The sequence below is a fragment of the Moschus berezovskii genome, chromosome 6 (assembly GCF_049115385.1).
Source record: "Moschus berezovskii isolate FMDL1 chromosome 6, NW_MosBer_1.0, whole genome shotgun sequence".
In the NCBI taxonomy this organism is placed as follows: domain Eukaryota; kingdom Metazoa; phylum Chordata; class Mammalia; order Artiodactyla; family Moschidae; genus Moschus; species Moschus berezovskii.
Window position 1 is genome coordinate 111,338,506 of NC_142465.1, and position 219,778 is coordinate 111,558,283.

A 219,778-nucleotide genomic window follows, 5' to 3' on the forward strand; every position below is an offset into this window, starting at 1 on the left:
GATCTGTCCTGGGCTTGGAGCCCAGGATGCGGCCTTAAGTGCTATGGAAGGGAGCTTCCCCCCTCCCCCAGCCAATCAGTGTTATGCACAAAGTCTGTGGCCGGTGCAGAGGGGTCCGGCTCCTCCCGGGTCTCCGCCCACGCTCGGGTCGCGACACCGTATTTAAATAGGAACAGCAGCTCGTTTTCCATCCATGGCAATCCCAAGAGCTCGCTCTCGCCTCAGCACAGCATGGTGGGAGCCTCTCCCCTCTTCCCGAGTCCTTCTGTTTTCTCTTTCCTTCTTCTACAATTAATGCCTAAGTCATGCTTTTCCTAGCTAGCGCCCACTAAAGGATGAGGCTTTAGCGACCCGCGGTGACGCTCTCATCCGCCTTCCAGAAGAGGCGGTTTCAAAGGGAACTACAGCTCCCGTGGGGCCTCAGGCTAAGCCACCGCAGGGCATCACGGGAGTCGTAGGCGCCTTCCTGCTTTGTCCCTTTCATTCCTCAAGGTGTCAACTACAAGTCCCAGAGGGTCTCGGGGCGAGACAGCCTGCGCGAGAGCCCCGCGAGCGGAGTGGGGGTGGGGCGCCCCGGGCGGCGGGGGGCGGGGCCCGAGCGGGCTGTGTGGAGGCTTCAGATTCCCGGCGCCATTTAGCGCGGAGTTTCGCCGGCGGACGCGGCTTTTTCCGCGGTCTCTCAGCACTCGTCTCCGTGACAGAAGGCGCCCGACCGGGTGACTGCCCTTACTTCTCCCGGCCCTCCTCGGCCCGGAGGAGCACCGGACTCGGGTCCTCCCCCACCGGGTCTCCCTCCGTCAGCCCCCGGCCCCGGCCCGGAGAGGAAGGGGTCCGCCCGGCTCGGGGCGGGCGGTGAGGCCCGGGGCCGGGGGCCGCTCCTCCGTGTCGCGCCTCGGCCCCTAGCGTCGGGCAATGGGCGGCCTCTGAGGCCGTCCAGCAGGGCGGGGAGGAGGAGCGGCTGCCCGCCTGGCCGCGAGCCCCAGCGCGGCCTCGTCCGCCTCCGCGCCGAGCGGCCGCCGCTCTGGGGTCCAGCTCGCCCCGGGCCGCGGCGGTGGAGAGCCGGCCGTCGCCTCCTTCACTCGGTGCGGGCCGCCGCGCCGCCCCCATGACCGCGCGCCCCCGGCGCTCCAGCCCGCCCGTCCGCCGCTCGCCGCACGATGGGTGCGGGCCGTGAGGCGCCAGCCCCCGTGCCTCCGCCCCGCCGCCGCCCCCGACAAGCGCGCCTCGAGAGCCGCAGCGGCCGCCGCAGCCGGGCCCGCGGGCCCGCCTCCCTCTCGGGCCGCCGAGTCAGTGCCGAGTGAGGGGCCGTCGCCCCGCCGCCCCGGGCCGGCCCCTTTCTTCCGCGAACTCGAGCCGCCCGCCTCGCTCCCGCTCCCACCATGTCTGGCGGCGCCGCCGACCAGCAGAGCAGCGCGCCGGGCTCGCTGTTCCTCTCGCCGCCGGCGCCTGCCCCCAAGAATGGCTCCAGCTCGGACTCCTCGGTGGGGGAAAAACTGGGCGCCGCGGCGGCCGACGCCGCAGCCGGCCGGACGGAGGAGTACCGGCGTCGCCGCCATACCATGGACAAGGACAGCCGGGGGGCTGCCGCGACCACCACGACGGAGCACCGCTTCTTCCGTCGCAGCGTCATCTGCGACTCCAACGCTACGGCGCTGGAGCTGCCCGGCCTCCCTTTGCCGCTGCCTCAGCCCGGCGCGGCTGCCGTGGTCCCGCAGCGGAGCCCCCCGGAACCCCCGCGCGAGGAGACCCTGACCCCCGCCGCCGCCGCTCAGGTGGCCCAGCAGCCGCCCGCCGCCGCCGTCGCCGCCGCCCCCGAGGAGCCGGTCGCCGGGGGCCCGGCCACCTCTTCGGCCCCGGGCAGCGCGGGCAGAGACCGCCAGGCTGTCCAGCCCGGCCCCGCCGGGAGCCGAGAGGAGCCTCCATCATCGAGAAGTGGCAGCGGAGGCGGCAGCGCCAAGGAGCCCCAGGAGGAACGGAGCCAGCAGCAGGATGACATCGAGGAGCTGGAGACCAAGGCCGTGGGCATGTCCAACGACGGCCGCTTTCTCAAGTTTGACATCGAGATCGGCAGGGGCTCCTTTAAAACAGTCTACAAGGGTCTGGACACCGAGACCACCGTGGAGGTCGCCTGGTGTGAGCTGCAGGTATACCCTACCTTCTCTCTCTCACAGTGCTGTGGGTCCTACGTTTGGCTCGGCCACTTCGCCGAATTTTCCCTTTACGTGTCTTCCTCTTAACTGTTCGCTGCGAGTGGGGGGAAGCCAACTTTCGAAAGAGTCACCGGGATTTGGGGTGTTGGGACAGGTGAGGCGTTAGTATTGTAGCCAGAGATTCGCTCCTAGGGAAGGAGTGGTGAAAGTCATCCGGATACCAGCGCGTTGCCTCCTCGTCATTGTTTTAGCGTCTGGCAGGAAACGAAATGAGAGGGGAAGTTTTTGAGTTCGGAAAGTACAGTCCTCTTGCCTTGTGTTCATCAAAGGTCTGCAGTGATGAGCTGCTGGTGTGTTAGATGCATGTTTCCATTCCTGAGAACAGGTTGTCTTTTAAAATTAAGAACGACCTTGTTCACGAATGACCTTCTTATCTTAGTTGGTGGTCGCACCGGCATCTAATAAACTAAAAGAAGCTTCCTTCCCTGGATAGTTTGAGACTAGAAAGTTACAGTTGGGTCTTTGATATCGTTCCACCTAATGATGTTTAAGCAAGTTTTTGATAGCCGAGAGCTGGCGTTGTTATTAAAACTAGTGTGTCTTTAGCCCACTCGCTGTTCTGTGGGTAATACAGGAGCTCTGCTTTGAGAGTTGTGATGTCATTATCATTGTTTTAATCTTGTAAAAGATTTTTAAGCTAAACTTTCTCAAGGGTACAAATGAGTGAGTGATAAAGGCTTCATTTTTAACCTCTAGGAGATTTTCATGGTGTAAATAATGGTGTGTCATCCTGGTTGACAAGGATATAACGGGGTTTGGGCTACTTGTTGCTTGATCTGTAGCAGCTTGACTGAAGTTGTCCTCACCTATGTGTGTTCACATAGGTTATTGGAAGAAGCGGAGTTGAACTGAATGAAAAAACCACTGACATTATACGTGAAAAATGCCAGTATCCATAGTCTTCTGACAAAGGAAATGAACCAAGCTGAAATAGGATATGAAAATACCTGAGTGTTCTAGGAATTTATCTATTATCCGTATATGAACATTTAACCTTTTGAATGTCACCTTCCAAATGACCAAGGTCGTATCAAGTGTGAAGGAAAATTAACATGTGGAAGGAAGTAAACTTAAAAAACTGACAAGTTTTTTAGGAATATAATTTCTTAAATTTTATAGTTAGTGATACAGAACTTCTAAAGGCATTGTGAAATAAAAACTACTCAATTTGTAGTGTTTTAGAGTTGGGAAGGTGGTAGGCTTTTTTTTTAATTGTCAAATTATAACTTTATTCCTTGGTCATTCTTACTCAGAAACTTAGGTCTTATTTGTTTTGCTTTACAGACAGAGTTTTAGTTACAAGCACACACACACCTGTTACTTTTTTAATACTTCAGGTGCTTATTGCTACTGATCCTGGACTGTATTCTTTTATAGTTTCATATTTGAATAGGTGCTTTTTTAACAATTTAATCACCTCATTTAGTTACCTTACTCTCAAGACTAGACCCAAGTAAGTGTTGATAGATTAATTTTGTTAGTTTCAATTTTTAACTTTTAAGACTTCTCAGAATGTACTTTGCTTTGTCACCTGGAATCTTCAGATAGTTTATTACCTTGAAACTAATGATACAGTGGGGGAAAAAACCTTAATTTGTCTAATGTCACAATAATTTTGTCTAAGCTTCTCTTTTTTTAGAACTCATGAATTTTTGATTTTTGTTCTCTAGGCATGGTCATGGTTAAACAAAAAAATATCTTCTATGCATAACATTGCCATATTATTTTTATGCTAGTTTGGAATTTGGCTGGAGAACCAAATGAAAATGCATTGAGTGGTACCCTGCTTTGGAACCTTCCTTATATGATCCTACTTCTACAGTTTTCCATTTTTGTTTTTAAATTGTGATTATCTTAGTCCCAAGATCCTTTATAGCAGTAGTTGGACAGTATTTATAATGTTTTGGCCAAAACACTTGCCTAACAACCTACTCAGTGGGTTAGTGTTTGAGTTATTGTCTTTGGATCTAAATTAAAGGACAAGCCAAAGGATTACTAAATCATTGGGGAAAATATAAACTTTCTTTACGAAATGTATACTTATTACAATTTTTTCTGTAGGAAGACTGAAGAAACATTGTGTTAAGTTGTTGAGTTTAAAATGTCATGTATTAAAACTGGAAGAAATCTTAGGCTATTCTGCCCAGCTTCTTATTTGATAATTGAAGAACCTGAAGTTACAGAGTAACTTAGTTGTAAATGACTTGCTTGGGTTGATAAGGAATAAAATTAACTGGTTGCTGCTGCTACTGCTTCTAAGTCGCTTCAGTCGTGTCCGACTCTGTGTGACCCCATAGACGGCAGCCCACCAGGCTACCCCGTCCCTGGGATTCTCCAGGCAAGAACACTGGAATGGGTTGCCATTTAATCTAATAATTTGAGAAATGTTAAAGCATTTGTAGTCTAGTAGGTGGTTAATTAGTAAATCTCAGATGAAGCAGTTCTGTCTTGATGTGGAAGTTACTGTCAGATTTTTGGAGAAATCTGATCCTGTAACCCTGGCAGATTCCAGACTTATGATATGGGTAGTGATTTTATCACTTCAGATGGAGAAATAAATAGGCTTTTGGGGATGAAGGATGGGTGGGTGTGGTATGCAAGTCAAATTTGTTTCCATCGAGCCTATTTTTAGAGTCACAATATGCATAGTTATCTATTAAAACAAATACTGACTCTTAACATGGGGGTAGTACTTTGATACTATAGGATCTTAAGTGATAACTGAGATCTATTAAGATGCATATTTCCTTACCTGGTTTCACTAGGCAGGTGTTGTGCCTTAATTTTACTTCTCTTTTGGCTTGATCAGAAAATGTTGTTACTGCTGGACTTTACAGAATTTACATTGCCTTTTATAGGGAGGGTTTGTTTTTTGTTTTAAAGAAACATAGCATAGTTGCTTTAATAAAACATACACTGCGATTCAAATGATTCATTTACTTTAAGCACTTTTCTGCCCGTGCTGCTTCTAAATACAGAGTTCACTGGATATATTGATAAGATTGTTTCCAGATCTGCCTGAAAGGAGAAGTCAAATCATAAATTTTGATTAAACTCCAAAATACTTAGTGTGTACTTTTTTCTGGCTTTTAGCAAGTTAAGGATCATGTCTCATCATGAGTATATGATATCAATGTTTTATGAAAAGTTTTTCGATGGTGTAGAAATTTGTTGTGGTTCTGTGATTAAGAAACTATAACTTTGCTATTAATTCATTGAACTGTTATTCCCATTTTGAATAGTGAGGATTTTTCTTACCTTTAAAAATTTGTGCCACATTCCTTGGCTTTTAGGAATCTACTAACTTTTAGTCTCAGAAACGAAATTTCAGAGAATAGTCTTCGGAGTCTTTTTGTTTTTAAATTCTCAGAGCCACTGATTTGTTGGAGTATGGGCAAAATTCAGGTAGCTCAAGGGTAGCTGCTGTGCAAATTAAAGAATGGTGACTTGTTTGAAGTAATCCTTTGTCCCTTCTCAACAGGACAGAATAATAATTAAAGACAGGATAATTTTGGCTAGGTAAGAGTTTATTTAAAATATATGTAGATTTATTGTTTTAAGAAGTAACCTTTGTACAAGAGAAAGAATTATATTTAGGTTGATTTTAAAAAATATATAGTTCTTTGTCTTAGGGGCTTAAATGGTTTCCATTTTTCTTACCTTTTTTCAGACCTTTAGTATCACAATTGTTTGTAGTGTAAGAACTTGGAAAGAGAGATTGTTTTTGTGTAAAACAAATTGGGACTCGATTCATTGGAAGGACTGATGCTAAAGCTGAAACTCCAATACTTTGGCCACCTCATGCGACGAGTTGACTCACTGGAAAAGAGTCTGATGCTAGGAGGGATTGGGGGTGGGAGGAGACGGGGACGACAGAGAATGAGATGGCTGGATGGCATCACCGACTCGATGGACATGAGTTTGAGTGAACTCCGGGAGTTGGTGATGGACAGGGAGGCCTGGCATGCTGTGATTCATGGGGTCACAAAGAGTCAGACACGACTGAGCGACTGAACTGAACTGACTGAACCGAATTGTTGCCTGGTGACTGAGTTCATTTCTTGACATTCAGATTCTAGTGCAAGATCCTGGTCATTTAAAGTCATCTTGGTTAATCCCTGTGGAAACATTCAACTGAAACTGGGCTCTCATTTTCAGAAATCAACCTAAGTGTGTTATTTGTGTTTCCTGGTAAGTTAGTATTTTAGATAAAGCTGTAAAAGCTGCAAGAATGGTTATGTTCAAATTATAATTTCTGAAAATGTTCATATACTGTGAAAATTTCACAATAATTGGTTACTGGTTTTGCTATGCCAGTTCTTCATATTTACTTGTTGTTCGCATTTTGTATTTTGTTTGGTCCTGTATTAAAAATCAGGTGTGTGCAGGATTAGGTGGGACTTAGCATGACCTATAACTTGGATTTGGAAAAGGCACTCTTTTTCTGCAGTATAACACAGTGATTAAGAACTAAAATGCCTGACTTTCCATTCAAATCCTGGCTCAGCTAATGATTGTATAACCTTGGGTAAACTTCTGTTTTAGTTCCTTGCCTGTAAAGTGAAATGTAATGAGTGTCTATTTTACAGAGTTGTTGTGATGATTAAATTAGTATATATAGAAAACTTTTAGGACTGAGCGTGGCACATAAATATTAACTGTGATACTGCAGCATCTTTTTTTAGGCAACCTTTTTGAGGGTACTGATGAAAATTTTGATTTGTTTACATTTATACTTGAAAAATATAGCAAAACTCCATACTGTTGCTACCATTCTTACAGGAGAAATGTTGGAATTGAACATGGTGTCATCAGTGTTTTCACATCCTTTAGCTTTACCTGTCCTCTGCCTAACTTCCTCTTGTTAATTTCCTAACTTGTTGCTCCCAAATGGCAGTCTTTCTGAATGACTAGTTTCCAGAATTTGCTGAGATCTTTGCTCTTGGGAGCATTCTTACAGTTTTCTTCACATTGATTAAAAATCATTTACATTCTTTGTCTATTCCATTAGTCTTTGAACTCTTTGAAGACATAAGTAGATGCTCCATATACTTTGGTAAGTATTAAATTTTTTCTGTTATTAAGTTAGAAATAGTTGTAGATCTCAGGGTTTTTTCATCCATATGCCTTACCTTTCATTGGTCCACAGCAGATTCTCTAATCTTGTATTTTGAGATTTCACTCTGGTATAGTACAACACATATAGCAGAAACCAGCTCTGAGGCAGAAAACTTGGATTCTGTGTTACCAATTATCTGACCCTGAGTAAGGAACTTAACTCTGTAAGACTGATTTATTAGTAACGTGTCTTACTGACTTCACAGGATTGCTGAGGAGCAACTGAAATACTATGTGAACGTACTTTGAAAAATGTAAAGTATGATACTTCAAAGAAAAATCCATTTTGAAGGCTATTCATTATCACTTGTTACAGATTAATTATTTTAAACTTCATAGTTAGTTGGGTTTTAGGAGCATTTTGTTCAGTTTAAGGGTTTTATTAAATCTTAAGACAGCTTTTAGACTGAAGGGCAGCTTTTGGACTGAAAAGAAATTGCCAGCAGCTTTTCTTAAGAGTGTTTTTGTTTGGAAGAGGATTATGCCTTTGACAACTGGCAGGCTTAATTTTGTGTGTGGCTCTAAAAAGATTGGTTATTGATATGTTCTGCAGGAGAGAAGAAACTTTAGTATTTGCTTGGTTTTGTGGTTGACTTGATTGTAGAATATCTCTACCTTAATTTGTATTAATTTAGCTTTTCAGTGGGCTTTCACACAGAATTTAGTTTTTGATGTTCTGACTTCTTGGCGTTGTAAGATTGACATATTAAATGTGCTGTGCTAAGTTAATGTGCTTAATGATTTTTAGAAAAGAATCATTAGATAAGCTTTGTCATCACAAGCAAATACAGTTTTCCCTGAAATTTAAGAAATATTAAGAAATTAAGATTTTAAGAATAAGAAAATGTTGGGAAATCTGCTTGGTATAATCATATTCAGGTTAGTTAAGAAAATCCACTGTTTTTGTAGATGCCTTTTGAGCTGCCAGGTTGCAGTTTCTCAGACACAGATGATCTGTGTTTTGGTCATTGTGTACCTGGTGAATGGTGTGGAGTTAATCAAGTACTGATACTTAAACCAAACAGTGAGAAGTGAAATGAAGTAGTGAAGCACATCATTAACTGTTGTGCACATTGTCTCTGTTAGTTGATAGTAGACATGTTGTTTGAGGTAATGATAGGATTCTTTTCATGGCTAATGGTCTTGAGCCAGACGACATGATGTGCAGTCACCCTCCATATCTGCAGGTTCTGCATTCACAGATTCAACTAATTGTAAATGGAAAATATACTGGAAGAGAGAAATACCAGAAAGTTCCAAAAAAGCAAAAGTTGAATTTTCTGCACTTGTAGCAACTGTGTGTATTACATCGTGTTTACAACTATTTATGCAGCCTTTACATTGTGTTCGGTGTTATAAGTGATACAGAGATGATTTAAAGTATATGGAATATGTGTATAGATTAAATGCAAAGCATTACTACGAACAAAGCTAGTGGTGGTGATGGAATTCCAGTTGAGCTATTTCAAGTCTTGAAAGATGATGCTGTGAAAGTGCTGCACTCAATATGCCAGCAGATTTGGAAAACTCAGCAGTGGCCACAGGACTGGAAGAGGTCAGTCTTCATTCCAATCCCAAAGAAAGGCAATGCCAAAGAATGCTCAAACTACCGCACAATTGCACTCATCTCACACGCTAGTAAAGTCATGCTCAAAATTCTCCAAGCCAGGCTTCAGCAGTATGTAAACCGTGAACTCCCAGATGTTCAAGCAGGTTTTAGAAAAGGCAGAGGCACCAGAGATCAAATTGCCAACATCCGCTGGATCATGGAGAAAGCAAGAGAGTTCCAGAAAAACATCTATTTCTGCTTCATTGACTATGCCAAAGCCTTTGACTGTGTGGATCACAATAAACTGTGGAACATTCTGAAAGAGATGGGAATCCCAGACCACCTGACCTGCCTCTTGAGAAACCTGTATGCAGGTCAGGAAGCAACAGTTAGAACCGGTCATGGAACAACAGACTGGTTCCAAATAGGAAAAGGAGTGCGTCAAGGTTGTATATTGTCACCTTGCTTATTTAACTTATATGCAGAGTGCATCATGAGGAACGCTGGGCTGGAAGAAGCACAAGCTGGAATCAAGATTGCTGGGAGAAATATCAATAACCTCAGATATGCAGATGACACTACCCTTATGGCAGAAAGTGAAGAGGAACTCAAAAGCCTCTTGACGAAAGTGAAAGAGGAGAGTGAAAAGGTTGGCTTGAAGCTCAACATTCAGAAAACAAAGATCATGGCATCTGGTCCCATCACTTCATGGGAAATAGATGGAAAAACAGTGGAAACAGTGTCAGACTTTGTTTTTTTGGGCTCCAAAATCACTGCAGATGCTGATTGCAGCCATGAAATTAAAAGACGCTTGCTCCTTGGAAGGAAAGTTATGACCAACCTTGATAGTATATTAAAAAGCAGAGACATTACTTTGCCGACCAAGGTCCGTCTAGTCAAGGCAATGGTTTTTCCCGTGGTCATGTATGGATGTGAGAGTTGGACTGTGAAGAAAGCTGATCGCCGAAGAATCGATGCTTTTGAACTGTGGTGTTGGAGAAGACTCTTGAGAGTCCCTTATACTGCAAGGAGATCCAACCAGTCCATTCTAAAGGAGATCAATCCTGGATGTTCATTGGAGGGACTGATGCTAAAGCTGAAACTCCAATACTTTGGCCACCTCATGAGACGAGTTGACTCACTGGAAAAGACTCTGATGCTGGGAAAGGTTGGGGGCGGGAGGAGAAGGGGACGACAGAGAATGAGATGGCTGGATGGCATCACCGACTCTGTGGACATGAGTTTGAGTGTACTCCGGGAGTTGGTGATGGACAGGGAGGCCTGGCGTGCTGTGATTCATGGGGTCGCGGAGAGTCGGACACGACTGAGCGACTGAACTGAACTGAACTGAAATGCACCATTTTATAGATGGGACTTGTGCATCCGTGGATTTTGTTATCCATGGGGTGGAGGCTGGGGAGCGTCCCTGGAACCAGCCCCCTGCGGACCTTAAGGGGTGACTGTATTCATCTCTGTGGATTTTCTCTCTGCTTGGACTGGTGACTCATCCTGGGTTTTGGTAGACTTGGGAAATGCAACATCTCCTTAACATGCTGAAGAGTTTGTAGACATTATTGTATTTACATGCTCTTTGAACTGCCCATACACCCTTCCCACACAAATATTCAGCTGTAGGCAGTGGAGAGAATTTGAAGCAGAGAAGTAGATTTGCATAAAATTAATTGTGGAGAATTATTTAAGGAGTACGAATATGTAGAGTTTAGTTTTATGTATAAGTGTGAGATTTCTAGGGTCTGAACTAAGACAATAGAAGAGGAGTGGAATTTTTAAATATTTAGTAGAGAAAATGGGCAGGGTTTATTGATGAAGTGGAATTTGGAGGAAAAATGAAGCACAGGTGGGACGGTGGAAATAGAAAATGGTACTGTCGACTGAGGGAGGGAATAGCAAAGAATGGAAGGTTGGCCTTTGAGGGGAAGGGGTGTGGAGATGTATTTAGTTGACAGGAGTGTGAGGTGCTTGTGATACCTCCAGGATGAAGTTCAACCAGGCCATTTAATACATTCCTGAGGCTCAAAAGAATGGGTCTGAGGTAGATAATAGAGGCTGTCTGTATTAGTCATAGCTGAAATAATGGAAGTAAATGCAGTTATCTAAGGAAAGGATGTATATGAAGAGAAACAGAGGAAAAGACAGGGAAGAATAATGGGCCTAGGGAAAAATAGGAATAATTAAAGGGTGGGCAAAGGAAAAAGGAGCTCAGGGAGACTAAACAAAACAGCAGGAGAACAGAACAGAAAGAATAAAATTTCCAGGAAGGACTATAGCAGAGAAGTCCAATTAGCATAGTAGTAGTTGTGGAGAGTGGATGTTGGGAAACGTAGGAAAAAAGTGTGGAGATAAGTTTAGGCTGTTGAAATTGTTTATTGTTTTTGGCTATTAGGTCATTCACAATATTCTGCTGCTGCTGCTAAGTCACTTCAGTCGTGTCCGACTCTGTGCGACCCCATAGACTGCAGCCCACCAGGCTCCGCCATCCCTGGGATTCCCCAGGCAGGAACACTGGGGTGGGTTGCCATTTCCTTCTCCAATGCGTGAAAGTGAAAAGTGAAAGTGAAGTCGCTCAGTCGTGTCTGACTAGTAGCGACCCCATGGACTGCAGCCTACCAGGCTCCACTGTCCATGGGATTTTCTAGGCAAGAGTACTGGAGTGGCTTGCCATTGCCTTTTCTGTCACAATATTCTGGATGGTACCTAAAGGAGAGGGGAGATTGCATAAGGGGGGTGCACATAAATATCTCTAAGTCTCTGATAATATCCAATAAAGTTCTTTATCCTCAAAGCCTTACATGACTATTTAAATTTCAGTTCAGTTCAGTCGCTCAGTTGTGTCTGACTCTTTGTGACCCCATGAACCACAGCACGCCAGGCCTCCCTGTCCATCACCAACTCCTGGAGTCCACCCAAACCCATTTCCATTGAGTCGGTGGTGCCATCCAACTATCTCATCCTCTGTTGTCCCTTTCTCCCCCTGCCCTCAATCTTTCCCAGCATCAGGGTCTTTTCAGATGAGTCAGCTCTTTGCATCAGGTGGCCAAAGTATTGGAGTTTCAGCTTCAACATTAAATTTAAACTAATTAAAAATGAAACAAAAACTTTAAACTTAATACTTCAGTTTTACTGGCCATATTTCAAGTGATCAAAGCCACGTGTGGCTGCCATATTGGGTGGTACATATAGAACATTTCTATCATGGCAGAAAAAATTGTGGGTTAAGTTGTGCTTTAAAAAGCAAAATAGCTTTATTGAGATAAAATTCACAGCACAAAGAATATACAGTGTGATGCTTTTATAACTGAAGTTATACATTTAAAAAACTGTATTCTATTAATAATATAGTATTTCCTTTTTTGGAAAAGATATACAAAGGATATTACCACAAATTCACATACACATGCAGAGTTAACAGGGAGAGTCGGACACGACTGAGCGACTGAACTGAACTGAATGTTATGTCACATTCACTCCAGATATTTGGTGATATTACAGTTTCAGAAGAGTGGAAGATTTGCAGTGAGTTTAAAGAGTGGCTGAGGAAGAAAGGCATGGCAACCCACTCCAGTATTCTTGCCTGGGAAAATCCCATGAACAGAAGAACCTGGTGGGGCATGGTCCATGGGGTCAGTTTGGACGTGAAAAAAGTGACTGAGCACACATGCGCAAGGGCGGTTAAGAAGTAGAGTCAATAAGAGTAGGCCATTTCTTTAGACAAGTTTGAACAAATATGGGGCAAGAAAGATTGGGTAAGTAGAAGGCATGCTCTTGGCGAACATGGATAGATGGGCAGGGAAAGGTCTTTGAAAGTTGATGCTTTGAAATATAATAATTTGTCTGCTTTCTCTACCTCAGGTAAGAGTCTGTTCTAAGTCAGTTTCTGTTTTAGTTTTGGTTATTCTTTATGGATAGTTAAATTCAATCCAAAATAGTTTTTCATACTTCATATGCTGTTTGTCAACTAGTTTCTGTAATACTCAATTGTTGGGCGTGATGTGCTGATTCTTAAAACAGCTTGTTTCTCTCCATAGTTAGTCTCTGGCATTAATGCTGCATTTGCGTGTTAATCTGGTGATACAGACTTCATTAGTGGGGCATCTCTGAAATGACTGTCTGTGTGTGTCACTTGAGGAAGCAGATTTCACATGAAACTATTACAAGAAAGATTCTTAATTGTTACACTATTTCTAGAATGTGGGTGAAATGGACGTATGTACAGCAAAAAGCCTAAACAACTGCGTGAACTTCTTTAAACCCGTGTCTTTTTGAAGAGTGTTCCTTGCTAATTAATCTGGAAAAGTATTAATAATTACTAATACTTATCTAATAGGACTTTTTGGTGATTAGCATAGTCTTATGCCCATAGCATATTATTTGTAATTCTCAGAGGAACAGTACAAGGCAGATTTTTAAACATTTTATATTTGAGGAAACAAACACAGGTTTAATAACATGTTTAAGATCACATGGCATCTGAGTCCTTGTGTTTTTCCACTGCAAAATACTTCAGTTAAACTAGGAAGAAGTTTGAGTTATAGTGGAATTGAATTTTTTTGTTCTGTTTAGCAATTACAATTTGTTGTTGAGCAACTTACACCTTTTGTACTTTCAGTTCATGAAGTAAATCTCTATTTCAATAGCCTTTTATCCAGTTTACATTTGTAGATGCTATAAAGCGGGAGATGGTGTGTTTATTAACTTCTTGGTGTATCCTAAGTTTTTTATATATTACTTATATTGGTTATGATAGAGTTCTGTTTTATTTTTTATTTCTTTTGTTTATTTTTAATTTTTTGGTGGCTCCCTGCAATATTCTGGATCCTAGTTTTCTAACCTTGTATCAAACCCACAGCCTTTGCAGTGGAAGTGTGGAGTCTTAAGCCCTGCATCACCAGAGAAGTCCCTTGAACGTCTGTTTTAGACTTAAATCTTTGAGAAGGGATATTATTTTTAGTGGCCTCTGTGTATCACATTTCCACCTGATATAGACAGATTGAATGGTTATAGTGTTGGTGTGTCCTCAGTCGTGCAGTCATGTCCACCTCTTAGGCAAGAATACTGGAGTGGATTGCCATTTCCTTCTCTAGGGGATCTTCTCGACCCAGGGATTGAACCCAAATCTCTTGCTTGGTAGCTGGATTCTTTACCACTGAGCCACCTGGGAAACCCCTATAGTGTTGGTAAGATCTGTCTGTCTGTTGAAAGCCATGAGTTCACATTCATATCTCCAGTTCTAGAGTTGTTTCTAGCTTTCCCCTTTTCCATTTATATACACACCCTACTTTGGAGAGTGACATACTTGCTTATTATCCTAAATGTATGTATGAATTGGCATAATCTAGAAATACATATGTGGTCTTTGTTCCTGATTCCTGACAGGGCACCTAAAAGCCTTGAAAGTTCCAGAGGGATGGGAGTATTTTTTGTTCTCATGAGTTGATTCTTGACTGACTGGCTCAGAGATAGCTTCAGGGTAGGTGCCAGTCACCAGGAAGACCATGCCATGATTAGAGGGTTGGAGCTTTCAGCCCGTCTCCCACCCCACCCCCAACTTCTGGGAGTGGAGGAGGAGAGGAGCTGGAGATTGAACTACTCACCAGTGGCCGGTGTGATTCACTCAACCATGCCTAAGTAGTAAAATCTCCACAAAACCCCCTGATTAACAGAGTTTTAGAGAGCTTCTGGGTTCATGACCACTTCCAGGTGCCAGGAGGGTGGTACACGGTAGAGGGAGGGCATGGAAGCTGTGTGACCCTCCTCAGAGGCTATACCTTGCCCTGTGTATCTCTTCTGTTTGGCGGTTCCTGAGTTCTCTGAGCCACTCTGGCAAGTTCTCAAACCTGAGGAGGGGTGTCATGGAAACCCTGGATTTATTGGTTGGTCAGAAGTATAGGGACCTGGGACTTGCAGCTAGTGTCTGAAGTGAAGGCAGTGTTGTGGGACTTAGCATCTGCGGGGGTCCCTGCTGACTCCAGGTGGTTAGTGTCAGAAATGAATTGAATCAGTAGGACACCCAGTTGGTGACCAAAGAGCTGAAATCATTTGTTGGTGGTGTGAAAAACAGCATACAGTTGGTGTCAGAGAGTTGAGGATAAAAGAGTTCAGAATAGCCAGTCTCTTAGCTCCTCTGGGTTGAGGTCCCTCAGGCACCCTTCTCACTCCAGCAAGGCTCTTTGAAAATTAATTCACTTTCTGTCCTTTTATATTCTCTCGGCTGCTGCTTTTGGGGATATGGTACTGCTTTTTTTTTTTTTTTAAGGCTGCAGTAAAACAGGTGACATAAATTGCTATGAATTTGCTTTGTAATTGTAGAAGAATATTGCAGTAATCCAGGAGAGTTTTTCCTTCACCCACATTCATAATCATTTCCTGTAAATACAGATAACATCTGTATTTAATTTCTACTAGGAGTTAATTATATTAATTCCTATTAGGTTAGTGCAAAAGTCATTGCAGTTTCACATGAATTTTAAATCATTATAACTGGGCTCAAACACATCTTTATTAATCTAAATAGGAACCATTACAATCAGGTTTTTGCCAGTGAAAAGTAAGTTTTTTCCTGTAGCGTAAAAACAAAACAAGACCAGGAGCTGCCTGTGGCTCCTATCATGAGCTCCTTATTGCCAAATTCAGACTTAAATTGAAGAAAGTGGGGAAAACCACCAGACCATTCAGGTATGACCTAAATCAAATCCCTTATGATTATACAGTGGAAGTGAGAAATAGATCTAAGGGACTAGATCTGATAGAGTGCCTGATGAACTGTGGACGGAGGTTTGTGACCTTGTACAGGAGACAGGGACCAAGACCATCCCCATGGAAAAGAAATGCAAAAAAGCAAAATGGCTGTTTGAGGAGGCCTTACAATAGCTGTGAAAAGAAGTGAAAAGCAAAGTAGAAAAGGAAAGATACACCCATTTGAGTGCAGAGTTCCAGAGAATAGCAAGGAGAGATAAGAAAAGCCTTCCTCAGTGATCAGTGCAAAGAAACAGAGGAAAACAATAGAACGGGAAAGATTAGAGATCTCTTCAAGAAAATTAGAAATACCAAGGGAACATTTCATGCAAAGATGGGCTCAATAAAGGACAGAAATGGGATGGACCTAACAGAAGCAGAAGATATTAAGAAGAGGTGGCAAGAATACACAGAAGAACTATACAAAAAATATCTTCATGACCCAGATAATCATGATGGTGTGATCACTCACCTAGAGCCAGACATCCTAGAATGTGAAGTCAAGTGGGCCTTAGGAAGCATCACTACGAACAAAGCTCGTGGAGGTGATGGAGTTCCAGTTGAGCTATTTCACATCCTGAAAGATGATGCTGTGAAAGTGGTACAGTCAGTAGGCTAGCAACTTTGGAAAACTCCTCAGTGGCCACAGGACTGGAAAAGGTCAGTTTTCATTCAGTCCCAAAGAAAGGCAATGCCAAAGAATGCTCAAACTACCGCACAAATGCACTCATCTCACACTCTAGTAAAGTAATGTTCAAAATTCTCCAAGCCAGACTTCAGCAATACATGAACTGTGAACTTCAGATGTTCAAGTTGGTTTTTGAAAAGGCAGAGGAACCAGAGATCAGATTGCCAACATCTGCTGGATCATCGAAAAAGTAAGTGAGTTCCAGAAAAGTATCTTTCTGCTTTATTGACAGTGCCAAAGCCTTTGACTGTGTGGATCACAATAAACTGTGGAAAATTCTGAAAGAGATGGGAATACCAGGCCACCTGACCTGCCTCTTGAGAAACCTGTATGCAGGTCAGGAAGCAATAGTTAGAACTGGACATGGAACAATAGACTAGTTCCAAATAGGAAAAGGAGTATGTCAAGGCTGTATATTGTCACCCTGTTTATTTAACTTATATGCAGAGTACATCATGAGAAATGCTGGGCTGGAAGAAACACAAGCTGGAATCAAGATTGCTGGGAGAAATATCAATAACCTCAGATATGCAGATGACACCACCTTTATGGCAGAAAGTGAAGAAGAACTAAAGAGCCTCTTGATGAAAGTGAAAGAGGAGAGTGAAAAGGTTGGCTTAAAGCTCAACATTTAGAAAACTAAGATCATGGCATCCAGTCCCATCACTTCATGGGAAATAGATGGGGAAACAGTGTCAGACTTTATTTTGGGGGGCTCCAAAAATCACTGCAGATGGTGACTGCAGCCGTGAAATTAAAAGACGCTTATTCCTTGGAAGGAAAGTTATGACCAACCTATTTAGCATATTAAAAAGCAGATACATTACTTTGCCAACAAAGGTCCGTCTAGTCAAGGCTCTGGTTTTTCCAGTAGTCATGTATGGATGTGAGAGTTGGACTATAAAGAAAGCTCAGTGCTGAAGAATTGATACTTTTGAACTGTGGTGTTGGAGAAGACACTTGAGAGTTCCTTGGTCTGCAGGGATCAGTCCTGGGTGTTCATTGGTGAAGGACTGATGTTGAAACTGAAGCTCCAATTCTTTGACCCCCTGATGCGAAGAGCTGACTCATTGGAAAAGACCCTGATGCTGGGAAAGATTGAGGACAGGAGGAGAAGGAGACGACAGAGGATGAGATGGTTGGATGGCATCACCGACTCAATGGATGTTAATTTGGGTAAACTCCAGGAGTTGGTGAGGGACAGGGAGGCCTGGCGTGCTGCAGTTCATGGGGTCACAGAGAGTCAGACACGACTGAGCGACTGAACTGTAGCGTAAAAATCCATGCTTCAGGATTCAGCTAATTCTTGGAAAGCATTTTTTGCCTCCTGCTGGTTGTGGAAGCTTTTTCCCTGAAGAAAGTTGTTGAGAAGCTTAAAGAAGTGGTAGTCTGTTAGCAAGAGGTCAGGTTAATATGGTGGATGTAGCCCAGGTCATTCAACTTTTGAAATGTTGGTTGTGCCATGTGTGGTTGGTGGTGGTGTGGAGAAGGTTTGGGCTTTTTCTGTTGATCCGTGTTGGCTGTAGGTGTTGCAGTTTTCGGTGCATCTCATTAATTTCCTGAGCATACATCTCAGATGTTATGGTTTCACCAGGATTCAGAAAGCTATAGTAGATCAGTTGGGCAGCAGACCACCAAACTGACCATGACCTTTTCTTGGTGCACGTTTGGCTTTGGGAAGTGCTTTGGAACTTCTTGGTCCAGCCACTGAGCTGGTCATCATCGATTGTCGTATACAATCCACTTTTTGTCGCATGTCACAATCCAATCGAGAAATGGTTCATTGTTGTGTAGAATTAAGAGAAGATGACACTTCAGAATGCTGACTTTTTCAATTTCTAGTCAGCTCAGGAGGTACCCACTTATCAAGCTTTTTCATCTTTCCAATTTGCTTCAAATGCTGAATGACCATAGAATGGTTGAGTTCTTGGGCAACTTCTCTTGTAGTTATAAGAGGATCAGCTTCAGTGACAGCTCTTAATTGGTCGTTGTCAACTTCCCATCACCCACTGTGCTTCTCATCTTCAAGGCTCTCGTCTCCTTTGCAAAACTTCTTGAACCACCACTGTACTGCACCTTTGTTATCTGTTCCTGGGCCTAATGTGTTCTTGATGTTGTGAGTTGTCTCTGCTGCTTTATGACCTATTTTGAACCTAGTAAGAAAATTGCTCTAAGTTGCTTTTTGTTTAACATCATTTCCATAGTCTAAAATAAACGGCAAGTAAAAAGTCTGTAGCAAAAAAAAAAGAACGAGAAATGTGCATTAAAATAATGTATAACATAACCACATTTGTTTAAGAATGTATTCCAGTATCAAATGGCAAATTTCAACAATGCAAAAAATGGCCATTACATTTGTACCGACTTAATAATCAGTGTTTTTTTTCAGTCTTTTTCTGATGAAAATTTAGCATCCAAATTAATATATTTTGAGTATAAAAATAGCTTCCCTGGTGGCTGTGTATAAAAAAAGACTCTGGAGTTTGAAGACTTTGTATTTTTTTTAAGTTAAAATATTCCAATTTAAAAAATTGATTACATGTTAAAATGATAATGTTTGGATATATTGAGGAAATAAATATTAATTTCTTTTTTCTTTTAAAAATACGGCTACCTGAAAATTTAAAATTGAAAAATTGCAGCATAGTTCACATTATATTTCTCTTGGCTACCACTAACCTAGACTGTTCTGTTAAAATGTTGTAAGAGAGCTGATGCTGCAGTAAATTAAGTTTACTACTTCCTTTTTAAAAAATATCTTAGCACCTTCCTTTTTGTGGTTTCTTTCACTAGCACCCTTTGCAAAGCATAATTCTTTTGCTGTTGCTGAACACAGAAATTTGGGTTTTTAATGTCTTTTCTTTTTGGCTTGTGGTGCTTTTAATACCTGATTATTATGAAAATTGGCATCCAGTTCATTAAAATTTTACCTTATCTTTTGTTATTTATCAACATGTCTATATCAGAAATATTTCTTGTGATCTCACTCTTTGAGTACTTTATTTAGTGGTTGCAAGGAGAATGTTAGAAGTCAGTTTTTCAGCAAATATCTTGAAATATTTTCTGTAAATATTTTATTTCAAATAAAATGCATGTTTGTATGTATATTAAATGTGTAAACTTGCTGCTTTATTTATATTCTTTGATCATTAATAGCCACAGTGATTTCCTAAAGTTGTTGGCTAGTGTCCATATTCCTAGTTTAATGATATTGATAAATAGGTTACATTGATTTATTGGTATCTTTTGCTTATAAAAAGAGACATTATAGTTCAACAACTTATTTGCATTAAGTTTCTCCAAAACACTTAATGTTTTGACTAACTGTTCCTGTACAGTAAAGAAGGTTGAAAAGATTAGTGAAGATGTAGCTACCTGCTTTAATAAAGTTGTAAAATATTTGAGATACCAAGACAAAGCTTTTCAAACTCTGTATGGTAGTTTAATGACCATGGAAGCCAGTTTTCCTTTTTAGAGCTACCTGTTAATTTGATTTTGACTCAGTTATTAGAATTATAAGCTTCATTTATTTTCACCATAGATTTTACATCCTTCCTTAAGTCACAGACAAAAAAAGGCTTACAAGAAAATTTTATAGAAGTAATACATTCTCATAAAAATTAGTAAATTAGAGAGCAAAGAGGAAATATAAATTACCTGGAATGTGTCACTTCATCTACAGATAAGCATTGTTAGGATTTCTAACAGTCTAATTTCTGTGTGTTTGATTTTTGTTTTTATAGCGGTGATCATGTTGTATGGTCCTACAGTTGGCTAGTTTCATTGCATAGCAGAAATGTTTTCCTTAAACATTTGAGGTTTTTAGATCAACCAGCAAATTCTGTTCATAGTCATAGTTGGTGTGTGTGTTAATGTCGCTGTTAATATACTGTTAAGGTCACATAATTTTCCTGATTTACATAGAAAAGAACATTTCTTATGTTAAAAATTTGAAGTTTTAGATTAAAAAGTACTAAATATTTAGATAAAAATATTATTTGTGCACTGTTCCAATTGTTTCTGATACTTTTTAATCACTGTACTTGCAGTATGACATCAGTTTTGGAACTCATATTTTAATCATAAGTTAGCAATGGCACCCCACTCCAGTGTTCTTGCCTGGAGAATCCCAGGGACGGGGGAGCCTGGTGGGCTGCCGTTTATGGGGTCACACAGAGTCGGACACGACTGAAGTGACTTAGCAGCAGCAGCATGTAAAACACTTGAATTCTTACTTGAGTATATATTAATTCTTCTTAATTTTCAATAAGAAAAAATCAGAATGTTTGGCTCACAAATACCTACATTTAATGACGGCTAAATCTTGGAAACCAATCATTGATGGATTTGATCACTCTGAACAGAAGTTTAAAAGTCACGGTTGCAAAGCTGATCAGTTTTTCACCTTCAGCCTTTGTCAAGAGATTTGCAGAGAGTTCATTCATGGCCTCTTATGATTTTGGGCATGGTCAGAGTATTGTTTTAAATCAGTCATTTGTTTCTAGAACAGTTACTATAGTTGAGAAGTTTGTAAAAGTTGAGTATTAGGGGCTTTAATAACAGTACATTGAAAGTTCTTTGAGGAAGTTTAGTTTTGTGCATTGACTAAATTACAGGGGAAAAAGCCTTAGTGTGCTTTTTTTTTTTTTTACTTCCTACCCACTTCAGATAACTTAAATCTGCTTCCTTTATTTAAATTTTTAGCAAAGTCTACTCCCAAGCTACTGTTGAGCTCTACAGAGAAGTTTTAAAAGTACAGGAAGTTCTTAATGCATTTAAAGTGCACTGCTTCCTAATTGTTTTTTCCATTATACAAGTTGTGTATGCTCAAAGACATCTTAGAGGACAGGGAAAAATTGAAAATAACCCTGCTGAAATTCCATCACTAAAAAAGTAATGCTGATGTATCATTTTGGAATACTTTGCTTTTGTTTGTCCCTGCCCAAGGTGGGTTTTATATTTATTCAACAAATATTTACTGATAAACTCTTATGTGCCAGGTACCTAGTTGGCAAATAGAGGAAAAATCCTGCCCTCATGAAACTTATGTTCTGCTGGGATCATAGGGTTGTGTGTGTGTGTGAGCATCCTGTTCACTGGTATAATTGCTTTTGCTTCTTAGTACTGCGACAAGTTGACTCACTGGAAAAGACTCTGATGCTGGGAAAGGTTGGGGGCGGGAGGAGAAGGGGATGACCGAGAATGAGATGGCTGGATGGCATCACCGACTCTGTGGACGTGGGTTTGAGTGTACTCCGGGAGTTGGTGATGGACAGGGAGGCCTGGCGTGCTGTGATTCATGGGGTCACGGAGAGTCGGACACGACTGAGCGACTGAACTGAACTGCTGTATATGCTTTTGTGATGTCAGTTTCAGAACTGACATTTTGATCTTAAGTTAGTATGTATAACACTTGAATGACATGCTCCTTTATGTTAAACCTGGAAGGTTCTTTTGAAGGCCAGGTTACAGGGACTGTTGGGTAATAGGATCTTCTCTAGGATTTTCTGAAGCAAAGTTAGCATCATTTTCTCTCCCCTTACCAGCTCACCTCCCAGTCAGTGTAAGGGTACTGATAATGGTCTGGTGAATAATCCTCCTATCCCCTTCTTTCCCTCGCGTCTCTGCCTCCTCAAACTCCTTCTCAGTGCTTTCACCACCCCTGCTTCTGATGTCTCTCTTTGGGCCATGCTTTCTCAAACAGAACCCAGTTGAAGGGATTGTCTTCTAATTGCTGGTTCTAAAATAACACAAAAGACCTGGAGGCTAGGGACTTCAAAGGCTGGGAATTGAGGCAAAGAATTTGCCTATTGCTTTGTGAACAAAACACGAATTAATACCTCAGATTTCACTGTTCAGAGCTATTTTCTTAGTATTAAATTCAGAGATGGAATTACTGGTTCTGAGAGTATGAGCACTTATGTACTTTCTACACATGGTGAGATTATTTTCCAAAAGAGATTTGGTGACCTCAATGAGACTTCACTGCCCTTATTATCGTGAAATTCTCATTGCTTTATATTTTATGTCTTCAGAACTTGACTTTATTGTTTTCTTTATTACTTTTTAATTGTAGCAAGTCTTCCCTCCGAAGTTAGGTAACTATTTCTAATTTCTTATTTTTCTATTTTTAGTATTAAAATTTGTTGTGTTGTTATGGACATATTTATGCTGTAGTATTAAGATTCAAATTTTATACAGATTTTTGACGAATGTATAGCTTCTCATCAGTGCTTAAAATTTTACTTTTGCATTCACATTAATGGTTATTTCCTCGTTTCTGTTTTCTTTCATATAGTATTTAGAGAGTAAATTAAGGCATTACTTAATGTGATGAGTTAAATGGCACATCAGGTAATACTTTTGTGACACAATGATTTTTAATTGAGTTTGCTTTAGATTTCTGTGTTTTTATGACAGTTGTGTTTCTGTTAGCAGTTCCTTCTAGGGTCTACTTTTTATCGACCAGGCACTGTGTTTCATACACACTCTCATTCAGTTCTTGTGACGCATAGAGATCAATCACCATTTGCAGGTAAAGAGACTGGAAATTAAATAATTGGCCCAGATCACAACTGGCAAGTGATAGAAGTGGGAGTTGAGTCCAAGTCATTCTTGTTTCCGTTTTTTTCTTTCTGTTCTTGTTTTAAAAGCCAGTGTGCTTCTCTTCAAACTTTATAGCATTAAAATGGATATTGTAGGTTATCTATGTGTGACCCAAAAGCCAAATTAGTAATTTTTCAGTTTTTAATCTGGCATTTGATGTTGTATCTTCAGTACATGAGGTCAAAGTTGAATCTCAATGTATTGTTCTTGCTTTGTATGGAATTTGTAACAGGGTAGGTGCTTTGAGAGAGAAATTACTTGTTTTCCAAGGACTTCCAAAAGGCAGTAAAAGAAAATGGGATTTAGAAAAGAATATGGACTATAGATAATTAATTGGTAATCCTGTATTTGAGAGTCGTAATTGTTGACTAGAATGCAAAGACCTAGTCATACAAAGTAGGTGCTCATTCAGAAGAAATGTGGAAGGTAAAGACTTGAATTACATGACCATAGATGGCTCAGCGGTAAAGAATTGGCTTGCCAATGCAGGACACAAGGGTTTGATCCCTGGGTCAGGAAGATCCCCTGGAGGAGGAAGTGGCAACCCACTCCAGTATTCTTGCCTGGGAAATCTCATGCACAGAGGAACCTGGCGGGCTACAGTCCATAGGGTCACAAGAGTCAGACGTGGCTGAACAACTGAGCATGCATGCACACAAATATAACATAAACCTAGAAAAGTTGACATATGGTGACTAGATTATCATACCAGGTGAGTAATTTGTTAAAACGTGATTTATTGAAATTGGAAGGAAACACTCTACGTGATTAAGGTTTAGGATTATCAATGATTTAATAATGTGGGACAGGACATACCCACTTTGTAAAGAGATTAACATAACCAAACTATGGAAAAATAAAAAATTTTAGGAAAAAAACCACTAGGAATATATATTCTCAACTGCAGAACAAAATTTTTAAATTCTTAGTAAAACTGGTAGCAGTCTAGTAATAGGAGAAGGCAATGGCACCCCACTCCAGTACTGTTGCCTGGAAAATCCCATGGATGGAGGGGCCTGGTAGGCTGCAGTCCTTAGGGTCTCTGAGAGTGGGACACAACTGAGTGGCTTCACTTTCCCTTCTCAATTTCATGCATTGGAGAAGGAAATGGCAACCCACTCCCCAGAGACGGGGGAGCTTGGTGGGCTGCCGTCTGTGGGGTGGCACAGAGTTGGACATGACTGAAGCGACTTAGCAGCAGCAGCAGCAGTCTAGTAACAGGTATAACTTCTCCCTGGTAACATGGTGAACCCCACCACAGGGCCAGGGTGGGGTTAAAAAAATATTACTATCAAAGTCACATATTGCCAGGAAATTAAAATTTAGAAAAATATTGGAACTGAGGGAGGAATTAAACATGAGAGAGGAGTAAGCAACAGTGGGGAATGCTGTTGGAGGACTGGAAATGGGCAGTTCTGCCGATGTTACTACTATTAAATGGAAAAGGGATTGATTCCTCCTCCTCCTGCTCCACCCACACTCAGGAAGATAGCATTCTTTTCTGTTAAAACTGCCACTGATTATATATTTCTCCTGACAGTGATGATCATATTGTCAACTCTCTCAAAAGAGTTGAACACTATATTTATTTTTGTTATATTTTAGAAAAATTAGTATGTGAACTTTAGCAACTCTTATTTGCATATGAGGAATTCCCTGCTGGGAAAATAAGATATGTGGCTGTGAATATAACTTTAAAATATACACATACATATATTTATTTATAAATTCTCTTTCACTTGATATTCTAAGAGAAAAATCCATATACAGTCTTGTGAATTGAATGGACTAGAAGAAAAATGCTGTTTTTAAAAATATCTCTGCCACTACCCTGGAAGTTTGAGAAGTAAAGAATAACTAAGACATTTTCTTTTGTTTGAGTGTGAAGGACACTACCTCAGCCAACTCCCATTTCCTCTACCCTGCATTTGTTTGACATATTCTATGTACTACACTGATTTGACTACTCAGTGTAAGGCTCAGAAATCAGAAGACATAACTCCCAATCTCAACCATTCCCAGTGTTTAGCAGTTTTTTAAATCTGGAATTTTGATGGTAATCATTAATAGAATTGTTTAAGGGTGAGCAGTTAATATTCTTTATAAAATAATTTTGAGGTATCTTTTGGGGATTCCTTGCAGATGATATTATGACTTTATGGTTATTAGGAGGAAGGATGTGGAAACCAGTCATTGGTTGTATGACCGCTCCGATATGGAGTGGTGATGATCTTCCCACGACGGCAGGGTTTAGTGTTTCTTGCTCTTTGTAGAGAGATCACCCTTGTTTAGACTGCAGTCCTTGAATGTTTCTTTTCTTACTGACTCAGTTAGTTGATGAAGATTTGTTAGTAGATGGGAATGAAGTCTTTTGTATTTACATCCAGGTTTATTGTTCTGAATGAGACCACTTAAAATATTTATGTTTCATACTGAGTGAGATACACAGATTACCAAAAACCCCCATTTGAATTTTGTAGTAATTTGCTTCTAAAATTGGTACAGAATGTAAAAGTGTAGGAAAATTTCATTTGTATTGTGGCCCTGGCCGTGCATTTGTCAAAGCAGTGAGTTGCATTCCTAACCTTAGTGTGTTGCATGCACTGCTGAGCATAATGGGAAAAGGAAAGTGCCATAAAAAGCTAAATACCAGGTAACTAGCTGGGAAAACTCTTAATGGGAGAGCTGCTGTGGTCATTAATCCACCAGAAGAGTGCTTGAGGAAATGGCTGCGTGTGTTAAACTGCAGTTTCTTTTGGTTATTAGAAACCAAAATAGGAAATTCAGAATTAGCACTTACATACTGATAACATTTTTTCTGCTGCCTAATACAGTGCAAAGAGAATTAAAACGGGAAACTTAGTTCTAATGCTAACTATAGAAGAATGACCTTGGGTGAGTATGTTATCTTACTGATAAAATGAGTAGTGAAATTGTTTAAGGGTCCTTTAAGCTTTTGTTTGTTGCCTTAAATATGCTTCGTTTCGCATAAACAATCAAGAAGGAAGATTTTTACTCTGATTGAGCCTGATTTCCCCGACAGCTCCTCTAGTCACTTGATGCCTAGTAGATTGGCTCCACACAGACTGCATTGCAGTGCTTTCAGACCTTCTGTGTGTTAGTCGCTCAGTCGTGTCTTACTCTTTGCGACCCCCCCATGGACTGTATAGCCCACCAGGCTCCTCTGTCCATGAGATTTTCCAGAGAGATTACAGGATTGGGTTGCCATTTCCTTCTCCAGAGGATCTTCCCAACCCAGGGATTGAACCCGGGTTTCCCTCATTGGAGACAAACTCTTTACTGTCTGAGCCACTAGGGAAGATTCCTTTTTAACTTTTAAAAATTTCAAACCTTTTTAACTGAGCTCTATTCTAAGAAATACATTTTACATTTACACCAGGTACATACACATTTTAAATGATAGAAGTTTGACAAATTACCTTCCCAGTGAAGAGTTACGTATCTCTTCGGTTTCATCTGTGTGTGTGTGTTTGTGTGATTTTCAGAGTACTCTTTGAAAACACTTTATTTAAAGTATAAACTTGAAACTGGGTTCTTTTTTTTCCTTAATAAACTGAATTAGTTAAATCAAGCAGTAAGTTGTTGATAAATATTTTCCCCAAAATGAAAAATACAGTGGCTGTATGAATTTTAGCTCCTGCCAGTAACACAAGCTCTGAATATAGTGTTCATTCTTAGGGAGAAACAGATAATGATTTTTCTTAACAGTTGAAGTTAGGCATGTGTAAAATCTTTAGTTGCTTAGTCTTCAGTGCAGATAATTTAATGATCTCTTAGTTTTATTTCTGCTTTTTCTTTAGTCCCTTATTAACAGATTGGCATTAGCTATAACACAAACTGGTGGCATGAAAACCCTTAAGCACCTTTTTGTGTTTGAGTTTTTAAAGGTATTTTATAGAAGACACACATACAATTTTAATGCATACATGTGCTGCTATTTTAAATAAGTTCTTTCCTTTAAGGTTATAACCCTCAAGAGAGGTAGAGAGAGAGATTTAACTCAAACTTGCCAATCTTTTAGTCCTGTCAGATTCCTTCTCACCCCATCCTTCTGCTCCCAGGTTTGAGTTTTTATTGAATTTGTGGCTTACTTTTTTAATGTAAGGATTAAAATGAAGTTCTCTCGGAATATACTTAATATTGGTGACTCTGGACCTCTCATGTCCTTAAATTCTAAGTCTTTTTCCTCATCTCAAAATGATAATTTGTATACTTGACTGGGTTATTTTAAATATCAAAGAAATAATTTTAAAAATGGAAGTATACTCATAGTACAGTGTGGTATTTTATGTAATTAAAAGTCATTACCATATGCTTCTCTGGTAGCTCAGACAGTAAAGAATCTGCCTGCAATGTGGGAGCCCCCAGGTGGGAAGATCCCCTGGAGAAGGGAATGGCAACCCACTCCAGTATTCTTGCCTGGAGAATTCCATGGACAGAGGAGCCTGGCAAGTATAGTCTGTGGGGTCACAAAGAGTTGGACACGACTGAGAGACTAACACACACACCATATGGAAATTAACTTCTGAGGTTTTTGATTGGAAGTGACCCTGAAAATTCATGACCTAATTTTCATTTCACTGAGTCTTGGATTTGAATCCTGAGAGAAAATTGTATAGTAGCAGTTAACATAGCTAACTATTTAATCTAGTGGCTCTGTAACAATACCTTTTTACTTGTTCTGTAGTACATCATTTCATTCAGTTCTCTAAGTAACCCTGTAGGTAGTATCTTGTCATTTCTATTTTATAGATGAGAAAACCAAGGAAAATATTTGGTGGAATAATGTTTCAAAAATTGAGGATCCTCCTATGGGGCTTTGGTGTGTATCACTTGAGTATATCACTGTGGGGTTCCTAAGTCAGTGAAACTGATTAGACTTCAGATGTCGAAGTGAGTTTCAAGGAAAATGTCACGGAAGTGAAATTCAAGGAAAACAGGATGGAAGTAAAATTGTAGTGAGAGACTTCATCTTAATTATGTATGACAACTTGCACTCATGTCACACGCTAGTAAAGTAATGCTCAAAATTCTCCAAGCCAGGCTTCAACTGTACGTGAACCATGAACTTCCAGATGTTCAGTTTGGTTTTAGAAAAGGCAGAGGAACCAGAGATCAAATTTCCAACATCCATTGGATCATCTAAAAAGCAATAGAGTTCCAGAAAAACATCTATTTCTGCTTTATTGACTATGCCAAAGCCTTTGACTGTGTGGATCACAACAAACTGTGGAAAATTCTGGAAGAGATGGGAATACCAGACCACCTGACCTGCCTCTTGAGAAATCTGTATGCAGAGGTCAGGAAGCAACAGTTAGAACTGGACATGGAACAACAGACTGGTTCCAAATAGGAAAAGGAGTACATCAAGGCTGTATATTGTCTCCCTGCTTATTTAACTTATATGCAGAGTACATCATGAGGAATGCTGGGCTGGAAGAAACACAAGCTGAAATCGAGATTCCTGGGAGAAATAACAATAACCTCAGATATGCAGATGACACCACCCTTATGGCAGAAAGTGAAGAGGAACTAAAGAGCCTCTTGATGAGAGTGAAAGAGGAGAGTGAAAAGGCTGGCTTAAAGCTCAACTTTCAGAAAACTAAGATCATGGCATCTGGTCCCATCACTTCATGGCAGATTGATGGGGAAACAGTGGCTGACTTTATGTTTTGGGGCTCCAAAATCACTGCAGAAGGTGGCTGCAGCCATGAAATTAAAAGACGCTTGCTCCTTGGAAGAGAAGTTATGACCAACCTACTTAGCATATTAAAAAGCAGAGACATAACTTTGCCGACAAAGGTCCGTTTAGTCAAAGCTATGGTTTTTCCGGTAGTCATGTATGGATGTGAGAGTTGGACTATAAAGAAAGCTGAGTGCCGAAGAATTGATGCTTTTGAACTGTGGTGTTGGAGAAGGCTTTTATTTTTTAAGAAGTGGAATAATCCTTTTTATTTTTTATTTTAATTGGAGGCTAATTACTTTACAATATTGTGGTGGTTTTTGCCATACATTCACATGAATCAGCGATGGGTGTACATGTATTTCCTGTCCTGACCCTCCCTCTCACCTCCCTCCCCATCCCATCCCTCAAGGTCATCCCAGTGCACCAGCCCTGAGCACCCTGTCTCATGCATCAAACGTGGACTGGCCATCTATTTCACATATGATGATATACACGTTTCAATGCTATTCTCTCAAATCATCCCACCCTTGCCTTCTCCCACAGGGTCCAGAAGTCTGTTCTTTACATCTGTGTCTCTTTTGCTGTCTTGCATGTAGGGTCATTGTTACCATCTTTCTAAATTCCATATATATGCGTTAATATACTGTATTGGTGTTTTTCTTTTTGATTTACTTCACTCTGTATAATAGGCTCCAGTTTCCTCCACCTCATTAGAACAGATTCAAATGTGTTCTTTTTAATACCTGAGTAATTCTATTGTGTATATATGTACCATAGCTTTCTTATCCATTCATCTGCTGATGGACATCTAGGTTGCTTCCATGTTCTGGCTCTTGGAAACAGTGCTGTGATGAACATTGGGGTACATGTGCCTCTTTCAGTTCTGGTTTCCTTGGTGTATATGCCCAGCAGTGGGATTGCTGGGTCGTATGGCAGTTCTGTTTCCAGTTTTTTAAGGAATCTCCATACTGTTTGGAGAAGACTCTGGAGAGTCCCTTGGACTGCAAGGAGATTCAACCAGTACATCTTAAAGGAAATCAGTCCTAAATATTCATTGGAAGGACTGAAGCTGAAGCTTCCAGTACTTTAGCCACCTGCTGCAAAGAACTGACTCATTGGAAAAGACTCTGATGCTGGGAGGGATTGGGGGCAGGAGGAGAAGGGTACAACAGAGAATGAGATGGATGGATGGCATCACCGACTGGATGGACATGAGTTTGAGTGAACTCCGGGTGTTGGTAATGGACAGGGAGGCCTGGCGTGCTGCAGTCCATGGGGTCGCAAAGAGTTGGACACGACTGAGTGCCTGAACTGAACTGATGAAAAATTTAGATTTAAAAAATTAATGTCCTAAATCAGCACTGTCCAAGAGAAATACAGTGACTACAACATAATGTAGTTTAAATATTCTGGCGCATGTATGCTCAGTCGCTCAGTTGTGTCCAACTCTTTGTGAACTTGCGGACTGTAGCCCTCCAGGCTCCTCTGTTCATGGGGTTTCCCAGGCGAAAATACCGAAGTGGGTTGCCATTTCCTACTCCAGGGGATCTTCCTGACCCAGGGATCAAACCTGCCCTCCTGTATTGGCAGGTGGATTCTTTACCACTGAGCCACCTGGGAAGTCCCACATTTTCTGGTAGCCACATTAAAATAAAATGAGAGGTAGAATTAATTTTAATAATATATTCTGTATAATCCACTATATCAAAATTTAATTATAGCATTAGTCTATAAATCATAGATGTTTTATATTCCTTTTTTCTATTAAATCTTCAGAATTCAGTGTATATTTTACATTTCACATATCTCAATTCACATGAGCAATATTCCTTTTTAAAAAAGTTTTTGTTGAAATAGTTGATTTACAGTGTTGTGTTAATATCTTGTGTATAGCAGAAGTGATTCAGTTATGCATACACACACTAATGGACTTCCCTGGTAGCTCAGCTGGTAAAGAATCCGCCTGCAGTGCAGGAGACCTGGGTTCGATTCCTGGGTTGGGAAGATCTCCTGGAGAAGGGATTGGCTACTCAGTCCAATATTCTTGGGCTTCCCTGGTGTCTCAGACAGTAAAGAATCCATCTGCAATGCAGCAGACCTGGGTTTGATCCCTGGGTTGAGAAGTCCATGGAGGCGGGCATGGCAACCCACTCCAGTATTCTTGCTTGGAGAATTCCCATGGGCAGAGGAGCCTGGAGGGCTACAGTCCTGGGATGGCAAAGAGTTGGACACCACTGAGCGACTAAATACAGTGCACACACAGATACATATTCTTTTTTTACATTCTCTTCCATTATAGGTCCTTATAAGATACTGAGTATAATTCCCTGACAGCAACATTTCAAAGAAGTATTTTGCTAGCCATGTTTGGCTAGTGGCTGCCATCACTGGACAACTCAGCTCTGATAGTTCAAATGTGTTTTTTTTTTTTAATATTCTGAATGTTAAGGACCTCTTGTTAAACTGTTTTTGAGCAAACTTTCCCCACCATGTCAAGAAGTTAGTGATAAAAGTTTTAGATTATCCCATATGATAGTGAGGTGGTTATTGCAAGGATAGATGAAATTCGATTCTACTGAGTTCTCATCAATTTCAAGTTGAAGAAATAGTAATACTCTGTATACACATTTTGGAAGATCTAGAGATGAAAAGAAAAACACTGTGTTACTTATACAGAATGAAATATTATTCATAAAAAAGAATGAAATCTTGCCATTTGTGGCACCATGGATGGACCTTGCAGGCATTATACTAAATGAAATAGAGAAAGTGAAATACCATATGACCTCATTTACATGTAGAGTCTTAAAAAGAATAACAGAAATTGAACTTGTATTTAGAACAGATTGGTAGTGACAAGAGTCAAAGTCGGGGGAGTGGGTGAAACAGATAAAGGGGATCAAAAGGTACTGACTTCCAGTTATTAAAATGTCATGGGACTTAATGTACAGCATGGTGACAATAATGAATAATATTGCATTGCATATTTGAGTATTACTAAAAGATACTTACTCCTTGGAAGGAAAGTTATGACCAACCTAGACAGCATATTAAAAAGCCAGAGACATTACTTTGCCAGCAAAAGTCCGCCTAGTCAAGGCTATTGGTATGGATGTGAGAGTTGGAATGTGAAGAAAGCTGAGCGCCGAAGAATTGATGCTTTTGAACTGTGGTGCTGGAGAAGACTCTTGAGAGTCCCTTGGACTGCAAGGAGATCCAACCAGTCCATCCTGAAGGAGATCAGTCCTGGGTGTTCATTGGAAGGACTGAAGCTAAAGCTGAAACTCCAATACTTCACCTCATGTGAAGAGTTGACTCACTGGAAAAGACTCTGATGCTGGGAGGAATTGGGGGCAGGAGGAGAAGGGGACAACAGAGGATGAGATGGCTGGATGGCATCATCGACTCGATGCATATGAGTTTGGGTGAACTCCAGGAGTTGGTGATGGACAGGGAGGCCTGCTGCTGCTGCTGCTGAGTCACTTCAGTCGTGTCCGACTCTGTGTGACCCCATAGACGGAAGCCCACCAGGCTCCCCCGTCCCTGGGATTCTCCAGGCAAGAACACTGGAGTGGGTTGCCATTTCCTTCTCCAATGTGTCAAAGTGGAAAGTGAAAGTGAAGTCGCTCAGTCGTGTCCGACCCTTAGCGACCCCACGGACTGCAGCCTACCAGGCTCCTCCATCCATGGGATTTCTAGGCAACAGTACTGGAGTGGCTTGCCATTGGCGTGCTGCAATTCATGGGGTCGCAAAGAGTTGGACACGACTGAAGGACTGAACTGAAGAAAGTAGATCTTAAAAATTCTTGTCACTAGAAAAAAAATTTTCTTGTGTTTGATGATAGGTATTAAAGTAGATTTACCATGGTGATCATTTGTCAGTTTATACAAATAGCAAATCCTTATGTTGTTTACCTTTGTGAGCCACTTGCAGGTGGCTCAGTGGTAAAGAATCCACCTGCTAATACAGGAGACATGGCTTCGATCCCTGAATCAGGAAGGTTCTTTGGAGGAGGAAATGGCAACCCACTACCGTGTTCTTGCCTGGGAAAGCCCAAAGGAGCCTGGCGGACTAGAATCCATGGGGTCAAAAAAGAGTCGGACTTGACTTAACAACGAAACAACATATTGTCTTTGTGTCAGTTTTTTGTACAATTTTGTTTGTTTGCTTTTCAGGTGATTATGAGTGTCATATAATTCATCACTTAACAAGAATATTTCTGTTATGTTTTCATTTTAAAAGTTTTATATGACATACAGTAAGCTGCACATGCTTAAAGTGTATAATTTAATAAGTTTTGATGTATGTGTAGATCCATGAAATCATCTCAGCATTCAGGATAATGAACATATCTATCATCTGCAAAAGTTTCCTTGTGCCTCTTTTTTTTTTTCTTCACTCACTGTAACAGTTTAGAGTACCATCAATGTTGTGTGGAACTGTAGTTCATTCTTTATGATTGAGTAGTATTTTGAATGGCTGTATCACAGTTTGCTTATCCATTTACTTGTTGATGAATATTTGGGTTTCTACAGTCTTTGCTGTTTCACAAAAAGCTGATAAGTATCTTTGTATTCAAGTTTTTGTACGGTTATGTGCCTTCATTTTCCTTGAGTAAATACTGTGGATGGAAAGGTGGGATTATATATTAGGTATACATTTAATTTTTTGAAATATCGTCAAGCCGTTTTTAAGTTTGTTATTTTGCATTTCTGCCTGCAGGATATGGGAATTCAGTTGATATAGCATTCTCACTAATACATGGTATGGTCAGTCTTTAATTGTAGGTATTTTGATAGGAGTGTAGTGGTATGTCATGGTTTTTATTTGTGTTTCCCTAATGAGTAATGTAGTCGAGCATCTTTTTCTTGTGCTGCTTTGCCATCTGTGTATCTTTGGTGACATGTCTGTTAAAATATTTTGCCCACCTTTTAAAAAAATTGTTTTTTGAGTTCTTTATATATTCTAAATGCAAGTCTTTTAACAGGTGTAAGAATTTATAAGTGTTTTCTTAAAAAAGTCTGTGGCTTTTTTTTTTTCATTTTCTTAACATGTCTTTAAAGAATCAATAGTTATTAATTTTGGTGAAGTCTTGTCAGTTTGGTTTTTTTAGATTATCCTTTTGGTGTCATATCTACGAAAGCTTCACCTAACCCAGTTTTAGAGATTTTGTAATTTTAGGTTTTGCGTTTAGGTCTATTTGAATATGGTAAGAAGTATAGATTGAAGTTCATTATTTTGCATGTGGCTATCTAATTGTGATAGCACCATTTGGTGAAAAGACTGTCCTTCACTAAATTGTTTTTGTACCTGTGTTCCTCATTCATTTTTTCGGTAGCTTTACTGATATACTCACATACCATAACACCCATCCACAGTGTACAACTTTGCTTTCAGTATATTCAGAGTCATTCGGCTTACACCACAAGCAATTTTACAACATTTTTATCACTCCAGAAAGAAACCCTATACACACTATAGCAGTCACCAATGAATTTTTCTAGAAATTAACAACTTTTTGCAAAAGTTGAAATATTGTTACCACCCCATCCCTTCCCGCTTAAATTTAAAACCTGATAACTTTTTGTATCACACTGACAATTTTGCAGCTTTCATAGTATAATAGTATAACCATATCATAAATTACTTCATCATTTTGAGGGAACATTTAGTCCATGTATTCAGATTATACCGTAGCAAACAAATATAACTGGGGACGCACATTTAATTTTATGATAGGTTGCTTGCTTACATAATTGGTAGAGAGAAATAGTTGTGTCAGGCTTATTGCCGAAAAAGCAGCCACTGTTCTCTTTCCATCTTCCTCTTCCTATTTCCTAGTCCTCAGAGGTACCTACTTGCAAGGTTCTTCTTCTTTTTTTTTTTTAGTTATTTCTTTTGATATTTGCCTCCATATATCTACTTAACGTACTGCAGTTGTGTTTCTTTTTTTTCCAGTTTTTGATACCGTCTTTTGGATTCTCACTGTGGGTTACTCCCACATCCATCATGCATCCTTTTCTGTCATCTCCTGAAAAGATGTTGAAATATTTAGTGTTTACATCCTTGTTCAGTTGCCCATTTGTGTCCGACTCTTTGTTTACATACTTCAGTTCAGTTCAGTCGCTCACCTTTCCCAGCATCAGAGTCTTTTCCAGTGAGTCAATTCGTCGCATGAGGTGGCCAAAGTATTGCAGTTTCAGCTTCAGCATCAGTCCTTCCAATGAACACCCAGGATTGATCTCCTTTACAATGGACTGTCTCAAGAGTCTTCTCCAGCACCACAGTTCAAAAGCATCAATTCTTCGGCGATCAGCTTTCTTCACAGTCCAACTCTCACATCCATACATGACCACGGGAAAAACCATAGCCTTGACTAGACGGACCTTTGTTGGCAAAGTAATGTCTCTGCTTTTTAATATACTATCAAGGTTGGTCATAACTTTCCTTACAAGGAGTATGCGTCTTTTAATTTCATGGCTGCAGTCAGCATCTGCAGTGATTTTGGAGCGCCAAAAAATAAAGTCTGACACGGTTTCCACTGTTTCCCCATCTATTTCCCATGAAGTGATGGGACCAGATGCCATGATCTTTGTTTTCTGAATGTTGAGCTTCAAGCCAACCTTTTCATTCTCCTCTTTCACTTTCATCAAGAGGCTTTTGAGTTCCTCTTCACTTTCTGCCATAAGGGTGGTGTCATCTGCATATCTGAGGTTATTGATATTTCTCCCAGCCATCTTGATTCCAGCTTGTGCTTCTTCCAGCCCACCGTTCCTCATGATGTACTCTGCATATAAGTTAAATAAGCAAGGTGACAATATACAGCCTTGACGTACTCCTTTTCCTATTTGGAACCAGTCTGTTGTTCCATGTACAGTTCTGACTGTTGCTTCCTGACCTGCATACAGGTTTCTTAAGGGGCAGGTCAGGTGGTCTGGGATTCCCATCTCTTTCAGAGTGTTCCACAGTTTATTGTGATCCACACAGTCAAAGGCTTTGGCATAGTCAATGAAGCAGAAATAGATGTTTTTCTGGAACTCTCTTGCTTTCTCCATGATCCAGCAGATGTTGGCAATTTGATCTCTAGTGCCTCTGCCTTTTCTAAAACCTTCTTGAACATCTGGAAGTTCACGGTTCACATATTGCTGAAGCCTGGCTTGGAGAATTTTGAGCATGACTTTACTAGTTTACATCCTTATGACTATGTAAATGCTCTGCAAAGTTGAGCCTAGTAATATATGATTAGTTTTCACTTATTGTAGAACCTTTTGCTTTTTCTGGAGTTAAAAGCTGAATTTTTGTTAAGTTTCTATGTATTACATTTTTTCCCCTAAGTTCTTCTCCTGGTTATTTAAGTCTTCTTTCAGTGTGTTGAATCTTCTAGATATTCTTCCATTTTGGAGATTCCTCTTTTAGAGACTTAACAATGCTCACCAATTCATATTGCTTGCTTTCCAGGTTGATGCCTGGATTAGAGGTCTCCTTTTGCTCATTTGCTCAATTCTTTTATCTCTAACTAATGGTGGGTCCTGTTTCCAGAATTCGATTTCTTTCTCTTGGGTTTCTTCCCTCATTTTTAAAGTGTACCTTAATATTTGTCTGAGAAAAAGGGTATTTGGGAGATACATATATTTTTGAAACTTTGCATTTCTGAGAGTATCTTCACTTTTCTTTTCCTCCCTTCCTTAATTGGCAATTTAGATACCAAATTCTAGATTGGAAATAGTTTTCCTAAAGAATCTCTAATTCTAATTTCCAATGTTGCTGTGAAGTCTGCTGCTGGTAGGATTCTCTGTCCCTTGTAACATACTTTTTCTCTAGCAAAGGTTTTAGGTTTCTCTGCTTGTCCTCAGTGATGTGCCTTGGTGTGGGCCTAATTTTTCCATGTGGCTCTTTGTGTCTGAAAATTCCTTGGCTATCAGCAGATAATTTTCACTTTGTTGCTTTATTTCTTACCCTTTATTTTCCATGTAGTTGGTAAAGGACAGGGAAGCCTGGCATGCTGCAGTTCATGGGGTTGCAAAGAGTGGAACATGACTGAGCAACTGAACTGATTTTCCCTGTTGCTTCTTCTGAACTCCTGTTATTACATATGTATGTTGGTTCTTCTAAAACAATGGTCTAATAATTTCCTTGTCTATTTTTCTCTTGTATTTTAATGTCTTTTAGTCTCTAGTTTGCATCTTAGAAAATCTTGGCTTGACCATGCTATTGCATTTCATTTTTGCTGTCATATTTTTTAACTTCCAAGGGGTTTTATTTTTTAAAAAAAGTCATCTTGTATTGTGTATACAAGATTTTCTCATTTGAGGTTTTTCTCTCCTTTTTCCTTGAAGTTTTCAACTCTTTTCCTAGCTTCTACTTTTTCCCAGTTATTTTTTTAATTGAGTTTAGTTGCTCCTTAATTTTAAATGTTTTCTTCAAGTTGATGAGCCTTAAGGTGCTTGCTGGCATTGGAGTTAGGCATTGAAAAACGGATAAGCAGTTTAATGGCTGGGGCTTGTTTACTGTGGGCCTCACTGTGATCTGACCGGGCTATTGGGGAATCTTTTGGAACTCAGATGTTGGTATTTAGATATTTTCATTTAGGCAAGTCACAATCCTAGGTTAATTGCATATGGCCAGAGAATAACTTATGGTTGGTTTATGTCATCTCTGCTTTAGAGGAAGTTGAAGTTTTATGATCATGTGCTCTATTATTTACTAGAGGAAAATATTCTGCATTTGTTCATCGTATTGCTTAAATCCATATATTCTTGCCTTGTTAGACTGCTTGATTAGCTAATGTTTGAGGATCATGTATCAGTCCATTGCCTTCATGTGGGCCACCATCTCATCCTGATGTTTGGATAATCTGACTGACTCCTGCATTTGGCTGCATTAACCCTTGCATACACCCACAATATTTCCCCACCCAATCATACATAAAAATCTTCTGTTTCTGTGCTTCCATGAGTTGTTTTTATAAAACAGCTTGATGTTCACGTTACTTTCCATTGCCTGAAATTGCTTTTTCCTAACATTTGGGAGTTGAGTGGATATTGTGTATTGCAGATTCAAAAGAAGTCCTGCATTAAAGAAACCTGTTTAACTTAGTTTTTACCATTTCCCAAATGTATTTGGTACTCTTTCTTGGTATGTTTTGTAATATGTCAGACGTACACCTTACCCACGTACACCAGCGCAGTTATTCACGGAACATGTGTTGAGGTTATATTCTCAGCTCAGACACTGAGAAAATCAAGAAGCCATTCTAAGTTGCAAATAGTCTGTGATAAGTCCTGTGATGGTGTTTTTAGATATGTCTACTTTGATAAAAGTGTCTTCTGAAAGTGCTGAGAGTTTTCAGGATGTTTCTGGCAGCAAGTAGCCAAAAGGCCAACTTTAGTGAATAAAGATTTATAATCTTTCATAAAAGATAGGGCATTTCCAGATAGGTTGATGCAGTCATGTCATCAGCAGTATCTTTGCCGTTCTCGGGCCAGTGCCCCTTATGGCGCCAGTCTCAGGCATCACATGTGTCCTGGACAGTATTCAGCAGCAGAAGAAACCATTTCTTTCGGGTTGTCTCTTGTCTCACTAGCCAGAGTTGTGGTCATGTGCCCATGCCTAATTCAAGTCTCGGGAATGAGACTGTGACTGGTTTAGGCCAGTCGTGATTCCTTTCCTTGGACCGGAGGTAGGACCTGCCTCCCTTCTGTCACAAGGTGGATGCTTGAACCAAGTAAGTGAACACTGTTAACAAGGAGAAGGAGTTTGGGAATGGCGAGTTGGCAGTGGTCAATGCCTGCTACTTAGTCTTGAGGGATGGGAAGGAACTTCAAGTAGGAGAAGACAGACTGCTTGTGGATAAAGTGGTTTCTAAACTGAAGTTTTGTGAACAGGGAAGGTTGGTAGGGAGACTTTCCCTTAGCCTTCTAAGCCATCCTCTTTGTTGTTTGTCTTTTCTTTGTGAAAAATAGTAAACATGTTTAATATATTTCCCTGTGAATCTGTCTTCACTTTCTATGTTTGTCTAAAAGCTGTGTGGTGGGCTTTAAAAGGAACATGTAGCAACTGGTTTAGTTGAATGAAATGTTTTCTGTGAGATAGAGGCCTTATAGGAATCTGCTAATCACTGTTTTAAAGTGACAAAAAGCTTTCGATGTCCCATACTTTAGGATTAACTTTTTAAAAAAAAAACAAAACATTGGGAGATTGCAGTTTACGGCCTAAATGTTACTTTGTCTGTTTTTTTCTTCCTTCCCTCCCTCACTCCCTTCCTTCCCTCTTTGTCTTCCCTTCTTTTCATTTTCTTTCTTTCTCTCTCTTTTTTTGGAATGGAACTTAAGTACATCTTTGGCTCTGCCTGATCTTGTCCTTCAAATTTTAGAGGTGAAGATGTGGAAATCCCAAAAGATTAAATGATTTGCTTGATATTATTTGGTGAGTAGAGCTAGGTTTCTACAGTCCATGGGGTCGCGAAGAGTTGGACACGACTGACATGACTTAGCAGCAGCAGCAGCAGAGCTAGGTTTAGAAACTGGTGTTTAAGGAGATGAGTTGCAGCTGCAGTGGAAAACTAAGGAAAATGTACTGTTAAGATGTGAAAGATGATTGTCTTTCGATCTTTTTAAATTATAGAGAGCTAATATTTTAAAAAGGGACATAAAATTGTTTCTGTTAGGGTTGGTGGGGTATTATAAATTTTGTGGATGGCATAATACCATAGTATATTGTTATGAAGTGGCAAACTTGGAAAAGAAACCTAGAAATGTTGGTAATAGAATTTTACTGTTTTTAATTATAAAACATATAAGAAATGTCTTTCTTGTAACTAAGAAAAAGAGGCAATTACTACACAAACAGGCTTAAATGGAAATTTTCATGTGTATACTCAAAGTTTTAGCCATATCAGAATGCTGTTATAAATGTTGGTTGTTTGTAAAACTTAGTGGTAAGAGCTTCTTATACAACACAGTCCTTAATTAACCCAAAATCTAGATCTGTGCTTTTCTGTAATTCTGGTTCAAGTTTATATTTGGCCAAGAGGTACTTTGCTTGAAAGAGGTTTGTTGTTGTTTTTAAGAAAAAAGCAGGAGGAGGAGGGGGAGTACATTTCATGCATGCAGTGTTAGTCGCTCAATCGTGTCTGACTCTTTGCAACCCCATGGACTGTAGCCTGCCAGGTTCCTCTGTCCATGCAATTTCTCAGGCAAGAATATTGGAGTGGGTAGCCATTCCCTTCTCCAAGGGAATTCCTCTAACCCAGGGATTAAATCTGGGTCTCCTGCATTGCAGGTTGATTTTTCATTGTCTGAGCCACCATGTTGTTGTTCAGTCACTAAGTCATGTACGACTTTTTGCCTCCCTGTGAACTATAGCATGCCAGGCTTTTCTGTTCTTCACTGTTTCCCTGAATTTGCTCAAACTCATATGTCATGATGCTGTCCAGCCATCTCATCCTCTGTCACCCCCTTCTCCTCCTGCCTTCAGTCTTTGCCAGCATCAGGGTCTTTTCTAAGAGTCAGCTCTTTGCATCAGATGGTCAAAGTATTGGAGCTTCAGCATCAGTCCTTCCAATGAATATTCAGGGTTGATTTCCTTTAAGATTGACTGGTTTGATCTTGTTGTCCAAGGGACTCTCAAGAGTCTTCTCAACACCACAGTTTGAAAGCGTCAGTTCTTTGGCACTCAGTCGTCTTTATGGTCCAACTCTCACATCCATACATGACTACTGGAAAAACCATAGCCTTGACTGTACAGACTTATGTTGGTAAAGTGATATCTCTGCATTTTAATACACTGTCTAGGTTTGTCATAGCTGTTCGTCCAAGGAGCAAGCGTCTTTTAATTTCACGGTTACAGTCACCCTCCGTATTGATTTTGGAGCCCAAGAAAATGAAATCTGACACTGTTTCCACATTTTCCCCATCTGCTTGCCATGAAGTGATAGGACTGGATACTGTGATCTTAGTTTTTTGAATGTTGAGTTTTAAGCCAACTTTTTCACTCTCCTCTTTGACTTTCATCAAGAGGCTCTTTAGTTCTTCTTCGCTTTCTGCCATAAGGGTGGTATCATCTGCATATCTGAGGTTATTGATATTTCTCCCGGCAATCTTGATTCCAGCTTGTGACTCATCCAGTCTGGCATTTCACATGATGTACTCTGCATAGAAGTTAAATAAGCAGGATGACAGTATACAGCCTTGATATATTCTTTCCCAGTTTGGAACCACTATTGTTCCATGTCCAGTTTTAACCTTTGCTTTTTGTCCTGCATACAGGTATTTCAGGAGGAAAGTAATGTGGTCTGGTATTCTCATCTCTTGATGAATATTCCACAGTTTGTTGCGATCCACACACTCAAAGGTTTTTAGCATAGTCAATGAAGCAGATGTTTTTTCAGAATTCCCTTGCTTTTTCTGTGATGCAGCGTATGTTGGCAATTTCATCTCTGATTCCTCTGCCTTTTCTAAACCCAACTGATACATCTGAAAGTTCTCAGTTCATGTTCTGTTGAAGCCTGGCTTGTAGGATTTTGAGCATAGTCTTGCTGACGTGTGAAATTAGTGCAGTTGTACATTCTTTGGCATTGTCTTTCTTTGGGATTGGAATGAAAACTGATCTTTTCCAGTCCTGTGGCCACTGCTGAGTTTTCCAAATTTGCTGGCATATTGAATGAAACACTTGAAAAACATCATCTTTTAATATTTGAAATAGCTCAGCGGGAATTCCATCACCTCCACTAGTTTTGTTCGTAGTGATGCTTCTTAAAGCCCACGTGACTTTACAGTCAAGGATGTCTGGCTCTAGGTGAGTGATCACACCATTGTGGTCAACTGGATCATTAAGAGCTTTTTTGTATAGTTCTTTTGTGTATTCTTGCCACCTTTTTTAAAATCTCTTCTGCTTCAGTTAGGTCCTTCTGTTTTTGTACTTTGTTGCACCTATCTTTGTATGAAATGTTTGTTCCCTTGGTATCTCTGATTTTCTTAAAGAGATCTCTAGTCTTTCTCATTCCATTGTTTAATTTCTTTGTGTTGGTCACTTAAGAAGGCTTTTTTGTCTCTCCTTGCTATTCGCTGGAACTCTGGCTTCAGTTGAGTATATCTTTCCTTTTCCCCTTTGCCTTAGCTATTTTAAGACCTCCTCAGACAACCACTTTGTCTTCTTGCATTTCTTGATCTTTCTGTCATCATAACTTGTCATAAAATGGTGAGCCATTTTAGTTCTCAGGTATTTATTATTTACTTTGTGAAAAATATTGAGTGGAGCAGATAAACTTGTCTGTTTTGTAGCTTATTGAGCACAGAACATTGTACTAAAGTATATAACATTAACTGTTAATATGATTGGGCTTCCCTGATGGCTCAGATGATAAAGAATCTGCCTGCAGTGCAGGAGACCCTGGTTTGATCCCTGGGTTGGGAAGACCCCCTGGAGAAGGAAATGGCAATCCACTCCAGTATTCTTGCTTGGGAAATCCCATGGACAGAGGAGCCTGGCAGGCTACAGTCTTCGGCATTGCAAAGAGTCGTACACGACTGAGCAACTAACACAGATTAAAATGACTGATGTGTCCTTTCCTGATTACTTTCTCTCCATTTCTAATCTTAAATTGAAAGAGTGTTGGCTGTTTTTAGTCTTTGTATTTTTATACATGTGGTGATACAGGAATCATTTGTTAGTCCAGGTTTAAATACGCATCATAATATCACACTTCTGGGCTTCAGTTGGAAATAGCAGTTTGATTTTACTCAGACTTGTAGCCAGAGTGCCCACAATAGAAGAGAACTGTGGGATTTCCCTTATACTGAACTGTCTGTCTTCCTAAGGACAGGAACTTTCTTAACCATCTGGGTAAACCTGAAACACGGCTACTGCCTACCTCCCCCTCAAAGTGCAGGAGTTTGTCAAGGATGTTTTCTGGTGGAAGAAAGTAGCCACGTGAAAGCGGGGAGGGAAATACATGTGTTACAGGCTGAGGAAGAGCAGAGATACAGAGTTGAAAGAGCTTGGCACAGAGCCGTAACAACTTTACTTCTGGTTAGAAGACTTTCTTTTTTCTTACTATTTTTGTAATCTGTGGCTCTTGTAAGAGAAAACCATACAAATTGGAATATATTTGAATTGCTTAGTAATAAAGGTATATGCAGATGTTTACAACAAAACTTGAAAGTTTCTCCTTTTCTGTGCTGTCCTGCCTTCACTGCTTTTCCTGGAGGCAACCTTGTATTTTGTACATTTTCATGTACTTCCAGTTCTCTAGGCCTTTGCACAAATGTATATTCATTTTTTAAAAAATTGTAACCATTTTTTGTGACTTTTCTGTCCTTAACTTGTGGAGTTTTTATGGAAGTCTGAGGAAGAGAGACATGATTTGGATTCAGATTCCAGCTAGCTCATTAAAAGCCTCCATTGTCTTCATCTGTAAGGTGCAGATAATGACAGCATCTGCCTTTTAGGGTTGATACACAGATCAAATGGGGCTACATATGGGCTCTTTAGTATGGTGACTAGTTCTTGGTGAGTAACACATGGTAGCTACTGTAATTAAGAAATAAGGCCAGGACACTTTTGTGTCATCCTCCTATAGCTAAGGAATAAACTTGTAGCAGTGGAGCACAGCCAGCCCTCTAAATCTAAAGAATAAAATCTCTGGGGTCTAGCAATGATGGCAGTTGCCAAGTGATTAAAGGGCTGTGACATGAAGAATAAATCAGACCTTTTCTTTGTGGTTTTTAGAATCATTGAGATACCAGATTGTCAGCTGTCTATGGAAGAACTATTTAAGGCAGAGCTTAGCAAAGTTGGATGACCTGAAAAATCTATAAAATTATGAAGTAGAATGTGTTATTATATTGGTCTCCCTGTTGTCTGTTAAAATGAGACATGTAAAAGAGAACTAAATAGTAAATTTAGAACAAAAATAAGGTTACTGTCATATAACATACTAAGAAAAAATGGTTGATTTCCTTTCGAAAAGATTATGGAAAGAATCCTAAAACCATAATATCACTCATGTAAATCCTTTGAAAATCTGTTATTAGCCTTTATTAATTTGGAATAATTGGTTCTCATGAGTGTCCTTTTTGTTTTTACCTTTTCTCTGCCATCCGTTGTGTTGGGCTATTTGTTAATGGACCCTTGTAAATGTTTTCCTACTTTGAGGAATGTTCTAATTTTTACTACTCTTTTTTTCCCTATTCTCTCTCTTTTTTTTTTTTCTGGGGCATATTTATTTGTATGGTGGAAGGACTGATACTCAAGCTGAAACTCCAGTACTTTGGCCACCTGATGTGAAGAACTGACTCATTTGAAAAGTTACCCTGATGCTGGGAAAGATTGAAGGCGGGATTAGAAGGGGACGACAGAGGATGAGATAGTTGGATGGCATCACCGACTCAATGGACGTGAGTTTGAATAAACTCCGGGAGTTGGTGATGGACAGGGAGGCCTGGCTTGCTGCAGTCCATGGGGTCGGACACGACGACTGAGTAACTGAACTGAAATGACAGTTCTAAATCCTTTTCTTTCTCCTGCCTCTCCCCTCCCACCCCACGTTTTTGGCTTCATCTTTTTTGATCACCTTGTAATTTGGCAGTGAGTTTTTAATATTTTAAAGAGAAAAACATAAGATCATTGAGCTTTTCTCTAGCATTCAGGTTTCTTGCTGCATGGCTATCAATTTTTTTTCCCCACCCAATCACCTGCCTTCCATATGTGTGGCTCACAGTGGGGCTATAAACACAAGTTTGGAAGATCTATCTTCGTTCAAGAAAGAGCCAAAGGAAAAAAGCATGAGTATAAGAAGAGAATTTGGAAGAATCATGCGGGATCCAAAAGTATAAATTAAAATGCTAACGTATTCAGTAAGAATCCTGGCAACTTGGATTTCTGGCATGAGAAAGAAGATCAGACTACTTTAAGGAGGACTTGAGAAGACAATTCAAGACAACGATAGCAGAATTTAAATCTACATTGAATATCATTTAAAAAAAAGCTGATGACACAGAAAGTCAATAATAATGAGAAGTGAATTGAAAGAAGAGAAACAATTTATGCATAGTTGAGTTTCTAAAGGGACCAATAATTGATAGCCTAGAGGATGATTTTTCTGAGTTAAAAAAGTTCTTTGCATACAGACAGAAAGAACTCATTACTTCATTCTCATCAAAAATCAACAGATAAACATCTTAGACAAAGAATCTAGCAAAATAATTGAACTTTAAAGATTAGGAAGAAGGGAAGCTTATACATGTCCATGTGTAGAAAAAGTTATTTATTAATACTAAAGAGCCAAAGTCAGACGACATGGTTTAAACTCACTGTAAGGCACTCCCGAGAGCCTGACTCTAGATGTAAGGTAAAGAATGTTGTTGGACGAGTGAAAGGGAACTCTGATAGAATTAAATAAGGTACCTTCCAGACTGCTGGGAGAAGACATGGAAAGGAAAACAATTCAGTCATACACTAGATTGACTCATACATGTATTCAGTCATTATGACTGACAAATATGACAGTTTTATTTAGTTCAATAGTATTCCATGTTACATATTTACCAGATTTTGTTTTCCATTAATCTGTTGATGGGCAGTTGGTTGTTTCCACACTGTCTACTGTGAATACTGTTGCAGTGAACAATGGTAAAAAAGTTATCTGTGTGAGTCTCAGCTTCAGTTTCCTTGGGTATAAACCTAAAGGTGGAATTGCTGGATTATATGGTAATTCTGTGTAGATTTTTGAGTAAATTTGCCAGGCTTTTCCACAATGACTGTACCATTTTATATTTCTATCAATAATGCCCAAAGGTTCCAGTTTCTCTGTATTTTTGCTAACGTAAATTTCTAAGTTGTTTTTGTTTTTTGTTTTTATGGTAGCCTCCTAATGGGTTTGAAGTTAACTTAAATTGTTAACATATTATTTGCCTAAGTAGAAAACAATATATATTCCTTCTGTTTTATAGATCTTATACAACTATAAAATCAAAATATACTTTTAGTTTTGCAAATTAAACTGAAATCAAATTAATGTTTATTGTTGCAGTCTTCTTTATAAATACTTTATTCCTATGAGAATGTCTTTTTAATTACAAATGATAACTGCAGAAATACTCCCTTTGACTGCTAAAGAAATTCAGAGTAACTAATAGGGAAATTTGCTGACATTTTAGGGCATGCCAACCTGCTTACAGCCAAACTTAATTTATTAACAAAATTAACAATGACTTGAATTTATAAATTGCCATTTAGGTTATCATCTGGTTGCTAATGTAGTTAAAAAAGCAAACTGCCTTAAATCTTTCGTTCAACTAGTTGAGCCAGAATATACATATATAATGTGGGAAACCCATGGCTCAGACAGTAAAGAATCTGCCTGCAACGCAGGAGATCGGGGTTTGATCCCTGGATCATCAGGAAGATCCCCTGGAGAAGGAAATGGCAGCTCACTCCAGTATTTTTGTCTGGAGAATTCCATGGATAGAGAAGTCTGGTGGGCTACAGTCCATGGGGTCACCAAGAGTCCAACACAACTGAATGACTAACATTTTCACTTTCATGTGTACATAAATTTATAATTCATTGTCTAAGTCGGAGCACAGAATTCTTTTCAGTTCACTTCAGTCACTCAGTCATGTCCAACTCTCCATGACCTCATGACTGCAGTATGCCAGGTTTCCCTGTCCTTCACCAACTCCTGGAGCTTGCTCAAACTCATATCCATCAAGTCAGTGATGCCATCCAGCCATCTCATTCTCTGTCGTCTCCTTCTCTTCTTGCCTTCAATCTTTCCCAGCACCAGGGTCTTTTCAAATGAGTCAGTTCTTCACATCAGGTGGCCAAAGTATTGAATGGAGTTTCAGCTTCAGCATCAGTCCTTCTAGTGAATATTCAGGACTGATTGCCTTCAGGATGGACTGGTTTGGTCTCCTTGCAGTCCAAGGGACTGTCAAGAGTCTCTCCAACTCTCCAGTTCAAAAGCATCAGTTCTCCAATGCTCAGCTTTCTTTATAGTCCAATCCTCACATCATACATGACTACTGGAAAAACCATAGCTTTGACTAGACAGACCTTTTAATACGCTGTCTAGGTTGGTCATAGCTTTTCTTCCAAGGAGCAAGCATCTTTTAATTTCATGGCTGCAGTCACCATCTGCAGTGATTTTGGAGCCCCCCAAAATAAAGTCTGTCACTGTTTCCACTGTATCCCCATCTATTTGCTGTGAAGTGATGGGACCAAATGCCGTGATCTTTTTTCTGAATGTTGACTTTTAAGCCTACTTTTTCCACTCTCCTCTTTCACTTTTAAGAGGCTCTTTAGTTCTTTGCTTTCTGCCATAAGGGTGGTGTCATCTGCGTGAGGTTATTGATATTTCTTCTGGCAGTCTTGATTCCAGCTTGTGCTTCATCCAGCCTGGTATTTCACATGATGTACTCTGCATGTATGTTAAATAAGCATGGTGACAGTATATAGCTTTGACATACTCCTTTCCCAATTTTGAACCAGTCTGTTGTTCCACGTCCAGTTCTAACTGTTGCTTCTTGACCTGCATGCAGATTTCTCAGGAGGCAGGTCAGGTGGTCTCATATTCCCGATTCTTGAAGAATAATCCACCAGTTTGTTGTGATCCACACAGTTAAAGGCTTTGGTGTCATCAATAAAGCAGAAGTAGATAGTTTTCTGGAACTCTCTTGCTTTTTGATGATCCAATGGATGTTGGCAATTTAATCTCTGGTTCCTCTGCCTTTTCTAAAACCAGCTTGAACCTCTGGAAGTTCACAGTTCATGTACTATTGAAGCCTGGCTTGGAGAATTTTGATCATTACTTTGCTAGCGTGTGAGATGAGTACAACTGTGTGGTAGTTGGAACATTCTTTGACATTGCCTTTCTTTGGGATTGGAATGAAAACTGACCTTTTCCAGTCCTGTGGCCACTGCTGAGTTTTCCAGATTTGCTGGCAAATTAACTGCAGCACTTGAACAGCATCATCTTTTAGAATTTGAAACAGCTCAACTGGAATTCAATTCATCACCTCCACTAGCTTTGTTTGTAGTGATGCTTCTTAAGGTCCACTTGACTTCAGATTGCAGAATTCTTTTACCCCTTCCTGATGTGTCTTGTAGTCCCAAATTAAGAAAATGCTAATTTCTCCAGATACTTCTTCAGTAGTCTATTCCACTGCAGTGTAAAATTGGCCAAATGTGAATTATATTCAGGAATATGAATAAATCCCTGTGAATGGAGTATCTGACATAAAAATTCTGTTCTTTTGTGTAATGATTTTCACAGTTTTAAAAGTTTGCATGCAGTATGTTGATTCCTCAGAATAAATTAGTCAAGGATGATGTTTGCATTTTACAGCAAGGAAACTCATGGCAATTTCTTTAGTTACAGGAGTGCAGAAGAAGAGATGAGTATGCTGTGTGAGATTACAGGATTCATTCCTACCTGTGTGGGTTGTTTTGGAAAGTGTGGAAGAAAAGTTGGATCTGAGTGGCTTTGGAATATGTATTTGATGTACCTGAGGGTTTCCCAAACTTAGTGGTCGTAAGAAATTCTTTCCCCTGTTGATTGATTCACTAGGGTGAGGTCAGTGCCTGAGAATCCTTGGCTACAAATACCCCAGAAAATTCTTGTAATGAGGCAGAATTGACTGGCTAATTTTACACTCACTATTTCAGAGCAGAGGACTTGGTGTGATTAAAAAGTGTTTTGGAGAACATATGAATCTGAAGGATAGAATGAGGTGGAAAAAAGTGTAATTAAGCAATAGTTTTTTTGATAGGACATAGTTGTACCTTTTACTGGGTTGCAGTAATGTAAATGAAATGTGGGAAATGATGAAATTTCAGAGATTAAAGAAGATTCCACCTTTACTACTTAGACAAAGAGAAACAAGGAAATTGAAGTGGATAAGCTGATTTGTGGAAGAAACTTTGTAGAGTAGGAGATACATTGAGTTTTTGACCATAAAATGTGCAGTAGACATTTGTAAATAATACTTTGTACTTCAGAATTAGTAAAACAGTACATTAAAATAGTCTGACCTTGATAAGCACGAGGATATCAAGTATTCATTCTCAATATAAAACTCTAAAGATGGATGTCCTTGTGCATATCAGGCTTCTGGTTTTGTTTTGTCCTTACTCTTCAAATCTTACTGCTGTCTGTACTTTTGAGTTTCCTTGTAAAGTTGAAGTATTTATTCACTTCCCCTAAAGTGGGTATGGTAAAGAGAGAGGTTCAGTTCAGTCGCTCAGTCGTGTCTAACTCTTAGCGACCCCGTGAATCAGAGCATACCAGGCCTCCCTATCTATCACCGACTCCCAGAGTTCACTCAAACTCATGTCCATCGAGTCGGTGATGCCATCCAGCCATCTCATTCTCTGTCGTCCCCTTCTCCTCCTGCCCCCAATCCCTCCCAGCATCAGACTCTTTTCCAGTGAGTCAACTCATCGCATAAGGTGGCCAAAGTATTGGAGTTTCATAAGGCTGAGCTAATGAGAGGATTTTAGAAGAAAAGAGGGTATATAAGTATTTAAAGTTCATATGAATGGCTCTGTTAAGGAGTCTTCTCTCCTTTTTTTTAATTAAAAGTTTTTTTGCTTTGTTCTTATTTTCTTGGATTAATATCTTGTCAGGCACACAGAAAAGCTCATGCATTGTATTCTTACATGCTTAGTCGTGTCTGGCTCTTTGTGACCCCATGGACTGTACTAGGCTCCTCTGTCCATGGGATCTACCAGGCAAGAATACTGGAGTGGGTTGCTATTTCCTTCTCCAGGGGATCTTCCCAACTCAGGGATGGAACCCGAGTTTCCTGCATTGGCAGGTGGATTCTTTATCACTGAGCCATCAGGGAAGCCCATGTTCTTATATACTGGACTTTATTTTATTGACTTCTTTCCTGAACAAAACAAAACAGTTTGGATATCAGACTCTGGATTTTGTGATGAGATTCTTGCTGTTTTGTGATGTGTACCCACCACATTTAAGTTCCCATGCTGGCCAATTCTTACCAGGATGACCCACTGAGTTTTGTTTCATTGATCCCTCCCTTGGTGACCATTCATCAACTCCATTTCATTTGGACTTTGTTTTCAGTATCCATTGCAGAGTAACTTTTGTCTCTGAAGTGTAAAATTTTCTTCCTGTAAATAATCAAGAGTTTTTGATCTTTGCATTCAACTCTCCTTGTCCCCTCTTGGCCTCCTTCTTTTCTTTGCTTAGAAAGTTTTAGAATAAGTTCCTACCCTACAACCGTTGGAATTTAGCCCTCTCAGTTAACTGCATTCACATTCCGATAAATCTATCTCAATGAAACCTATTTATGAGACTAGGCAGTGTTCTGAATTTTGCTGTATTATAAACAATAGATATTGTAAGTCATTTAGTGAAAATAGCTATTTTCTGATAGGACTAAATATGTTTACTGTCTTGTGGTTCAGCTATTACAAGTATCTGCTATACTTTTTAGTCTTAACATAAAGCTTTTTATATGCACCAGGCTTTAGATATTTTTGATTTCCTTTCGGTTTTGTGCCTCTGAAAAGAGAAGGGTGGTGAGAATCTTAAGCCCCACATTTACTTATTTGTGGCCCAGATTTGGGGTGAAGTGGAGGATGCTTAGTGGTAGAACTACTAAATAAATTAGCACAAGTCTGGTTTGAGGGAGCACTCTAGACTTTCTTGTGTAAGTAGGTTATTTTTTCTTCCTGCTTTGAAGCAGAGAACGTTTTGTAAGAAAATAAAATGTGAATAAAGATGAGCCAGAGGGAGAATGGAGCAGTGGAGGAGGAGTTAGAACAGCTAGGTTCTTTATTGCTCTTCTTTGTATGACCTTATTTTTTTTTTTTAATCTGTCTGTTGACCTATTAAGGAAAATTCAAATAGACTCTCTTCTCTACAGGATAGACCCTGTTCCTAAGGGTATCATATTGTAAGGTCATAATGAAATTTGTAGAAATTTGTTGTTTAGTCGCTCAGTCGTGTCCGACTCTTGCGAGTCCATGGACTATAGTCAGCCTGGCTCTTTTGGCCATGAGATTTCGTAGACAAGAATACTGGAGTAGGTTGTCATTTCCTCCTCCAGGGGATCTTCCTGACCCCGGGATCAAACCCGTGTGTCCTGCATTGCAGGCAGCTTCGTTACCACTGAGCCACCATGGCTTTACTCTGTAGATTTGGCCATGTAAAACTCAGGTTGAATTTTCACATGGTATTTCACAACAGCTTAAAAGCCCTATTAATCTTTGTAGTTGTTGTTAACAGTTAAGAGTTTTTGCATGAGCATCATTAGTTTTCTTCTGTTAGTTATTTTCCCCACCTTTCCTCCAGCCTCAAGTCTGATTATTTGGGGATTTTCAAGAAGAATATGTTCAGTTCAGTCGCTCAGTCGTGTCCAACTCTTTGTGACCCCATGAATCGCGGCACACCAGGCCTCCCTGTCCATCACCAACTCCCGGAGTTCACCCAAACTCATATGCATCGAGTCGGTGATGCCATCCACTGTCGTCCCCTTCTCCTCCTGCCCCCAGTCCCTCCCAGCATCAGAGTCTTTTCCATTGAGTCAACTCTTCCTTCGCATGAGGTGGCCAAAGTATTGAGTTTCAGCTTTAGCATCAGTCCTTGCAATGAACACCCAGGACTGATCTCCTTTAGAATGGACTGGTTGGATCTCCTTGCAGTCCAAGGGACTCTCAAGAGTCTTCCCCAGTACCACAGTTAAAAAGCATTATTTCTTCGGTGCTCAGTTTTCTTCACAGTCCAACTCTCACATCCATACATGACCACTGGAAAAACCATAGCTTTGACTAGACGGACCTTTGCTGGCAAAGTAATGTCTCTGGCTTTTTAATATGCTGTCTAGGTTGGTCATAACTTTCCAAGGAGTAAGCACTCTTTTAATTTCATGGCTGCAGTCACCATCTGCAGTGATTTTGGAGCCCAAAAAAATAAAGTCTGACACTGTTTCCACTGTTTCCCCATCTATTTCCCATGAAGTGATGGGACCAGATGCCACAGTCTTAGTTTTCTGAATGTTGAGCTTTATGTTACCTGTAGTTAAAAAGCAAAGTATTTAGTAGATAGAAGTCTTTAAGAGTACAAAATAGTTTTCTTTGTAAAGTATTTCAATTCAAATACTATCTTTGAATTGTTATTTTAGACCATGAAGGCCTATGAGAGAGAGGAATCTGGATGTAGTCATTTACATGATAACTTTATGTGATAACTTTCTTTCAAAATGCAGAATAATTCTTTAAATTTTTGGTAAATATTTACTGGAACCCATGCTGCATGGGCCCAAACAGTGGTTTAAACTGGTGTTCTCTATGCCTGAAGACAAGTTTTTATTTCCATATTCCAACACCCAGCAGTTAGTATCACTGTAAAAGATGGGATAGGTGCTCAGGGCTTTGCGAAGTCAGTGTGGTGCAGATAGTGATAAACGGGGAGGACTCCAATATTGACCTCAAATGTTCTAATCAAGGAGCTCCAGACACTACTCTCCACCCATATTTTGATGTGTAGACTTATCTTATGTGTTCTTATTTTAGTAGTAAAATTTTGAATATTGCTAAAAATAAAATGCATAGACGTTTAAATGTTAATAAGTCTCAAGTGTCAAATTTTCTGGGGGTTCAGATGTTAATTAATAAAGGAAATATTTCTGATTTGATTTTATGGAAATCAAGCTCACTGTTTCAGTTAAGCAATTTGGAAGGTTTGTTTCTGGGGCTGATAAAATAATCAATAGGAAGGCATAAGATTGCTATTTTAGAGAATACTGAAATATAGGGATGAGAAAATCCCTCCAGAGGATATTTAAAATATACAGAGCAAGGAACTGAAGATGTCAAATTGCTTTAGGCCATTATACATTGCATTTCTCACCCAAGAAGAAATTGCATCAGCAAATAATCTCCTGAGCACTGTTATTTGGATGGCACTGAGAAGAACAATTGTTTTAGTTGTTGTTAGGCACCCCACCTCCACCCCTTAGCTGCCTGGAACTGTGCATGTTATGGGAGGTCATGTGACAGTGATCCTTGGTTTTGTTCATTTAGCCTGTCAAAACAATTTTATGTAGGTGGAAAGAAATGAATGAAATGAATAGAGTGGGTTAGCTGCATCAGCTCTCATTTACACCGAAGGTAGTGAGTGTTGCAGTAGGGATGGTGTATCAAGCCCCCAGAAATACCCAGTTTGATAATGTTGGAGAAAAAGATGCCAAAAAGCAACAGCTGTGGTAATCTGCTCGAAATTTTCTTTGATACTTACAGTTAAAAATAGGGACTTCCCCAGTGGTTAAGCCTCTGCTCCTAATGCAGGGGCCTGGAGTTCAATCCCTGGTCAGGGAACTAAGATCTCACATGCTGCATGTTGTGGCCAAAAAATAAAATAAAAAATAAATTTTCCCATTGACTTCATGGTAATTTGATGGTTACTTAGCAGTGTTTTTTTTAAGTGTCCAAGTCTGTTCTTTTTATACAGTTTTTTCTTTTTTTACAGGTTACAGTTCATTTACAGTTATTACAAAATATTGGCTGTATTTCCTGTGTTGTACAACACGTCTGTATAGCCTGTCATATACCCAGTAGTTGGTACTTCTCACCCCCCCCCCATGCCATATTGGCCCCCTCCCCTGCTGGTAACCACGGGTGTGTTCTCTGTATCTGTGAGTCTACTTCTTTTTTGTTATATTTGATAAATGATAGTATTTAAACAATATATACTCCTTTTATTTTACCTTCAACTATAATTTATCATTTAGTAAAGTGCCTAGTTCTTTTCAATGATCCCTAGTTAGTAACAAATATCAACATGGCTCTTCTGAGAAGGAAAATCTTCTAGGAGCTATATAAAAATTAAGATATGTTTGTCTAGTTCAGTGAATGGAACATGAGATATGAATCAAATCTTCATTTAATTTGTGCTTCTGCTTCTCAATGTGAATTTGAGGAAAACTCTAAATTTCTGTATCTCATGGGTTTTCTGAGAATGGGAACAGAAGTAAAACAACTAGTTAGTGCAAATAGCAAACACTTGACAAATATTAATTAAAAAGCCCCAGGTGTTCTTATGGTCTTCGTGCTAATGTTAGTTTTGATCTCTTTTACATTGTTTTACAAATTCTTGTGGGTGCTAAAATAGTGTAGTTCTCTGAGGTATGAAATTGTCCTATATTCAGTTCAGTTCACTTCAGTTGCTCAGTCGTGTCCGACTCTTTGAGACCCCATGAATCACAGCACGCCAGGCCTCCCTGTCCATCACCAACTCCCGGAGTTCACTCAAACTCATGTCCATCGAGTCGGTGATGCCTTCCAGCCATCTCATTCTCTGTCGTCCCCTTCTCCTCCTGCCACCAATCCCTCCCAGTATCAGACTCTTTTCCAGTGAGTCAGCTTGTCGCATGAGGTGTCCTATATTAAGAAGTCTTATAGATAGAACAAGTTAACAGATTATTGAAAGAAACACCAAATTACTTGGTTGGACTTTTTCCCTACTTAGTTGGTAATCTGTATTCATAGTTGTTTTTTTTTTTTTAAATCTATATTAATTTTTGGGTGTGGTGAGTGTTACATGAGCTTTTCTCTAGTTGCAGCAAATAGGGGCTCCTTTATGGTGTGTGGGCTCCTCATTGTGGTGGCTTCTCTTGTTGCAGAGCACAGGCTCTAGGGCCTGAGGGCTTTAGTAGTTACTCGGTGCTGGCTCAGTAGTTGCTGCAGGTGCTCTCAGTAATTGTGGCTTACGGGCTTAGTTGCTCCTTGGGACGTAGAAATCTTCCTGGACCAGGAATCAAACCGATGTCCCCTGCATTGCAAGGTGGATTCTTAACCTCTAGACCACCAGGGAAGTCCTGTACTCATATTTCTAATGTTAAAGACTTAAAGCAAGATTCCCTTAAAATAAGTCATCAGTAGCTTTCAGGGAGGATAAAAATCTATAATAGACACATATAATAGTCTCCATTTACAGTATAGATGACTTTGAGGCAAAATTAGATAAAAGTTGCCTTCAGTGTATTTATTCTGTAGAAGAAAATTGATTGTAGATTTTTGTCGAAGAAGAAGTTCCTTTATGGTTACTAGTGCACCCCCCCCTTTTATATTTTCCTATAAATGAGTAGTTGGCAGACTTTTTACAATGGCTTTTAACCAATCCTTTTAAAAATAAAAATGGTGGCAGCCTTGACCTTTGCAGCAGATTGGTTGTTGTGTTTGAGTTGTGTTAAGTTACTGAGTCTCAGAGGCCCAAATTTAATCCTTACCTTTCTTTTAAGTCGTAAGAATTTCTTTTATTCCTGAGGAAATGCTAACTACTTGTGAAGAATGTACACACACTTTTTTTTTTGGAAAGCACATTCATGAATTCATTTAACACATGGCAGTTGAACAATGCTAGGTTGTCAGATGCTAAAGATAGTACACCGAAAAGGCATTTTGTCTCTGCTTTTAGAATAAGCCTCACTATAATATTACTTGTGACTAAGAGCTCTGAAAGAGGCCTATACATAGTTAATGTCACTGTACAGATAGGAGGGAGGGGATGATTTAACCTAGAATAGGGGGCAGTCAACAGTGCTATCCCTGTGTGAATGACTGGACATTAACTGGGCATAAAAGGTCCATGGAAGGACATCCTGTATAGAAGGAAGCATGTGTGAGGGACCTGAATGGGAAGAAGCATGCCATGCTTGAGAAAGGAAACATGAGAGTGACAAGAAATAAGGTTCTAAGAATGGGCAAGGATTGTATTGTGTAGGACCTCGTAGGTCATAGGGGTTTTCCACCTTTATCCTAAAGGCTGCAGAAAGCTATTAGAGTTTTAAACAGGATTATGACTTACGGTACTTAACCGAGTCTAAGATTCCAACTGTATGATGCACTCTTAATTTCAGAGATGTTAAAAATGTGGAAAATGACATTTCTAACGATCAGTGATGTGGCATACCATAGAATTGATTAAATTGATGTTAAAATATTCTGACTGTATTTGGACAGAGTGGAAAGCACATTGTACAGGGGTAATAAGATTAGATGTGTGGAAACAGCTAGAGCTTCATGCCCATGCTCTCAGTCCTCAGGGTAGCCTGCTGATGGTGGGGGACAACACTAGCTTGTGCACACAGAATTGGGTCTTATATTGAGTACTTGCTCTTGAAGTATTCTTTATATAAATACAAATAAAAATATTTTCTCTTTTTAATATCTAATAAAGTTAATGCCTCTGCCTCTTCTCTTGGAAGGTCTAGACTAGCAGGAAACTTGACTCTTAACGTTTGTCGTATCCTATTGCCTGACACAGGGTACTCAAGTATTTAAAATTTAATTAACCATTTATGAAGAGATATAATAATTGCGGAAACTGAAATGAATGTTGCATGCTCAGAAAATAAGAGTACTTATCAAGACAAGTAGTAGACTATATATGAAAATCTAGAAATTAAATATCACTTAATGGTAGGTAGAATATTGTGATTCATTTGGCTCATGTGTGATTAGTCTTCTGATTGGTAGTCTTCAGAGAGTAGATTAACGTTACGGTTTCTTTAATTTTTCATAATTCAGCAGTAATGTATGAGAGTCAACAGGTAATCTAGGTTTTCATTTTTGAATGGTTTCCTGAAATGAGGACATGTAAGAATATATGGTAAACAATATTCTTCTTAATAAAACATACATTAAGAAACCCTATTGTCAGTAAATGGAAAACAAAACAAGCTGAAAATTCTTCCCATTATATAATACCAGACACTTTGAAAATTTTACTGAGAAGAACTACAAAATCCTATCCTTCTAAATGCATAGTTGAGCTTGTGGGAATGTCAGGACGATTTCCAAGGTTTAAAAACTAAGAAGAAACTAGAAACCAGAGTAGGAAAAGTGTGAATTGACACTGGTTTTTTTCTGGGACAGTTGCCAGTCTTGTTGATTAAGAGGCATGGTTTAAAAGGAAAGATATACTCATTTGAATGCACAGTTCCAAAGAATAGCAAGGAGAGATGAGAAAGCCTTCCTCAGCAATCAGTTCAAAGAAACAGAGGAAAACAATAGAACGGGAAAGACGAGAGATCTCTTCAAGAAAATCAGAGATACCAAGGGAACATTTCATGCAAAGATGGGCTCAATAAAGGACAGAAATGGGATGGACCTAACAGAAGCAGAAGATATTAAGAAGAGGTGGCAAGAATACACAGAAGAACTATACAAAAAATATCTTCACGACCCAGATAATCATGATGGTGTGATCACTCACCTAGAGCCAGACATCCTAGAATGTGAAGTCAAGTGGGCCTTAGGAAGCATCACTATAAACAAAGCTCGTGGAGGTGATGGAATTCCAGTTGAGCTATTTCACATCCTGAAAGATGATGCTGTAAATTGGTACAGTCAATAGGCTAACAACTTCGGAAAACTCCGCAGTGGCCACAGGCCTGGAAAAGGTCAGTTTTCATTCCAGTCCCAAAGAAAGGCAGTGCCAAAGAATGCTCAAACTACTGCACAATTGCACTCATCTCATATGCTAGTAATGTTCAAAATTCTCCAAGCCAGGCTTCAGCAATACGTGAACTGTGAACTTCCAGATGTTCAATCTGGTTTTTGAAAAGGCAGAGGAACCAGAGATCAGATTGCCAACATCCGCTGGATCATCAAAAAAGCAAGAGAGTTCCAGAAAAATATCTTTCTGCTTTATTGACAGTGCCAAAGCCTTTGACTGTGTGGATCACAGTAAACTGTGGAAAATTCTGAAAGAGATGGGAATACCAGACCACCTGACCTGCCTCTTGAGATATCAATAACCTCAGATATGCAGATGACACCACCCTTATGGCAGAAAGTGAAGAGGAACTCAAAAGCCTCTTGATGAAAGTGAAAGAGGAGAATGAAAAGGTTGGCTTGAAGCTCAACATTTAGAAAACTAAGATCATGGCATCCGGTCCCATCACTTCATGAGAAATAGATGGGGAAACAGTGGAAACCGTGTCAGACTTTATTTTGGGGGGCTCCAAAATCACTGCAGATGGTGACTTCAGCCATGAAATTAAGACACTCCTTGGAAGAAAAGCTATGACCAACCTACTTAGCATATTAAAAAGCAGAGACATTACTTTGCCAACAAAGGTCCATCTAGTCAAAGCTATGGTTTTGCCAGTAATCATGTATGGATGTGAGAGTTGGACTATAAAGAAAGCTGAGCACTGAAGAATTGATGATTTTGAACTGTGGTGTTGGAGAAGACTCTTGAGAGTCCCTTGGGCTGCAAGAAGATCCAACCAGTCCATCCTGAAGGAAATCAGTCCTGAATATTCATTGGAAGGACTGGTGAAGCTGAAACTCCAATACTTTGGTGACCTGATGTGAAGAACTGACTCATTTGAAAAGACCCTGATGCTGGGAAAGATTGAAGGTAGGAGGAGAAGGGGATGACAGAGGATGAGGTTTGATGGCATCACCAACTCAATGGACATCAGTTTGAGTAAACTCCTGGAGTTGGTGATGGACAGGGAGGCCTGGTGGCAGTCCATGGGATCGCATGAACTGAAGACGACTGAACTGAACTGATGGTTTTATCATCTCCCCAAGAATAGATGAAATCTCAAGCCCAAGCAGGTATTGGAACTGAGATCCAGTAAACTTGTTCCTTAAAGAGGAACGTGTGTGCTAAGTCGCTTCAGTCATGCCTGACTTTGTGACCCCATGGACTGTACCCCACCAGGCTCTTCTGTCCTTGGTTTTCTCCAAGCATGAATACTGGAGTGGGTTGCCATGCCTTCTTCCAGGGTATCTTCCTAACCCAAGGATCAAACCCACATCTCTTTCATCTCCTGCATTGACAAGTGGGTTCTTTACTGCTGGCGCCACCTGGGAAGCCCTAAAGAGGAACAACACTTTTGATATAAAGACAGACTAGAGAAAATTTCAGTTTCTGAGTCAGGGAAACAACAGTTTTTCCCAAGTCACGTGAAAAAAAGTTTACCCTGAGAATTCATATTGGTCTGGGAGCTGTGTTCATGCAAGTATGAGATAAGGATTTGAACTTGGATTACTTGGAAGTCACAAAGAGTCCAGCCAGACCAAGCGACTAACAGTGTCACTTTTCACTTTTACATGGAGTCATGGCCAAGACTAGTGATAGCACTGCAGTGCAAGGCATGGCCCCCTTGAAAAGCAGTTTGTTAATACCTATTCCCTGTGATCCAGCAATTCTGCTGCTAGCTTAGCCTAACATTGGTACTTACTGTGTTTTTTATGCCCCAGAGGGCTAAATAATGAAAGCTGGAATAATGTTGTAGGTTCATATAATAAAATACATAGTGAGTATATTGAAAACAAATTGTAAGAAACCTTTTGAATTTGTGATATATATGCATTATTAGTGTATATGTTTATAAGCTCTCCTAGAAGATCTAATGACTAGCGTAATTTCAAAGAATGCCTAGTGTGGTATTTTAAGATAGGAATGGTCTATCTAATCAGGCAGTAGTAATAGTAGTAGTAGTAGTGGAAGTCCGTACTAGTACTGGTTGATCGAACCCAGGTCTCCTACAGTGCAGTCAGATTCTTTACCAGCTGAGCCACAAGAGAAGCCCACGAATACTGGAGTGGGTAGCCTATTCCTTTTCTAACAGATCTTTCCGACCCACGATTCAAACTGGGTTCTCCTGCATTGTAGGTGGATTCTTTACCAAGAGTTATTCAAGGGCAGCAATGGGAAAGGCCATCTAGTTACACAGGAGAGTTTACATTACGTCTGTAGTGTTTAGGCACATTATGTTGTTGTATGCCTGAAATAGTTTGTATTACGAGCTTTGGTAGTTGACAGTTTCAACTTTAACTTACAGGGCAATGCAGAATTTGTGTGTATGGTGCTTTGTCAAGGGAAGAACATCAGATTAAGTGCTTTTCTCCATTTACCTCAGATAAGAAGTGAATTAACCCTAAAGTGCCAGGCACTTTATGTGATAGAAACATGCCTCGTAGATTACTTCTTAACAACAGTCCTATGAGGTGAAGGCATACACAGTCATCCCTCAATTTCCTTGCAGGGGAGAGGAGAGAAATTTAGATCTCACTACTTCCAAAATGCAATCTTGTTTCATTATTAAATTGCATGTCTCTGTCAATAGGTGACTTACATTGGGATTGGTAAATTAACTGTACCTAAAAACTGTGTATCTGAAGCACACATTAACCATAACCATAGTAAAATAATCTCAAGCATGACCTTAAAATCGAGAGTTTTCTTAAATAAATTTTAGCCTGTTCTCACACTCCCCGTAACAGGCTGATGAAGTTATTATTAGTAACTTCAGTGTTAGGATGTTTTATTTTAACATTGTTGGTCATTATAGTACATGTTTAGCATCTTAAGTGTGACTGTGTGGCTTGGTGTATTTTTTAATTTAAAACCATATTCTGTTTTTTTTTTTTTTTTAAGTTTCATATATACAGCAAAGTGATTCAGTTATAAATATACATGTATCTATTCAAGTTCTTTTCCCTTTTGGGTTATTACAGAGTATTGAGCAGAGTTCTCTGTGTTATACAGTAGGTCCTTGTTGATTGTCTGTTTTAAATATGGTAGTGTATACCTATTGGTCCCGAACTCCTAATTTTAAACCATATTCTCTTTTGCTTTTTGATTATAGGATCGAAAGTTAACAAAGTCTGAGAGGCAGCGATTTAAAGAGGAGGCTGAAATGTTAAAGGGTCTTCAGCATCCCAATATTGTTCGATTCTATGATTCCTGGGAATCCACAGTAAAGGGAAAGAAGTGCATTGTGTTGGTGACTGAACTGATGACATCTGGAACTCTTAAAACGTAAGTTTATCACTGTTAGAAAAGCTGACCAGGAAACAGAAAAGAACTTGAATCTCTTATTTCAGGCCTTATCAGTTCTTGTTGTTGCCCAGCATCCTAAGGAGGAAATGTTAGTATGGGAGCACATTCCCTGCTCACAAGGTCCTCTGGTGTATAAAGTGGTCTAGTAATTATATGTTGGTAAGTATTAACTGAGACCTTGTCGCAGAGTAAGCCTAGTTACTTTTAAGTCATGGTGATTGGCGTTTCTAAAGTTGAGTAGCTGAGAGATCAGAAATCAAGTGACAAGGTAGCCCTCTAGTGGTTGAAATGAAGCTGAAGCTTATTGACAAGTTTTACCGATTTATCACTTCATCTTGGGCAGTTTTTGCTATGTCCTTGCAAATTTTGTATTGAATGCCAATTGTATTGTGACATTTATACAGATAATTCAGTTTCCCACAGGAGCATCAGAAATTGAAGCCAAAACAGCTAGATCAGTCACCTCTTCTAGGAATATGGATAGGTCAAGTGTGGATAGTCCTGTATCCTGGCATCCTGTGCTTGTGGATGCATAAAAGTGACATGTGAAAAGCCAACAGATTATCTCTCCCTTACAACTTTTCTAATATTCATGGCAACATCTTTATTCTAAGTTGTCCAGGATTCTTATTTATATATATATATATATATATATATATATATATTACTTTTTATTGGAGGCTAATTCTTTTACAATATTATATTGGTTGGTTTTGCCATACATTGACATGAATCTGCCCTGGGTGTACATGAGTTCCCCTTCCTGAACCTCCCTCCCACCTCCCTCCTCCCCTTATCCTCCTCCTAGGTCATCCCCGTGCACCAGCCCCGAGCATCCTGTATCATGCGTCGAACCTGGACTGGTGATTTGTTTCACATATGGTAATATACATGCTTCAATGCCATTCTCCCAAACCATCCCACCCTCTGTTCTACGTTGTCCAGGATTCTTCTTATTCACATGTCTATTTCTTTTCTTAGACTGTGCTCCCTGGTTCTGTATTTGAGACTTGATAAATATTTGAATGAATCAAGGAGAACTGTGTGGTAATAGTTGTGTATATCTTCATCTTGAGATTCTTTTTCTGGTTTGAATACTTAGTGGGTTGTCATTCTGTCAGTACACAGTAGTTTTTTTAATTTTGATGAAATTCATACAACATAAAATTATCCTGTTTAAGGTGTACAATTCATTGGTATTTATTACATTTACAGTGTTGTATAACCACATCTGTCAAGTTCCTAAACATTTTTGTCACCTTAAAAGAACACCCCATCCCCCTTCACACGCAGTGTTTCTTCTCTTTAATTGCATACAATTAAGTTTTTAGGCATTTTTCTTTTAACGTTCTCTTTTCCCATCATCTGTTTCAGTTTCTGAGCCTCATAGCAAAGGCGGCAAGAGGTAAAGTAGAAAGAGCTCTGGACCATAATTGGAGTCTGCTCCCTGCTCTGACTTCGGCCAACTGTGATTTAGGGCAGTGAGAGCCCCTTCTCTGGGCCTTAGTTCTCCATGTGTAAAATGCATGGTTGGACTAGCTGATCTCTAGGATTTATGGATGGGAATTTCTTTTTTACTGTGGTAAAAGCACATAAAATTTACTGTCTTCATCATTTTTAAGTGTATATAGTTTAGTACTGTTAGATACATTCATGTTGCTATGTAAACAAATCTCAAGAATTCTTCATCTTCTGAAACTAAAACCCATCCAACAACTCTCCATTCTCCCTACCAACTATTTTGTCTCTGAGTGTTTATCTGATCAAGATATTTCATATAAATGGAGTATAAAATATGTGTCTGTTCTTGACTACTTTCACTTACCATCTTTTCAAGGTTCATGTTGTGGCATATATCTATGCTTTATTCCTTTTTATGACTAAATAATACTTTGTTTTGTGGATAAACCACAATCAGTTTATCCATTCACTTGCTGATATTTGGGCTGTTTGTACCTTTTGGCTATTGGGAATAATGCTGCTCTAACATTTGTGTACAAGTGTTTGAGTACTTGGTTTTATTTCTTTTAGATCTGTGTTCCTATGAGTAGAATTGCTGAGTCATATGATAATTCTTTACCTTTCTGAGGAACCATCAAACTATTTTCCACAGTGGCTGACTCATTTTACATTCCTGCTGACTGACTCAGTTCATAAATGGGCAGGTAATTTCAATAGATATTTCTCCAAAGAAGATAACAAAAATAGCCAATATACACATGAATGTCCTGTCATTAAGGAAACACAAATCAAAACCACAATGAGATAACCTGTTAGGGTGGCTATTATCAGGGCTTCCCTGAGGATCCAGTGGTTAAGACTCTCCCTTGGAATGCGGGGAATACTGGTTCAATGCCTGGTTCAGGAAAATCCCACATGCCGTTGGCGACTGACCCTGTGTGCTACAACTAATGAGCCAGTACTCTGGAGCCCATGGGCTGCAACTACTGAGCCCACGAGCTGCAGTTAGTAAAGCCAGCATGCCTTAGAGTCTGTGCTTTGCAACAAGAGAAGCTATAGCAATGAGAAGCTTGTACACTGCAACTAGAGTAACCCCTGCTCGCCACAGCTAGAGAAAGCCCACGTGCAGTAGCAAAGACCAAGCAACCAAAAATAAATAATTTTTTTTTTTTAAAGAATGGCTGTTAACAGACAGATAACCAGTGCTATGGAGAAAAGGAAAAACTGTTGTGCGTTGTTGGTGTAACCACTATGGAAAACAGTACAGAGGCTCCTCAAAATATTAAAAATAGGACTACTGTATTACCCCACAATTCAGTTTCTGAGCATTTATCCAAAGAAACTGAAACACTGACTTAAGATAATATGCACCCCCACGTTCATTACAGCACTATTTACAGTAAGTCATGGAAGCAACCTACATGTCTATTGATGGATAAAGAAAAAATGGTATGTATATCTACAATGAAATACTATTCAGCCATGAAGAAGAAAATCTTGCCAAAAACATCAATGGACTCTTGAGGGGTTTGTGCTAAGTGAAATGAGAAAGACAAATACCATATGAACAACACCAAAAAGCCTAACTCATAGATAACAGAGAACAGATTGGTGATTGCCTGAGGCAGGGGCAAGAGCATGGGAGTATGAAATGGGTAGGTGGACAAAAGGTGCGAACTTCCAGTTGTAAATAAATAAAAGTCTTAAGAATGTAATGTACAGCATGGTGACTACAGTTAATAATACTGGAGTGTATATTTGAAAGTTGCTAAGATAGTAGATCTTAAAAGTTCTCATCACAGTAAAAAAAAAAGTTGGAGTTTTGTGATGGATTTTAACTAGACTTACTGTGGTGATCATTTCGCAATATATACATATTTGAATCATATGTATATATTAGCATATAGTTCAACAATTCCTTTTCTTGGTATATACCCAGAAGAATTAAAAGTGGGGTCTTAAAGAGATACTTGCACACCCGTGTTCATAGCAGCAGTATTCACAATGGACCCAAAGTCGAAGCAACCCATGTGTTCATTGGTGGAAGAATGGATAAGCAAAGTGTGGTGTATATGTACAATGGAATATTTTTCAGCCTTTTTAAAAGAAGGAAATTTATGGTATATGCTACAACAGGAGTGAACTTTAAGGGCATTGTGCTACCTGATATAAGCCAGTCACAAAAAGACGATAAATACTGTATGATTCCATTTACATGAGATACTTAGAGAAGGCTAATTCATAGAGACAGAAAGTTGGGTGGTAGTTGCATTGCCTCCGGGGGACGGGAAGTTGAGTGTCATTGTTTGAAGGGTATAGCATTTCAATTTCACAGGATGAGTTCTGGAGATGGATGGTGGTGATGACTGTGCATAATAATACAAACATGGCTCAGACAGTAAAGAATGCCTGCAGTGTGGGAGACCCAGGTTCAATCACTGGATCGAGAAGATCCCCTGGAGGAGGGAACGGCAACCCACTCCAGTATTCTTGCCTGGAGTATCCCATGGACAGAGGAGCCTTGTGGGCTACAGTCCATGGGGTCGCAGAGTTGGACACAACTGAGTGACTTAATACTTCAACACTTCAGGTGGTACATTTTATGTTCTACGTATTTATCATACTTTATTTTAGTGGAGGGGGACCAAGTTGACTTTCCTCAAAAAACAGTGGAAGAATAGTGTCCAGTTCCTTTTTTGAAGCCAGCATAACCCCAATACCAAAATCCTAAGATACAGCAAAAGGATTTTATAGAGCAGTGTCCCCTGTGAATATAGGTACCACATTCCTTTACAAAATAGTAGCAAATTGGATTCTAGCCATCACACTGTTGTTCAGTCGCTCAGTCATAGTCGACTCTGCAACCCCATGGACTGCAGCACGCCAGGCTTCCCTGTCCTTCACTATCTCCCAGAGTTTGCTCAAATGCATGTCCATTGAGTCAGTGATGCCATCCAACCATCTCATCCTCTGTTGCCCCCTTCTCTTCTTGCCCTCAGTCTTTCCCAGCATCAGGGTCTTTTCCAGTGAGTTGTCTCTTCGAATCAGGTGGCCACAGTATTGGAGCTTCAGCTTCAGCATCAGTCCTTCCAGTGAATATTCAGGATTGATTCCCTTTAGGATTGACTGGTTTGATCTCCTTGCTATCCATGGGACTTTGAGTATGTCAGTGACAAATAGGGTTTATCCCAGGATTGCCAAGTCGGTTTAACATAGAATGAATTAATGTTTTTCAGCACATTAACAGAATAAATAGCATATTAAAAAGCAGAGACATTACTTTGCCAACAAAGGTCCGTCTAGTCAAGGCTATGGTTTTTCCCGTGGTCATGTATGGATGTGAGAGTTGGACTGTGAAGAAAGCTGATCGCCGAAGAATTGATGCTTTTGAATTGTGGTGCTGGAGAAGACTCTTGAGAGTCCCTTGGACTGCAAGGAGATCCAACCAGTCCATTCTAAGGGAGATCGATCCTGGGTGTTCATTGAAAGGACTGATGCTAAAACTGAAACTGCAATACTTTGGCCACCTCATGCGACGAGTTGACTCACTGGAAAAGATTCTGATGCTGGGAAAGGTTGGGGGCGGGAGGAGAAGGGGATGACCGAGAATGAGATGGCTGGATGGCATCACCGACTCTGTGGACACGAGTTTGAGTGAACTCCGGGAGTTGGTGATGGACAGGGAAGCCTGGCGTGCTGTGATTCATGGGGTCACAGAGAGTCGGACACGACTGAGCGACTGAACTGAACTGAACAGAATAAAAACTGTATGATCATTTCAGTATATGTAGGAAAAGTATTTGACAAATCAGCATCTATTCCTTCTTACTAAAAACTCTTAGCAGACTAGGGGTGGTAGGAAACTTCCTCAGACTGCTAAGAGCATCCATGAAAAAGCTTTTTACATCACTGCTTCCCGGGAGATGAGGAACAAAGCACCCTGCTTGCACTGCTTATATTCCATATTGTTCTAGAGGGCTTGCCCAGAACAGGAATGGGGAAACCAGGAAAAAGCAAAAAGATGGGAAAGGAAGAAATAAAACTGTTCCTGTTTGCAAATTATGTAATTGTTTACATAGAAAATTCCAGTGATTCTAAACAGATTTAATAAGGTTATAAGATATAAGTTTAATAGACAATCTATTATATTTTATCATTTTATAAATGTGAAAGAGATACAAGCCAGCCTCATCTTTTTCCCAGTATTTTTTCTCTTAAAAAGTCATAATTTTAATTCTTATTTTTCATTGTTTCTTCATGCATATATAAGCTGAAATGTATATATTTAAATATGTGTGTATTCTTTGTTTTTTCTTCCAGTTAATGAGATATAATTGACATTTCCCAACATTTTATTCTAAAATTTTTCAGTTATACATAAAAGTTGGAAGAATTATATAGTGAACACATACATGGTCTCTCCCTAGATTGTTTCATTTAGTTAACTTCTGTTGTGTCTGCTTTACCAAATGTGTTCATCTAGTCATCCCCCTCTTTTTTCATTCCAGATTAAGTTGCAGACATCAGTAAACACTTGAGTACACATTTCATCAAAGTTCCAATATTTGTATGCTTGATTTTTCCTTATAATGAAATTTATAAGCAGTGAAAATATTAATCATAGTTTTATCATTTGATGAGTTTTGATCAAAACTGTTTTAAAAAAAAAAACAACTGTTAACATACAGAACATTTCCTTCATTTCAATAAATGCCTTACTCTTCTTTGACAACCTTTTCCTCATCCTCCAGGATTAACTCTCTATATATTTTTATCATAAGTTTTCTTTAATTGTCTCTTATCCCCCCCCAAGTGAAGCAGAATTTCATTTTTAAATTTGTTTTTAAAATTTCATATTAGTTTATATATTAGCTTTTTAGTAAACTTGCTTGTGTGTATGTGTACATTTTAGGTATTTTTTTTAGCAGTTTAAATCTTTAAATCTTTATTTAAATTTAAATCTTTAACTTTTCACAACATGCTTATGGTTGATACTGTACAATTTCATGTAAAAGAAAACTTGCACAAATATAGGCCCATTTATCTCTAGTACTTATAACTTATGCTATAAGCTTTATGTTATGTATGTCTGTTGTATAGATCCTGTAACACAGTGTTATAAATTTTCCTTTAGGTAGTCATATGTACCATATAGTGCTAGGAAGGTGTATTCTTTTATATTTACCGTAGAACTTTCTGTGGTGATGGAAATGTTCTATAATCTGCACCGTCCAAAATGGTAGCCACTTGCCATATGCAGTTGTTGAGCACTTGAAATGTGACTGGTGCAGCTGGGAGATGACCTTTTTAAGTTTAATGTATCTAATTCATTTAAATATAAATATTCTCATTTGTCTAGTGGATATTGTATTGGACGGACTTTTATTGTAGAAAGTTGTATTGAACACACTGTTTTAGATGCTGCGGTCATCATGAACTCTGTCCTCGTATTTATTCCTCAGCCAATAAAGCTACAGGGTTGTGACTGGTGCTTACCCTTTTTTCTCATGTGTCCTCCCTTCCAATTTGTGCCTGATTCTGATTGGTCTATAGAATCTTAGGGGATGTGTGTGTGTGTTTACTCTTTTTTCTCATGTGTCCTCCCTTCCAATTTGTGCCTGATTCTGATTGGTCTATAGATTCTTCAGGGGTGTGTGTGTGTGTGTGTGTGTGTGTGTGTGTGTGCACGTGCGTGTGTGCGCTCACGCACTTTTATTCACTGGAGTTTATATCTGCATCCAGTAAGGGTTGCTCCACGATTTACCAGAAGTCAAACTCTACCTCTTGTCAATCATCTTGGCAGTGATCTAATTTTAAGGAATTTGTTTTTTGTACTTTGTTATCAGAATTTGCTTGCCAACTACTTGTTATCCTATCCCCTTTAACCTTGCTAAAAGTAGTACTAACCTTAGGTTACTGAATCTTAATATTCTGAATTTGATATTCCCATCTCAGATATGCTAGAATTTAATGGAACTCTTCAAAGCAGTAAACACATATCATCGATAACCTGTTTGGTGTACCTTGCCTTCTCTAGGTACCTGAAAAGGTTTAAGGTGATGAAGATCAAAGTTTTGAGAAGCTGGTGCCGTCAGATTCTTAAAGGACTTCAGTTTCTTCATACTCGAACTCCACCTATTATTCACCGGGATCTTAAGTGTGACAATATCTTTATCACTGGCCCCACCGGCTCAGTCAAGATTGGAGACCTAGGTCTGGCCACCCTGAAGCGGGCTTCTTTTGCCAAGAGTGTGATAGGTATGTTTCACAGGTACCTTGTGAAAGTCTAACTGACTTTCTGACATTCACTTTATTTAGAAACCTGCCTCTGTCAGAGCTTTTATAATGTGAAATAAACCTTCAGAAATTCATAGCTTGAACCCAGGAAGTGATATGGAGTTCTCTGTATTTATGCCTCTAGAAGCATCCTGAAGGCAGTTGTCGTTTTGTGAAGTTATATGAAGAGAAGTAAGGTGAACTTTGTTGACAAAACCTTATGTAAGAGAACTATCACCTTCCTGGGTCATTTTGTTGATGCTTAGTATCATACACTCACTTATATAACAGATAAACTGTGTTAACTTTCCCCATGAGAGAAATTGAATCTATATATAGTTTAGTTTCTGGAAAGGTCTGTTGTATATTATTTGTATTTAAAAAAATCTGCCTATTAAAACTATTTTAAAATGTGAAAATATAATGGTTCATTATCAACTTATTCTTTTACTCTTCAAAAGATCTGCTTAAAACAGTTTTCAGTCTCAGTGCTATTTACACTTTGGTTTGGACAGTTCTTTGTTGTGAGGACTGTCTTGTGCGTTGTAAGATGACTTAACAGCATCCCTGGTCTCTGCTCTCTAGATGCTGGTAGCATGCCCACTTGTCCACCTCCCTCCAGTTGTGACAGCCAGATATGCCCCCTGTGAGGCAAATTGCCCTCCTCGACAATCATTGATTTACAGGACAAGGCTGTGTGTTAGGGCATTGCAGCTGGAAATATAGTTTAATGCCTATTGTTTTATAAGCTTTCCCTTCTCAAAAGAGGGTGCAGCAGTTTGAAAGCTTAAATCTTCACGAACTCTATTCTCTCAAAAGGTGACAGTGACAACAGCAAGAAAACTACTCATTTTTAAATAGGCTAGAATCCTATGTTTTAGTAAGAAAGAACATAGAATACCAGTAATTTGCACATCCTGATAAAATAGTGTTCTGGGGAGTTATTTAAAGCTGAATTTCCCTCTGCCTTCCCTTTTGTCTATAAAGGAAACAGTTCTTTGATTGTCTTTGGTATGTTAATCTCTGGCCCAAGAGTTTTTTTTTCCTCTTGTTTAAACTGTATTAATGCAAGCCTGTTCTTAGAAATGTTCTGTAATTTGAGGTATCTGGGCTTAATTTCTTTGGAAACATTGGAAACTTGGTGTGTGGAATCACACACTACACTCTTACTTCAGTATGAGAACACAAATGCAGACTGAATGGTGTGTGTGTGTCTATAGGGTGTCCCTCACTACATTTCTTACATCTGCAGTAGATTTGCTAACTACGGGGAGGGTGAGTGGCCTCATAGACGTTTACACTTTATTATTTTAAAAATGCACTGAATGTCAGGGTTTTTTTTTTTTTTTTTTACTGCAGAGCTGCCTTAAAAGTGAAATTGATCAATGGACTGTTACTGGCAAGAGACTAGCTCTAAATGTTAACCTTACAGCTCTCATACAGTAGGGGGCAGACAAGTATTTTTATCTTTTTAACCTATCATCCTGTCTTACAGATAGATGCCATTTTCTCTACTTTACTCTTTGCTGTTTTCTTACCTTTTTTTTCCATTTGTTTTCATGAGTTATATCAGTTTATCTTTTATGTGAGGCTTTATTTTGACATTGTATAACAGTAATCTACTTGAAACAGTAAATAAGCAGATACATGGTCCTCTTCTTTTTATAAAGGAATTGCTGTGAGAGATCTGTAACAGATTTGATGGAGCAGACTAAGGTGATTTCTCTCCTCTTCCCCCGCTTCCTGCCTGTCTTCCTTTCATCTTTACCCTTTCCACTTTCTTCTCTGTCACAGGTCAGCCCCTCTGCTGCCCGCCCTCCCCATGAGTACATCTGCAGTTTCTCCTCACATTGAGTCTGAATCATTCTTTTAATTTAAGGTACCCCAGAGTTCATGGCCCCTGAGATGTATGAAGAGAAGTATGATGAATCCGTTGATGTTTATGCTTTTGGGATGTGCATGCTCGAGATGGCCACGTCTGAATACCCGTACTCAGAGTGCCAGAATGCTGCACAGATCTACCGTCGAGTGACCAGCGTAAGTCCTGTCAGAACTGACTGGTGATCTTAGGCCATATCTAAGAAGCTGGGTAACGTCAAACCATGCAGAAGGGAACAACAGTAGAAAGCATCACATGGTGTCCACCCCTCATCTCTCTGTGTCTCCTCTTTTTATAAGGACACTGGTCAGATTGCATTTTGTCCAGCCCACTCCAGATTGGGCTCTTCTAACTAATTGCACCTGCCGTGATCCTGTTTCCAAATAAGATCACATTCTGAGATACTGAGGGTTAGAATTTTAACATATCTTTTGTGGGGGTGACACTGTTCAACCCATAATAGCTCATGGGTTCATCCAACAAATATTTAAGTCTCTGTTATGTTCCAGACTTCTTTCTAGATCCTAGGTATTGAATATTATTGCTAAGTAAAAGACAAACCTGTCTATCAAGAGCTTACTACTCAGTGAAGGAGAACAAACAAGTAAACCAGACAGTTACCATAGGGTATAAAAACAGTTTTCCTAGGGTCAGTACGTAACAAAGCATGTAGTAGTTGTGCCTGATTGAGTTTGAACAGGTTAGGAAAATTATGTGAAATAGGGAGAGACTAAGATAATACTGCATGTGAAAAAAATCTATAATTTGTGTGTCTGCAGTTTGGAAATAGGAAAAAGAAGAGACGAGGGATAAGGGAGGAAAGGAAAGTTGAGACTGTGCTTGGTGCTGGGAGAACCATTGCAGCCACTATAATACGTGGTAGGTGTCATGGGACTTCCCTGGCGGTCCAGTGGTTAGGACTCTGCGTCTTCACTACTGAGAGCATACGTTGATTGCTTGAACTGGGTACTAAGATTCCACAAGCCACTCGGTACAGCCAAAAAAAGAAAATCCCACACTTGGTAGGTGTTGTACTGCTGCTGCTGCTAAGTCACTTCAGTCGTGTCCGACTCTGTGTGACCCCATAGATGGAAGCCCACCAGGCTCCCCCATCCCTGGGATTCTCCAGGCAAGAACACTGGAGTGGGTTGCCATTTCCTTCTCCAATGTGTGAAAGTGAAAGTGAAGTCGCTCAGTCGTGTCCGACCCTTAGCGACCCCACGGACTGCAGCCTACCAGGCTCCTCCATCCATGGGATTTTCTAGGCAAGAGTACTGGAGTGGCTTGCCATTGCCTTCTCCGAGGTGTTGTACTATCAGACCTAAATTTTTAAAAGATTATTTTGACTGCAGGATAGAGGATGGATATATGAGGAAACTCTAATAAAAGCTGAAAACCCAGTTAAGCGGTATTGCAGTAATCTGAAGGACTAATAGACTGAAACAAAGGATTAGAAGTGGCCACAGCAGATGGATGAGAGATCAGTTTTCTTTATAGATCAGAATTCAGTTAAGCTAAGGTGTTCTTTTCCACTTAATCTTTATGAAAACAAATAATAATACGAAAATACCCTTTGTAAATACATATCCTCTGAACGGAGATCAAACTGAATATTGAACTTGATTATGAGGTTGAATACCTTAATTTTAGGAGTGTAAAATTTACAGTTTGTATGTAGAATGGTTAGTATAATTTATTTACTCACTTAAACCATCTGTAACTTCTTCATTCCATTATACTGTAAATCAGGAATTAGCAAAGGTTCATGGGCCAAATCCATCCTGCTACCCACTTTTGTACAGCCCATGAACTAAGAATGCATTTTGCATTCCTAAATGGTTGAGGGGGGAATCAGAAGAGGAATAATATGTGATGACATGTGAAAATTATATGAAATTCCAGTTTCAGTATCCATGAAGAAAGTAAAGGCAGCCACTCATTTGTTTCTGTATTTTCTATGTCTGTTTTCACATATTACAATAGTAGAGTCGAGTAGTTGCAACAGACTGTTTAGTTCCAAAAGCCTAAATTATGTACTGTTTGGCTCTTAACAGAAAGTTGCCAACTCCTAAACATATGCCACCAAAACTTAAAAAGTTCTCTGAAGAGTTCTGTAAATAATTACCAATCTGCCGAAGTAGTGGTAATATTCTGTTAGAATGACATTAGCCTCTATACTTGAAGTAGACAGGAGAATCTCAGTGTGCACAAGTAGTTACTTCAGTAATCAGCTCTGATAATTTGTAAGCAGTCTTTTCTCTCTCCTAAGAGTAGAATTATCACTTCAGTGGTGAGAACATAGATTTTAATGTAATAACCATTTTTCACTGGCCATATTTATTCTTTCTATTGCCAAAGAATAAGTAGCATCTTAAACTGTGATTTCTCTCCTCTTCCCCCGCTTGTATTACTGCTTGAGGTGATCATTCTAGATTTTAAACACAAAGACCTATTCACAGAAATTCTTTGTGTACCTTCCAGCAATGCTGAATGTTTTGATAGTGAACAGACCAGAAAAGTGAATTACACATAAGCTAGCCACATAATTAAACATTCTCTACTGTCTGTTTCAGCTACTGCCCTTCTTTGTGGATCTTGCAGTATTTCAAACTTGAAACTTGGTAGATTTTGTTAAGAATTATCAGATAGTACTTTGCTGTCAAAGAGACTGCCCACATATTACTGGTGGTCTAGGGGTAGGTGTCTCTGATTAATTTTGTGAATTCAACTCCTGATTATTTCTCTAAACAAATAAAGGTTGGTACTTAAAATATCTCAAGGGATCATGGAATTTTAGTTTCTTTTTGTTAAGTGAAGTCCAAAAAATAACTCTGCTATGTAAAGAAATTAAGTTATAAATTACATGGTAGTACCAGTTTTTTAAAATGTAGAATGAAAGGGTAACCTGTATTAAATTCTACCCTATTTCGTACTTACCCACCAAATATGCTTACCTAGTTAAAATAATGACTGTGTAAGATGAGTATGTGAAGGATGGAATCAGTCCTATTGGGTAAAATTACCTATTCACCAGAGGTTCAGGGCTAAAACCAATGGTTTGAGTTCTTTGATGTCAGACTGTCAGGCACAGACAGCACTGCCATAAAATTAGGTAAAACTTTATATAAGCAGTTATTTGGTAAAAGTAAAGAAAACAAATTAATTTGATTTTAAGATAATGCATATGAAACCCTGTAATCAATTAACAGATGAATCTTTATTTGCAAATGCGAGCTCTAGCTCAGTTGAGAAGAGAATCCCCTTCTCAAATGAAGAAGTCTGGTGTTAGTTTAATAGACCCTAGGAAGACCAACATCACAGTTTCTATAGTCTTAGTATGGTATTTAACCTTTTTTCAGTCTCTCAAGGGCTTGTGTGGGTTTTTTTTTTAAGATACAAATTTACATACCATAACATTAACTGTTTAAATCATTTTAACGTGTAAAATCCAGTGGGTTTTAGTGTTTTCGGTGTTCTACAGTCATCACCACTAATGCCAGAACCTTTCTGTCACCTCAAGAAAGAAGCCCTATACCCATTAGCAGTCGTTCCTCTGACAACCACTAATGTGCTTTCTGTCTCTGTGGATTTGACTTACCTGTTATGCACATTTCATACAAATAGAATCATTAAATATATGGCCTTTTGTGTTACACTTTGATATAGCATAGTGTTTTCAGGGTTTATCCATGTTTTAGCATGAATTGGTTCTTCAGTCCTTTTTATGGCTGAATAATATTGCGTTGTATGAATGCCCTTTATATTTCTGTAGTTTCTTCCTTCTTTCCTTATTGTTTATAAACTGTTTGAACCTATAGCCACCCTCACCTGGAGAGGAGTTGGGAACAGAAGGGATGAAATGTACAGTGTTTTAAAAGATACTGTCCTACAGCCTGATTTATTAAATCTTTGCTTACAGTGTTGTGTTTGTAGCATAGCATTCAGCATGTTGTAGGTACTCAGTGATATTTTGAAGAATAAATGATTCAGTTAAAGGAATCCCAGATAATAGTCAAGTCGGACACTAGTAAGTTTCGAGGAGTTGAATTGACCCTGCAAAATAAGGTCACCTTAGAAATATTAACTTTATCCTGTTCGTGTGAAATCAGGTAGTGGCTTAGAAACTGATACACTTTATATTTGTACATATACAATATATTCTGTAAAATGGGAAAAACTACTTGGTATAAATCAAGTAGAAAACAGTAACTTTGATAGAGTCAGAATTCCAGGATTAGAAAGGCATTTGATAAAGTTACCTATTCATGTGTTCTTCCATCAGTTCTCACATCATTATTTAAATCTTTGCTCTGCAATGTGCAGTCCCCAAAAATGTAAAATTTTGGCCCTATCCCAGACAGATTGGGTCAAAACCAGCGTTTCACAAGATCCAAAGATACTTTGTGTGTATGTTAAAGTTTGAGAAGTGTGAGCTGGAACAGTGATTACCACAGGTCCCTTCCAGGTCTGTATACCTTACTTTTGGTTTTTAAAAAAAGACTATTGTAATAGCAAACATTATTTGAGTAAATTTTTTTTCCATTGTTCATGGAACATTTTTACTAACATCATAAGTAACCAAATTGACTTTGAAATCTAACCCTATTTAATTGCGTTTTCTTCTGTCTTATTCAGGAGTTGCTTTTTAAAAACGCAAAATAGTAAATAAGTCAAGCTGCAGAAAAGTTGGGATAAAAAGCTTGAGGTATTAAGTGAGTTGGAACTGATGGAATCCTTAATTTCTAAGGATACTGAAAGCATTTACTTGTTCTTTATTTTTCCTCTTAGCTATGAAAATTGAGTTCCATATTATCTACAGTTCATTATTCTGTACTGTCAATTATTATATTTCTTATCTGGGAAGTGCTGTCTTGGTTTCACCAACCTCCGTTCCCATCTTCTGACTTCCATTGAAGAAATAAAAGAAGCAATTTTTATTGGTCCTTTTTTAACTTTTTAGCATTTTTTTTTCTTCATGTTTTGGGTGCTGAGATAAATGTGTGGGGAGTTTTAAGTACCTAGGTTATACAGTGATTTATATGATGATATAAGTAATAGTGATGACTCTACTGAAATACACCTTGAAATAATATACTACATGTCTGACCGTGCAGTGGTACAACTGCCATGTAAATAGCAGATGTTCAGTTCAGTTCAGTCGCTCAGTTGTGTCTGACTCTTTGCAACCGCATGAACCACAGCACGCCAGGCCTCCCTGTCCATCATCAATTCCCTAAGTTCACTCAAACTCATATGCATCGAGTCGGTGATGCCATCCAGCCATCTCATCCTCTGTCGTCCCCTTCTCCTCCTGCCCCCAATCCCTCCAGCATCAGAGTCTTTTCCAGTGAGTCAACTCGTCGCATGAGGTGGACAAAGTATTGGAGTTTCAGCTTTAGCATCAGTCTTTCCAATGAACACCTAGGACTGATCTCCTTCAGGATGGACTGGTTGGATCTCCTTGCAGTCCAAGGGACTCTCAAGAGTCTTCTCCAGCACCACAGTTCAAAAGCATCCATTCTTCAGCGATCAGCTTTCTTCACAGTCTAACTCTCACATCCATACATGACCACTGGAAAAACCATAGCCTTGACCAATGTCTCTGGCTTTTTAATATGCTATCTAGGTTGGTTATAACTTTCCTTCCAAGGAGTAAGCGTCTTTTAATTTCATGGCTGCAGTCACCATCTGCAGTGATTTTGGAGCCCCAAAAAATAGTCTGACACTGTTGCCACTGTTTCCCCATCTATTTCCCGTGAAGTGATGGGACCATATGCCATGATCTTAGTTATCTGAATGTTGAGCTTTAAGCCAACTTTTTCACTCTCCTCTTGCGCTTTCATCAAGAGGCTTTTGAGTTCCTCTTCACTTTCTGCCAAAGGGTGGTGTCATCTGCATATCTGAGGTTATTGATATTTCTCTCGGCAATCTTGATTCCAGCTTGCGCTTCCTCCAGCCCAGTGTTCCTCATGATGTACTCTGCATATAAGTTAAATAAACAGGGTGACAATATACAGCCTTGATGTACTCCTTTTCCTATTTAGCAGTATAAATATTAATACATGTACATGCTAGTCTCAGACATTGCATTAAGCACTTTGCATGTATTACGTAATTTAATTCTTACAAAAACCCTGGCCAGGAGCGATTTCCTAGTATTATTATCTACATTTTGTAAATAAATAGTCTGAAGTTCAGAATGGATAGCCCATGATTACTTATCTAGAATATAACAGGGTTATTTGTTATTCGGTTATTCCAGGTCCCCTGCTCATATCAAAATTCTGTACAGAACCCATAAATGTCTAGTGCAGTGTCAGTCTGTGACCTGAGGGCCTCTAAACCTGTCTGTAAGTGCCAATGTGAAGGGTGGAGATGTGTAGTTTACCAGTTGAATAACTATATTCTGTGGTGCACTGATGATAAACTGTTGTGTGTCATTGTTTGTGCACATGCATTTCATTCAGGTTCTACTCTCTGCGCTTGCTCAGAGAGGCCTTCCCTGTCCATCCATCTAAAATGACCTTACAAGTGCACACACTTTACTTCTGTCTCCTTGTGATTTTCTTTTTCTTCATGACTTTGTCACAACCTTACCGAGTTTACCTAAAGCCCCAATTAGAACACATTCTTGGGCTGGCGGTATTATTTGACTTATTCTTGACTATATTCCTAGTGTTTAGAGCCAGCGGATACAAGGCACTCAGTATTTGTGACATGAATGCATGAATACAGAACTATAGGGAGTGAAGCACAGTGTTGCCGTGGAGGAAGTGGGCTCTGGAGGAGGGTCTACTTGTGTTCATATCTCACCACTGTCATATCCTGGCTGTGATACCTGGGGCAAGTTAATTAACTTCTCTGAGCTTAAACTAGTAGTGAGGATAAATGAGAAAAGTGCCTAAATACAGTTGGCAGTCAGTACCTATCTCACACGCTAGTAAAGTAATGCTCAAAATTCTTAAAGCCAGGCTTTAACAGTACATGAATCATGAACTTCCAGATATTCAAGCTGGATTTAGAAAAGGTAGAGGAACCAGAGATCAAATTGCCAACATCTGTTGGATCATCAAAAAAAGCAAGAGAGTTCCAGAAAAACATGTACTTCTGCTTTATTGACTCTGCCAAAGCCTTTGACTATGTGGATCACCACAAACTGTGGAAAATTCTTCAAGAGATGGGAATACCAGACCACCTCACCTGCCTTTTGAGAAATCTGTATGCAGGTCAGGAAGCAACAGTTAGTACTGGACATGGAACAACAGACTGGTTCCAAATAGGAAAAGGAGTATGTCAAGGCTGCATATTGTCACCCGGGTTATTCAGCTTATATGCAAAGTACATCATGAGAAACGCTGGGCTGGATGAAGCACATGCTGGAGTCAAGATTGCCGGGAGAAATATCAGTAACCTCAGATATGCAGATGACACCACCCTTACAGCAGAAAGCAAAGAACTGAAGAGCTTCTTGATGAAAGTGCAAGAGGAGAGTGAAAAAGTTGGCTTAAAGCTCAAGATTCAGATAACTAAGATCATGGCGTCTGGTCCCATCACTTCATGGGAAATAGATGGGGAAACAGTGACAGACTTTATTTTGGGGGGCTCCAAAATTACTGCAGATGGTGACTGCAGCCATGAAATTAAAAGACGCTTACTCCTTGGAAGAAAAGCTATGACTACCCTAGACAGCATATTAAAGAGCAGAGACATTACTTTGCCAACAAAGGTCCGTCTAATCAAGGCTATGGTTTTTCCAGTAGTCATGTATGGATGTGACAGTCGGACTATAAAGAAAGCTGAGTGCTGAAGAATTGATGCTTTTGAACTGTGGTGTTGGAGAAGACGCTTGAGAGTCCCTTTGACTGCAAGGAGATCCAACCAGTCCATCCTAAAGGAAATCAGTCTTGAATATTCATTGGAAGAACTGATGCTGAAGTTTATGCTACAATACTTTGGCCACCTGATGTGAAGAGCTGACTCATTTAAAAAGACCCTGATGCTGGGAACGATTGAAGGCAGGAGGAGAAGGGGATGACAGAGGGTGAGATGATTGGATGGCATCACCGACTCAATGGACATGAGTTTGGGTAAATTCCAGGAGTTGGTGATGGACAGGGAGGCTTGGCATGCTGCAGTCCGTGGGATCGCAAAGAGTCGGACACAAATGAGTGAGTGAACTGAACTGAACTAAGTATTACCATTAGTATTAGCATCATTATGGCAGGTAGTAAAATAAGCTGTTTCTTGTTCACTTCTTTTTAGTGACATTCAACAAACAGCAGTGTTTAAAATGTGTTTAATAAACTTAACACTAAGTTTTAAATGAATGCAAATGAGCTAGCATTTATTATCTTGCCTCTTGCCAATCACCTTGCAAAGTGCTTTACATATACTATCTTATTTTAATCTTTTACATTCTGATAAGTAGTGTTCTTGCCTGGAGAATCCCAGGGATGGGGGAGCCTGGTGGGCTTCCGTCTATGGGGTCACACAGAGTCGGACACGACTGAAGTGACTTAGCAGCAGCAGCAAGTAGATAATACTTTCATTTCACAGGTAAGAAAATAGATTCAGGGGTTAAGCATTTTGCCCAAGGACATGAAGGAGAAATACTAACTTTAGGATCAGAAATCCTTAATGTTATGCATGTTAAATGCATGCATAAAATCCATGTTACATGGAATTTAATCCATTTAAGATTTAATGTTAAAATCCATTTTAAGCATCTCTTAACTAATACAAACCTCAGAATTTATTCCTTTGCTTGCCTTTGTTTTTAAACTTTTCCCCCCTAGATTTCAAGGGACAAAACCTGAGAGTACATGGGTTCGGTTCAGTTCAGTCACTTAGATGTGTCCAACTCTTTGTGATGCCATGGACTGCAGCACGCCAGGCTTCCTTGTCCATCACCAACTCCCAGAGCTCGCTTAAACTTATGTCCATTGAGTCAGTGATGCCATCCAACCATCTCATCCTGTCATGCCCTTCTCCTCCCACCTTTATTCTTTCCCAGCATCAGGGTCTTTTCCAATGAGTCAGTTCTTTGTATCAGGTGGCCAGAGTACTGGAATTTCAGCTTCAACATCAGTCCTTCCAATGACTGTTCATGACTGATGTCCTTCAGGATTGACTGGTTTGATCTTGTAGTCCGAGGGACTCTCAACTACAACACCTCAGTTCAGAAGCATCAAACCTTCGGCGCTCAGCTTTCTTTATAGTCCAACTCTCATATCCATAACTGACTACTGGAAAAACCATAGCTTTGACTAGACGGACCTTAGTCAGCAAAGTATTGTCTCTGCTTTTTATTACGCTGTCTAGGTTTGTCATAGCTTTTCTTCCAAGGAGCAAATATGTTTTAATTTCATGGTTGCAGTCACCATCTACAGTGATTTTGGAGCCCAAGAAAATAAAGTCTATCACTGTTTCCATTGTTTACCCATCTATTTGCCATGAAGTAATTGGACAAGATGCCATGATCTTCATTTTTTGAATGTTGAGTTTTAAGCCAGGTTTTTCACTCTCCTCTTTCACTTTCATCACGATGCTCTTTAGTTCTTTGCTTTCTGCCGTAAGGGTAGTGTCATCTGCATGTCTGAGGTTATTGATATTTCTCCCAGCAATCTTGATTCCAGTTTGTGCTTCATCCAGCCCAGCATTTTGCATGATGTACTCTGCATAGACATTAAATAAGCAGGGTGACAATATACAGCCTCGAGTCTAAGATTGGTAAGTCTGACATTGGTGTTATAGGTTTGAGCCCCTGTTCAAAAGAGAAGAACTTAAGTTATCTTGAAATTTCCCACCACTGGCAATGAAAAGATCCAAATAAGAGTGCTGATGCACTTAGCACAATTTTTGCCTGCGAGTGAAGGAGTCGCAGTGGCATCAGTTTTTGATGTGGAGGATAGTGCGTTTGTGTTTGGAGCAGTGCACAGGCTCCCATGGATCCAGAGAATAATCAGCCTCAGGGAATCAGGAGGTCCGCTAATTGCCTTGGATAGAGCCAGTCAGATTTGGTAGGGCGTTTGAAAAGGCTTGTTTTCCAGTGGGATCATAAGGTTTGTTCAAATTCCTGTAAACTAATGGTTCATACCAGTAAGAATCTGGCTGAATCCAGCCTTCTGACAACCAAGGTAGAAATAATGGGGATTTTTAATTACTTTGTTTGTGTAATTTGACTTTGTCACTGATTCCATTAGCCTTTAGATTGCAAGGTTTGAACATTCTGTCTGGGAAAAACAGAATTAAAGCAGTTGGAGTGAAATTCCTTTTGGTCTTTATATAACAGATTGCATTTCAGCCTACTTTTTTTTACAGAAACACGTGAAGCTAATTCTTGGTTAGATAGAGATTGAAAAGTTGAGAAAAACTTTGTATTTTTTTCTTTGCAGTTGGAATTTTTTTCGTGATATCCCAGAGATCTAAATCCACTTGGAATTAGCTGAAATGATTGCTTTATAAATTTTATTCCTATTTCCATCCAGTAAATTTAGATTACACACATAGGCAAAAACTTTATGTATCATCTAGTGTATCCTGGGAACATTTTACATGATTTTCAAAGTCATTCTAATACTCTCCTGTGATTTGATTATTAAAGGGTCTTAATATTCAGATGTAATAAATCAGACCATTAATCTTAAACCACAGAGTTGGAAATCATTCCCAGTGTTTTAGATGCTAAACAACAGTTCTGAAATCCTTGTTAGAGAATTTCTCAGTAAAACTAATTTTACTTATCCCAACTAAATGTTGATCTGTAATTCTCACAGCATTAGACTACAAGTAAAAACTGATAGGATGTAGAAAGATGGTTGCTGCTGTGTTTTAAGTGCAGTATACAGTGTTGAGCTTCCTGGGATCTTGTAGATAATCTATGTGCCAGCAGGTTGATACAGATACATTGTAGTTGTTCCTTGTGTCTGGGTCATTTGAGGTGTACTTTGAATACTGAGGTAGGACTCAGTTGACTAAAAAAGGGGGCAGTAGAAAGAATATGCTTGTGAAAATGTGCAGTATTCAGTGAAAAAGTAACCAGTTTCACTGAACTTACTTGGGCAGATAGGAATAGGTAGAAGTTGGCTTGTGAGGGCTTTCTGCCCTAGATTAAGTTAATTAAAAGTACTGTAATATGGACTGAAACATTGAACTAGACATTACTGAATCTGGATTCTCGTTTTTACTTTACCATTGACTAGGCCCTTACCCCCTAGAATATATTCTGTTGTATTCTAGGTGCTGATGATGGTGCAGTTATATCTAGTAGGTGTCTGATACATACCAGACTGGACTGGACATGACTCCTCATAGATTCCATGAGGTACTGAATTCTGACCTTGACATGGCATTAATCTTAATCTCTCTGGCCTACAGTTGTCTTGTGTGAGCAGGTAGGGACTCTAGCTCAGATTCTTTCTAGCTCTCTGATCCTATGGCCATCTTGTAAGTGTGGGGAATTATTAACCATATTTGAGTCATGTGATACGAATTAAATGATATCAGACAATTGGAAATGGTTAAGTGTCAGATGATTGGATGAAGCTAGGTGATTGAACAGGCCATAGTGTAAAATAAATACTGGAGAGAAAAGCAGCAATGAGGCCCATCTTAACTTGGTCTTAGTTTAAGGAGGTGAGGTGTTGACTATAGATGAAGACCTACAAGATCTTCTAGAACCAACACCAAAAAAGATGTCCATTTCATCCTAGGGGACTAGAATGCAGAAGTAGAAAGTCCAGAGATACCTCTAACAGGCAAGTTTTGCCTTGAGTACAAAATGAAGCAGGGCAAAGGCTAACAGAGTTTTGCCAAGAGAAAGCACTGGTTATAGCAAACACCCTCTTCCAACAACACAAGAGATGACTACACATGGATATCACTGGAGAGTCAATAGTGAAATCACATTGATTATATTCTTTGCAGCCGAAGATGGAGAAACTCTATACGGTCAGCAAAAACAAGACCAGGAGCTGACTGGCTCAGATCATGAATTCCGTATAGCAAAAATCAGAATTAAATTGAAGAAAGTAGGGAAAACTACTAGACTATTCATGTATGACCTAAATCAAATCCCTTAGGATTATTCTGAAAGAGATGGGAATCCCAGACCACCTGACCTGCCTCTTGAGAAACCTGTATGCAGGTCAGGAAGCAACAGTTAGAACTGGACATGGAACAACAGACTGGTTCCAAATAGGAAAAGGAGTGCGTCAAGGTTGTATATTGTCACCTTGCTTATTTAACTTATATGCAGAGTACATCATGAGGAACGCTGGGCTGGAAGAAGCACAAGCTGGAATCAAGATTGCTGGGAGAAATATCAATAACCTCAGATATGCAGATGACACTACCCTTATGGCAGAAAGTGAAGAGGAACTCAAAAGCCTCTTGATGAAAGTGAAAGAGGAGAGTGAAAAGGTTGGCTTGAAGCTCAACATTCAGAAAACAAAGATCATGGCATCTGGTCCCATCACTTCATGGGAAATAGATGGAAAAACAGTGGAAACAGTGTCAGACTTTGTATTTTTGGGCTCCAAAATCACTGCAGATGCTGATTGCAGCCATGAAATTAAAAGACGCTTGCTCCTTGGAAGGAAAGTTATGACCAACCTTGATAGTATATTAAAAAGCAGAGACATTACTTTGCCGACCAAGGTCCGTCTAGTCAAGGCAATGGTTTTTCCCGTGGTCATGTATGGATGTGAGAGTTGGACTGTGAAGAAAGCTGATCGCCGAAGAATCGATGCTTTTGAACTGTGGTGTTGGAGAAGACTCTTGAGAGTCCCTTATACTGCAAGGAGATCCAACCAGTCCATTCTAAAGGAGATCAATCCTGGATGTTCATTGGAGGGACTGATGCTAAAGCTGAAACTCCAATACTTTGGCCACCTCATGAGACGAGTTGACTCACTGGAAAAGACTCTGATGCTGGGAAAGGTTGGGGGCGGGAGGAGAAGGGGACGACGGAGAATGAGATGGCTGGATGGCATCACCGACTCTGTGGACATGAGTTTGAGTGTACTCCGGGAGTTGGTGATGGACAGGGAGGCCTGGCGTGCTGTGATTCATGGGGTCGCGGAGAGTCGGACACGACTGAGCGACTGAACTGAACTGAACTGAACTAGGATTATTCAGTGAAAGTGACAAATTCAAGGGATTCGATATGATAGAGTGCCTGAAGAACTATGGAGGTTTGTAACATTGTACAGAGGGCAGTGATCAAAACCATCCCCAAGAAAAAGAAATGCAAAAAGGCAAAATGGCTGTCTGAGTAGGCCTTACAAATAGCTGAGAAAAGAAGAGAAGCTAAAGGCAAAAGAGAAAAGGAAAGATATATCCATGTGAATGCAGAGTTCCAAAGAATAGCAGGGAGAGATAAGAAAGACTTCCTAAATGATCAACGCAAAGAAATAGAGAAAAACAATAGAATGGGAAAGACTAAAGATCTCTTGAAGAAAATTAGAGATACCAAGGGAACATTTCATGCAAAGATGGGCTCAATAAAGAAATGAGATGGAATACCAACAGAAGCAGAAGATATTAAGAAGAGGTGGCAAGAATACACAGAAGAGCTATACAAGAAAGATCTTCATGACGCAGATAACCATGGTGGCGTGATCACTCATCTGGAGCCAGACATCCTGGAATGTGAAGTCAAGTGGGCCTTAGGATGCATCACTGTGAACAAAGCTAGTGGAGGTGATAGAATTCCAGCTGAGCTATTTCAGATCCTAAAAGATGCTGCTGTGAAAGTGCTGCACTCAATATGCCAGCAAATTTGGAAAACTCAGCAGTGGCCAGAGGACTGGAAAAGGTCAGTTTTCATTCCAATCCCAAAGAAAAGCAATGCCAAAGAATGCTCAGACTGCCACACAATTGCACTCATTCTAACACGCTAGCAAAGTAATGCTCAAAATTTTCCAAGCTAGACTTCAACAGTATGTAAACTGAGAACTTTCTGGTGTTCATTCTGGATTTAGAAAATGCAGAGGAACCAGAGATCAAATTGCCAACATCTGTTGGATCATAGAAAAAGCAAGAGAGTTCCAGAAAAACATCTGCTTCTGCTTCACTTGACTATTCCAAAGCCTTTACTGTGTGTATCACCATAAACTGTGGAAAATTCTTCAAGAGATGGGAATAGCAGACCACCTGACCTGCTTTCTGAGAAACCTGTATGCAGGTCAGGAAGCAACCATTAGAACTGGACGTGGAACAATGGACTGGTTCAAAATTGAGAAAGGAGCACTTCGAGGCTGTATACTGTCAACGTGCCTGCTTAACTTACATGCAGAGTACATCATGCGAAATGCTGTGCTGGATGAAGCACAAGCTAGAATCAAGATTGGTAGGAGAAATATCTGGAGAAGGCAATGGCAAGCCACTCCAGTACTCTTGCCTGGAGAATCCCATGGATGGAGGAGCCTGGTAGGCTGCAGTCCGTAGGGTCGGTAAGGGTCGGACACGACTGAGTGACTTCACTTTGACTTTTCACTTTCACACATTGGAGAAGGAAATGGCAACCCACTCCAGTGTTCTTGCCTGGAGAATCCCAGGGATGGGGGAGCCTGGTGGGCTTCCGTCTATGGGGTCACACAGAGTCGGACACGACTGAAGTGACTTAGCAGCAGCAGCAGCAGGAGAAATATCAATAACCTCAGATAAGCAGATGACACTACTCTTATGGCAGAAAGCAAAGAAGAACTAAAGAGCCTCTTGAAAGAGGAGAGTGAAAAAGTTGGCTTAAAACTCAACATTCAAAAAACAAAGATCATGGCATCCAGTCCCATCACTTCATGGCAAATAGATGGGGAAACAATGGAAACAAGTGACAGACTTTATTTTGGGGGGCTCCAAAATCACTGCAGATGGTGACTGCAGCCATGAAAGTAAAAGACACTTACTCCTTGGAAGAAAAGCTATGACCACCCTAAACAGTGTAATAAAAAGCAGAGACATTACTTTGCTGACTAAGGTCTGTCTAGTCAAAGCTATGGTTTTTCCAGTAGTCATGTATGGATGTAAGAGTTGGACCATTAAGAGAGCTGAGCTCTGAAGAATTGATGCTTTTGAACTGTGATGTTGGAGAAGAGTCCCTTTGACTGCAAGTTCAAGCCAGTCTATCCTGAAGGAAATCAGTCCTGAATATTCATTGGAAGGACTGAAACTCCAATGCTTGACCACCTTTTGTCAAGAACTGACAACTGACTCTCTGGAAAAGACCCTGGTGCTGGGAAAGATTGAAGGCAGGAGAAGGCGCGACAGAGGATGGGATGGTTGGTTGGCATCACCGACTCTATACACATGTGTTTGAGCAAGCTCTGGGAGTTGGCGATGGACGAGGAAGCCTGGCGTGCTGCAGTCCGTGGGGTTGCAAAGAGTCAGACATGACTGAGCAACTGAACTGAACTGATGTTGTCAGTCTGGATTGGTGGTCACAGTTGTTATGCAGAAAAAGCAATGATGTTGAGAAGTAACAAAAAAGCCTGTAAAAATCTCACTTTTGTCCAGCCAGAGACCTTTAGCCATTGGAAGGGACGTGGGAGTACTAGCAGCTCGCTGTTACCTGCTGTTTTAAATGTTTCTCTTTGTTTAAGGAGCTCCCAGAGAATAGTAGTACTTAAATGTTGTGAAGAAGCATCTGAGAATGAGTAAGGTTTCTATTCTGGATCATGGAAATAATGATGCCTTTGAAAGAGATTGGTAAAGTCCAGAGAAAGGCAGAGTTGAAGAGAAGGACGATTTAGACCTATAAACTTACACGTATGTGAATGGTATTTTATTGTACACAGTGAAAACTCTTAATTTTGGTATATTAAAAATGCTGGTCTTCACAGAGTTAGGTATTTGTGCCTACATTCTACCTTTGTCTTAAAAAAACTGCCTCAGTTTGGTTTTGTTTGTTGCACAGTAAAGTTTAAAAACATTCTCACATACTTACATCTGATAAACCTATGAAGCAGAGAACATGATACCTGTTTTCCTCGGTTTCGTTTTCATTATCTAATCATAGTCTGGAGCAGATTTGCTCAAACCCAAGTTAAAGGTAGTGGTGGACTACATGCTATAGTTAGGACCAGTATTGGCCTTCTGCACTGCCTACTTAGTGTGCTTGGTATTGATGAGTTATGTTGAGCAGGATAATTATTAGAATTAAGTCATTTCTAGCCTTTAGAATAGAGATATTCCTATCAAATAACTTCTAAGCCGTTATGCCACTGTTCCTGAGTGATTGAAGCCTTAGTATCCACTGTCTTGATGGGGATTCAGGCTTACCACTTTACAAGGGACGGTACTTTGTTATGTTACCCATCATAACACTGCCATGAGCAGTGCTTTTTCTGTCATCTTTGTTAAATGCCATGAGGAAAAACCTTTCCTTAATCACCAGGATCAAAGCAGTAGTCATTTGGGTCCATGAGCTCTTCCTGGGAAATGGAGATGTCTTTGGGTAGATCTATATATTAAGGCTTTTAGGGAAGGAAAAGGAGAAGAATAAATTCTTACCACTTCGGTGTACTAATTCGCAGCTGTTTAAATTTTTTTAATGTACCATGAGACTGTGGTAAGACAGTTCAATGTCACCACTTTCTAAATTAGGTAAACAAGAACTGTTACGCTTACTTTTCAAGTGAGTTTAAAGAATATAGCCCTGGTCACACAGACTTGGTATCTATAAGCTGGACTCTATACTGGGAGCTCAACCCCAGTATTGGGGTTTTCTGTCCAGTGTTCTTTAGGCTCTATATTCTGAGTTTACATTTTGGTCACTGAATTCATCCCCCATTTTCTTTTGAAGCTTAGTTTCAACAGGAGTAAGGGGAAGGGGGTATTAGATAAACAGATTCTAGTGTAGGGATTAGTGTCAAGGAGGCAGAACCTGTGGACATGGCGGGGGTGGAGCTTTGAGCAAGTGAAGAATCTTGTTTGTCTAGGGACCTGCTGCTGTTGGAGGAGAGGCCGGAGGAGGAGTAGCAGAATAAGTTTGCCTGCTGTTCAGCATGTAGTTGTGTTTAAAGGGCTGATCAGTAAGTAATAAGGAGATTGTTGGCTGAGGAGAGCAAACTCATGTTTGAGAGTCGCAGAAGCATGGCTAGTGTTAAACAGAAAATTCAACTTCAGCCCGATTTTGATGTCTGCCTTGCTTATGCTGTGGGCTAAGTTATCCTGTTAACTTACATCTTATGCAATCCCCTCCCCCCATTTTCCTCTAACAAGTCTGTTTGACCTTTTCTGATGGATTTTACAAAGAGAGATTTTTGCTCAGTGTTTGTCTTCGTAAATTCTCATTGCTGCTGCTGCTCTCAAAAGGATTGTGTAAATGAGGTGGGTAAGAATTTCAAATATATACCAAAGGTTTGTTGTGATATTTATGTATGGAAGGTTTCAGTTAAAGTATTTAGATTGTTAGTTCAGAATGCTTTTCAAAATAGATTGTTCTGCAGTTTAGTTAACTTACACAGCATTTTCTATGAGGAGGAAGGAGACTTTTCTCGATTCTGAGTGGTTAGAAAAATTTTTACTCTTAGGAAGAGAAAAATGTTACCCTGATACACACTGCAGCTTAAGTTTTTTAAGAAGCAAGTGCTGACAGTTTTTAAGAGCTAGAAGGTTGATCCAGAGAATACTGTGTTATGACTCACTTTTATTTTTATTATGACTCACTTTTATTTTTCCAGCAGATTAGCTGCAAACTGTAAGTATATAGAATTGACAGAAAAACTCAGTCTGTGAGATGCATATATGTTTGGAGTTTTTCTTATAAATCAATATATTTTATAAAGATTTATGTCAATTTTTTTTTTTTAAGTATCAACTCTGATGTACCCTTGGAGAATCACAACTGTTGTTTTGTTCTTTTTGTTCTCCATTTAAGATTGCATAAAAATCACCTTTTTTGTTCCATTTATGAGAATATATAATTTTAATCCCAAAGGTGTCTTAAATGGATATACATTAGCTGTTGAAGAAGTACTTTTGTGTAATGCAGAATAACAAGCCCCTGTTTCATGTCAAAGAAACATTTTATGGCACTTCTGCCTGAAGCGAGGTCTTGTGAATCACAGCAGTGAGGAAGAGTGTTTCTGGAGCTGGCAGATTGCTAACTCTGGAAGGGCAAAGGGACAGGGCTCCAGTCTTTAACTTAGGTTTTCTTATGTGTAAAACATTAGCTCAATTTATCTTCTTAGTACTCTCTTCTGTTTTGTGTTCTTGAACCTCATTCAGAATAGATGAGCAAAACTTTGCATCTGCTGGTCAAAACAGGACTGAAGTAAGACTGTGTGGGGCTAAATCAGAGAGTATGAAGAAGAGGTGTCATTTGAAGGATTTTTAGACTCTTAAGTTAATCATCTTTTTTGAAATAAACAAATTCAAGGAAAAAAGGTGAAATAGTATCATGAAAACATTTATTGTTCTGTCTGGTGCTTAAATCGTGTTTTAGAATAATCTTAAATCAACTTTTTAATTTAAAAAACTATCAATTATTTAAAAAGCAGTTCTCTTAGAACAAGAAGCTTCTGAGTATGATGCATCTTGTGTATTGAAACATGTGCTTGTTGATTTTAAGTGGCTTTCTATCAGGTGTCCCAGATGACTTCAGTAGGTGACATTCAAGGTCATTGACGTTTTATGCTTATTTTTACTTTTTTTGTTTTGGTCACTTTTATAATTCCTATATATCCTTGTTTCTTTCCACATGATTCAGAATACCTCTGTTAGATACTTTGATAAGATATTTGGATAATCCTGACTTCTTGGTGCTTGAAGTTTCTTCTTGTCTTTTTCCTTGTCCCAGCGGGTAATGTTTGAATACCGGGTGCTGGACTGGCTCTTGTATTGGCTTTCTCAGTGCCTGCAGTGTTCTCTAAGGCAGCAGTAGCAGCTGGATATGGCAGTGACGGTGGCAGTCGTATAGCAGTGGTGCAGAGTTTTCTGTACCTGAATCTTGGCTATACGTTGAGAAAGCAGCTTATCCTAGTAGAGTCGGTGTGTTATATGATGCATAGTTGCTGGCTTTGCAGCTGTGTTCTGGTATCTCGGTTGTTCAACTAGCTTTTCTACCTGTAAATAGAAATTTCTGTTTGTGAATGTGTTTGTCTGCATAGGTTGGATTAACAAGAGGATTGTTTTTAAGGATAACCCAAACTGAAAGCATGTTCACTGTGGATCTTGGTGATTATTTTTCAAAGAGAATTCTGTGCTTTCTTTTTAACTCTAAGCCTTATTACCTTTGTTGATTACTTTTGAAGTCAAAGGTGCCTTAGGTCAGCAAACTTAATAACTCAGAGCTTTCAACTTGGGTAGTCACACATGATTCTAGTTCCCATGAATATAGTTAAACAGGTATTATCCCCCTTTGCTAGACGGGGAAATGAAGCTCAGAGCTGCTTCTGCTTGTCCAGTTCACACTGAATTCAAGTCTTATGCTCCATCCTTTCATCTTTCTAAATGCCTATGCTAAATTGAAATGGAGGAGTCTTAATATAGTCAGTATATGTGTGATTTATTAACTCAATATGTAGAGTTGCCAGAAGGTCAGACTCATTCCTCTAAAATGCATGTGTTTATGGAAGTGGGAACATGTTTTCTAATCCTATTCGATACCCTCTTTAACTTCTTTCCTGTAATGTTTGAAGTGTCCTTACATGAAAGGCCAGCTGTGTATTAGTGTCTAATTTTACCAAAGAACAATCTTCAGATAGTTTTCTGCCAATAGTGAATGTTCTTGGAACTTATACAGTATCTTATTTTATTTTTTTAAGTATTTTAGACTGTTCTTCACATTATATTTATAAATGGCATCTTAAAAGTTTGCTTTTATACTTTTACATAAGTTTATTGTAAAGATTAAAAGCAAATATAAAAATCTCCAGTGTTTCTGCTACCAGAGAACTTTTAGTGAGCATCATCCTTTAAAAAAAAACAGTTCCTGTTTTCTTTAGCTTTAATTTAAAATACCATGCCACACCATACTGACTTGCTCAATTAAAGCAGGCTTTTCCCTCAGTGACATTGTTTTTTGTTTTTATTAGAATGATTATGTGAAGACAAGGACTGGTTGGGAAGACTTAGCTAGACTTGAAAAATAAGATTGAGGAAAAATTCAAATAATATGTAGTGTCACCTAGCCATTAGGTGATTATTTCTAGTCCCTGTCTCCTCCTCGCTGTGTGTTGGGTGGTCATAGACTTACCGTGCTCTTGGAAAGTATGTCGTGTCAGTACTTCAGCTCAGTCTGTGTGACTGAGAAGAGGCGGGAATAGATAATGAGGTGCTCTTCTCCACATCACCTCTCAGACAGGAGTAGGTTATTACTCTTCTATCTTATACACGTTTTCCACACACTGCTGAAATGTTTGTTTGCAAAGAATTTACCTTTTGTGAAAATTCTAAAATATTACAATGGTGCTGTTTAATTTAATAGTGATGTTAAATTTTTTTCTGAAATTAATTGCAAAGTTTGTCTTTCAGATGTGTCTGATGTGTTGTCATTTTGTGTTTTTGTATGTACAAGACAATTTGCTCTTCAGTTACTTTTGCCAAACCAGTCTAAATTCTTCACTTCTTACTGAGTTTGTTAAGGAGTACTATAATGATAGAATACCTGCCAGACTAAGCATGTGAATTCATGCCCACACATGGGTTCTCTGTTCAAGGGTTGCATGTTATGTTGATTAATGTGTTAGGGAACAAGGTTGAACAGAACATCTTCTAACCAATTAGAACATTTGGGCTTTGTTTTAGCAAAAATTTCCATTACCTGAAACACGGCGACAGATGCTAACGATAGCCTGGTTTTGTCACTAGCAGTGTCATGGCCATGGAAGTAAGTGACTCCGCTGTCTTAACTATTCCCTGTTGTTACCTTGTAGGGGCTAAATTGCTACTACCCAGCTCTGACCCTGTATGAACTAGATCCTGCAGGCAAACCAGGAAAAAGCCAGGATGGTGAGAAGGCAGTCTAGTAGAAGCTTAGGAGGCAAGTTCAAATTCAAGTTCAAAGTTCCTGCCTTCCTTAATGTGTTCCTGTTGGTATTTTTATGATTTTTCAGGGGGTGAAGCCAGCCAGTTTTGACAAAGTAGCAATTCCTGAAGTGAAGGAAATTATTGAAGGATGCATACGGCAAAACAAAGATGAAAGGTAAGTTGCCTCTTTTGACCTGGATATTGCTTAAACAAAAACTTCAAGTGTAATATGCTCTGAATAGAACCCTCAACCTAAGGTGTATGTAATACTTTACTTGTGCTTAGTTTCTCTGTTTATGTCTTATAATATCTTTGAAAGTAAAGTTCTGTCCACTGGAGGTAGTATTCAGATTTAGTATACCAAAATATCTTAAAAATGTGGTTTGGTAGACTTTGAATAAACCAGAACCACCTTAAATGTAGCTGCTGCGTTCAATAAGAGCTACTTACTTATAGCATCTACATGATTTGTAAAACTCAATAGGTTCTATCCTGACACAGCAGATCTCTTCCTTAGCTGTTTACCAGTTGAATTCTAAAGATGAAGTAAAATCTTGGCTCTTTAAAATCAACTCAGCTATTCAGGTCTTGATTTACTGTTGCTATGCCAGAATTGAAGAAGAGCAAAATGTCAAAATTCCTTTGAGTAAGAAGAGACAACTTCACCCAGACCTTGGGAGGAGATCTGGCTTAGTCATTATGCTAACAGAGGGCTTTTCTCAGAGGAGTGGCAAGTATCTGATCTGCCATATAGCTGATTCATCACCCGTTAGGCATGGCAAAAGTCCAGTGTCTGTGTTTGAAAAATAATCTACCTTCACCATCCCCCGTCACCCTCCACAGAAGGAAAGGGAGACCCACTAGCACAAAGTGTAAATTGAACATAATCTGCCTCTTGAAGAATGTGAGTGATCAGGTATTTCAGCCAAAGTGAAGAATTCCATATCTTCACTTCTCCAGTCTCATATTCTTTTCATAACTTTGTTATTTGGAAGAGCTTAAGATCTTGATCTTTAAAGCTTTTTAGTAGAAATTTAGTTTGGGTTTCTGTTTTTATATATACTGATTGAAAAGGAGACACCTTAATCTCTTTTAAGTACATTTTTAAAAAAAACTATAAATAAAGGAATATTTGTCTCCAGTCATAGAATGTGGTACTCTTGTTTCTTGTCTGGATGGAACAACTTACTAGATGACTGGTATTCTGAGACCATTTATCTAGAGAAAACTGTTCCATAATCAGACTTCTGCTTGCCTAGTACACTAGGTGCTGAACCAAGAATTGAGAGGATTTATTGTGTAAAGAAAACTGCTATATTAGAAGGTAATGTACTATAGAAATAAAAAGGTTTTCGAGTTTTGATTCCATGATTTATGACTTTTATAACTGAGCAAGATGGTCAGTCTCTGTGAGGATCCATCCATTTCCTGCTGATCAGGAAATGGTATCTCATTGGATATCAGAATTCAGATGAGATCATACATACAAGAATTTGGTTAACTATTAATATAAGCACTATATAAATACATTTAAAAGTATCACTTCCAGGGAGAGTAGCACTGACATATATACACTAGCATGTGTGAAATAGATGCCTACTAGGAAGCTGCTGTATAGCACAGGGAATACAGCTGGGTACTCTGTGATGACCTAGAGGGATAGGAGGCTCAAGAGGGAAGGGGCTATATGTGTACATATAGCTGATTCACTTTGTTGTACAGCAGAAACTAACACAACATTTTAAGGCAGTTATACTCCAGTAATAAAAAGTATCACTTTCAGCCCTTATTCATAAATGAGATTGTTTTGATGTTCCATAACTTGAATAAAATTATAATCACTGCTTAAATGAAGCAGTGTAGAAATGAATTAGAAAATGCCTGTTCTTCTTTTTTGCAGTCCTTTTTCATTATTCTAAACATACTTGAGAAGTATCTTTTAAATCTAATGGCATTTTGTTTTTTGTTTCTTTCCCTTCTCTTTTGAAGATACTCTATCAAAGACCTTTTGAACCATGCCTTCTTCCAGGAGGAAACAGGGGTACGGGTAGAATTAGCAGAAGAAGATGATGGAGAAAAGATAGCCATTAAATTATGGCTTCGTATTGAAGATATTAAGAAACTAAAGGGGAAATACAAAGACAATGAAGCTATTGAGTTTTCCTTTGACTTGGAGAAAGATGTGCCAGAAGATGTTGCTCAAGAAATGGTAAATTAACACTGATCAAGCCATTTAAACTTTATGTTGATTTATATACGTTGATACTGTTGATATACGTTGATACTATTGAGCAGAAAAGCAGTTTATGAAGCAGTGTGTATGACATATTCTATTGATATAAAATTACGTTTAATGGTCCCAAGATTTATTTTTATTTTAGAAGACATGTATATGCATAGATATGTATAGTGAAAGATGGATGGACAGACAGGCAGGCAGGCAGATACACAGAGAAGGAATGAACAGGAGGACATTTTGAAGTCATTTTCAAAGTCTGTAAAGTTGACTGACTTCTAATTAGTGTAACCTATTTAGTTAGAATGAAAAATTGTTTCTGCATACTGATACATTAGCCTTTGGTCAGTCATCTGGGTAATAAACCCAATAAGCAGATCACACATTGTTTTTACTTCAAAGGAAATTTTCAGGATTGATCGATAGTAGGCAACTTTTGGCCAGTCGTTTTCAAGGAAATGCTTCGCCAAGCTTAGGCTTTCCATGGTGCCTTAATAGCCATTTACTGTGCAGAGATACAGACGGTCTCTGCCCGAATGTGTCAGAACCATTCAGTACTTACATCTGAGAAGGGGTCAGCATGAGCGAGGTACTTATTTTTAACTGTCACATTTGTATATTATTTGAGTTTTAACCTTCATATATTTACCACAGTTGTTTTGTTTGGTTAAGTGGTTGTCTAGTGAAAAGATGGTAAAGCATCTGCCTGCAGTGCGGGGGACCCGGGTTCGATCCCTGTGTTGGGAAGGTCCCCTGGAGAAGGAAATGGCAACCCATTCCAGTACTCTTGCCTAGAAAATTCCATGCATGGAGGAGCCTGGTGGGCTACAGTCCATGGGGTCGCAAAGAGTCGGACACAACTGGGCGACTTCACTTTCTTTTCTTTTTTTCTTTCTAGTGAAAAGAAGTAAAAGCAACACAGGTTCATATTGATGGTTACATGTGAGTGGGAAATTGAGTATAATAAAATGAACCTTTTGGTTTTATCGCTTGGATGCTTAGGTTCCCTGTTGATTTGTTATAATTAGTGAAGGTACATGTACTTCATGAGTTTGTATAAAGATAATAGCATCCACCCCATGAGTATCTGCAAAAATGGTGGGCAAGTGCATAGTGCAGATCAGTAGTTTCACTGTTTGGTTAAGGTCAGTCCTCAGACAGTTCTTTCTCCCTCTCCTCTGTTTTTCTTTCCCCAAAGACTATTGTTTGTGTTTGGTTTGTTTTCTTTTGCTATCCTGCTGCTTCCTGATGTACCCTTTCATCCTGTAGGTAGATTCTGGGTATGTCTGTGAAGGTGATCACAAGACCATGGCAAAAGCCATCAAAGATAGAGTGTCGTTAATTAAGAGAAAACGAGAACAGCGTCAATTAGTGCGGGAGGAGCAAGAAAAAAGAAAGCAGGAGGAGAGCAGCCTCAAGCAGCAGGTGGAGCAGCAGCCCAGCACCTCCCAGGCCGGAGTCCAGCAGCCCCCTGCCACCAGCACTGGCGGACCTGCTGCCTCTGCTGCCTCTGCATCCATCTCCACGCAAGTAGAACCAGAAGAGCCTGAGGCCGACCAGCACCAGCAGCTGCAGTACCAGCAGCCTGGTGTGTCTGTGATATGTGAGTATCAGGCGCCCAGTGAGGTTGCTAGGCTTGCTCTTAGCTGATGCTCTGTCTTCCTGGTCATCGTTTTGCACTGACCTCTTGGTTTTGAATTGTGAATCAAACATATAAATAAGAGGTTTGAAATGGTTGCTATCTCCTTTTCCTTTTGGTTCTTACGTTCACAGCTAATAGCATAGAAGAATGGGGCAGTGAGGAAATGGAATTAGAATGTGAGAAATTCTGCAGGTTCCAGCATCTTGGATGTTCTATTTGTAGATGCCTACTTTTTATAATTTCTTAAATTAATAGTGAAATGTGAAAAGTTTATCTTGGCTACTTAATATTGAACCTGTTAATCTGATTCAGCTCTTTTAGCAAAGCTGAATAATGTATAAACTAGAAATTAATGAGGCCACTAGTTACTAATTGAGCCATCTTAATACTTAGAGCCCGCTGGTCTCTATGGTTAAGACTTTGGAAGCTGTGTCAAACTTTGGGCCTATTAACAACATTCTGTTTTATTCTCCCTTGTTCATTGGGTGGTAAATTCTGTGATGGCCAGGGGATTTTTTTTTTTTTAAGATAAAACTTTTCTAGATATGGATTCCTCCGTTAAACATAGAAATCTACTTAGTAAAACTAGTCATTATTTAGTTCAGGTCTGTGCAAAGATAAGACCAACTAATTCTAAAATCAGGGGTTTGTGATGGGAAAATGTGAATCTCCTTTTCGTGATTTGTCTCTCTGTCTTGTATTTTGGCAACTTCTCCTTCAGCTGATGGGACGGTTGACAGTGGTCAGGGGTCTTCTGTCTTCACGGAATCTCGAGTTAGCAGCCAACAGACAGTTTCATACGGGTCCCAGCATGAGCAGGCACCTTCCACTGGCGCCCTCCCAGGGCACACAGCGTCTGTGGTCCAAGCTCAGGCTCAGCCCCATGCGGTATATCCACCCTCAAGTTTGGTGAGTAACTGCGCAAGAGCGCGCACGCCTGTAACATGCTCAGGGCACACTCTGCCACTGAATGAGTGACAGCATGAGTCCAGAGTGAAAAGTACAGTGGTGCCTTTGCAGAGGAGGCAGATTATTTATTATAGAGTGCCATCGGAGTGTTTCAGGCACGGTGTGATACATGCACTACTCTGTGAAGACACTGTTCACAGGATTTAAACTAATCACCGTTTGATTAAAGATAATGCTCTCTAGCACTATAAAGTTGAAACTGTTCAAAGCAGTGTAAGTTAGACATACAAATGGTTTGGGGGTGGGGGGCAAGGAGAATTTTTCAAAAGTTACTTGAAAGATTTACTAAGTACTTTCTATAAGACGTCTTATTGTGTAAAACACAGGTAAGACCTTCAAACCATTATAGAATGCTGCATGTGAGTACACCAGAGAAAAGGAATGACCATTTAATTTAGCGCTTGTGTTTAATCATCAGTTGCTATGCGTGTTCTTGCCTTAAAGTCTGTGTTGGACACAAATTCTTTCCCCAGTATATGTTCATTTGCTTCTTCCCTTTATTTTGGTATCTGTTTTATGACTGATTTATTTTCAGATTCAATTTGTAGCAATTATATCCTGATGTATATATTGTACATTTGTACCTATGCATATATACACATATACACACACACATTATTACCCATGTTTTACGTTAGGCACTCTTGCTTCTCGTACAGAGAATGTTCAGATAGAGCAGTAGATAATACCCCATTTCTTTGGTCAACCTTCCATGAAGTCTTCGGAAGTGAACAAGATGCATCTTCTGCTTCAGGACGGAATTGAGAATAACTGGTCACTGCAGTGCTCTTGTTTAGTGAGAACTTGAGGCAGATAGATTGCCCCTCTGTCTCAGAAACTTTTAATCCGAGTTTGTGGAACTCTTGTTCTTCATTGAATGAAACTCTTTCTCTGGTAAGAAAATACTTCTGCTTGTTCTGGTCTCTTATCCTACAGCTGGAATAAAAGATGTTTGCTTGTGTTAGAGTCCATTAGTTAGTTCTGCATTGGCTACATCTTAAGATGAATGGCCACAGTTCCAGAAAGAAAACTTCCGGTGTAATAGCAGTCTACTTCTCTGACCTTCAACATAAGTAGGTAGGGTAGAAGAGCTTTATACAGACTCTACAAGTGTATTTCTGTGGTGTAACATATTATTTGTCAGCATTTCTTATCAGTTTCTACTCTTGTTGATTTCTTCTGATTTCTGGATCATCATAACTATAGATTTTTTTTTAAGTTTTTAATCTCTTGGCTTCCTGCATCACAGGATATGAAATTTGGGTCTCTATTTTAGAAATGGAAAAGGACTGACCATTTATGAAGATGCTAAATATTTGAGCCACAAATATAACTATATTAATGTTCTAAAAGCACACCATTAATTAAATGAAATGAAAAAAGGCAGACATTCTTGCCTTGTAATGATAATATTCTATGAAAGTATCATGAAGAATTACTAAATATTGAGGATTTTTCAAAGCTTTTATAATCAGTCCTTTCTAATTCCAGAAAGTATTTACCATGGCTTGCAATAGCATATTAATTACAAGTAAAATTTAAAAATACAAGAGAAGCAAGAGTGGGGAAAAAAATGTAATTAATTACACAGTTCACAGTGTCTAAAAGGAAATAACAGACGTGCCCAGGACAGCCTTAGAGGTTTAGATTTGCTGCTTTGTAGCTATACTGAAACCTTTATATTAAGGTGCTTTAAACTTTTAAACCAAAGTTGAACCTCTGATGTGGCTGAAAAAAATTTAATGTTATTCTTTAGAGATTCACAGTTTAGATACTTTGCCATTGACTACTTTAGTAAAAATACAGAATATTTTCTGTTTCTATTATGAATTATGTCTAGAAAACTAAGCTTTTCCTGGAATATGACTTTTAGCTTTATAGACAAAGATAGGCAAATGTGATAAACTATTCTATTAGCCAACAACTTTTTGTCTACTGCCTTCTAAAATAGGACTGAGAAATCCTGTATGTCTGAGGTTCCCAGAGCTCCAGCAGAACAATCCAGTCTTAAGATCTTCTGCATCTTATAGTGTGCATTAAACTGATAGAATTCACTAACAAGTTTGCAGAGACTGCAAGCCAGTTCTCATCGTTGTCCCAGTCTGTTCTGCTGCCTCAGTCGGGCATTCTTATTCATACACTCATAACAATTAATGTTACTTCAGAATGTTTAGGAAGGTACCTGATCATTATTTTAGTGGTTAATTTTAAAAAACCTGTACTTGACCAACAGTGGAGAGAGAATAGTATGGTCTGCAAGTGTGCTTTCTGGAATTCTGTCTCCTCAGAAAATGACTTTGTGGAATGGGGGGAGGATGGAACATTTCTTTATGTCAGCTGTGCCCTGTTACCATTGTACATTTTGTGGTTTTGTTTTCAGAGTGCTGTTTTTCACGTGTGTGTTTGTTTTCTGTTTAGCCTCGTCGTGGCCGTAGCATGTCGGTTTGTGTCCCCCATCTTCCTGCTGTCCCTTCTCTGTCCTGCATCTCTCCCAGTGCTCCTTCCACCCCACCACCAGTGCTGTCCGCACCTCTTTCTCCTTCCCTCCTCCGGACTGCCCCCGAGGAAACTTTTGCCGAAAAGCTTTCTAAAGCATTGGAGAGGGTCCTGCCTATGTACTCTGCCTCTCAGCGCAAGTGCCGACGCTCCAGCCTGCCTTCCCTCTTTGTCAGTGCTGTATGTAACATCGACTTCCTGACAGATGAGCATTTATCACCAATGAATACATCCAGGCATCAGGAGTTGTAATAACGATTATAAAATAGGACTGAACTTAGTAATATAGTATGCTTTTAGGAAATAGGTTTTTCCTGTAATTTGTTTGTTATAAGGCTGTAATGGGGAGAAAAGCAAGGAGGTAATCAGAGAGAATGCTTATAACACCCTTGGCACATATCAGTCTGTGAGCAGCAAAATTTAGCCTTTATTATAATCTCTTATCCCTTACCAATGTATTCAACTCCTTGCATTTTCATATTTTAGCGAAGAGTATGTGTATTATTTAATTTTAAGCTCATTGGCTTTTTAGAAAGCAAACTTTCTCTTTATCAAAAATTACCCAAATATGTTTTCACTTTGTTCCAGAGAGATACTGATAATGCTGCTTGAGTACATTTTTTCCCATAGTCAGTGAGGAATAATTGAAGAGAGAAAGTTGCTTTTAATTTGTTACCTATTTAAAATGAGGGATCAACAAACTAAAAGGCCACATAATGTTCCCTCTTGGCAAGTTTTTTTTTTTTTTTTGATTGAATAACAGACCTTGACTCTAATGCAATACATTAGATGCACATAAAATACGTGCAGTTTGCTTTGGCCCCACTAATGTCTGTAGATGTGTTTATCTCTTAAGGTTATTTCAAACACTGTGGGACTTTGCTGCTGCTTTTCCAAATAGAGGATTTGGTTAGCATGCTGATCTAGGAATCCCAAAACCTTCAGATTTGTACCTAGGAGAGTGATTAACTGTATAGTGTCTTGTGGCCTCGGGATACTCTTGAAAAAACAACAATAAACCAGAGCATTCTGATTCAAAATAGAAATCTCCTTTCAACTGCTGTGAAGAAATAACAGTGGAGCCGTTTTGTGATTTTGATAGGATCTTTCCTATTGAAAGAGTGAAACTGATCTACCCTTTAATAAAAGGGCCCATGAAAGTGAATTATTACAGTGTGTACCATTTGCATTTGACAGGGTAGAATTCTAATTTTAGAGTGTTTAACCTAGAACTGCTTCTGTGACCAAACAATGCTGTCAAATCAAGTTGGCTATTTACATTACCCTTTTCACCTGATTTGAACAGCAAATTAGTCGACCCTTAAACTGGTATCAGAAAAGTGGACATTCAGTGGTTTGGCATCTGTAACATGTTTCATGTAGTAAAACTAACTACATATGGTTTGGGGCAGACGGGAAAGACATGATGATCACTAGCCAAGCTGTGTGTCTTTTAGTACCCACCAGAAATCTCTTCTGATTTCTAGTTAGAAGACATGACATTAGTTAATCAGAAATGAACCCTGGAGCCTCTTAACACAGCAGAGGACAATAAGGCTTCAGGGTAGGAAGATTCAGTATAGTCATAGGTGAGCATGTTACTTGTGGGTAAAAGCAGCATAGTCACTCGGAAGGTTAAATTCTTCATTTCCTTTGAGGAGGGAAGTGTTGTGGAAAAGCAGCTCTTATCTAATGCAAAGATCCCCCACAGAATAGTTTTATTGACCCTGGATGTATTTAATGGGTTTTTACTATGCACATAATTTCCAAAAGCATTGTATTTCTTTATTAATTATAAATTTGGTGTAACCATTTTGTAGGGTTACACAGAGCTGCCCAGTTGTGCATGTCTGATGTAATTTCACATATGAATGTATGAATTACTTGTCTTATTCATGTTGATACAGCCTCAGTCCATGGCGCACCCGCGTGGGGGGACCCCAACATACCCAGAATCACAGATATTTTTCCCAACTATTCATGAACGTCCAGTTTCTTTTTCACCACCTCCCACCTGTCCACCGAAGGTGGCCATTGCCCAGCGGCGTAAGAGCACCTCCTTCTTGGAAGCCCAAACTCACCAGTTCCAACCCCTGCTGAGGACTGTCGGCCAGAGTCTTCTTCCACCTGGTGGCAGTCCACCTAACTGGACTCCAGAGACTGTAGTCATGTGGGGCACTGCAGCCAGTAGAGTCGCTGGAGAGCTGTGTGAGGTGCAGGCCCATCCTGTGTTTGAGCCAGCTCCAGTTTACAGTGACTACAGAGCTGGACTGGCGCTTCCAGAAGAAGCTCACTACTTCCTCCCTCCGGAAGCAGTGTATCTAGCCGGGGTACATTACCAGGCCCAGGTGGCAGAACAGTTTGAGGGTTTTCCATACAGCTCACCAGTCTTGTCAAGTCCTATGAAGCAGACACCGGAGCAGAAGCCAGTGCACGGGGGCCCCACGTCCAGTTCTGTCTTTGAATTTCCATCGGGACAGGCTTTCCTGGTAGGACAGCTCCAGAATGTCAGATTAGGTTCGGGACTGAGCCCAGGCTCCCCGCTGTCCAGCATCTCTGCGCCTGTCAGTGCAGACGGCACACGTCTAAAGCTTCACCCGGCCTTTGTGCCTCATTCCGCACCTGCTGCGTTAGCTCACAGCAGCGAGAGCAGAAGCAGTTGTGTGTTTGAGTTTCACGTTCATACTCCAGGCTCCTCTTCAGGAGAAGGAGGGGGAGGAGTTTTACCTCAGCGCATTTACCACAATCGGCAGGTTGCTGTGGACTTGAACCAGGAAGAACCACCTCCTCAACCTGCAGGATTACACAGCCGCCTGCAGCCTGTGACTGAAGAACAGCAGACGCCCCAGGCCCCAGAGTTGACCATCTCTGTGGTGGAGCCCACTGGACAGACCTGGCCCATAGGAAGCCCAGAGTACTCCAGTGATTCCTCCCAGGTCACTTCTTCAGACCCCAGTGAATTTCAGTCACCTCCCCCTACAGGGGGAGCAGCTGCTCCTTTTGGCTCTGACGTCTCATTACCCTTTATCCGCCTGCCTCAGACAGTGTTACAAGAATCCCCACTCTTCTTCTGTTTCCCCCAAGGAGCCACCTCTCCGCAGGTTTTATCCGCCTCATTTTCTTCAGGAGGATCTGCACTCCATCCACAGGTTATAGGAAAACTTCACGGTTCTTTTACACTACCCTGCTGTGACAGTTGCATTTAAGTTTTCTGTCCCTCTTTTCCATTCATCAGGGATATTGTTTAATTTATTATGGAGTTTCTCCATTGAGTGGAGAGGGCGATTTTAAACTACCTGTATTTAAGACCAAAATATGAGACCGAAGCTGTTTGATTTACCTATAATGTGTACAAACCCTTAGAAAAAAGAACACAAAAACTTAGAATTTTAATTACTTGTCAAAATCAGTTATTTCTGTTCATACATATTGGGTTGACCAAAAAGTTCATTCGAGATTTTCTGTATGATGGTATGTGAAAACCCAAACAAACTTTTTGGTCAGCTCAATAGAATGGATGGAGTTTTCAACTAGTTGTGAACATGTTAGTGTCTATAAAGTTGACAGAGCATTGATTATTTACAAACAGTAATGTAAAATGTTTCTTTCTCCCTAGAAACAAACATGGCTAGTTTTTAAAACTTGGATGAGATAATTTTTTTCCCCTAAAATGAAAAGAATGGAAAATAGGGAATCTTTTTTTTTTTTTCAGTAGTATTAGGAATATATAGAGTTTCCACTAGTATGAAAGGATCTTAAAAGACAGGAAACACCTTAGGAATTTGTCTTAACAAATGAAGATGCCTTTTAAAAATGGCATCCAACAAGTCACCATGTATTATATGTTCAAATAAAATGTTAATCCATAAAATTGACTAATTCTAATTTTTAGTAACTAAATTAGAATCTAGTGTGGGTGATGGGGCTTCTTTTATCTTAAGAATTTGTGATGTATATTGCAGGGTAAGAAACATGAGATACCTCAGTTCTTAGATTTTTCCTCAACAGATTAAATGTTGTTTATGTATGTGAACATACGCAGCCTCTTGCAACTAAAGACAAAGTGATGGACATAATAGGATTCAAGAAGTGGAATCAGTATTGACTGTTTCATGTATTCCCTTGATACATTTTGTCAAATGTATAAGTCTTACAAAGTCTGTGTAGGAGACTATGCAGTTAATTAGGAAACTTTGCAGTTATATATTCAGGATGTTATTTGGATGTTTTAAACGATCTCACTTATATAAATTACTATATGTTCTTCATACTTTCTTCCTATGTTCTTCCGTCATCTGAGGCAAAAGTATCCCCCAAAATATACAGCAAATATTAGTTATTTAGAGCAATATTAAGAAGCAGAAAGATCCAGAGCTTGAGAATTTGTCCTGCGTGCACATGCAGTGTCATATGCTCACGTTAACACACTGGTTTCCAGCTCTACTGTAAATGTGTGCACTGCCTCTTTCACTCTGTAAACTTCCAAAATGAAATTTTAAACATCAAGTACTCTACAGGAAAGGTGCAGCAGGAATGTATGCTCAGGTGGTTAAGATGCAGTTGGATTGGATGTCCTATCCAAGTAGGCTTCAAAGAAGTGCCTCTGAACTGAGATGAGATAACAGAGGTGGGGCTTCTCATCTTCATAACTCACCTCTGTCACGTTCTTCTTTCACGCTCACCTTCTTGTTTAACTTAAGATCTCTTCTAGGTGAGAGTTTCTCAGATTCACCCTTATTGACATTTTAGGTTAGGTGATTCTTAGTTGTGGGGGCTATTCTGTGCATTTGTTGGATGTTAGCATCTGTGGCCTCTGCTCACTAAATACCAGGAGCAGCTACCTCTCCCAGTTGTGCCAACCAAAAACATGTCCAGATATTGCCACATGTCCCTGGGACGGGTGTGGGGTACCCAAAGTGGCCCTGGTTGAGAATCATTGCTCTAGGTACTTGGCAGTTAATAGTAACAGGTTTTTGTTTTTTGTTTTTTACATTTTTGACAAAAGTCACTATATCACTATAAGAAATAGCAAAAGGAACCAAAGTCACATTATCTAAATACCCCCTTTTCTTTGTTCAGATAGGTTTTTCACATTGATAGTCTTTTCAGTAACAATTTTATTATGAATCTTACTATTTTGGTAAAAATTATAGCCTTAGCAGTAGGATAGGTTAGGTTTTAACCATTGGTGGTTTTTGCATGGTATGTTCTATAATATGATCCTTCTCTTTAAAAACCTGCCCCAGCCATCTCTCCCTCCATACTTGATCAAGCTAATGTTTCATCTTGCTCAGGCAGACTCTCAGAAACTCATATGTTTATTGCAGAACCCTGACCTCTGTGTATGGGTACCTTTGGGCTGCTCTAATTTTTTGTATTCACTTCTTTCCTTCAGGCACAGGGGCAGAGCCAGGGTCAACCATCTTCAAGTAGTTTAACAGGGGTTCCATCCTCCCAACCCATGCAGCATTCTCAGCAGGTGAGAGCAACTCATTGCTGCGCTTTATCCAGAACCCTGTTTACATCTTTCATGAATTGGGTTCCTGATGTAAGTGGCTTGCTAAGTTTTTGAAAGGAAAATCAAGAAGCATAACATTTCTTATCTTCGGTAACATTTTAAAGAATCTTTTGTTTAATGTATTTTTGAACAGTCTATTAGGTTAGACATATATTGAAATTCAAAAGAATTTTTCCTGAAATAATTTATGTGCCTTCTTAAACAGATGATTCTATGCTATTTTAACAATGTGGTTGACCCTTGAGCAACACAGGGGGTTAGGGGCACAGGCCTTCTGTTCAGTTGAAAATCTGTGTGTAACTTTATAGTTGGTCTTCCCTGTTCATGGTTACATATCCAGATTTATTAATCTTGGATTGTATAGTGCTGAAAGAAATGCCACGTATAAGTGAATCCGTGCCATTCTAATCCATGTTATTCAAGGATCAACTCTACAAAGAATATCAATTTTATTTCTGTATATTTCATGATTTGTCCTTTTATGAGCATTTTACCATTGCTTTCCTTGTGCTTGACTCTAATGATTCTACACATCTTTTAAATTATTTCTAATCTGTGGGATGGGGTATCAGATTTTATGCTAAAACGAATGAAAGCTGAGGAACCATTTTCAGAAACTTGTATAACGTGTTCTAAACTTCTGATTGGGGGAGTTTGTTCCCAAAGGTTCAGAGAGCTCATGACATCGGTACAGTGCTGAAGTATTCAACAGCAAAACTGCTCATTCTAAAATTAAGAGTCTGTAGATCATCATTGCTGTTAGGTAACAGTAGTTATTTATAAGGAAATAATGCTTTAGGGGCACAATTGAATATTTATTATCCATTACAAATAAAATTTATAGTCACTACATATGTCATAAAAACTTCCCGATGAATTATATTGTTGATAGTTCCCTACAAAGTGAGTTTTCAAACCACCAAATTCTGAATTGGCTTGTTTTTATTAATTTTTGAAACTTAAGTTTTTAATTCTCATTACACATGGCCTGCTTATCATCCAGCATGTGATCATGTAGTCGTGATGCTGGCTTAAGATGAGGTGTTCTTTGTACAAGATTAACTTGGCTGTATAGCCAAACCTTGTTTTATTGTGCTTCGTAGGTACCACTTTAAAAAAAAAAAACAAAAAGTTGAAGGTTTGTGTTAACCCTGCTTCAGGCATATCTGTCAGCACCACTTTTACAACAGCATCTGCTCACTTTGTGTCTCTGTGTCACATTTTGGTAATACCCACAGTATTCCAAGCTTTTTCATTATTACTCTATTTGTTACGGTGATCTGTGATCAGCGATCTTTGTTACTATTGCAAAAAGATTTATTACGACTTGCTGAAGGCTCAGATGATGGTGATCATCTGTTAGCAATAAAGTATTTTTAAATTAAGGTATGTACATTGTCTTTTTAGCCATACTGCTATTTCACACTTAATAGACTACAGTAAGGTATAAATATAACTTACATGCACGGGGAATTCAGTCCAAAGAATTCATGTGACTCGATTTATTATAATATTCACTATATTGCAGTGATCTGGAACCAGTGATCTGTATTATTTCTGAGGTACCTGTATAATCCATTTTCTCTGTGACCAACATCTCTGTCTTACAGAATGGAAGGGCTGGAAATAACTTGTTTTGTCTTGCTCCTTCCCTTTCTTCTAGACAAGTATCTTAATCTGTATGTAATTACAGTTAAATTCAAGTACTCACATTTTTGCCACCCTTAACAGATTTAATTATATTAACAATCTCTGATAAGAACACAGATTTAAAGTTCCATAAAGCTGGGTGAGAACAGACACTGTCGTTGGTACCAATTTCCTACCAATACAAGTAAAATGTACAGGTTTCAGTGTATGCTCTTTTTCCTTTTCAAAGGAATTTGTTAGATGTCTTATATTCAGGCATGCAATGAAGCAGACAGTGCAGGAAGCCCTTGAGCGTAGCAGTGATTAGAGTGTGCGCAGTCAGGCCGGCAGCTCCGCAAACCCTGTCAGTTGAAAGGAATTAGGTGGTTGACTCTCTGGGAAAAGGTGTGACTAAATGGCTGTCTCTGCAGTACAGACGAAAGTGCCTGTTTCAGTGATGCTTTCTTTAGACACTTTTATTTTAAATATAGAATGAATTAAGTAGAATCACAGTCTGCATGAATGTATGCAGTATGGACTGACTTTTCCAGGGTTGCATAGCCAATAGGTAGATAGAATGAAGTGTTACAGACCAGAACCTAAGATTTCCTCCAGTAGTTTTTTTTTCCCCCCTATATTAAAGTTCTACAGGGACTCAGGATTATGCAGAGATGCCCAAGGAGCTGCATTTAGTTTTATCTTCTGGGATTCCATACATTGAAAAGAAGATGGTAAATCTTCTGTGCTATTCAATTAGAGTCTCTTTTTAGATGTGATTCTGTCAGGGCCCAGTGCCTCCTTAGGAAACCATATCTCTAATTTTATTAGTGTAAGGAAAGAGATGAACTTTAGCTGAAATTTTCTTTATTTCTGTGTTTCTGAAATAAAATGAATAAGGTATTGCTTCTTTTCAGGTTTTCCTCAGGAATCTCTTCTAATGGTATGTTGTGTCTTAATGTGGTACCAAAAATAGCTTTCTCCTGGAAAACAGTATTTTGCTTCCAAGAAAGGTCATGAGCTACCCTACTGACTTAATAATTTCATCCAGCAGAGCACATGTGGAGACTTAGGTATTTCTTACTTTCTGTTCAACTCAGACTTGGGAGTATTTTTTTCTCAAGCACCCTTGTCCAACAGATAGTACACAGTCTGTATAAGTTATGTGAACTGGTTTCATGAGGCAGTTTTATGCAAAGCCTGATATCAAGCTGTTATGCTAAAATAATATTTGTTTGGCTAAAGTGTTGATTATTAGCCGGGGTGATTGTGCAGTAAAATCACACCATATACTCCTGGCTTATTCAGAGGTGCCACTTTTCTGTAAATGCTTTGAGGGTTAAGTGGCACACACACCCCGCAACAGTTTTGCTGTGTTTTTAATTAAACAGTTTTTTTCCAAACTGAGTTCATGCTCTGAAGGACCGTGTGCTGAGTGGGCAGTGATGGACAGCAGGATGGCCTGTGGAAGGCTAGTTTCAGGGAGCCTGAGTCATCTGGTAGACATGTATGTCAGCTGCTACAAAAGGAGTGAGGATAATAGGAACATTATACACAATGTGCGAAGCACTCTACATGGGTTTTAATTTGGTCCTTATATGAACCTTCCAAATACCATCATTTCTGTTGTACAGATGGGAAAGCTGAGACGAGAGCTGGAGAGGCTGAGTGCTTTACCCAGATGTACACAGCTTCTCAGAGAGGGTATTTAAACCCAAGCAGTCTGACTCCATGAAAGGAGGAAATTATATCTCTTCTGAGCAGAGAGGGGGATATCAGTAGGTTATGAAAGCCTTTGAACTGGACTGTGATTATGAGTTAGATTCAGGTGAAGGATAAGGAGTCTAGGCCCAAAGAAAAAAGTGGGCTGGAGGCAGTATAAGCAAGGTAGAAGGCAGAAAGGTGGACAGCTGTGAGACAAACAAACCAACCTTGGCTTCAGTGTAACCAGAATACAGATAAGTCGGAACTTCCCTGGCAGTCCAGTGATTAGGACCCAGCACTCCCAATGCAGACCAGGGCAGGGGTATGATCCCTGGTCAGGGAACTAAGATCCCACATACGGCCTAAAACATAGCGGGGAAAAGTGAAGGTGTAAGTTTTGAAAAGAGCTAATTAAGTCCAAACCTGATGTAAGCAAGTTTCCGCACTGATGGAGGTCAGGGGAGAGGTAAATCATACGTACAAATATAAGGCGGAGGTTTTCCTCAGATTTACCCGTGATAACAAAGGGGACCACCAGATAATCAGACCTTGATCCAGTGTTCATATCAGAGAGCTCTCACTGCTCTTTGTGTTGAACAATAACATAAAAAATACAAATGGACTAAAGTAAGACTGTTGAGAACAGATGTGCCTGGAAGGACCTTAAATGGTATGTGTATGGTTGGGAATGTTTGTAGGCAATGTCTAACAGAGTTACTTTTATATAAGCCAAGACATCATACATCTTATTCTTAGGGGAACAACCTTACTATTGCAGGTTCACTGTAAATAACTTAAAGATCACTTAAAGGTTACATGAGTATACTCCTGTGAAGCAGTTGCAGAACACTACAGCTATCCTAATGTTAACCAAACAGATGTCAGACAAATCTGCTATCACTGCAGATTTCACCTCAAGACACAACTTAAAGGAAAGGTACTGTGTTGTGTGCCAGAAAAGTGAGACCATTCCTAGCGTAGGTCTCCTTAAGATAAAGATGCTGATGTATTCCATGTGAAGAACCGAAGTGAGGCAAGGGGCACAGTATTTCTGAATTAGTCTGTTTATATAATATGCAGTCTTATTTAGCTATGTGAATTAATGGCTCAGGTAACTTAGATAGTTCCATGTGAATTCCTTAAAGTTTCAATATATTCAAGTTAACCAAAAGCATTTTCTACTTTTTTAGTTTTTAGTGGGAAAATGGGCATAATTGTCTTATACTCAGAGTTGCATTATAGTTGGGTATTTATGATATATCTTAGTTGCTGAAAATAAATTTTTTAGAATTCAACAGCCATTAATTCCTAATTTTTTAACGTTAATAAGAATACATTATCAGAATTTTAAAAATAAAACATTACTGTCACTATTACATTTCAGAATTCTTTTGAAGGTTTTAATTGGTGTAATAAGAAATAAATATCATGGAGAACAGAAATATTATTTACAGATTATTACCTAAACAAAATCTAGGATGCTTATTGAGGTGTCCAGATGCATAATAAATATAAAAACAAAAATCTTGGGAATGCAGAGTATAGCATCATGACTAAAGTTGATAATACTGTATTATATGTTTGAAGGCTGCTAAGAGAAGATTGTAAAAGTTCTCATCACAAGAAAAAAATATGAATTATATGTGGTGATGAGTGTTAACTAGACTTATTGTGGTGAGTATTTTTCAGTATGTACATATATCAAATCTTTGTTACCTGTCAGTTGTATCTCAATTAGGTACATATACACGAACACACACACAGATAGCTTATCTTTATACCAGCAATAACTAATTAATTGTATGGACCAGGACATATGTGAAAATCTGTTATTGTTTGTAGTATTATTTTAAGTAACAAAATATTGAGTCAAGCAGATATTCATCATTAGGATATTGGTACCTTAGATAAATGAAAACGGTAGGTCAGAGAATAGTATTTATAAAAATGGGCTTTTTTTTTTTTTAATGCGTGTAAGTGACCACTTATGCATAGCAGAAAATCCATAAAGCAAGTGCACCAGACCACTATTTGTGATTATATCTGGAGAAATGAGGTTGGGTGTTTTCATTTAACTCTATTAATGTAATATAGTGGCTAAAATTACAAACAGGTGTTTGTTTTGCATTTAAAATTAATTTTTAAATTACTGATAGGTATTCGAGAATCTTGAAAGTTAGCTGTGAAGTTCAGAGTTTCAGCTAGAGGGGGCCATTAATTTTACTGCAAAATTTAGTATTTGGGTACAGTTACATGTCAGCATTGAGTGTAGACGTATTATACCAGAGGGTCCAGCACATGCTGGATTCCCAGATGTCATTCACTTTGCTGCACTTTGAAGTGAGTGATTGTGCCCTTGTTTTCAAAGAAAGAAACCTCATTTTGGCAGTAAAATGAGCAGTCACAAAGGTATCAGAGCTAGTCTCTGGTAGAGTTCAAAATTCAGTGCTTTTCTTCTATTTTGTAGCTATTGTCAGAGCTGTTCTTTAAGCAAATTAATTATACAGTTGAGAAACTAGACTAAGAGATTACAGGAAGAGATTCAGCATCAGCATTAGTCGCTCGGTCGTGCCTGACTCTTTGTGACTCCATGGTCTATCCATGGAATTCTCCAGTCAAGAATACTGGAGTGGGTTGCCATTCCCTTCTCGAGGGGATTTTCCTGGCCCAGGGATCAAACCTGCATCTCCTGCATTGCAGGCAGATTCTTTACCATCTGTGCTGCCAGGGAAGCCCATTGGATTGGTTTAATACGAACCACATTGAGAGCTGCTATCAAGAAATGGGAGCAAAGAGGGGAGGGCATTTGGAGGAGAGAGCATCTGTTTGAACCTGGATCTGAAGGTGTCTGTGAATAGCTGCTCCTGGGGCAAGGAGCATGTCAGGTGAAGAGCTAGTGGTGACTCAGACTCGGAAACATGGGTTAGTTCTTGGTTGTCCCATCACACAGAGCAGCAGAGGAAAAATGAAGATGTATAAAGGGGAATTGGTGAGTTTGACTTTGTGAATGTCTTGATTACTAAAATTCTCTTACAGACACTGATAAGCAGATGTACTGCCTTAGAAACACACTATTAACGACTTGAAATAAAACCGAGTGATGGTTTTCTTCTCAGCAGCAAGGAGTGCAGCCGACAGCCCCCTCTCAGCAGGCAGCGCAGTATCCGCTCCCTCAGACATCAGCCCCCAGCGAGGCCGCGATTGCACAGCCCGTGAGTCAACCTCCACCTCCACAGGCCTTGCCACACGTGTCCGCAGGAAAACAGGTGAGTGCCACACTTCTGGAAGGAGCACCACATCTGCTTCCCTGGTGGTAAAACTGCTAAGTGGAATGAACATTACTTCTGTGCATTGTTCCAGTTCAGTCGCTCAGACCACAGCCCGCCAGGCTCCTCTGTCCATGGCGTGTCTTTTGTACATATGAAGTGATTAATATAAATGGGTTTATACAGCAATGGTAATCCAGAAATGTTCAACTTTAGGTTTATCAGCCTAAATAAGTTTGACAGATGTAAAACTGCTAAAGGTGCTTCTGTGATGACATTTTCTAGAATTGTCAGTTGTATCTGTTCTAGGTTTGCAATTATGCCATGCTTTTACACAGACTTAACGTGTTGTTCCCTGCCCTCACTGTCTTCTGACAGTCATAAAAAAATCCTATATGGAGTGATTTTTTTTTTCTCTAAATAATCATTCTAGTCACTTGAAAAGTAACCCTGTTGAAGATACACCTTTCTGATTGACATTTTATCAACTTTAACGTTGGGACTTGTGCTTGTGTTTTGATAGAGTGTATTGTTTCTGTCAGATTTTGTCACATCTGAGACTCTGTCAGTTGTAAAACACACCATTATTTTAGCTAACACTGAGAACTGACATACCATTAATTGTAAGGTATATCTTAATTTCATAAATGTTAAAATGACCATATGGAAAGGCATGATTACATCCTGCAATAAGTGGAATATGGTCATAGACCTACTCTTACAGGCCTGGGTAGGACATGAGAACTGTAGAAGCAATATGGACGAGCTATAAGTCCACTGGGGAGAAAGTCCTTTGAATTTCAGCCATTACTATAATAGCAGTTGTAAGTTTAGTGACAGCACACGTGCTAGTGGATTGTGGCTTGTGAAACATGCCTCAGTCAGGATGTGAAGAAGACATTCCCTATGCAAGAGCTCTCTGTTGTTGACAGTGAAGTGTGAGCGGAATTTTCTAGCTCAGATTTAGAACAGCAGCAGTCCATCAGCCGCCCGTCTGCAACTGCCTCTCCCTGCTCCTGTTGGCACATTAACTTACACTAATGTATGCAGGGATTGGTGTTTGTTTTAATTTTCTTTCTTTTTGGCTAATAAACAAGTCTTGCTTTTGGCAGCCTTGCTTTTTTTTTTTTTTTTTTAAGTCTGTCTGTTTTGTTTTTCTTTACCTTCCCAGCTTCCAGTTTCCCAGCCAGTACCAACTCTCCAAGGCGAACCTCAGATCCCAGTTGCAACACAGCCCTCAGTCGTTCCCGTCCATGCTGGTGCTCACTTCCTTCCTGTGGGACAGCCGCTCCCGCCCTCTTTACTGCCCCAGTACCCCATCTCTCAGCTGCCCCCGGTCTCTCAGCTCCCCTCTGCTCCTCCTCACGTGTCTGTGGCTCAGCCAGGCTTCCCACCCCTGCCCGTCACGATGGCAGCTGGCGTTAGTCAGCCTCTGCTCACCTTGGCTTCATCTGCTGCAGCGGCGGCCGTCCCAGGGGCACCCACTGTGGTCCCTAGTCAGCTTCCTGCCCTCCTGCAGCCTGTGACCCAACTGCCGAGTCAGGCTCACCCACAGCTCCTGCAGCCAGCAGTTCAGTCCATGGGGATCCCCGCCAGCCTTGGACAGACTGCAGAGGTGCCACTTCCCCCTGGAGATATTCTCTACCAGGTATCGTGCTGGCTGGCAGAAGAAGGGCCCCAGAGGGTTTGGTCGTAATGACAGAACATCAGGGACTTAAAAACCAAGTAACAATATCATAATAATCAGCAATAACACAGGTTGCTGTTCTCAACCAGACATGTGAAAATAGTCCACATCTGAGAAAGGACCAGGTAGAGATGTCTGACTCATTTGCATCTTTTCCAAGACCCTTCCTTGAGAGAAAAATGGCTCTCTCCACATTCACTGTGAGCTGAGAGCTTGGTATGACTCAACAGTAGATTGTATCAGGCTGCGTTTTTTTATGGGAGGTGTAACGGTGGGTAGCCAACTTGGTGTTGATGGATACCTTCAGGGTTTAGATTTAGAAAACTAGCAAGTCGTTATGTGACTGGCATGACTGATACCTTCAAGAGTTTTTGCATTTTCAGGTTGGACTGCCTGGAAAGTAGGTGGTTTTTTTGGAGGAATTATGTTTATTCTTCCTATTTAAAATCATCTCCAGAAGGCAAAAAAAGTAGTAGTTTGAAAGTTCAGTTATGTACAGTCCTGTCCTCTAAATCGAAATCAGTCAAGCATTTCGTTTGAAAATCTTCTTTAAATTATTAGAGATTGGGCTACTTTTCTTTGCTGTGTGCTTTCCTTTGTCTTTTTCCCTTGCATGTCTTGCTGTTTTGCTCATTTGATGACCCAACCTGCACTAATTTCCCTTCCTCGTTTCTGTCACAGGGCTTCCCACCTCGACTGCCATCACAATACCCAGGAGACTCAAACATTGCTCCCTCCTCCAGCGCAGCTTCTGTGTGCCTGCCTTCTGCAGTCCTGTCCCCCCCCATGCCGACAGAGGCGCTGGCTGCCCCGGGTTACTTTCCTGCAATGGTGCAGCCCTATGTGGAATCCAGTCTCTTGGTTCCTGTGGGCAGTGTAGGAGGACAGGTCCAGGTGTCCCAGCCGGCAGTGAGCTTAGCACAAGCCCCCACCACATCCTCCCAGCAAGCAGCTCTGGAGGTAAATGGAGTTCCTGCATGTTTACGTCTGAAGCATACGTACAATGGGCTAGAAATGACGAAGGAGAAACATAGGTTCCCTGGCTTAGGATTCATTTGGAGACTGTTTCAAACTAACTTGTGAATGACTTTTTCTTACAGCAGAATGAAATGCCAGTGTGGGGGCCTTGTTGCCACTGGCTGTTCTGTTGGGAAGTGAGTGTGCCTTGAGAAGATTAACCTCATTAGCACTTCACTTCTCTAGCTGGCCCTCTAGCCGTCGTTCTTAACCCTTTCTTTCACAAGTTCCTGCCATGGGCAGTCACCAGAATAGCTTCCCCCGCTATGCTCCTAGTGATCGTTTCTGCCCCACTCCGAGAGAGCCCTGAGCCATCTCCTGCAGTTTGCTCTGCCTGCCCTGTTGCACATTGTGGTGAGATGCTGGCTGCATGGCAGGTTGTAGTTTCTCACTACCTAGCGCTCCTCTGGCTGATGATACACCGTGCAGTCTGTACCAGGGACTAGCTCTAGAAATTTCCTTCACAATTTTAAGACAACTGTCTGTAGATGCTGAAATTGAGAGTTATAGTGCTTCTAGGACTTAGGGGAGGGATAAGGAAGAAAAGACTAGCTAGTTGGGGATGGTCAGTAATAAACTGCTTTATGGCCAAGGTGTGACTTTCCCTTTCTGTTCACAGAGCACTCAGGTCGTCTCTCAGGTGGCTCCTCCAGAGCCAGCTCCCGGGGCTCAGCCACAGCCTGCCCAGCCAGCTGCAGTGGTCTCTTCTGTTGACAGGTATGTGACAGTGCAGTTCTCCGCTCTTGACGGGAGGGTAGAATAGAAGGAAGGTTGAAATCTCACTGTAAACTGCACTTTGTTTTTGCAGTGCACATTCAGATGTGGCTTCAGGCATGAGTGATGGCAATGAGAACATCCCCTCATCCAGCGGGAGGCACGAGGGCAGGACGACGAAGCGGCTGCATCGAAAGTCTATAAGGAGCCGCTCTCGTCACGAGAAGCCTTCCCGCCCAAAACTGAGAATTCTCAATGTAAGTGTTGCTGACTTCTGGCTTCATGTAGTTGATTAATAACATTTAAATATTTCTAAAGCTTGGGTATATTGATGAAAGTTTAGGATCTTTTTTTTTTTAATCACCCAGGTGATATTGCTACATTTGATATTTCTATGAGAAGGCACTGTCTTATTTTTTAGGGAAAAAATAGGGTTTTATTTGAAGAACAAAGACGTTACATTTCTTCCAGACCCTTTAGTGAAAGATGTATGCAAGTGCATGCTAAGTGGCTACAGTTGTATCCGACTCTTTGTGCCCCTATAGACTGTAGCCCAGTAGGCTCATCTGTCCATGGGATTCTCCAGGCAAGAATACTGGAGTGGGGTGCCATTTCCTTCTCCGTAAGTATGTAAGTAGCTGGAAGGCTGATATTTTCTTCAGGATTCCTTGTAGTAGTATAAGAGGCAGTGCTTGGCCTGTGTTACCTGTCACATTTGGTCCCAGAGCTGAGTGTGGTATTTTAAGATACGAAGTACCTTTCCTTTTTTCTTTTTAGGTTTCAAATAAAGGAGATCGGGTGGTAGAATGTCAGTTAGAGACTCACAATCGGAAGATGGTTACATTCAAATTCGATTTAGATGGTGACAACCCTGAGGAGATAGCCACAATTATGGTACGTCTGTCTGGAGTTCCAGACTTTTCCTGTGTCCTTGATCTTCATATCCACTGCCATTGGTGCATGTGCAGTATTCTGTGAACTATTTTGACAGTAACGTATTTATTTCGGTGTGAATTTAACTAGCACACCAAACCTGTGATTTAGAAGTGTTTTTTTCTAGGTCGTGTGTAACTAGGTATTGAAGAACTGAGTTACGTAGTAATCAAATCACAGTATGGGTGTTACACAGATGGGCAGAAGTGCTGATGGGATGACTAAAGCTCCAGCACTGTACGAAAGGCAGGCATCGCGTTCTTCTTACAGGTGAACAATGACTTTATTCTGGCACTGGAGAGAGATGCGTTTGTGGATCAAGTGCGGGAGATCATTGAGAAAGCTGACGAGATGCTCAGTGAGGATGTCAGCGTGGAGCCAGAGGGTGACCAGAGCTTGGAGAGTCTCCATGGCAAGGATGACTATGGTTTCTCAGGCACGCAAGTAGGTTCATCTTTCCCATGGTGAAGCTCTGTTTATGGGAAAAGTATGCTGTATTTGCCTTGTGGAGTCTCAGCCGTCTAGTCTGACACTTTGCGAGTGTCCAGTGATACCACATCACACCTGTAACTGAGATGATAAGCTTTTATATTCTCTTTGCATGTGGCCATTTGCTTTGCTTGATCATTAAGATTGAGTTAGAGAACACATTTAATCACTTTTGTTTGTTGTAGAAATTGGAAGGAGAGTTCAAACAACCAATTCCTGCATCTTCCTTGCCACAACAGATAGGTGAATTTCTTTTCTTTTTATTGTTTGTTCTTACCTTTTACCTAAGAAGTTGTGTGCTAATGATGAAATTTTGAAGCTTTGTGTTGGTGACAGTGTATGTAGTAATAGCACAGTTAAGTGGTTTGTTTCTTTTTAAGCAGGTGTTCCTGCCAGTTCTTTAACTCAAGTCGTTCATTCTGCTGGAAGACGGTTTATAGTAAGTCCTGTGCCAGAAAGCCGATTACGAGAATCAAAACTTTTCACTGAAATTTCAGATACGGGTAAGAAATTGTTTCTCCCATATACATGTATAAATCCCATGTCTCTCCCTCCTAGATTGGAAACTTGGTCAAATGACGACATAGACAGTGAAGAAGAGTAAAAAATTGAGACTAACCAACAGATAAACATATGGAGAAGGGAAATAGACGATGAAAGAGTAGATTTAAGCAAATGGGCATGGAAGGGTGGCCACACTAGACCCAGCCTGTATGACCGGTGCTGCATGCATTCAGCACCGTGTGTGTCTCCATTTAGCGCTGCCATGGATGGCTTGCGGTCCCTCCGTGTCTCTCTCAGAAGTGCATATTCGTACAAGATGACCTACTCTGCTCGATCTCCCCTGTCATGTGCTGGCACCTGCTCGGGAGAGCTCGTGTACCTTGTGGGTGTGTGGCACTGTTAAGAATCCCAAGGGTACATGAGGGCACCCTTCTGAACCGGCTTTTTACAACAGACCGAGTCTGAGTTTTCCTTTTCCTTTGCAGTTGCTGCTTCCACATCTGCTGGCCCTGGAATGAACTTGTCTCACTCTGCCTCATCGCTTAGTCTGCAGCAGGCCTTTTCTGAACTTAGACATGCTCGGATGGCAGAAGGGCCGAGCACGGCTCCTCCCCACTTTGGTCAGACGGGCCCCGTGTTTCCAGCAGTGCCTCCCCCCCTGAGCAGCGCCCCTGGAGCCCCAGCCGCAGCAGCCGAAGCCTCAGTGTCAGCCCCTGCCCCAAGCCACCCTCTTAGTGACGTGGCCACATCGGTCATTCAGACTGAGGTGACAGTGGCCCCTGGAACAGGTGTCATGCCTCCCAGTGGTCTCCCTGTACCCCCTGTGTCCGAGTCCCCGGCACCTTCCAGCGTTGCACCCAGCGTCACCATCCCTGCAGTTCTCTCGGCACTACCTGTGCCCCAGGCAGCGCAGACTCCCACCCCTGGCGGTGGGGCCCCCAGTGCGGGCACTTTCCCCTCTGTACCCGCATCCCTGGCACCAGCCTCTGCTGTGGGCAGCGCTATTGCCTCTGCTGCTCAGCTTCCGCCTGTGCCATCTCAGCCCGCGGCAGGCAGCTCGGCCAGGGTGGCCACTCTGACAGCCGTGCCCGCTGCCGCTCTGGGCCCCAGCCTCACGGCACCGCCATCCCTTGCTCTCAGCAGCAGCACCTCTGCCCCGGCTCTGGCGGAGACAGTGCTGGTCAGTGCCCACGCACTGGATAAGATGGCTCACAGCAGCACCACTGGACTGGCTCTGTCCCTTCCTGCCACCTCATCCTCTCCCGCCCCTGGAGCAGGAGTGTCCAGTGCTGTTTCTCAGCCTGCTGCTGCGGCTCACCCTTTGGTCCTCCCATCAGTTGTAGCCTCTACTCCTGTACTCTCCCAGGTGGGACCCATGTCAACACCTCTACTGCCCCAGGCACCGGGTATCCCACCCTTGGTACAGCCTGTTGTCAGCGTGCCTGCTGTGCAACAGACCCTGGTTCATAGTCAGCCTCAGCCTGCTCCACTCCCCAACCAGCCCCACACTCACTGCCCCGAGATAGACGCTGAGACTCAACCCAAAGCTCCCGGGATCGACGACATCAAGACTTTGGAGGAAAAGCTGCGATCTCTCTTTAGTGAGCACAGCTCTTCTGGAGCCCAACATGCCCCCATCTCGCTGGAGACCTCGCTCACTGTGGAGACCGCTGTCACAGCAGGCCTCCCAACCACTGCTGTTGCACCAAGCAAGCCTCTGACTTCCACTGCCAGTACTTGCTTGCCACCAACCAGTCTGCCCTTAGGAGCAGCTGGCTTGTCAGTTATACCAACGGTCACTCCTGGGCAAGTTTCCACCCCAGTCAGCTCTGCGCCAGGAGTGAAACTTGAAACTGCTCCAGCAAAGCCACCTTTAACTAAGCCTCCAGTAAGATTCTTATTTTGAAATAGTTTGGAAAATATTGCTCTTCCCTACCCACCACCCCAAAGTACACTTTTTCAGTTCAGCCTTGCAGTATAGTTATAATGATGCTTGGCTTCCTTATAGTAGATATTTATTAAATTAATTGAAGGTGATTTTAGAATATATGTTCATTGAACTTGAGATTTTTCTCTTTTGAAATGTGGCAGGATTTGGGGTTAACTATAACATTTTCTCAGAATGTATAGTAGGTAAAATACAGGCGTTGTTTGTGAATTGGTGCAGACTGAGACTGAAGAAACCATGTCCCACAGGGTGTGGGGTGCTCCTGCTGGCAGCTGTACCTGGTGACAGCAGTTCACAGTCTGTGTTTCCATGAGAGTGAAGCAGGCTTTCTGCTTTGCTCAGATTCCATAGACACACAATTTGGAGTTAATAAAAAGTTGGAAGTTGGTGGTAAATTTGATAGAAGAAGGGAATCTAATGTGAAGGATGCGATTACTGGAATATGTTTGCTGGTTCTGCTGTGGTGCCTTCCTCTCATTCTGCCATCTTCAGTTTCTGCTCTTCTCGAGATAACAAAGCTGTGTTTCTCCTGTTGTATGCTTCCCCCTCTTTCTGCCTTGCCTTCTGTGTGAGATCCCTTCTAGAGTGGGGTAGTACAGCGGCTTCACTCAGACAGCATACAGATGACTTGACAGCATTAGATTTCTGATGCCTTTTGCTATCAGACCTGACCCATGGTTATTTCTGAACTGTGCTGTGCCCTCAGACGGCCTGATGACACTGTGCCAGACAGGCTTGCAGGGGCCTGGCCTGTACCTCGTGTCTTAACAGCCTTCATCCACTCTGCTTTCACCTAGGAACAGCCTTTTACTAAGTTCTGTTCATTGTATTGGTATATCATGGTAACCCCTCTACGAGTGCCACGGTTATAACGTCCTTTATTTACGGTAGATACCACAGTGTAACCCAGGCAACAAACTTCCCTTAACCAGATGCATCCTGTTCCTATGCTTCTGAATTTGAATTAGTTGGTTTGCTCTCTGTATGCTGTCTCTGCTCAGCATCTCACGGACTTGAATTTCCCTTCATTGTCTGTAGGTACTGCCCATGGGCACTGAACTTCCAGCTGGTACTCCGCCCAGCGAGCAGCTGCCACCTTTTCCGGGACCTTCACTAACTCAGGTGCCCTGCAACTTGGCAGATTTCTGTTTGTGCTTCTCCTTTCTTTCTCAGAGCTTATTGCAGTTCTCCACTGCATGATCTTGCCTTTGGCACCTGTTTGGTTTTGACTTGGTAACAACTTGCTTTTAAAATGCCATAGCTGATGATGATATAGGCCCTACTTAAAGTCAGAAGCAAATCATCTAGAAATCATTTGCTGTTAATTTTTTTTCATATCTTATGGGAAAAAAAAATAGGAAACGTGACATTTTGCCAAAAAAGATATAATTGCTTTGTCATGCATACTTTTGTAGAATACTGGAAGATTACATCATTGTGCAAGTGAAAAATTTTTATATAATCCAAAATTAATAGTGAAAGTTCCTAAGAAAAGGGTGCCACCCTGATAACTGATAATGGTCTGTTTTTTCCTGAATGATTGACATTTCTCTCAGTGACCTCCTAATGAAGTAATTGGGTATGAGAGGGTCATGGTTATGAAAAACAGGTATTAATCTTAAAATCCAAAACCCAACAGAGCACAGCTAATATGAGATTGCTCAGAGACAAGTGAGACCAGTGACATAACAATGTGATCCCATCTCACACCCATTCTGCTCACTCGGGGTCAGAATCGCCTGCAGTCTGTGAATTAATATGGCCTTTCCCAGTCTACCCCCAACCCCACACATGAGTCAAATTCCTATAAATAAAGTACTTGGCATGATCCCATTGTAACTATGTAAGAGCTTGTGACATGGGACAAGTTAAACAACTTGCTAAATACAGTAATAACTCTGAAATAGAACCCACTCCATCAGCTGCTAAACTTTGAAAAAGAATATGAAAGTCTTGAACCGATTTTCTCATTAAAAACATGTATTCCAGTTCCTCAGAAGGCCCAAAATATGAAATGAGAAACTGCAAATTAGACCTATGGGAGTGAGGCTAAGCGGATGAAGGCTAGAGAGGTGCACGGTTGATAGAAGCCAAGGCAGTGACAGTGTGCTAATGCCTACTGTTAATCACAAGGACAGGTCCTCAGGAAGATGCACCAAACTGAAGAAGAAAATAGGGAATGATACGCCTAATTGGCCAGTCAATCTTGATAAGTGTTTCAGAATTATTTTTATGGAGAGGACAGATATAAGAAAGAAGACCTCAAAACTGTAAAAACATAAATGTAACTGGGTTTTTGTGTGGCTTGAGAACTTGATGGTACTGTTTTGAGAACTTGGTGAATCATTCAAGCAGGAAAGCTAAGGTGAGTGTAGATTATTGGGTTTAGTACTGAGTGAGCAGAGAAGGTCATGCCATGTGGTCTGAGCAGGAAGCAGTGTGTCCCGTGTGCGTAGGCACTGGCCGGGCCTGAGGCTGTGCTCACCATGCTGTGTCCTTCAGCCCCTGCAGCCCCTGGGAGACCTGGACGCTCAGCTGAGAAGAACCCTCAGTCCCGAGACTGGCGTGCTGACATCTGCCGTTGGTGTGAGTTCTGACGTCCTTGATAAAATCTCCCCATAACCCTCATATGTTATGTTCCTGGGATGTAAGCTGTGACCTTGACCACTTTGAATACCTTTAGCACCGAAGCAGAGTCTTTGCTTTTGTTCCAGTCAATAGAAATGAGATGGTTAATGAAGGAGTAACACTGACCTAGCAGCGTAACCGAGCAAGACATTGGTTTTGATTTTATCTTCCCTGTAGTTAGAGCTCTCCCACAGATCAGCCCTGTGGATTCTGTGTTTATGCCTGGGAGGAGGCCACATGTTAAGTTTGAAGTCTTAACGTCTTCCTTTTAGGCTTGTGACAAAATAAAGTTCTGATTCAAATTACCTTTCTGTGAATATCCACATTTAAGCATTCCATGAGAAAAATTAAGAAAGCGATTTGGAAAGGTTAAGATTCAAAATTTCTTTAAAAAAATATATAAAACATCCGTCTTCCTTTATATCAGACTTGTTTTTAGGTTATTAAAGAAAAATTGCCTTCAGTTCAGTCACTCAGTCGTGTCCGACTCTCTGCGACCCCATGAATCATAGCACTCCAGGCCTCCCTGTCCATCACCAACTCCCGGAGTTCACTCAAACTCATGTCCGTAGAGTCGGTGATGCCATCCAGCCATCTCATTCTCTGTCGTCCCCTTCTCCTCCCACCCCCAACCTTTCTCAGCATCAGAGTCTTTTCCATTGAGTCAACTCGTCGCATGAGGTGGCCAAAGTATTGCAGTTTCAGCTTTAGCCTTAGACAAAAGTGTTTCTTCACATATCCTGTCTTTCTGCCCTTTCTAACCAGCGGAAAGGCAGCAGGGAAAAGACCATCTTACTAAGTCTCTGACGCTAAAGCCGTCGTGTCTGTGTGTGTCTTGCAGCCCGTGTCCGTGGTGGCTACAACAGCAGTTGTGGAGACAGGAGCCCAACTTCCAAAGGCTGGTGAGAGCACCCTTCTTCCTTTCTGTTCCCACGCCAGACCTTCCTGTAGTTGATGGTGGGAGGTACACGTTCTTGAGAGTTTGCAGGTGTACTTGAGGCTGTCAGAGGACATTCTTATGTATTTTCTGATTGACAGGAACTGATACTTAACATCTAGAGCAGTAGTTCAGTAGGGTCGTGAGGTTTTTAACTTCTTTTTGAGCAGTGGTTTGCCAGGGGGTAATGATAGTTTCTTAGCATAAGACTCTCTGTTTTTAGCTAGGCCAGATCCTTGCTAAAACATAACAAGGAAATTCAAGCATATTTATAAAAGTTAATTTATTCGCAGCCTCTTGGCTTTTGAGATGTATAGAAATATAGAAGCTTGAACAACATGGATGGTGAAAATGCACATGTAAGAGTTCAGATTCTCAGTTTTAAACATTATTTTTATCTATTTCTGAATTGTTGAGAATTGGTGTCTCCGTAAAATAATCTTTTTAAAAAGGCACATTTCCAAAACAATTTAATTCTGTAAAAATTATCCATACCAACAGCTTAAATGTTTTATTAGAACTTTTATCATGATGTTAGTTATAAGTTCTTATCAGCTATTGTTGCTGTAAAGTTTTGTTGTAAATCTTTCTTTATCATCAGTCCCACCAAACATGGGAAATTTAACACTTTTTTTGGTTGCCTTTTCCCAGATAACCATCCTCCTCATCACCTGCCATAAGTGTAATTCCCCGTATAACTATTAGTAAGATTGCCTGAATGCTCTTACTACTTCCTGTCTTCCTTAAAAGTGCTAAGTTTCACTTAAGACCTTTCTAAATTATTTTCAATACAGTCACACTATGAATTGGCTCTTATTTTAAAAAGAAGCGTCTTGAAAATCGGTGGAATAGATTAGAAAGTCTAGAAATGGACAAACTAAAATGGAATGTAGAATATGGAAAAGGTGGCCTTTCAAATGAATGGGATGAGATGGGGTATTTTAGTAAGTGGTTTGGACAACTGGACCGCCATCTGGAAAAAAGTAAAGATGTATCTCTAGCCTGCTGCTGCTGCTGCTAAGTCACTTCAGTCGTGTCCAACTCTGTGTGACCCCATAGACGGAAGCCCACCAGGCTTCCCCGTCCCTGGGATTCTCCAGGCAAGAACACTGGAGTGGGTTGCCATTTCCTTCTCCAATGTGTGAAAGTAAAAAGTGAAAGTGAAGTCGCTCAGTCGTGTCCGACCCTTAGCGACCCCATGGACTACAGCCTACCAGGCTCCTCCATCCATGGGATTTTCTAGGCAATAGTACTGGAGTGGCTTGCCGTTGCCTTCTCCGATCACTAGCCTAGGCCAAAATAAATTCAAAGTGGAACAGAGATGGAGAATGCTGCCATAAAGCAGGACTGTAAGAAAACAAAAGGGATCTTTTTTTTTTCCCCAACTATCTAGAGCAGAGTTGACAAACTTGTTCTGTAAGAGGCCAGAGAGGAAATATTTCAGGTGTTGCTGGCCATACAGTCTCTGTCACAACTACTCAAATATCTAATCTATTGTACCCCCAAAGAAGTAATAGATAATAAATGAATGAGCTGTGTTCCAATAAAATTTATTTATGAAAACAATCTGTAGGCTAAGATTTGGTTCACAGATCATAGTTTGTTACTCCCTGATACAGAGAAAGATGTTGTTATTATGTTTAATACTCAACCCAGAAGCATTAATAGATTTTCAATTTCTGCATGGGGGAGAAGTACTGTTATGTCCAAAGATAAAGGTAAATGAAAACCTGGGAAATGTGTGTGTTGTATATGCCTGTCACAAAAAGGACTTAGTTTTGCCAGTATAAAGAATTTCTGTAAATTTGGCATAAACCAAAATTTTAAAAAAGATAACGGGGGAAAAAAAACAAACATAGACGTGAAAATATTTAACTTCCTTCATGAAACAGAACAGTAGAATAAAACTACAAGTCGTCATATTTTTCCACTGTCTTTGGTAAACTCAGAAGTTAATAGCCACTGGTAACTTGGTATTCTATCATTTTGCCCTTTGATATTGTTCATGGGGTTCTCAAGGCAAGTATACTGAAGTGGTTTGCCATTCCCTTCTCCAGTGGACCACGTTCGGCTGTGGTCCATGTGATCAGATCAACTAGTTTCCTGTGATTATGATTTCAAGGTGTCTGCCCTCTGATGCTCCCTCACAGTGCCTACCGTCTTATTTGGATTTCTCTTACCTTGGTGGTGGAAAATCTCTTCACAGCCGCTCCAGCAAAGTGCAGCCACTGTACCTTACCTTGGGTGAGGGATATCTCCTCAAGGCCTTATTGCCAAATTCAGGCTTAATTTGAAGAAAGTAGGGAAAACCACTAGACCATTCAGGTATGACCTAAATCAAATCCCTTATGATTATACAATGGAAGTGAGGAATAGATTTAAGGGACTAGATCTGATAGATAGAGTGCCTGATGAACTCTGGACGGAGGTTCGTGACATTGTACAGGAGACAGGGACCAAGACCATCCCCATGGAAAAGAAATGCAAAAAAGCAAAATGGCTGTCTGAGGAGGCCTTACAAATAGCTGTGAAAAGAAGAGAAGCAAAAAGCAAAGGAGAAAAGGAAAGATACAAGCATCTGAATGCAGAGTTCCAAAGAATAGCAAGGAGAGATAAGAAAGCCTTCCTCAGTGATCAATGCAAAGAAATAGAGGAAAACAACAGAAAAGGAAAAACAAGAGATCTCTTCAAGAAAATTAGAGATTCCAAGGGAACATTTCAGGCAAAGATGGGCTCAATAAAGGACAGAAATGGTAGGGACCTAACAGAAGCAGAAGATACTAAGAAGAGGTGGCAAGAATACACAGAAAAACTGTACAAAAAAGATCTTCACGAGCAAGATAGTCACGATAATGTGATCACTGACCTAGAGCCAGACATCTTGGAATGTGAAGTCAAGTGGGCCTTAGAAAGCATCACTACGAACAAAGCTAGTGGTGGTGATGGAATTCCAGTTGAGCTATTTCAAATCTTGAAAGATGATGCTGTGAAAGTGCTGCACTCAATATGCCAGCAAATTTGGAAAAGTCAGCAGTGGCCACAGGACTGGAAAAGGTCAGTCTTCATTCCAATCCCAAAGAAAGGCAATGCCAAAGAATGCTCAAACTACCGCACAGTTGCACTCATCTCACACGCTAGTAAAGTCATGCTCAAAATTCTCCAAGCCAGGCTTCAGCAATACGTGAACCGTGAACTTCCAGATGTTCAAGCAGGTTTTAGAAAAGGCAGAGGCACCAGAGATCAAATTGCCAACATCCGCTGGATCATGGAGAAAGCAAGAGAGTTCCAGAAAAACATCTATTTCTGCTTCATTGACTATGCCAAAGCCTTTGACTGTGTGGATCACAATAAACTGTGGAAAATTCTTAAAGAGATGGGAATCCCAGACTACCTGACCTGCCTCTTGAGAAACCTGTATGCAGGTCAGGAAGCAACAGTCAGAACTGTACATGGAACAACAGACTGGTTCCAAATAGGAAAAGGAGTACGTCAAGGCTGTATATTGTCACCTTGCTTATTTAACTTATATGCAGAGTACATCATGAGGAACGCTGGGCTGGAAGAAGCACAGGCTGGAATCAGGATTGCTGGGAGAAATATCAATAATCTCAGATATGTAGATGACACAACCCTTATGGCAGAAAGTGAAGAGGAACTAAAAACCCTCTTGATGAAAGTGAAAGAGGAGAGTGAAAAGGTTGGCTTGAAGCTCAACATTCGGAAAATAAAGATCATGGCATCTGGTCCCATCACTTCATGGGAAATAGATGGAAAAGCATTGGAAACAGTGTCAGACTTTATTTTTTTGGGCTCCAAAATCACTGCAGATGCTGATTGCAGCCATGAAATTTAAAAGACGCTTACTCCTTGGAAGGAAAGTTATGACCAACCTTGATAATATATTAAAAAGCAGAGACATTACTTTGCCAACAAAGGTCCGTCTAGTCAAGGCTATGGTTTTTCCCGTGGTCATGTATGGATGTGAGAGTTGGACTGTGAAGAAAGCTGATCGCCGAAGAATTGATGCTTTTGAACTGTGGTGCTGGAGAAGACTCTTGAGAGTCCCTTGGACTGCAAGGAGATCCAACCAGTGCATTCTAAGGGAGATCGATCCTGGGTGTTCATTGTTCATTGGAAGGACTGATGCTAAAGCTGAAACTGCAATACTTTGGCCACCTCATGCGACGCGTTGACTCACTGGAAAAGACTCTGATGCTGGGAAAGGTTGGGGGTGGGAGGAGAAGGGGACGACCAAGAATGAGATGGCTGGATGGCTTCACCGACACTGTGGACATGAGTTTGAGTGAACTCCGGGAGTTGGTGATGGATAGGGAGGCCTGGCGTGCTGTGATTCATGGGGTTGCAGAGTGTCGAACACGACTGAGCGACTGAACTGAACTGAACTTGGTATAGATATAGCCTTTTTGGAGATCAGTTTGTCTGTCGAAGTTTTAAATGGCAGTGACTCAGTACTCCCATTCTTAATTTATTCCACGGATTTTTAATACAAGAATATATGTATTAGATCAGTTCCTGCAATAAAAGTCTGCTGTAGCTAGTTCCCATTTAAAATGGGTCTTTAGTGTCCTCAACAGAATCTCATGGTTTGCTTCATTTATTTACATCTTTGAGTTATAGGACAGAGCTATAGAGTCCCTGCCCGTCAGCCTTAGTATCTCTTCTTGTGTGAGTTAAGCCGGGAAGCCACGTTGCTGCTGTATGGCTCTTATTCCTCCACGTGGAGCACTGTCCTGTGTGTGGTGTACAGGGGAGGCAGAGGGTTTCACAGCAGTGCAGTCTTTACACAGAAGGCAAGCAGTCACTGTTTCCCTTTGTTGGGCGCAGTGAGAGGGGACAGACATAAGGAAGTGTTCCTCTCCTTTAACGAGTTTCTTCTTGGAATGCGCAGTTTCTATTTACTATGTTTCTGGCTAGGGAAAGGAAGCTGCTAAAAAGATGCTGACATTCATGCTTTTCCTCCTGCGTGTAGTTGTTTCAGTCTCTCAAGTCACAGAAGCTCCTGTCCTTGCACCCACCTCCACAGCTGGTGTTCTGAAGATGGGGCGATTTCAGGTGAGACTCTCGCTTTTAAGGGGTAGTGTGTGTGTAACGAAGGAAGGGTCCCTGATCCGGGGGTGGTGGTGTACATATGATGAAAAAGGGATTTCCGATTCCGGGGCAGGAGTGTGTGTGTAAGAGACTTAAGCATGTCTCTCTGGGGACCTAATTGCCATCAATGATACGTCTTTTTTATTGGGAGCACTTTAGAGCTGTTTATCATTTTCCTCTCTTAAAATAATACATGCTCATTAAGGAAAATGAAGAATGCTTAGAGTGGTAGAGAAACAGCAGACAGTTGTACTCCCTGCCCATCCCCCTATTTTCCTTTTGCTCTGTGCATGTGTGAACCTGACGTTGATCCTGCTTCCTTTCTGATGGCTCTCTGTAGCTTTTCCCATTTAGGCGTAGGGTTATCTAGCCATTCTCCTATTGTCAGTCATTAGGCTGTTTCTAATTTTTTAATAAGTAACAGTAAACATCTTTGTATAAAAAGTTTTCAGGTTTAGGATAACTTTCTTAAGTTTGATTTCCATAGTGGAAATACTGAGTCAGCATCAAATGACACCTTGTAATTATATTTTCCCAGTTGGGAAAGAAGTGAATATTTTCTGGGTTAGTGATAGGGAACAGTGCAGGCTTTAAAAATCTTTTTCTGTTTTCTTAGCTACTTTCTAAATATTCTCAGGATAGCACTTGAAGCTGGGGGTATTGGGTTGTGTTCTTCTCATTTGTAAAGTATTCTCAGAGTTTGTTGTGGCTTCCCTGAGTTTGTATTTCTAATACATTATGGAACTAGCACAGGAATCTGGATCCTGTCTTTAGCACTAGCTAGTTGTGCTATTTCTTGAAGCTTAGCTGTCATTTAACGTTTATTGGATTTAATCTTTGTAGTTTCTCTTGTTCACAAGCAATCGTCGATATTCTGTGACCAGTTGTTATTTATATTTTAACAAGATGTGATCTGAGTCCTGTGCACAACAGGAGATAATGGAAGTAGCAAATGTGCTTGGCTTAGCCAGCTGCTCAGAATCTGCATCTGATTGTACATCTCAGTGCAGACATGTCATGCTCTACAGTGCAGTTCCTTCTGTTTTCACAGTCTGAGGTGGAGAGCCTGTGTAAACAAATAATCAGCTTACTCAGACTGGGACGTAAAGTGATTCACTTTTTTTTTATCATCTATTGTAAAAATGGAGTGTTCGGGAGTTTTTTAATCTCACTTTGGTCTATTTATGTCAGGTTTCAGTTGCAATGGATGATCCCCAGAAAGAGGGTAAAAGTAAGTCAGAGGACATCAAGTCTGTCCACTTCAAATCCAGCACGTCAGAGTCCTCAGTGCTGTCAAGCAGTAGCCCCGAAAGCACTGTGGTGAAAGCAGAGCCCAACGGGCTGGCCATCCGGGGCGCCTCTACAGACATGCCGGACAGCGCCCGCCAGCCACCTGCCTCAGAAGCTGGGCAGCCTAGCAAGGTTGGCCGTTTTCAGGTGACCACCACAGCAAGCAGAGTGGGTCGCTTCTCTGTGTCCAGAACCGAAGACAAGATGGCTGAGGTGAAGGGAGAGGAGCCAGTGGTCTCTCCTCCTTTCATGGACTCGGAACATGACGTTCCTCCCACCGTGACACCAAAGAAAGAGAAACCCGAACTGTCTGAGCCTTCGCATCTGAACGGGCCATCTTCCGACCTGGAGGCTGCCTTCCTCAGCCGGGACGTGGATGCCGGCTCAGGGAGCCCACACTCCCCTCCACAGCTGAGCTCCAAGAGCCTTCCTGCCCAGAGCCTCAGTCAGAGCCTCAGCAATTCCTTCAACTCCTCTTACATGAGCAGTGACAATGAGTCAGACATTGAAGATGAGGACTTAAAGTTAGAGCTTCGCCGACTACGGGAAAAGTGAGTGTGTTTCTCCCATGAGGGTGGCGGCAGAGCTGTGTGAGGACCCAGTTCCTGGTGTTGGAGAGGTGACGCAGGAGCGGGGCCTCTGGATGTAATTCTCGGAAGGACTCAGAGCATCCCTAGTTACAGAACTTTCTCAGCACCTGTGCATCACTGCTGCTGCGTGGTTTTTAACAATGGCTCTTTAGCGTTACTAACCTAATTTTAACCATTTCCTAGCGTACTGAATGAATCTGGTAATGACACTGGGGTGGAGAACACTTTAGCAGGTTTTCTTGGTCACAGCTAACAAACTGGATTTGAGTTGCCAATTCAGTATCCTGTATAGAGCCTCAAAGTCAGGAAATCCTTCTGGAACATATCAGCCATTTGTGGTTGGCTAGGACAGAGGAGCCTGGTGGGCTACAGTCCATGGGGTCGCTACTAGTCGGACAAGACTGAGCGACTTCACTTTTACTTTTCACTTTCACACATTGGAGAAGGAAATGGCAACCCACTCCGGTGTTCTTGCCTGGAGAATCCCAGGGATGGCAGAGCCTGGTGGGCTGCCGTCTGTGGGGTCGCGCAGAGTCGGACACGACTGAAGCGACTTAGCGGCAGCAGGAGCTTTTTGGAATTTGGCTTGGGTGGTGGAGGCCAGCAAGAAGGACTGACAAACTAGAATCTCAGACTAGTAGAAATTAGATTAAGTGCATTTGAGGGATAGATTCATTAGTAAGTAAACATGTGGGTGAAGGTGAAATCATGTTAATTTTTATTGAACAGAGGCGGTTATACTATTTTTGAATTGTTTGGTTATCTTTTGTAGACATCTTAAAGAGATTCAGGACCTGCAGAGTCGCCAGAAGCACGAAATTGAGTCTTTATACACCAAATTGGGCAAGGTTCCTCCTGCTGTCATCATTCCCCCAGCAGCCCCTCTTGCAGGGAGAAGGAGGCGACCCACCAAAAGCAAAGGGAGCAAGTCCAGTCGCAGCAGCTCTTTGGGGAATAAAAGCCCTGGACCAGGTCAGCCGTGGCCATCGTGTCTTTTGTTTCTGTCTCCATCTGTGTATAGAATCGGTTGAAAATTGGCTACTTCAGTTGAATTAATTGTGAAGGAGTTTGACTTTCCCATAGTCTCACTTCCTTGCCTTCTACTCCCCATGTTTAGAGAACCTCTTTTTGAGTCTGGAAGACAGGGTAGTACTGTGGGCTTTTCCTGTGTTGTCCATATTTGCTGTCTGGTGGTTTCCTTCATGTGTAGTTGTTCTTGACTCATAGAACTCACATGTCACCAAACTCCTAGGCAGCTGGAAGAAAACACACTGTTCTGTATTTAGTAAAGTCCGGGTCAGTTCTCTCTTTTTAATGAGTAGAGTGGTCATAATCACAATTGGGATGAATGTAAATTTCATATAGGTGTTTGGGTATGTCATGTGATAATGTCCTTGATTAAAGTTTTGTTTTATTTAGCTATATTGGAATAAAGAACATGCTAGTATTTATAGTCAAAAAATAGTTAAATCATAATCTCTTGAATTGTGGTTTGCCTATTTTTATTATTATGTAGAGTTTTTACCCTTCGGTGAAGCTGTGGTAATGTTAGGTAACTAGTTGTAAGTAAGAGCAACTGGAGCACACTTTCACTTCGCACTTGCTCTTCAGTTCTCATGTTTAACTGTGTTGGACAGCACTTGCAGGCTTAACAGCTTCCCATCCTCTGCAAGTTTTCAGGGCCCCAAACCGTTTCTCTGGGATGTTAGAGCCAATTCATTATGAGATGTGAGATCATAAGTCACAGCAGCTAATTTAGATTCTGATCCCAATTTCAGCCTTCTTTTGGAGTGCACTTCTGTTCCACTAGTTAAAAGGAATAGCCAGGTGTCCACTTCAGGACACCTGGCTAATGAGTGAAAGCCACCTATCAAAAATGACTCTAAATATGCATTACTCTATAATCCCTGTATCATTTTTTGACACCTCTTTGTACTTGATTTGACACATGTACCGGAGAGACTGTCTCTGGACCAGTCTCAGCTGTAAGAGGGTAAAGGGCAGGGCTGAGGTTGCACAGTGGAGTTCTCATGTCTCTTGCCTGCGCTGTCATCTTACCCAACTTGGACTCCTGAGTCCCCTGGGTTATCTGCAGCTCAGCAGCTTCAGGGATGGGGCCCTGCAGCCCTGTTGCCTCTCCTCCATCTCTTACTCCCCATCCCATCCAGAGGCCTTTGCCCTTTGGTCTATAGCTTTTGACCCATTATCACTCCCTCAGTGGGACAAACAGTGGACAGGACTTGTCCAGTGCAGGGGGGAAGCGGTGTACCTCCCTCACACCACTGTATCTTCTGACAGGTACACTGTCTGGTCAGAGTGCAGCTTCAGTCTTGCACCCTCAGCAGACCCTCCCCACTCCTGGCAGCGTCCCGGAGACAGGGCCCAACCAGCTGTTACAGCCTGTGAAGCCATCTCCTTCCAGTGACAACCTGTACTCGGCCTTCACCAGTGACGGTGCCATTTCAGTACCAAGCCTTTCTGCTCCAGGTCAAGGTGAGAGCCACCAGCAGCCATCATCCTCTGAGAGCCTTGAAATGGAGACACAGCCACATGCAGGACAGAAGCCTGGGGCAGGCGGGTGGCTTGGGGGAACAGCTGACCTGGATCCTGCTGCCCACATGGTTCTTTGGGCTGTCGGGGGGTGAGTGGCAACTCGCTTGGGTGGGATCACTGCTCCCTTCTGGAAGTAGGTCTTCTTCAAGGGATTACAGCAGGAAGTGCCCCTGTGACGCCTCAGTGCAGTGCAGGACTCCTTTGGGATTTGGAACTTATGATTTAATACTGGACTGGGGTTTCCTGCAACCAGATTCTTAGGTATTTTTTCTGAAAGTTAATGCATTTGTTCAGCCAATGTAGACTTTAATAATTTCTAAGTGTGAGAGAGACATACTAAAGTGAATAGTCCTAAAATTCAAGTTGCTACCTTTAATCTACTTCCCAAGTATAGGTCATTTAATAAACAGAGGTTTAATAAAATGATCACTCAGAACATTCCTGTAGAGGAAAGACCTTTTAGAAACATTAGACAAAACTTAAAAGGTGTTGGGCATCTGGATGGAAAAGAATGAAGGGGATCTAGATGGCAAATGGAGGCGCTTTTGCCGCAGCTCTGCGGAGGTTAGAGATTAGCCTGTCTCTGAGCATGCCGGCGGGTGGCGCAGTCTGGGCGGGTGGCGTGCAGGCCTGTCCTGCAAGCTCGTCCCTGTGTGTGCCGTCCTAGCACATCTGGCTCTCAGCTCGGGTTCTAACGTCTCGTAGCTGTGTTCTGTCTCTTCTCTCCCTGTTCTCCCCGTTCTTCCCTTCTCACAGGCTGTGCCAAGTTTAACTGTGCGTCCGAGCAGGTGACGTTCAAAGCTGGCGGCAGGAGGACGCGATTTCTGAGTACGCCCTGCTTGGCTCTTTGTGTGTAACACCTTTACTCCTTCCTTGTCCTTGTGTCTGCCGCTGGGTCTGTTGTTTCACGCAGTCCATTTTCATTTGTGTCTGTGCATCATCTCCGCAGTGGCTTGGCTGAACTAGTGTCGCCCTCAGAAGTTTGGGCCTCTGTTGATTACGATAAAAGATGGAGATCTGATCAGAGGTTTCTGTAAACTTCAGAATGAATTTTCTCGTAGAACTGCCTCTTCCTCAGCCTGTGCCAGAGGGCAGCATGGTGTCCAGGGCAAGAGACTGCTGGGTCACTCAGCATAGTGATGTCTGCGTGCCCAGCCGTGCATAGTGCCACTCCTTGCTCTGGCATTAGAAGTCACAGCAAGCTTCCTGACCACCAGTGCAGGGAAAACTGAAACCCTGTTTTTGTATTATTTTTCAGAATAGATTGAAAGTTGTTTTGTTTTTTTTGTAATCTCAGTTATGCGTAACCATCTATCAATTGTAAAGATGCTGGAATCTCTTCACTGAATGCTTTCACCACCACTGCCCTCTGATTTCAAACAGGGTTTCAGTGTAGTTCATCTTAACAATTATGCTCATTAAGACCAAGGGCCAGCACCTGCAAGCCAAGATAGGCTTTTTAACAAAACCGCTGGGACTTCTCAGCTTGCTTCCCCAAAACAAGGCACCTGCCTCTCCAGCCCACCTCCCCACGTGTGGAGCGTGGGTGGTCCTGCACAGACCCGGTGAGATGGGCACAAGACAGGAGCCCAGGGAAGCACATGTCATTTCTCTCTGATTAGCCTGGTAGTTGATAAACGTATGTTGAAATGAGAATTTTTAAAATAAAACTGAGGTTTAAGTAGAAAACCTTTGTTGGAGCTGAAAAGATCTTCTCTGTTAAGGCCTCAGACTTCTGACATGGCTGTTGACATACTTTTTTAGTGCATGTGCTCGGCCTGTCGTCATCTCTTTGAGTGTGGTTCAGAGGTCCTTGGGCCTCACGCAACATAGTCCAGGGCTGTGTAGCCCAGAGGGAGGTGGAAGGCCTGCCCTGCTTAGTAGGACAATGGCTTTCCTGGCAAGGTTGAGTGGGTGAGTGAAAGTCACTCAGTCGTGTCCAACCGTTTGTGACGCCATGGACTATACAGTCCATGGAACTCTCCAGCCAGAATACTGGAGTGGGTAGCCTTTCCCTTCAGAGGATCTTCCCGAACCAGGGATGGAACCCAGGTCTCCCACATTGCAGACGGATTCTTTACCAGCTAAGCCACAAGGGAAGCCCAAGAATACTGGAGTGGGCAGCCTGTCCCTTCTCCAGGGGATCTTCTGGACCCAGGAATCAAACCGGGGTCTCCTGCATTGCAAGCAGATTCGTTACCAACTGAGCTATCACGGCCTGGCAAGGCTAGGCTGAACCAAGAATATTAGCTCCTCGGCACTTAAGTCAGCACTTTAAGTCCTGTGTCCAGTTAGATGACTGAAGAGACAGTAAGAGCAGGGACAAGTGTTTGGAGCTGTCAGTCCGGTGTTATGTGTCCTGTAATGTCTCAGAGGGAAGGAGGAAGACCAGAGCATTTTTGTGAGGGAAGTATCGTGTGACAGGCACCTCTTCTGTTAGCTCAGAACATTCTCATCGTACTCGGAAAGGTAGGTGGTGTTACAGTGTTGTTCAGATGAATGAGAGGCCCTGCCTCCGTTGAAGGCACGTCAGTGTCCATCTTGTAAGCCTTTCTGTGAGCAGATTGCAAGATGCAGATTTAAAGCAAATAAACCCAGTGGTTTCGAACTGCTGAGCCCTGGTTCAGTCCCTGTTGGGGAACTAAAGGCCCACAAGCAGCACGGTGTGGCCAAAAAGAAAAAAAAATGGTGAAAGAGCTAATTATGGACAGAGAGGTCGGGCTCTCGGGTGTTGGGGTCTTTAGTCTGGGGTGCTTCACTCTGTGCTCAAAATAGATAATGGTTTGGAAGCACGGCTTGGCTTCATGCTTTATTTTTGTTTGAAAGTTGCTTGTTTTTCACATACTTTTTTAAAGATTTTTCTAGGGGGGCGGGGTTAGTATGTGTGTCTAGGGTTTGGAAATAGTGTGTTAGCCAGTTTAAATGAAAACTGTAACAATGGTACCATCTGTCAGCCTCCTGTGGTAGAATTGCTAATGCATTTAATGCAGTGCGTCTTAACAGCCCAGCAGGAGAAGCAGGAAGGGGCCAGGGTGTGGAGAGACTGCCTGGGTACTTGAGGTTCCAGCAGTGAGGCCAGAGCCCCAGGAGCCTGGAGAAGGGCTCGCTCCTCCAGACAGAGAGTGGGGTGGGGCCTTGGGCCGGGAGGGGGTCCCCCGCACAGCCTGGCGCCTGTGCCAGTCCCTGTCCTCTGCCCGCCTGCTCCCTCCTGCTGGGCCCTGGTGTGCTGTTTGGAGAGTCTAATTATTTTATACTTCTGTTTCCTTATCTTTAACACACTGCTCTCTCTTTGTGCTTCAGGGAAGATGGTGAAAAAAGTCTGCCCTTGCAACCAGCTCTGTAGTAATTATCCTTTCTTTCTGTTACTTCTGGTCCCTGACTGTGAGGCCTGTCACCCTGAGCTCTTTGCACCCTGCAGCCTCTCGGCTCCCGGACCCCTGCACCCTTTTCTGGTGTCTTCAGCATGCTCCGTGGTTGCCACTGGCTCTCCTTCCAGATTCCAAGTCCCCTCATGGTCCATGCTCTCGGTGACAGCCTGCACCCGGCTCTGTGACAGCTGTGGGTGGGGCGCCCGCGGGTGTGGGTGGGGCGAGTGGGGCTGCCTCGCGCCCCCTGAGGAGTTAGCCAGCTATGTAGACAATAGCAGCCGCCGCCGCGGGGCTCTTCCAGAAAACGGTGCTTGGGAGGCGGGCAGTAAGTGTGGCTCATAGTGGGCTCTTGTTACTAGGAGGGGGCAGGGGTGGGGGGCAGACTACGGCAGGAGAACATTTTTGGTGGGAAAGCACGCACTGCTTTTAGAATTTTTGAGCAGAACTGAGAAGGGTTTAAAAGACAGTGAATGTCCTCTGAAGGCTGGCTGTGTCTCGGAAACGCCTGCTCTGCCGGTTTCATCACCGTTTTCCTGCTGCCACGGACCACATGCACCCCCATTCTCCTGGGTTTAGTAGCCAAGCCAGTTTTTCCCAGAGTTAATTTCTGCTTGGAAAGGGGGGTGGGGGGGATGTGTGTCATCGTCACATGGGAAGTTGGTTTTCAGAAGTCAGAATGAAAAGGTTGCCTGTGTGGCTGACGCTCCCCCAGTGTCCACCTTACGCCCAGTGTCGAGGCGCCTTGGCACCCAGCTGAGCCCAGCCTGTGACCAGCCGCGCTCCCCTCCATGAGCTGCTGACAGCTCTGCTCACTTGTGATGCTTCCTGTCGTCCTCATCGTCTCACTTGCCACCAAGCTCAAGCCGCTGTGGTCACACACACGGGGGGCGGGGGGTGAGATGGTCCTCATGCATGCGCTGTGACACCCATCCCCACCCCCGTCCCCGCCTGCGCTGTCTCCCTCCTGCTGTCCCGGAAGCCTGTGTCCTGTGCGTCCCACTTTTCCTCCTGGGTTCTGCTCTGTAGGGAACTCAGCCCCTGCCCCCTGTCCCCCGTGTTGCCTGGGTGCTGAGAAGCACGGGACCTCTGCGCTGGGCAGCCTCACCTCACAGCAGCTGTTCCTCCCGCACTCGGGCTTGGGTGCCCAGCCCAGGCGGGTCAGCCACTCCCGTCGTGGGGTCTGGGGGGTGGGGGTGCCGAGTCGCTTCTGGCACTGCTGGACTGTGACAGCGGGCAGTGTCTGCGTTTAGACATTCAGCCCTGGCCTTGACTAGGGATCTGAAGTCCTTTGGCTCATGCCTTACAATGGCCGCTTACGGTTATTGCGCAGCACATGCGAGATCTGGTAAGAAAGTGGGTGTGCGGGGAATACACACGACCCTGACTCTTCTTTCCCTCTTCCCTCAAACCTGCCTCTCGAATAATCGCCAGTGTGCCCTCCAGCAGAGCCAAAATCAGGCAGGACACAAGACTCCTTTCTTCTTCATCAAACCATAGAGACCCTTCATCACAGCCCCAGAGCCTCCTGCTCCCCCGCACCCGCTGCCTCCCTGGGTGCACAGAGAGTGCCTGCTCTTTGGGGAGGGGCAGGGTGGGGAGAAGCCAGACGCGCGGTGTAGCCGGGGTCATCCTCGGGGAAGCCGCATCTTCCTGGAGCCGACAGGCTCCGGGGGCAGCACAGAGAACCTTCACGTCCTCGCGCTGCTTCCCTCACAGGGAACTGGGAGAGGTTGAGTCTTCACTCTCCCAGGTTGATGTTTGCGCTCATGTTTATGGGCCCAGGTGAAGAAGCTTTCTGAACAGAGCATGCGTTCTCTCGTCTCCCTCTCTGTGGAAGAACGGCTGAGCGCGTCCCAGACCCCATCCCCCCGCGGCTTGGGAGCCCAGCTCTCCTCGGGCCTGTGCTCGCAGTGCTTCGGCTCCCACGGGGACCCTGCCAGTGCTCGGGCGGCCCTCATCTCTTGCCCTGTCCTGCAGCGTTCAGAGCATCCAGACTTGGTGGCTACAGCACACAGCTCTCCTCAGCAGGCGCTGGGCACAGAGGCCCACAGCAAGTGTCTGCACTCCAAACACCGCGGGGACGGGCAGAGCGAGGCCCCAGCCCTCATCCCTCCCCGGCAGCTCCTGAGGAGAGCCTCCCCTTGGCCCTGCTACGCTGCGGTGTTTGGCTCCTGAGACCCTGAAACCTCCCTTCTGCATGGCTCCCTGGTTCATCCCCCATCCTGGGCTTGCCGTTCATCATCGTGGGAGGTTTCTCCTCTCCCTGAAGTCACCACCGAAGTTCCTTCTAACGGGCATGCCTTGTTGCTTCTTCTGACCTCAGGGACCAGCAGCACCAATGCCGTCGGGGGAGCCGTGAGCAGCCAGGCCACCCCGGCTCCGCCTCCTGCCGTGACGTCCAGCAGGAAGGGCACGTTCACGGATGACCTGCACAAGCTGGTGGACAACTGGGCCCGGGACGCCATGAGTCTCTCAGGCAGGCGGGGAAGCAAAGGACACGTGAGCTATGAGGTCAGCGCAACCCTCGTGCTTCCTCCTGCCTGTCTGAGTGTCGCTAGGCACGCGGGACCCTGCCATGACCACCTCCAGGGACTCCTCTGAGTTCTAGCACTTCCAGGAAAAAAGAAATCAGCCAGGTCCCTTCTTAGTTTCTTTCCTTGGATTCCTTACTCTGAACCGAGTCAGCCCAGTTTTTGTTCCCTTTTCCTTAACACTCTGAATGGCATGTGCTCGCGCCACTCACGCGAGGCATGCGACACCACCGCCTTCCAGTCACAACAGGTATGTGATGAGTGTCAGGAGCCAGTGGTGGTGACGGAAGGCTATCTGGGAGTTGTTCCCCCAACCCTGTCAGGTCAGAGCAGCCCAGTCCTAGAACTCTCCCTCGCCCTGTGCCTGTCCCACCTGCACGGCTTCACCGCCTGTTCTTTCCCCAGGGCCCTGGCATGGCAAGGAAGTTCTCCGCACCCGGTCAGCTGTGCGTCTCCATGACCTCAAACCTGGGCGGCTCTGCCCCCGGCTCTGCAGCGTCAGCTACCTCTCTAGGGCACTTCCCCAAGTCCATGTGCCCCCCTCAGCAGTACGGTTTCCCTGCCCCCCCGTTTGGCACGCAGTGGAGCGGGACAGGTGGCCCAGCACCCCAGCCGCTTAGCCAGTTCCAGCCTGTGGGAACAGCCTCCTTACAGAATTTCAACATCAGCAACTTGCAGAAATCCATCAGCAACCCCCCAGGTTCCAACCTGCGGACCACATAGACCCGAGGCGTCCCTGGGGCAGGTTTGGGGGCAGGAGATGGAATGTGGGGGGTCGGGGGGTGTAGCCTGTATGCTAACTACTAGTGCTGCATTTAACTGGTCATTTCTTGCCAGAAAGGAATGTTTTAATCCCGCTTAGAGCCCTTGGAGTGGATTCTCTCCCCTGCCCTCACCATCGCCTGGAGTGGGAGGAGGAGAGAGGGCAGCTGTCTTGTGTGTGCTTTGTCATCGCCCAGACCCAGCAGCGAGTGCTTGGGAAGTTGGGTTGGTCAGAAGGCTCCTAGAGAGCTCTGGAAAAGCAGAGCCGTCTGCATTTTCAGGTGGTAGGGCTCTTCATTTTGGTAGCCGCCCCAACCCCTTACTTACTCCCTCAAGAATATAAACCACAAGACAAAAAATTTAAACTATTGGGCTCTCTCCTACCCTGTCGCCCCCACTGTTTTTCTCTCTCCTGTCTCCCCCTACCCCTCACCCCAATCGAACCAATCTTTAGAACCCAGTGAAGACACCAGGGGAGGGATGGAGGTTTCAGCCCTTTCTTACAATAGGTCATTAGTGCTTTAAGCAAATAAATGATACTCGCAGCTTTGACTGCAGCATTAGCAATTAGGAAAAAAATTAAGTTCCCTGCGGACATGTAACTTTGCCATCAGTTTTGATGTGGAAACACTGTGATGTATAAATGTTGTTGGACAACAGTAGTTTAAGAGTAAAATATGAAAGGCTTAAAAAGGCTAGCTCTGTCCTTTACTTACTGAGATTTCACTTTTCTCCTTTGTATTTCCATTGTATTAGATAAATAAATGTGAATGTAAAATTGTGTAAATCACTCTACTTGAATACTTCCGTCCTCCCAGTATCGCTTGCTGGATGCTTAGTGCCTTGGACTTCTATCGCTTCTGCCGTTGCATCAACTTCTCGTCAGACCCTGGTCAGCGAGGGCATGTGGAAGGAGAACGTGGGTCTGTGTGACCCAGCAGTGGACTATGTTGTAAGGAAACTGGAAGGGTATTTTTTTCAAGTCATTTAACAATTCTGTAAGATGAGCAGGGCGAGAAGCTAAGTTGACATCAGTAGTTAAAGCAGAAAACTGTTTCAGGACAAGTGAGGAGGGATGCTGTCACCAAACTGGGCAGTTACCAGACTGAGCGTGGTGTGTGATAGGTGCTGAGACTAGAGGCTGGAGAACAGACATGTTTTGAAGACGTGGTGCTTGGCCAGCGGCTGCCCTGAGCCTTACTTACCTGAGCTGGGCTTGAACACAGAAGATTGAGAAGAAATGGCTGAAGAGAAAGGAAGAGGGGTGGGGGCTAGTTTTTAAGTTGGTAAATGTGATAGTGAAACGTCTCAGATGGAGAAAGTTGCTCTAAGAAAAATTGTTTGGCTTGCTTTCTTCTTGGTGCAGATGTACCATGTATTTCTCAATGTGGGGTCCTGCAGTTTGTGGCAAGTGGCCCCACATCTGAAATAAGCACTGTAGGAGCAGCTGCTTGTTCCTCCTCACTTCTGTATAATGTCCAGAGGGTTGCAGGGTCATAATCTCCTGGCTACCTTTGTTTCTAGAAGACAATGGATAGTCTCATATAAAGAGAGACTCCCCTCAAGTAATAACTGCAACCAGCCAGTATTATTTAGTGCTATGCCTAGTTGTGATGGGCAGTTCTCTTTATTTTCAGAAACTTCAGGAAATACTCTCCCATTGCCTATTTTGAGGATCTCTGTTCTCCCAGATGGGGCAAGAAGCCAGGACTCTTAATCTTGGGGTGCTTCTCTTGACTCTGAGCCATCTCCATGGCCCATCCCAGGAATCTCCCATGACAGGAAGAGCCTGGCTGTCCTGTCCTTCGTTGGCCATTTTCTTTATTAAGTTAGCCAAGGCCCCAAAGATGCAAACAAAAGCTGAGGTTTTAGGAAGGTAAGAGATGAGAAGGGCAGGTGCTCCAAGCTTTGCTTTGAAACTTTACTTTTTCTCTGCCTGTAATCCTCGGGAAATGGTAAGAGTAAGGACAGAACAAGAAGTGCCGAGGAAATGGGAAACGGACACATGGACAGCGGAGACAGGACTTTGTACCAAAGGAGGGAGCCAGATGCAGCACGACTGTCTTGTCACTTTGGTTTAATGATTTTGAGGTCTCTTCACTCACATGGAAAGTAAGAACTGGTTTTATTTACTGTTGATTTTTTTCCCCTCCTGTGGATGAAAAAACTGAAGCCTAGAGGAATGAACCAGTGCTACTGAACTGTTTAAATTATTTTCGTGTTAATAGTACACTTTGAGTATCTTTTTCCACATTAAAAACATCTTTCTGAATTATAAATGTTTTTTCCTTACATTATTTAACAATGTACACTGTTTTAAAAAAAATAAACTGAATTCAAACGTTGGGGATTCTTGGCAGCCGTCACTTCTGTGTTTGGCACTGTGGGTTGCACTTCCTGCTTGTGGACATGTGATGAAGCCATTTGAATAAACCAAAGTTGGTTTTGTTGAGCTGTGGGGATTCATTTTCAGCAGGTGCCTTTTCATGATCGCATTAGCTCTGATATGATTTGTGTGGAATTTATAACTGGATTCCTATCTCCAGAAACTTTTTCAGACAGCGATTCTGACCTTAACTAAGATGCTGCAGACAAAGAAGATAGTGGTAACGATACCAAAACCAGAAAAAAAAATCTCTGCAGCTCAGGTGAGGGGTCAGGGGTGGTGGGGTGGCCGAGGCCTCCTGCCATGGGGCTCCTTGTCTTGGGCACCACGTCACAGAAGGGCCTGGGCTCCAGCTGCCTCTGGACTGGATATGAGGCCCCTTTGCATCTGAAATGGGTAAATGTAAACATCTGCTTACATCCAATTTTTGGTTTTCGGATACATATGAACACTGTTCACAAGACACTGTAGTTGAAGTGTGCACTAGCATTGAATCTTAAAAAAAAAAAAAAAAATCTTTAAAATGCTCGACACGGGGTGGCCAAAAACCTTCCGTTTGTTTTTAAAAAAACAACGTGAAGTGCAATAAGAACAGACATGCCTTTTATATTGTTACAGAGTAGGATTTAATTTTGCTTTCTTAAAAATGCCTTTTCTTGATCTTAGGAGAAAAGGGAAGTAGTTTCGTGAGCCAATGAACCACAGTGATGAAGACTCAATCTTGCGTGGCAGTGCTAGAAAACAGGGGCCCCGCAGCAAGAGGTCAGCGGTCACTCAGGGACGCACCACAGGCCGAGGTGATTTCTGTCTTCATTAACATAATAGCTTAGGAATAAAGAAAGAGTGAGGAGCCCAAGAAAAGGCACTGAGTCTCTGCAGAGCTTCCCAAATGCCCGACTTGATGTAAGCAGGTGCTAAGTCCTCCAGCAGAGTTCAGGATGAAGCAGGTAGAGCCCTGGAAGCAGAGCACACTCCTCAGGCAGGACCAGTCATTTCATGACCAAAATGAAGTCCCATCAGCCACAGAGTTCAGGAGGTGACCTGAGCCTTGGTTAAGGTGGATCCAGTTTCCTTTTCTTCATGTCCTGATTCTTCCTAGAGGAATCACAGTCCCCTGTGGAAGAGGAAACTGTTCAAACATAGCTGCGGTGACTTTTAAAATCAGGAGTAAACTAAGAACTGATACAATCCAGAAGTCATTAGCGAACAGTCCTACTTTACTTTAAACCACAAAAGCCCAAGAATGAAAATTGTTATATGAGGACAGATCCCTCCATTAACACGAGACCAAGTTGCAGGAGAAATCCTGACGGGTCTGTGTTTAACCACAGCTGTTAAATACAGCTGAATAGTTACCCTCAGGTCAGGGCCCCAGGGGGACTTCTGGCTCTTAAACTAGTTGTCCACGTTCTTACACTGCTGCCCCTCTGCCAGGAGTCCACCAGACTTCTTAAAATGTAATGTCATTCTGCTTTGAAGACTCGGAATCGCACACACCCAGGTTCCCTGTGATGTTTGCTCCTAGAACACTCGGCTACCTGTGGTGTGCTGGTTAAGGCTGGAAGTTTGGAGGTGCCAGGGTCCATATTGTGCCTGTGGATTCTGGTGGCAAAGGCTTTGTGGGATCCTGTTCTGGGCCTCCACGTGGTTCTTCAGGACCGAGATGGCAGGGGTCTGCGGTGGTTCTGGTTTCGACAAGGGCTTGAGCATGCTGTCTTCTGCATCCATAGCCATGTCCCACATGTCAAGACTGTCTGCAAGGATATCAGTCATGGGAAAATGTAACACAAACAAGAGAAAAGAGCAGGTGATGAGAAGGTTCTGTATCGTGAGGGCCCCGTGACTGCATCTGAATTTCTCTCCCCTCATCCTGGGAATACACCAGGCCTCTCCAAGGTGCAGCAGAGGAGCTGCACATGCCCTAGCAGTCAACCCAGCATTGGGCCACTCGCATCCCCTTGGTACAGAACCAACAGAAGTGAAGATCCCTGTGCCTCTTTTGAGATGTGTGACAACCAGTGACTCACAGGCACCTGACGTGTCTACTGACTAGGCCTTAGGTCGCGCCTCTAGCTCCACTTACCTGGGAGCAGGTCTCTCTGGGTGAGTGGCTCTGAAGGTGAGCAGGTCCTGGGGAGGCTGGGCTTGGCAGGAGGCACCGGTGGTGGCTGCGCTGCAGAGAGAGGGGGTAGGCTGACCGCCTGTCATCATCGGGGGGCTGGGCAGCCTCAGCAGTGCGTGCAGAGCTGCCCAGTTATACCCTGCACAGCCAGCATCAAGCTCGGGGCCCTGCATCCCAGTCTCACCTACTCATCTGTATAAACTAGGGCTGAAAACACCATATTCTCATCAAACTAGAGAAAAAACTGAAAAGTCTGGGTTGGAGGCTAGAGACCCAGAATAATTCTTACTAAGAACAGCCCCAGCACAATCCATTGTGGGCTTTTCCCTTCATTAATTTCAGCTGGCCGATGCTGAGGGGAGTTTTAAAGAACTAAACAGAAACCAAGTCCTCAGAATCTTAGTAATTTTTAAGGAGAAGCTGGGAAAAATCCGTTTTGTTTCTAGTCTCTGGAAGACTTCAAAACAATATGTATCTACTGCTCCCAGTGACTCTGGACTCTGAAATAAACGCGAGTTCATGGAGAAAGAACTGCCAGAAGCCCCATCATCTGCACACTCAACTTTCTGCCTTACAGTCAAAGAGCTCATGTCCGTGTGGCCAGAGTAACAGGCCCGAAGAAGCTCCCGCATCAGAGAGTTCCAGCTCTGGTGACGTCAGGGGCTGTCTGTTTTCTTCACCCACGGGGAAACGCGGGGCAGGACCCAGCGCTAGGAAGCCCTGACCCCAGGTATGCCAAGCCCTGATCTGGACCGAACCTGCCGCTCCAGGCAGAGGTGCCCCCAGCCTCTCACCCTGGTCCTTCCTTCCAGCGGACAGGGCAGAGGTTGCGGCCTGCTGCTGTCTCTCCATCTGTTCCCGGAATTGCTGCTGAAGCTGCTTCTGCCGGAGCTTCCGCTGGAGCGTGGCTTCGCTCTCCGCGGTGCTGGGGGCCAGGCTTCTGCAGCAGCAGACCAGTGGGGTGTTGGGGGGGTTCTGAGTTACCTGATCAACAGTACACAGTTCCCAAGGGGGCTCATGGCCCCCACGTGCTGCTCAGAAGGCACAAATGAAGGGAGGAGCAGAGTGAGGGCAGGCGGCCATACCGGGAGCTGCTCTCCTTGTCCCCCTGCGTCACAACGTGGGGGCCAGCTGAGTGGCTCAGTCTGCAAGGTGAGGTCACCGCCTGGGCTTTAGGGGGTTCCAGGGTTGCATTCTGCTGGCAGCTGCTGTATCTGGCTTGTTCAACAGATGGTTCAAAATCTTGTCTCTTTGCGTTAGTTAAATCCACTTCAAGAGGCGGCTAATAAGGAAAGAGAATAATTTCCTTCAGTTGCTCTTGCCCCTTCCTTGAGCGCATTCCACAGTTCTCTGCCCTCATTCCTTCAAGGTCCTGAGAAGCGGAGACAAAGGATTCACAAATGCAAGTAACTTCAACTCTATGTGGAGTAAAACAGCTCCATTTTCTACCTGTGCCATTCTGTGTTAATGGAGTTTTCATACGAAGGAATCACACTTCAGTTTTTATTTAGGGCAAAATGCTCTGTAAAATCTAACTTCAATCTATCCTTGGCAACTGGGCCTGACACACTTTGCTATGGAAATGACTGTGCATCATCAGTCACACTACAGAAACCCAGAGCCTGCGCTCCACAAGCGAAGCCTCACTCAGTAATGTGAGGCTCACAGAACAACAGGGTATCAGGTTGATACTACATTTGGGTAAAGATAACCTGAAAATGAAAATGACACTGTGAAATTTCTTATCTACATTGGGAAGTCAGTCAGTCATAAAGAAGTGAGCTTCTGCAGGGAGTTAGTTCCCTGGTGACCTAGTGGCTACGACTCCAGGCTTTCACGCCAAAGGCCCAGGTTCAATCCCTGGTGAGGGAACTGAGCCCCCACACGCCACACAGTGCTGCCAAAAAAAAACAAACCTTAGGGGAAATGAGCTTATGCTAGCAAACTTGAGGATGGTATGCTCAGTGAAACAGGCCAGGAACAAAGAGATGACTCCACTGACAAGAGGCACCGAGGGTAGTGAGCAGCAGACAAGGCAGATGGTAGAGCCAGGGCTCTGTGGAGAGGAAACTGGGGTCACTGTACAGTGGGTAGAATTTGTTTTGTAACAGTAGTTATAGACACACATGGTAGTGGTGAGTACCCCATGTTAGGAATGTATTTTGTACAACTGAATTGCACCCTTAAAATGTCTGAGAAGGTAAATTTTATGTATATTTTACCACCACAAAAAAACAAAATGAGCACTGAAAAAAATTTTAAGACTGACAAAGCTAAATGCTGCTGAATATACAGAATAATTGGAACTCACATACTGCTATGTGCCATACTGGAAAACTGGAAGTAGAACCTACTCAAACCAAGCATGTGCCCAACCCTCTGAGCTTCGCTAATAATTTCCACAGTAAATGGGTATGTGTGCACCGAGGCATGCTCAAGAATGCTAACAGCAGCCCTATTCAACCAAAAGCTACAAAAATCTCCAGCGTCTATTAAGTCAGAATGGGAAAACCAACTGTAGACTCGTGTCACAGAAAATGCCACTACATTCAACACGAATCACACACATGGAATGAAAGCCAGACACAGAACAGTTCATAATGTGAGTCCTAAAAGTAAAGAACAATCAGAACTAGCCTGTGTTGAACGTGGTTTCCTCAGCAGTGATGAGGAGGGGGGTGGCACACCCGGAGACTCCAGGAAGTGGTGACGCGCGCCCTGATTCAGGTGCTGGCTGCGTGGGTGTGTTTGCCGTCAAGTTCATCCTGCTGAACGTTTATCACATGTCCACTGTCTACATGTCTGTGTTGGACTTTAACACCACACTTTTTATAAAGCACAAACCATACAATTCCATTTATATAATATTTAAAAGCAGGAATAAACTTGACTAAAAGACTAAAAACAAATGTTACTTTAAAAAAATATATAGTCATCGTTCCCTGGCGGTTCAGTAGATAAACTATGAACTCTTGTAATGCAGGGGACACAGGTTCAATCCCTGGTCCAGGAAGACCCCACATGCTGAGCCTGTGCTCCACGAGAGAAGCCACCGCAGTGAGAAGTCTGTGTACAAAAACCACGGGGTCCCCCATTTGCCGCAACTAGAGAAATACTGAGCACAGCAACGAAGCCACAGCACAGCCAAAAGTTTAAAAAACAAACCAGTGAATGGAGTGTGGGGAGCAGAAAAGCTCGAGAGAGCCGGTTATGTCCTGTTTCCCTAATCTGAGGTGTAAACAGCTGTGTTCACTTCCAAAAACTCACCAGGCTGTGCCATTATGACTTTCGCAGCTTTCTGTGTATATGTTGTATTTCATTTAAAATAAAGTGAAAAAATACAGTCATGTCAACAAAATGGCCGACTGGGAAGCTCCAGGCCCTCCCTCACAGAGACACGAAGGTAACAGTAAACAGACTAGAATACCCCTGTGAGAGCTCCAGTGACCAGCTAAGAGGCGCCAGCACTCAGGCCAATGTGAAGCCAGAACAAAGTTACAGCAAAGGAGGTGCGATGGTCACGGCACTCGCCGCCGGCAGTGGCCTGGCACAGAGCAGAAGTGGAGTGGGCTGCCATTCATTTCTCCAGGGGATCTTCCTGACCCGGGGATCGACCTGCCCTCCTGCACTGGCAGGTGGATTCTTTACGACTATACCACCAGGGAAGCTCCTATTTGTTTCTTACTATGATTACAAAACAAAACTACAACATCCCTCATGAATACAGATGCAGGAATCCTAAACAGTATTATTAATAGCAAACTGAGTCCAATAATAGAATAAAAAGATTTTAAAAAAGGAAAGAAACCAAGTTCTGCCAGTTGACACACACTTCTATGAGGAGCAGCACAAGAAAAAGACCCCTCAAGTACAGCAGAGGGAGGCTGCCCGGGCAGGTGGAGGCTCTGCAGCCACACTCAGCAGACAACAGGGGCATTCCCGCGCCCAACCAGCCAGTTGACACACACTTCTATGAGGAGCAGCACAAGAAAAAGACCCCTCAAGTACAGCAGAGGGAGGCTGCCCGGGCAGGTGGAGGCTCTACAGCCACACTCAGCAGACAACAGGGGCATTCCCGTGCCCAACCAGCCCAGGTCATGCTGGACTCCAGACCCCACTCTCCAAAGGCAAGTGCGCAGGTCATGTGACACGCACCTACACAAACAGGAATCCAGCCCTTCCAGACACAGAACTACGGAAGAGCAGAAGGCCGGGCCAGTGAGGCTCTGAGTGTCTGTAAGAAATGGCAGTGGGCTAAGAGAGCCCTATGCTCCCATCTCTCAGACCTCTGCCGAGCACACTCCACTCTACCTTGGACTCTGCTTCATCGTCCTGGGTGGTAAATGAGCCCACTGGTCCCTGCTAGCTCTTATGTTCGATGATGGCGGAAGTGCACATTCCCGACCCTCTACAGAGCCGGCCAAGTCTTCACGTCACTTTCCATCACCACATACTCAGACACGAGGGGATCAGAGTCACCATCCCCACTTCCAACGTACCTGGCGTGGAAGCTTGTTCAGTGACCTCAGATAGTCTTTGTCCAGAATACAGTTTCCAAGTGCGTTCCCAAAACTTCTAAGGATAGAACAGAGTGGAAGCGGGTTGAGAACAGTTAACGTGTACACACCAGAGAGCAGGGTTACAGCCTCTGTTCAGGCTGCTTCTCGATGGTGTTCTGAGAAGACGGCAGTGAGCGGGACAGTAATATGTCCCTGCCCCGGAGCTCAGGGCATGAGTCAGTCATTCACAAAGCCCGCTGGTCCTTCCCGCTGCGGAACACAAGCTCCAGGGCCAAGATCCCTTCCCAGGGACTGCTGCAACCCCCCAGTGCTTGAGCACACGCACTCAGGGGCACAACCTTCACGACTAGACTTCTGTACTGAGAGGCTCAGATCCCCTACAGGCTGTGGCACTGTGAATTTTTAAAGCAAGTCTTACCTGTATTTTTTTCTGGTAATTCAATTCTCAAAGGCATCTTTAACCCCCAAAAGTAACTAATTATGTTACATGCACATAACAAAGAACCATGTAGGTGCATTACAATGAAGAAGCATCCTGTGGGCTCCTGTGGAGGGTAGGAGTGGGGAAGGCAAAGTCCAGCACAGAACAGGATCCTACCACGTATTCTCCAGAGAGGGCCTTGGAGTAAAGACGCGGCGGGAAAAGACAGCAGGAAACGGGGCTAAGGGTGGGGTGCGGCTGGGGACAGCTCTGAAAGCAGCGCTGAAATGAACGGCGCCTGCTTACCTCAGCGCCCGCTTCAGCCCATCTGTTACTGCCTCCTTCCTGGCCTTTTCCAAGGACAAGGCTTTTGACTTGAGGCCCTCGCTGACACCGTAGCCCACGTCTTCATGATACGCACCATCCTGGGGGCAGAAAAGGTGTTCAGGCCCCACCATGAGGGGTTAGAACCATCGCTACAGCTCTCGTCACCATCAAGCAGCCACGCTCAGACTGGGCGAAAGTCCTGCCGGGGCCGCCTCCTGGACTAGATCTGTGCCCACATGTGCCGGGGCTCAATGTCAGACAGTTCTCCTCTCTTCCTCTTTACATAAAAAGGCACACATCTAACACAGCCCAAGTCTTACTAAGATGCACTACCACGCAGTAGAAAAACCTTGTGGGGGATGGATAGAGAGTTTGGGATGGACATATACACACTGCTGTATTTAAAATAACCAACAAGGACATACTGTACAGCACAGGGAACTCAGCACAATATTCTGTAATAACCTAAATGGGAGAACAATTGGAAAAAGAATGGATGCATGTATAACTGAATCCCCTCTGTTGTACACCTGAAATTGACAACATTATTGGTCAACTATACTCCAATGTGAAAAAGTTAAAAAAAAAAAACCTTTGGGATACCAAGAAAAAGGAAAATTTGAAATATTATATTTAACTGATTCTAATGACTGGATAGCAAATCCTCTCACAAGTCTGGTGGAATATGTTTCTCGGCTTCCACCAAAAACAAAGGTAGGCCTGATCACGCTGTCAGCTGACAGAGAGCTGAATATAACTTCTGATGATAACACTGTGATTCTGAAATATAACTCAGAAGCAGTCAAAGAAATGAGTAACACTATAATGAAACTCTTTCCAGTCCCAGTGTATGTGAATAAGGATTTCAATTTCTGTGTGTGTGTACTCAGTCATGTCCAACTCTTTGTGACCCCATGGACTGTAGCCCACCAGGCTCCTCTGTCCGTGGGACTTCCCAGGCAAGGATACTGGAGTGGGTTGCCATTTCCTTCTCCAGGAGATCCTCCCGACCCAGGGATCGAACCTGTGTCTCTTGCGTCTCCTGCATTGGCGGGCGGGTTTCTTTTACCACTGTGCCACCTGGGAAGCCCAAGGTTTTCAGTACTATTTACAAAAATAAGTCAGAACAGAATTAATGCTAGATGTTTAGGAATTAGTAATATTAACTATAGATATATTAACAGTATAAAAAAGCTTCATCCATCAAGAAATGCATTTTCCATAAAATTTTGTAGTTTGATGTAGTTTTGCTGTCTCTTCAAAATAAACACAATTGACGCTATTATGTGTTAATAACACTTGTAATATTAACAGTAACTCAATCCAGAAGGAATATTTTAATAGCCTTAAGATCACTGGAAATTTACTCCCCCCTCCAAATTTTTACACATACACAAACATACACAGGCAGAGAACTATAATAGTTATTAATAAAAGATTTTCAATCATATAATATAAGCCAGTAGGGGACTTCCCTGGTGGCGCGGCGGATAAGAATCCGCCTGCCAATGCAGGGGACACAGGTTTGATCCCTGGTCCAGGAAGATCCCACGTGCCATAGAGCAACTAACCCTGTTCGCCCGAGCCCGAGCTCCAGAGCCCACAGCCACTACTGCTGAGCCTGTGCTCCACAACAAGAGAGGAAACTGTAGGGAGAAGCCCAAGTATGGTGACCAAGAGTAGCCCCTGCTCACGCAACCAGAGAAAAGCCCTTGCAAAGCAGTGAGGACCCAATGTAGCCAAAAAGAAACAGCATCACTGTGCATTAGTAAAAAAAAAAAGCCGATGGAGAAATGGGAGGGAAATATGTAGTCAAGAAGAAACAATGTAAAATTTCTGATGACTAAAGAGTAACCTGCTCAAAAAAAAAGTAGCTTGTATACATATTTTTTAAAATAGATGACAGCATGTCATCCTCTATGGTATTAATATTTAGAATCCATTGGTACATTTTAAAAAGATGTAGCAGATGTATTTTAGAATGTAGAATTTTACAATATGCCAAAAAATGCACCCTTGCAACTGTTTGTCTATATGGTGAAAATTCTTAGTCACTTAAAAATGTGCAGGAGAACGAGCTCCTCAAAATTCTCTTGGGCGTCTGAGTAAGGCCAAGTGAATGCATAGCCCACTCTGGCCCAGAGCCTCCGCACCCGCTCTCTCTCCCCCCGCACTTCTCCATCACCCTCACCTTCAGCTGGACTCGCACAAATGCACAGACGCCCACGTAGAACTTGCCATTGTTAAGGTCAACAAAATCTAGGGTGGGAAAGACAGCCAGGTGAGGGCGTGTTGATCCTGCCTCACCCATGTTCCTCCTGCCAGAGACAGAGCACACCCACCCGGTCCTCACCCGCAGCATGTCCGGCCAGAAGCTGGCCAATGCCAGAAAGGGACACACACTCACCCACGTTCTGCTGTGTGATGGAGTGTGCCCAGCCATTGTAGCCGAACATCTCATTGGCCAGATTAATGACCCTGTGACCCTCGATGTAACACACCTGGAAAAAATAAAGAAGAAAAAACACCTTGTTAAAATTCTTCACCATACTTAAATGTGGATCAGAATTTACTTATTCCTTACCAGCTCTTTTGTCAAAATTGCCTTAAACACTCCAGGGAAATTCCCAGTGAACTTACCTCAAGAGAACTAGGTCTGAGACTAGAGTCTCAAGGCTGTGGCTTGGGCCACTTCAGAGGACAATGAAGGATGGATGCCATCCCCTTCCAGAGATGAGAAGTGATAGTGAATGAAAGGCCTACTGAATCCATGAGGACCAGAGAGGGAGCCAGCAGGTTCATCCAACAGTCAGCATCACGGGCCCCCACCTTTCAGGCAGTAAACTCGCCTACCTTCTGGCCTCCTCCAGCCATGCGGCTACTGATGTACTCCGGGCCCAGCCTCTGCCTCAGGGCATTCTGGATGGCCTGGTGTTCTTCCACCGTGTACTGGTACTGGAACCAGAAAAGGGAAACAACCGACATTTCTGCCATCCCTACACTCAGACGAACTGAGGATCCTATGAGTTCATGTGGGTTGTCTATCGATACAAGGAATTACGACTTCACAGGCACATGTTCTAGTAACTACCAGAGCAATGACATCGGCACATGCTATACAGTCTCTGGAAAACTCCACCCTCACTCATGAAAGAATGAGAGTGAAAAAGGCAGAGTATTTAGTAGTAGTATGAAAATAACTTTGATTTCACAGGCTCTGGAAGGTCCTGTGGACCCCAGGGGTCACTGGACCACATTGTGAGAACCACTGCCTTAGATGTGACTATCGTGTTACCACAACTGTCTCCAACGCAAACTAGGAAACTAAGACTTCCTGTCTCAGAATCTCTCACGACATTTACGTAGACGTGAAAGAGGAGAAAACAGGATAGGAAGCCTTGCTTCCCCGTGCCCTCCAATTCAACCATTTCCCATCCTGCACATGGAGAACTGCACCACTATTTGGTTAGATTTCCGTCCCCCTGGTGGTTTTCCTCTGGCCCTATTAAAGTGGAACGAACACACACAGATCTCTGGTAAGACAGATGGAATGTGGGTGGACAAAGCAAGAATCTCCACAAAGCAGAGTGTCTCCATAAACCCCAGAAAATTTGGATGCCTCCAAAAAGAGAGATCCAAGTGTCACGGGGACAGAAGTGACAGGAAACACTGAGACTTTTCACAGAGTCTGCTCCACTTGGAATGTTACAGTGTATGGAAATGTAACCTATTCAAAAACAATTTACATCTAAATGTAGCCCCCAGTACTGCTAAAGCTCCAATACACCCTCAGAGCTCAACAGAGATGCCCAAATAAAGTCTCTAGATGAAAACAACAGCTTACATGGACACGATGGCACTGTACACACTGCTTCCCCAGACCGTCTTGGTTTTCACTTAACCTCATCCCTTCCAGCGGAGAAGGCAATGGCAAGCCACTCCAGTACTCTTGCCTAGAAAATCCCATGGATGGAGGAGCCTGGTGGGCTGTAGTCCGTGGGGTCGCTGACGGTCGGACATGACTGAGCGACTTCACTTTCACTTTTCACTTTCACGCATTGGAGAAGGAAATGGCAACTCACTCCAGTGTTCCTGCCTGGAGAATCCCAGGGACGGGGGACCCTGGTGGGCTTCTGTCTATGGGGTCACACAAGAGTCGGACACGACTGAAGTGAAGCAGCAGCAGCAGCATCCCTTCCAGGGAGGAGGAGGACACACTCACCTGACCAAAGCATAACACGGGGCTGCCACCAGCAGGCCGGCTGTCACGGCCTTCAAGGACTGCTTCCTCAGTCCCAGACATGCTGATTCAGGTGGACTCTAAATAAACAGAAGAGCAAAACAGAGATCTGAAAGAATGCTAATGGTGAAAGGCAAGTCTCCGCTACAATCAGATGAAGTCACTTTCTCCACGGACCTTAAACACAGGTCAGGGGCGCAGTTCCTCAGTGCCTGGCTGTTACCGAATAGGTCTCTGAATCCCTCAGGGCCTGCTTCTACCTTTCTGCTGAGTTCTGCCAGCGTGGTGCTGCTACTAAAGGTGATTTTTGCAGTAAGAATGTGTTATATGTTATAAAAACAATGTTTGCAATACATTACAAAAGCACGCTAGGGAAGAGCCAATAACCAGCTTATGACCACCAACTATATGAGCATCATGACCTTGACCTCTGTGGGGTCAAAGAGGAAACATAAGCCGCAGCAGCTGAACTGTTATGGAGACATGATGCCACGGAAGAGTCGCATGGCACAGAAAACCCTGTGTTCAGAAAGGACACAGCACTAAGCCACCCGTGGTCCCCGCAGCTTCGCTGTCTCCTGGGACCTTGCTGAGGCCCCACCCCAGACCGACTGAATCAGAAACCAGCCCACCCAGTGATTCTGACATCAGCTCCAGTCTGAGAGCCAGTGTGTTAGACTGAGCCCACACTAGTGTGCAGGCTGGTAGTGCACAGCCTTACCTCGGGAGGGTCAGCTGCTACCTGAGGCCCTGCCCCTGCCGCACACCCAGAGGATTCCAAGTGGGGCCTCAGCGGACCTGCACATGAATCTCTGCATATAAATCCTCAGATTACCTATAGAGCCACAAATCTGTGACCGTCAAGTAGTATATGATTCCACACATGGCATCACAGCACAGTGTTTAAGAGCTCACATTCCTAATGCTGACTTCTGGCTCCATCACCCACGAGGTCTTGACCAAGAGAACTATCACATAACCTCTCCAATGACATTTCATCATCTGGAAGATGGAGATAACAATAGTACCTACACTTCCTAGGGGTTCTGTGAAGATTAAGTGTGAAACTGCATAAAGCTGCATCAGTGCAACTAGAGATGATCATACTTAAGTGAAGTCAGAAAGAGAAAGATAAACACCATATGATATCACTCATATGTGGAACTTAAAATAAGACACCATTGAATCTATCTATGAAACAGAATCAGGAACACAGAGAACTGACAGGTAGTTGCCAAGGGGGAGGGGAGTGGGGGGCGAAGAGTGGGAGGCTGAGGTTAGCAGATGTAAGGTTCTCCATACAGGCTGGATAACAGCAAGGTCCTACTGTACAGCACAGAAAACTATGTTCAGTACCCTATGATAAACCAGAATGGAAAAGAATATTTTTAAAATATATATATATGTATCAGTGAATCACTTTGCAGTACAGCAGTAATTAACACAACACTAAATCCACTACACTTCAATTTTTAAAACCTGCCTTAGAAGAGTGCCTGGCACATATGAAGTATTAAATAAACGTTAACCATTGCTGAGTGCTTGTTAATTTCTTTATGTACATTATTATGAAAATGCAGAAACTATTTAAATGATCATAAAATGTTACCTTTCAGCTAAGAAATGGTAAATTTATTTACAATCTTGCACTAAAAAGAGTTGCCTAGTCAATAATTAGTGTCTAAAATTGTTAAATCAAAAAACAGTGCAGTACATTATTAGAATGTAACTGTAAATGCCAGAAAAGACAGTTAAAAAAATGAAACGTCCCTGAGGAGTGGTGCCAGTGTGACCAACAGTGCAGCAAGGCTCGTCTTTTTAAAGATAAAAAATTTAATGCTATTTCCTTTTCAAATACATACATGTGTTATTTAAACAAAAATTTAAAAAGCAGGGGTCAGCAAACTTTTGTCATAAAGGGTCAGGGAGTAAACAGGTTTGAAAGGTTATACAGTCTCTGTCACTACTTCACTTCGACACTGAAGCATGAAAGCAGTCGTTGTTGGGTCATGGTGGAGAGTTCTGACAAAACGTGGTCCGCAGGAGAAGGGAATGGCAAACCACTCCAGTATTCTTGCCTTGAGAACCCCATGAACACTACGAAATGGCAAAAAGATACGGAACTGAAAGATGAGCCTCCCAAGTCAGCAGTGTCCAATATGCTACTGGGGAAGAGTGACAACAAGGCTCCAGAAAGAATGAAGAGGCTGAGCCAAAATGGAAAGGACACCCAGTTGTGGATGTGTCTGGTGATGGAAGTAAAGTCTGACGCTGTAAAGAACAATATTGCATGGGAACCTGGAATGTTAGGTCTTTAAATCAAGGTAAACTGGACATGGTCAAACAAGATGGCAAGAGTGAACATCGACATTTTAGGAATTAGTGAACCAAAATGGACGAGAATGGGAGAATTTAATTCAGATGACCATTGGCAAGAATCCCTTAGAAGAAATGGAGTAGCCCTCACTGTCAACCAGAGTCTGAAATGCAGTACTTGGGTGCAATCTCAAAAACGACAGAATGATTTTGGTTTGTTTCCAAGGCAAAACCACTCAACATCATAGTAATCCAAGTCTATGCCCCAACCACTAATGCCAAAGAAGCTGAAGTTGAACAGTTCTATGAAGACCTACAAAACCTTCTAGAACTAACACCAAAAAGAAGATGCCCTTTTCATCATAGGGGACTGGAATGCAAAGTAGGAAGTCAAGAGATACCTGGAGTAACAGACAAGTTTGGCTTGGGAGTACAAAATGAAGCAGGGCAAAGGTTAACAGAGTTGTGTCAAGAGAACACACTGGTCAGAGCAAATGCCCTCTTCCAACAACACAAGAGAAGACTCTACACATGGACATCACAGATGATTAATACCGAAATCAGATTATATTCTTTGCAGCCAAAGATGGAGAAGCTCCATACAGTCAGCAAAAACAAGATGTGGACCTGACTGTGGTTCAAATCATCAGCTCCTTATTGCAGAATTCAGACTTAAATTGAAGAAAGTAGGGAAACCACTAGGCCATTCAGATATGACCTAAATCAAATCCCTTATGATTTACAGTGGAGGTGACAAATAGCTTCAAGGGATTCAATTTGGTAGACAGAATGCCTGAAGAACTATGGATGGAGGTTATAACACTGTACAGGAGGCAGTGACCAAAACCATCCCAAAGAAAAAGAAATGCAAGAAGACAAAGTGGTTGTCTGAGGAGGCCTTACAAATAGCTGAGAAAAGAAGAGAGGCAAAAGACAAAGGAGAAAAAGAAAGATATATCCAACTGAATGCAGAGTTCCAGAGAACAGCAAGAGAGATAAGAAAGCCTTAAGTGAACAAAGCAAAGAAATAGAGGAAAACAGTACAATGGGAAAGACTAGAATCTCTCCAAGAAAATTAGAGATTCCAAGGGAACATTTCATGCAAAGACAGGCACAATAAAGGATAGAAACTGCAAGGATCTAATAGAAGCAAAAGAGATTAAGAAGAGGTGGTAAGAATACACACAAGAACTGTATAAAAAATGGTCTTAATGACCCAGATAACCATGATGGTGTGATCACTCACCTAGAGCCAGACATCCTGGAGTGCGAAGTCAAGTGAGCCTTAGGAAGCATCACTGTGAACAAAGCTAAGGAGGTGATGGAATTCCAGTTGAGCTATTTCAAATCCTAAAAGATGATGCTGTGAAAGTGCTGCACTCAATATGCCAACAAACTTGGAAAACTTGGCAGTGGCCACAGGACTGGGAAAGATCAGTTCGCATTCCAATCCCAAAGAAAGGTAATGCCAAAGAATGTTCAAACTACTGCACAACTGCATTCATTTCACAAGCTAGCAAGGTAATGCTCAAAATTCTCCAAGCCAGGCTTCAACAATATGTGAACTGAGAACTTCCACATGTACAAGCTGGATTTAGAAAATGCAGAGGAACCAGAGATAAAATTGCCAACATCCACTGGATCATATAAAAAGCAAGGAAATTCCAGAACAACTACTTCTGCTTCATTGACTACACTAAAACCTTTACTATGTGTATCACAACAAACTGGAAAATTCTTCAAGACATGGGAATACCTGACCACCTTACCTGCCTCCTGAGAAACCTGTATGCAGGTCAAGAAACAACAGTTAGAACCAGATATGAACAACAGACTGGTTCCAAATTTGGGAAAAGAGTACGTCAAGGCTGTATATTGTCACCCTGCTTATTTAACTTATATGCAGAGTACATCATGCGAAATGCTGGGCTGGATGACTCACAAGCTGGAATCAAGATTCCTGGGGCAAATATCAACAACCTCAGATACGGAGATGATACCACTTTAATGGCAGAAAGTGAAGAGGAACTAAAGAGCTTCTTGATGAAGGTGAAAGAGGAGAGTGAAAAAACTGGCTTAAAACTCAACATTCCCTGAAGAAGGAAATGGCAACCTACTCCAGTATTCTTGCCTGGAACCTTTCCATGGACAGAGGAGCCTGGTGACCTACAGTCACTGGGGTCGCAAGAGTCAGACATAACTTAGCAACTAAACCACTATAAAAAATTGATCAGTGCTGCCATAAGCTGGGGCAGGAGGTGCAACAGGGAAAATGGGGAGTAACTGCTACTGGATACAGGGTTACTTTTCAGGGTGATGAAAACGTTCTAAAATCAATGATGGTGATAGTTCCACAACTGTGCAAATATAAAAGCTATTGAATTATATATTTAAAGTGGGTGAATTGTATGGGTGAACTTCAATAAAGCTATTTAAAAAAAACAAAATGCTCAACATTCAAAAAACAAATCATGGCATCTGGTCCCATCACTTCATGGCAAATAGATGGGGAAACAATGGTAACAGTGACAGACTTTTATTTTCCTGGGCTCCAAAAACACTAGGACAGTGACTGTAGCCATGAAGTTAAAAGATGCTTGCTCCTTGGAAGGAAAGCTATGACAAACCTAGAGAGCACATTAAAAAGGAGAGGCATCACCTTGCCAACAAAGGTCCATATAATCAAAGCTATGGTTTTTCCAGTAGTCATATATGGATGTGAGAGTCGAATCACAAAGAATGCTGAGCACTGAAGAACTGATGCTTTCGAACTCTGGTGTTGGAGAAGATCATTGAGAGTCCCTTGGACTGCAAGAAAATCCAACCAGTCAATCTTAAAGGATTTTCATCCTGAATATTCACTGGAAGGCCTGATGCTGACGCTGCAGTCCTCTGGACACCTGATGTGGAGAGCCGACTCACTGGAAAAGACCCTGATGCTGGGAAAGATTGAAGGCAGGAGAATGAGATGACAGAGGATGAGACGGTTGGATGGCATCATTGACTCAATGGACAAGAGTCTGAGCAAGTTCCAGGAGATGGACAGGGAAGCCTGGTGTGCTGCAGGGCATGGGGTTGCAAAGAGTCGGACACGACTTAAGTGAGTGAACAAAAAGCCGCCACTGCTGCTAAGTCACTTCAGTCGTGTCTGACTCTGTGCGACCCCATAGACGGCAGCCCACAGGCTCCGCCGTCCCTGGGATTCTCCAGGCAAGAACACTGGAGTGTGTTGCCATTTTCTTCTCCAATGCATGAGAGTGAAAAGTGAAAGTGAAGTTACTCAGTCATGTCTGACTCTTAACAACCCCATGGCCTGCAGCCCATTAGGCTCCTCTGTCCATGGGATTTTCCAGGCAAGAGTACTGGAGTGGGGTGCCATAGCCTTCTCCCAAAAAGCCACTAACAATATGTAAATGAATGAGTGTGGTTGTGTCCCAATAAAACTTTATTACACAAGTGAACTTGTTTACAAAACAGAAACAGCTTCACATCACAGACTTTTAGAACAACCATATGGTTGGGGTAGAAGGGTGGAGGAAAGGGATAGATTGGGAGTGACATGTACACGCTGCTACACTGACAGGTATCTATTAAAACAGAAAACCAACAAGGACCAGTTACTGTACAGCACAGGGAATGTTGCTCAATGTTCTGTAATAACCTAAATGGTAAAAGAATTTGAAAAATAACAAATACATGTATAACTGAATCTCTTTGTTGTCCACCTACAACTAACACAATATTGTAAATCAACTATGCTCCAATATAAACAATGAAAACCAAAAAGAAAGAAACAAAAACTTTACCACAAAAGAGGTGGCAGCTGTGGTCCACAGGTCACAGTGTGCCATCCCCGGTGGTAAAGCAAGCTATGAGGGTCACAGTCCAATGTGGTTCAGGACTGAGCTCCAAGGACTTAAACAGGACACTTAACCTCTCTGGGCCCCAATTTTCTCATCTGCAAAAGGGAATATTAATAAGACCACCCTCAAAAATGTACCCTATTAAATGATGTGGCAATAACAGCATAATCATAATCCTACCAGACTTTTTGCAGAAATTGCTAGGATGATGATTCAAACAAAATGAAAAAGATCTAAACTAACCAAATCAAATTTGAAAACCAATGAAGTTGTTAACCTACACTGCATGACTTCAAGACTTACTATAATTAAAACACTGTGGGGGTTGGTGGGGAGCTTCCCTACTAGCTCAGTGGTAAAGAATCTGCCTGCCAATACAGGAGATACGGGTTCAATCCCTGATCTGGGAAGATCCCACATGCCATAGAGTAACTAAGCCTGTGGCCCACAACTATTGAGCCTGTGCTGTAGAGCCTGGGAGCCGCAACTACTGAAGTCCACATGTGCTAGGCCTATGCTCCCCGACAAGAGAAGCCACCACGATGAGAAGCCTGTGTGCTCAGAGAGCAGCCCCACTCACCACAACTAGAGAAAGGCTCTGGCGGCAGTGAAGACCAGCACAGCCAAAAATAGGTAACAATGTAAAAAACAAAACCAACAAAAAAACAGTGGTGAGGACTGGAACACTGGATCAGAAAAGAGGGTCCAGAAATCAACCATCATCCGAAATCCAGCAAAGGCACCAGTGCAGTACAATGGTATTTTCAACAAGCAGTGCTGGAACAACTGGAGATCTGTATGGGAAGAACATTTAATATTTTTCACAAAATAACTTTTACACCATTCACAGAAGCTGGAGATGAATTTTAGCCTAGACATAAAAGCTAAAACTAAAACTTCTACAAGAAAATATCTTCACAACCTGGAGGTAGCCAAGATTTCTTACTTACAACCTAGGAACCAATAATTATTAAAGGAAAAAAAAAGACAAATATGACTACATCAAAATGTAAAACTACTTTATCAAAACAACTCTAAGAAAATGAATGGGCAATCGCAAAGACTGATATCCAGGATATAAAAAGGATACATAAAGAACTCCTACAACTCAAAAATAAAAAGACAACCCAGTTTTAATTTAAGATTTGCGTAAACCTTTTGCCCAGGCACTCCACAAAAGAAGATATAAAACGTCAATAAACACAGGAGAAAGTGCTCAGCATTGTTAGTAATCAAAGACTAAAATTAAAACCAACCATAATAACACACCACTTTTCACCCACCACTGAATGGCTAAAAATGAAGGCTGACAACACCAAAAGTTGGCAAGGATGTGAAGCAGCCAGAATGCTCATGCACTGCTGACAGCTGTAAACAGGGTACTCTTCACGGAGAAAGTGTGGCTTGAAGATGAAGCCAAGCATCCCAGAGGGCAGAGCAGCAGGCAACAAAGGACTAGTCCCAGCCCCTGAACCCCAGTAGTTCTTTACATGCCATGCATATCAGCGCTTTGTCAAACAGGTGTGAGACCCTGTTCATTTGTAGAGTTACCTTAAATGAGAAGTTTTCACTTTTGATGTTACCCAGCCTATTCTTTTTTAAGAGGTTGTTGCTTTCTGAGTCTAACCTTTGCACCCCTCCAGATCATGAAGCTATTTTTTTAATGTTTTCTCCTAGACACTTTGTAGTTTTATAATAAAACCTGATAATTTCTCTAGAAATTAAACATGAATTTGCCATATGACCCAAGAATTTTCTTCTGATAGGTATTTCCCCAAAGAAAACCATATGACCAAAAAAAAAAAAAAAAAGGCTCTGGGGGCTGGTGGGTAAGAGCCTGAACTAGGTACAGTGGTTTTAAGCAAGAAATTGATGAATTCAAGTGATATTAAGAAGAAAAGGAGTACATCGAGGCTGTATACTGTCATTCTCCTTATTTAACTTCTATGCAGAGTACATCATGCGAAATGCCGGGCTGGATGAAGCACAAGCTGGAATCAAGATTGCCAGGAGAAATATCAACCACCTCAGATATGCAGATGACACTACCCTTATGGCAGAAAGTGAAGAGGAACTAAGTGCCTCCTGATGAAAGTGAAAGAGGAGAGTGAAAAAGCTGGCTTAGAACTCAACATTCAAAAATCAAAGATCATGGCATCCAGTCCCATCACTTCATGGCAGACAGATGGGGGAAACAATGGAAACAGTGACAGACTTTATTTTCTTGGGCTCCAACATCACTGCAGATGGTGACTGCAGCCATGAAATTAATAGACGCTTGCTCCTTGGACGAAAAGCTACGACCAATCTAGACAGTATATTAAAAAGCAGAGACATTACTTTGCCAACAAAAGTCCATCTAGTCAAAGCTATGGTTTTTCCAGTGGTCATGTATGGATGTGAGAGTTGGACTATAAAGAAAGCTGAGTGCCAAAGAATTGATGCTTTTGACTGTGGTGTTGAAGACTCTGGAGAGTCCCTTGGACTGCAAGGAAATTCAACCAGTCCATCCTAAAGAAAATCAGTCCTGAATATTCATTGGAAGGACTGATGCTGAAGCTCTAATACTTTGGCCACCTGATGTGAAGAACTGTCTCATTAGAAAAGACCCTGATGCAGGCGAAGATTGAAGGCAGGAGGAGAAGGGGTCGACAGAGAATGAGATGGTTGGATGGCATCACTGACTTGATGGACATGAGTTTGAGCAAGCTCCAGGAGCTGGTGATAGACAGGGAAGCCTGGCGTGCTGCAGTCCATGGGGTCACAGAGTCAGACTGAGTGACTTAACTAAGAATAAGAAGGTAAGTAAGACTGCCCCCAATGCCCTTATTCTTATCTAGTTCCTTATCACCTAAAAGCAATTCTAATTAACGGTAGAGGGAGGAAGAAAGGTGAGAAGGAGACATGCCACATAAGGATGGCTTTCTCTTTTGTCCGGGCTTTCAAGGTGGCTCAGTCGTGAAGAATCCACCTACCAATGCAGGAGACACAGGAGATGCAGGTTCGATCCCTGGGTCGGAAAGATGCCCTGAAGAAGGAAATGACAACCCACTCCAGTACTCTTGACTGGGAAATCCCATGGACAGAGAAGCCTGGCAGGCTACAATGCATGGAGTCACAAAGAGCTGGACACGACTGAGTGACTGAACCCACTCTTTTGTCTGACCTCTTCTCATCTTTATTAAAGACAAGACAGGGCATTACTGAAACAGAGCAGGACCCGATGGTCCTTGCTCCCCACCATGTCCTCTGCCTGACTTTTGTCTGTGGAAAACTTTAGTCAAAAACTAAACTTAGTCAGAAAAGTGAAAAATGAGGAAACAAAGGAAAACAGTCAAAGGAGACTAAGTAATAATAATGTAGTCATGAAGCAGAGTCAAGGACCTTTAGTTCTTTCAAGGGCTGTAGATATTATTCTGAGCCATAGCCTATGAGCTGTCTTACAGATATGAAAACACCAGGTGGAGAAGTTAACTACATGATGACCAGACTGTACCCACGATATGAGCTGCCACAATTCCAAGAACTGACCGCAGAGAAATGGGAACAAATGGATCCTGGAACTGTACCTAAAACAATCAAGATGATGCTGGTCAGACCACTGATGACCCACTGGAGGTGACTGTCAGAGCGGACTGTGCTGTTTCTACATGTAGGCCCCCCCCCAACTCTGTCTATAAAAGCTCTCACCCGCTACCTGTGTGCCGGGGGAGGGGGGGACGGCCTTCAGACAGATGTCCTCCACTGCCCGCCACATCTGCCGGCCTCTGAAATAAAGCAAACTTTCCACCAAACCTGGCTGTTTATTGAACTTGTGAGTGGTGAGCAGCCAAACCCCACCTTCACACCCGTTCAGTAACAGACCTTGGTGCACAGTTCGGGGCTGGCTCCAGCTGGCTCCTGTGCTTTCATAGCACCGGGCTCTCCTGGGTCTTCCAGGGGAGAGCTGTGGCCATGACGGTGAATCCACCTGCTCGTGGTGAGCAAGCCCAAGTAGGGCATTTGGGGGGTGTTCCCAGCAGCTCTCAGAACCTTTTGCTTTGAGGATCCTCCCTGTTTCTCCCCTGCTCAGCACTGGCTGCCAACATACGCTCTTCCTTGGTGGGATAAAAACTTACATTTGGGACAAGCTGATGAGCTCTAAGACCGGGGAAGTCCACCGGTGTGCACACGGGCAATCTTCCCATTTGTGAGTGCTAGTAACTCAGACGGAAAAGCGTCTGCCTGCAATGCAGGAGACCCAGGTTCCATCCCTGGGTCGGGAAGATCCTCTGGAGAAGAAAATGGCAACTCACTCCAGTATTCTTGCCTGGAGCATCCCATGGACAGAGGAGCCTGGCAGGCTATAGTCCATGGGGCTGCAGAGCCGGACAATGGGCATCCTTGACAATCGGGTCTGATGTCCAACTTCGAGGACTGTTTGTTCTGGGAAGTGTTTGTTTGTGACTCCGTACTGGTCACCCTCAAAGAGGGTTTATGACAGATCTGTCAATTGGTGTGTGTGTGTATTCCACCTGTGTGACTGGTATTCTTGCTGCCTTATGTAAAATGGAAATTCAGGTTCAATTCATTAAGAAAAATTTTAGCTGGAAAATTATGACTAAAGAAAGATGATTTTTATTTTTGGACCATATATGGCAACAGTATTCTTTAGACTCCAGAGAAGACTGTTTAAAACGGAACTCTTAAAATTCAAAAAAGCCAGTTCTCTTTACATATACAGTTAGGAAAAGCTAGCTTGATAAAATGCTTTTTTCAGACCCTGAGGAAACAAAAATAAGCCTAGGGGAAAACTTGAGGTTAACACTTTTCATGTCCCTGAAATACAAACATAGTCCATGTCGCTTGGAACTCCAGCCTTGGATTAATTGTGAAACTTCAAGCTAAGAAAAAAGGAAAAAAACCTTTTAAAATTGAGTATCTAAATTTGGCCATTCTATTATCCATAAACTGGTAAGATTAATTGCAATGCCTAATTCATAAAATGTAAAAGGATGAAACAATGAGACCTCTGTTTGAATGTGTGCATGTCTCAGTATGTGTTTTTGTCTTTGGATGATATTGCTGAGGTTAATTTGTAAAGAAGCTCTACTTAATTGGTTCAAAAAAATATGTGTGCTTACAAATCAAACAAATCTAAATTTACTTACTTTTGTCTTCTTATAAAACCAAGAGGAAAACTAAAGATGTTTGTGTTTATTAAACATACATGTACTATTAAAAAAATTATGCTATTAAAAGTGTATGTTTTTTGAGGTTATGGAGTATGTTCTTAAGTTGGCCGATCAGAAAATGCTGGTATAACATTTCAATTACCTGTTTCTTGGTTTTGTTATGGTTTCAAGGGTTAAAAACTGTGATGTGTAAAAATAATAAGGAAAGCATTTTGGTATGTAAAAACAAGTAAGTCAACATGCTGTTGGCAAAAAAAAAGGTATACAAAAATAAAAATATTTTTATTGAAAAAAATGATGGTAATAATTTTGTCCTACAGCTGTTTCTGGATGGGGAAAATATAGGACTAATTTATTCAAATCCAAAAAATGATAAAAGGTTTATTAAAAATTTTTTTGAAAAAAATTTATGTTGTCAAGATTAAGATTAGACTAAATTTAATTAGGTACATAAATTTTGCTATTAACAGTAAACTGATACAAGACTAACTTTCCTTTTCTTCACCTCTGTTAAAAAAGCAAAGTTCTCCTGCAATATTGATCTGATTTTGGTAACAGAGACACTCAATAGAAAGTAATTGCTTTGTTTCTAATGATACTTTTGACCCTAATGTTCAGGATGGAAAAACTGTCTAGTAATGTTGTCACAAAATCACTGTAGATGGTGACCACAGCCATGAAATTAAAAGATGCTTGCTCCTTGGAAGAAAAGTTATGACCAACCAAGACAGATTAAAAAGCAGAGACACTATTTTACCAACAAAGGTCTGTCTAGTCAAAGCTGTGGTTTTTCCAGTAGTCATGTATGGATGTGAGAGTTGGACTATAAAGAAAGCTAAGCGCCAAAGAATTGATGCTTTTGAACTGCAGTGTTGGAGAAGACTCTTGAGAGTACCCTGGACTGCAAAGGAGATACAACCAGTCCATCCTAAAGGAAATCAATCCTGAATATTCATTGGAAGGACTGAATGCTGAAGCTGAAACTCCAATACTTTGTCCACCTGATGCAAAGAGCTGACTCATTTGAAAAGACCCTGATGCTGGGAAAGACTGAAGACGGGAGAAGAAGGGGACGACAGAGGATGAGATGGTTGGATGGTATCATGGACTCAATGGACATGAGTTTGAGCAAGCTCCGGGAGTTGGTGATGGACAGGGAAGCCTGGCGTGCTGCAGTCCATGGGGTCGCAAAGAGTCGGACATGACTGAGTGACTGAACTGAATGTTGTCACAGGGTATGGAGTGTAGGACTGCTGGCTTTAAGTTTAATGCTTAAAGGGGGCAGGGGATTTCCCCCCACCCATGTCCTCTGCTTGCTTTTTGTCTGTGGAAAATTTCAAAACATTTTGAAAACAGTTGAAGGAGACTAAATAATAATGTAGCATGAAGCATAGTCAAGGACCTTTAGTTTTTTCTCAAGGACTATAGGTAATACTTTGAACCATATCCTGTGAGCTGTCTTACAGATACTAAAACACCAGGTGGAGAAGTTAACTACTTGATGACCAGACTGAACCCGAGACTTAAGCTGCCACAATTCTGAGAACTAACTGCAAAGAAATGGGAACAATGCACCCTAGAGCTGAAGATTAATTGTTCCTAAAACCAAGATGATGCTAGGAAGACCAGTGATGACCAATTTGAAAATGACTAAGAGATGACTGTGCCGTTTCTGCATGCAGCCGGCACCCCCGCCACACCCTCCAGCTCTAGCCATGAAAGATCTCATCCCTTGCTTGTGGGGGCGAGGGGTGCAGAGTCAGTCTTTGGACAGATGTCCACCACACTCCCCCTCAGTTGCTGGCATCTGAAACAAAGCAAACTTGCCTTTCCACCAACCTGGCCTGTTTATTGGCTTTTGAGTGGTGAGCAGATGGACCTCCCGTCACACACACCCTTCTGGTAACATTATGATGAATAAGCCACCTTTAAAAGCCTAAAACTTTAGTTTGTAAACATGGGAGAGCAGTGGAAATTTTAAGTTGAGAATTATACAATATTTTCACCTGGAAATGTTCCTTGTCAGCAGTGAATAACTGCAGGAGAGCACAGTTGGGAGTCTACATTACAACAGTCAGCAGAGGAAACAACAGAGGCTCGATCAAAGTGACAGCCACAGACGACAAGCATGGACTCTGTATCCGCATCACTGAGGCAGAGCTGACCAAGCTCAATGATCAGTGAAGTGCTAACTATGAGGATAAAGACCAGCAAGCCTAGATACCAAAACTCTTTATTTTATTCTCATTTATGTACATGCTGCTCGCATGCTTGTAAAACTTTTTTTAAATTTAGCAAGAGGAGAAAAAGCATTACTTAAGAATAAAAAAGATATCAAAACGTCCTCTCTTCCTTGAAACCTGACACACTTCACTACACTCTAAACAGAATTAATCCTAAATTCCCATAGCATTTAGACAGACATCACAGCACATGGTTTCCCAGGTAGCTCAGCGATAAAGAACTGGCCTGCCAAATGCAGGAGATGCAAGACACATGGGTTCCATCCTTGGGTCAGCAAGATCCCCTGGAGGAGGAAATAGCACCCCACTCCAGTATTCTTGCTGGAGAATCCCATGGAAAGAAGGCCTGGCGGCCCACAGAGTCAGACAAGACTGAGCACACAGCACAGGTAACACTATAATCCATTCTACTGCTGAGAACACAAGGGCCGTATACTAACTACTGACTGGACCTCTAGGACTTAGCATACATAGTTCCTACCCAACCTGTAGAATAAAGAGAAGGGTGGCTTTATTTTAGCTCTTCTCCACTTCAAAACTGCCAGGGCTTTATTAAAAATGAATAAATACCATGCGTGGAAAAATGTTAGAAGTCAAAGAAATGGAATACATATCCCCACAAAGCTTTCTGAGTAAATGAACTGGTCAACACAGTCCACTCTCACTGTTGCTGGTGATCTGTTCTACAGGTACTCTGCGCACTGACTGATCCAAGACCCAGCCACTGCTCCTGTAGAAACACGGCTAGGTCCCCAACAGCGCAAGCCTCCAGTTGCTTCATTTCCATCAGTCAGTACAAGCCTTGCTCTGCATGTTTCAATTAAAGGCACCCTATATAAGTAAGACACAGTGCTGATTGCTTAACACTGAACTCACAGTGGACACCACCAAACACTGAACTCACAGTGGACACCACCAAACTCACCTGAACAAAGCTCATCAGAAAGAAGCGTGCCTTTCTGCATCAACAAGTTTGGAGGACCTTCTAGACACGGATGGACTTGGGAGGGCGTTAAACTAAGTGAAGTAAGTCAGAGGGAGAACGATGAACACCGTGTGATGTCACTCACAGGTGGAACTGAAACAACACAACAAACTAGTCAACAAAAGAGAAGGAGACTCACTAGTGAACTCAGTGGTGGTACCAGTGGGGGAGGGAAGGAGGAAGGGGCAGGGCAGGGGTAGTGGGAAAAAGAGGGTTGTTACACAACCTTTTGCGCACGATCTCGAGTGAGCAAAACTGGAAAATTGTAAAGAATTACAGAATTTAAAGAATCTTTCCATCAATTTTTTTAAAATATGCTAAAGAAACAGTGGAATCATGAATAAAAACTTAAACTGTGGCACTGAAGGACAACGAGGCCGCTGGTTTACAGTCTGAAACAAGCAGGCAGAGGTGCGGCCTTCCGGACTTCGGCAGGGACAGCGCGAGGGTCACCCAGCACACCGGCCAGGCGCCCCGAGTACTGGTTCTCTTCGGGGACCGGTCCGTGCACACACAAAACACCGAAAACGCGCTAGGTCTGCTCGGAGATGAGCCCCCCACTCCCCGGCTCTGCTACATCATCCGTCCGCTCATGTCCAGCCCCCCCGGTGCCCATCACTGGACGGCCGACCTGGCGGCGTCTCCAGCGAGCCCCGCACACGAACGCTGCTCTGCCCGTGACCGCCAAGGGTCCAGGAGTGCTGTACTGAGAACAGAAAACTGTACAAACCTTCCCGAAACAACCAGACCCGAGGCCGCCGAAACGCCTGAGCCGGGCCCGGAGCTCCAGGTTGGGGGAGAATTTAGATTTCAGAGGTTTGTGCCTCGGTCTGTGAGTCCCCGGGAAGAACAGACCTCAAACGGACTCGGAGACCAGAAAGCGCAAAAACCCAAACGCCCATCAGTTAACGAAGAAAGCAAGGGTCCCCCTCGACGAAACGCCGCCCAGCGGCCGTGGACCGAGGAGCGCCGACCCGGGCCGGACCAGGTGAGCCGCGTCCGCTATCGAGCTCGCCGGGCTCTGGGCGACCGACACGCTCCGCACCAGCGGCGACTGCGGCCCGGCCCGGCCCGGCGAACGCGCCGAAGCCCCGCAGCCGGTCTCTTCAGACCGAGGGATTCCACCGTGTGTGGATTCCGGCTCGGGTGTTTGAAAGCGCCACACGGGCTGACTACGCGCTGACCTGTCAAACTCCGCCGAAACGCCAAGGCTTTCCCGGCCGCAGCCGCTCCCGCCTGGGGCCCGTCGGCGGATCGGCCCTCGGTCCCCGCCCCGGGCATCACTGATCCCGCGGCCCCCTGCCCTGGCCGCCCGCCCGCTAGCCCGCCCGGCCAGGCGCCCTCACGGCTTATCACACACCGCTGGGCGCGGGACCGCTAAGCCGGGACCCGCGAGGCGAACTCCCTTCCCGCGGCAACTCCACTTACGCGCCTCAGCCGCGCAGAGCGGACAGAGCTCTGTGCGGACCCAACACGCAGAAACTCCCTGCGGCACGGCCGCCTGGAGAACCCTGGGAAGAAGGTCTGGGCGAGACCGCGCGGGCGGAGGGAGCCTGAACGTGCGGAGGGCACTACGCACGGCCGCGCAGAGGACTCTGGGAAGAAGGTCTGGGCGAGACCACACCAGCGGAGGCGGTCTGAACGTGAGGAAAGGAACTAGGCACGACCCGCAGAGGACCCTGAGGAGGTCAAGAAGAGGCCACGCGGGCGGAGGGGGCCTGAACGCGCCGAAAGGCGATAGGCACGGCGGCGCAGAGGATCCTGGGAAGAAGGTCTGGCAGAAAACGCGCCAGTGGGGGCAGGCTCAACACGCAGAAGGGCGCTTGAACGGCCGCGTAGAGGACCCTGGGAAGAAAGTTTCGGAGACACCGCAACGGACGAGGAGGCCTGAAGGGCACGCAGAGGACCATGGGGAGAAGGTCTGGACGACAACGCCCCGGGGCGGGGCGGCCCGAACCCGATCCTGCTTAGGATGGCTGAGCAGAGGGCCGTGGGAATGGAGTAGGTCCAACTGAACTCGCGCCGGACCACCGTGGGGCATAGGAAGAGGAGCCGCAGGTCAAGTCAGCAAATGGGAGCGGAGCCATCTGTTGAGAGCCGTCAAGCAAGGTGGTAGTGCGATCCGGTCCTCCGGGCCTGCCGCTCGGCTCCCGCTTGCCCTGCGCCGCCGTGTCCTCTGCTGCCCCCTGGCGCCCCGCGAGCTCGCGGCACCGCCCTCTGCGCCCTAAGCCCAGTAAGGACTGCGCGGTTGCTTGGCGCCACCGGTACAGCCAGGCTGCTGTGGTCGTCAGAGCCCGGCAGGGATTGCAGGGGGACGGACCCTCCGGAACACGCCCTCTGCCGCTGGGTCCCCAGGCCAACAGACTGGTTTCAAATTGGGAAAGGAGTACATCAAGGCTGTATACTATCACCCTGCTTATTTAACTTATATGCAGAGTACATCATGCGAAATGCCAGGCTGGATGAAGCACAAGCTGGAATCAAGATTACCGGGAGAAATATCAGTAACCTCAGATACGCAGATGACACCACCCTTATGGCAGAATGACTTCCCTGGTGACTCAGACGGTAAAAGCGTCTGCCTACAATGCTGGATACCTGGGTTCGATCCCTGTGTCGGAAAAATCCCCTGGAGAAGGAAATGGCAACCCACTCCAGTACTCATGCCTGGAAAATGCCATGGACGGAGAAGCCTGGTAGGCTACTATCCATGGGGTCGCAAAGAGTCAGACACGACTGAGCGACTTCACTTCTTTCCTTCCTTCCTCTGCAGAAAGCAAAGAGGAACTGAAGCGCCTCTTCATGAAAGTGAAAGAGGAGAGTGGAAAAGCTGGCTTAAAACTCAACATTCAGAAAACGAAGATAATGGCATCCGATCCCATCACTTCATGGCAAATAGGTGGGCAAACAACAGAAACAGTGATAGATTTTACTTTCTTGGGCTCCAAAAGTCGCTGCAGATGGCGACTGCAGCCATGAAATTAAAAGATGCTTGCTCCTTGGAAGCTATGACCAACCTTGACAGCATACTAAAAAGCAGAGACATTACTTTGCAGACAAAGGTCCATCTAGTTAAAGCTATCGTTTTTCTAGTAGTCATATATGGATATGAGAGTTGGACCATAAAGAAGGCTGAGTGCTGAAGAACTGATGCTTTCAAACTGTGATGTTGGAGAAGACTCTTGAGAGTCCCTTAGACTGAAAGGAGATCAATCCAGTCAATCCTAAAGGAAATCAGTCCTGAATATTTACTGGAAGGACTGATGCTGAAGCTCCAATACTTTGGCCACCTGATGTGAAGAGTCTACTCATTGGAAAAAACCCTGATGCTGGGAAAGGTTGAAGGCAAAAAGAGGAGAGGGCAGAAGATGAGATGGTTAGATAGCATCACTGACTCAATAGACATCAATATGAATAAACGCCAGGAGATAGTGAAGGACAGGGGAGCCTGGCATGCTGCAGACCATGGAGTCATAAAGAGTTGGACATGACCTCAATAACACGTAAAACACATACAATAACAACAACAACACATAAAACACATAAAAAATAGGCCTAAGAATATCTGACCTCAGAATGAAGAAAAGCTGTAAAAAAAAAAAATCTGTAAAAGCTGATAATCATAAAGTAAAAGATGAATAAATGTAGCTACCTATATTTAGCTTCTGAAGAATAAACAAGAAAAAGGGGGAAATATTATTGACACGTATGATGAAGTGAATTCATATATAAAAAGTTCTAACAACTCAAGAAATTAGACGAAGTTGAGTGGCTATTTCACAAAAGGAGAAAGATAATAAATAGGAAAAAATTTTAATAAAACCAACAAACATACATATTGAAATAAGTGTATAATTTCAACTATTTCTTTTTTAAATTAGGAAATTAAAATGTTTTATATAAATTTACATTAATACAATCTTAACTGAAAAATACAAATGATAAAAATTCATCTAGCATTTCACATAACCACTTGTATGAAAAACCAGAACTATTCTCAGAGTTAACCACTGTTATCTATTGATATATATAGTCTTTCTGACCTTGTGTTTGTGATCATACATTGAAATAATTTTGTCTGATAATATGCAGCACGATGATACTTTCATACTGCTAGTGAGAATATAAACTGATGCAGGTTTTCAGAAAAGTAATCTTGCAATACATATCAAAAACATAACCTCTTATCCAGCAATTCAGCCTCTAAGACATTAGCCACTAAAGAAAATATCAGGCATGTACACAAAGATTTCTTTATAAGAATATTCAATATAACATTATTTATCCCTGAAAAATTCAGTTCAGTTCAGTTCAGTCGCTCAGTCATGTCTGACTCTCCGCGACCCCATGAATCACAGCACGCCAGGCCTCCCTGTCCATCACCAACTCCCAGAGTACACTCAAACTCATGTCCACAGAGTCGGTGATGCCATCCAGCCATCTCATTCTCGGTCGCCCCCTTCTCCTCCCGCCCCCAACCTTTCCCAGCATCAGAGTCTTTTCCAGTGAGTCAACTCATCGCATGAGGTGGCCAAAGTATTGCAGTTTCAGCAAATTACTGGACACAAAATGTTAACATTATGAAAACTGTTAAATAGGACAGTCATTAAAAATCAGGTTTTAAAAAAATACCTATTGACATGGGAAAAAAATGTTCAAGATCATTTTCTGTGGAAAAAGCAGGGCCTAAAACTATACACATATAACTGCTTGCCCACACTCATTAGGATGGCTACTATGTAAAAAAAAACCAAAAACACCAAACGTTGACAATGATGTATAAAAACTGGAATACTGTGCACTACTGATAGGAATATAAAATGGTGCAAATACAACGGTAGGCCTTCAAAAAGTTATATAGAATTACCATATGACTTGACCATTCCACTTCTAGTTACATACCTAGGAGCACTGAAAGCGGAGTCTTCAAGAGGTGTTTGCACATCCATGTCCATAGCAGCATTATTCATAGTAGTCAAAAGACAGAAGCAGCCCCAGTGTCTGTGTCACTGACAGATGATGGATAGACAAAATGTGATGCGTATACACAATGGACTACATTTCACAGCCTTAAAGAGGAAGTAAATTCTGACATGTTGGACAATATGGATGAACCTTGAGGCCATTATGAAGCCCATCAACAGAGAGAGACACAGTACGACTGCACTTACGGGACCGGAAGTGGTCAGACTCATAAAGACAGAAGTGGAAGAGTGGTTGCCAGCGTCTGGAGGGAGGGGGAAATGGACAGTTGCTGTTAAATGAATATTGAATTTCAATTTTGCAAGAGGAGAAGAGCTGGAGTTTGTACAACCATGTGAGTGTCCTTAACACTTCTGAGATGTACACTTGAAAATATTATGATGGTAAATATTATGTGTATCTTATTGCAGTTTCAAATTTTTAAATTAAAATATTTTTTAAAAAGCTTGCCTACAGTGAGGCATATGAGCTAATTTAATACCTTGTTCTTAACTATGAAGACAGTAAAGGATCACAAGGAATATCTTTGAGATAAAAGCTATTAAATGAAAAAGAACCCAAGAGAGAAGGAAAACAAAAATATTTTTCCAAAGAAAATATAAATAACATTCTAGGACAAGAAGATATATGTATTCTGTTCACAAGACAGTATTCTCTAAAAAACGAAAGAAAAGAAAAAATAGATAAAGAAGGCATTTAGAAACTTAAAATAGATAACCAACATAAAAATGTCACTAATAAGTTTGGAAGATAAAGTTAAACAACTCCCAGAAAGTTAGTTGAGATGGATAATAAAAGAGAAACAGTATGAAAATTAAAGCATTCATCAAGGAAGTCCAACATCTGAATATGTGTTTTAGAAAGAGAGTAAGAAAACACCTGGAAGAAATGAACAAAGAGAAAACAAAAAACCTCTTACAACCTCAAAGACATAGGTCTTCAAACTGAAAGTTCCCACCCCAGAGTTCAGTGAGATGAATTAACAAGGAGCTACACTGAGAAATTTTAGATCATAAGAGGTAGAGGAAACAAGAATCTTAAATGAAAATATGCAGAATGAAAACCAAAAACTTGATATACAAAGTCTCGGGTTACATCAAAAGAACCAGGAATCAAACTGGTTTTGGGCTTCCTGTGCAGCAAATAGTAGAAGCTAAAACACACTGAAGCAATGTCTTCAGGAGTCTCGGGGAAAATGACTTCAAACCCAGAATTCAATACCCAAATTATCAATAAAGTGAGAGAAAAAGCAAAGACATTTTTAGAAACACATATGCTCAAAAAAAAAAAATGTTGCCTGCTTTTTCTCAGAAGGTTAGAGAAGAATGTCTTCTCTTCAAAACAGAGAGAAACTACGAAAGAGGAAGGTGCAGGTTTCAGGAAACATGATCCAACACAGGAGAGGAAAAAAAAAAAAAGAGGCATGAACTTCCTTATATTGTAAGAAGTGAGACTCTCAGGGAGGCAGCTTTGCAGCAGCCAGCAGACCACGGGTCTGAAGTGGAGAAGAGGGGAAGAGCTCCAGGTGAAGGGTCCATAGGGGGAAGTGGTACTGAGAGATTATCTGACTGTTTTGGATGTGTGAGAAATTGTATTGAGAAGAATTAATGAGTCCTTACCAATTTAAAAAAAAAAAAGAGATAAGGGCCAACTGGCAAATGTTGAGGAGGCGCTAGAGTGTATCTGGCAACTGTCATGGTCAAGGTTGAAGCAGGCAAGCATCATCAATGGATGCTAAATCTCAGGGGAGATTTTGATGAGAAGCGAATATTTGCATGATCCTAAACTGTCTCCCCACAGACATAAACTGCAAAGGAGGATTGGAAAACAAACAAAAACAAACAAAAACAAAAAGTAATGGCACTGTGGAGAAACTGGGCAAACACAAGCCCTGACTAGGTGATCAGATTAACGTCATCAGTGAGGATAGCAGAATACTGTCTCCAGGTGTGACACCTCAAGGAGGACACAGCTTCACCTACTCAGTATCCAGTGCAGAATGCATAGCCTCTGTTGAATCACAAAGGAACCCCGACAAATGCAGAATAAGGAACATTCAGTTACAAGGGAAAGCTGTGTGTTAGGGGGCAGGGATGGAGACTGCTTTCTTTAAATGTCAATGTCACAAAAGATAAACATGTAAATGTTGTGGCTTCCATGGTGGCACAGCGGTAAAGAATCCTCCTGCCAATGCAGGAGGTGCAGGTTCGATCCCTGGACTGGGAAGATCCTCTGGAGGAGGAAATGGCAACCCATTCCAGTATTCTTGCCTGGGAAATTCCATGGACAGAGGAGCCTGGCAGGCTACAGTCCATAGGGTGGCAAAGAGTTGGACACGACTGAGGGACTAACAGCAACATGAAAACGTCCCAGAATCAGAAAGGCTAAAGAGATCTGACGATCAAATGTAGTACCTGACCCTTGACTGGATCCTGTGTTGGAGGGCAAACTGCCATAAAGTACATTTTTCACTTAATTGATTACATTGGGATATGGAAGATAGATTAAATTCTTAAATCAACGTAAGCTTATGAATTTGTTATGCTGACAACTGTGGTCACGTTAAAGGAAAAAAATCCTTGTCCTTAGGAAATACACACTGAAGTGTTTAGGGGTAAGGGAGCCTTGATAGATGAAACTCACCCTTGAATTACAGACAGATGAATGTTTGACGGGTGGCTAGCTGGAGAGAACACAGATAAATGCAGATGAGGTGAGGGCACGCAGGTATTCCTTGTGCTGGTTTATCTTTGCAACTTTGTGTTGTTTGAAACTATTTCAAGTAAAAGTTACAGTACTGTAAATACAATATGATACTAGTTTTGTATCATATGTATTACATATTATCTTTTTAAGATGAAAAGGAAACATCAAACTTTTCTGGGGGATGGGACTGTATCAGTTCAGTTCAGTTCACTCAGTCATGTCCGACTCTTTGTGACCCCATGGACTGCAGCGTGCCAGGCTTCCCTGTCCATCACCAACTCCCAGAGCTCGCTCAAACTCATATCCTTCAAGTCAGTGACACCATCCAACCATCTCATCCTCTGTTGTCCCCTTCTCTTCCTGCCTTTAATCTTTCCCAGCATTGGGGTCTTTTCCAATGAGTCAGTTCTTCACATCAGGTGGCCACAGTATTGGAGTTTCAGCTTCAGCATCAGTTCTTCCAGTGAATATTCAGGACTGATTTCCTTTAGGACTGACTGGTTTGATTTCCTTGCAATCCAAGGGACTCTCAAGGGTCTTCTCCAACATCATAGTTCAAAAGCATCAATTCTTTGGCACTCAGTTTTCTTTATGGTCCAACTCTCTCATCCATACATGACTACTGGAAAAACCATAGCTTTGACTAGACATAACTTTGTTGGTAAAGTAACGTCTCTGCTTTTTAATATGCTGTCCAGGTTGGTCATAGCTTTTCTTCCAAGAAGCAAGTGTCTTTTAATTTCATGGAACTATATAGGTGACATTATTTTTCTTTAAATTTACACATTTCTGTATCCTCCCATAATAAACGGGTATTATTTTTATAATAATAAAAAATATAGTTTTATGGCAGTGGAGGCATTCATGCTTTCAGTGTCACCTCCACACCTGGAGCCTGACGCTTCTGCAAGTCTTCTCACAATGACTGACTCAGCAATATTAAAGCACCTGATGTTTATTGAGCAACTTCCCTCTAAGATGCTCCAGGATTTCATAATTACACTTTGTCCTGAGCCTGAGTCTTCGTGGTAAAGACAGGCCACATTGAATCACACCTCAAAACAAGAGGATTATTTTATCAACTTTGAGCACACTCTGGCAAGCTGTGCAAATTCTCTGCTTCCCAGTCCTGCTGATGGTTTTTGTGAGCCTGCCTGCAAGCACATACTTACACCAGCCATAATGAAAACTGATTTTCCTTACCTGGGTTGTCAATCTGGTGTAAATGATGGAATCTTCACACTTTTCAAGCCAGGAAGGAGGGAGCTGGAGAAGGGTGGGTAGCACCCTAAAATACTTTCAGAGCTTGCTGGTCCTTCATGCCTTTACTCCATTGGTGTCCTGGGGTGAGAGAGCTGGAAGATCTCCCGAGACCCTCGACTCCTTCTCCAAACCCTGGAGCCTTCCCTCATTGCTTGACCCTCATGAAGCTCTGGCAGAAGTGAACTTAGTGCTTGGAATAAGATAAGGGACATTTTAACCAATGACTGGCTAACTGCTGTGTGCTGCAAAGCAGGGGCTGACACACTAGAAGATACAATATACAGGTGTGAGTCTCAGCCCAGGCGGTACACATAATGAGCCCTGGTTCCCTATGCATTCTACTGCCTATTTGTTAAGAAGGAAGTAAGAGGCTTTGAGAACACAAGAGCATCTGTCAAAGGGAAATCTCAATATTGTGTTCTTTCAATAATTATCATTTCGCACCCAAACAGGTGTTCTGAGATGGAGCCGTCTGGTATCAGAACCACCCTGTTTCAATGCAAAACATCTTTTCCTAACTAAGCTACTTCCTGGGAACAGGTAGCCTTGCTGGGTCTGAGGCAGGGGCAGGCAAGGAAGTATGGAGAAGCACCGGCTTTCTCCTGTTGCTGCAGGGTCAGTTGGTGTTTAGAGTGAAACTGAGTCTTTTATAAGTGATAAATCTTCGGAATTGTGGAATCCTTGCCAAGCTGTGACGGGGTGGAGGGAAATGTGGGTCAGCACGCAAGCTGCTGAGAAAGAGAGAGTAGGCCGGTGCTGCCATAACCCTGATTTTTACATTTATTTTTGGCTGGGCTGGGTCTTCGTTGCTGCGCCCGGGGTTTCTCCAGTTACAGAGTGGGGGCCACTCTCCAGTTGCGGTGCGTGGGCTTCCTGCTGCGGTGGCTTCTCGTTGGGAGCACGGGCTCTGGGGCATGTGAGCTTCAGCAGTCATGGTGCTCAGCGGCACGTGGGATCTTCCCAGATCAGGGATGGAACCTGTGTCCCCCGGCACTGGCAGGTGGATTCTTAACCACTGAGCCACTGGGGAAGCCCCAACCTCGATGTTTTATTCCCAGAGTCTTCTTTTTCGATCAGTCTTGTTGAGTTTAAAATGTCTGGATCTAAATGAACTTCCTGCGTTGTCAGAGGGTTTCTCAACTTCAGTGGCATCAATTCTGAATTTCTGAGACTCTATTTTAGAGAAACCCTGACTGTCCTTTCGCAATCTCCATGACCTTAATGCTTATGGCACCCCCTCAGAAGCTAGATGAGAGGCAGCAACTGTTGAAATCAATGATGACTAAGTATTTAAAAATAAAACAACAACAGTACTTGCAAGGTGCTGACTTTGCACCAGGCCCTGTTCTAGGCCATTTACAGGTAGGTGTTAATCCTTACAACTTTACAACCCTTATAATAACCTCAGGAAGTAACAAGTGAGATGCCACAGTTACTGAATCTCAGATACTATTGAGTTCAAGACTTATCATTAGGTTATTAACCCTGAAAAAAAGAAAAAAATCTCATCAACAGTAAACAGCATTCACTAATCTGAAATTTACACCCCACTGCTGTTCCCTTATCTTTCTGAATACACAAAAAATGTTAATTTTCAATGCCAATCTATGCCACAGCCTTTTAAGACTTTTTAAAAGACAGTCAAGCTCAGTACACATGGAGTCCTACAACTGCACACAGCTCATTCCAAGTATGCCCAACATGGGCAGACAACTATGCCACCGCTGCCATCTGGCTGACAATGACTGTGATAAGCATCCTCATTTAGAAATGTTGAAGTAACTGCATCTTAGCATCAAAGAAAGCATTCCAACTTTGTAGACACAGAGACTGGCACAGCCAGATTTAGTGATTTGCCCCAAAACCTCCCAGATAGTAAGTGGCTTAGCTGGACTTTGAACTGGGGTGGTCCGGCCTCAGAACTGAGAAACATTCAACTCTCTGCCTCTTCAGTGATGTCCCCGTTTCTGCTGGTGGAGACCTCATGTCACAGGTCAGTAAATCTATCCTTGGGCAACTGGAACTGGAAAACAGAGCTTTTCTATCAGAGTTCTGCACTTCCTGATCTGTCCTTTGAGACCACACAGAACAAGCTAAATGTCTCTTTTCACATGACAGTGGTTTTGTTTTCCCAAACAAAGAGTGAACCAATTGTACTGCATTCATTCTACAAATATTTATTGATCACTTAGTAGGTACGAAATACTATGCAGGGAACTACTTGTTTTATTGCTCTTCACTTATTTGCAGTTTGGAGATACTGCAGTTTTGTTTTTATAAATTGAACAACTGTGGCAACCTTGCATCGAGCAAGTCTATTAATACCATTTGTCCAATAGCATTTGCTGTTACATTTCGTGACTCTGTGTCACTTTGGTAACTCTCACAAAATTTCAGAAATGGTCACTGTCAGGATATCTGTGATGGTGATCTGTGAGCAGTGGTCTTTGACATTACTGTTGTAGCTGTTTGGGGACAGCATGGACTGCACCCGTGTAAGACAGTGAGCTTAATGCATAAACGCTATACACGTTCTGACTGCTCCACTGACCCACCCTTCCGCATCTCGCTCCCTCTCCCTGAGCCTCCCCAGGCATCCCCTGAGACACAATTGAGAACCCTACAATGGCCTCTAAGTGTTCAAGTGAGAGGAAGAGTCACACTCTTTTTTAAATCAAAAGCTAGAAATGAACTAAGCTTAGTGAGGCAGGCACGTTGAAGGACGAGATAGAAAAGCTAGACTTCTTGCACCAAAGAGATAGCCAGGCTGTGAGTGCAAAGGGAAAGTTCTTGAAGGAAATTAAAAGTGCTACTCCAGTGAACACAAGAGTGATAAGAAAGTAAAACAACCTTATTGTTGATATGGAGAAAGTCTGAGGGGTCTGGATGAAAGAATCCAGCACATATTTTGACAATATGGTTTACTGAATATTTTAATCCCACTGTTGAGACCTACTACTCAGGAAAAAAGAAAAAGATTCCTTTTAAAATATTACTGCTCATTGACAATGCACCTGGTCACCCAAGAGCTCTGATGGAAGATGGGCAATGAGATTAACAGTGTTTACATGCCTGCTAGTACAACATTCATTCTGCAGCCCATGGATCAAGGGGTAATTTAAACTTTCAAGTCTTATTATTTAAGAAATGTATTTTGTAAAGCTATAGCTGCCATAGACAGTGATTTTTATTTTTAAAATTTATTTAAATTTATTTGGCTATATAGGTCTCAGTTGCAGTACTCGGGATCTTTGATCTTTGAGTCCCAAAGGGACTCAGACATAAATATACATGTATCCATTCTCCCCCATGGGGTTCTAAAGACAAGAATACTGAAGTGGTTTGCCATTCCTTTCTCCAGTGGACCATATTTTGTCAGAACTCTCCACCATGCAGAGTACATCATGAGAAACGCTGGGCTGGATGAAGCACAAGCTGGAATCAATATTGCAGGGAGATATATCAATAACCTCAGATATGCAGATGACACCACCCTTATGGCAGAAAGCGAAGAAGAACTAAAGAGCCTCTTGATGAAAGTGAAAGAGGAGAGTGAAAAAGTTGGCTTAAAACTCAACATTCAGAAAACTAAGATAATGGCGTCTGGTCCCATCACTTCATGGGAAATAGATGGGGAAACAATGGAAACACTGTCAGACTTTATTTTTCTGGGCTCCAAAATCACTGCAGGTGGTGACTGCAGCCAGGAAATTAAAAGACACTTACTCCTTGGAAGAAAAGCAATGTCCAACCTAGACAGCATATTAAAAAGCAGAGACATTACTTTACCAACAAAGGTCCGTCTAGTCAAAGCTATGGTTTTTCCAGTAGTCATGTATAGATGGACCATAAAGAAGGCTGAGCACTGAAGAATTGATGCTTTTGAACTGTGGGGCTGGAGAAGACTCTTGAGAGTTCCTTGGACTGCAAGATCCAACCAGTCCATCCTAAAGGAAATCAGTCCTGAATATTCATTGGAAGGACTGATGTCAAAGTTGAAACTCCAATACTTTGGCCACTAGAACTGAAGAACTAACTCATTGGAAAAGTCCCTGATGCTGGGAAAGATTGAGGGTGCAAGGAGAAGCGGATGACAGAGGATGAGATGGTTGGATGGCATCACTGACCCAATGGACATGAGTTTGAGTGAACTCCAGGAGTTGGTGATGGACAGGGAGGCCTGGCATGATGCAGTCCATGGGGTCACAAAGAGTCGCACACGACTAAACTGAACTGATTCTCCCCCAGATTCCCCTCCCATCTAGGCTGTAAACAGCATTGACCTGAGTTCCCTGTGCTCTACAGTAGGTTCCTGTTGTTTATCCAATTTAAATATAGAAGCGTGTACAACGGAGAAGGAGATGGCACCCCACTCCAGTACTCTTGCCTGGAAAATCCCATGGACAGAGGAGCCTGGTAGGCTGCAGTCCATGGGGTTGCTAAGAGTTGGACACAACTGAGCGACTTCACTTTCCTTTTTCACTTTCATACATTCAGTTCAGTTCAGTTCAGTCGCTCAGTCGTGTCCGACTCCTTGCGACCCCATGAATCACAGCACGCCAGGCCTCCCTGTCCATCACCAACTTCCAGAGTTCACTCAAACTCATGTCCATCGAGCTGGTGATGCCATCCAGCCATCTCATTCTCTGTCTTACCCGTCTCCTCCCACCCCCAATCCCTCCCAGCATCAGAGCCTTTTCCAGTGAGTCAACTCATCGCATGAGGTGGACAAAGTATTGGAGTTTCAGTTTTAGCATCAGTCCTTCCAATGAACACCCAGGATTGATCTCCTCTAGAATGGACTGGTTGGATCTCCTTGCAGTATAAGGGACTCTCAAGAGTCTTCTCCAGCACCACAGTTCAAAAGCATCAATTCTTCGGTGATCAGCTTTCTTCACAGTCCAACTCTCACATCCATACATGACCACGGGAAAAACCATAGCCTTGACTAGACGGACCTTTGTTGGCAAAGTAATGTCTCTGTTTTTTAATATGCTATCTAGGTTGGTCATAACTTTCCTTCCAAGGAGTAAGCGTCTTTTAATTTCATGGCTGCAATCAGCATCTGCAGTGATTTTGGAGCCCAAAAATACAAAGTCTGACACTGTTTCCACTGTTTCCCCATCTATTTCCCATGAAGTGATGGGACCAGATGCCATGATCTTTGTTTTCTGAATGTTGAGCTTCAAGCCAACCTTTTCACTCTCTTCTTTCACTTTCATCAAGAGGCTTTTGAGTTCCTCTTCACTTTCTGCCATAAGGGTGGTGTCATCTGCATATCTGAGGTTATTGATATTTCTCCCAGCAATCTTGATTCCAGCTTGTGCTTCTCCCAGCCCAGCATTTCTCATGATGTACTCTGCATGTAAGTTAAATAAGCATGGTGACAATATACAAACTTGACGTACTCCTTTCCCTATTTGGAACCAGTCTGTTGTTCCATGTCCAGTTCTAACTGTTGCTTCCTGACCTGCATACAGGTTTCTCAAGAGGCAGGTCAGGTAGTCTGGTATTCCCATCTCTTTCAGAATTTTCCACAGTTTTGGAGAAGGAAATGGGAACCCACTCCAGTGTTCTTGCCTGGAGAATCCCAGGGACGGGGGAGCCTGGTGGGCTGCCGTCTATGGGGTCGCACAGAGTTGGACACGACTGGAGCGACTTAGCAGCAGCAGTGGGTACCAGTCAATCCCAAACTCTGTAACTATCCTTTCTCCCATCCTTCCTGCCGGAAACCATAAGTTTGTTCTCTGTGAGTCTGTTTCTGTTTCGTAATAAGTTCATTTATATTACTTCTTTTTAGACTCCACATGTAAGGGATATCATACAATATATCTATTTCTCTGTCTCACTTCACTCAGTATGACAATCTCCAGGTCCGCCCATGTTGCTCAAATGGCATTACTTCATTCTTTCTAATAGCTGACTAATAATAATCCATTGTATATATGTGCATCTTTACCCACTCCTCTGTCTAATCCAGCCATATTATATACAATATCATTTTCTTAAGATGGACATTTAGCTTGCTTCCACGTCTTGGCTATTGTAAACAGTGCTATGATGGACACTGGGGTGCATGTATCCTTTTGAACCATTTTTCTCTGGCTTTATATCAGGAGTAGGGTCGCAGGGACAAATGGTAGTTCTATTTTCAGTTTTTTAAGGAGAACAGTTCCACACTGTTCTCCACAGTGGCTGTATCATTTTACATTCCCACCAACACTATAGGAGAGTTCCCTGCTCTCTTCTCCAGGATTTATTTTTTGTGGATTTCTTTTTTTTTTTAACTATTTATTTGGCTGCACTGGGTCTTAGTAGCAGCTCTCACAATCTCTGACCTTCTTCGTGACATGTGGGATCTAGTTACCTGACCAGGGATCGAATCCAGGTGCCCTACATTGGGAGCTCTGGGTTTTAGCCACTGGACCATCCCTATTGTTTACGGATTTCTTGATGATGGACAGTTTGACTGGTGTGAGCTGATACTTCATTGTAGTTTTGATTTGCATTTCTCTAATAACTAGAGATGCTGAACATCTTTTCATGTGCCTCTTGACCATCTGTATGTCTTCTTTGGAGAAATACCTATTTAGGTCTTCTGGCCATTTTTTAATTAGGTTGTTTGTTTTGATGATATTAAGCCTCATGAACTGTTTGTAAACTTTGGAGACATCCCTTGTTGGTCACAGCATTTGCAAGTATTTTCTCCCGAATGTGGGTTGTCTTTTCATTTTGTTTATTCTTTCCTTTGTTGGAAGAGGGTGTTTGCTATGACCAGTGTGTTATCTTGGCAAAACTCTGTTAGCCTTTGACCTGCTTCATTTTGTACTTCAAGGCCAAATTTGCCTGTTACTCCAGGTAGCTCTTAACTTCCTAATTTTGCATTCTAGTCCCCTATAATGAAGAGGATATCTTTTTTGGGTGTTATTTCTAGAAGGTCTTATAGTTCTTCATAGAACCATTCAGCTTCAACTTCTTCAGCATTACTGGTCGGGGGCATAGACTTGGATTACTGTGATACTGAATGGTTTGCCTTGTAAATGGACAGAGATCATTCTGTCGTTCTTGAGATTGCATCCAAGTACTGCATTTTGGACTCTTCTGTTGACTGTGATGGCTACTCCATTTCTTGTAAGGGATTCTTGGCAACAGTAGTAGCTATAATGGTCATCTGAGTTAAATTCACCCATTCCAGTCCATTTTAGTTCATTGATTCCCAAAATGTTGATGTTCATTCTTGCCATCTCCTGTTTGACCACTTCCAATTTTCCTTGATTCACGGACCTAACATTTCAGGTTCCTATGCAATATTGCTCTTTGCGGCATCACCAGATGGTCAATACCGAAATCAGATTGATTATATTATTTGTAGCCAAGGATAGAGACACTCTATATAGTCAACAAAAACAAGACCAAGATCTGACTGTGGCTCAGATCATGAGCACTCTATTGCCAAATTCAGATTTAACTTGAATAAAGTAGGGAAAACCACTAGACCATTCAGGTATGACCTAAATCAAATCCCTTATGATTATACAGTGGAAGTGACAAATAGATTCAAGGGATTAGATCTGATAGACAGAGTGCCTGAAGAACTATGGATGGAGGTTTGTGACATTGTTCAGGAGGCAGTGATCAAGACCATCCCTAAGAAAAAGAAATGCAAAAAGGCAAAAAGGTTGACTGAGGAGGCCTTACAAATATCTGAGAAAAGAAGAGAAGCCAAAGGCAAAGGAGAAAAGGAAATATATACCCATTTGAATGTAGAGTTCCAAAGAATAGCAAGGAGAGATAAGAAAGCCTTCCTCATTGATCAATGCAAAGAAATAAAGGAAAACAATAGAATGAGAAAGACTAGAGAAGATTAATAGAATTAGAAGATATTAAGAAGAGGTGGCAAGAATATACAGAAGAACTGTACAAAAAAGATCTTCATGACCCAGATAACCATGATGGTGTGATCACTCACCTAGGGCTAGACATCCTGGAATGCAAAGTCAAATGGGCCTTAGGAAGCATCACCACGAACAAAGCTAGTGGAGATGATGGAATTCCAGTTGAGCTATTTCAAATCCTAAAAGGTGATGCTGAGAAAGTGCTGCACTCAATACGACAGCAAATCTGGAAAACTCAGCAGTGGCCACAGGACTGGAAAAGGTCAGTTTTCATTCCATTCCCAAAGAAAGGCAATGCCAAAGAATGTTCAAACTACTGCACAATTGCACCCATCTCACACACTAGCAAAGTAATGTTAAAAAATCTCCGAGTCAGGCTTCAACAGTACGTGAACCGTGAACTTCCAGATGGTCAAGCTGGATTTAGAAAAGGCAGAGGAACCAGAGATCAAATTGCCAACATCCGCTGAATCATCAAAAAAGCAAGAGAGTTCCAGAAAAACATCTACTTCTGCTTTATTGACTATGCCAAAGCCTTTGACTGTGTGGATCACAATAAACTGTGGAAAATTCTGAAAGAGATGGGAATACTGGACCACCTGACCTGCCTCCTGAGAAATCTGTATGCAGGTCAAGAAGCAACAGTTAGAACTGGACATGGAAAAACGGACTGGTTCCAAATTGGGAAAGGAGTACGTCAAGGCTGTATATTGTCACCCTGCTTATTTAACTCCCATGAAGAGTACATCATGCGAAATGCCAGGCTGGATGAAGCACAAGTTGGAATCAAGATTGCCAGGAGAAATAACAATAGCCTCAGATATGCAGATGACACCACCCTCATGGCAGAAAGAGAAGAAGAATTAAAGAGCCTCTTGATGAAAGTACAAGAGGAGAGTGGAAAAGTTGGCTTAAAACTCAACATTCAGAAAACTAAGATCATGGCATCTGGTCCTATCACTTCATGGCAAAAAGATGGGGAAACAGTGGCAGACTTTATTTTGGGGGGCTCCAAAATCACTGCAGATGGTGACTGCAGCCATGAAATTAAAAGACGTTTACTCCTTGAAAGAAAAGCTATGACTAACCTAGACAGCATATTAAAAAGCAGAGACATTATTTTACCAACAAAGGTCCATTTAGTCAAAGCTATGGTTTTTCCAGTAGTCATGTATGGATGTGAGAGCTGGACTACAAAGAAAGCCGAGCGATAAAGAATTGATGCTTTTGAACTGTGGTGTTGGAGAAGACTCTTGAGAGTCCCTTGGACTGCAAGGAGATCCAACCAGTCTATCTTGAAGGAAGTCAGTCCTGAATATTCATTGTAAGGACTGACGCTGAAGCTGAAGCTCCAGTACTTTGGCCACCTGATGTGAAGAACCGAGTCATGTGAAAAGAGCCTGAAGCTGGAAAAGATCGAAGGCTGGAGGAGAAAGGGACAACAGAAGATGAGATGGTTGGATGGCATCACCAACACGATGGACATGAGTTTGAGTAGGCCCCAGGAGTTGGTGATGGACATGGAAGCCTGGCATGCTGCTGTCCATGGGGTCGCAAAGAGTCAGAGATGACTGAGCAACTGAACTGATTCTTTCCTTTGCTGTGCAAAAGTTTTTGAGTTTAAGTAGGCCCCATTTGTTTTTGTTTTTATTTCCATTATTCTGGGAGATGGACTGAGAAAGATATTGCTGCAATTTATGTCAAAGAGTGATCTGCCTATGTTTTCCTCTGGAAGTTTCTTAGTGTCCACGTTCACATTTAGGTGTTTAAGCCATTTTGAGTTTACTTTTGTGTATGGTGTTAAATAATAATCTAATTTCATTTTTTCACATGTAGCTGGCCAGTTTTCCCAGCACCACTTGTTGAAGAGACTGTCTTTCCACCGTTGTGTCGTCTTGCCTCCTTTGTCACAGACTGACTGACCACAGGTTTGTGGGTTTCTTTCTGGGCTTTCTGTCCTGTTCTTAATCCAACGTTATATCAATTTTGCATCCCTGGGGAAAGAACTCACTTGGTCATAAACGTTTTTATTTTGCTAGACTTGTTTTGCTACAATTTTCTAGAGACCTCTGCAGTATACACATGGGAGATACTGGGCCAAAGTTTTATTTGTCTAGTTTTGACATCAGGTTAAAGTTTGTCTCATAACATTAGCTGGGAAGTGTTCCACCTCTTGAATGGTTTTTTCCTTTTTGGTAACGTCTGCCATAGCAGACTGGAGAAGGCAATGGCAAGCCACTCCAGTGTTCTTGCCTAGAGAATCCCAGGGACGGGGGAGCCTGGTGGGCTTCCGTCTATGGGGTCACACAGAGTCGGACACGACTGAAGTGACTTAGCAGCAGCAGCAGCAGCAGCAGCCATAGCAGACTCGGGCCAGGACATGATGTGGTTGGCCGGTGGCTGGCCTATTATGGCCTTCACATTTAATGCAGGCTGCAGTTGGAAGCATCTGGGTGGTGTGAAGCTGACACGGTGATTCACAGTTCCTTCTGTTTTATGTGAAATGGAGCGGGCAGTGCTTCAGTGACTGGGTGGAGTCTGGCTGCTGGAGGCTGGGAGGCGGCTTTCTCAAGCATCACTGTGTTAGTGTGCGTGACTCAGCCAGGTTCCCAATCCAGTAATAACATTCTGCCCCTCTGAATGCAGCCATGATCCCCGGGGGATAGGGAGTTCTTTCATTTCCTGTCCTTGTCTATTGTATGACGGCAGCTCCACTGCCTACCAAGGCACTGCCACTCCACTCACCGGAGAAAGCAGCATTTAGGCATATGGTTTAACACCTTCATGGAGAAATTCCAAAGACATAAAAATAACGTTGATGTTAATTGTTAACAGTATGCTGTGTTTAATGTGCACTGTCGTGCTAAATTTTCAAAATACTCTAAGAGCTGGGCACTGTTACTGCTGTTCACAGTTAAGAAAAGTGCGTTTCAGAGAGGTGAGGTAACTGGCAAGGCTAGAGCGCATCAGAGTATAAGTCAGGGGAGAGGTCAGAGCCAGAAACGTACACACAGGGGTCACTGGGATGTAGGCGTGGGACTGGCCAAAAAGTTCTTTCAGTTTTTAGGTAAAATAAGACACATTTTCATTTTCACCAAGAACTTTATTGAACAACATAGTCACCATTTTGTTCCACTACTTTCTGCCATTTTTCAGGAAACTTCATAATTTCATCTTTCCAAAACTTTTTATCTTTTTGAGCAAAGAACTATTACAGGTGAGTTTTACAGTCTTCCAGGGGATTGAATTTTTTTCCATTAAAAGAATTTTGTAAAGACAAGAACAAATGGAAACCCAAGGGTGCAATGTCTGGTGAAAATGGTGGATGAATCAGAACTTCCCAGCCAAGCTGTAACAGTTTTGCCTGGTCATCAAAGAAACATGCAGCCTTGCCTTATCCTGATGGAAGACTATGAATTTTCTGTTGACTAATTCTGCATGGTTTTCATCAAGCACTGCTTTCAGTTGGTCTAACTGGGAGCCGTACTTGTTGGAATTAATCGTTTGGTTTTCCAGAAGGAACTCGTAATGAAGGACTCCCTTCCGATCCCACCATATATGCAACATCACTTTTTTAAGATGCAGACTGGCCTTTGATGTGGTTGTTGGTGGTTCATGTTGCTTGCCCTATGATCTCTTCCATTTCATGTTACTGCACAGTATCCACTTCTCATTGCTCATCATAATTTGTTTTAAAAATTGAACATTTTCATTAGTTTAAGTAGAGAATCATGTGTGGAATTACAGTCAAGAAGATTTTTCTCACTTAACTTACGTTGAACCCAAACATGAAAATGATAAACATAATCAAGCTGGTGCAAATGATTTTCAATGCTTGATTTGGATATTTAGAGTATGTCAGCTATCTCCTGCGTGATATAACGTTGACTTTCTCAACTAGTTTTTCAGTTTGACATTATAAACTTCAACTGGTCTAGCCCACCATGCAGCGAGAAAGCTCAAGCATGAAACTTCACAAATCAGGTTTGACAGATTCAATCTTTATACACTACACAAATCGTTTTTTGCATTTCAATCATTTTTACCTTTCTTGAAACAATAAAGCATAATATGTCAAAAATGTTGCTTTTTCTCTTCCATTTTCAATATTAAAATAGCTACACAAAAATTCATCCCTTTTGATTTTTTTTTAAATGCATGTTGATCTGATAGCTGTCACAATGCAATCTAACAAAATAGTTTAAAATGAAGTTAAAGACACCTAAGGGCTACCAGAGCCATCTTACAGAAAAAGGGAAAGGAGCATTCTGGCGAACCCAGGAACATTCAGAGCCGTGGGAGGAGCTGAGATAACATAACAATAAGGTGCAGATAACAAGGAGCAGGGACCCCAAAGGCTGAGTCCTGAGCACTGCAACATTAGAGGTGAGACGAAAGAGAAGGAACAAAGAAAGCTCAAGGGGAACGGCCAGTGAGTGAGAAGGGGAGCCTGGAAGCTACTTGTGGTGAACTGATTTGTGTTGTGCCGAAATTCACACTGAAGCCCGTGTCCCTCAGAGTGTGACTGTAACTAGAGATAAGGCCTGTAAAGAGGTGAAAGTGAAAGTGAAAATGAAGTCGCTCAGTCGTGTCCGCCTCTCTGCGACCCCGTGGACTGCAGCCCACCAGGCTCCTCCGTCCATGGGATGTTCCAGGCAAGAGTACTGGAGTGGGGTGCCATCGCCTTCTCCAGGGGATCCTCCCGACCCACGAATCGAACCCGGGTTTCCCGCATTGTAGGCAGACGCTTTACCGTCTGAGCCACCAGGGAAGTCCAAAGGTGTGATCTGCCCTCTCTGAGGCACGAACTCAGGACCTTCAGATTATGAGACTGACGCGCTGCCTACTGCGCTAAGAGGGCACAATGAGGCTGTTGGGTGGGTCTTGATTCAATCTACCTGGTGTCCTTGTGAGAGAAGGAAACAGAGACGCCAGGGCGGGATACAGGAGCAGAGAGACCACATGAAGACAGACAGAGGAGGTGGCTATCTGGAAGCTGAGGGAAGCGGGAAGAGCCGTCAGGAGAAGCCCGACTAGATGTAAGGAGCATGAATGGGAGACTGGAACAAAAAGAGAACAACTTTAATTTTTTTTTTTTTATTTCTAAAAAAGAATTTTATTAAAAAAGCACAAATGCAAAGAAATGAACAGAGGAAAATTTATGCGTCGAACCTGGACTGGTCACTTATGATAATATACATGCTACAATTCCATTCTCCCCAATCATTCCACCTTCACCCTCTCCCACAGAGTCCCAAAGACTGTTCTAAATGCCTATGTCTCTTTTGCAGTCTCTTATACAGGGTTCAGGTTACCATTTTTCTAAATTCCATATATATGCGTTAATATACGGTATTGATGTTCTTCTTTCTGGCTTACTTCACTCTGTATAATTGGCTCCAATTTCATCCACCTCATTAAAACTGATTCAAATGCATTCTTCTTGATGGCTGAGAAATACTCCATTGTGTATATGTACCAAAGCTTTCTTATCCATTCATCTGCAGATGGACATCTAGGTTGCTTCCATGTCCTGGCTATTATAAACAGTGCTGCAATGAACATTGGAGTACATGTGTCTCTTTCAATTCTGGTTTCCTCGGTGTGTATGCCCAGGAGTGCGATCGCTGGATCATATGGCAGTTCTATTTCCAGTTTTCTGAGGAATCTCCACACTGTTCTCCATAGTGGCTGTACTAGTTTGCATTCCCACCAACAGTGTAAGAGGGTTCCCTTCTCTCCACACCCTCTCCAGCACTTATTGCATGTAGACTTTTGGATAGCAGCCATTCTGACTGGTGTGAAATGGTATCTCATTGTGGTTTTGATTTGCATTTCTCTGATGATGAGGGATGTTGAGCATTTTTTCATGTGTTTATTAGCCATCTTTATGTCTTCTTTGGAGAAATGTCTGTTTAGTTCTTTGGCCCATTTTTTGATTGGGTCACTTAGTTTTCTGGAATTAAGCTGCAGGAGCTGCTTGTATAATTTGGAGATTAATCCTTTATCATTTGCTTCATTTGCTATTATTTTCTCCCATTCTGAAGGCTGTCTTCTCAACTTGCTTAGAGTTTCCTTTGCTGTGCAGAAGCTTTTGATTTTAATTAGGTCCCATTTGTTTATTTTTGCTTTTATTTCCAATATTCTGGGAGGTGGGTCTTGGAGGATCCTGCTGTGATTTATGTCGGAGAGTGTTTTGCCTACGTTCTCCTCTAGGAGTTTTATAGTTTCTGGTCTTACATTTAGATCTTTAATCCATTTTGAGTTTATTTTGGTGTATGGTGTTAGGAAGTGTTCTAGTTTCATTCTTTTACAAGTGGCTGACCAGTTTTCCCAGCACCACTTGTTAAAGAGACTGTCTTTTCTCCATTTTATATTCTTGCCTCCTTTGTCGAAGATAAGGTGTCCATAGGAGCGTGGGTTTATCTCTGGGCTTTCTATTTTGTTCCATTGATCTATATTTCTGTCTTTATGCCAGTACCATACTGTCTTGATGACTGTGGCTTTGTAATAGAGCCTGAAGTCCGGCAGGTTAATTCCCCCAGTTCCATTCTTCTTCCTCAAGATTGCTTTGGCTATTCGAGGTTTTTTGTATTTCCATACAAATTGTGAGATTATTTGTTCTAGTTCTGTGAAAAATATTGTTGGTAGCTTGATAGGGATTGCATTGAATGTATAAATTACTTTGGGTAGTATACTCATTTTTACAATATTTATTCTTCCAATCCACGAACACGGTATATTTCTCCATCTATTCGTGTCCTCTTTGATTACTTTCACTAGTGTTTTATAGTTTTCTATGTACAAGTCTTTTGTTTCCTTAGGTAGATATATTCCTAAGTATTTAATTGTTTTCATTGCAACAGTGAATGGAATGGTTTCCTTAATTTCTCTTTCTATTTTCTCATTATTAGTGTATAGGAATGCAAGGGATTTCTGTGTGTTGATTTTATATCCTGCAAGTTTACTGTAATCATTGATTAGCTCTAGTAGTTTTCTGGTAGAGTCTTTGGGGTTTTCTGTGTAGAGGATCATGTCATCAGCGAACAGTGAAAGCTTTACTTCTTCTTTTCCAATTTGTATTCCTTTTATGTCTTTTTCTGCTCTGATTGCTGTGGCCAAAACTTCCAGAACTATGTTGAATAGTAGTGGTGAGAGTGGGCACCCTTGTCTTGTTCCTGACTTTAGGGGAAATGCTTTCAGTTTTTCACCATTGAGGATAATGTTTGCTGTGGGTTTGTCATATATAGCTTTTATTATGTTGAGGTATGTCCCTTCAATTCCCACTTTCTGGAGGGTTTTTATCAAAAATGGATGTTGAATTTTGTCGAAGGCTTTCTCTGCATCTATTGAGATAATCATATGATTTTTATTTTTCAGTTTGTTAATGTGGTGTATTACGTTGATTGATTTGCGTATATTGAAGAATCCTTGCATTCCTGGGATAAAGCCCACTTGGTCATGATGTATGATCTTCTTAATGTGTTGTTGGATTCTGATTGCTAGAATTTTGTTAAGGATTTTTGCATCTATGTTCATCAGTGATATTGGCCTATAGTTTTCTTTTTTTGTGGGGTCTTTACCAGGTTTTGGGATTAGGGTGATGGTGGCCTCATAGAATGAGTTTGGAAGTTTCCCTTCCTCAGCAATTTTCTGGAAGAGTTTGAGTAGAATAGGTGTTAGCTCTTCTCTAAATTTTTGGTAGAATTCAGCTGTGAAGCCGTCTGGACCTGGGCTTTTGTTTGCTGGGAGATTTTTGATTACAGTTTCAATTTCCGTGCTTGTGATGGGTTTGTTCAGATTTTCTATTTCTTCCTGGTTCAGTTTTGGAAAGTTGTACTTTTCTAGGAATTTGTCCATTTCTTCCAGGTTATTCATTTTATTGCCATATAATTGCTGATAGTATTCTCTAATAATCCTTTGTATTTCTGTGTTGTCAGTTGTGATCTCTCCATTTTCATTTCTAATTTTATTGATTTGGTTCTTCTCCCTTTGTTTCTTGATGAGTCTGGCTAGTGGTTTGTCAATTTTATTCACCTTCTCAAAGAACCAGCTTTTGGCTTTGTTGATTTTTGCTATGGTCTCTTTTGTTTCTTTTGCATTTATCTCTGCCCTAATTTTTATGATTTCTTTCCTTCTACTGACCCTGGGGTTCTTCATTTCTTCCTTTTCTAGTTGCTTTAGATGTAGAGTTAGGTTATTTAGTTGACTTTTTTCTTGTTTCTTGAGGTATGCCTGTATTGTTATGAACTTCCCCCTTAGCACTGCTTTTACAGTGTCCCAGAGGTTTTGGGTTGTTGTGTTTTCATTTTCATTCATTTCTATGCATATTTTGATGTCTCTTTTGATTTCTTCTATGATTTGTTCATTATTCAGCAGCGTGTTGTTCAGTCTCCATATGTTGGCACTTTTAACAGTTATTCTCCTGTAATTGAGATCTAATCTTACTGCATTGTGGTCAGAAAAGATGCTTGGAATGATTTCAATTTTTTTGAATTTACCAAGGCTAGATTTATGTCCCAGGATGTGATCTATCCTGGAAAAGGTTCCGTGTGCGCTTGAGAAAAAGGTGAAATTCATTGTTTTGGGGTGAAATGTCCTATAGATATCTATTAGGTCTAACTCTTCTATTATATCATTTAAAGATTGTGTTTCCTTGTTAATTTTCTGTTTAGTTGATCTATCCATAGATGTAAGTGGGGTGTTAAAATCTCCCACTATTATTGTGTTATTGTTAATTTCCCCTTTCATACTTGTCAGTAATTGTCTTACATATTGTGGTGCTCCTATGTTAGGTGCATAAATATTTATAATTGTTATATCTTCTTCTTGGATTGATCCTTTGATCATTATGTAGTTTCCTTCTTTGTCTCGTTTCACAGCCTTTGTTTTAAAGTCTATTTTATCTGATATGAGTATTGCTACTCCTGCTTTCTTTTGGTCTCTATTTGCATGGACTATCTTTTTCCAGCCCTTCACTTTCAGTCTGTATGCGTCCCTCGTTTTGAGGTGGGTCTCTTGTAGACAACATATATGGGGGTTTTGTTTTTGTATCCATTCAGCCAGCCTTTGTCTTTTGGTTGGGGCATTCAACCCATTTACGTTTAAGGTAATTATTGAAAAGTAGGATCCCGTAGCCATTTTCTTTATTGCTTTGGGTTCAAGTTTATACACTCTTTCTGTGATTCCTGTCTATAGAAGATCCTTTAGCATTTGTTGGAGAGCTGGTTTGGTGATGCTGAATTCCCTCAGCTTTTGCTTGTCTGTAAAGCTTTTGATTTCTCCTTCATATTTGAATGAGATCCTTGCTGGGTATAGTAATCTGGGCTGTAGGTTATTTTCTTTCATCACTTTAAGTATATCTTGCCACTCCCTTCTGGCCTGAAGAGTTTCTGTTGAAAGATCAGCTGTTATCCTTATGGGAATCCCCTTGAGTGTTTTTTGCTGCTTTTCCCTTGCTGCTTTTAATATTTGTTCTTTGTGTTTGATCTTTGTTAATTTGATTAATATGTGTCTTGGAGTATTTCGCCTTGGGTTTATCCTGTTGGGGACTCTCTGGATTTCTTGGACTTGGGTGATTATTTCTTTCCCTATTTTAGGGAAGTTTTCAACTATTATCTCCTCAAGTATTCTCTCATGGTCTTTCTTTTTGTCTTCTTCTTCTGGGACTCCTATGATTCGAATGTTGGAGCGTTTAACATTGTCCCAGAGGTCTCTAATATTGTCCTCATTTCTTTTAATTCGTTTTTCTTTTTTCCTCTCTGTTTCATTTATTTCTACAATTCTATCTTCTAGTTCGCTTATCCTGTCTTCTGCCTCTGTTATTCTACTGTTTGTTCCCTCCAGAGTGTTTCTGATCTCATCTATTGCATTATTCATTGTATATTGACTCTTTTTTATTTCTTCTAAGTCCTTATTAAATCTTTCTTCCATCTTCTCAATCCTTTTCTCCAGGTTATTTATCTGTAACTCCATTTTACTTTCAAGATTTTGAATCATTTTCACCATCAAAATTCGAAATTCTTTATCAGGTAGATTCCCTATATCTTCTTCTTTTGTTTGTGTTGGTGGGCAATTATCTTGTTCCTTTACTTGCTGGGTATTTCTCTGCCTCTTCATCTTGCTTATATTGCTTTGCTTGGGGTGTCCTTTCCCTCTTCTTGCAGTTTGTGGAGTTCTCTTTATTATGTAGTTTCTTCGCGGTGTGTGGGGTTGGACAGGTGACTTGTCCGGGTTCCCTGGTTAGGGAAGCATGTGTCAGTGTTTTGGTGGGTGGAGCTGGATTTCTTCTCTTTCCTTTAGAAGACAATGGGCTACTTTTCTGGGAGCCTGATGTCCTCTGCCAGTATTCAGAAGTTGTTTTGTGGACTTCACTCCACGTTTAAATGTTCTTCTGATGAATTTGTGGGGAAGAAAGTGGTCTCGCCGTCTTGTTCCTTCCTCCCCAGAACACTGGATTCTTATATTCCACTTGGTCGTGGAGTATCTCTTCCCAGCTGCTCCAGCAAGGCGCAGCCGCTGCACCTTACCTTGGACGAGAGGTATCTCCTCAAGGCCGCCCCTCCTGCTTTGAATGTGGATCAGCTCCTCCCGGCCCTCCGGTGCCCAAGCAGCCACCGCCTCCTGGACGTGGCACAGCTCCTCTCGGCCACCGCCCCAACCCTGGGCGCGGGGCAGCTCCTCTCAGCCACGATTCTGCACGTGGTCGGTTGCGCCGGGAGCCGGGCGTCTCTCGCGTCTGCGCCGCCGGGAGCCGGGCGTCTCTCGCGTCTGCGCCGCCGGGAGCCGGGCGTCTCTCGCGTCTGCGCCGCCGGGAGCCGGGCGTCTCTCGCGTCTGCGCCGCCGGGAGCCGGGCGTCTCTCGCGTCTGCGCCGCCGGGAGCCGGGCGTCTCTCGCGTCTGCGCCGCCGGGAGCCGGGCGTCTCTCGCGTCTGCGCCGCCGGGAGCCGGGCGTCTCTCGCGTCTGCGCCGCCGGGAGCCGGGCGTCTCTCGCGTCTGCGCCGCCGGGAGCCGGGCGTCTCTCGCGTCTGCGCCGCCGGGAGCCGGGCGTCTCTCGCGTCTGCGCCGCCGGGAGCCGGGCGGCTGGGCGTCGTGCTTTTTCCAAAAAGTTTCATTTAGCACCATACGACATATTATATATTCACGTATTTACTCTCTCTTCCCTTCCCTGTGGATTCTAGTTTCCACGAAGGTTAGGACTGTATCCTCAGGGCCTTAGAACAGCACTTGACTCTGAGCAGGTACTCTGTAGTTACTTCTTGGATGAATTAATGAACCAGTTCTGTCTGACAGTATTCCCTACAAGATCACAAACTCTGTCAGGGTGGCGCTGAGCTTCCAGCACAATCTAAGAGAAGCTCGCCAGTGAGAACTCTAAACCCCGAATCCAGTGACTCTTAAAGGAAAGACAATGCCCCTTGAAGGGAACAGCAAAAACATCGGTATTCCCCACTTCATTTTTGCCCCTAAAATTTAACCACACAATTGACAGATTAGGTGAACGCAGAGAATAAAGGATTTAGTACATTACTAAATGTACTAAACGAAAACTCTGTAAACTGTCTGGTATTAACGAATTTACTAGACTTTGTAGTGCTTCGGACACTGGAAAAACAAAAGCTAGCTTCTCTCCCAACTTTAATTTTCACTGAAGTATAACTGATTTACAATGCTGGATTCGGTTCAGGTGTACAGCATGGTTTGCTTTTTTTTTTTTTGCAGATTGCATTCCATTATACAACAGACTGGTTCCAAATAGGAAAAGGAGTGCGTCAAGGTTGTATATTGTCACCTTGCTTATTTAACTTATATGCAGAGTACATCATGAGGAACGCTGGGCTGGAAGAAGCACAAGCTGGAATCAAGATTGCTGGGAGAAATATCAATAACCTCAGATATGCAGATGACACTACCCTTATGGCAGAAAGTGAAGAGGAACTCAAAAGCCTCTTGATGAAAATGAAAGAGGAGAGTGAAAAGGTTGGCTTGAAGCTCAACATTCAGAAAACAAAGATCATGGCATCTGGTCCCATCACTTCATGGGAAATAGATGGAAAAACAGTGGAAACAGTGTCAGACTTTGTTTTTTGGGGCTCCAAAATCACTGCAGATGCTGATTGCAGCCATGAAATTAAAAGACGCTTGCTCCTTGGAAGGAAAGTTATGACCAACCTTGATAGTATATTAAAAAGCAGAGACATTACTTTGCCGACCAAGGTCCGTCTAGTCAAGGCAATGGTTTTTCCCGTGGTCATGTATGGATGTGAGAGTTGGACTGTGAAGAAAACTGATCGCCGAAGAATCAATGCTTTTGAACTGTGGTGTTGGAGAAGACTCTTGAGAGTCCCTTATACTGCAAGGAGATCCAACCAGTCCATTCTAAAGGAGATCAATCCTGGATGTTCATTGGAGGGACTGATGCTAAAGCTGAAACTCCAATACTTTGGCCACCTCATGAGACGAGTTGACTCACTGGAAAAGACTCTGATGCTGGGAAAGGTTGGGGGAGGGAGGAGAAGGGGACGACGGAGAATGAGATGGCTGGATGGCATCACCGACTCTGTGGACATGAGTTTGAGTGTACTCCGGGAGTTGGTGATGGACAGGGAGGCCTGGCGTGCTGTGATTCATGGGGTCGCGGAGAGTCGGACACGACTGAGCGACTGAACTGAACTGAACTGAACTGATACCTTTCTTAGTTGTTGTTTAGTTGCTAAGTTGTATCTGACTCTTTGCGACCTCATGGATGTTAACTCCTCCGTGGATGCCAGGCTCGTCTCTCCATGGGATTTCCAAGGCAAGAATACTGGAGTGGGTTGCCATTTCCTACTCTAGAGGATCTTCCCGATCCTTGGATCAAACTCCTGCTTGGCATGGAGATTCTTTACCATTGAGCCACCAGGGAAGCAAGACAAATAATTCCTGGTGCTATAAATGTTTTGTTGCTTATCGTTTTATGTGTGGTAGTTTGTATCATTAATCCCATACCCCTAATTTGTCTCTTCCTCCCACCCACCTCTTGTAACCACTAGCTTGTTTTCTGCATCCGTGAGTCCGTTTTTTTGCATATACATTAACTGGTATTATTTTTTTGATTCCACATATAAGTAAAGTCATATAGTATTTGTCTTTCTGATTTATTTCACAAAGCATAATATTCTCGAGGCCCATCTGCATTGCTGCAAATGTCGTTATTTCATTCTTTTTATGGCAGAGTAATATTCAATTGTGTACATATATATATATTTCATCTTCTTTATCCATTTGTCTGTTGATGGACACTTAGGCTGATCTCATATCTTGACTACTGTAAATACTGCTGCCATGAATGTTGTGGTGAATATATCTTTTTGAATTAGAGTTTTCATTCTTTAAAGGTATACCGGGAGTGGGACTGCTGGATCATATGGTAGCTCTATGTTTAGTTTTATAAGGAACCTCCATCCTGTTCTCCATGGTGGCTGTGCCAGTTTACACTCCTACCAACACCTTTCCTCCACACCCTCTCCAGCATTACTTGGAGACTTTTTGAGATGGTCATTTTGTCCTCACTGTGGTTTTTGAGTTGGCATTTCTCAAATAAAGAACAACGTTGAGTATCCTTTCATGTGCCTGTTAGCCATCTGTATGTCTTCTTTGGAAAAGTGTCTATTTAGGTCTTCCGCCTATTTTTTGATTGGCTCGTTTGTTTTTTGATGTTGAATTGCATAAACTCTTTGCATATTTTGGATATTAACCCCTTGTCAGTTGCATCATTTACAATACTTTCTCCCATTCCACAGGTTGTCTTTTCATTTTGTTGACGGTTTCCTTTGCTGAGAATAGAAGAAAAAGGTTTTAAAAGAAAAGTGCTCATTTATGTAGTTTAAATGGTCTTAAGCTTCCATGGGAGGTGTGTGGGGCTTCCCAGGTGGCACAGTGGTAAAGAACCCGCCTGCTAATGCAGGAGACACAGGGGACTCAGCTTCAGTCCCTGGATCGGGAAGACCCCCTGAAGGAGGGCATGGCAACCCACTCGAGTATTCTTGCCTGGAGAATCCCCTGGATAGAGGAGCCTGGAGGGCTACGGTCCGTAGTCTCGCAGAGTCAGACATGACTGACGTGACATCATGCACGCGCACATGAGATGCGTGGGGTTCTTCCGTGCAGAGTGCTGTGTAACATGTCGCTTCCGAATATTTCACCAGTCAAAGGCTCCCACAGTATAGCAAATGGGTAGTACTTATTATCCATTCACTTATTCATCTTCCATCAAATAAATATTTATTAAACCATTCCTGTGTGAGATGCACTAATCCAGGAGCTGAGGATGGAGCAAAGCACAAAGTCTGGGCTCCCCTGGAACTTGTATTCTAGAAGGCAGAGAAAAGATGAGCAAGCAAACAGTTATAAAGTCTGGCTGGTAGAAGGAGGTGCCATGAAGACGGAGGCAGAAGCCAGAGTAATGAGAACGGTGGTGCTGTTTAGACCGAGGGATGAGGCGGGGAAGGCATCTTGGATAAAGTGACTCTGCAAACTAGAAAACGAAATGAGTGAGAAGGTACATGGGAAAACCTCCCCTTCTCCTCCTGTGCATTTCTCCTTTACTCTCATAATACTGACACACTCACTCTTCCAGCACCAAGTGTGCGGGTTTCCCACAGATCATGCTATTCTTTAACTGCCAGCTGACACTACAATTCCATTCAATCCTGACACTAACTGGAGTTAGGCAGACTCTGTGGGTTAAGGATTCAGTCCCACAAGACTACCCCTCACTTCAAATGCCATTTGCAAATAATAGGTCCCCAGGTTACCCACAAAAGCTGTCTGAGTTGGCTACAAATCAGAGGTTCCTGTTGCCCACCTCCTTGATTATTTGCTAGAACGGGTCACAGAATGCAGGGAGAAGTTACCTGCGTTTACCTGTGTGTTATGTAGCAAAGGACACAGATGAGCAGCAGGATAAGATACACAGGGCCTGGATTTGGGAGGGCCCCAAGCATGAGAGCCTCTGTCCCTGAGGAGTTGGGGCACGCCTCTGTCCCAGTATATGGCCATGTTTACCAACCAGAAGCTCTCTAAACCCCAGTTTTGGGGGTTTTGTGGAGGCTTCATCACAGAGGCATGATCACTCATTAGCTCCGTCCTCAGCCCCTTTCCCCTTCTCAGAGGGGGTGGGGTGAACTTCTAATCATGGTTTGGTCTTTCCGGCGCCCAGCACCGCCCTTGCCCCATCCTGAAGTTATTGAGAAGCCCACCACACTCACCTCACTAGAACAAAAGACACTCCTCTCACACAAGAAATGCCAAAGGATTCCTAAGTCTCTGTGTCAGGAACCAAGGTCAAAGATCAAATATTAGAACAAAAGATGCTCTGACACTCTTAGCACTGAGCAAGATAAAGGAGGCAGGGACAGAGACCAATATATATTTATACATTTTTCTCACGGTGTGGCCAAAAAAACCCAGGGCTGTGGGACTTATGTGGCGGTCCAGTGGATAAGACTCCATGCTCCCAATGCAGGATCCCTGGGTTCCATCCCTGGTCAGGGAACTAGATCCCGTGTGCAGCAACTAAGAGTTTACATGCCACAGCTAAAGATTCTGCAACTAAGACCCGGCACAGCCAAAAACAGAAAAAATACAACTGTATAAACTATACTCAAGTGGTCATATATAAGCTATACATATGTTCATATTAACAGGATAAAGAAAATATCATGGGAAGGGCCTGGTAATTTTTAAAAGGGCATAGTCATGGAGGCAGAAAAAACTGCCTTTCCGCCCAGTGTGAGAATTCTGTAAGTAAGATAAACGCTTATAAGCAGGACTTGGAATCCAGAACTTTTGAGGCCAATATGACCCTTAGTGCAGGAAAATAGGAAGGAGTGTTTAATCTAGGTTAATAAGTTTATCTTTAATTAAAGTCACTATGACCCTTAGTGCAGGAAAACAGGAAGGAGCGTTTAAAGTAGGCTGATAAGTTCACCTTTAATTAAAATGACTAAGGACAGGAGGAGAAGGGGACAACAGAGGACGAGATGGTTGGATGGCACCACTGACTCAATGGACATGAGTTTAAGCAAGCTTCGGGAGATGGTGAGGGACAGGGAAGCCTGGCGTGCTGCAGTCCATGGGGTCGCAAAGAGCTGGACGTGACTGAGCAACTGAACATCAACAAGGATAGGTCAGAACCAAAAAGGTGAATGAACATGAGAAAGCCTTTGGGTGAGATTTTAACATTTTTAAGTAATATTATATTAATTCATTTACATACACTATTGATGTTCTCATCAAAAGGAAACAATTTTGTCTTTAAGTTTTGTATCTGCTTATGGTGATGGGTGTTCACTAGACTGTGATCATCACTTCATGATGCATGTAAGTCAAATCATTAGGCTGAACACTCTAAACTTACACAGTGCTGTATGTCAACTACATCTCAATAAAACTGAAGGGAAAAAACAACAGCATGGCTGATGGTTACAGATAAATATGAAAAAATAATCAACTTTGCTAGTCTTTCCTACAAAACACATGGAAAAGTTTCAACCAAGAATGTCTAGCAGGAGCATCACATAACTGGTTCCTTCTGCTTGGGCTCAGTCGTGTCCAACTTTTTGTGATTCCATGGACTATAGCCTGCCAGGCTCCTCTGTCCATGGAATTTCTCAGGCAAGAATACTGGAGCACGTTGCCATTTCCTACTCCAAGGGATCTCCCTGACCCAGGGATCAAATCCACATCTCTTGCATTGACAGGCAGATTATTTACCACTGCACCACCTGGGAAGCCCCCATCTTCTACTTAACTGGCTTAAATATTTTGAAAAGCAGTTTGATAACTTTTACTAGAAGCCAAAAAATGTCTTTACCTTCTCATTTTGAGAATTATTCACAAAAGGTATCAACCATAAAATATGGAAAGAATATGCACAAACCTTTGTACAAAGCTTAAATAACCCCAATGTTCAGCATTGTTTGCTTATTCATTTAGCAATTTTTTCTCCCAAGTGCCTACCAGGTATCAAGCACTAGAGTTAAAACATGTAATAAAAGAAAGTTCCTTCCTTCACAGAACTTATATTTCTGTGGCAGAGATAGGAAAAAAGTAAGGAAGCACACTGCTGCTGCTAAGTCGCTTCAGTCATGTCCGACTCTGTGCAACCCCATAGACGGCAGCCCACCAGGCTCCCCCGTCCCTGGGATTCTCCAGGCAAGAACACTGGAGTGGGTTGCCATTTCCTTCACCAATGAATGAAAGTGAAAAGTGAAAGTGAAGCCGCTCAGTTGTGTCCGACTCTTAGCAACACCATGGACTGCAGCCTACCAGGCTCCTCTGTCCATGGGATTTTCCATGCAAGAGTACTGGAGTGGGTTGCTATTGCCTTCTCCGAGGAAGCACACTACATGCTTGTATATAAATACACATACACAGCAAGTCAGATGGAGAAAAATAAAACAGTGGGGAGGCAGGGAGGACAGGAGAAGGTCAGGGAAGGTGGCAATAGTTGGGGGAAGGGGTCAAGCTTTGTGTGCTTGTCAGGAGGAGCGGGTCTTGAGGTGGGACCATGCTCAGCGAGACTGAAGAACAGTAAGGACGTCAGTGCAGCCAGGCAGAATGAGCTAGAAGGTGAGGAGCAGGTGCGGTCAGAGTCAGGAGGATTGACCCTCTTAGAGGAATTGTAGGCCATAAGAAGAAACCGGGTTTTACTCTGAATGAGATCTGAGAGTTTTGAACCAGAAGGTGACATAATTATGATCTAGCTTTTAAAAGGATAGTGGGGGTAGGGAGAAAGCAGAGAGTGGTCAGAAAAGGACTGAAATAATGGAGGTGAGGAATGATGGTGGGTTGGGCCAGCAGGGTAATGGCAGGGGTCATGGGAGTGACTGGATTCTGGGATAGAATCTGAAGGCAGATCTGACAGCATTAATTAACTAGTTGAATGTGACGTGTGAGAGAGGAGTTAAGGAAGACTCCAGCATTTGGTCTGAGTAACTGGAAGGATGGAGTGCCAGCTACTGAGATGGGGAAGAACAGATCTGGTGGTAGAAATTAGAAGTTTGTTCTTGAATCTGTAAGATTTCAGATGCCCTTTATTTAAAACACGTTTCCACATTATAGTTCATTATAGGATACTGAATATAGTTCTCTGTGCTATACAGTTGGACCTTGTCATTTATCTGTTTTATATATAGCAGTGTGTATCTGCTAATCTGAAGCTGCTAATTTATCCCTCCCCAACTCCCTTTCCCCTTTGGAAACTACAAGTCTGTTCTCTGTGAAGCTGTTTCTGTTTCGAAGATATGTTCATTTCTGTTATATTGTAAATTTCACATGTGAGTTATATTACATGATATTTGTCTTTAGCCTGATTTATTTCACATAGTATGATAATCTCTAGGTCTGTCCATGTTGCTGCAAATGGCATAATTTCTCTCTTTGTGGCTGAGTAGTATTCCAGTGTGTACACGCCAACATCAGATGCCCTTTCAGCAGCAAGTGGGTGCCTCGCACATGTTGCCCCTTGCGTGGACCATATCGGTGCACTTAGGACCATCAACAGTCAGCACTTCCATTTCTTAGTCAGAGGGCTTTCTCAAACTAAGGCAATCTTGAAAAACACAACACAACTCACTGAGAGGTGGTTTCCTTCCTAGTAAGAGAAAGGCACCGGAGCAGAAATTGTTTCCTTGCCTTCTGCTTTGTGCCTTTGAACGCCTTTGTTTGAGACTGCGGTGACTGGCGGGAGTGTAATCTCAAGGGAGAGTTTAAGGGAACTGATGTGGGCAAAGCCCTGGCATTGTAGAGATGAGCTGCTTTTAGTACCACCTAGCTCCAGGGCGCCTGCTGGGTCATCAGAACAATCTCTTCTTATTTAAGCCACTGTAAGTCATGTCTTCTACCGACAGTTGATTCCCTGCTCAGGAATCACACATTAGCTAACTTTATCAAGGACTCACTATATACTTGTGTATGTGTGCGCTCACTCACTCAGTCGTGTCTGACTCTTTGCAGCCCCGTGGACTGTAGTCCGCCAGGCTCCTTTGTCCAGGGGATTTCCCAAGAAAGAATACTGCAGTGGGTTGCCATGTCCTTCTCCAGAGGATCTTCCTGACCCAGGGATTGAAGCCTCATCTCCTACATTGTCAGGAGGATTCTTTACCACGAGTGCCACCCAGGAAGCTCCACTATGTACTTAGGAAGAGTTTTTACATGCATTGATCTTTTCCTATCTAATCTTTATAACACCTTTACTATTATTGTCTCCAGTTTCAATAAGGAAACTAGGCAAGGAAAGATTAAGACACAATATGGACCCCAGCACTCATCTTACACACTAGCAAAGTAATGCTCAAAATTCTCCAAGCTAGGCTTCAATAGTATGTGAACTGTGAACTTCCAGATGTTCAAGCTGGATTTAGAAAATGCAGATGAACCACAGAAATCAAATCGCCAACATCCATTGGATCACAGAAAAAGCAAGAGAATTCTAGAAAAACATCTACTTCTGCTTCATTGACTAAATTAAAGCCTTTGTGTGGATCACAACAAACTGTGGAAAATTCTGATAGAGATGGGAATACCAGACCACCTTACCTGCCTCCTGAGAAACCTGTATGCCGGTCAAGAAGCAACAGTTAGAACTGGACATGGAACAACGAACTGGTTCCAAATTGGGAAAGGAGTTCATCAATGCTGTATATTGTCACCCTGCTTATTTAACTTCTATGCAGAGTATGTCATGCAAAATGCTGGACTGGATGAAGCACAAGCTGGAATCAAGATTGCCGGGAGAAATATCAATAACCTCAGATATGCAGATGACACCACCCTTATGGTAGAAAGTGAAGAGGAACTAAAGAGCCTCTTGATGAAGGTGAAAGAGGAGAGTCATAAAGCTAGCTTAAAACTCAACATTCAAAGGTCCATCTAGTCAAGGCTACGGTTTTTCCAGTGGTCATGTATGGATGTGAGAGTTGGACTGTGAAGAAAGCTGATCGCCGAAGACTTGATGCTTTTGAACTGTGGTGTTGGAGAAGACTCTTGAGAGTCCCTTGGACTGCAAGGAGATCCAACCAGTCCATTCTAAAGGAGATCAGTCCTGGGTGTTCATTGGAAGGACTGATGCTAAAACTGAAACTGCAATACTTTGGCCACCTCATGCGACGAGTTGACTCACTGAAAAAGACTCTGATGCTAGGAGGGACTGGGGGCAGGAGGAGAAGGGGATGACAGAGGATGAGATGGCTGGATGGCATCATCGACTTGATGGACATGAGCTTGAGTGAACTCTGGGAGTTGGTGATGGACAGGGAGGCCTGGCGTGCTGTGACTGATGGGGTCGCAAAGAGTCGGACATGACTGAGTGACCGAACTGAACTGAACTGAAGATAATGGCATCTGGTCACTTCATGGCAAATAGATGCGTAAACAATGGAAACAGAGAATTTATTTTCTTGGACTCCAAAATCACTGCAGATGGTGACTGCAGCCATGAAATTAAGACACTTGCTCCTTGGAAGAAAAGCTATGACAAACCTAGACAGCATATTAAAAAAGCAGAGACATTACTTTTCTGATAAAGGGCTGTCTAGTCAAAGCTATAGTTTTTTCAGTAGTCATGCATGGATGTGAGAGTTGGACCATTAAGAAAGCTGAGCGCCAAAGATTTGATGCTTTTGAACTGTGGCGTTTGAGAAGACTTTTGGACTGCAAGGAGATTCAAGCAGTCAGTCCTAAAGGAAATCAGTCCTGAATATTCATTGGAAGAACTGATGCTGAAGCTGAAGCTCTAATACTTTGGCCACCTAAAGCAAAGAACTGACTCACTGGAAAAGATCCTGATGTTGGGCTTTCCCTGAAGGTAGGAGGAAAGGGGACGACAGAGAATGAGATGGTTGGATGGCATCACTGACTCGATGGACATGAGTTTGAGTAAGCTCTGGGAGTTTTTGATGGACAGGGAAACGTGGCGTACTACAGTCGATGGGGTTGCAAAGAGTTGGACACGAATGAGTGACTGAGCTGTGCTGTCCCTGAGACTCTGCTATTAATGCCTTCTACTATTCACGCATGCTTAATTTGACATAAAACTATAAACCTCACTATGGCAAATCCTTTTTCACCTATACATAAATACAGATATTTATCAGGTATAAAAACTTCAAACATAATGGGTAAAGTTAGGTAATACTGTGTATGGTGAAATAATGATTAAAAAAACCATACTCCTCCTCCCTGCAGCTTTGGAGTTAAAAACTGTTGTAGGAGATACTTATTACTAAAGTTTAGTTATCGTCTCATTATGCAAATAAAATAGGTAATAAAGGGGGGTCCCAAGCTATCTCACCAGCCAGTACGACTCCATGTACAAGTCCCAAACTAGAAGTGCAGAAGTGGATGACGTCAGATGGAATTTTGGAAGAGGAGAAAGAGACGTGGGAACACAATGCTGACCTCCCATCTCCCCATTCCCGTTTATAACAGAAATTCTCTGAAGAACCGCTAGTACTCACAATTCTATTTCCACCCATCCCATTCTCCCTTGAACCAATTAAACAAACTTTCAATTGACTCACCTGAATACCTCCTCTTGTCATGGTCCATGTGATGCCACGTGGCTGGATCATACTGATTCCATTTTGTCAGCCCCATCTTGGGCCCCCAGTCCTACCCCTCCCCTTACCACGTGACTGAGCTGCAGTTCACTCACAGGAATGCATCCGAGTCCTCTAAGTTTCCTATCAATATTTACGCTTGCCTTCATCTGATATGGAACCTGGAAGAATGCCTCTTCCTGATGCAGGTGGTTAATGATCACGAGATACCCCTGGGGGAAGAAAAACCCTGGGTTCCCATCACTGTGTACATGCTTCCCACTTGGAAGCAGGTTCTGTTTTTAGCCTGGCCCCTTCCAGTCCCCGGTACCCCTTCTGGTGACAGACTGCTGCTGTGAATGCCCCTGGATGCTGGTCCACAGGACCATGCCTGTAAGTTGCCAACATAAACTTCCTGACTGCACTTTATGGGGTTGCCTCCTTCGTGTTTTGGTCTCAAAGTTCCTTCTCAGTTTGGAGGACATTATTCAATATCTCTGGGTCCCAAGAGATGTTCACAATGTCAGTTTTTAATGTGCGTTGATTTATCAGCAGCATACAATGCAGGCAGTGCCTACTCTCTGCTGCTGGCTCTTCCTCAGCTTGCTGGCCTCTTACTATTGGAAGTTTCAGAGCTTGAACTTCATCCCCATTCACACCTTTGGTTTCCTATCTCTGCTCACAGTTTTACCTGCAGAGGCAGCTGAATACCATGGAATGACTGACCTCAGGTGATGTCATGTGGAACAGAAGAATTGCCTGGCTGACAGTCTTGAATTTCTGAACCACAAAATTGTGAGTTACAAAAAAAAAATAAAGCGGTTGTTTTCAGCCACGAAATTTTAGGGTAATCTCTCCTGCTGCAACAGATAACTGAAACAATTACCATCTTTCTGCTGATGACTCACAAATTGTGTGAACCTCTCCTCTGAATTCCAGATTCATATCTCACTGCATGTTTGACATTTCCACAGGGACATGTCTTATTTTGAGTTCTACCAGAACAGACCTGAGACAAGGATTCAACTGGAAGTAGCTTATTTGAGAGGTAAACTCAACTGGAAACACCAGTAATGTCACAGGGAAGCGAGACAGGGAAAGAGACCAAACAATAGGGTGTGTCATCAAGCTAGTTATGGTGGAAGGAAGCTGCTTTCTACTGTTGGGAACTCAGGGAGTTAGTTACAACCTGTGCCTCAGAGTCACCCACACAGAAGGCAAGGGACCTGGCGTAATCTATGTTCTAACTTTTATCAGTCATTGGTCACGAGCTGCTCCTAAAGGACCCGATTCCCCACCAGCCTTAGACAGAAGCTCAGGCAAAGAAACGCAAAATCTGGGAGAGACACCAAGACAACACACTGAGGTGGAAACGTTGAGGGAATGTGGGCAGGACACCAACAAGGTTTGCTTGGACATTATTATTTTTAAAATGCTTTTATTTCACTATTATTGACTGCAGTGGGTCTTTGTTGCTGTGTGGGCTTTCTCTAGTTGTGGCGCATGGCCTGTTGCTCTGCAGCATGTGGGATCTTCCCAGACCAGGGATTGAAACCGTGTCTCCTGCATTGGCAGGTGGATTCTTATCCACTGGACCACTAGGGAAGTCCATACATTAATACTTTTAATGAGCTATGACCAGTTGCTTTGTAGAATGAGCCACAAACTGGCTACTGGGAGATAGTGCTCCATGATCTCATGTTTCTTCATGACTTGTGAGCCGAGAGCCACAAATTGTCCTTTTGTTTTGAATTATCTTTTCAAAGTATTTGAATAACGATATGAAAATTAACACAGGAAACCTCAACTACAATTAAAGTCAGGAAGTTCTTTAGAGGGAACTCTCGTGCCCTAACACTCCTTGTCAAGTACCCCAAATTGGACAGACCTGTTTGCATCTCCAGCAAGAAGGTCCCTCTACAGCCCAGCAGGAGGAAGATTTTCTCGCCCAGCAACAAGCCCATCCAATGGAAAGCTCTGCAGCTCAGTCAATGAGGAATTAGTGCCACCCTGAACTCTTATTTTCCTCCGGTGAACTTTCATTTAAACAGCCCCTCCTAACCCCCAATTTCCCTATAAAAGGTTCCCCTCCTTTGTTCTCTGATACCCATGGTCTGCCAGAGCTTGCATTCCTGAATTGCAACTCCTCTGCTGCTGCTGCTGCTAAGTCACGTCAGTCGTGTCTGACTCTGTGTGACCCCATAGATGGCAGCCCACCAGGCTCCCCCGTCCCTGGGGTTCTCCAGGCAAGAACACTGGAGTGGGTTGCCATTTCCTTCTCCAATGTGTGAAAGTGAAAAGTGAAAGTGAAGTCGCTCAGTCATGTCTGACTTGTAGTGACCCCATGGACTACAGCCTACCAGGCTCCTCCGTCCATCGGATTTTCCAGGCAAGAGTACTGGAGTGGCTTGCCATTGCCTTCTCTGATGCATCCCACTAGAACAAGATTATTATTATCTAGTATAATAGGGTAATATCTATAAGGCATAAGGCAAAATTCAGGCATGTCTGCATGCAGCCTGTTATAAACACCTGGAGCTCCCTAACTTGGGATTTCTCTCCTGTAACCCATCTCACAGTGTGTGCAGGTATCACCTGGCCCTTGCTGTGTTGTCCCTGCTACTGGAACTTCTGTGCCTGCAGACCCTTTAAGTGGATAGATCCGGGGGAAAAATCAGGTCACATGGACACCGTCAATCCAAATCCCACTGCAGGGTTCCTCTTCCCCTTCCGCCATTCCACATGTGAACTTCCTACCTCACATAATGACATCAGTATAGTCACTCATTTGCTCTGTTCTACAAAAAAGATTAACTAGTTCCAGAACTGCTATTCCACTGATGCTACCAATAACAAACCGAAGTAACTTTCAAAATTTCTTTGCAGCTGTTAGACTATCTACCACGGTGTACATGAGAACACTATGTTCAAAAGTGACTTCAATGAAACTTCTGTCAATGTGATTACATATCAATTTGACAAAATTAGGTTCATTTGCTTCGTGTTTTTTTGAACTCATATATTTAAAATATGTAAACTATTTATGTGACTAAAAATGTAAAACTTTATAAATAATGATACGCTCCAAGAAATCTCATAACTATATCCATCCATTCCACTCAAATCCCAGATGTAACTTATGGATTTGTGTTCCTCTAAAATGTGTATTGGGCTTCCAAAATGAGTTGGGCTTCCCTCATAGCTCAGTTGGTAAAGAAACTGCCTGCAATGCAGGAAACCTGGCTTCGATTCCTGGGCTGGGAAGATCCCCTGGAGAAGGAAATGGCAACCCACTCCAGTATTCTTGCCTAGAGACATGGACAGAGGAGCCTGGCAGGCTACTGTCTATGGGGTCGCAAGAGTCGGACACAACTTAGAGACTAAACCACCACCAGAATGTGTATGGTGAAGCAGGAATCCCTAATGTGACTGTATTTGGAAATTGGGCTTTTACAGAGGAAACGAAGGTTAAATGAGATCATATGGGTGAGTCTCTGATCAGAGAAGACTGGTGTCCTTAAGAGAAGAGACACCTGAGCACTCTCTCCCTCCTCTTGCCCTTGTACGGGGAATGGGCCAAGTAAGGACACAGCAAGGAGGCCATCTGCCAGCCAGGAAAGGACGCCTGACCAGAAACCAGATTTTTTTGTCACCTTGTCCTGGGCTTCCAACCTCAGAACTTTGAGAAAGTTTCTGTTGTTTAAGCCACTCAGGCTGTGGTATGTTATGGCAGCCCTAGCAGGCTTATACAGGAGATAATTTATATATGGTTTATCACACTAAATAACTAACAATTAATATATGGTTATCCCTCCTGTGTTTCTTTTCAGGAAAATAAGCAAACACTTCCTTTTTTTCTTACACAAAAGGTAACATACTATATGCACTTAACAATGTATCCTATACAGCACTCTTTTATCAGTCTACAGAAATCTTTCTCACTTGTTTTTACCCCTGTATTTTTATAAAATGAAGTACAGTTGATTTACAATGTTTCAGATGTACAGTAAAAGTTAATATATATTTATACACATGTATGTATATTTTTCCAGATCCTTTTCCATTATCAGTTCAGTTCAGTCACTCAGTGGTGTCCGACTCTTTGCGACCTCATGAATCACAGCACGCCAGGCCTCCCTGTCCATCACCAACTCCCGGAGTTCACTCAAACTCATGTCCATCGAGTCGGTGATGCCATCCAGCCATCTCATCCTCTGTCGTCCCCTTCTCCTCCCTCCCCCAATCCCTCCCAGCATCAGAGTCTTTTCCAGTGAGTCAACTTGTCGCATGAGGTGGCCAAAGTATTGGAGTTTCAGCTTTAGCATCAGTCCTTCCAATGAACACCCAGGATAAGTTATTATATTTGCATTTCTTTATTGTATATATTTTTCATAGTTTATACTATGTTTCCAATGTTTTACTACTACAAATAAAGCCTGAGTGGGTAACCTTATGTGTATGTTGTGTAATGTCTGTGGAGGTGCCTATTCAGGGTAAATCCCTAGAAAATGGATAGCTGAGTTAACAGGTACACACAGGTAGTTTTGTTCGATAATTCTTAACGACCCCTTTGAGGGGCTGCACCATTCTATATCCTTACCAGATGTGTATGAGGGTCTTTCTCTTTTGATTTTTTCCTCACTGCCACACCCACAGAGTGTTGTCAGGCTTTTGAATTTTTCCCAATCTATTAATGACAGATATTTCACTGTGCTTCTAATTTACATTTCTTTTACCATAAGTTGAAGCTTGTCACATGTTTGTGTTGTTCAGTTCTCAGTCGTGTCCTACTCTTTGCAATCCCATGGACTGCAGCATACCAGGCTTCCCTGTCCTTCACTAACTCCCAGAATTTCCTCAAACTCATGTCCATTGAGTTGGTAATGCCATCCAACCATCTCATCCTCTGTTGTCCCCTTCTCCTCCTGCCCTCAATCTTTCCCAGCTTCAGGGTCTTTTCCAATGAGTCGACCCTTTACATCAGGTGGCCAAAGTATTGGAGCTTCAGCTTCAGCATCAGTCCTTCCAAAGAATATTAAGAGTTGATTTCCTTTAGGATTGGCTGGTTTGATCTTCTTCCTGTCCAGGGGATTCTCAAGAGCCTTCTCCAATGCCACAGTTTGAAAGCATCAATTTTTAATCACTAAGACTTCTTATGGTCCAATTCTCACATCGATACACGACTATTGGAAAAACCATAGCTTTGACTATATGGACCTTTATTGACAAAGTGCTATTTCTGCTTTTTAATACATTGCCTAAGTTTGTCACAGCTTTTCCTCCAAGGAGAAAGTGTCTTTTAATTTCATGGATGCAGTCACCATCTGCAGTAATATGTTTATGGATCATGCATATGTATTTTTCTTGGGTTATCATTTTTTAAAACTAGATTTTCTAATTAGGGTGTAGAATATGCTTGATTCTGTATATTTATCTAGATACAGTACTAAATTATTTTAGTAAGTCTGATTTCAGTCTGTCAATTTTGTGTGTTTTTTTGGCCATAGCACGCAGCGTATGGAATCTTAGATCCCCAACCAGGGGTTGAACCTGTAGTGCAAGCATGAAGTCTTAATCACTGGACTGACAGGGAAGTTCCTAGCCTGTCAATTTTTTAATGCAGAAACCCCTAAGATGACAATCGTATCATCTGTGAATAATAATAGTTACATCTCTTCCTTTATTATCTTTATAAATTTCCCTTCCTGTGTTAGTGCGCTAGTTAGGATGAGGATAGAACACTGATGGAAGTGACAACAGTGGCTTTGCCTTGTCCCTAAAGTTAAAGAGATGCTTCCTGTGTTCTTCCATCAAAAAAAGTTTGCTATACACATATATAAATAGCTTTTTATTATAGCTTTCCTTCATAATCATTTTGCTAAGTTTTCTTTGTCATAAAAATATTTCTTCTGCATCTATTGATATGATTTCTTCAATACATTATGGTAAATTGCATTGATTTTCTAATATTAATTCACGTCCATACACTTGGGTAAACTCACCTTAGTTACACTATTTTAAAAATTCATTTTATCAGTTTGCTACTAACATCTTTGCACCTTTCTTCATATGATTGCTTTGTAATTTAATGTTCTTATACTATCCCTGTCTGGCTTTTGTATCGATATTTGATAACTTCATTAAATGAGTTAGAGTGGAGAATTTTCTCTCACTATTTTTTTGGGGTAAATTCTCTAGAAGACTTGGAATAAGTTTAAAATGAACGTTTCCTTGAGTATTTCCAAGAAACAGATCTATAGAACATTCTGGGCATTTTCTAAGTGGGAGATTTTTGACTGATTCACTGCTAACCAAATTTCTTTTCTAAAGGAGAATTCAGTCTGCTGCTACTTCTTCAGTCGGTTTTGGGAAGTTACAAAGTGTCTGGTTAGATACATCCACGTTCATGAATTTTTCTGATCACCATCTTGCTGTCTTTCAAACCCTTTTCTAGGATTATCTTTCTCTGAAGTATCATTTAGATTTTCCTTTAACGAAGATCAGTTGGTAATAAACCATGTGCTTTTGTTTATTTGAAACTGTCACTATTCTGTCCTTGATCTTGTCCATTAGTGTTACTGGGGACACAATTCTGATGACAGTTATTTTCTGTCAGCACTTGGGAGGCATTATTCTACTACCTTCTGGCTTCCCTTATGTGTTCATAAGTTTGTCATCAGTCTAATTACTATTCCTTTGTAAGTGAGTTGATCTTTTATTTGATCTCCTGTTATAGGTTGAACTGTAGTCCTCAAAAAGACAGGTTAAAGTCCTAACCTCCAGTGCTTAAGAATGGGACCTTATATGGACACAATTAGTTAAGGTAAGGTTGTACTGGAGGAGGGTGGCCCCTTAATCCAATATAACTGGGTTCCTTATCAGAAAAGGAAAAGAGACAGATACACAGGTGGGAGGCAGACAGTGCAGTGCTGCAGATGCAAGCCATGGAATGCCAAGGACTGCTGGCAGATTACCAGAAACAACGGAGGGGCAGAAAGGACTCCCCCACCTGTTTAGAGGGAGCAAGGCCCTGCTGTCACCTTGATTTTAGACCACACGCCTCTAAGGCAGAAGAACCAGAGATCAAATTGCCAACATCCAAAAAGCAAAAAAATTCCAGAAAAAAATATCTGCTTCATTGACTATGCTAAAGGCTTTGACTGTGTGGATCACAACAAACTGTGGAAAATTCTGATAGAGATGGGAATACCAGACTACCTCACCTGACTCCTGAGAAACCTGTATGCAGGTCAAGAAGCAACAGTTAGAACTGGACATGGAACAATGGACTGGTTCCAAACTGGGAAAGGAATTAGTCAAGGCTGTATACTGTCACCCTGCTTTTTTAACTTATATGCAGAGAACATCATGTGAAATACTGGGCTGGAGGAAGCACAGGCTGGAATCAAGATTGCCAGGAGAAATATCAATAACCTCAGATATGCAGATGACACCACCCTTATGGCAGAAAGTGAATAACTAAAGAGCTCTTGATGAAAGTGAAAGAGGAGAGTGAAAAAGCTGGCTTAAAACATTCAAAAAACAAAGATCATGGCATCCGGTCCCATCATTTCATGGCAAACAGATGGGGCAACAGTGGAAACAGTGACAGACTTTATTTTCTTGGACTCCAAAATTACTGCAGATGGTGACTGCTGCTGCTAAGTCACTTCAGTCGTGTCCGACTCTGTGCGACCCCATAGACGGAAGCCCACCAGGCTCCCCCGTCCCTGGGATTCTCCAGGCAAGAACACTGGAGTGGGTTGCCATTTCCTTCTCCAATGTGTGAAAGTGAAAAGTGAAAGTGAAGTCAGTCAGTCGTGTCTGACCCTTAGCGACCCCACAGACTGCAGCCTACCAGGCTCCTCCATCCATGGGATTTTCTAGGCAAGAGTACTGGAGTGGCTTGCCATTGCCTTCTCCGATGGTGACTGCAGCCATGAAATTAAAAGACACTTGCTCCTTGAAAGAAAAGCTATGACCACCTAGACAGCATATTAAAAGCAGAGACATTATTTTGCCGACGAAGGTCCATACAGTCAAAGCTGTGGTTTTTCCAGTAGTCATGTATGGATGTGAGAGCTGGACCATAAAGAAAGCTGAGCACCAAAGAATTGATGCTTTTGAACTGTGGTGTTGGAGAAGACTTGAAAGTGCCTTGGACTGCAAGGAGATCCAACCAGTCCATCCTAAAGGAAATCAGTCCTGAATATTCACTGGAAGGACTGATGTTGAATCTCCAATACTCTGGCCACCTGAAGCAAAGAACTGACACATTGGAAAAGACCCTGAAGCTGGGAAAGACTGGAGGAAGGAGAAGGTTATGACAGAGGATGAGATGGCTGGATGGCGTCATTGACTCGATGGATAGGAGTTTGAGCAAGCTCCTGGAGTTGGTGATGGACAGGAAGCCTGGCGTGCTGCAGTCCATGGGGTCACAAAGAGCTGGACATGAGTGAGGGACTGAACTGAACTGAGCCTCTAGAACTGTGACTCTAAATTCCTATGATGTTAAGCCAGTCAGCTGTGGTATTCTGTTCCAGTAGTCCTGGGAAACCAACACATGTGAATTTAAGACGTGTTGTCCTTTAGGTTCTCAGTTCCACTGCATTGTATCTAGGTTGGGTTTCTTTTGACTGATTCTGTTCTGAGCGACTCCTGATCTGTAGATTTATTTTGTTTATTGGTTTGGAAAGTCCTCACCCATTATATGAACAGACACTCACCTCCTTCCATTATAATCTCCTTGAAGTACTCTTAGGAGGCTTAAAGTAGGAGACTGCCTTTTCTACCCTGTCTTTAAATTCATCATATTTTTATCTGTCTCTCTGTGCTGCATTCTAAGCAGCTGGAGAGTTTATTAAGCGGTTAAATTCTTCCACTGCATCTTCTACCTCATTGTGTTCTTCAGATGCATCTAATGTCTATTTAAAGTTTTTAAATATCAAAAAGTTGGCTTAAAACTCAACATTCAGAAAACTAAGATCATGGCATCTGGTCCCATCACTTCATGGGAAATAGATGGGGAAACAGTGGAAACAGTGTCAGACTTTATTTTTTGGGCTCCAAAATCACAGTGGGTGCTGATTGCAGCCATGAAATTAAAAGACACTTACTCCTTGGAAGGAAAGTGATGACCAACCTAGATAGCATATTAAAAAGCAGAGACATTACTTTGCCAACAAGGGTCCGTCTAGTCAAGGCTATGGTTTTTCCAGTGGTCATGTATGGATGTGAGAGTTGGACTGTGAAGAAAATTAAGCGCCAAAGAACGGATGCTTTTGAACTGTGGTGATGGAAAAGACTCTTGAGAGTCCCTTGGACTGCAAGGAGATCCAACCAGTCCATTGTAAAGGAGATCAATCCTGGGTGTTCATTGGAAGGACTGATGCTAAAGCTGAAACTCCAATACTTTGGCCACCTCATGCGAAGAGTTGACTCACTGGAAAAGACTCTGATGCTGGGAGGGATCGGGGGGAGGAGGAGAAGGGGACGACAGAGGATGAGATGGCTGGATGGCATCACCGACTCAATGCACATGAGTTTGGGTGAACTCTGGGAGTTGGTGATGGACAGGGAGGCCTGGCGTGCTGCGATTCATGGGGTCGCAAAGAGTTGGACATGACTGAGCGACTAAAGTGAATTGTTTTAGAGGCTTCTCTTATGGGTCTTTGGCAAAGAATCTGCCTGCCAATGCAGGAGACATGGGTTTGATCCCTGGGTCAGGAAGATCCCCTGGAGAAAGAAATGGCAACCCACTCCAGTATTCTTGCTGGGAAAATCCCATGAAGAGCCTGGTAAGCTATAGTCCATGGGGTCACAAAGAGTTGGACATGAGTGAGCAACTAAACAATTGTTTTAGAAGTTTCTGGCAGATTGATGGTTGTCTCTCAATCTATATTATTGTTGTTAGAGAGTAGCCTCTATTTCAGTAATATAACTTCTTAATTTTAACTGGATACATGCCCATCCACAATAAAATCTGTATTTCCAATTTGCCCTTCAGCAAGGAATGACCATGAGCTAAGGTCTTACCATGGGATATAAACAGAAGTGGTGTGCACGATTTTTTAGGAAGTTTTCTTAAGGGGAAAGGCATATACTTTCCTACACCATTATGTTGGACCTTGCTGTGTAACTTACTTTGGTTAATGACGTATGAGCACACAGGACATATGACACACCTGAGCAGACTCTGCAATGAGTTTCCTCGGCTTACCTCCTGTGTGCTTGTTTTCCATCAAGAGGAAAACAAACCGCAGGTGACTACTACTCCTTTAGCCTGGCTCCCTGAATGGGAGACAGGTGGATCTGATACAGCACGGCATGGCAGCTGACTGCCCCTCCCTCCGGCTGTCAAATTCCAGCTAAGTTAGAAATAAATATTTGCTTTCTTATAAGCTACTGAGTCTTTGAGAACAATTCCTTTACTTTCTTGCAGGCCAGAAATTAAAAATTATGGTTTTTGGTAATTTATTCATGATTTAGTTTCCACTGCTCAGCGATTGTGAATAATGATGCTATAGCATTCATATACAAAATATTGTGGTTTTGTGTGGATATTTTAAATTATCTTACATATACAGCTAGGTGTAGAACTGCTGTTTATTTTTTTTTGCCACATGTGGCATGTGAGATCTTAGTTCCCGGAGCAGGGATCAAACCCGTGCTCCCTGCAGTAGTAGGGCAGTCTTAACCACTGGATTGTCTGGGAAGTCCCTAGAAGGTAAGTGTCAGACTGTTTCACAAAGTGGCTGCACCATGTTATATTTCCACCAGGCGTCTATGAGGGTTCTGATTTCTCACTGAGAGTTACGCAGTTTTCATTATGGCCATCCTAATGGGTGTGAAGTGGATTCCACTGTATTTCACTAATAACTGATGATGTGGAACATTTTTATACATACTTATTGGCTATCTATACAACTTCTTTAGAGAAATATCTATTCAAATCCTGTACCTATTTTTAATGAGTTGTATTTTTATTGTTGAGTTTTAAGAATTATTTAAATGTTCTAGATAAAATATTAGGTATATGGTTTGCAAAATTTTTTTCTCATTCTGTGAGTTGTCTGTTTTTTCCTGGTGCTGCCTGAATCAGACCACTAGGGCTGACATAACAAAATACCACAGACTGTATATGACCTCATTTAACCTCAACTGGCTCTTTAACAACCCTGTTGCCAAATACACACACATGTGGGTTAGGGCTTCCACACATAAATTTTGGGAGAACGCAGCTCAGTCCAAAACACTCTGTCCTCTGGATACCCCAAATTCTTGTCCTTCTCACATGCAAAACCCATTAACCCCAATCCCAAGTCTTAACACATTCCAGCATCAACTCTAAGCACAAAGTCTCATCTGATCCTTGGGTATGGTTGAGACTTGAGATATGACTCATTCTGAGGCAAAATTCCTCCGTAGCTGTGAGCCTGTGATACAAGTTATGTGCTTCCAAAATACAATGCTGAGACAGGCATACAGAGATATTCCATTCTAAAAGAGAGAAATCAGAAAAGGGAATGGGTCCAAAGCATGCCCTGAACTGAGCCTCTTTTTAAGAATCAAGAATGCTTTTGGGCTCAATGCTCTGCCCTCTGGGCCCACTGGGGTGGCAACCTTATTCTCTTGGTCCTGAGTGGTGACTCCGTCCCCTCAGCCCTGGGCAGCAGTTTTATTCTTGAGGCACTGGTTGGTAGCAGGCTTCACTGAAACCAAGGAGACAGCCTTGCCCCCCAGACTTGTATTCTGTAGGCTGGTGGCTGGAGTAGTAGCTGTGTTGATCTCTGAATCCCGTTTGTTGTCATTTTTCCATTTTCTTGATGGGTAATGTAACTGGCAGCCAGACAGCTCTAGTGTCCTATCCCAAGAATCTCAGAAGTCTGACAGCATTCTTCCATTTTCTTGTCTCTATGCCCTTAGTCCAAATTGGCAGTGTTTCTGCCGGTATAATATTAGTTCTATTCCTGGTTACTTATGAGATGACTGATGAAATCCATGAATTGGACCCATGATCTCTTTATCAAATGGTTTCCCAGGACATTTTCTTTTTGTGTAATATGGATAGTAACTGGGTTCTGCACATAACTCCAACATGTGAGGCGTGGTTCCCCACACCAGCAAGGAGCAAGTCTCTGGGTACCAGCTGGGTGTCCTACACCTTGATTCAATTTTGACATTATCTACACAGAGACAACATCAGGCTGTGCAGGTCACAGACTGCTGTACACCTCTCTCCCCCATCTCAGGATGCCAGGTGCAAGCCAGGTTGTTACCTGTGCTTCTGACCCACTGGCCACAAACTACAGGTTCCAACAATCTCTCCCAAATCAGGATGCCAACTGCAAGTCCAGGCTGTGACCTGCACTTCTGACTAACTGGGTTATTAATCAGAGATTCTCACGACTGCCTTCTTGGGTTTGATTAATTTGCCAGAGTGGCTCACAGAACTCAGAGAAAAATTTTAACACACTGGATGACTGGTTTATTATAAAAAGAACAGCCAGATGGAAGAGACGCACAGGGCAAGACATGGGGAGAGGGTGCAGAGATAACAAGTCCCCTCCTGCTTGCCACTCTCCCCACTTCTCCAGGCAGTCACCAACAGGCAGCTCTCTGAACCCTGTCCTTGCGGAGTGTTGTGGAGGCTTCATTACTTAGATATGATTGATCAAATCATTGGTCATTGGCAACTGATTTAGCCTCTAGTTTCTCTCCCCTCCGTGGAGGTAAGGGGGTGGGGCTTAAGTTCCAACCCTGGATTCCCTGGTTGGGTCTTTGCTAACGACCTCCATCCTTAGGACTTTCCAAAAGTCACCTCATTAACATAAACACTTCAATAACAGGATACCTGTTTCACCTTTCTGGCTCTGAAAGTGATTTCAGGAACTGAGGAACAAGGACTGAACACTACAAGAGAAGCTCCTGCTGCTCTTGTCCCTCAGGAAACCCCAAGCGTTTTGGGAGCTGTGTCAAGAATCTTGGATGAAGACCAAATATATATGAGAGATATATTTTAGTTGTCTGAATGACCAAATGTGTATTTCTTTTTCTAAAACTGAAGTATAGATGATGTACATTATGTTAGTTTCAGGTGTACAACATAGTGATTTGACATTTAGACATATTACAAAATGATCACCAATATATTTTTCTTGCAAGTTACCATATTGCAGATAAGCTAAGAATTTGCCAAATCTTCAACTTTTGGTTTATTTTTGCTTAACAGCTCCTTTAATTTCTCTCTTACCTCGTGTATACTCTAAGGAGTAAGAAGAAATTTGGCTGCACCAAAAACACTGCTCAGAAATCTCTGCAGCTTAATATCAAAGTTTATTACTTTTAATTTCTACCTTCCACAGAACACTAGAAAACAGTTTGACCTTCTCTGCCACTTTATAAATAGGGTCACCTTTCCTCCGGTTCCCAATAGCATGCTCCTCATTCCTGAGATCTCATCACAGTCACCTTTTAACTTGCATTAATTCTACCAAGAGTGTCTCTTCAAGGTAATCTAGGCTTTTCCCAAAACACACCTCAAAAACATTTCAGCTTCTACTCAATGTGTGCTGTGTTATGCTAAGTTGCTTCAGTCATGTCCAACTCTTTGGGATTCTCAAGGCAAGAATACCAGAGTGGGTTGCCACGGCCTCCTCCAGGGGATCTTTCCTACCCAGGGATCAAGCCTGAGTCTTCTGCGTCTCCTTTGATGGCAGGTGGGTTCTTTATCACTAGTGCCACCTGGGAAGCCTCTATTCATTACCCACTAGCAAAGCCCCTTCCACATTTTTAAGGTATTTGTTACAGTGGCACCCCACTTCTCAGTACCAAAATCTGTTATTAGTCTGGTAGGGCTGACGTAACATCACAGACTGGGCAGCTTAAATAACAGTAATGTATTTTACACATTTCTGGAGGCTGGATATCCAAGATCAAGGTGTTCGCAGGTTTGGCTGGTTTGCAAACGACCATCTGCCTTTCCCCAACCTATGGCAACCACTCTTATGCTTTCTGTCTCTATGACTTTTACTATTCCCACTACGTCATGTAAGTGAAACTGTACCATGTACAGTCCTTTTGTGATTGGGTTATTTCATTTGGCATAATGTCTCCAAAGTTCACCATATTGTAGCACGTGTCAGAATATCCTTCCTTTTTAAAGCTGAACATACAAAAGTTTTGTATATTCCATTTTGATGGAGTCCAGTTTTAAAATTGTGTCACAGTTTTGGTTTCATAGCTAAGAAACTATTACCTAATCCAAGGTCATAAAGATTTACACCTGCTTTTATCTAAAATTACTGTAGTTTTAGCATTTATATTTAGGCCTGTGATCCACTGTCAATCAGTTTTTGTGTATGCGAGGTAGGGGTCCGATTTCATTTTTTTTACATGTGGTTATACAATTGTCCCAGCACCCTTTGTTGAGAAGACTATTAGTTCCCCAGTGAATCAAATGCCCACAAATATGTGGGTTATTTTTGAACTCTCAATTCTTTCCCACAATATATACTTCTATTATGACTACAGTACCACATGTTACCTTGATTATTGTAGCTTTGTAGTCAGCTTTGAAATCAGGAAGAATGAATGTTTCAACTTTTTTCTTCATGATTCTTTTGGCTATTCTGGGTCCCTTGCACTGCCATGTGAATTTTAGGATCTGCTTGTCAATTTCTGGAGGAAAAAAAGCAACTTGGATTTTTGATAGGATTGCACAGAATCTGTAGAACAAATAAAGGAGTACTGCTTTTTGTAACAAATATTAAGTTTTCTATTTCTTGATCACAATTTAGCGTAATTATAAACCCTACACTTTGTGTCTTCCCATCCTCTCAATAAGCCTAATAATTCCTCGCTCCTCCACTGGCCACTTTTCCTACTTCTTACAGTACATTTGAGCAACTGTTTCTGATTCTGCCAACTACAGACATCATCTCTGGAGTGCTTTTACCTTTACCTCTACCTTTCCTCTCCATGTTTCACATCTTCAACTGCCAGTCATATTTTTACCTTTACACTGTCAACATCAGTATAATTTATAAACTATGCTTTAACTGCAGCAAGATTAGAAACCAGCACTAAGCTTTATATCCAGTATTCAGTTCTTTTTCAGATTTCTCTCCCAGAATGCCTATCCTTCCACCCCAATCTAGCCGAGCTATTTATTTATTAATTTTTGCCTG

General features: G+C 42.0%; 2 protein-coding genes and 1 non-coding gene across 51 annotated transcripts; 1 reads left to right on the top strand and 2 right to left on the bottom strand.

The window, feature by feature from the left end:
- The first annotated feature begins 1,231 nt into the window (after positions 1 to 1,231).
- WNK1 (WNK lysine deficient protein kinase 1) lies at positions 1,232 to 139,911 on the top strand. Of its 38 annotated transcripts, XM_088837432.1 has the most exons (31): positions 1,232 to 2,144; positions 60,270 to 60,442; positions 67,962 to 68,182; positions 70,080 to 70,237; positions 91,136 to 91,224; positions 93,039 to 93,258; positions 94,555 to 94,888; positions 95,649 to 95,836; positions 100,300 to 101,541; positions 103,788 to 103,871; positions 110,357 to 110,506; positions 111,678 to 112,154; positions 112,875 to 113,153; positions 113,830 to 113,927; positions 114,019 to 114,181; positions 114,702 to 114,818; positions 115,128 to 115,301; positions 115,532 to 115,589; positions 115,730 to 115,849; positions 116,336 to 117,738; positions 118,837 to 118,920; positions 120,301 to 120,384; positions 121,268 to 121,328; positions 126,354 to 126,436; positions 127,664 to 128,313; positions 129,125 to 129,324; positions 130,651 to 130,845; positions 131,662 to 131,733; positions 134,206 to 134,247; positions 136,597 to 136,784; positions 137,210 to 139,911. In XM_088837432.1, the coding sequence occupies exons 1-31, from the start codon at positions 1,380 to 1,382 to the stop codon at positions 137,525 to 137,527; spliced, it is 8,490 nt and encodes a 2,829-aa protein (XP_088693558.1). In that variant the 5' UTR covers positions 1,232 to 1,379; the 3' UTR covers positions 137,528 to 139,911. The 38 variants fall into 38 exon arrangements, with proteins under 38 accessions (XP_088693558.1, XP_055251241.1, XP_055251244.1 ...); XM_055395266.2 differs by lacking the exon at positions 100,300 to 101,541 and having other exon boundaries at positions 115,727 to 115,849; positions 131,662 to 131,754; XM_055395269.2 differs by lacking the exon at positions 100,300 to 101,541 and having other exon boundaries at positions 115,727 to 115,849.
- On the bottom strand, positions 139,629 to 167,864 carry RAD52 (RAD52 DNA repair protein). 12 transcript variants are annotated; one of them, XM_055395286.2, is made up of 14 exons: positions 167,592 to 167,856; positions 166,104 to 166,256; positions 151,565 to 151,662; positions 151,187 to 151,295; positions 150,196 to 150,297; positions 149,750 to 149,843; positions 149,534 to 149,601; positions 147,322 to 147,440; positions 146,574 to 146,649; positions 143,160 to 143,356; positions 142,869 to 143,014; positions 142,036 to 142,125; positions 141,491 to 141,706; positions 139,629 to 141,066 (listed from the first exon to the last, which is right to left on the bottom strand). In XM_055395286.2, the coding sequence occupies exons 2-14, from the start codon at positions 166,116 to 166,118 to the stop codon at positions 141,005 to 141,007; spliced, it is 1,392 nt and encodes a 463-aa protein (XP_055251261.1). In that variant the 5' UTR covers positions 166,119 to 166,256; positions 167,592 to 167,856; the 3' UTR covers positions 139,629 to 141,004. The 12 variants fall into 12 exon arrangements, with proteins under 12 accessions (XP_055251261.1, XP_055251262.1, XP_055251265.1 ...); XM_055395287.2 differs by having other exon boundaries at positions 167,524 to 167,660; XM_055395290.2 differs by lacking the exon at positions 167,592 to 167,856 and adding an exon at positions 167,524 to 167,540 and having other exon boundaries at positions 166,104 to 166,195.
- Positions 167,865 to 187,798: 19,934 nt separating this feature from the next.
- TRNAM-CAU (transfer RNA methionine (anticodon CAU)) lies at positions 187,799 to 187,871 on the bottom strand. The gene has a single exon. It is a non-coding gene; the product is annotated as a tRNA-Met (tRNA).
- Between the last annotated feature and the right edge of the window lie 31,907 nt (positions 187,872 to 219,778).

Excerpts from the sequence above, each read along its gene's own strand:
- WNK1 (XM_088837432.1), top strand. The coding sequence starts at position 1,380 with ATGTCTGGCGGCGCCGCCGACCAGCAGAGCAGCGCGCCGGGCTCGCTG. Across the intron at positions 115,302-115,531 it reads ATGGTTTCTCAGGCACGCAA|AAATTGGAAGGAGAGTTCAA; the intron begins GTAGGTTCATCT and ends TGTTTGTTGTAG. Across the intron at positions 136,785-137,209 it reads AAGGACACGTGAGCTATGAG|GGCCCTGGCATGGCAAGGAA; the intron begins GTCAGCGCAACC and ends TTCTTTCCCCAG.
- RAD52 (XM_055395286.2), bottom strand. Across the intron at positions 146,650-147,321 it reads GGGCTGAAGCGGGCGCTGAG|AAGTTTTGGGAACGCACTTG; the intron begins GTAAGCAGGCGC and ends TTCTATCCTTAG. Across the intron at positions 141,067-141,490 it reads CCTTAACCAGCACACCACAG|GGGACTGTGATTCCTCTAGG; the intron begins GTAGCCGAGTGT and ends CCTCTTCCACAG.